Here is a 288358-nt window from a genome sequence, read left to right as displayed (position 1 = left end):
TACTTTGCATGAGTATCTGAACTTGGTGTCTTAACTGAGCAGAACCATCAGAGTTGGCCTATCACTACACGACACACTCTTTTCATGGGACTGGATGTAGGTTTGGAGAGAGCCCACAATTAGATGAATAAAAGAATACCTTTACTAGTAACAATTCCATCTTTGTTTAAAGGAACAGATTTCATAGTGTGTTGCTATTTAGAACATTCAAACTAAACAGAAGAGCTTACAAAAGAAAAGCTTCCCACAGTCCATTTTCTTCCCCTGACATGCAAGCAGCATTGGGCTGCCATGATTCAAATCCAACTGCAAATATATCACCCTTTTGTTATTGCCAGGATTTTGTGGCATTCTGTAGAACGCTGCACAGACAGATCCAGGAGGCTCAGGCTGACATGAGATTGTCTTTAGCAGATCAGGGGCTGCTATTCTCTGAAGAACTCATCTTTCCTTTTTGGTCTGGTTTAGCAGCTGTGGTATTTGGTCGGGCTGGAAAGCTGCTAATATGTTTTATTATTGTTCTGTTCTGCAAAGAGAACAGAACAGAAGAAAAATAGAATTGGGGGCAGGGATAGCAATACTTGCTAGCAGCAAGGACGCTAATTTCTTTTTCAAGGATAATAGTAATCTGTCAAGATCTTCCCACAAGGGCCTGGAGCTTCATGTACTCCTGTTCCTCTTCCCCACATTTAAGTGGAAAGGATCAGAGAGATTTTTATAGGACTGAGCTAAAAACACGCTCTCTATCCTGTTTTTTCTGAGAATGAAGAAGGTGAGCAAACCTAACAAGACAAAAAAAGGAGAAACAGGAGAACAGTCCACAGTGCAGATTCAGGGTATGACTCAGGGTATGGCTACACTTAAAATGCTGTGCTGCTGCAGCTGTGCCACTGTAGCACTGCAGTGGAGATTCTCCCGTCAGCAAAGGTAATCCCCCTTCGAGAGGCAGTAGCTAGGTCAATGGAAAAATTCTTCTGTTGACCTAGCACTGTCTTCAAGGGGACTTATCTCGGTTTCTGAGGGCATGTGGAATTTTCACACCCCTGAGCAACGTAGTCACGCCGACATAATTTTCCAGTGTAGAGCAGGCATCGGGGTACCTTACTGAAGTACCTCTGCAGGCAGGAAGGAAGGCAAGCTAGTATAACAAGCAGAGTTTATGACAATTCCCCTATGTGTATGTCAGGAAGAGCAACAAAACGCAGAGCAGCGGGCAGCTACTGTGATAACACCATTTTAAATTATTATAGTTTTAAAAGTAAGCCCATATTAAAAATTCCAAACTGATCTTAGGTCCTGCTAGTAAAAAGCAAAGCTATACAGAGGGAGAGCTCTTACCAAGAGCAGTAAATCACTCTGTCAATTAGTTCTTTTATTCCTCGAACCACCCCACACCTCTGCACTACAATGCTGCATTCACCAGAATTTGTTAAGCTGTGCCTCCGGAGCAGCAGTATATGCTTTGTTTTAGCTTCTAAGCGTGGGGGGGAATTACATAGCATACGTTGACTGCAGATTGACAAAGTGAGGAAGGATCATCTTGTGGTTAAGACCATCAAATGGGCCTTCTAGGCACTACCACAATACAAACCAACATGAAACCTGGGTACTGTGTCAAAGACTTGTTATGAGATCTTGGCCCAATCACTTAATTTCTTCTGCCTCCATCTCCTCAGTTGTAAAATGGGCATGTTTATTTATAATTATTACATATTTATAGGGAACTCACCCCAATGGCATCTCTGACTTGGGAGATACAGGGTTCAGTGATTTAGTATTTGTAAAGCTTTTGAGCTGCTCAAATTGCTGTGCAGTATGGTAGGCACATGGCATTATTATTAACATGTAACCATAGGACTATAGCATATGATAACTTCTGAATACTTCCATTCAAGTGAATAGGACTGCTCTAATGCCTTGCTGGATCAGGGTCATAATGCCTAGAGACAGTAGCTGAGAGAGATCACTTTTTCCAATCAAAAAGGTATTAAACTAAATATTCTGATCTACTATCCCAATCCTGTAATTGCATTAGAGTGGGCAGAGTCCTGCACCCTCACTGAGTCTCGCTGAAGTCTGTGTGACTTTGGCTGCAGGACTGAGATCTAAATATGTATTTCTTTGCTAGAAGTGTATTTGCAGCTTCAGACATCTGCGGAGGCTTCTCTAAGTTAGAAAGGATCACACATGACTCTATCAGCCAAAGGGTTCCAGCACCAGCACAAACAACGACCTGGTCTCTAACTCAATCTCTGAGCTAAAAACTGTCCACCTTTCCCCAAACACTGTCCCAGCTCCCACATCCCTCTCTGCATCTCTCCAGTGGCTCTTCTGTCTTCCTTCTACATCAGCATATGCTAGACCTGCTGGATCACCGAGGAATGATGAAAGGTTGGGGAGGGAAGGCAGAAATGGGAGTGTTGAGGAGAGCAGAGAAACGGGGAACTATTGGAAAGTCTGTATTGTTGGGAGCCTCTCTGAACATAGTCCCATAAGCTTCTTTTCATAAGATGCTAAAAAATGCAAATGTTAAATCACTATAGAAATTAATTATTCATATGAAAGACAATCACAGGCTCGCAAATCTTGCCACTTTTCCATAACCTCAAGTAACACAGCACATCCTTGCATGCCCCTGTAAAAATGATTTGCTTCTTGTGGAGGCAGCTCTGTTTATGAGCCACAAAATGTTTTGGATCATAGACTCATAGACTTTAAGGTCAGAAGGGACCATTATGATCATCTAGTCTGACCTCCCGCATGATGCAGCCCACAAAGCCGTCCCAACCCCTTTCCCTTGACTCTGCTGTTGAAGTCCCCAAATCCTGTGGTTTAGAGACTTCAAGTAGCAGAGAATCCTCCAGCTAGCGACCCCTGCCCCATGCTGCGGAGGAAGGCGAAAAACCTCCAGAGCTGCTCAAATCTGTTACTTTTGGCAAAGTTTTTCAGTGATACCTAAGGGGGCAGTTTTGGACAAGGAGAAGAAAAAAATGTACAAGGGGTCATTCTTTTCACATAGCCTATGTGATACTTTATTATTTTGTACATTTTCACAAATACAGGACTCCCTCTCTATGGGTCTTGTGCCTTATGCAGCCAAAACTTTGTCAGGTCTCCATGCTATAATGCCATTTTTTTAGTTGATCAACCCTGGTAGGTATTATGGACATCAGAATGTGAAACCCTTTGAGGGTTTGAGTCTCTTTTCCCACTGTGGCTTCTTGACACCATTCTGAAACGTAGAGATGCCTTCCTGTTGGTGTAGATTACATTTATGCACACTTTAAGGTCCCTTTACACTGCAAGACTAATATTAAAGGGACTACGAGTAACTGGGAATTCAGTCCCATAAGTAGAGGGTTACTCGGATTATATTAATGTGGGAAATGAGCTAGGTCAGTTGACTACAGAACTAGTGAAGTGTCCAAGCAATCAGAGTGTCCAAGCAATCAGAGAAGCATTTCTAATGTGCCCTTCCACTCTTCAAATCCTAGATTCTCTATCTTTTCCAAACAGGAATCTCCAGGAGGAAGTAAGAAGAATCGTTATGATACTCAACTGAGACATCATCTTGACATTCAGCAGTCACCTTAATTGAACTTTCAGAGTATGTAATGATAGGGAGGAGGATTTTATACATATGGGGAAAAAATTAAAGCTTTATGAAGGCTCAGGTTTAATCTGAATTCCCTCACTGCTCACATCCTGGATTTCACAACCCCATGACGTATTACATCTTTTGAGACAACTCCCGCCCTGGAACAGCTCCAGGCTCTAAAACATATGTTAATGTAGTGACTGAGTCACAGTGGAAAACTAAGTGCTGCAGGGTAGCCAGAAAACAGAATCAGAAAAAACAAGTTATATTGTAAAGCCATTTTTTTTACTCTATCAGAAATAACTGTGTGACAAGGAGCCTTAAAAACAAAACACTTTACAAATCTCATTATATTAGAAATTACCAACCATTATAATGAAAGGAATTTATGAAGTATGATATTTTTCTTTCTTACTACATTATATACAGTCAATGAATTCTGGCATATTCTTGTCATTTTCATATGCCTTCAGGGTGTAATTTTGCCTTCTTTGCATATTCAGGTCTTCCAGTGACTTTGCTGAAAGTTTTGAAAGTATAAGCAGTACCAGGATGGTGCCAGGATTGCAATATATGAATTTATACGTGTATATTTTTAAGAGTTCTGGTTGGCTGGTATAGTAAGAATTACATTTGCAGAAATGCTTTTAAGTGTTACACAGTACACAGGTGTGATACACTGCCCTACATTTTAGAAGCATAAGAATTTTCATGCTCAATCAGAGAAGTGGTCCTTCTTGGCCCTCAATCAATGGGATTTTTGCCATTGATTTCAATGGATGCAGGGTCAACTCTTTTGTCCATTATCTTGTCTGTGACAATGGCTAGCACCAAATGCTTCAGAAATGTCAAGAAACCCCATAGTGGAGTATTACAGAATAATTTTAATAAGAAGTAAATCAATATGTCTTTGCAGTGTAATGCATTACTTGAATATCAAATACACACTCTTTGCTTGAGCTCTACAAAGAAAATTCTCACTGCCAGCCCAATTGTGTAAAAGACCACAGCATTGTAGAAAAAAAGCTAAACAATTTTTCCACAAAACCAAAAGACAATTTTTATTGGTATAAAACAGATTATCATCAAAATATATTCTAACCTCCAAAATGGCAAGTTTCTCCCAAAGTCAAAAATCATAATGTTACCTGAAAGCTGGGCACTTTCTCCCCTAATTTCACAAGTTTTCCCTGGGCAAAATACTCAAGAATATAAGTTTTTTTTCTACAGACACTTCTACAACAAAAATTACTATTCTGTTCTGCACCCTTATGCTGAAACTTTCTTCTAGCACTCTTGCCTGATCAAATTTCTTGTTTTGACTTTAATTTGGGTTTAAATCTTTTAATTAGTCTTATTATGGCAAGAGACTTATGCATTACACGCAGGGCAGGTCTACACTACCCGCCTGAATCGGCGGGTAGAAATTGATCTCTCGGGGATCGAATTATCGCATCTCGTCGGGACGCAACAATCGATCCCCGAATCGACGCTTGTACTCCACCAGCGGAGGTAGGAGTAAGCGCCGTCGACGGGGGAGCTGCGGAGGTCGATTTGCCGCCGTCCTCACAGCGGGGTAAGTTGGCTCCGATACATCGAATTCAGCTACACTATTCGCTATTTAGCTATGCTATCTTAAATCGATACTCCCTCGGCCCCGTAGTGAGGACGTAGCCTTAGAAGGCAAAGCTCCAAAACCTGAAGTCTTAATACATGAGAGTTTCTGCTTTTAGAGGTAAATTGAAACAGTTTCAAAACTACACTGATCAAAACCTGATTCTGAAATAGTCTTACAGCCAGGGCCGGCTCCAGGGTTTTGGCCGCCCCAAGCAGCCAAAACAAAAAAGCCGCGATCGCGATCTGCAGCGGCAATTCGGTGGGAGGTCCTTCGCTCTCAGGCGAAGTGAGGGACCGTCCGCTGAATTGCCGCCGAATACCTGGACGTGCTGCCCCTCTCCGGAGCGGCCGCCCCAAGCACTTGCTTGACAAGCTGGTGCCTGGAGCCGGCCCTGCTTACTGCAATCAGACATTCCTCCGAACATCTGTTTGTCTATCTCTGTATCATTACCTTCCCATAGGCTTGTGCTGTTTCGTATGCTGAGAAGATGAGATCATGGAGCAGTAGCTAACAGAATACTACAAAGACCAGAAGTAATTCATGCAAGAAAAATTTACTTGCTAGATTTTAGCAATCTTACAATCCTTCCTTTGTAGAAAGGCACAAATTGTGTGCTGGAACACAGAATGCTTCTTTAAGGCTAATACTTGCAGTACCTTCCTTTGTACTGCCTACTCCTGAAATATACAGTTGGGATGTAGTATTTTTATCCCTTCATTGGTAAGTTTGGTCTCTTGTAAATACAGAAAAAGAGAATTTGCATAATTTGTTTATGCAGGTCCATTTCAACATGATAATTCCTTGGCTTTTCCAAGCACAAAATATGTGTGAGGGTTTCAAAATGTAAGTCTGTCACTAATTTCGAGTGACTCTGACAACCTTCTCAGCATAAGGGATATCACAAATAATATGACTTTTGTTCTGTCAACAGATTTAAATCATTCATTTAGTATTCCATTGCAATGCTACAAGCAAGATTGAAGCAGCTTATTTTTCTACATTTTTCTTTTGGTCAGTTGCTAAAAACTAAAACAGATAGAAAGAGATAAACCAGTTTGGGATAGGGATTAATTCCAAAAATGAGTTCAAGAAATGCACTTTGAGCATTTCTTGTCCCTTGCAACAAGAGGGGAGCATTGGAAACTCCACCGTTAATATGGACAGTCTCTCTACTATGGAAAGTGCTTTTAGAAAATGAAATAGATGGAACATCAGCTTAAGCCACACGATAAAGTGATGGGAATATTTGTTTTGGCAGAATTTATAGGAAAACTATTACTGTTTTGTAGGAAATTTAGATAGCTTAAAAAAAGATTTGTCTCATAAATAAAGTAAACTTTTAACAGTAAGCGACCCAGGAAGCTAAGCTTCCTTTATTAGCCCTTTTTTGTTGTTGGTTTTCCACTCAGTGGTACTGATCTTTTAAAACTGATAAGCAATAGCTCAGCAAAACAGAAAAGCTCCTGATAAACAGCAGCTACAGGAGGGCAGGACATTTCAGCAGAAATTGATTCTGATGTTATAAATCTTCAAATGCAAATGTTACTAAGTCTGAATATGTGTCTACAATAGTGCCCCAAATGACATACAAGGTTTATTTAATATTGTGACATAAATTAACACAAATATTATTGATGCTACTTTTTGTTTGTTAATATTACAGCAGCATTTAAAAAGAAGTTAGATTTTTGGTGTCTAAGGCTTACACTCCTGATGGTTTGCATCTGCAAATCATCCTCTACAAAATCTCCAACCTGCACATATGAACATCAATGCCCAATCTTACTTAAGCACTTGATAAGGAAAGAGTGGGTGGTGAGGGAAAGGTGCTAAAGAACAATTTCCATTTGTGTTTTTGATAAACAGTCCAAAGCTCCTATGTAAGAAGAAATCCGTTTAGTATACTGCATAAGGCAGATTTATTAAATGATGTACAGGGGCCTAATCCTGCCAATGCTATCAGTGCAGGTTTAATAGTTTGGCAATACTGGAGTTTGTTTATTTTTATCATTGACAAAGCAAGGGTGCTTAACCAGTAGAGTGGATGAAAAATAGGGGAGAAAACATTAGCAAATATCTATTTGAATATTTTCATGAATTTGCTACAATCTAGCGCGTGCACCTTTTTATTTTCACTTTCAACAAATAGTCTAGTAAATGAGTTTACACTGGTCGAATGTTTGCCAAAAGGGAAAATTTTAACCAAATATTGCAAAAAAAATTTTCCTTGTGACTATTTGTGACAGAAACCTGATCTGAAGAGTTCTGTTCATTCAATCAGACAACAGAGACTTACTGGCCTTGATTCTCAGTTCCTCCATTCCTACACTTGGAGCACTGAGACTCAGAGCCTGCCCACCTCTAGAGGAAATCTCAGGGCTGGTCTAATTTATGTTTTGCTTCCCATGGCTACTAGGAAGCAGGGAACAGCCACAATGCAATGCACTTCAGTCACTCCTCCCTGCACTGGCCTGTCACTCTGACATGACTTCATATCTTGAGTCCAGGAAACTAGGTTAGTCTAGAGCTCTTATAGCAGCTCTACACTGCAGGGGGCCACATGTGATCATTGAGAGCAATTTATTCTGCAAAAGTGGCATGAAGGGGTCTATGTGTGAGAATCAGGAAACCTTGTATCCCTTGCGGAGAAGTACAAGATAATGTAATAGGGATTAATCCAAAAACGTTCTACTGAAGATGAAGAAAGATTTACAGAAAGTACACTAAACCTTTACATTTTAATAGAAAATTATATTATTTTTATAGCTAACCCATAGAATGCTATAAGTAGGGATATTGTTCTCTACTAAACTCTATAGGGCTTTCTGTGAATCCATGCAAATAACAAATGAAGTTAAAAAAAATGATGGTCTGCTTACGATCAGTTCAGAAACACAAAAAAATTTTGATTAACATATTTGTTATGAATTATTCATCCTCCTCTGCTTAGCAAGCAGTAAATGGAATCCTAACAGCAACAACATTATTACTTAGCAGTTACATTGCACTTCAAGGGCCTGATTCACCAGTGCATAACTCCAGCTTTATGTACGCGAAATCTCATTGGTTTCAGTGGCATCACAATGGCATAAAACATCAGCAACACAGAGGTTAATCAGTCCCTGCATTTTCAGAGTGCTGTACAAATATTCTAATAAGGATCAATCCTGCAAGGTGCTGGGAGCATGCTGGCTTTGAACCAACAAAGCACTTAAAGACATAAAATCACAGAAATGTAGGACTGGAAGGTACCTCAATAGGTCATCTAATCCAATCCCCTGAATTGAGGCAGGACTACGCATTATCTAGACCAGTGGTTCTCAAACTTTTATACTGGTGACCCCTTTCACATAGCAAGCATCTGAGTATGAGCCCCCTTTATAAATTAAAAACACTTTTTTGTATATTTTACACCATTATAAATGCTGGAGGCAAAGTGGGGTTTAGTGTGGAGGCTGACAGCTCATGATCCCATGAGGGGTCCCGACCCCCAATTTGAGAACCCAAGATCTAGACCATCCCTAACAGATGTTTGTCTAACCTGTTCTTAAAAATCTCCAGTAATGGAGATTCCACAACCTCCTTAGATAATTTGTTCCAGTGCTTAACTACCCTTACTGTTAGGAAGCTTTTTCCTAATGTCAAACCTAAATCTCCCTTGCTGCAATTTAAGCCCATTACTTTTTGTCCTGTCCTCCATCGTTAAGAACAATTTACCACCCTCTTCTTTATAACAACCCCTTATGTGCTTGAAAACTCTTGTGTCTCCTTTAAGTCTTCTCTTCTCCAGACTAGACAACCCAATTTTTTCAATTTTTCCTTGTAGGTCTTGTTTTCTAGAACTTCTATCATTTTTGTTTCTGTTCTCTGGACTTTCTCCAATTTGTTCACATCTTTCCTGAAATGTGGTGCCCAGAACTGGACACACTACTCTACCTGAGGCCTTATCAGCATGGAATATAGTGGAAGAATTACTTCTCGTGTCTTGCCTACAACACTCCTGCTATTCCCAGAGGGATGTTCACTTTTTTTGCAACAGTATTACATTATTGACTTATATTTAGTTTGTGATACACTGTAACCCCTAGATCCTTTTCTATGGTACTCCTTCCTAGGCAGTCATTTCCTATTTTGTATATGTGCAATTGATTATTCCTTCCTAAGTGTAGTACTTGGCATTTGTCCTTATTGAATTTCATCCTATTTATTTCAGACCATTTCGCTAGTTTGTCAAAACCATTTTGAATTCTAATCCAGTGGGTCCCCGGTATACGTCGGGATTGTGTGCTTGAAAAGGGCGACAGATACCGAAACGACGTATGCCAGGGACCTGCTGGCACAGCAGTGGCGCAGGCAGGAGAGGACACTCGGGTGGACCCGATGGGGGGGCGGAGGCATAGGAACAATCCTGATGCCTTTTCTCCCCCTCCAGCTGGCTTTGCAGAGCAAGGGGGAAAATGCTAGACGGTCTGGCCAGGGGCTCCCGGAAAAGTGGGGGGCCTCAGAAAAATGTGCGCCCCCTCACCACCCCCTGCTCTGCCCCCTTGCCCAGCGCTCAGGGCTTGTCCTGCTCCGCCCATCCAGTGCTCCTGCTGGGGAGCAGGATCGGAGTGTGGGGGCTTGATCCACTCCACCCAGCAGGGGAGCAGGGGTTGGGGGCTTGGAATCCCCTCTTGCCCCAACCCCGCTCCCCAGCGGGAGGGCCAGGTGAATGGAGCCGGGCAAGCCCCCGATCCCGCTCCCCAGCTAGAGCGCTGGGTGGGTGGTGTGGAGTAGCCAAGGGGCAGAAGTAGAGCCAGGACTGTGGGGGTGGGCCTGGATGTTAAGTGGCAATGTTGACTGTTAATTATCACCTTACTATTTTCTAGGTGCTTACAAATTGATTGCTCCATTATCTTTCCAGGTACCAATTGCTCTACAATTTCCTGCATAGTCCTTATTCCCCTTTTTTATAGATTGGCAAATATAGTACCTTTTTCCAGTCTTTGGGTATATCCCCAATCCTCCACAAGTTCTCAAAGGTAATCACTAATGGCTCAGAGATTTCTTCAGCCAGTTCCCTAAGTATTCTAGGACGTATTTCATCAGACCCTGCCAACTTGAAGATATCTAACTTGCCCAACTAATTTTTAACTTGTTCTTTCCCTATTTTAGCATCAGATCCTATTCAATTACATTGACGTTCACTATGTTAGTCATCCAATCACTCCTAACCTTTCTGGTGAAAACTGAAACACTTTTCAGTTGTTGTGTCTCTCTTGTCATTGAGTAATAGACCTACCCTGTCCTTGGTCTTTCTCCTGTGTCTAATGTATTTGTAAAATGCTTTCTTGTTACGCTTTATGTCCCTAGCTAGTTTAATCTCATTTTGTGCCTTGGTCTTTCTAATTTTTTTCCTTCATTGTTTTTTTTTTTTTTTTTTTTTTTTTTCATCTTTGGATTTTGACCTAGTTAAGTTTCATGTTGTTGAAGATCTCCTGATTAAGCTAAGGTGGTCTCTTACCATACTTCCTAACTTTCTTATGTATTGTAATAGTTTGCTCTTGTGCCCTTAATATCTCTTTAAATAACTGCCAATTCTCATGCACTTTTTTCCCCTTCGACTTGTTCCCATAGGATCTTACCTGCCAATTCTATGAGTTTGCCAAAGTCTGCCTTCTTGAAGTCCATTGTCTTTATTCTGCTGTTTTCCCACCCACTATTCCTTAGAATCATGAACTCTATCATTCCATGATCACTTTCACCCAAACTTTCTTCCACCTTCAACTTCTCAACCAGTTCGTCCTCATTTGTCAGACTCAAATCTAGAACAGCCTCTCCCCTATTTGCTTTCTCCACCTTCTGTAATAAAAAATTGTCTCCTACACATTCCAATAACTTGTTGGATAATCTGTGTCTTACTGTATTATTTTCCCATCAGATATCTGGGTAGCTAAATTCCCTATCATCAAGTCCTGAGCTTTGGATGATTTTGTGTTAGTTGTTTAAAAAAGCCCTATCCACCCTTCTTCCGGGTTAGATAGTCTACCATGACATCACCCTTGTTTTTATTTTTATTTTTATTTTGGTGGGGTTTTTTTTAACCCGTTATCCTTACCCAGAAACTTTCAACTAGTTTGCCTCCTGCTACTATCTCAATTTCAGTGCAAGTGTATATATCTTTGATACACAAAACAACAACGTCTTCCATTTTTCCTGTGCCTGTTCAGGAAGGACAAGCTGTACCCATCTATAGCAACATTCCAGTCATGTGTATTATCCCACCAAATCTCTGTGATGACAATTATGTAATAGTCACTAGTATTTCTAGTTGTTCCTGTTTATTCCCCATACTTCTTGCATTAGTATATAGGCATCTAAGATGTTCAATCAATTTCGCTTCATATCTCCTTTACCCCTGCTACAATTGCCCATGTTCCCCTCAGATTCTGACCCTTCACCAACATCTCCATGTTTTGGACTTACCTGGGGACTTTTGTCCCCTGCTCCCATTGAACCTAGTTTAAAGCCCACCTCACTAGGTTAGCCAATCTGTATCCCAACTTACACTTCCCCATCCTTGATAGGCATACCCTATCTCTGTTCAGCAATCCTTCTCAGAACAGCATCCCATGGTCAAGGAAACTGAATCCTCCTGCTGACATTATCCACACAGCCATGCAGTCACTTCCAGGATGTGAATGTCTCTAGGGTAACCAGATGTCCTGATTTTATAGGGACAGTTCTGATATTTGGGGCTTTTTCTTATATAGGTGCCAATTTCCCCTGACCCCCGTCCCAATTTTTCACACTTGCTATCTGGTCATAGAATCATAGAATCATAGAATATCAGAGTTGGAAGGGACCTCAAGAGGTCATCTAGTCCAACCCCCTGCTCAAAGCAGGACCAATTCCCAGCTAAATCATCCCAGCCAGGGCTTTGTCAAGCCGGGCCTTAAAAACCTCCAAGGAAGGAGACTCCACCACCTCCCTAGGTAACGCATTCCAGTGTTTCACCACCCTCCTAGTGAAATAGTTTTTCCTGATATCCAACCTGGACCTCCCCCACTGCAACTTGAGACCATTGCTCCTTGTTCTGTCATCTGCCACCACTGAGAACAGCCAAGCTCCATCCTCTTTGGAACCCCCCCCTTCAGGTAGTTGAAGGCTGCTATCAAATCCCGCCTCATTCTTCTCTTCTGGAGACTAAACAATCCCAGTTCCCTCAGCCTCTCCTCATAAGTCATGTGCTCCAGACGCCTAATCATTTTTGTTGCCCTCCGCTGGACTCTTTCCAATTTTTCCACATCCTTCTTGTAGTGTGGGGCCCAAAACTGGACACAGTACTCCAGATGAGGCCTCACCAATGTCGAATAAAGGGGAACGATCACGTTCCTCGATCTGCTGGCAATGCCCCTACTTATACAGCCCAAAATGCCGTTAGCCTTCTTGGCAACAAGAGCACACTGTTGACTCATATCCAGCTTCTCGTCCACTGTGACCCCTAGGTCCTTTTCTGCAGAACTGCTACCTAGCCATTCGGTCCCTAGTCTGTAGCAGTGCATGGGATTCTTCCATCCTAAGTGCAGGACTCTGCACTTGTCCTTGTTGAACCTCATCAGATTTTTTTTGGCCCAATCCTCTAATTTGTCGAGGTCCCTCTGTATCCGATCCCTACCCTCTAGTGTATCTACCATGCCTCCTAGTTTAGTGTCATCTGCAAACTTGCTGAGAGTGCAGTCCACACCATCCTCCAGATCATTAATAAAGATATTAAACAAAACCGGCCCCAGGACCGACCCTTGGGGCACTCCACTTGAAACGGGCTGCCAACTAGACATGGAGCCATTGATCACTACCCGTTGAGCCAGACGATCTAGCCAGCTTTCTATCCACCTTACAGTCCATTCATCCAGCCCATACTTCTTTAACTTGGCGGCAAGAATACTGTGGGAGACAGTATCAAAAGCTTTGCTAAAGTCAAGGAATAACACATCCACTGCTTTCCCCTCATCCACAGAGCCAGTTATCTCATCATTGAAGGCAATTAGGTTAGTCAGGCACGACTTCCCCTTCGTGAATCCATGCTGACTGTTCCTGATCACTTTCCTCTCCTCTAAATGTTTCATAATTGATTCCTTGAGGACCTGCTCCATGATTTTTCCAGGTACTGAGGTGAGGCTGACTGGCCTGTAGTTCCCCGGATCCTCCTTCTTCCCTTTTTTAAAGATGGGCACTACATTAGCCTTTTTCCAGTCATCTAGGACCTCCCCCGATCGCCATGAGTTTTCAAAAATAATGGCTAATGGCTCTGCAATCTCAAATCACATTTAGGTCACCCTAAATGTCTCTGCCTATGCCACTAAGCTTGACCAGAAGGATCGATGCTTAACAATAAGCACATGGGCAGCCCCATTGGTTTCAGGTGCTTAGCATCTTACAGGATTGAGCCCATATTTCTTCTATGGACTCATTCTGGGATCTGCATTGCATAACATGTGAATCCAAGTATGGGGAGCTGGGGGTGCATGAAGGAGAATTTTATATATATATATATATATATATATATATATATATATATATATATATATATATAAATTTGCAAAAAAAAAATAGGACTTTTTTACCCACTGCAAGAGGAAGGAAAATTTACAACAGTCATTTTTTAAAGCTGAATATTTGAAGGATTAACTGCTCCAAGTAATTTCTCAAGACCTGAGCTTAGTAGTTCTATTTTATAAAAGGCTAAAAAAAAAATTAAATTATTTTAAATTATTTAATAATTTTAAAATATTTTAAACACACTTATATTGGGAGGGAGGCATACATTATTCTAGTCCATTATAAGACAGGTCAGACTGACTGGCTATAGCTTCTTGTTCTCAAACAGCTAAATGCAGGTGAGTGAAACAGCAGGTTTCTGTGTGGGCATTAACAGAATTGCTGACTGTCTTTCTGCCGAGCTTTTTACTCAGTAAAAGAAAATCTCAGTTAGAGGATACAGACAGAGTTCTGATCAATTTTTCATTCCAACTCATACTGGTTCATACTAAAAAAAAAAATCACATCTATTTATGGATCAGATTGTTAGTCAGGTGGAAGCTGTGTTGACACCATTTAACCAACCTGTAAGACACATTTTAAAAGAGCTACCAAGACAAAAAGTATGATTGCTTGATAGCATCATCAGAACTCCCAGAATAACAAGTCAATGTTCAACTCTGGAAAAAATACATACAGAAGGGGGGTAACATTTTTGCAAAAGCAGGCACAGGATATCTTCTTTCCCAGCAAGTTTTAAACACTATTCTTCAAAGCCTCAAAGAAAAGAAGGTACCCATGACAGGCATCAAATCTCAAAAAGCTTGCAACCTTTGGATTCATTCTGGTTAACACTGCTGTATTAGAGTAATGGGTGCTTCACGTGGTTTGGGCAAAAGCACACAGCCATTAAGACTTTTCCTTTTAGCACAGCGTTAACAACGTACAGCTGTCTCATTTCTATAACAAGTTCCAGGGAGGCAAAGCTGCATTATTTACCTAATGTTTCCTGCTATCATCACAGTAGAAATACTTCAAGTGCCACCTTCTGGATATGTGAATGTATTGCAGTACACTGGCTCTATTTCAAGTCTTACTTCCAAAAATCTTGTAAATATGTATTATGGAAATAAATTATGTTTTGCCTGAACAGTATTTTTATTCTATAGCTAGAATATTTCATTTAAGTTTTAAAAAGGATCCAATGAGATGGCCTAACTCTTCATTACAAACATGAGGGTTACAGCTTAGTTTGATTACTGGTACCCCAAGCCTGGAGCCAGAAAGGGCTGGAAGCAATACAGAAGCAGTATGCTTAGGCTGGATGAGGATGGGTGCAGAACCCTGAATCAGTCAGTAGTGACCCGTCTAGCTGATAAAAGGATAATGTGAACTACACAGGTAGTTCTATCCAGTGTCAGATTAAACCAGTGTGGCTCCTCCTGGGGTAAAAGTTTAAAAAAAAAAATCCATGAGGATCATCAGGAGCACTTCATCAGGGATATGGTGAATAAAATTTGTTAAAAAAATATAGGACACTCAGATTTAATCTATATTATTTTTATGATTATGTGTACCTCTGTCTATTTGATTACTACCATGCTGTCTGCTACAGTCCTGGGTAGTTTTTGCACATAGGCAGGAATAAAATTTAATGGCTGGAGCTAGGCCAATCACCGGTCCTTACCTGACAATACAGGTGTCAAGGCCTTTGAAATTTTTTCTCTGTGCAAGAGGGGTACAATAACTCCTAGCTTGGGAGAGGAGGGGGCCCTTCAGGTAGGAAACCTTAAATAAAGAACTTGGAAACTGTCAAAAGTGCATCCCTAATGCACAAAGGTAGAGAAGTGGGGTCTGCAGAAAAGCAGATGGAGCCTCAGTCCCCAAATGTGGGAGGGTACCTAGGACAAAGGGGGCCTACCTAAATCGTGGGGGGGGGAATACTAAGCTTCAGGTAAGACAATATGCATATATAAGCCTTTTGTTGTTTTGATCCTTTTCTCTCTAATTACTATATTCCTGTGGATAAATAAATACATTGTTTTGAACAAGTTGTTTTGAGTCACCACTGATCACAATGCCCTAAGGAAAAGCGATAGCTGGGGACAAATGCAGCTGGACCTGCTGAAAAACAGGGGTTCTGTAACCTGTAAAGCCAGTCTAGAAGTGGGGAGAAGTTCTGTTACTGAGCCTGTCATTTGAAAGCAGTAGCGCTGAGTGAGGGGTCACAGATACAGCTAACCCTGCAATCATGACAAATGATTCGACTTAATTTCCCTTTCACAGACACACAGCTGATGCTCCCATTTTGAGATCCAATCTCCTAATTCAGAAGTAGTGTTATTGCCAGGGTGACTAGATGTCCCGATTTTATTGGGACAGTCCCAATATTCGGGGTTTTGTCTTATATAGGCGCCTATTACTCCCCACCCTCCTTCCCGATTTTTCACACTTGCTATCTGGGCACCCTAGTTATTGCTCTCCATAAAAGTAATCCAAACTTTTGGATACTGGCATTGAGGAGTGAGTGCAGGCTCCCAGGAAATCAGAATTCTTTAGGCAAGCCATGCCAGGATGCACTACTCAAAACTCCACATTCATGGACCACAAGGACAGATAAGCAGAGCAGTTGACTCAGTTTTAGGGCTGACACAGAAGCAGTAATGTTTGATTGCATTATAACATTGCATTTACTTGCACTCAAGCACGACAACAGTTTCTGACATTAAAAAGTGCTAATGTAACACAGGTTTCAGAATAACAGCCGTGTTAGTCTGTATCCGCAAAAAGAAGAACAGGAGTACTTGTGGCACCTTAGAGACTAACAAATTTATTAGAGCATAAGCTTTCGTGGACATCCGAAGAAGTGGGCTGTAGTCCACGAAAGCTTATGTTCTAATAAATTTGTTAGTCTCTAAGGTACCACAAGTACTCCTGTTCTTCTTAATGCAACACAGTAGACTATGATAAAAATTGCTCATCCACTAGAAAGTTGTTTTCAGCCCTTTTGACATACCCTTTCTGTATGTTATCAGTAACCTCATCTTCCTTTCCAAGCGTGGAGAGAATTGAGTCGGCCGGGGCAAGGCTATGAGCTGAACAATCTTAGTGTACAAAGAAGAATGAGCCTTGGCCATGGGAGCATAAAGTGATGAGGATCCTCCACAAAAGCCAATCCCCACCCCCTTCCAGGTGTTATCAAAAATATTTGATGAACTAGATAGGCACGTAAGAGAGATGGGGTAGGAGGCGGTCAATAAAAGTTATAATAATCAGAAAGGTAAGATTAGAAGGACAGTTTATTGTTACAGATTCAACAAGAATTTGCATCTAGCTGCTATTATAGGGTGAGTATTTTCCCTTCTATTTAGGTTACTTAACATTTTCATTATAGAAGATTCTTGCAACTTCTTTTTAAGAGGTCCAACACCTCCACTACTGAATTTCAAAGGCCTGCTACAAACAGAGAGAGAACTCTAGGGCCAGGGAGGTGCCTTTTGCTAACCCCATGTAAATTCTTTAGATTTGGCAGTTTAACCACACTGCACTTTTAAGCGGGGGGGAATTTGTCTGTCTCGTGGAATGAAGGGAACAGTTCTTTATGGCTGGAGAGAGGTCAAAATGCTGCAAAAGGGGACAAACGCTGATTCATCCCTGGAATCCAGATAGGTGAGAGGGCTTAAAAGGGGCAGCCTGTGCCATGAAGCCCCCTTTCACATGGAGCAGGCTGAGGCAGCAGCACGGAATGGAGGACTTTGGCACATCTCAGCATGGCTCCATGTGGACAAAAGACAGTGAGAACAGAGTGGGAGGGGGGAGATGGTTGATTCCCCCCTTCCCCTGGTCTGGGTAGGGCAAATCAGGCAGAGGAAAGTAGTTCCAGAAAGGGGGAGGGAGGAGTTGACAGAGGCAGCCCCAAGGATAGAGAGGCAGCCCCAAGGATAGAGAGGCAGCCCCAAATCGGATTCTGTCCCCGGGTATAGAGACAAAGGAGGGGAAGGAGAGGGAGTGTGGCCCCTCTTGTAGCAGCTGTGCTCTGGGTACAGATGTAGGGAATCAGGTTTCAGGTTTTCCTACTGTGGGCAGGAGACAATGGGGGGTGGGGGAATTTCGCTTCTCACTCTAGGTTGGTCTCGCTGGGACAGGGAGGGGGGCAATCAAACCCTGCTCAGGGCAGACTGAGTGGAGTTGTGGGGCCAGTGGGGAGCCCGGGGCAGGATCCTCACAACAAGGGTGAGGGACTGGTGGAGCCCAGGGTAATGTGTTTAATTACCAAGGGCAGCCCCCAAGGCTTACGGAAGTGGGGGCAGGGCTCCAGATGAAGCCAATCCCCACGCAAGTGAGCTGGCTGCATTTGCTGAGGATTTGATGCAAGTTGTCAGTGCGACTGCATCTGAGGTCGATTCCTCAGCATTACAGGGCGTACAGAGTGTAAGGGGTCATCCAGAACCAAGATGTTCGACTCAGGCAATTGCAGGAGATGACACTGAGGGCTGAGGTGAGTTGAATCAACCACAGATAAAGGTTCCTGATTGCAGGGGTACTTGGATCTGCATCGGGCAGAGGCTGCAAGTACAGGTGGGCCCCTACCACACAATGTGGCAATAGTTGGGGATTGCGGGATCCTCAGTGAGGTACAGAGTCCATGCACTATTGGTTCCTCTGAGGCTTCACATGGGGGGAAATGTGGATGGACCAGACGGAGTACTGAATGGTCCACCGGGGCAAGGATTGGGAGTCGTAGAAGCTATATCAGCTCATCTGGGGAGCACATCCCTGAAAGGAGACTCATAGTATTGCACAGCTGCTACAGGCTAACTTGCAATAGTTGCAATGCCTTGGGACACTCACAGGAGAGGTATCTTGCCAGGGTGGTGATGGAGGCACAGGGAGGTCACGAGTTGTGGAAACAGACAACAGGCAAGTGGAGCAGACCCCCTGCACTGGTGTGGAAGCCCTCAGCAGGGGTGGGAGAGAGCACTGGGAAACTTTCTGCTCTTCCACTACCAAGGACTATAACTTCATGGGATAGAGTTGCTGTTCTGGGGATAGCCGAGGGGTAACAGGGTATGAGGTACCACAACGCTCAGTCCTGAATACGGTTAGGCCGGGGTCACTGACCCTATGGGAGTTCGTCTTCTCAATACTACTAGGGATAAAATCCTGAGAGGTGAATACATTGCTATATTATCACTGTTGCACAGGGAGATGATGGTGGTCAGTAATTAGGGATTGAGTGAACAGAACAGAGAAATGCCCAAGCAGCCAAGGGTCCATAGAATGAGGGAAAATTGCGAGGCTGCCTTCCTTATCGATGCAGGTGTTATAGCTGAAGCTTACCCACAGAGATGCTCAGCCTTGTTTAGATATATGGATATAATCAGGTGGGCATACAATACATTCAAGGCATGTCTTGGTCTCATTATGATGAGCAATTTAGATTGAGGGAGGCAAAACAAACTGGGATGCAGTGGGACATACCACATCATATGTCATGGTTGGAATGGCTGATGCCACGGGGAGCTGATGCCACGGGGAGCTGGTGCCCACATGGATAGTGGCCTGTTCATTCCATGGCAAGCCCGGCAGGGGCCTGGGTTCCATATTTGCCAGGCATTTAATGACAGTGGTTGTTTTTGCAGCATCTGTAAGTTCAGGCATGCTTGCGAAATATGTGTTGGAGGCTCATACAGCACATTCATGCTGGAATGGTGAGAGGAGGTCCCAAGGGGGAAACAGGATGAAGGGTAGAGAAAATGCCACCTGCAGGTTTGACTTCGCAGGAATAGGGTGTGGGGGACAGAATGCAAGCAGGCGCAGGGGGTGAGTTGAAAGCAGTGGAATAGGCAAGGGCACAGTTTCCAGTTAAGTTGGAGGTGTTTAGGGTCCTCTTGTGGGACTACCCCAGCTAAGCCAATGGGGCAGATTTGTGGAGCAGGATTTAATGGGGGGGTTTCTGATCCATTTTATGTTTAAAATAAAAATAAATAAATAAATAAAATAATTGAAGTCAGGGGCTGGGTTTGGTTATACTGTCAGGACAATGATTCCACAAGAATGAATTGAGGTTAGAGTGACAGGGCCATTCAAGCAGTTGCCTGTGGAAAACTTGTGGGTTTTTCCTCCCCAAGGCTTGGCCCCCAAGAAAGCTCCAGAAAATATGGATTACTTCATCACCTCACTGGAGCTGATAATGGCATAGCATATGCCTCGTCTCATGTTCAGATGTACAGATTTCTGGAGTTGGCACCAGGAGCCAGCCCGGAACTAAGGCAGATTCCACTAGCACCAAGAATGGCGGTCAGTGTGGTGCAGAGATCAGTTGCTCCACGCATGTAGTAGAGCTAGGAGAGAAATATTAATGATTTCATGGAATTTCAGAATCCGGAAGGCCAGACAACACTATGGTTCATTACAGAGAAACAGGTGCTGTGGTACATGGTGTCGTTGGCAACCCACCACCTGGCGTCCTCAACAATCTCGAATCACCTTTCTGCCATTACGTTCATCGTTAGGCTAAATGGTTATCCAGATCCTTGCGGTGGTTTTTAGCTTGAAGGTTGTTGGCAGGGTGGTCGTGTACCAGTGGTCCCGTGGAAGATTCACGTTATCCTATCACAGTTTTACATGCTCAGTGATCTTGTGCAGACCATTGGCGCTGTATGTCATAGTGGACAGCAGGCAGCCTTGTTCAGGGCAGCGTTCTTGATAGCATTGTTTGGTGCTTTCAGGATCAGCAAGCTAGTACCTGGGTCCAGTAGGGACTCTACAGGAAGAGCTTTGGAACTGCGTGATGTACAATGACATGAGCATTCAGTGATATTACACTTGTGAAGGTCAAAGAAGGATCAAGTAGGCTGGGGTAAATCTGTTATCCTACAGGAGGGCAGTGAGCCTGGAGTCTGCCCCAGGCAGGCTTTGAAGGCCTATATGGAGATACGGTTGGGAGTGGGGGAAGGACCCCTTTTTATGCATGGTGATGGGAGTCCCCTCACTACATATCAATTCATTACAGTATTGAGACGGGGACTGACAAGTTGGGGGCTGCTAGCCCACAAATTTGGTTCCCACTCATTCAGAATCGGGGTAGCAACAGCAACAGCACAGCTAGGTATGGGAGCAGAGGCAATTCAGGCAATCAGGCATTGGCATTAGTAAGTGTACCGAACGTATGTGAGACCTCGGGTGGTAAGTCACATTAATTTGTTGTAACCTCATTCCAGATGTTGAATGACCAGCCATGCAGACAGTGGTGTGGATCTGCAGGCACAGTATTGTCTTTTGGGTGCATAGGAGTGCATCCAAGTTGTTTGAGGGTTCGCAGCTGGGGTTCAGCAGTGAAGCAATACTGAGTTGTCACAGAAAGAGGAGCATGTTATGGGATCAGCTGATACCACATACGAATGCTATGGGGACCCATCAGCAGCCACCAGATATAACTGCAGCACACCTTGGGGAAAACAATTTAGGAATGTGTAAAGGGGTGAATCAAGGAGGGACTTGAGGATGATCCTTGAACTTTTTCCATGAGTAAAAATTGTATGGTCAGAGATACTTCAGCGCAGGGTCTGGGGGGAGCCATGAGGCCCCCCACAGCGTGGACAAGGCAAGGAGGTATGTGAACGTGGAGGTGGCCAAATTTCTTGGGACCATAAGAAAGTCAGTAATTTCACATCTTGGCATAGTATATGGGGCACCAGAGTTATTTCAGGAGGATGGGGTTCACCTCTCAGACTTGTTTTTGGCTCATAAAAAAAGAGGGCATTGGAAGATGTCTGGGAACCCAACTGGGTTTGTGGAGGAGGCAGTTAAGCTAATGGCGGGCGCCTCCTTGTGGCAGATGTCCAGTACAAGTACTCCAGAGGAAAGGTATACAGTGACCAGATAAATGGCTTGGAAAAGGACTTAAAAAGGAGGTTAGTTAAAGGAACGAAACTGGGGAGGGGGGGGGGTGATTGGGGCTCCTATGATTGGTACAGTAGGGCATTAACTCCCCTTTCTCATAGCCCACCTTAACCCTCCTAAAGTGGGGGGAGGTGGATGGTAAGGTCCCAGCAATGGGTTGGCTGGGGACCTGGATGGAAAAAGGGGGAGGGACTGGTGGAAGCCCCCTGGGAAGTTATTGAATGAATATGGGGTTACCTGCACTGCACACTTTTATCTGCTGGGTAGTCCCTGACATCTAATAATAAAGTTGCAACCTGATTACAGACTAACAAACTGTTGGAAATTACCATTGCCTATCTGTGTTTTGTGTATCTGGCAGCACACAAAAATCCCTTCACTTTCTACAAGCACTGTGCATGCACCTACCCTGCATTTACCAAGCAGAAGCACTTCATCCTTCTTTGCTAATGGGACTAGGTTCTTGGAAAATTCTAGCCTGTCTCCTTATACCTATAATTCTCTGAACCGGTGACCCTTGAATTTACCATGGCTCTCTTTTCCAAGTTCTTTGCTATGGCACAATGTAGATTCTCACTGCACTGATCATTTTCAGCATCAACAGAGCAGAAACATTCACAAATGTTCAGGGTCAAATAATTTTAAGAACAACTAATCCTCCTAGGAGGACCAAGGTTTGCTATTTGGTCTTCCATACAGTCTGCCATTCTGTCAGGTTCTTTCTTTCACACCAGATTGCCTCCCCCCAGACTCTTTCCTCCCCACTCTTGAGCCCAATCTCTCTGCAAGGCCCTCACTGTCCACAAGCTTTACTCTCTGACTCCCCTTGGTTGCTGCTAAATAGCTCCCTCCAGTACTGCTGGCTGGCTTCCATAAGAGAGTGTCCTTAGCAGTCGACCCTGTTTCTATTCCCCTTCCTCTCCTACCAGCTGTTATAAACATGTGCCACTCCAACTGCAGATGTTGATTAGATCAGACAGCATCACCTGTTTTATTCAGACAACTGGTCTGTTCTTGCTAAGGAAACTATTCTGCATGCAGACTAGTTATCTGAAGCAAGGCAATGTATACATAGATGCACAATTTTATAGAGAAAATTACACACACACACACACACACACACACACACACACACACACACTCAGAGCATGGACTAGCAATTGTGGTACCTCCGCTTTTGGTTCCAGCTTTTCACGGGACCTGATTTTCAGAAAGTGATAAGCACCAACCCTCTGAAAACCACTCTTAAAATATTTCAAGTTGGGGACTAAATATCATTAGGCACTTTTGAAAACATAGGCCTACATACATAATACATACATGCACACACAAAGCACAGCAATTTGCAAACTGGTTTGGAATCATTCTTGATTAAATGTTTCATATAAATACATTAGTAATGTACAACACATCCCAGTGCTATACCTCCCTAAATCCCGTACATATTTGTGAAGTTTAGGGTGGTATGATAATTTTCTTCTAAGTTGTAAATCAATTTTTATTTAAAACTCCCCCCAACTTAAGTCACCAGCCTTGGATTGAATCTTGAGGGTTTGGCAAATTTTCATTAACCCACCTCCCCGCCTCTCATACTGCAGCCATTCTCATAGCACTGAGATGAGGCATTGTTGGATGGGAGAAAGTTGTCAAGGCTTTCCTTTTGATTGGACATAAAGAATCTATTGAAACTGAAAATGCTTTTTCGTTTTTAGGGCTGACCTTGCCTTCATTTTCTCTTGCTCTTTGCCTGCACTCCACTGAGGTATGTCACTGAAGCAGAGGAAAAGCCATTCAGCAGTTTTATGAAAATGAAATCCAAGAAATATGCATGTTATTTATATGCAGATCATTGCTAGCACGCAAAATTCACAAGAGTTTCCCCCCCCCCCTTCCAACTACACAGGGTGCACAAAAATAAGAGAATAAAGCCTGGTATGGCTGATTTCACATCAGTCTCCTCACTCCACAGCAAAATGTTGGAGGCTCAGTGTAGTATTTTACCGCAGCCTTCCAAGATGTATTGCTATCATTCGGACCTCAGCCGGAGCTAAAGATTCCCTGGCCTAGTTAACCTTAATATCAGTTTCTCATTCTATTAGCTTCTTGTGTTTCATCTACACTGTCCTAATAAGCAGTAGTGGTGCTTTGTCATATAACAATGGAAATATTAGCATTAGACCCTGACATTACCCATAAATAGTATTGTTCTCCTCCAGAAATCACTGAAGGGATAAACAGGTGGCATGAGTTAAGGAAAACACAGTGTAACAGAGTTGCAGGATTCAATATATACACAGCTTATTTTACTGGCTCATCATCCAGATCTTTAGCTAAGACTTTTGAGAATTTATGTCCTATGACCTTGAAGAATTCACAGCTATACAACGTCAGTCAAAGCAAGATCAAAGTTATAAGACTGGAGGCAATAACTTTCTTGTCTCAGCTTGACTGGCTTCAGAAATGCAGTTGCTTTGCAAGAACCAAAGTACTGGACTTGAAAATTCACCATGCTGTTTCTTCTAGTTAGTCATCAGAATGCACAGAATTCATTTTAGTTGTTTCCAGCATTCAGTATGAGTTAAAGCCATTGGTATCTTAAGATCTTTGTTACACAGTGAGGCTGCAGGGAGGAGGTGGTGGGTAATTGTCAATAAAAAAGGATTTCATTGGCTTCTAATTGTCAAAGTAAACTCCGCTGGTCGTTCATTAATTCCACACACCGTCTTTTTATACATTAAAGATTGGAAGAATTAACAAAGAAAAGTAGGGTTCTCTATTCTAAGTGCTTAAAAATCAAATCAGTAAGATCATTTTCTCCCTGCATTTTTGTATTTTTTTCCACTTATTAGAGTATGCAAAACACACACAAATATTTCTATCCTCCTTAATGACCTAGAATAGGGGGTAAATGGTGTGTTAATTACATTTGCTGATACTATATCTGTAGGTGTTGTAAGCACTAGGGAGGAAAGAGAAACGATAGAAGGGGATTGAAAGTGGTTAGAAATATTGGCAGGACAAGCAAAAATTAGATTAATACTTGAGAACAGCAGGCTAGACTGGATTGGAAATAGTCTGAAATACAATATTCAATGACAAATATTAAGACTTGATGGTGAAAGTTGGCCAACAAACTTATGGGCGCCAGGTTTGTATAATTTTTGGTGGTGCCCAGAACGGGTCCAGGCAGAGCCGTCCCGTCTATAGGACGGACTGGGGCAACCACCCTGGCCCCCACTCTTTGGGGGGTCCTGCACTTTAGGGGATCACGGGATCCAGGATGGCCTGGAGGGTTAGCGGGGGGCCTGGTACCAGCAGCAGCAAGCGACCCAGCCCCAGCCCAACCCAGCTCCGTCCCCTCCCTGCTCCCATTCCACCTCTTCCCCCCAGCCCCAGCGCTGCCTCTTACCAGCTTCCGCCCCCTCCCCCAAGTGACACCAGGATCCGAGGGGGCCGGGTCACTCACTGCTGCTGGCACCAGGCCCCCCCATTTACCTCCCAGGACACCCTGGATCCCATGTCCCCCTAAAGCGCAGGGCCCCCCAAAGTGCAGAAAGCTCAAATATTGGTGGAAACGGGCCCACGTTCCTAAGTATTGGTGGAGCATGGGCACCACGGGCCCATATAACTCGTCGCCTATGACAACTAGGATACGGTATGGCAACAAAGCGAAAAAGTGTGTTTTGGGGCCTGCACAAGAAGAAGGATCACATGATGGAGCAGAGAGGCCATAGTCATTCACTACTTGGTACTAAAGTGACAGTACCTACTGGGTACTTGTCTGGGCATTTTTGAGAAAATTTCAGACAAATTGGAGAGAGATGAGAGAAAGGCAACAACAGCAATAAAGGACTAGAGGAACTGATTTATGAAGAACACTTAAAAGAACTATATATATATAAATCTTAGCCAAATGTAAATTCAGGACATGTAAGATAACTGGATGCAAATATTGGAAGGACAGAAACACCAAGGAAGGAGAAGAATTGTTTGTTGTAGTCCATGGGGTTACTCTAGGAGTCATGATATGAAATTAAGCCCAGGAAATTTAAACTGAATATTAGGACAAGTATTCAGTGGTCAAATCTATTAGACCGCAGGAAGATTCTCAAGTGAAGATGTGAAAACTTCATCACTTCAGTCATTTCGAAGTGGACAAAGTTGTAATAACTTCACTGTTTGGAACAACCCTCCAGTGACAGAGATTAACCAACACCAGTAGATTCTTCTATCAGTAATTTCTATGATCCTATGAACTTTTTGACAGAATACTTGTCTCTAATTCCACTTCCAAAACAACAGCTAGCTCTGGCCATAACTGAGTTCTCAAAATGCAGGATGCTTGGCTTGCTCATGTTTATGTTGATCCCTAGAATGCTCTTCCTCCACCTTATGGTAGCAGCATCAAAGCATTGGGAAAAAACAAAATGTAGGATATGCTTGTGTATAGAGTGTTCTTTTATACGCTTTACAAGCAAAAATGTGGAAGGTTTCTCCCAGTTTGAGCCTCCATACTTACAGTAGGTTGCACTCATCAGAAAAATAGGATAAATCCTTTACTACACTGTATAAGTTCACAGAAAGTAAAACCAAAAAGGAAATCTGCTCTGAAGCTCTGACAAGCCTCGTGTGTGATACGAAAGATCAAACTGAATATCTAGCAACGCAGACACACCAGCTAGCATCTCTGTTTCTCTGTGACACATGGGCTTTTGAGGTAAGAATATGATCCAGACCTTAAGATCCAAAGTCATTTTCAATGGCATTTTACTATGCTTAAAATAGAGACTGTGACAAATACTGCAGCTTTTCAGACAGATTTGTGGAATAAAGCAGCCAGAGAGCTTGCAGCCTGACTCTGCACATGATTAAAAAGAGCAAACCACAGAGGACATATCAAGTCCCCTCTGACCTTAATGCTGTTGATGTTTACGCATGAGCCTCCCCATTCAACTGAAGATAAGGAATGACAGACAGTACAACAAATTAGTGAAGGTCAATAGAGCGGGAGGCAGCAGTTAATCAATTAGCAAAGCAAACCCTCTGTTACAGTATCCAGTCCTGTGTTTTGTCAGTATAATCAACTGCCTGACTCATGTAGTCTACCAAACTTGACCTGTTTTTGCTTTGTCTAATTGACTGATGCCTTGAATTTCATGAACTTTTGGTGTTCTAGAATTTAAGACTTAATATCATGCCACCAAAAGGCAGACATCTAATTAGCCTGTCTCCAGATACCTCAGTAAAGTGAAATTCCATCCAACCATGACAAAACCCTTGCTTTGAAGAAGGTGTTTACAAGCTATTTATTAACTCTATTGGGTGCTAGTAAAGTCGCTGTGGTGAGAGGATTCTCCATGCGTGAACAGCAAGGACTAAATTACAACAGAACTACAGAACACTTAAGACATCCTTGATTTGCTCTTTTTTTTGCCAGAGGGATGAAGGAAACTATGACATTAATTTTTCTCAAGTAGTAAAAAGTTTTTCCTTCCTTGATTCTGGCCCCACTGAGATTCTAAATAACCTGCCTCACACTTTCTGCCCTTAAAGACTTTACACACCTAGTGAGGTAACTGTGAGGGGGACACTCACTCTTGAGTACCTCCTAGCAGTTGGGGGTTGTACTGCAATTCTTTTCTCACCCCAGTATCCCGTGCAGGTTGCCAGCTAAACTTGGTGGGTCTTCCGTGGCTTACCCCTCCTGCAAAGTCACTACCCTGCTGGGGTGGTAAAGTTTCCAATAAATTAACAATCCCATTGCTCTCAAGAGGGTCTTCGGCCCTTGGTCCGTGTTCTCAAATAAATCCTCTCTCCTTCTTGGGGTTTATGCTGCTGTGCCAGGTAGGTGAACTACTCTGGGTTCCAACCCAGGGATCCTATAAACAGCAACTACACCACTGCTTGATTTCAGTTCATTGCTGCTTCTTCCCTGGGCCTCTGCCCACCTGGCCCCTTTTAGCTTCATTCTTACCTCAGGGCCAAGGTTCTTAGAATCTTTCTGTCCCTGCACACCCATCTTAAGTAAATGCAGCCAGAAACAAGCTCTGGCATAGATGCTGGAACTCAGGGTGCTGGGGGGTCTGCCACAACCCCTGGCTTGAAGTGGTTTCCATTATATACAGGGTTTAAAGTTTGGTTTAATGGCTCTCAGCACCCCCACTATAAAAATTGTTTCAGCACCCCTGAGCTCTGGTTATTCCTCATGCTCCTTTGGCCAGAGAGGAGCACCCTTCCAGCTCTGACTGGTTGCTTACATGAGGCCTCTCTAGGCAGACCTGGAGAACCCACCTTCACTGCTCCTTTCTTGTCACTTCGCTGCTTCCTGACGCAGGACGTAGTAGGACCGGGAGTCTCCTATAGGGAGCTGCAAAGAACAGGTACACCCTCTAACAGTAAACAACTTATCAGGGGATGGGGGAAGGGAGAAAGAGGGGGAAAAAAAGAGTCTAGTTTTGCTTAGGCCCCTTTAAAAAGTCAAGCACTTACTCATTTTTGAGACAGGAAAGAAGTCTGATGGAGCTAATAATTTTGGCTCAAACTTTCTGGAATAGCCTGTTGTAGTAATTGAGGTTCAGCGAGCCTACTCCAATTGTGAGCTCAGTTATTAGAAAGCAGGTGAACGTTAATACAATGTTAAAGTAACCTATACCAATAAATTTTGGTACAAAAAGGAGACAGACTGAATTAGTCCAAACAAAAAGATCTACTGATATCGCCCAAGGACTCTCTTGAGATCATGACTGGTAAACAAGGAGAATACAACTGGCAATTAATGAACCAAAGTTGGTGCATCAGAAATTAGGCCTAATTGGTGGACAAAATAATGAGGGGATGGGTTACTCCACTCATAACACTTTTGGGGTCCTTAAAAAGAGACTGTGGGGGCAGAAGAATCAAAAGGATGCAGACAGATGAACCAAAAGGAGTGAGCTTCACCATCATAGCTGCCACTACTACCTTCTGGGACACCAGGATGCACCATGACACTATTGGACCTTCATCATCCTTATCCTAAAAGACATCCTGACCAGATCAGGCCAGGGAGTGAGGACTCAGATGATGTCATCAACTCCATCAGCTCCGCTAAACCCCAAACACCACCTAGATATGAGATGATTTGCTGCTGTCACCCTCTCCCTCATGTTTTTTTCCTTCCTCACCTTATTTTTTCTCTCTCTCTAGCTGACCTTACCACGCTGTCTCTTTTGCAACACTGCTGTAAGCTTGTGACCAGAAAAGCAGCTAAAGCTATGTCTTGAACAGCCCTATGCTGGAACGAGTTTTCTAGATCTCAGAATGGCTGATAAGACCATGTGGTGGGCCTGTGTTTCTCTAGCAGTGAGGTTGCAAGTGAAAGTCAGCACCAAAGACAGAAGCAGTATTTTCTATCTTTGCTGGTTTTTTCAGTACCCTTTTATGTATGTTTGTCTTGTTTTGTCTTCTAGGAAATAGGATCTGACTTTAACAACATTTCCAGACCATCTCAACTAACTTCTTCTCTTTTCCCTGGAAGGACAGTTATTACCATCTGTGACAATGCGGTTCTGGCGGAACCCAACTGAGTGTGCCAACTCAGGACAAATTGCTAAAATAGGGCAGTTACAGCCCAAGGCCGGGGTCTTTCCACCTCTAAGGCAAACCAAACCAGCCAGACTAAGACTTCGGTCTCACCACACTGGCTAACCGCAAGTCTCACAAGCAATCTCCTTAGACGCTCCAGTTTCCCAGTATTACCACCAGTGCCACACGTTATGGGGACAAATGGTTATAAAAACCAATACCCCAGTAAAAGAAAAAGGTTCTCCTGATCCCAAAGGACCAAGCCCCAGACCCAGGTCAATATACAAGTCAGACCTTACCCACAAATCACGCTACTGCCAATCCTTTAGAATCTAAAATCTAAAGGTTTATTCATAAAAGGGAAAAGATAGAGATGAGAATTAGAATTGGTTAAATGGAATCAATTACATACAGTAATGGCACAGTTCTTGGTTCAGGCTTGCAGCAGCGATGGAATAAACTGCAGGTTCAAATCAAGTCTCTGGAATACATCCCCAGCTGGGATGGGTCATTCAGTCCTTTGTTCAGAGCTTCAGTTTGTAGCAAAGTCCCTCCAGAGGTAAGAAGCAGGATTGAAGACCAGATGGAGATCAGGCATCAGCCTTATATAGTCTTTTCCAGGTGTAAGATCACCTCTTTGTTCTTACTGTGGAAAATTACCGCAAAATGGAGTCTGGAGTCACATGGGCCAGTCCCTGCATACTTTGCTGAGGTACAAGGCGTATCTGCCTTCTCTCAATGGGTCCATTGTATAGCTGATGGGCCTTAATGGGCCATCAAGCAGGCTAGGCAGAGCTAATCTCAGCTTGTCTGGGATGTTACCCAGAAGCACAGCATAAGTTTGCCATACAGACAGTATAGAGCCAATATTCATAACTTCGACTACAAAACTGATACATACATATAGACAGCATAATCATAACCAGTAAACCATAACCTTGTCCTAGACACCCCATTTGACCCCCTTTATACAAGATTTGGGTGCCACTACAGGACCTTGGTTGCAACGATGATCTATATGGTCCCAGTTTATGTCAATAACGTCACACCCCCAACGCAAAATTGATGCAGGAAGGGATGACACAAACATCACTGACTGCATCCCAAGAGCTCCCCATCCTGGGTTCTGTCTCACTACAGCTAGTATTGGGGTAGAAGCCGTACCAGTGTATAACAGAAATGGTTTATCAAAATCATGTTCAACCACATGATTGAACCTCTTTACAAACTCAAGGTAACACTTAGTTAGAACAATAGTGGATTGGATCTGCTCTGGCAGCATGGTTCCTGTATGTCTCATGTGATCTTGCCAAGAGCTAAAGAAAACTGCTACTTTATCCATACAAGCTCGGGCAAACGTTTGGAACCCAATTAACATCGAATAAATGCAAATATTAATGTTCTTCATAGTCCAGGAATCTTGGCATTTAGCCATGAAAGCAATATGGTAGTGTGCCTCAGTCTTCCTTTTCATACAGCACATTAGATCTGGAATGTCTTTTCCCCTGTGAAAAGTTCCCATATTGTTCATAGGTATTACCTGTGAAACCCCAGTGTAACAAGGCCTTTTAACATAACGTGTGTTCTCATGTATTCCTTTTAACATGTTCAAGGGATTCTCCAAAAGATTAGGCACATTGTTAATTACAAAATTTAGCAATAACAACAAGTTCATTGCAAGTGTCCATCTACAGTCATGTTTGTCATGCCACACCTTTGGCTCAATACCATTGGAGTTTGGGCATTTTAGGGTTAACCTGTGGCTTCCCTTTGCAAAATTCAGTGTTCTCTTTCCTCCTTGTCCTGCAGGATCAAACCCCGATTTCTCTTGCTTAACAGAATTCACTGGCTGATGGGGTGGGCCCTCTGTGCTAACAGCTATTAGCAAGTCCTTCCTTTCCCAGCCAGGCAAGTAATTTGCACTACCCCAGACCAGAGCCAGTCCACCAGTTTTCATATTCGTAACTGCTATCATCTCCAAGGCTGGACTCTGTCTTAAAGAGATACCACACAAATCCAAAGAGTCTGCGGGTGAGAGTTTGCTTGCTCTCCCCCGCATCCTCAAGCATTTAGCCATAAAACTGCTCTGCTCTGACACATCAGTAACCAAATCTGTCCTCAAACCCTGAAGCACAAACTGCTCATTTAAAGAATCAGAAAGGAGACATTCCTGTTCCAACACCATTGTCTCCCCAATAAGTTGGCCCCACACAGCCACTTGGTTATAGGGCTGCCTCAATTCCTTAACAACTTTTACTTCCTCTGAAACCTTCTCAAAGCTACCCACACTGGATCTTTTAAAAGGAAAGTCAGAGGATCCATTCAGAACAGACAATTTTTGGCTGCTAGGAACTGAAACTTCCTTGATTAAATCACTCTCACACCCTTCAGTTGCAGGGAACTGCTTGCACCGAGTACCATGAGGATTCCTTTCTCCAGGAGCTTTTCTAAGCAGCAATTCACCCCTCACAGAAATTCTGCCCTTACCCTCTTCACCTAGGGCTTGCTCTAAAGGCACACTTTCCTGAGCAACAACAGACTCTGTCTGGGACTTACTTACATTCAGGATCACCTCTGGCCCATCAGGCGAACCCATAGACTTCCTAGATAAAAGGTTAGAAATATTTCCCTTCTCTTTGCCACACACCAGCTTAGAAATTTTTTCCTTTTTGCTACAAGTTGTTAAACTGTCCGTAGGTAACACAACCAAATTACCTTTCTGCTCTTCTTGTGCCCTGGCTAGGGTATCACCCTGATCAGACAGAGTTGTTACACCCTTCTCCAACCACACATGAGCAACAGGCCCAATACAAGCATCAGAATTGTCTGGTCTCTGGGATTTTGCTAAGACACTAACTGGATGCAACCTAGTTACGGTGCCATTCTCCCCAGCAGATGCAAACTTAGGACCATTCCCTTCCTGGGCTTTAGTTGAATCCAGAACCAACTCTGAGACAACTAAATTACTCTCAACCATCACAGGCCGAAAGGCACCTTCTGTCTGCTCCACAGACAAAAAAGAGTTGGAGACGCATTTTTCTTTACCAGACATACAGCTCGGGACTTCATTTCCCTTGTCCCAGCACACCGGGCTGTTCACAGACAACTGCTTGGAGACTGGGGTAGCTTCCTCCATAGGCAAGTCAATACCCCTGACAGCCACAGGCACATTTCCTTCACTGTCACTATTCTTCGCACAGGAAACAGATAAGGTATAGGGACACTCATCTTCCACTCTCCTTGCCTTCCCAAACTGCTGACTAGATGAAGCCATCAGCTCACATGACTGCCTAGGCTCATCCAAAATCTCCTTGTTCTCCTCTCCCTTCGCTTGATCTAATTCCAGATTTACTTCTGAGACATTAGATAGATATTCAGAAACTTCATTCACAGCCAAACCGCTACTTTCCAAAGACAAACCTTTGGAGAAACCCTCCATAGGCACAACCTTAGGATCACTCCTCTCTTGTGCCTGGTTTGTATTAACTTGACTGACCATAGCTTTAATATCATTTCCAATCATAATATCCTTAGGGATTATGTCTTTTACTCCCACAACCATAGTGCCCTCCAATCCCTTCCATTTCAGGTGGATCTTAGCCAAAGGCACCCTGACAAAATACTTAGATAAGGCTACAACAGTTATATCTTCACCTGGCAAATAATCTTCCTTCCTGACAAGACTTGCTTTAACCAGAGTAATATCTGCTGCGGTGTCCCTCCATGCCATACACCGGACTCCATTAACTTCTGCACTGCTAATAAACTCTGCATTATTTCCCCCATATTTAGCTCTAATGTGAGTTTTAAGGTCAAATTTTTCAGAGACCACGGAAACAGCATTTGCACACAGGGCACCAATGCTGGGCTCTGTGTGGCTTGCCTGTGAGTTTACAACAACAGGGTTAGCATTTGCCGTGGCATTTGGGGCTGCTGGTTTTGGGCTGCCCTTCAGTGTCGGGCAGTCTGGTCTCATGTGACCCAGCATACCACAGTGATAACATGTAACCTGTTCCGTCCTGGGATGTGAGTTCCTACCCCCCGGGCCCCCTTGAACTCCTTTAGAAGAGTCAGGTTTACTTTTAAATCCTTCCCTCCTCTTGAACTGGGGAGAATGGTGATCAGTTTTCCCCGGGGTTTTACACCCTTCTCGAGCCCTGTTTTGGGTATGGGCATCCGCAATCTCTGCTGCCCGTAGGACTGACTCAGGGTCCCTGTCACACACAGCTGCTCTCACGTTGTCAGGCACAATGTCTAAGAACTGTTCCAAAGTTATTAAATCCAGCAGTTTTTCAAAACTCCCATGCGCCTTGGCTCCCATAACCCACTTTTTAACAAAACCCATCAGCTTATGAGCACATTCTACAAAAGTACAATCCTTAGACATTTTAAACTCTCTAAACTTAACTCTGTAAGATTCAGGAGTAACCTTGAACCGCCTTAACACAGAATCCTTAAACCGCTCATAATTTAAGGCTTCTTGTTCCCCCAAGTCATTAAACACCTCCCTGGCTTTTCCAGTCAGTCTGGTCAGCAGGACAGGCATTCGCTGACCCTCAGGGATCTGGTACAGATTGCAGAGGCGTTCAAAGGTAGACAAAAACTCCTCTATATCCTCAGTATCATTGTAAATGGGACACATCCTTTCCCAGTTTTTCTCATGGTGGGGGGGAAGTGGAGTACCAGGTGGGGATGACTTTCTCCGCTCTTCCATTACTTGGAGCTGAAGTCTGGCCGTCTCCTGTTCAGCAGCGAGCAGTTCTAGACGTCCCTTACGAGCTCTCTCTTCTCTCTCAGCAGCCTCTTTCTCTCTCTCAGCAGCCTCTTTCTCTCTATCTCTTTCTAACTCTGCTATTTTTTGCCTCTCCAGCAATCGAAGATCTGCTAGCTTCTGTTCATGCTCAAATTGCAGTTGACTTGTCACCCTTTGCATCCTAATCTTTTCTGCATCTTCTGCAGCCTCAGGTAAGGGCTGTGCTCTTGCCCCCTGATCACTGGCTATTAACAGATTTCTCAGTTCTTCCTTTGTAGCTTTCTTTCTAAAGCTTATCCTCTTTTCTGAACACAAATTTTCCAGGGCTTTTTTGCCAAGTCCCTCATATGCTCTTTGCTCAGCCATTGCAGCAGCTCTTTAACCAACAAAACTCTCAATCCCAAAATTCAAATTTGGATAGCGTGGGGTTCTGACCCAAAGCTTAATTGACCTGGTTCTGTGGATCCAAGCACGACTACGCCACTGTGACAATGCGGTTCTGGCGGAACCCAACTGAGAGTGCCAACTCAGGACAAATTGCTAAAATAGGGCAGTTACAGCCCAAGGCCGGGGTCTTTCCACCTCTAAGGCAAACCAAACCAGCCAGACTAAGACTTCGGTCTCACCACACTGGCTAACCGCAAGTCTCACAAGCAATCTCCTTAGACGCTCCAGTTTCCCAGTATTACCACCAGTGCCACACGTTATGGGGACAAATGGTTATAAAAACCAATACCCCAGTAAAAGAAAAAGGTTCTCCTGATCCCAAAGGACCAAGCCCCAGACCCAGGTCAATATACAAGTCAGACCTTACCCACAAATCACGCTACTGCCAATCCTTTAGAATCTAAAATCTAAAGGTTTATTCATAAAAGGGAAAAGATAGAGATGAGAATTAGAATTGGTTAAATGGAATCAATTACATACAGTAATGGCACAGTTCTTGGTTCAGGCTTGCAGCAGCGATGGAATAAACTGCAGGTTCAAATCAAGTCTCTGGAATACATCCCCAGCTGGGATGGGTCATTCAGTCCTTTGTTCAGAGCTTCAGTTTGTAGCAAAGTCCCTCCAGAGGTAAGAAGCAGGATTGAAGACCAGATGGAGATCAGGCATCAGCCTTATATAGTCTTTTCCAGGTGTAAGATCACCTCTTTGTTCTTACTGTGGAAAATTACCGCAAAATGGAGTCTGGAGTCACATGGGCCAGTCCCTGCATACTTTGCTGAGGTACAAGGCGTATCTGCCTTCTCTCAATGGGTCCATTGTATAGCTGATGGGCCTTAATGGGCCATCAAGCAGGCTAGGCAGAGCTAATCTCAGCTTGTCTGGGATGTCACCCAGAAGCACAGCATAAGTTTGCCATACAGACAGTATAGAGCCAATATTCATAACTTCGACTACAAAACTGATACATACATATAGACAGCATAATCATAACCAGTAAACCATAACCTTGTCCTAGACACCCCATTTGACCCCCTTTATACAAGATTTGGGTGCCACTACAGGACCTTGGTTGCAACGATGATCTATATGGTCCCAGTTTATGTCAATAACGTCACACCATCTAAAAGACTGTCTGATGGGGGTGGTGTGTTCCTTATAAAATCTCTCTATAGCTGAAGGGAAAGGGAATAAGATATATTGTTAAAATGAAAGATTTTACTTAATATTTTACATTTCAAATGCTTTAACTGTTTTTCCTCCCCCCCCCCCCCCCCGCATCTTCAATAAAAAGTTAAAAAGTTTATTAAGGGTGTGTTTGCCCTGGGAATAAGCAGGTTGAGAGCTCTATGCTCAAAACTCTGGACCATGTTTAACTGTTTAGTGTTGTACAGTGACAGGGTCATGTTAACATATTCAACTCTCTGCACCCATTTATTCCAGCCCAACAGCCCCTAATTTGGGTGCCTCCATTTTTTTGTACCCAAGTTCGGATATCTAGGACCTACTTTCAGAGCATCGACAACTTCATCTGTAGTCAATGAGAGCTACAGGCACTCAGCACCTTTGAAAACCATGACACTTACCTAGGTATCTGGAGTATAAATGCATGTGCCTAACATTGGCTACCTGTGTTCAGAAATGTTGGTCAATAGTCTCAGTTGTTATAGTAAAACTGGGTTTTTCAGAGGAGCCTAAGGGAATTAGGCACACAAATCGAACTGAAAGTCAACATAAGACCTCTTGAACCTTAGACCTCTTGAAAACCCCAGCACAAATCAACAAGCACTTATTATCCCATTGTTGTCCATGTTTCTGAGAGTGAAACATTGCTAGATGCAAAATGTCTACTGAATTGACTTGGATGCACTATCACTATGCCTAACTCACAGTTCTGAAACGCACTCTAAGAAGTTGTGCCCATTCTGTAAAATTTTGTTCATTAACAGTAGAAATGGAACAGTAACTGCAGAACTCAATTTACTCAAGTCTTCTTTCAGTATCCCAGGTCAACGATCATTCCAGAATAGAAAGTGATACAATAATATAAAAAGAAAATACCAAAGATGAGTTTAGGAATACATTTGCTAGAATTTCTTCACAGTTCACTCTTCTGCATAATGCCACATATATTCCTTACAATTATATTATGCAGTTTTTTGTTTGGACAAGGCAATTGGTGTTGATGATATTAAACACTAATTACTTCTGGTTAAAAGTTAATATTAATTATATTACAATATATTCTATTACAAATAGGATACTTCCAGCTGTGTATCATGTGACTGCAATCCCATGAGAGGGATTCATGTGTCATCAGTAACTATAACAGCGAAGCATGAGTTATGTATTTTTGTCACCAGAAACTCCAGATAGAATTATAGCTTTAATTTATGCATACTTTGCTGGGGAGGGTAAGCTAGTTAGTTCATTATAATATACAGTTTAAGATAGCTCCTTTCCTAATCTGTCTAATCTCCCATTTTGCACAGTGCATCTCTCTGCTGCAAGAACCCCCTAACTATGTTTTTCTATAGACCTTCTCTTCTGGGCTGGGGGAATAGTCAGCTTCTTTCCTCTCTTCAGCTGCACTCCCACTGAGGATTTACCAATGAACTTGTGACTCCTCTAACTCCTACTGCTCCTCACTTTCCTGTGACTTTGTTCCAAACCTTATCTCAAATACTCCCTCCTCCCCTTCCGCCTCCATGCCATAATGCCATTCCTTGATTGTAAGGCACCTATTAACATCATGCAAGATTCATCCTCCCTCTGAGGGGAAACGTCATTTCTAATCACCTCCAACTCCCTTTTACCAGTAGGCTGATTAGAAAAAAAAATGGTTACATTCTTAAGAACTAATGCACTTTGTAAAAATGTGCATTGTGGAAGAGGAGGTTACTTACTTTAACTGGAGGGTCTCTGAGATGCGTGGTTCCTATTTGGATTCCAGATGTGGGTGCGCATGTTTGCCATGTGCCGGAGCCAGAACTGTTCATAGTAGTGTCCGTTGACCCACATGTGGGTCATGCGTCAGCCACATGGTGTGCCCAAGGTTTTAAGAGGTTGTGCGGGTCGATGCCGCTTCAGGTCCCTCTTACCAGCAAGCAATGGAGTCCACAGAAGAGGGGATGGAGGGTGAGTATTGGAATCCAAATAAGAGGAATGGAGAGAGATTGGACTGTAAAAGGTGGAGAAAATAGTCCAGGCGAATGGGAATGGAGATGGAGTCCAGAGGGTAGTGGTGGCAGCACCCCCAGGCAGTGAAGCAGCCCCATTTAGCTTGGTAGCAGGCTCTAGTAGATGGTTTTCTGCTGTGAGTGAGGATGTTGCGCATGGAGATAGAGCACGCAAGCTCCATCCAAATACCAGGTTGTGAGGTGGAGCAGGCCCAGGCTGGGATACTGCAGGTGGCTGTGTGCCTGTGTGAGGAGATTCAGGAAGGTGGGAATGCAGATCGAGGGGTAAGCAGAGAGGTGGAGGACATCGGTGAATCAATACTGGCAAGATCAAGGGGGGGGGTTATGAGAATAACTGTTGAGTGAGCCTGCCACACCTTGCACAGGACTGGCGGGAGCAAGGAATGGGCGGGAAGGCATAGCAGAGTTCGATGGTCCAGGGAAGGAGAAGGACGTTGCCTTGTGAGCCCAGCCCATGGGCTTCTCTGGAACAGAAGAGGGAAAGTTTGTGGTTCGCGGCCATTGCAAAGAGGCCCCAGCACGATGTGCCCCATTGAGAGAAGAGTGGGGTCACGGAGCTCCCACTCATGATTTGCGTAGAAGCACGTCCGTCAGACAGTTGCTAGTGCCTAGGAGGTACACACCATGGAGGGTGACCCCGTGCGGCACCAGTTCAGAGGAGGATGGCCTTCATACAGAGGGTGGGGGACCGGGCGCCATATTGCTTGTTGATATATACAACCACCGTCATGTTATCGGACAGCAGTTGAATGTGGCGGGATCTGATGAGGGGCAGGAATGCCTAACAGGCAAGGTGGGCAGCCCGCAATTCCAGTATATTAAGGTGCATCCGCGCCTCTCATGGTGTCCAGACACCATGGGCTGCAGAAGAGAAGCTGATTGAGACATGCAATGAAAGGCAGTTCAGCACCGAGGATTGGGCCAAGATACAGCTAGTAGATTTAATGTGTTCTAATGGTCAGAAGAGGAATAATGGTCCAGTCCATTGGCAGAGTCCAGCAGACGAGAAAAATCTTAGAACCAACTCCCTGAAAAGTAACAGGGAATAGGCTGACAGAGGTAGCAACCATGTTCAGTCCAGACTATATGCACCACTGCAACAGGAGTTGTGGACAGATCTACAGCTAGAGCAAGAGAAGTTGCAGCTGGAGAGAGACAGTGCATGTGGAAATCCAGTAGCTTGCAGTCCAGGAGCAAAAGAGAGCAGACAGAAGCATCACTATGAGTGAGACACATCTCCATCCAAGAGAGATGACGGCTAGGGAGCTGGAAGCCTGAGAATGGGTGACTTTTGATAGACCATAGAGGGGAATCACAGGTGCAGTTGCTCTGAACTGTGACACTCCCCTACACGAGAGAGACATGTCTTGAGCATCCTTCAAGATTTGCAGTATATAAGTGCCGGTGGAAGTTAGGTTCTGTTAACATACCAATTACCATAGAGGTTCTAAATGGACTTGGGCTTTGCTGAACACCTCTCTTGTGGTAGCTCCTTGAGTAAGGAGATACAAAACCTGAAGGGGAGGAACTGTGCTCCTGAATGGCCTACATACCAACACTTGACTCCTTTGAATTCAGGAGGAGAGCAGCAACATTCAAATGTGTTCTAATGGCAAGAGCAGGGGACCAGGAGTCAGGATGGTTGATCTCTCCATGCAATCTGTGAAATTGGGATGTTACTTTTAAAAATACTTGTAGATCTTTGGATGAAAAGCTCTGTGTAGTGCAAAGTGTTATTCTATTTTAACAACTAAGGCATATGTGGGGCTGGATTGTAGGAGCCCTACACACAGGGCCGGTGCAACCATTTAGGCGACCTAGGCGGTCGCCTAGGGCACTAGGATTGCGGGGGGGTGCCATTTTCTTCGGCAGCAACCGCAGCCGGCTCTTCGGTCGCCCCAGTCGCCGCCGGTATTTAGGCAGAGGGAGCTGTGGGCAGTGGAGTGTGGGGAGGGCCGCCTGCAGCAAGGGGAGGGGTAGCACACAGGGGAACTTCCCGCCCCAGCTCATCCCTGCCCTGCCTCCTCCCCGAGCACGCCATGGCTGCTTCACTTCTCCCATCTCCCAGGCTTGCAGCGCCTAAGCTGATTGGCGCCGCAAGCCTGGGAGGCGGGAGAAGTGAAGCAGCGACGGCGTGCTCGTGGAGGAGGCGGAGCAAGGGTGAGCTGGGGCGGGGGGGGGTGCCGAGCTACCGCAAGGGGGGCGCCTCAGGGCGGAGGTGCTCAGGGCAGAGGCTTGGGGATAGGGGGGCGCAAGGTGGAAGTTTCGCCTAGGGCATGAAACATCCTTCCACGGGCCCTGCCTACACAGACAGCAGGGCAGATATAGAAGGAGTTGGTTGGGGCAATAAATATAGGATATTTGATATAAAAACTATGTTAGAAAAAATAAAAGCCAACACTAATCTCTTAACTTCTGAAATACTGCTTTGTTCTATTTTTGCATTTCCTGGCTTTTGTTTGTTTAAGTCAGATCTTGCATGTTACCTTAACGTTGATTTTGTAATTAATTTCATTTAAAAAGTAAAAAGAAAAAAAGACAACCCCTATCACTAACATGGTATATAAGATACTATCAACAGAACTGTAATTTAATTGCAGTGGGATCATTACATCTATTTTTCTGAGATCATTCCATACTGTATATTACAATCTCAAGGATCCTTGATCTCTACAGATCACTGACAAAGCACCTGTCTCACTGCTGTATCATTTTTACAATCAGGGACTCTTGATCCAAGGAGTATTGACATAGACACATCACCTCTTTGACTGCATCAATGTGCTCTAAGTGTCCTTAACTGGGAAATTATTGACACCACAGAGCATCATTAAAATCATTTGTGTCAAACTGAGTTTGTGTAATTAAGGAATGTTATATTTTTAATACATATGTGGTAGTAGGCAAGAGCAGTAAGTATTGTAAGCAGACTCCTGTAATTCCTAATGACTCAAATTGCTAAGCAAACAAAGATGCCTCAATCTTGACTGCTTCAATTTAAAAGCAATAATTAAGAACACCCAAATGCTAGACTATAATATGGATGTTGAGTAAAATTATTAAATTAAATCAATTACATTTTTGATGTATAGGAATTTTTTTTAAAGAAAAGCTGAAATCCTAAACTAATTTCAACCAAATTATTTCAATTAATGTTTTACTAAAAACACACACACTTCTGAAGCCAGAATTTTTTCTACCTGTAGAACATAAACTAATTGTGCACATGCATGTGGTTGATGAGATTGTTTCTCTGCTTTAGTTATGATCCTAGGCTGTGCTTCATTTGCTTTACACTGCACTGCTGGCACAAACCCACCATAAAGTTGTCATATAGGAGATCCTCTGATCACCCCTACAAGAACTCCTCTCTCTGCAGCCAGATTAGAAGGTTTAGCAAGGGAAAAAGAGGGAGTAGCTAATGCTTGTCTGCACCCCAGCTACCTCTGGAATCTGTATCAATTTTTTGAGGCCATAGAAAATTAGAACAATATTTTGGCTCCATACCCCCCACTCCACGGCTACCCCTGACTAGTGAGTGGCTGCAAAGGGGTGCCCAGCCAACCTCTGCATGCTGCTACCACCTTTGCTACCCCCGTGTCAAGGCTGATTCCCCTCTCTGGCACTTTGAGTGCAGAAGGTGGGGGCCTGCAAAGATTCTAAAAATTAATACTTGCCACTCCAGGCTTGTATTAAACTCCCAAGGTTACAGCTTCTCTCTAACCTTGGATGGGTAGATGCTGCCACCACCCAAATGCAAAACCCCTGGGAACCCAGGAAGGCGCACTTGGGAATTCCTTCCTGAGGGTATACCCTCAAGCACTTCCCCCCCTCCTCCAGGGAAGAGCTGAGAAAGGAAAACAAAGAAATCAGCTGTTGCCACCAGCTAACTAAAAAACATGTGCACAAACCTCTTAAGACACAAAAAAACAAACTCTGTTCTTAAAAAAGGTAAATTTTATTAAAAACAAAAAAAGAAAATTCATCTGAAAACTCAGGCTATTGTTAGATTTTTAAAAGAGCAATTCCAAAAATTAAGCACCCAAAATAGTTTTCTGCGGGTTCATCTTAAAGGTTACAAGCAACGAAAGCATCTGGGGTTAGCACAGAGGAATCCACAAGCCATAAGAAATAAACAAAATAAACCTAATCACGTCTTTCTACACATTTTCTGATCTATTTACATATCTGGGTTTCCAAATAGGCAATTTCTAGGTATGATTCTGATTATTTTTATACCTGGCCTTTAGCTTCTCACAGCATAACTGTTGCTTTTCCCCTCTTCCCCAGAGAACAACAACAGACAAACAAAGGGGGAGTCTTATTTCAGTTTTTAAAAGTTCTAGCCGTCCCATTGGCTCTTTTGGTCAGGTGCCCACTCCCTTTCTTTTACCTATGCAGGGAGACTTTATTAACCCTTTATAGATAAAACAAGCAGAGAGCAGCCACCAAGAGGGACTTTATAGCTAACTGGCTGGCTGGGGGTCCATAAGAGGGAGTTACCCCCCCCTTCATTTATCACACCCTGCCAGTGCAAAAGGCCACAGTGAGGTAAAGTCTAGGCAGTGCTGTAGATCTGAATCTATGTGACCACAATACTCCACACTACCAATGCACAGGGGCTGTGTCCACTATTCACTTGTAGGGGCAATTCTGCCATCCTTACAGAATGGGACTACTGGCATTATTCAAGAAGAGGGTGGCAGAATTGGACCCTTGACTTACCTGTACCTCATGTTTACTCATCTTTAAAATAGCTATATAAATGCTCTTCTGACTCTCAGGTGTGCTAGGAGGCATAAGTAATCTTTGTAAACTGCTTGGAGATCCTGGGATGAAACACACTATTATTATTAATCATTTATATTATTATGGCACCCAAAGGCCACAGACAGAACAGGCCTTATTTGGGCTGGCTAAATGCAATGGAGTCTCTGTTTTCTGGGGCTAGAGCAAGTGTCTTTTTGACTACGTTTAACATGTTTTATAGATCAGAAAAATAACACATTTTCCCTCTTACTGTGTTACTTTTGCATAAGCTTCCACAATTCATTTCAGCTTTTAAAAGATATTTGATATCTATGAATCTCTCACATTCCTAGCTGTTCACACTTAAAAGTAGTGGCATCACAAAGCCCACGTCTGCAGAGGAACATGTGGACAGAATTGGAAATGGAGGGTTGCTTTTTTTATTTTGATGCCATTCCAATCAGTGGAACAGTTTTGCCCAAGTTTCACTTTACAAGGCAATTCTGTTTTCATGTCAAGAAGCATTTTGTGCCACTTCAGGCTAAGCAGCCCATCTCCTTTCAGTTCTATTCTAAAACAGACTATTTATGACAGCTCTAATAATGGTTCACAAAATTACTGTTCAAGAACCTAAGCCTACTGTACCTCTGACTATCCTACAGGACCAAACTTATTAAAATTTAAACATGAGCATTAAGACTGTCATGCATTTTACATAGGATGTTTTGGTTCCAACATGATTTCCTCATTGGAGTCATTGGCCAGTCAGGCACTTGCTTCTGTCTTGCCTGAATTATTCATTAGACATTTTCATGTAGAAATCATCAACTTAACTGGAACAACCACTCTGCAGAAAAATCTGTCAACGTATTTTATTTCCTCCCCTGAATTAAATTCTGATGTTAATCAAGAGCACTAAGTGAAGAAAAAGAAAATTAATTTCTTCATAAGAAACTATAGCTGAGGCATTTATTCATGGATGTCTGTTATCTGCCACACATGAGGAGCAGCATCCTGAATTAAAGAGGGGAAAAAATTAGATTTCTCCCCAAAGTGGCTGCTGTGTAAGTGACAAGGTTCCTAAAGAAATGAATGAATAAACGGAAGTAGAAAGATTTGGACTGCCATTTTAATATACTGTAGATAGAATACAGCTACCTGCAGAATCCTTAATTCCAGTGACTGGTGATTATCACAAAAGAAAATACTGTACTTGTGAAATTTAAGAGAATGAATATGGCTGAATATACAAAACAGTCTACATTATTTTCGCAGGTTGAACTTCCATTGAGAAAGCCTGCGCTATATGAACAGGTATAGTACAGGAACTGGTTTCCCTTTCTCCTATGGATGCTGCTGGCTAAAAAGATGACAGACCAGACTCAAAGTGTTACAGACAGAGTGAAATCCTGGCTCTGTTGAAGTTACTCACATTGAATTCAATGGGTCAAGATTTCACCCAGAGCTTCAGAGGACAAAATCCACATTTGTGCTAAGTGCCAGCACAAGGGCCTGTTTTGAGTTTCAGCAGGACTAAAATGATGACTGACTTTGTGCTGGTCCTCTGCATGGGATGACTTTCATCCAGAGCGCTCATTTTCTTTTTAACTTTATATACTAAAGACAATAGGCTGTAAAGGTATGAGAATCACATTCACATCACACCTTTAACAATGAAAATGCCAAGAACCCAAGCAGATAAAGAGCAACAGGCACAAATTACCTTGGCCTAGACTCTCTGAGTTTCTGTAACTTGACTCAGTTCTCTTCTCAGGTCTTAGACCCAATGTTCAAAAGGAGTTAGGCACTTGTGACATTCCCCAGGGTGCAATCTGAACTGCTGTGTCCTCTCAGCTCTCCAGCCTACGATGTCTTTTACACTGTTTTGCAATGGACTGCGCCCCTCTCCCCTTCTCCAGTTCTGCTCACTCACAGCCACCAGCATGCAAAGTCACTCCCAGCTAAAAACATGAATGCTATGCCCAGCCATCCACTAATTACATATAGGGCGACACCCGCATATCCCTCAGTCCCAGCCTTGCTCCCCAGAAATGTGTGTCTTGTACTGTTCAATAGCCAACTACACTGTACAAGCTCATAGATAGTTCGTCATTCCAACAACAGGTAACGATTCCCAAGCACTTCAACCAAAACACACTCATTTAGATAAAACAACAAAACAAGTTTATGAATTAGAGAAACATAGATTTTAAGTGATTACAAGGATAGATGCATATAAATCAGGATTGATTACAAAAGAAATAGGACAAACACACATGTTAATTTCTAAACTTTACCAAGGCTAATAGGTTTAAAAGTGAAAAAGGAGTTTTTCCTCACCAAAGCTTACTGCAGTCTGTTCTGGCTATAAAAGCTCCAGGCCAAGACCACGCCCGTAGTTCAATGATGCTGCTTTTGTCTTCCAAGTGATCTAGTTGCTGTAAATAGAGTTGGAGTGGGAAAGCTGGCTAGGGACATTTTTCCTCCCTTTGTGCAGGAAAAATCCTTGCTGAGTCATGGGGACAGGCAGTTCCAATGCATAAGTGAGCACCAAACTATCCTTTAGATTAATTGTAAATTTCTTATGTACAACTCCCTCCCTGCTGGAGAATGTCTCTGCTCATCCCAGAAGCCAGTGCCCAGCCCGGGCAGTTCCTCTGGCCTGGCTGTACCGTTCCCAGCCCTGCCCACTGGGGGGGACACCAGGCTCACCAGGAGTTGTCCCTGGTCACCCTAGTGTGCAAGTGGCTCACATGCTCCTGGACAATGCATGGAAGGGACTCTGTCTGGGGAGTGTGTGAGCCACTTGCACACACTAGTGTGACCAGGGACAGCTCCCAGTGAGCCTGGTGTCCACCCCAGTGGACGGGGCTGAGGGCTGTACAGCCACGCTGGAAGAGCTGCTGGCATGGGGTGCTGGCTCCTGGGAGCAGCAACATGCTACTGCTTTCACCTCTGCGGTTCCCAGTAGAGCTCTGCAGCTCCGCAGATACCTATTTATATCTGCAGATATCTGCATCCGTGGATATATATTTTGTATCTGCTCAGGGCTCTAAGCATCTTCCACTGGCTACCTTAGGCAGCTACCTGCCTAGCCTGTTAACTTTTGTGATTCATAGTCTAAGGCACCAGTCTCTCCCCTTTCATTGAATAGGAGCTTAGGTGTCTAAACTCAAGCTTTGTGAGTCGCAGTGATTTTTCCAGATACCAAAAAGTTAGGCATTGTGACATGCCTATATCCTTTTGAGCATTCAGCCCTAGTCCTCAGAGTAATTTCCTTCCTGTCTCTTTGAGTAGTCACAAATTAGAGTCTACTGCTGATCACGTTGTTTTGTTCCCTGTAAATTAGTAGCCAAACTTCACAATACAGGAACATTCTTTAGCTATTTAATCCACACTTGAATTACATATCCTAATTCCAGTAAAATGCAGATATATGTAGACTAGAGCTGCATCTATCAACTGGGCTACAGGAGAGAATTTTGCCCTTAAAAAAACAAAAACAAAAACAGTATATTTAAAAAACATTAAAAATGTAAAGCAAAACAGGACAAGAATCCAAAAAGCTTTCTGCATTATATAATGACAATTTTAACTTTAACTACCAGTTGTTGTCCCTTTAAAAACAGGTAAAGAAAATTACATTTGGAAGCTAAATCCTTTGTACAGGAAAAAAAATCAGTATCATGAATTACAAATGTTAAATTTTTAGCTAATCACTGCCTTCCATTAGCAAATCCGTCAATGTGTTCTAATTAAAAATTATGACAACAATGCTTTTGTGCTGTGTAATTATAGTCAAGTGAAAAGCCAAAAGTCATAACCTGCTTTACCTACTCCCAGTCCAAACATACAAACTTTTCTGTGAGAAAAAAAATATTTATTTAATTGGATTTTCTCATTTAAATTTAGCATTCCCCACAATACTGCTTTATCTGAGAAATGGTGATTACTGCTTCCTATCTGACCCCTTTTCTCAATTGATCTGTCTATTGTCCAGGTTAAAATATGTAAATGTAGATGAAAAATGACATGCTGTTAATTAGTTATGTAGCACACATTTAAATCCTAACCCTATCCACAACTCTGAACAGAACAGGGAAGTGGCTATCATGTAAAATTTAAATCCCTTAGAGGATTACTGTTTTCCAGAATAATGAGGTACATATCATAACTTGATAAATTTACACGCCATGGCGTCACTACTTCTTTTCTTATTAAAGAGTATTAACAACAACTATGGAGCTGGAGCAGGTTTAAATTTAGCTATGTAAAAATCACTTACCTTTTCTTTAATCCAGAGAGACATGAAACTAAAAGAAGAAAACTCTATTTTTAGAAACACAAAAAGTAATGTTAGCACTTGATATTTAAACACTGGTAATGTAATGTAATGATTGTCACTCATATTCAAGTATGACTATGACTGGAAATAAGTTTCCACCTTTAGGGTTCAGGAAACTTGCCAGGGCATGCTGGTGTCTACATTTCCTTCTACTGTCGGCTGAGGTGGCACGATGATATTCTGTCGCACATTCTGCTTCCTTCGTAGAGAGCGCCAAGCTCACCTGTCCTGGGTCACATCCTCCCAGATCATTACATTACATGTTCTTTTTCAAAAGATCTGCATGTATTTTTATAGCATTTTTTGCTTCGTTAAAAAAAAAATCCACATCAAGGACCTAATCCTTCAAACACCTGTGCATGTGAGTAATTTCACTCAGGTATATAGCCCCTCACGTGCTTGTTTGAGTTTGGTTTGGTTATTATAGTCACAATTGTCACCTGGTCCACACAGTTGCACTGGACCACAGAAGAGCACATGGTTCATGGGGACAGGTGGTAAGGACTCTGAATTGCTGCATACATGGTCAAAGGGACTTGCGCAATCCTGCATACCCTGTCCAGTCACTATAAAACCAGGGCTGGGTGACAGGCTGCCAGTTCTTCTGCTCCCCCCATCCGTGGTAACCAGACTTTTAGTGTCTGGTCAGTACATCATTCAACCACACTTTCCAGTCAAAAACCAGACACCCTGGCAACCTTAGGCTGTAACAGTTTACCAGTTGTTCAATGAAGAACAGTGGACATGTTATTTCTTGACTTTAGCAAAGCTTTTGATACGGTCTCCCACAGTATTCTTGCCAGCAAGTTAAAGAAGTATGGGCTGGATGAATGGATTAGAAGATGGATAGAAAGCTGGTTAGATCATCAAAGGGTAGTGATCAATGGCTCTGTGGTGGGGCGATTGCCCACACTCAGAGAGGGTGGGCTGCAGCAGGTCTAGGCGCCTGCGCAGCCGCCCAACCAATCAGGGAAGGGCTTACAGAGGGCCAATCAGAAGACAGATTGGGGCCAGCCAATCAGGGCCCGCCTCAGCCATATAAGAGACTGCCCAGAGCAGGAGCAGTCAGTCTGTCCCAGGCCTTCAGAGGGGAAGGTCTGTCTCCAGAGCTGGGAGGCCAGCACCTCGGACAGCGCAGTGCAGGCCAGGCCAGCCTGAGAGTGGGAGAAGGCCCTACTCCATAGCCTGCTAGGCGGCAGGCCTGGGAGGAGGAGGCCTAGCGTAGCGAAGGGCCGTTGGGGAAGCGGTCCAGAGGGATAGTCAGAGGAGTAAGGAGAAGGAAGACAGTGAGACTGTCACTCGAGGGCCTCTGGACCGGGACTCAGAGTAGTGGGCGGGCCTGAGTCCCCCCCCCCTTTTCCCCCTTTGTTTGCTGTGCTACCCCGCGCACAGCCACAGACCGCAGGGAGCGGCCAGTCAGAACCACACCAGGTCCTGGACTGTGAGGATCGGACTTGAGGGTGTGGGACTGTTATTTAACACACCTCCCCCGGAAGGGGGTGTGAGTGGACAAGGGGCACTGTCGGAGGACAGTGCTCCGAAAGAGGACTCCGTACCTGAAGGGTGACGTAAGTCCGCGGCCCCAACGCAGGTGGAACGACAGGCTAGACGCCACCCGAAGGGGCGCCCTACTGGTTCGAACCAATTCCCCAAGACTACCAGGAGGAGGCGCCACAGCAGTGAGCTACAACCCTGTCACAGGCTCCATGTCTAGTTGGCAGATGCTATTAAGCAGAGTGCCCCAAGGGTCTGTCCTGGGGCCCATTTTGTTCAGTATCTTCATTAATGATCTGGAGGATGGCATGGACTGCACCCTCAGCAAGTTTGCAGATGACACTAAACTGGGAGGAGTGGTAGATACGCTGGAAGGTAGGGATAGGATACAGAGGGACCTAGACAAATTAGGGGATTGGGCCAAAAGAAATCTGATGAGGTTCAACAAGGACAAGTGCAGAGTCCTGCACTTAAGATGGAAGAACCCCATGCACTGCTACAGACCAGGGACTGAGTGGCTAGGCAGCAGTTCTGCAGAAAAGGATCTAGGGGTTACAATGAACAAGAAGCTGGATATGAGTCAACAGTGTGCCCTTGTTGCCAAGAAGGCTAACAGCATTTTGGGCTGTATAAGTAGGAGCATTCCCAGCAGATCGAGGAACGTGATCATTCCCCTCTATTTGACATTGGTGAGGCCTCATCTGGAGTACTGTGTCCAGTTTTGGGCCCCACACTACAAGAAGGATGTGGAAAAATTGGAAAGAGTCCAGCGGAGGGCAACAAAAATGTTTAGGGGGCAGGAGCACATCACTTATGAGGGGATGAGGGAACTGGGATTATTTAATCTGCAGAAGAGAAGAATGAGGGGAGATTTGATAGCTCTTTCAACTACCTGAAAGGGGGTTCCAAAGAGGATGGATCTAGACTGCTCTCTATGGTAGCAGATGACAGAACAAGGAGTAGTGGTCTCAAGTTGCAGTGGGGGAGGTTTAGGTTGGATATTAGGAAAAACTTTTTCACTAGGTGGATGGTGAAGCACTGCAATGGGTTACCTAGGGAGGTGGTGGAATCTCCTTCCTTAGAGGTTTTTAAGGTCAGGCTTGACAAAGCCCTGGCTGGGATGATTTAGTTGGGGATTGGTCCTGCTTTGAGCAGGGGGTTGGACTAGATGACCTCTTGAGGTCTCTTCCAACCCTGATATTCTAGGATTCTATGAATATAGCTGCCCATATAGGGGACACTGGTCAGCTGACCCTTGGCATCCACCTAGAAATACAGAAGTTGGTCCAAAGAAAGCATTAATGGATCCTAAGCCACACCACTGAGACAAAGCAGTCATGTGTACCTGCTCTGTTCAAATAAAACAAAGATGCCATGGCAAGCCTAATGCTGAAGAAACCATTCAGCTAGGGCCATAGCGGTATAGGTCAGGCTTTCCACCAACTACAGCCCAGTAGTGGAAGCAGCACCCCACAACTCTCCAATCACTTATATACATGTAGCCTTGGTGACTAACCCTCCTCTACTCCAAGGGGTTCCAGAGTCCCAACACTGTCCTACTGAACAGTACTGGGCAGTTGCTGACATGACTCCAATGTTTTAAGGTTCCTGTCACCATACTATGACCCACACAATCACCCCCACAAAAATCTTACCATAACCTGATTGCAGGCTGCACAAGGAGAAGGCATATAAATTATTTTGCTCCATCTCTGACATACAGGGATTTGGGATCCATGTAGCCCTCAGTGGGTCACAATACCAAACCTACCCCTTTCATTTCCTAAGGGGGTGCAGGAGTAGACACTCATCCTTCTTACACACAAGGCATACTGCAAGGGCATGACTTAGGATTTGTCTTACACTGCACTGTGGGTGAAGCCTATGTGATGTGTGCCGTATAGGACCAATGACACAGTCATGATAATCTTGTTTAATCATGTGTAAACTGAAAGTATCAAGTATTTTATGTGAATGCATGGATATAGATATTAAAGAACCCCACAAGTTACTCAAGAAGAAAATTACTGAACCCAGATACCTTTTTAAAGAGTTTAGTTTGTTAATTACCTTTCTAAACAAAAAAAATAAATAGAAAACACTACAGCATGAGCATCTTTTTAATCCATTTTAGCATTACAGAAGAAAAACTTTTAGTCTAAAAATAAATTTTGTCTTTTATCAAATCATTTGAACATTTTTTAAAACAGAAAACTAATGAAACACTAACTGCTTTCTAATATTTTGACAACAGATGGAATTTGTAAGATGTTAGAATGCAATGGGCATAAAGTCCTGCAGGTAACAAATCATGTCATGTTCTTCCTGGACCAACTTTATCTTGAAATTTGAAAGCTTTCTAGAATACATTCTTCTACAAAGAGAAAATAAAAATAAGAGGGCTCAGAAATACCTTTAAAAAAAAAAAAAAAAAAAAAGTAAATATGTAGTTTTCGCAATCACACAATCACATATAACTTTTGTATCCAACATCTTGTACTGGAAACGTTGTCAGTTTACAATATTTTATGGAATTACATCTTTTTTCACCAAAATTTGATATCAACGTCATCAGCATATGTACTACAATGTCACCAATTCCCCATTCAGTGGAATGTAGAGGGCAGACTGTATTTATACAGCAACATTTAAAAGTGCAAAGCTGACAAAGGGAGAAAAACAAACATTAAAAGAAAATACACTGTATTAAATACATTTTTAAAAGTTCACTTCTCTGTTAGACTGCTGTTTTAAACTCCCAAGAATCTTTTGGTAATTAACAAATGAAGAGTGGATAACCATGAAAGTAAATAATAAAAATGCAAAATAAACTTACTTTAATTAAAATTTCTTACAGAAATTAGGTGACAGCTCTTCAAGCTCTCTCACAATAAAAAGATTTAAGAATTTGTGTAGTATCTTTTCTTGAGATAACTGTCATATATTAAAATATAACTTCCAAGTTTGATCCCCGTTGGCCTGAAGACAAGATTGCTAAATTCTGAAAATGTTTGTTAATGCACATAATTTTGTTTAAAAAGCTATACAGTATCACCAAAAATATAAAAATCTGAAAATAAACTCACAACTGATCAACCTGCATGACACTTTCATGTAACATAAAATATTGAAATTAAACAGTAACAATTCAGTATATAGAACCAATCAAAATTCTGTTTACAAGAATAATAGCTTAAGGGCCATCTTTACATGCACAATGTTATATCTGCAAATAATTCTGCTTGAATTTTGGGGTCCATAATAAATTGGAGGCAAAAGTGATAGTTATACCACTTTTCGCACACACAAATCAGATATTACTTGCACCTGTGATTAATTTAAAACCCAATTATTTGAAGGTGCAAAATTAGGCCTACAAAAAAAAAAAAAGATACTGGTTTGAGGCCTACCTGAAAATTAGGCTCTAAATGTCTTTGTGCCCAGAAAAGATTAATGAAAAAGGTGCTCAGAAAGAATAGAAGACGTGAAGAAATATTATTTGAGAATATATTCTGCTTGGTTTTCAAGAAAGGACTGCAGCAACAGAATTGGTTTTTAAAATAGAGGAAGAAGATAAAACAGCTTTAATCAAATTAAGTGTTAGCTCTTTGTAAAATGGTAATGAACAAAAAAATGTGATCAGCTTTGATGTAACTTCATGTGACAACTGTGTAGCAACTAGATGCCCATCCCAGTTAAACTAAAAACGACAAAATCCTCAAAGAAAGTAAAATTTTAGGATTCTAGTAACTGAAGCATAACAAATAACTTCATTTTTTTTCATTTTTAAAATAACTGTTGCATAGTGATCTACTAGTATGGTACAGACAGTACTGCAGACTTGACTGCAACAGACATCCACTTGTCCAACATTAGGGCTTGATCCTACAAACATTACTCACTTAAGTAATACTTACTCATGGGAGTAGCCCCACATCAATGAGATTATTCACATCAATAAAAGTCTCTCATAAAAACACTGGAAAATTTGACCCTTATGCAGGATTGAAAAAAACCTTCAATTCACATACTGTACTGTACTGAAGTACTTCATGTAGGATTATAACTCAATTAAGTAGACTATTTCTTTGATCCACTAAGACTTCAATTGTTTGTGAATTTAGAGTATTAACACAGATTTTCCTCTGTTCTCCAGAACTTGAACTTACATTTTGTGAATAGAAATATTTAACCCTTCTGTTAGGGAAAATAACCATCACGGTGTAAACTGAAGGATGCACTGCTGTCCCACTGAATCTGAAACAAGGTAAACTGAAACAATAGCAGCAAGTGGAAACATCCTCCATTCTAGTCAATGTGGTGTTAACCCACAGAGCTTAATTACTACTTAAACAGGAATTCTTGCCTGTTTCACTAGAGAATGTGCTTCTACAGTAAGGGTGTCTACATTAGTCTTTCTGCTCCTAATGTCTCATTGTCGCTATCACCAGTTCAGCTGTACCAGTGTTAGCCGCAGACATGGGATTTATCTAAATAGCATCTAGACTAAAGAAAAGGTCATGGTTAGCCAACATCTTAGCTAGTCCTGACATAAACTTGATCTCTTAATATAGACAAATCCACAGTTGTTAAAACACTGGTGACCACTTAAGAGTCCAGTGGGAGCAGCAGTCATAAATTATGGGAAAAATACCCTAGACTAGATAAGGCCTAAGAATAGGCCTTATCTAGTGCACTGCTGGCACTTATAGTGGAACCACTAGTCAGGACAGGGATCAGGCACTTTTACTACCACGGTTTCATAAAGCAGGTTTTCACTGTGGTAAAGCCCTAATATCACTAGTTTTCGTCATGAAAACCTGCTTCATGATGCAAATAAAAATATCTGATCCTTGTCTTCACTAGTGCTTCCACTGCTGGCAGCAACACTGCAGTGCCACAATTGCTGAAAAAAAGAGAATCATTTTGCCACAAGATTTGATGCATCTGCAAACATATTTTTACAGTCTGGCTAGACTACTCAATTCTGAAAGGGTTTCAACAGACACTTCTGCAGGAATACATGTAAATTCCAAAATCAAAGGGATTAAACAAGATGTGGTATACTGCATATACTCTTTGGGCCAAATTCTACAGACAAGGGGAGTTTTGCCCAAGTATGGAGTGCAGAACCTGGTCTACAATTCAGATAAAAGCTTAGCTCCATCTTCATTTCCATATTTTCTTTTTTATTAAAATCTGAACAAAATATATTGGCCTATCTCAGCCAAGCAAAACCCTTGAAAACTGCAGACAGGCTCTAAGTAAGTATGACTGCACAATAACATGGATATAAATCCATAACAAGTTAACAGACTAGTAAAATAATAAACGCCTCACAAAACTAAAACAAAAATGCCCACATCACATTTCCTTATGTTCAGATTAACTAACTAATATAGGAATTTATAGTTATACCCTATTGTAATTAATGATTAAAATTAAAATGCTGAGAAGTAATTCAATATTCTTCCAAATACTGGATCCTTACCCTTACCACAATCTACTTAAACAGACTGTCTGTTCTTCAGTACTGAGAAAAAGCTTCCCCAAAGTAAATCTATCCAGTCTTAATGAGGATCATACACTGACTCTAGAGACAACATAGCTCTAAATTATTCACTGCAGTTTTCCTCCCCTCCACAGGGGGTTATCAGTTGAACAAAGACACCTGGCCTAGTATAACAACAGAACTAAACATGCTGCCTATTACTGTAGTTGGCATTATTGACAGGAAGCCTCCTGAATACAAAGGGTTTAAAAGGTCTATTACCATATGGATGGCTATTTGGAACAATCCAATATTAAACTGTGTTTGTTAGCTATAAAAAAATTAATTCCATAGTACTGTGTGTGCAGTCTTTCTAGATTTTAACATTATTCACTAAGAGTTCCATTCTCCTGAGCTTGCGTTTATTCTTTGGCATGGGTTTGTCATATAAACCATTTTTAAGAAGATGCTCCTTGCTGTGATGGATCTGGGCACCATGCTGAAGTTGGAAAGAGCACAAAGCTTGAAGAGGGCGGAGTATAGTCTGTGAAAAACAAAACAAACCAAAAAAGCTTTTAAATATGTCTAGGAGATATCATTTCATCCAGGCTTTATGTGTAGGGATCATCATTAAAATATAAAATTTTACCAAGTTTTATCATGCAGTGGAATGTAAGATACTAAAGGGCCTAAATATACCTCTGTGATCTGTATATAGACGTCGCCCTTCACACGCAGCTCTCCCCACATACAGAAAGTGGAAGACAGATGTCTCTGGACATTGTGAGCCCTATCCTCGGGTCCCATGATACATCTGGGATAAGGGACAACCCAAGGAAGGTACGGGCAGGCCATGAGGGATGCACTTGTCCCCCTTCTCTGGAGATTCCTCTGGATATGTAATAGAGCTACATCTGGCTCAGATATAAGGGAGCATGACTGTTAATCTACCGCAATATGCCAATCCTACCAGCAAATTTGGGGCCGTAAATTTTGTGTCCTAAGTGTCCCTAATTTGTTGCAGAGGGACCAGAATAGTTCTGCATAGAGTGGGGACCAGGATGCAAAGATGGGCTTTAAAGCAACCTTTACAAAAACCTCCTGAACTACACCTGTGCAGATGAGCCACATTTGGCCCAGTACTGCTCGCTGCCTCTTAGATCTCTCTTGAAATGCTCATTACCATTAATATTTTACAGTGCCAGCAACAAAAGACTGAGAACATTGAGGACATTTTAGTGTCTTGACAGAGTCTTCTATCATAGACCAGTGGGATCAAAACTTGCAATGCAAAGGCTAATGTCTGATTGGTATTCTTTGACCTAATAGAATAAACAAACTCAAGAGCTGTCACGACCCAAATTTCTCCAAGGGCAATTGACAGTTTTAAGTTGATTAGTAGAAAGAAGCAACACAGTGGGTCACATTTTCTCGCTAAAGGACTATTCCAGGTCAGTGGGGCAGGCTTAGAAAAGCATTTTATCTTCCAGCTAGCTGTGAGGGCAGCTCAGGTCATCTCCGCATTTCTGCAAAAGCTAGACCGATTTCCATGTAGGAGTATTAATTGTTTGTCTGGAATTGGATCAGCACTGTCTTCTGAGAGTTAAAGTTCACGAGTGCTGTGCTTTGACTGTAGGAAAACATTTTAAACCTATTTAAAAATATTTATCTATTTAAAAATAAAACAAAGATAATTGCTTAGTTTGACTCCAATAACCTTTCTGTAGCTACTAAATGCTACTACATATAAGGACATGGAAAAAGAGTTGCATCTGACCAGTTAGAACACTTCTAGTGTCTACTTCACTCCAACAGTTTTAACAGGACATATTGGCATGAGAATGACTTAACTCAGGCCCCAGTTCAGCAATATACATAAGCCTATATCCCATGTACTTAAAGTAAGTCACATGTTTAAATATCTTGGCTGAATCAGGACCTATGACACACAGGTGCCCCTATTTCCTTCCATTTAGACACAGGTCATGGAAATATTTCTCTCTCCTAGGTGGTAAATTACAACAAACTTTTTTTTTAACAAATTCTATTTGCTATACTATATTTTTCTTCTTGAATTAGTAATTTTTAAAGGATAGAAACGGTGTATTGATTCAGTCCTGATCTCAGATACAGAAAACTAGCATTAACACACATTTTTTAAAATGAATTACGGTGCTTCCACAGTGGATGGTTTTACAAGATAAACGGCAATGCATGTCTGATTATCTGAGACTAGGCTTGAGTTGTGTGTGTTTCACAGTATGTACCCCCATCAACAATAAGTTGCTAAGTTTTCTGACTCTGAAAAGTATTTCAAGACAATGAAACCATGCAAGCTTTGGGGGTAAAAATAAACAAAAACCCCTTGACCATTCAACTGAAAGTAAATTGAAGTTGTGCTCCTCCTATTATGTAGAGAAATATGCAGTATATGTGCAGGTCAATTCAGTAAAATACCCCAATTTAAATATTTCTGTCACAGATTTGTTCTCAAATAAAGGGATACATCTTTATTTTCTGAAATATATTTAAGGCATAAGGTTTACAAGATCAAAAGATCCTGTCAACGTCAACTGTTTTCAGCTATCATTAAAAAACTAAACAGAGTGCAAAGCACAAAGCTTTGAAGATCCAGCTTAAAATTTTGGTTCCACATGCTAATTACCATGTCATTTACTGCTGATGAATCACTGATTATCTAAATAATCATCAAGTTTTTTGGATCCATGAAAATTAGATAAAAGACTGAAATCGCTGCAAATTTTACTAGCATTTTCATTTGCTACAAAATATCAAATCTTAATCTTCTAGACTGAAAGCAGCATGGGTGAGACAGAATAAATATGTAAATTCTACACATAAAAAACACCAGTACAATGGATTGTTACCTTCCTGGCAGTTTGACCCAGTACTTAGAATCTAGTAGATTTTGAAAAAATTACAGAATTAAGAAGTATCTGAAGAAAAGTATTTACAAAAATTCAATACAACATGCTATATTAGTGTAAGTTAGCACACTACAAATGCTGTTTGTACAGCTTAGGGGGAATATTTAAGTATTGCAGTCAGGAATGCCAAGTGAGTTACCTCAAACAGCAAGGTAGTTGGAGAAGTGCATACATTTCTAACACATAATGTTCTGTTTGCCGCGCTGTATTTAAAAATGCAATAAATTTTCTATTTCTTAATTTTGGGCAAATTCTGAACTCTTATCTATTTTGATATTTGTTTTATACTCAAAACTGAAGCATCTGAGTACCTTACAAAGAGATGTAAATTCAAGTGATGGAGAGACAAATGTAGATTTACTCTTCTCATCTTGTTTCAGAAAAGAGGGAGAAAAAAAAGGAGTGAGAAACAGAAGTATGGGATGAGAAAGTAAATGTAAGGGGAATGAGGAGGAGAGGGAATAGGAGCTGATGAGAATAAAAGGACAGTCTGAGTGAATGAGTGAGGAGTAGTACACAGGAGGAGTGCAAGATGAATGAGGAGAGGGCAAGCAAAAAAAAAAATACAGAAGGGATTGAGAGAGGAGAAAGAATGAGGACAGTTTGAATTTAGGGGAGATCCCAGGATGATGGGTTTGGTACAAAAAACAGAAGACAGCAGAACAGAAGAGAAGTGGGAGTCAAAAAGAGAGAGTAGATGTGAGGGAGGGTGAGTTCATAAGGGGGGTGCTAATAATAATTAAGCTTGTGTTAAGTCAGTCAATATGTTACTACAGAGAGAGAGAGAGAAGAATGATCCAGAAAGCTACTGTCACACCACTAGTCTGCATTCAACCTTCAAGATGGTAAGGCAGATACCCTATATAGAAGTTGATGTTATGACACTAGCTGGTACTTTGAAACATTTCCCTCTGCCCACCACTTCCTTCCAAAAGTCTTGCCCAGGTTTATCTTCAGCCAACTCCTCATTGTAAAAGAGCATAATTCAATTACGGTGATAGCTGGAAAATAGTGTAGTTAGCATTCAGTGCAAAGAATGTAAGTATCATGAACAAACTGTTAGCATTTAAGACCATGGTGTTTGACAGGGATGTTCTATAAGATGAGGGAGAGAATGGAACCTTGTGGAAGTCCACAGTAGACAGCTGCAGTAATGGGTATGCAAGTGTCAGTTAGTAAAACCTGAGTATGGTCTGCAAAGAAGGAACAGAATAATATCAGCAGACAGCTGCTTGCTTACCCCTGCTAGGTCTCTGAAATGAACCAACCAGCAGCATCTCATGATCTCATTCAGGTCTTTGGGTAACGAATGTGTAAGGTGCTCAAGATAAATATGGTACTATTATCTAACTAACTTGGCTTTCACACTACTGTTCCATTAACAAAGTCAATTATTTAAAATTAATTACATACCTCCTGAATACCATCATTTTTTTCCATGATGGCAAGGGCAATAGCTGCACATTCAAGTGTAGAAAGGCAGGTGTTTGTTGGCTGGGTACGAATTACATATTGACTTGAAATGCTTGTTTTCAATTGCACCTGAAAAAAACAAACACACACATACCCAACTTAAAGAAATCAATTACTATGATACAGCAAGTTTTTTTCTTTCTATTTTTTTAATAATCACCTGCCTTCCTACCTCACTACTGTCTTGTTCCCTGTTAGCCAATTGTCATAGGCTATACATATCTTCAGATATGAATGAAGCTGCTGAAGAATAATCATAGACATTAGCCATGTAGGGGCCAAATCCTAAACTCCTCACAAAACTAGCACCAGTGACCTCAGTGGGTTTATAAATAGAGGAGGATTTGGACTGAGTTGGAATAAACATGTGAGCACTATATACGGTTGATCCTACAAGCCCTTTTTTCTTCATTTCTTTCATTAATGTTTCAATTGAATTTGTAGTGACCTGGCTTTTTATGCCAACATAATGTTATTGATGAAAAGGTGATTGCCATGAATCACTGAAGGAAGTACAATCAGAAAAGTCATAGACTTCTTAGACTATTACAATAGGTTCCCATCCAGTACTTTGGGAGTCTATTCCATAAATTAAAAATCATAACATGAATATTAACTAAGTATCACATAAATGTAGCTATCTCAACCCATGCCTTCCTCAAGAAGTAAGAAAAAAAGATGAACTCTATAGCATGCCCAGAAGGTTAACAAATCTGGGCTCTGGCAGACCAAAGGGGAGAAGCAAATTCCCAAAATTAGGACCCCTCACAAAGAAAGAACTGCAGCTAGAGTGCCTCTGCCGAGCTGAACTGTGGCAGCATGTAATGGTGAGAGAGGTGATCATGACTTGGTAAAACATGTTGTACCTTACGGACCTACTGAAGGCTTAGTGATGGGCAAACCTCTCTGAACCTTTTGATTGTTGACCTCTGACCTAATCTTATGACCTATGACTCTGTCTCATGGGTGATTTTATGCTAACTAGAGCTAAAATTACATTATAAGAGTATAAGATGATTGAGATATATTGCTTTTTTTAGCTTGGAATATGCAAGGGGGGCAAATAGGTGAACGTAAGTAAATTGGTCATTAAGCTTGCTGTAGTAAAGGCCTGGTATATTAGATTAAGGCTTTGTTGGAGTAGTTATGTTAAAAGCTGGGATTTGTAGCACAGTGTAGTCCTAAGGAGATAGCTCCAGGTCAGATATTTTGCACTCTCAACTTGAGAGACGAGTGAGTCACCTCAAACAAGTACAGTTTACCACAGGATTCGTCAAGAAGGGAGTTTTGGGGGGCTTCAGCAATTAGGTTGCTATGCAGTATCTAAGCAGTTAGACTGCATGTACCTATAGGAATTATTAAGAAATAAGTGATGTAACTCATGAATATTAATGCTTGATACATAATCCTGGGCACCCCAAAGGCCACATATGGATAGGGACAGCTATTGACCCTATTATAATCAGTGTAAAGGATCAAATTTGGTATATATTCATATTATTACCATAAGAAAGGGCATAATACTACAACCAGTTGCCATTTCTTCATGTTCACTGGGTCCCTGAGACACACAAACTGAATCAGGACCTCTCTTGTGATGGGCTCCACTTACTTTCCCTTCCATCTCTGTTTGCAATGGTCTCCATAAGTTGTAAGTATGCATGATGCAAGATTGTGAGAAGGAACGCAGGAAACCACTTTAATGTACTTATTTTTCTAACCATTTTGTATATTGATGCTTGCCTATGATTTCAATTACAGTTGTCTGTAATAAACAAAGCTTCTGTGTGTGTTTCACCAAATTCTATCTTTTCAATTACTTTTAAGTAGCCGCCTAAGAAAGAACCTGTTATCTGTGACAAGTGCATGTTGTACCCCGATACGTAACCTTACAGGTATAATAACTGTTCAGGCTACATGATTTTTTTTCCATTCCAATCCAACTAGAATCCTCCAGGGGCCAGATACTGCAATTGGATCCATTGGTTTGTCTCTACATTGCAGCTTGGAGGTGGGATTTCCAGAGCAAGTGAACAGTCTTGCACTTGCTCTGTTCAAGCTAGCACACTAAAAATAGCAGAATGGAAATTGTGGCATAGATAGTGGCTTGGACTAGCCACCCAAGTCCAAGCTCATCTGACCCCCAGGGTCCGAGCTGCTGTAACATCCACACTGCTATTCTTAACATACTAGCTTGAATAGAGTTAGCACAAGTCTGTCTACTATGCTGGGAATCATACCTCCCAGCCATATGCCATATTCACAGCATAAAGTCAAGGTAAAACATTATGGATTTAAAAATATTCAATACTCTGAACAAAATTATTTTGTTCTAAATTACTTATGTGAGAAATTCTATCTTGTAATTTCTTATTTTTATATTGCTAAAAGCATGGGTGGAATTTTACAAACAGGTAAGAAGGTAGGGTCCCTGCCTTGAAGAGTTAAAAATCTAAATAGGCAAATATACAAAACTAGGAAAAAGGACGGAATATAATGAAAAGCAATGGGATTAAGTAGTGATGTTTAGCATGGATCATGTTAATATTCAAGTCAATATTTTAAGGGATTTTCAATTAATCTGGCCTAGATTTTTCAATAGTGACTGATAATTCTGCAGCCCAACTTCATACACTTTAACAGTCCTTATTTCCAGAAGTGCTGAGTGTCAATTCTCTGAATATCAGGTGAAAATTTCAGCTTTTAAGTATTTCAAACTGTACACTAAAAAGCAGAGGCACCTAAAATCACTAGTCCTTTTTGAAAATGCAGACATTTAGGTCTCATGTTTTTATGTGTTAAAACAACCTAATGTTGTAATGGTCAAATACCTGAGTTCCTTTGAGTTCTTACTACAAAATAAAGAAGTACTGAAGTAATCTATAAACTTTAGAATGGAGGGCCTGACCCTGAGAGATGCTGAGTATTTTGCCACTGCCATTACAATGGCCATTCAGACTTACTGCAACTGATAAACAAAGATAACATATATAATATACAGATTGTAAAACTGCATTTCTCAGCATTCCATTTTGTTCTTTACTTTTGAAAAAAAAATGCTAACATGCAATTTCCATTTCCACAATTTTTTCCCCAAAACAAGAACAGAGTACGCAGAAAGTCTAAGTCCTATTTTACATTCTATATATAATCACATATTCTTTCTTTTAAAATTAAATGTAATACATGCATACAAGACTTATTCCATATATGGGCATGTTGTACTCCGTCATTAAGACTGTATTTACCCTGTTTAAGTATTATTTGTTATGTTTTAGAAAGACAAATTAGAAACCACATTAATTCATATAATTTATTAGGCTACTTTGGTTAAAAATTGATTTACTGACTTAAAGCATATTTGAAACTGATTTATTGGTTCTGCCTAAAGTGATAACCACTTTATACTATCACACGAGTAAAACATTTTCTAAGAAAGATAAATGTCATTCAACCATTAGACCGTCTGTTTTATCAGTTCCAAAAGCTTTTATTGCTTTTATAAACAGCTGTTGAGAAATGACAGATTTCATAGCATTAGCCTCTGTGTGAGAATTCAGACATTATTCATTTACTCTTATAATTTCCATATAATTTTCTCTTATGAGTTAACTTGTTTCGTAACCTCAGTTGTAGGGTTTAACATAAATAATCTGTTCCTTTCCCAAATCCTTGAGGAAACACTGTGTTCATTTTCTTAGTACAATAAACCCTACAAAATGACTAGGCATGGGAGGCCAATTCCTATTATTTTCTAATTCCTAAGGTCTGGTTAAGGAACACATTTCTTAGCTCACTTCAGAGTATCACTAGATTGAAATTTCTATTCAGTACATTGGTTGCCAATGGCTTCTTACCCACTTCTCCTGGTCCCTTCCTCTTTGTCATCATCATCACCATTCCCTTCCCTTGCCCTCCTAACCTGGGGTCACTATCCTCTTCCCCGTCCTTACCCTGTTCTTTATCCTAGTCCCTTCTCCAAAGTACTTCCAGATTCCTCACTTACGAGGGATCTATAAGAAAGGAAGCTCCAAACAGTTCTGGAGTTTTGATGACTGAGGCCATCAGCTCTCAATGTGCTAATAAGTGCAATCACCTTAGGAGCCAAACTGAGGCAAGGAGAATGAATGGATATGCTGGCAGGAACAAAGAATAATGATATTCTTCAATATAATTTGAAGAACCTACAAAATACTGAGTTGATTTGGATTGGAGGGAAGGTAGGGGTTTAAGGAATAAAGCTATTTTAGAAGAGTCCGTCTGGTTTCCCTAAGGAACATGGATTTTGGTATTATCTGGTACATTTCAAAGGCAAAAACATATATTCTTCAGAAATGTCTTTAAGCTGCTGGCTATGGTGTTCTAGCAGTATCTAGAGAGAAATCCATCCCCAAAAGGCAAGGAATTCCCAACACCCATTTCAATTCAGACAAAGGTATTTTGCATTATGTAAACAGTATATTTCTATCTTTATATCACAGTAACAATTGACATCAGTTTTCTATTAAAGACTTTTTAAAATGAAATTTTTTATATCTGTCTCTATTTTGCTCCTTCTCTTTTCCTGCTTCATATGTATTAGTGCACTTTTCTTTTGTCATTTTCAATGTCTGTCTGTATATGTGCCTGTCTGTCTCTTTCCACTGTGGATGATCTCTTTTTTCCTTCCTCCTCATGCCCCACTATGTTTGCCATTCACTCTCCCTCTAGAACCTGTGCATTCACCAAAATCCTTCTTCTTCCCTCTTCCTAGCCTCTTCCTCATTCTTCATTCCTGGAGGTCTTGGTCCATGTCTAGGGCTCCTATGAGCTATGGTAACACAAATAATAAAATAAGAACTCCCTCCACATCTCACCCAGTCTCCACATATTTTATCCACTTACCCCACAAATTCAACGAGAGAGCCCTGCAAGTCCATTCAGCACCCCAACTTTTCACTTAGGCTCTCAAAATACAAACCTCCATTCATACTCACTTTCCAAGATATGTACAACTCCCACATTCACGCCCCAAATACATTCATACGACAACCAGTCAATTCCCATAATGTATTCAATCCCCATCCAATGCACCTTCTCTCAACAAAAGCTGGGATTGAGGAAAGGACTCAGTAGGCTGGCACACCATCAGGACCCTTCTCATCTCCTGGGGGAATGACAGAGGCTTCAGTTGTAGATTTTTCTTCTTCAGACAGCTTGACCTCCCCTTTGGAAACTTATCTCCCTCCCTCTCCTCTAAAGCTATCTATATGTTCCTTACCCTCTGTCCACAGTGGCTTCTTGGGCCAGAAAATGAAGAATTAAGTATGTGTTTCTGTTTTTGGAGAAAATCAGGGTTGGGCAGTAAGATCCTTTCTTGTCCTCCCCCACGCAAGAATTATTGACCAGTGTGCCTCCCCCCATTTAGCCTTGTGGGGGAAAAGTCAAGGGAATCTGACGTGGAAGTGGCTCACGGAATCGGACGTGGAAGTGACTCACATACTACAAGGTATTTCTGCACAGCAGTGGCTTCTAAAGAGCCACCTACTGCTTTCCCTGCAAGTAGCATAAACCCACTCACAAGAGTGTTTTTTGCAAAGCACGTCTGCATATGGGTGGGGGACCTTCATCATGGTAATAAATGCTTATGTTATTTCTAAGGTTGATTACTGCAGCATTTTAATGGGATGTTTTGTATATTTAAACAGGTCTGGAATCAACAATTGTTAATGGAACATTAGGACATACTGTAGAATATAAATCTAAAGAGACACAAAAATGGACCTCTCGAATATGTACTTTATATGCTTATATATTTGCAGAGGGGGAATGTGGGGAGGAAAAGGTTTATAGTTATTTTCTGCAAATTTAATGTCATCTTTACTTGAAACATCTTCATTTTCTGTTACTATTCATCACATTTTTGCAAACGGATCAGCCCAACGTATGACTGATTCCTTAACTAATGCATTCATATTACAATTTCATAGTTAGCCAGAAAGTGATATTGTACATTTAGTGGCTGATTATCCCAAAAAGCTGATTATTTCATGTCTGCAAAATCAGTACCTAAGTGCCAGTCTCTGTCTTCGTATTTCATCTGTCTTCACAAAAGGGGCTCCTGCCTAATGGCTCATTAACAGATTATGTTTTCTATTACACTATACCAGTAGCTCATTATCATACATTAAACAAGAATTCTATATAGTATGACAGCCAGATTTACACTGGGGTGAAGGACATAAAATGAACTGCATATTCTAGGGCAAATGCAGACCCTCCACTCCTACTCCCACAGCAGTAGATCCTGGTGAGATTTTAGAGGAACACGTCACCTGTCTGGTTTCAGTGGGAACACTTCACCTGCCTGGCCTAGAGATGAATTGCTACTGTTTATTCCTCTAGCCCATGGTAAGGCCATGCTAAGGGCATGCAAGGCTACTTTAGCCATGGGGGTGAAACAGCCTCTGCAGAACTGCTCCACTAGCTTGAAGGAATGGTGCTTCCACACTTTTCCCTTTGCACATCTCATAAAAGATTAGCCCAGCTACACATGCTAAGTGCTGAGATGAGAGTTAGTAGTCTTTGTGCATTATCTGTCCCAAATCAGAATATTCTGTTGTCATAGCTTGTTTATTCCACCTTGAATTCTAGAAAGGAACACATGAAAGCAACCACCAATAGGACACTTCACAACAGAAGTCATGGCATTTTGCATCCACTTTCCCATAAAATAGTGAAGATATAGTGATACAGTAATTACTATATCATATCTTTCACCCTGAAGAGTCTCAAAACAATTTACAAACCAGACACATATATTCGAATAACTTCAGTCATCACTGAAATACAAAAGTCTCTGAATTGAAAAAAAAAGAAGTCATTTAACAGCACTCAGCAAAAGTTTAAGGAAGGAAATACAAGAGTATAAGGAAGGAAATTAAGAATACCTCAACCAGTTCAAGCTGGAGGGGAAAGTTAGATAAGCCAAATGCAATTACTCATTGCAAATTGGCTGGGACACTGGAGTTAGCATTTCTTCTCCTACATTAAGTGCCACCAAAAATTTTGGGCTTGAGTTTCAAGACATCAGAAGTCTAAGGCTGCATGCAATCAAGTATCTAATTTCCATGTACAACTGTGTAGAAGGCCTAGGGCTTCCAAGGTCTTGAAAGACATAATAACAAGTTTTATGTTGGTTTAATGTCTCATATGTAAGCTGGCTCCTGTACCAACACAGTGCCCTGTCGGTACATGGTGAAGCACTGGCTCATTGCTCCATTTACGGAGGACTTGTGTGGGAGTTATGGGAGTTATGGGTATGGTTTAGTATCTCTCAGGACCCAGCCCCTCAGGCACTAACACCACCTCTTGCAGCAACCTAGACTTTCCTTGGAGATCTCGCATTCAAACAGCAACCCAGGCCATCCTGTTTAGCTTTTGAGAACTGATGGGAGTACAAGTTTGGCATAATATGACTATAGGCCAATCATACTACAATAACACAATGTGACTGAAATTCATCCTAGTTATGAATAGTAGAATTTATTAGGACTAGAGAGATTGTATAGAATATTATTGTACATAAATGTCCCCATCCCTCCCTTCCATCTTAATGTCCCACCTCTTCTCAACCTCTTCTGTTCTCATGAAACTCTTACCTCCCTCACTGCTCTTGAAGGCTCAGCAAAATTCTTCAACCAAAACTATTTTTTCACCTAAAAATGCAGGTTTGGATTGATCCAAACATTTTGTGAATTTGTGTTGATTCTGGTGAACAGTTTTGGTCAAAATGAAAATGAAAAACAAACATCTAAATGAACAGTTTCAACATTAATGAAATGAGACATTTTGATTTTTCAAGCTAGGATTACAGATCAAAACTGCCCAGCCTTGCCCGACTTCCAGCAGCTGATGTCCCCACTCTGCCTGCAGGACTCGCTCAGCAGCAGTCTTAAGACCTGCTGCAAGGAGAGGGAGGTGGGCTGTGGTGAGTGCCCGCATGGGGGAGCCAGCAGGCACAAAAGTGTTGTGTGTGCACCATGTGAAACATTTCTGGGGGCACCCCAGAGCCTGGTAGTTAGAGCACTTCACTTAAGAGTGGGCAAGCCTGGGTTCCATCTCCTGCTCAAGAGCAGGGATTTGAACCTGGATCTTCCACATCCTAAGAGAATGAACTAACCACTGGTCTAAAGATTATAAGGGGGATCCAGCACCAGTGGCTGTTCCTCTGGCTATGAATTGTGAATCTAGCCCTTCACTTCCCTTAAAAAAAAAAAAAAAAATTAAAATACCTGAAACAATTTCCCCAACTTTATTGATATGCCCAAAATTCTGAAAAAAATAGTTTTGTTCAACTTGAACTATTTTTTTTATTTTTCAGAACTGAAAAATTATTTATGCATCCAGCTCTACTCTTCTCTCATTAGTTCTAACCTCAAAACAAAATGTAAGCTCATCCAAAAATATATTTAGAAATACAATGCACCCTTCAAGATAAGAACGCAGCATGACCATCTGGTTAGTAACCTTGTCCCACTGTCTACCGATCTTTCACACTGTTTATGCCTCATACTTGTTTTGGTTTTGCTATAATTAGATTGTACGATTCTCAGACGAAGGAAAGTGCCTTTGATAGGTTCTGTGAGAAGCCTAGCACGTTTCTGGATGTTCATTTTTTAGAAATAATAGTAACCCAAAAAAGATAAGTCCAGTTTGCGACAAGGTATTCTTCATCTGCGTTGGGCTATGTCTACACTGCGCACCTTACAGCGGCACAGCTGTGCCGCTACAACCGTACCGCTCTAAGGTATGCAGTGTAGCCGCTCTTTGTCAGGAGGAGAGAGCTCTCCTGCTGAAAAAATAAAACCACCACCACCGAGGGGCAGTAGCTTTGTTGGCAGGAAAGCATCTCCCACTGACAAAGCACTGTCCACACTGGCACTTTTCGTCTGTAAAACTTTTGTCGGTCAGGGTGTTTTTTCACACCCCTGGCTGACAAAAGTGCAGTGCAGACATAGCCTTAGAGTGAATTCAAGGTTCAGAACCTTTAGTAGTCATTCTTTTTACCTGCAGCAGTGGTTGGTATCATTTATAGGTTTAATTATTGAACTAGTATTAAATGCTGAATTAATATTAAAACCAGGAAAATACGAGCTAGATTATTCCTGGTCCTTGGAAGGGTGTGCAGCGGAGGGGACTAGCAGGAAATTTAAACACACAACCCCCTTGCAGACTTATCTCAAAGGCTAGGAACAATTGCAGTTTATGTGCTTGGGGGGAAAATGCAGGAAATACTTTTTTTCTACCACTGGCGCAAAAACCATCCCCAAAAGAGGAGAGTCAGCCAGACAGGGAATGGGAATATATGGCTCACAATATTAAGAGTTTACACATTTACCTTTTGCCTAAAAGGCTAACAGTGTCTGTTTTCTACTATATTTCTTTTCATATTCTAAAATGCAAAAATCTCATAACCTTGCAGCTAAATAAAGTTCCATGAGCTACCTTCGTGACAGAGAAAAAACCCAGAGCAAAGTAAACCCCAGCACGCTATTGAAATTTACATCAAGAACATAAATAAGTTAGCTCTCTCAGACATCCTAGCTTTAATTTAAAGTGACATTTTAAGAGCTCTCTGTTTTCAAATTCTGTAGGGAATAACTGTCACGCAACTGTCATAAATGCAAAGTCAAAAAACTAAATGGATGTCACAAAAACCTTTCCGCTTTCCTTCACGTTTTGCAGATTGCACGTATGTATGTATCCATGCTACCTTTGTGCATTCTGCCATATGTAAATTGCTGACACAAATTTACTATAAATTGCAGCCTGCACATTCCCAAGCCACACTAACAACTCTCAGCTAAACCTCAGGGAAAACATCTCATTCAATTTCCATTTAGCTGACATCCTTTTTCTGTATTTTCCCCACACAATTTCTTTTACTACAAGATGCCTCTCTGTTTTGTAGTCTCCTTTTTTTCCTCTTCCTAAGCAACCTATTGCTTTAGGCCTACACAGTGGCATTCAGCCACAGGCCTGAGTTGAGTATGATGCAGAGCTGCACCACCCAGGAGGAGCATAGAGAGGGATTCTATCTCAGGGTATGTCTACACTACGAAATTAGTTCGAATTTATAGAAGCCGGTTTTATTGAAATCGGTTGTATACAGCCGATTGTGTGTGTCCACACATAAAATGCTCTAGGTGCTCTAGTCGGCGGACCGCGTCCACAGTACGAGGCTAGCGTCGACTTCCGGAGCATTGCACTATGGGTAGCTATCCGACAGCTATCCCACAGTTCCCGCAGTCTCCGCCGCCCCTTGGAATTCTGGGTTGAGATCCCAATGCCCGGATGATGCAAAACAGTGTTGCGGGTGGTTCTGGGTACATGTCGTCAGGCCCCTCCCTCCCCCGTCACAGCAACGGCAGACAATAGATTCGCGACTTTTTACATGGGTTACCTGGGTTACCTGTGCAGACAACATGGAGCCCGCTCAGCTGAGCTCACCGTCACCATATGTCCTCTGGGTGCCGGCAGACGTGGGACTGCATTGCTACACAGCAGCAGCTGCCAACTGCCTTTTGGCGGTAGACGGTGCAGTAGACTGGTAGCCTTCATCGGCGATCTGGGTGCTGGCAGCCGTGGGGCTTGCCTTTTGGCAGTAGATGGTGTATTACGACTGTTAGCCGTCCTATTACAAGTCGGGTCATCGTATGTTAGCAGAGTCTTTCCTGAGCAGCCGATTGTGCAATAGGCCTGAAGACCATCGTCATACACCGCCCCGTATTTGCTGCCAAGCACCCAGAGAGATGCCGAGGGCTATCAGCCACGCTGCACCATCGTCTTAAGATGTAAAAAATAGATTTGCTCTGTATTCATTTGCTTCCCCTTCCCTCCGTCAAATCAACGGCTTGCTAAACCCAGGGTTTTCAGTTTAATCTTTGGTGGGGACCATTCTGTGTGACAGTTGTTTGTGTCTCTCCCTGATGCACAGCCACCGTTCTTGATTTTAATTCCCTGTGCCTGTACGCCATGTCGTCACTCGGCCCGCCCTCCCTCCTTCCCCTAGTCCGTCAGATACTACGTTTGCGCCACAGCTCAGAGAGCCGAGAAGCGGTTCGCGCCTTTTCTTTGAATTCTGGGTTGAGATCCCAATGCCCGGATGATGCAAAACAGTGTCGCGGGCGGTTCTGGGTACATGTCGTCAGGCCCCTCCCCCCTCGTCACAGCAACGCAGACAATAGATTCGCGCCTTTTTACCTGGGTTACCTGTGCAGACAACATACCACGGCAAGCATGGAGCCCGCTCAGCTCAGCTGAGCTCACCGTCACCATATGTCCTCTGGGTGCCGGCAGACGTGGGACTGCATTGCTACACAGCAGCAGCTGCTAACTGCCTTTTGGCGGTAGACGGTGTAGCATGAGTGATAGTCGTGGGGCTGGCAGCCGTAGGGCTGCATTGCACCAGCCCCTTGCCAGGCGATGGTATATTATGACTGGTACCCATCGTCGTCGTACTGGTGTGGCTGTCAATCATGGCCACCTGGGCAGACATGCTACTGTTTCGATGATGATGGTTACCAGTCGTAATATACTATTTTCTGCCAATTGCCCAGTATTGTCTGCTAAGCACCCAGAAGAGGCCGAGGGCGATGCTGGGTGCTGGCGGACGTGGGGCTGGCAGACGTGGGGCTGCATTGCTACACAGCAGCAGCCCCTTGCCTTTTGGCAGATGATGGTATTTTATGATTGGTAACCGTCATCATCGTACTGGAGAGGCTATCACTCATGCTGCACCGTTGGCTGCCAGCTTAAGATGTAAAAAATAGATTTGTTCTGTATTCATTTGCTTCCCCTTCCTCCGTGAAATCAATGGCCTGCTAAGCCCAGGGTTTTCAGTTTAATCTTTGGGGGGACCATTCTGTGTGACAGTTGTTTGTGTTTCTCCCTGTTCCTGTACCTGTACGCCATGTCGTCACTCGGCCCTCCCTCCCTCCCGCCCTCCCTCCTTCTCCTGGTCCATCAGATACTACTTTCGCGTCTTTTTTCTGACCAGGCGCCATAGCTAGCACTGGGATCATGGAGCCCGCTCAGATCACCGCGGCAATTATGAGCACTATGAACACCACGTGCATTGTCCTGGAGTATATGCAGAGCCAGGACATGCCAAGGCGAAACCTGGACCAGGCGAGGAGGCGATTGCAGCGCGGCGACGAGAGTGATGAGGAAATTGACATGGACATAGACCTCTCACAAGGCACAGGCCCCAGCAATGTGGAAATCATGGTGTCACTGGGGCAGGTTCATGCCGTGGAACGCCGATTCTGGGCCCGGGAAACAAGCACAGACTGGTGGGACCGCATCGTGCTGCAGGTATGGGACGATTCCCAGTGGCTGCGAAACTTTCGCATGCGTAAGGGCACTTTCATGGAACTTTGTGACTTGCTTTCCCCTGCCCTGAAACGCCAGGATACCAAGATGAGAGCAGCCCTCACAGTTGAGAAGCGAGTGGCGATAGCCCTGTGGAAGCTTGCAACGCCAGACAGCTATCGGTCAGTCGGGAATCAATTTGGAGTGGGCAAATCTACGGTGGGGGCTGCTGTGATCCAATTTGCCAGGGCAATGAAAGACCTGGTGATAGCAAGGGTAGTGACTCTGGGCAACGTGCAGTCAATAGTGGATGGTTTTGCTGAAATGGGATTCCCAAACTGTAGCGGGGCCATAGATGGAACCCATATCCCTATCTTGTCACCGGAGCACCAAGCCACCGACTACGTAAACCGCAAGGGGTACTTTTCAATGCTGCTGCAAGCCCTGGTGGATCACAAGGGACGTTTCACCAACATCAACGTGGGATGGCCGGGAAAGGTACATGATGCTCGCGTCTTCAGGAACTCTGCTCTGTTTCGAAAGCTGGAGGAAGGGACTTTCTTCCCGGACCAGAAAGTGACCATTGGGGATGTTGAAATGCCTATCGTGATCCTTGGGGACCCAGCCCACCCCTTAATGCCATGGCTCATGAAGCCGTACACAGGCAGCCTGGACAGGAGTCAGGACCTGTTCAACTACAGGCTGAGCAAGTGTCGAATGGTGGTGGAATGTGCATTTGGACGTTTAAAAGCGCGCTGGCGCAGCTTACTGACTCGCTCAGACCTCAGCGAAAAGAATATCCCCATTGTTATTGCTGCTTGCTGTGCGCTCCACAATATCTGTGAGAGTAAGGGGGAGACCTTTATGGCGGGGTGGGAGGTTGAGGCAACTCGCCTGGCCGCTGATTACGCGCAGCCAGACACCAGGGCGGTTAGAGGAGCACAGCAGGGCGCGGTGCGCATCAGAGAAGCTTTGAAAACGAGTTTTGTGACTGGCCAGGCTACTGTGTGAAACTTCTGTTTGTTTCTCCTTGATGAACCCTCCAAACCCCCCCTCCCCCGACCCAGTTCACTCTACTTCCCTGTAAACCAACCACCCCACCCCACCCTCCCCTCCCGCTTGCAGAGGCAATAAAGTCATTGTTTTTTCACATTCATGCATTCTTTATTAGTTCCTCACAGAAGTAGGGGGATAATTGCCAAGGTAGCCTGGGATGGGTTGGGGAGGAGGGATGGAAAAGGACACACTGCATTTTAAAACTTTAACTCTTATTGAAGGCCAGCCTTCTGATGCTTGGGCGATCATCTGGAGTGGAGTGACTGGGTGGACGGAGGCCCCCCCACCGTGTTCTTGGGCGTCTGGGTGAGGAGACTATGGAACTTGGGGAGGAGGGCTGTTAGTTACACAGGGGCTGTAGCGGCGGTCTCTGCTCCTGCTGCCTTTCCTGCAACTCAACCATACGCTCGAGCATATCAGTTTGATGCTCCAGCAGACGGAGCATTGCCTCTTGCCGTCTGTCTGCAAGCTGACGCCACCTATCGTCTTCAGCCCGCCACTTGCTCTGTTCATCCCGCGATTCAGCCCGCCACCTCTCCTCTCGTTCATATTGGGCTTTTCTCATCTCCGACATTGACTGCCTCCACGCATTCTGCTGTGCTCTATCAGCGTGGGAGGACATCTGCAGCTCCGTGAACATATCGTCCCTCGTCCTACGTTTTCTCTTTCTAATGTTCACGAGCCTCTGCGAAGGAGAAACATTTGCAGCTGGTGGAGGAGAAGGGAGAGGTGGTTAAAAAAGACACATTTTAGAGAACAATGGGTACACTCTTTCATTACAAGGTCGCATATTTCGGCTTGCAGGCAGCCATGGTAGGCCACAGTGTTTTGGCTTTTTTAACCTTCTTAACATGCGGGAAAGGTTGCAAACAGCAGCGCATTTCCCATATCAAGGATGAATTGGGTTGTCCATTTAAAATGGGGTTTCAATGTAAAAGGAGGGGGCTGCGGTTTCCCGGTTAACATGCGGCACAAACACAAGTAAACCACCCTCCCCCCCACACACACACACACGATTCTCTGGGATGATCACTTCACCCCTCCCCCCTCCGCGTGGTTAACAGCAGGGAACATTTCTGGTCAGAAGAGCAGGAACGGGCGCCTCTGAATGTCCCCTTAATAAAATCACCCCATTTCAACCAGGAGAGCTTTCTGGAGATATCCCTGGAGGATTTCCGCTCCATCCCCATACACGTTAACAGACTTTTCCAGTAGATGTACTGGCCGCGATTGCCAGGGCAAAGTAATCATTAAACACGCTTGCTTTTTTTTTTGTAATGTTTACAAATATTTACAAAGTTACACTCACCAGAGGTCTCCTGTGTGCCCTGAGGGTCTTGGGTGAGTTCGGGGGTTACTGGTTCCAGGTCCAGGGTCACAAACATATCCTGGCTGTTGGGGAAACCGGTTTCTCCGCTTCCTTGCTGCTGTGAGCTACCTACAGTACCTCCATCATCATCTTCCTCGTTCCCCGAACCGTCTTCCCTGTGTGTTTCTCCAGTGAGAGAGTCATAGCACACGGTTGGGGTAGTGGTGGCTGCACCCCCTAGGATCGCATGCAGCTCCGCGTAGTAGTGGCAAGTTTGCGGCTCTGCCCCGGACCTTCCGTTTGCTTCTCTGGCTTTGTGGTAAGCTTGCCGTAGCTCCTTAATTTTCACGCGGCACTGCTGTGTGTCCCTGTTATGGCCTCGGTCCTTCATGGCCTTGGAGATCTTTTCTAATACTTTTCCATTTCTTTTACTGCTACGGAGTTCAGCTATCACTGCTTCATCTCCCCATATGGCGAGCAGATCTCGTACCTCCCGTTCGGTCCATGCTGGAGCTCTTTTGCAATCCTGGGACTCCATCATGGTTACCTGTGCTGATGAGCTCTGCGTGGTCACCTGTGCTCTCCATGCTGGGCAAACAGGAAATGAAATTCAAACATTCGCGGGTCTTTTCCTGTCTACCTGGTCAGTGCATCTGAGTTGAGAGTGCTGTCCAGAGCGGTCACAATGAAGCACTGTGGGATAGCTCCCGGAGGCCAATAACGTCGAATTCCGTCCACACTACCCCAATTCCGACCCGCAAAGGCCGGTTTTATCGCTAATCCCCTCGTCGGAGGTGGTGTAAAGAAACCGGTTTAAAGGACCCTTTAAGTCGAAAGAAAGGGCTTCGTTGTGTGGACGTGTCCAGGCTTAATTCGGTTTAACGCTGCTAAAGTCGACCTAAACCCGTAGTGTAGACCAGGCCTCAGAGTTGCACTGGAGGGTAGGGAGGGAAAGAGTCATCTGCGGAAACCTTTTAAAGGGTGTAGCCTACTATTCTCTCCCCAACAGGATCAACCTCCGAGGACCAGTGTACGGTAGTGGCAAGACATAGTTCTGCCTACTCCCTGCTCTTTTTCATCCCTATGTAACTGGGAGAAACTCCGTAATAACCCCCATGTTTTCCTGGGCGAAGGGTGGACAACTCTCACTAGCTCTTGCAGAGATCATCCGAGAGCAGGGAGGCTCCTTAATCTCTCTCTCTCTTATAGCTATGTAAATGGGACGTCCAGGATATCTGTTCAGTGATCAGATTTATGGCATCACAGTTTGCTAGCAATGACTCTGATATAGTTAACAATCAGATTTATGAAAATGCATTCTCAAATGATTTTCCAGGTATTTTCAGGAGTACTCTTGTCCATAACCAACAATTAATGAGACAGATTTTACCATCCACATTAATGTGGAGTATTTTTTAGTCCACAAGTAGTCCAATTGAAATCAGTTGGCTACTCACTAGATAAGGTATTGCTCAACATGAGCAAGGGTGGCAGAATATAATCCTAAGCAACCATGTAGTCTCTTTCTTTCATTACCGTGCACAATTGTTTGTTTTAAAAGCTTAATCTCTACGTTTAGTTCCCTCTTTACGATAGCACAATAGAGAATTTGAATGAAGGTAAAATGAACTATCCTATAATTTCATGGATTCACATATAAAGGATATTACTTCTTTTTTTAAACCAACAGCTTGCTGCGTTTTCTGAAAAAAATGCTTTTGAATATTTTAGAAAATTTTGGTCTTGCTTTTAGATTATTTTCTGTGTGAGAATAACTAAAGATGCACTATTGTGATGTGCACAGGATTTGTCTACTTCGTGTCACTGGGGCCCAACTGTATTTGAAAACAAAACGTGTGGAAAAATGGAACTACAGTATACAGACCCCCCACCACCACACACACACACTTACTTATGTAGTCTGACTCAGAAGCTTTTCCAAAAGTTTAAGTTTGATGATCCCTGAAAATACAGTGTGGATGCAAACACACATGCATACCCCAAACTGTGAGGCTTCTACGTACTATGACGTTGTTTCAAACTATTAGTCCTTTTTCAACCTGACTACCCTAATCTGTTGAACACAAGTTCTTATCTGAGAGTTGAACAAGTGAATATGCGTCTATAGAAAGTCATTCCCTTTAAAGAAATCATACAGGCAAACAACTTTTTTGTCCTTAAAATGCATTCTCTATCGCTCTACATTCCCAGGGACTACAATGTTATATGACTTTCTCTGTCCGTTCAAGACAAAATGATGATAAAAGAAAAATCCAGTTTAAACAAAATAATCATACATTGGGTTTTATTTATATTGGTAGAAATACTTAAACAGGCAAAACTCCCATTTATTTCAACAATAGTTTTGCGTGTGTAAAGACTGCAGAATTTGGCCCATAAACAGGAATCCTGTATTTTGTAAGATAAACTATACTAGAAAACCTGCTTACAAAAAAGGAGATATATCCAGATTTAAAATAACTATTAAAGCAAAAATCAACACACCCAAAAAGAAAACAAGTTTGCTATTTTTAGATACTAAAAGATATGAATATTGGTAAGATTTGAGGTTCCAGAACAGGAGCATGCTGTATAGACTATAGTATAGACTATTGATGTACTGCTTACTACCAGGTGTACTGGTTACTTCTATGAGGAAGGTCATTGACATCAAAAAGATTCCTCATAGTAGTAAACACTACTCTTAGTAGAAAGTGTTTGCAGGATTAGGCCCTAGTAACTATCCTAGTCCAAATGTGACCCTCTCTTTCATACAGTACAGGATGAAGGATATATATTAAAGAGTTCTTAGTGACTCCCTACATGCTCCTTCTGCTTGTTAAATCAATTTACTGCTGGCTACTTTTCTATGTATCTAGGCATTTATAGAGCACTCATCACCACCACTGTCATCATAGTTCTTATCAAGAACTAAATCTTGTGAAGTATTGAGCACCCTTAACTCCTTTTGGTTTCATCATGAGCTGAGGGTACTCAGCACCTCAGAAGAGGCTCGCAATACCTTCTAAGATCAGGCATGAAACAGCTTTATTTTTACTCTCAATTCTTCTTTCTCCCAATAATGGTGATACTCATACATCACAATTTCAGCCATTTAGCGTTTTATGAATATACTGGAAGGTTATTTTTTTACCTCCAGGATAATCAAAAAGCCTTAAGGCTGAGCTTGTATAATGGTCTCTGACTGAGGAAAAAGCAACCTAATGGAAGAAAACTAACACCGCCTTCGCAATGAATTCAGAATCTACAACTGATATCCTTATTTGTCATATCAGTAAGTAGCCTTCATTGACTTTACAGAGCAGAGTTATGACATTCAAAATTTATTTTATCTGGAAGGTGATTTAAGAATAGAAAAATTGAGTACCTCAAAGGTGGACTCTACCATCTTAGACAGCATCGTGATAAATATTCCATAATAACATTACTTAAAATTGGAATATTTGGTCATATTTTCCTAATATGTCTAAAGTCTGTAGAGCGTTTGCTTGACTTGGACTAATTATTCATGATTGCTTTTGATAGTATTTTGTGTGTTGGCTCCCTTGCCTCTCCAACCCCATCGACATATTTTTCATTATCACAGTTGCATGTAATGAGTGAGGATGGAAGAGAAGGAAGCTAACACTTCAAGCATGAGCCCTTTCCCTTCATGTTTGCCATAAAAATATTAAAAGATATTTGCATGGTGCTATGAAAATGTAAGAACTAGTTAGGTGTTCAGGCCAGTGACTTAGGAACATTTATGCATGCTTACCAGGAAATTTCCTTTGATCAATTAGTAAAGCCCACTGAACTGGCCCACCTTGAGCAAATTATACGAGAAGAATAAATATGTACAAAAAGAATATAATTGTTTCTTGATACCTTAGATCTAGAGCAGGCATATGTTCAACTTACTATAGAATTATTTCAAGTTTCTGCAGTTAAACTGGCTGAAAATCCAGATCTGTGGATGTAACCTAAAATGGTTGCCTCTTCAGTGGCAGAAGCCTAGGCTGCTGACAGGGGCTGATAAGTCTGCATCTGCCTCCAATGCCTCAAACAGGCTGAAGATTAAGTGCTAGAATCTATGGACATTGCTTCACTGAAGAAAGGACCAGGGACATAGCCATGGGTAGGCCATGGCCAACCCACTTAGCATTCAGGCCCACCCAAATCTGAGCAGAGGTATAGTGCTGCCACAGTGGCCCAGAGCGTTACTTGGACACCTGAAATCCAGGATGGAGCTATGCACCCACCCTTCAGAAACCTACATTCTGGCAGCTCTGCCTTGCCATTTTCTGAGCCGCCCCATGCACGTGCCCAGCTCGGCAGGTGAAGCCCTTTGTCTGGGGGCAGCAGGACTAGGAAGAGGGCATAGCGTTGGGGGAGAAACTGAGCTAGCACAGTCGGTCATTGCCTGTCCACCCGAAAGTCGGGGCCCACCCAAAATTTCCACTTCTAGCTCTGCCACTGGGAAGGACCCTGCACTATGAATCAACAGATGACTCCAATTCACTGTGTGACTTTAGATAAGTCACTTTGCTTCTGTGAGCCCCAACTTCTTCATCTGTAAAACAGGGATAATAATATTTACCCCGTTTTGTGAGGTCCTTTAAGAGCTATGGAAGAAAAACACTACATATACCAAGTACTGTTATTAAAGATGGAAGAATGAAATGATTATGAGAAAGCTAGAGTAGGACTAATAAGGAAGAAAACAAAAACTGTGAATGGAAAATTCAGTGCTTACACAGTCATATAACAAAATGTAACAAAATTTACTTTGCTTGTTTTTTATCCACTGATTTTTTCTTACACTTCTGTACAAAGATTATTACAAACAGGAGAAACAATAGAAAATTAAGGCCTTGTCTTCACTACAACAAAAAAGGTGTATTCTTAACTCAAGTTAGCTAACTTCAAGTAAAATCCTAGTGAAGACAAGGCAGGCTGCAGGATTCATAAGAGTTAGCAGGTCTAGTTTATGCCTTCAGGTAGGCCTAAGCTTGAACTTGACCTGCTAACTAATGTGAAAACTGCAGTCTGCCTCATCTTCACTAGGATTTTACCTCAAGTTAGTTAACTTGAGATAAGAATGCCCCGTTCCCCTTTTTTTAAAGTAAAGACGATGCCTAAGAGTAGAGCAGATTTTATTGTGCTTAGACTCAGTTACAAACCCAGGCATAGGCAATCTGAAATTCAGCTAGAGTATAGTCTCAGTCTTGAACAGATTTTGTTGGTTTTTGGCTACAATGGTGGAAGAAGTTTAATAAAAGACAGCATGTTGTGGAAAAATAATTATATTTTAAAGTTTGTTATGGAATGCATACTTAACACCCAGTAAAATAAAATGAACATCCATTTTCAGTGAAATATCTTTTCATGCATTACAGTTTATGTATTAACAGAAAGAAAAGCTCTTGAAATGGCTCCTGTATTACCTCTTGCTCCGCTTACATTTCAAAAATGAATGTCAGGCAACAGATCAATATTTTATGTAGCTCTATTCTTTTAATAATTAATGCAGGAGGAAAGTGCTGCAAGAAAATTCAGTCAGTGAGCAGAATAAGGATCTAGAGAACAGGGTCATGAAATGAAGAAAGAAAATTTAATTACACATATTGTCACAGCTATTTAACTTTAATTACCTGTAAATATGAGAAGCCTGGAAAACACCAGAAGGAAAATTAAATAGCTCAATGTCAAAAAGTAGTATCTGTGCATAGAGACTGTTCTTTGGAACACACTAATTACTTTTGCTTTCACTAGTTTTCATTATTTGTTATTGCTAGTGAGTACTTCCTTTTAAAATGGAAAAAGAAATGGAAGGAGCTTTGGAGGGGAACATTCAGAAAAAATATGTATAATGTGATTTTAAAAAACACCTTCATTTAACTAGACAGTTTAAAATTCGAAGTATTTGCTTATTATGGACACAAACTCAAGTAGACATTCAGAAATCCAAGAGCAGCATGGACATACTACTATTAACCTTGTTATTGTCAACAAAACATTCCAACAACAGGACAGGCACATTCAAAAATATGAAATTCAACTGAAGAGTTAAAAAATAATTATGAAAAGAATGGCAAAGCAGTAAAGGTAAGTTAATAAAGATTTTGCCATGCACCCAAGGCATAAGATCACATATGTTTCTGACATCTGGCAAATTACCCGAGACCTTTCAGTCAAAGCAAAAGTCACTAAGTAGAAGCAATAAACACTGCTGACCAGAAATGAGATGAATCAAACAAAACAAACCAATGTCATTCAAATTATCCTAACTTGCTGAAGGACGGTTTCTCCTGCTGACCATCAAGTTTCACAATTTACTGAAAATAAAGAAAGACTCACCTAAAGAGGATTCTCTTAGCACCCCCAAATACAGAGTAACTCCCAGTTACTTTAATTTGAGTTCTTTACATTAGGGTTACCATACGTCCGGATTTTCCCGGACATGTCCGGCTTTTTGGGCTCCAAATCCCCGTCCGGGGGGAAATCCCAAAAAGCCGGACATGTCCGGGAAGATCAGGACATGCTGGCGGGAGTGCTGGGCCGGGGGCGCTCAGCGCCGGCGGGGCAGAGCGCCGGTGCTGCCGGGGGACCGGGGGCCGGTGGGGCCGAGCGCCGGCGCTGCCGGGGAGCAGGGGCACCGAGCGCCGGCGCTGCCGGGGGCCGGCGGGGCAGAGCGCCGGCCGGCGCTGCCAGGGGACCGGGGGCCAGCGGGGCAGAGTGCCGGCCGGCGCTGCCGGGGGGACCGGGGGCCGGCGGGGCAGAGTGCCGGCGCTGCCGGGGACCGGGAGCGCCGAGAGCCGGCGGGGCCAGGGGGTGCTTGGCCGGGGGTCCGGGGGCTGGCGGGGCCAGGGGGTGCTCAGCCGGGGATCGGGGGCCGGGCCATGCTCAGCCGGAGGTCCGGGGGCCGGCAGGGCCAGGGGGTGCTCGGCCGGGGGTCCGGGGGCTGGCGGGGCCAGGGGGTGCTCGGCCGGGGATCGGGGGCCGGGCCGGGGGATGCTCAGCCGGAGGTCCGGGGGCCGGCAGGGCCAGGGGGTGCTCGGCCGGGGGCCGGCCCAGGCTGGAAACGCCGGGGGGTGGGGCAGCCAGGGCCGCTCCTCCTCCCCCCACACCCCCCCTTACCTGCTTCAGGCTTCCCGCGAATCAAATGTTCGCGGGAAGCAGGGGAGGGGGCGGAGTTGGGGCGTGGGCGTGGGCGGGGCTGGGGGTGGGGCCGGGGTCCGGTGGAGTGTCCTCCTTTTGGAGGCTCGAAATATGGTAACCCTACTTTACATAGAGCACTTACTGGATCAATTTGTTCTGTCCAGGACCAAAAGGTTTTGCTTAATGCTTCAGTTGTAATAATACACAAGCTACAGGCTGAACACAAGCACAAACACTTTAGAAAATGAGGAATATATAGGTCTCTAATTTTCTGTAATCAAAACTGCACATTTGCTGGTATTTGAATGAATAGCATGAGGAAATTATAAGCTACTTATTCAATTAATGAACATGTACTTATGGTTTGCAAAAACACCTCATAGTTTTTAATACACCAATATAAACAAAGTCACAAGTTTAGACACTTATTCAAAGTTCTCAAAGACTTCTCTAGTCTAAATAATTTGTTGGGCTCTTTCTGGAGATTTCCCATAGATCTTAGAATTGGGAAAGATCTTCATATAGGTCCAAATCCTCAGCCGCTTCCAGGCAAGCAGTGTGTGAAAGCCAGAGAAAGTGAGGTGTTTTTCTGCTGAATGTGTTTGTGCGCACGGAATGGTGATGCAGAGAGCACATTCAGGGGATCTTCACACTCTGTGTTGCCCTATGCTGTTGGGTGAAATTTAAGAGTGCACAATTAGCGGTGCCATGGCTACACAAATTTCCAGTTAAATGTCCATGCACATGACAGAGAGAGAAAAAACACAGTGGCTATGAAGAACTGCTGCAGACCATGGAGTTCAACAGGTGGATCTGTATAGTCATGGATCCACTGTCCACAATAAGCTCTGGACCCTCCCCTCAAATTCCTCCCTTTCCATCTCACCTCTGACCCCAGAAGCATTCCTTTGGGCATAGCCTAGTTACTCAGGCAGTACAGAGAATTTGGTCCACTGTATTTTGATACTTCTAGCAGAAACCAGAAACTTCACAGGTATATGAAAATGGAAAAAATAAAAAATAAAACCTGTACTATTTTGAACCTCAGGAAAAATTTGTATCAGGTAGGATTTAAGTTTTGGTTGAACTTTGGGTCAGATCTTATTTAATCCTCACTGATCTTCATGGAGTCTACCTGCCTGTTTAGCTCTCGTCACCATGAATGCTCACCTCCAGTTGTGCAGGAGGAAGGGAAGCCCAAACCAGCAGAACTAGGTATGGAGATGGAGGAGGAGACGGCATGCAGTAGTGCCACTGCTTCCCACACAGTCTTAGATCATTGATCTACATATGAACAGAGAAAGGCATAAACCATATATTCTAGTTATGCGTGTGTAACCCAGACACCTTCTGGGTATGGTGTTCTGTCCCATCTAGTGGCAACAAGACCACTTATAGAGCAATTAATGAGTCTGCTCTACAGCCTTAGATAACAAACAAGTGGCTTTTAGCTCATGCGGTAGATGTTCCTGCACTAAGCTCCAGAGGTCCCAGACTGGTGTCTGTCAGTGTTAGACATGCTGATGTGCTGCTCCTTTGCAAAGGATCAACATAAGAAAGGAGACTATGCTACTACATACGAATGAGGGTTCTGGATCTCACTATCTTGCTCACTATCGTTTTTTTGTTTTGGGGGGGGAGGGGGTTGTACCAACTACCATGACTTTCTGGAGTGTCCTTCCATGTGTGTCCAACTAGCACTTCGCAACATGCTCATCATTATGCCATCTCTGTCTGTTAAAATAGAGGGGGGTATCGAGGTGTCTTGAGCAGTTATCAGAAAAATGGAGATAATGTAGTTGGCGCAACTGCTGTGCCAGAAAAGACATTCTTGTAATCTTTAGACAATTCTTCCAGAAACTTCTTGTTACAGTTTCTCTTAGTACTATAAGCCTGAAAATGACAATTGTCCAAATATAGCTTTGTTATAGTAAGGCTCTTGAAGAAATAATAATCTTATAATACCCAACGCTTTTACTTATGGGGACCAGTCCTGTACTTTAAGGCAAAATGAAACTGGACTCCAATGTAGGTTTTGTCTGTGTATGCATGGCAGTACTGGATCTGTAGTATTTGTGTTTTACCAGCTTTACTGTATATGCCATTATGGTCACTTCATCAATATATAAAGAAGAGATAACGAAAAAGTACACCTTGGATACTAAACCATTACTGCACTCCCCACAGTGATATTTCAGTCACCCATTTACAACAAAATTTGCTCCCCTGAGCGAAACCAGAGTAAAAAGCCTTTTGTGCAAGGTGGTTCATGGGGAGAAGAAAGAGGGAATAAAACACTATCCTTCCTGCTAACTTCTCTTCAGCTGTAGACCAGCAGTCAATTTTGACTGATGGATTCGAGCTCAAGGCTCTACTGAACATACCTTCATACTTCCAGTGGTAAATCCCCTCAACCTTCCTTTGTGCTGGGGTAGATGGGTACACATCTATGCAATTTCACAGTACATTTCTACAGCATGACAGGACTGCACACCACCCATGAGCGCTCTTCAAAATCTATGCCCTTTCTCTGCAATGGAGCCACACTGATTCTACTGGGTTCAGGGTCTTTTATGAACTTCATTTAGTCAATAACAGGTACTTGTGTCATGTTGCTCTGGGCATGGAGACAAGGTCCCTGTGCTTACACGTAGCTGTTGAAAAGAAGAAACAGCTGGAGCAGACTAATCCCTTTATAACCTTGTCTCCAAATGTTCAGTGCTGAAGGAAGGCATTTGCATAGTACCAATTGGAACAGCTGTCCAGAAGGCTGCTGAAACTCAGTGGCACTGAGGAACACAATATGAAGAAACTAACTTAAGAAGAAACTTGCCACAATATGGCAATATGAAGAAACTAACTTAAAAGTTTCTCTCTTTGTCATTGATATCAAAGATTTCTGAGAGCATTATGCTTACAAGACAAACATGCAAGCCATACTTTTCTGCATTAGACAAGATCAGATCACCAGATTATCTGCAAGTGTTTTGGTAGCACAGGAGGTGGGTAGTTAGGGATTTTATATATTTGCCAATTTCTTGTTTTAATAACAATCAATGAACCTTACATTTATAAAGGACCTTTCATCTAGAAGTACCTTAAAATATCTATGAAGTGTAGTAAGTGACTGTACTAAAAACCTGGTTATACAAATATTGTATATGGTACAGGATTGGATTCAACTTCATCCATTAGTAAAGTACATCCACATCTGGAGAATGCACTATTAAACAGCTGCTATGTGGCCCTACAGAACCATGTAAATGAAGAATACCATATACAACTGCAACTAAAGGAGAAATTTAGTTTAGCAAAACGTAATCACCCAAGATGGAATTTGGCAAGGACCTTGGAGTAAACACTCCATTTCTTATGGAAAAGGATCATGCAAGTTTTTAAAATGACAAGTGGTGAGCAGTTCAGTGTAACACTATACCTCCAAGTTTCAGAGTAACTATATGCATCCGAAGAAGTGGGCTGTAGTCCACGAAAGCTTATATTCTAATAAATTTGTTAGTCTCTAAGGTGCCACAAGTACTCCTGTTCTTCTTTTTGACTATACCTCCAGTAGTAGAGAGTAGAAATTGATTTTGTTGCAACTCAGAGAGAAGAGTATGACTCACTGAAATACCAGATCAGTTCTTGAAGAAGCTTGGGATGTGTGAAACACAAAGAGAACCAAGTACTGAACCAGAGCAAACTTGCTTGGCTTGTGATACCTGCCAATATTACAACTTGAGGGTATATGGCAGTGAAGTGGAGTACAATGTAAATGTTCTAACAACCTAAGCCTCCATGACAAAAAAACTACAAAAACATTAAAAACCAAGAACATTTGATATTATTAATTACATTTGTTACCATATTTCTATTAACTATAGCTAAAAATTTTATGATGGTATGATGTTTTAAATTATCAAAATATAGAACATACATATTCTGGATATACATTTAAATATGTAATTATATATTGTGCACTTAGCTTAATATTAACTGCCTATAATGCAACAGATCAGCTCCAAGTTATAAATTTCAATATCTTTCATAACCATAATCTACTTCAGTTCCCAACACTGAAAGTGTCATTTATAATTGATGAGATACTGTAATCACATGGAGTGAAGTTCAGCCTCTCAGTTAAACCAGAGCAGGAATTCGCAATGGACTGTACCTTTCTCACGAAAGCTTATGCTGAAATAAATTTGTTAGTCTCTAAGGTGCCACAAGTACTCCTGTTCTTTTTTCTGGTGCATTGTGACACTATCTGGCATCACATTAAGTTTACATTAAAGAGATTCAAAATAAAAGACAAAGAAAACGTTAAAAAGAGGAGCTATTTCAAAAACCAGGAATTATAATACGTAAACTTCCTGGATTTGAAGGTGGAAATGAGACAAAAGGCGTGCTTTGTTGTGGCTCTAATTTTGGTGCTATTTTTGGTAAATTTGCTATTCGTTATTTTTTGTTACCAGCTTAAAATACTGGAGGAATATGTGCAAGAGGACAGGCAAATTGGAACTAACCAATCACAGACAAAGAAAACCTCAGAGTGTAACCTGCTGATATACCTACTGTCCATGAGTTCTGAAACTGCCTTACCCCCAGGTTTACTGCTGCTTAGTGGAGAACAAAGATCTTCTTTAAGCTAAAAAACTGATGAAAGGAGACCTGCTGTAAATAAACCCTCAAACTGGCTTCAGCTTCCTGCAACTCTGACCCTCCTCTTGTAACATGACTTCAGCAGACAATACAGCTCGCTTTACTATTTCCAGCCCAAGTTTTGCCCTTCCTTCCTTAGTCACAAAAATCCCACAGCCAGGAGAACAGCTGTAGGGTTCTGCTGAGGTAATAGGGCAGGATTTGGATCAGCACAATGAGAATCAACATGCCCCTGTTAATGACAGAACTCTGCATTTGATTTCAATATGCTTGCAAGAGGGGCTGGTGAATCCATGTGGTCATTGGCCATTTTCCCCCATACAGGAGTCCACGGGGTGAGAGCAGTTCCTGTAGACTCACAGGAAATGCTCAAGTGTGGCTCCAGTGTCCCATAGTCTGTGAAGGAACGATTTATTTCTTCTTGATCTTCCTAGAAATTTTAGTTGCACAGCCCAGCCAGGCAGGCTGCATCCTTGGTTCTAGGATTCAGCTCTTCATATTTAATATTTTATATAGATATAAGGACCCTTAGAATTGCAATGAGGAAACCTTTAGCTGAGGAGAAATCTAAAAACACAAGAGAGATTGAGAGGAGAATTTCCCCAGAAAATAACTTTTGAAGGGACTAACCATTATTCTTGTGTAATCTAAGCCAGAGATTCAACATATGCCAAAAAAATGCCAACACGTAAAAAATCATTCTGGATTTAGTGATCGAGGTGTCTCTATTATACTTGGGGGGAGAGTTAAAGTATGACTTTGGGGATATTTTGACGTAAATTGATTTTTTGTAAAACAACAAAAACAACCCTCACCCCCCCAAATCAAGGCTTTCACAGAAGACAATATTGAGGACAAAGAGGAAGTGAACGTGTAACAGGCTACATACAACAGTCCTACTATTAACAGTAATTTGTCTCTGCACCTCAAGAACAAAAGATGTTTATACAAAATGGGTATCACAGAACTTACGTTTTCTCTGGTAGCACTACCACAGCTGAATACCACTGTACGTTAACATTTCCACAGCACAGCCTTTCCATTAGCTCCACTATAGATAATTCTGTATATTTTAATTAAGTTCCTAGATTCTACAGTTTCTAGTAACATACCGGTAGTGCAGAATAGTGATCTGATCAGCTGTGCAATCTCTGCACAGATGATGGTATATACAATAAATCTGTATCCGTTTTTTTCTGAGTCAGAGTATTTTGAATATTAATGTGCTCCGAATGTATTGTACTACCTAACGAGTGTTATACAAATCTATTAAAAAAACAGATTTAAAATACAAATATTGGGCTTTTTCAAAGTGTCTAGTATTCACTAAACTTATGAGGACAATTATAAAATGAGAAAATAATTCATGGTTCCTTCCAACCAAAAACTAAATGGTCATTTTCAAAAACTAAATATACATGAATATGACTAAAGCTTGATCCTGAAAACACCTAAGAGTAACTTTACCCACGTGACTAGTCCCATTGAACTCAATTGTACTGCTCATGCTTGTAAAATTAATTTCACTCATATATTTATGGAATTGGAACCTAAAACTCCAATCCTGCAATCTACTTTCATCCCAAACTCTCACAACAGATGAGAGTTTGGACAGATTAAAAACTAAAAGACCAGGCCCTATGTATCATTTTTGAAGGCTTTCTTATATTAATAAAAGCCACAATGCATCAGCAAAATATGCAATTATTTTTCAGGTGCAACAAGGTCTGTGCACACGGAACATGTACTCCGCATGTTTTGATTTTTGTTCCCTGTGCATCAGTAATTAGGGCACATGAAAATCTGATGCAATAAAAAATAAAACACATTTCAGGTGTCATATGAAAGTTGAGTTTATAAGGAGTAAGGTTCAGACTGACAACTGTTAGTAATCTCTGGAAATGAACATGATTTATCAAACATCAGTAACCACAAATAGAAAATAATCTTTCCATCTAGTGACTACCAGGATGATGACAAACTTTTATTTCCTCTTAGAAGCCCATAGCCAGGTTTTGTATAGAAAAATCTATCAGTGCCAGTCTGAGGAGATAAAATCCCTTCCAATGGTTAAAAAAAAAAAAAAAAAAAAAAAGAGGCAAAAAATAAATAAAACTGAGAAATGATGACACCTGCAAGTGATGATACTGTGAATTTTACAAATATTTATGGTTTTGTTAGTAATGAGTAAGAAAGATTGAGAATAGTGGAGGTAAGGGTTACAAATCTGTAGTTTGCAAATTTATACAAGCATATTCTCCATATATATGATTTTGCAGTAACCACGAGAATATGAACTACAGGAAGGAAAGCAGAGAGACAAGCAATAAACATTCCCCACCCCTCCTTATGCAAAGCTACAAGAACATTAATGATTTTTGTTTCCTGTAGAAGCTCTAGGATTTTAAACCAAAGTACATTTCCTGCTTCCTTGATGGACTTATTTTTGTCTGTTTATTTGGTATCAGTGCAATCCAAAACTAGTTTTTGTTTTTTTCCCCCTTAACACATTCCAATTGTTAGCAATCCACAGAATGATTGAAATTAAAACAGGACCAACACAATTTTTATTTCATTCAGAAGCAATTGGTAAAATTCCTAACTATGAGGGATATTATATTTGTTAAGCCTCTATCTCCCCCCCCCCCCTTTTTTTTTTAAATTGCAAATACTACATCAGTAACTTCCAATAGATACACCTTTTGACTACAGACAAGTAAACTGAACCTAAGAACTAGTTCAGTGCAGTCATCCACTGTTGCATAAAGAAGGCAGGCCATGAAGGACCCAGGGTGTTTGCATAGCCAATGTTACTAAGCCCGAGACTTGGCCCACTAGCTATAGTTATACATACATAATCAATCTTGTGCTTCAGGGCATAAGCTGTTTGCCACAGGGCTCAAAAGGAAAACTTACCCTCACCCATGTACAGCACTGCAGAACTGGCCATTGATTTACAGTCTCTCTTCCCATCCCCTCCTGCCCTCCCCACCTTCCTTTAGTTCATTAGTTCCAACAGATTCAGAATTAAGTGAAAACACTTGTCAGATGGGAAAATCCAGGCTTCAGGTGTTAGAAAGTATTTTACATAGATAAAATTTTAGAACAATTTTATTTTTTTCTTCCTTCAAATCATAGCAGGCAACTGCTCCAGATTTTGAGCCTTATTCCTAATTAATGCATGACAGTCTCTATAGCCTACATAGTCTGGCATTCTTGCTCATTAATTGAAGGGATTTACAGAGTAGAAAATAAATCTCTTATTTACTATGAATGAAAATTCTTGTTTACACATTGACTTCAGTGAGTTTTCCCTAAGAACAATATGGAATTCAGGATTTGGACCTGGATTTTACTTTTTAAACTATTTGTGTAAAACGAGAAACATTTATTTTCCTGAAATGTGATTAACCATTCCCTATACTGTAGCTCTGTTTGACTGATTGCTCCAAAAGCTGTCCATATATTTATTTATTTCTATATTTTGTGAATTTAATTTACAAAGTAGGGAAGAGGCAGTCAGTACTGTTCAGGAAAGTACTATTTCAACAGTAGACTAACTCTGAATTGTGGGTTTCAGAGTAACAGCCGTGTTAGTCTCTACGCAAAAGAATTAATGGACACAAATCTGACTCTCTACGCAAAAGAATTAATGGACACAAATCTGACATCAGGAATCAAAATACTCAAAAACCAGTGGGAGAACACTTTAACCTGTCTGGTCATTCAGTGACAGACCTGCGGGTGGCTATATTACAACAGAAAAACTTCAAAAACAAACTCCAACGAGAGACTGCTGAGCTAGAATTGATATGCAAACTAGACACAATCAACTCCGGTTTGAATAAGGACTGGGAATGGCTGAGCCATTACAAACATTAACTCTATCTCCCCTTGTAAGTATTCTCACACTTATTATCAAACTGTCTGTACTGGGCTAGCTTGATTATCACTTCAAAAGTTTTTTTTCTCTTAATTAATTGGCCTCTCAGAGTTGGTAAGACAACTCCCACCTGTTTATGCTCTCTGTATGTGTGTATATATATATCTCCTCAATATATGTTCCATTCTATATGCATCCGAAGAATTGGGCTGTAGTCCACGAAAGCTTATGCTCTAATAAATTTGTTAGTCTCTAAGGTGCCACAAGTACTCCTGTTCTTCTTTTTTCTGAATTGTGGCAGAGAAATAGCAAATATAGGGTCAAATTAAGGCTCCTACAAGGCAAGATGTACTAGGATGGCAGGAAGAAGTATAGCACCTGAGTGCTGTTGAAGTGTTACATCTGTTGTAGCCAGGAGCATATATAATATTTCAAGGGACACTGAGAAAAAAGTGTGCTCACTTGCCTGACAGACAGTTTGCACTTCCCCCAGTAAAGCCTTTTAGCTGATGACTGACACAGAGCTGGGGAATTCCCAAACCCTCCCAGCCATTATTTGTATTACTATAGTACTTAGAAACCCTAGTCATGGACCAGGATGCCATTGTTCTAGGTGCTGTACAAAATGTGCTTGTCTCTTGGTCAGTATGTACTGCTGAGGTAGTGCTGACTCCCCCTTTTGCTCCTGAAACACAAATAGCCAAATTATAGCTGCCTCCTGTTCAAGAGGGCAATGGATGTAAAAAGAGTCTGCCTGCATCCCTTGTGCACCGATGATGGAGTGGCCATAATTTGTCCCATAATTACTACAGAAATGTCACAGACCAGGAATTGTTTATGCCGATGAGGCACTTGTAAAACAGCAATGACAGCTAGATCACAGAAGAATTATATACCCATAATACAGTGAAAGGAAGATCTGTGGAACAACCAGGGAACAGTGGATATTTTTTCCAAACGTAATATGGGACTATTACCTTACATAGGCTGTTGATCAGCAGATGGTATATGATGTATAGCAAATACCTGGCAATAAGTTTGAATTGCTGAACATTAAAAGGTAAATAATCTTACAATTACATTTCCAATGTTTGTGAAGGCAATTAATGGACTAGTGAACAATTAAACTTATAAAACAAAAAGGTTGCATTTGAAAAGGTTGAGTTCAAATGCATGGAAAATGAGAGAAAGAAAAATGAAAAAGTGAAAACTTCTGAATAAAAGAAATGCATTAATTATGAACAATCCCTGCTTGTTCTGCTGAGGCCCCTATCACAAATGATTAATTCTCTAAAATTACAATTCTTTGCATCAGATGTGTTAAATTTTTTTGTAACATATCTCTTATGTAATTTACACAGGATTCAGGGCAGTTTCTGCCACCTTTACTCACAATGAGTAGTACCTTACTCTGTTCTCTTGATTTCAATGATTTACATGAGGTACAGCATGTGGGTTAAGGTGGCAAAATCTCAACTTTAGTATTCATCTAAGGCCTGATTCTGCCACAATTTCTCATACTGAATAGGCTCACTGAAATCAACAACACTATTTCATGAAAGGCACTGGAGTGTGAAAGTCTGTCCTCAAATGGATTTCTCTCTGAATAGTTGTCCCATCTGAGATGGAACAAGTAAAACCTATTTCTGAGTTGTTTTAACTTGCATTTCAAGTATTTTCTCAATATAAACCCAAATTCCTAAACTCTAATCTTAGCAGTGAAAAAGTGTCAGTTATGCTCAGCCAGCTTCTCTCTCACAATAGCCTCATCAAAAAAAAAAAAATGTGTGTGTGTGTGTGTGTGTGTGTGTGTGTGTGTGTGTGTGAGAGACACACACACACACACACACACACACACACACCTCTACTGCATCATTAGGATATAAAAACATTTTCTCCAAGTTATTTTCTGCTGGGTTTTTGCCCCTGTTGAAATTTTAGTCTCACATGCCTCTTTGCTCAAGAGATCCTTGGCAAGCTCTTTGGGGGACTTGAATAGTAAAGTCATGTGAGGCTGTTTCTCCTTTCTGCATGAAGTGAGAGTGAAGGATGATTCTTTGTCTGCAGGAAATAACAAATTTTTGATATTTCATATTAAAAAAAAAAAATCGAGCTCCTCTACCCCAAAAATGTATAATGCTTTTCTTCTGCTTAACCTTCTCTGCAAACCTGGAGTTTACTCGCAGCATGCTCCCCAAAATTCTCTAGCTAGCTCTGTCTGAGAATGTAGTACATGACTTTAAAGACACTTAAAAAAAAAAAATCACAAAAAAGCCATTATTGTTGCCCTTTTGACAAGCAGTAGCAAAATGTGGGCCTTGCAGGTCAGTTTCCCATTTGAAGCAGAAATCAGTAACATTACACTAAAAAAAACTTGAGTCAATTTGTTTATTTGTAAAATGTACACAAGCCCTCTTTCCTTAAAACAAAGGTGGTCACAAACTGCATAAAGACAACTGTCTCTTACAGAAATCACAGCTGAAGCACCACTGCCCTGTTACAGAGGCTTGGTCTACACTACCAACTTATGTTGGTATAACTACGTTGCTTAGGGGTGTAAGCTACTGAGCAACATATTTATTCTGACCAAACTCCCTGCCCCCCACCCCCTTTGTGTAGACAGCACTATGTTGACGGGATGGCTTTTCCCGTCTACATATCTACCGCCTCTTGGGGAAGTGGAGAAGTTCTTCCATTGGGATAGGTAGCATCTTCATGAAGCACTGCAGCGGCACCGTAAATATAGACAAGCCTGTAGAAGCAGCTGTTTTAGTGCTTGCCCTACTTGGACTTTCAATCCTATCTATTTGCTTAACATATTTTTCTATTCCTGCCTATGCCCCACAGAGTGGACAAAATCACAATCTTGACTATATTGATTGCTTCAAGAAAAAACTTGACTGCATAGAAATTGGTGTAATAAAACATATTACCTCAACCAACATAGATTTTGTGTTTCAATCCACACAGCCTCCTTAACAAGGGCCTGTGTGTGCTTTTATATATATATATATATATATATGATCCTAATGTGTCGTTAGCACCTTTTGCTGCAACACTATTTTAACTGGTATGCCAAGCTTCTGATGACTATAATCTTAATTGTTTGTTGACCAAAAAAATTAAGAAAGAGCTATATTAACAAGAAATTTTGAGAATGCACACATGGATAATCTTGCCTGTTATTACATCAAACATCAAATCAGTGCACCAATGTACAGTCTGAGGTGCTGGTGTTTTCTTTATACAATAGTTCGGACCATCAAAGCTTATTTTTCCTCAAGCATTATCACAAACAGATGTTCTCAAGACTCATCCAGCAAACTTCAGACTCTGAAATCTTCAAACAGTGCCTAAAATTAACGTGGAGGATACCTGCAAAAATAATCTATGAGCAACAATCCAGCTAGGTATTTATTATGATGCACTCATCACCATGGTATTCAAGTGCATAACATAATTACAGGGTTCTACCACCTGGGCTAAAGTTGGTCTTTGGTTCTCTTACTTTTTCCATCAGACTGGAGATAAAATGTAAAATATTATTATTGGTAATATTTTGATCAAGAGAAAGTTATGATTAAGAGATGAATCTCATCCTGAAGACCTTGAGATTTGTTGTTTTCCTATTATCTTGTGAAAGGACATTCTAAAATCTAAGCAAGCCACTGCATAAGGTTTGTTTCATGCTTCCACAAGTCCCCGCCCTTGTCCCTGAGGAACCTGGCTGTTGTAGAAGTTATGGTTGCAAAGAAACGGAGGCAGGATCTGAGGTAGCATAGCCTAGGCTTGGCCAATTTGAGGACTTTGAAGATGAGGACTGGAATCAAACTGAGGACAGGGTCTGGACAAACAGGGTGATATGCTCACACCTAGCAGACTGCTGCATTCAGTGGGCAAAGGTAAAACTGAAATCTTGTAAACTTGCTGTGGTAAATCATAGTTGGGGTCTTCAACTTAAATAACATATAAAGACAATAATGTCAAACTTGGATATACAAGCATTAAGAAATGGTTGTGACAGAAGTTACTGAAAAACCCAGTGGAGAAGAGAAAATGAGGTATTGTATGTCTGAATATGTAGCAAAGGGGAGTTCCAATGAAGCATTAGAGAGTGACAGTGAAGGTCCCCCTACTTCAAACTGTGCCTATTTATGCACAAGCAAGCATCACACTCAGAGTAAAAAATAAATAAATAAATAAATAAAAAAAGCTAGAAGCAAAAACTGATGTAGCCTATGAAAATGATGACATTACAACAGCTGGAATACTTTGACTTCAGGAAAACATATGGAGCTCCTCAAATGTTAATTTTTTTAGGGGAGGGAGGGTGCAAATTGCCAAAGAGTTAAAAATGATATGTACAGATTCTTTAAAAAAAAAAAAAAACTATGTAAAAGGAAAAAATTGCAAAATATAAAAGGAATTATACACACAATTGATGTCCTTGTGTGAACTTACTTTATGTTCCTTCCCCGATTATCTTAATTTTTATTTCTCTCAACAAAGTCAGCTACATGACAATGTTATAATTATAGAACTAGTTCCTATAGCTCCAGCTGAAATCAGCTGAGGATCTAACTCACAATCTTTAGGTCATGATTTTAACAACATTTAAAGACTTGTTTTATAATTGTTAATGTACCAGTGTTTTCTATAGCTATCATTTAAAAGAAAAGGTTCAACAATGCAATGCAGCAATTAGAACTGCTGTGCTGTAATGTCTGCAATGTTTTAGTTTTATTATATACACAGATCTATGTGTTGGGTAGGGCAAATTGACATAGTGGATGCACTACTGATTTGTCAGCATCAGTTGTGCACTGCTTTGTAAAGTTCCACGTCTTAAGCGGTATCAGAGGGGTAGCCGTGTTAGTCTGAATCTGTAAAAAGCAACAGAGGGTCCTGTGGCACCTTTGAGACTAACAGAAGTACTGGGAGCATAAGCTTTCGTGGGTCAGAACCTCACTTCTTCAGATGCAAGTAATGGAAATCTCCAGAGGCAGGTATATATCAGTGTGGAGATAACGAGGTTAGTTCAATCAGGGAGGGTGAGGTGCTCTGCTAGCAGTTGAGGTGTGAACACCAAGGGAGGAGAAACTGTTTCTGTAGTTGGATAGCCATTCACAGTCTTTGTTTAATCCTGATCTGATGGTGTCAAATTTGCAGATGAACTGAAGCTCAGCAGTTTCTCTTTGGAGTCTGGTCCTGAAGTTTTTTTGCTGTAAGATGGCTACCTTAACATCTGCTATTGTGTGGCCAGGGAGGTTGAAGTGTTCTCCTACAGGTTTTTGTATATTGCCATTCCTGATATCTGACTTGTGTCCATTTATCCTCTTGCGTAGTGACTGTCCAGTTTGGCCAATGTACATAGCAGAGGGGCATTGCTGGCATATGATGGCATATATAACATTGGTGGACGTGCAGGTGAATGAGCCGGTGATGTTGTAGCTGATCTGGTTAGGTCCAGTGATGGTGTTGCTGGTGTAGATATGTGGGCAGAGTTGGCATCGAGGTTTGTTGCATGGGTTGGTTCCTGAGTTAGAGTTGTTATGGTGCGATGCGTGGTTGCTGGTGAGAATATGCTTAAGGTTGGCAGGTTGTCTGTAGGCGAGGACTGGCCTGCCTCCCAAGGTCTGTGAAAGTGAGGGATCATTGTCCAGGATGGGTTGTAGATCACTGATGATGCATTGGAGAGGTTTAAGCTGAGGACTGTAGGTGATGGCTAGTGGAGTTCTGTTGGTTTCTCTTCTGGGCCTGTCTTGTAGCAGGAGTCTTCTGGGTACACGTCTGGCTCTGTTGATTTGTTTCTTTATTTCCTTGTGTGGGTATCGTAGTTTTGAGAATGCTTGGTGAAGATCTTGTAGGTGTTGGTCTCTGTCTGAGGGGTTGGAGCAGATGCGATTGTACCTCAGTGCTTGGCTGTAGACGATGGATCGTGTGGTGTGACCGGGGTGGAAGCTGGAGGCATGAAGGTAGGCGTAGCGGTCGGTGGGTTTTCGGTATAGGGTGGTGTTAATGTGGCCATTGTCTTAAGCGGGCAATTTTTTTTCTAAGATATGCAACCCAAATAGTAGCATAGCTATCATATAGAGTCGTCTTCCAGCTAATTCACCAAACAGAACTTGAAAACAGGTTACAGCTGGAGTCGTCACAGGTACTCCCTCAGCAGGTTCTTAGATTAAAAATAAAACTGGACCAACAGTACACTTAACACACAACTAAGACTCATTTTACTTATTTACCAAAAGTAGATAGCAGCTACCAACAATAGTAATATAATTTTATCCTAACAGTATTGTGAGCCTCAATTTGCATTTGTAGTCATGTTTGTCCCAACCTATTAAAAAATCCTTTATTTTATTTTATTTTTAGTTGGGTGAAGTATTAGAAGGTCAAATGTTTCTTATCCATCTGTTACTAGTATGCCATTCATATCACTTCATAACCAGAGGCAGTTTCATCCACAGTGCTCTGTGATTGCTTCATACAATATACCAGCTTCATAAGTGTGCCAAGCAAGACTGCTGTGCAAACCAGCTTGTTCTTCTCTCTAAACTAATTGTGTCCACTGGGCCAAGTTAATGTAATGGTTTTTCCGTATCACCTTTGCCAACTGTGACAGCTGTTGCAAGGAAGCCTGCAGTGTATAATCTGATGCTTATGGACTCAGCCTCAGTTGTGGCTATGCAAGACATATCAGGGTAATGTGCTCCTCTAAAAGGGTGCCAGCACATGGAATAGTAAACACAATCAATAAAATCATATGGCTCACTGCAAAAGTCACTTTATAAGCTATGCCTGGCATACATGTGTTTTTACTTTTGAGTCTCTCAACACCGCCGCCCCCCATTATCTATTTACTGCCTATATTGGTGGAGCTAAACATAAATGATTCTGGACCTATCGGGGGGAGGGATAGCTCAGTGGTTTGAGTATTGGCCTGCTAAACCCAGGGTTGTGAGCTCAATCCTTGAGGGGGGCCACTTAGGGATCTGGGGCAAAATCAGTACTTGGTCCTGCTAGTGAAGGCAGGGGGCTGGACTCAATGACCTTGCAAGGTCCCTTCCAGTTCTAGGAGATAGGATATCTCCATTAATTTAATTTAAAGCACTACCATTCAGTATGGGCTGAAACTGCATTAACCCTCCAATTCCAAAATTTTCGTAAAAAGTTAAATCTGCTGCAGTCACAGGTAAAAAAAGTATTGAATGCAAAAACTATGCAGAAACTCCTTGAACTTAAAGAATAGAACTTCTCCTTTAATAAGTGTATCTTGCTGTTTTTTCAACACACTTAGGTAACTGAATGTACCAGCTTTTAATGTTTACTCTATTAAAAAAAAAAGTTATAAAATCCTGCTTTAGCTTTAAAAATAAAAAGAAAAAGAAAAAGGAGAAAGTGCAGCTGTACATGTTGCCCAAGGCTGTAGTGGTCAAGGAATAACAAGGTGCGTGAGATAAATATCTTTTACTAGACCAACTTCTGTTGGCCAACTTCTCACCAACAGAAGTTGGTCCAATAAAACATATTATTTCACCCACTTTGTCTCTCTAATATCCTGGGACCAACACATCTACAACATTGTGAAGGAATGTCCTTTTGACAACTGAAATTGGCCTTTCAATGTATGCAATATATATTAGCTTTACCTTACAGTTAATTATCCAATTAAAAATAATACCCACTCAGTTTTTTGGTAAAACACTTTTCTGCCTTTCAAATGTTCTGTGTGGTAGAAATCTCAATCATGACAGTTTAGATACTTCTACAATTTTCCATTTTTAATTCTTTTAATTTTTTTTTTATTCAGCCTTTTCAGCAATCTCACTTGCTTTTCCTAGAATACCTCTTTTTCAGCTGCTGTCATATCTGCCTCAGTCTCCCTTTCTGGCACTAAAACTGGTTTCCTATATTTCAAAAGTGAAGTTACTGTGTTAGTGTTGATGACCGAGTCAAGGGTGGTCTGTCCTAGTGATTGAAGCAAGAATCTGGCCTACCATAGGGTTACCATACGTCCGGTTTTTCCCGGACATGTCCTGCTTTTCGGCAATCAAACCCCCGTCCGGGGGGAACTGACGAAAAGACAAACATGTCCGGGAAAATGCCGGCCGGGGCACTTCCCCTCCCGTGGCTGCTCTGCTCCGCTCCTCCCCTCTCAGATTTTAAGAGCTGAGCTGCCCAAGCCAGCGCTACCGGCTTCGGGCAGCCCCCCCTGCCTCTGGACCCCGAGCCGGGGGAGGAGAAGTGCGTGGCCGGCGGCTCGGGGTCCAGAGGCAGGGGGGGTTGCCCGAAGCCGGTAGCCCTGGCTTGGGCATCTCGGCTCTGTTTAAGAGCCGGGCTGCCCGAGCGCTACCGGCTTTGGGCAGCCCCCGTGCCTCCGGACCCTGCGCCGCCGGAGCCCGGGAGGGGAAGTGCCCGGCTGGGGGCGCAGGGTCTGGAGGCATAGGGGCTGCCCAAAGCCCGAGCGCTACTGGCTTCACGGTTTGCCGGGCAGCCTCCAGACCCTGTGCCCCCGGCTGGGTGCTTCCCCTCCCGGGCTCCAGCTGCGCTGGGGAAGCGCCAGCCGGGGGCGCAGGGTCTGGGGGCTGCCCGGCAAACCCTGAAGCCGGTAGCGCTGGGTCAGCCCTTTCCCCGTGGCTGGGAGTGGGAGGGAGGAGGGGGCGGGGAAGGGGCGGTGCTAGGGGTGGGGAAATGGGCGGGGCCAGGGTCCGTGGAGGGTCCTCTTTTTTTGTTTATTAGATATGGTAACCCTAGCCTACCAATCAGAGATGAATCCAGAGAGGGCAGGACCTGGGCAAAGTCAAGGGCTGTAGCCGGATTCAAGAAACCAAAGCCTAAGCCGAAGGGTTCACTGGAGTCACAGTCAGAAGGCGGGGACAATGGGCTGAGCCAGGAGTCAGGTACAGGCTGAGGCAGGAGCAAGGCCAGAGACAGCATAGGTAGGGATCGAACCAAGCACAGCTGCAGGCTAGGAATGCATTGAGCAACCACTGCCAGCTGCTGCTGCTGAACTTAAGTATCAGCCTGCTAACTCCTTCAACCAATTAGGTGATGCAGTAAGACAACTTCTATCAGGACCAGCTGTGCTCATCAGGTTGCTAAGAGACTGACTCTGCTGCAGGCTAGGCCAATAACTGTTAGCTTATACTTGGGACCAAAGCCACTTCCAACACATTTAAGCCTCTATTAAGCATCAAAAATTTGTAATATAACAGTTCTTCATCTCTGATCTTGTCTGAACTCCAATACTTGGAATGTAACTATTATGTGTATCTGGTATGTGAATGAATTGTCTACAGCTGTTCTTTTTCATACTTCTAACATCAAATATACTTTATTCCAGTGGTTCTCAAACTTTTTTTTCCGCGGACCACTTGAAAATTGCTGAGGGTCTCGGCGGACCACTTAATGATCTTTCCAAATGTTATTTGTACAGTTAGCTAAGTATTGTAAAGTACTTTGGATAAAAGCGCTATATAAAAAAAAAACCTTAAAAATAAATAATTTTTTTTGTTCTACAAATAAAAGCACACAACTCATTTTAATATCAATAGTCTTACCTTTCTAATGCAATAGATATGCCCTCTCTCCCCTGCTGCAGTGGCCCCCCGAGTTGGGGCTGGGAAGGAAGGGGGTCTCTCCAGGCGCGTACCTTACAGAGACCTGTCCGCAGACCACCTGAATGGAGTTCGTGGACCACTGGTGGTCCGCGGACCACAGTTTGAGAACCTCTGCTCTAGACCTTCCACAGGACCATGGCAATTGGAAATTAATCATAGAATCACAGATTATTAGGGTTGGAAGAGACCTCAGAAGATCATCAAGTCCAATCCCCTGCTCAAAGCAGGACCAACACCAACTAAATCATCCCAGCCAGGGCTTTGTCAAGACAGGCCTTAAAAACCTCTAAGGATGGAGATTCCACTACCTCCCTAGGTAACTCATTCCAGTGCTTCACCATCCTTCTAGGGAAATAGTGTTTCCTAATATCCAACCTAGACCTCCCCCACTGCAACTTGAGACCATTGCTTCTTGTTCTGTCATCTGTCATCATTGCTGAGCTCCATCCTCTTTGGAACCTCCCTTCAGGTAGCTGAAGGCTGCTATCAAATTCCCCCTCACACTCTTCTCTTCTGCGGACTAAATAACCCCAGTTCCCTCAGACTCTCCTCGTAAATCATGTGCCCCAGCCCCCTAATAATTTTCGTTGCCCTCCACTGGACTCTCTCCAATTTGTCCACATCCCTTCTGTAGTGGGGGGACCAAAACTGGATGCAATACTCCAGGTGTGGCCTCACCAGTGTCGAATAGAGGGGAATAATCACTTCCCTCAATCTGCAGGCAATGCTCCTACTAATACAGCCCAATATGCCATTGGCCTTCTTGGCAATGAGGGCACACTGCTGATTCATATCCATCTTCTCATCCACTGTAATCCCCAGGTTCTTTTCTGCAGAACTGCTGTTTAGCCAGTCGGTCCCCAGCCTGTAGCAGTGCATGGGATTCTTTCTTCCTAAGTGCAGGACTCTGCACTTGTCCTTGTTGAGCCTCATCAGTGGTCTAGGTCACTCTGGACCCTATCCCTATCCTCCAGCGTATCTACCTCTCCCCACATCTTAGTATCATCTGTGAACTTGCTGAGGGTGCAATTAATCCAATCATCCAGATCATTAATAAAGATGTTGAACAGAGCTGGCCCCCAGACCAACTGCTGGGGCACTCTGCTTGATACTGACTGCCAACTAGTCATCGAGCCATTGATCACTACCTGTTGAGCCCGACAATCTAGCCAGATTTCTATCCATCTTATTATAGTCCATTCATCCAATCCATACTTTTTTAACTTGCTGACAAGAATACTGTGGGAGACCGTATCAAAAGCTTTGCTAAAGTCAAGATACATCACATGCACTGCTTTCACCATATCCACAGAGCCAGTTATCTCATCATAGAAGGCAATCAGGTTGGTCAGGCATGACTTGCCCTTGGTGAATCCATGTTGACTGTTCCTGACCACCTTCCTCTCCTCCAAGTGCTTCAAAATGGATTACTGGAGTACCTGCTCCATAATTTTGCCGGGGACTGAAGTGAGGCTGACCAGTCTGTAGTTCCCTGGGTTCTCTTTCTTCCCTTTTTTAAATATGGACACTATATTTGCCTTTTTCCAATTATCCAGGACCTCCCCTGATCGGCACGAATTTTCAAAGATAATGGCCAATGGCTCTGCAATCACATCAGGCAACTCCCTCAGCACACTTCGATGCATTAGATCTGGGCCCATGGACTTGTGCACGTCTAGCTTTTCTAAATAGTCCATAACCTGTTCTTTCATTACTAAGGGCTGCTCACCTCCCCTCCATACTGTGTTTTCCAGTGCAGCAGTCTGGGAACTGACCTTGTCTGTGAAGACGAAGGCAAAAAAAGCATTGAGTACTTCAGTTTTTTCCACATCATCTATCATGAAGGTCCAGAACTTGCTACTTACCAAGTTCAGCCAACGGGAAAGCTATTAAGAACCAAAACTACATAATTATTAAGGTTAAGATTAAGATAGTCACATTAAAAAAGCAGAAAACAACTGAACATGTACAAATTTGAACTGGAAGCCAGAGGGGTCACCTCCCCAACATACTGCTCTCAGTGGGATGGGAATCAAACTGGAAAATCAATGAAAGAAGCTTTAGGAGGTAGGAAAATCCTAGACAGCAATTGGTTGCCATCCTGTCAGGCAAAGCAAGGGGGGAGGAGGCTTTACAGAAAAGTTTACTTCTGCCTCTTGCAACCCATTAATAATAAATCGGAACATCTCGATCTTGAAATGCACCTCTGAGTGATTGTATAATATAGGTAGTGTTCCACATTTTCAGCTTTTACCGATTTACACTGATAAATTACCAGGTGTTTTTTAGTAAAGGAGTTCAGTTTTTATTGATTTATACATATTTATCAATCCACTCAGTATTTTGGGGGTACTTATTTTTGTTAAACACTAAAGTTTAAGAACATAAGAATGGCCATACTGGATCAGACCAATGATCCATCTAGCCCAGTATCCTGTCTTCCGATAATGGCCAATGCAAGTGCCCGTGAGGGAATGAACAGAACGGTAATCATCAAGTGATCCATTCCCTGTCGCCCATTCCCAGCTTCTGGCAAACAGAGGCTAGGGATACCATCCCTGCCCATCCTGGCTAATAGCCATTGATGGACCTATCCTCCATGAACTTATCTAGTTCTTTTTTAAACCCTGTTATAATCTTGGCCTTCACAACATTCTCTGGCAAAGAGTTCCACAGGTTCACTGTGCATTGTGTGAATAAATACTTCCTTTTGTTTGTTTTAAACCTGTTGTCTATTAATTTCATTTGGTGACCCCTCGTTCTTGTGTTATGAGAAGGAGTAAATAACATTTCCTTATTTACTTTCTCCACACCAGACATGATTTTATAGACCTCTATCATATCCCATCTTAGTCATCTCTTTTCCAAGCTGAAAAGTCCAAGTTTTATTAATCTCTCCTCATACAGAAGCTGTTCCATACCCCTAATCATTGTTGTGACCCTTTCTAAACCTGTTTCAATTCCAATATATCTTTTTGGAGATGGGGCGACCACATCTGTACGCAGTATCCAAGATGTCGGTGTACCATAGATTTAGATAGAGGCAATATGATATTTTCAGTCTTATTGTCTATCCCTTTCTTAATAATTCCCAACATTCTGTTTGCTTTTTTGACTGTCGCTGCACATTGAGTGGATGTTTTCAGAGAACTATCCACAATGACTCCAAGATCTCTTTCTTGGGTGGTAATAGCTAATTTAGACCCCATCTTTTAATATATATAGTTGGGATTATGTTTTTCAATGTGCATTACTTCGCATTTATCAACACTGAATTTCATCTGCCATTTTGTTGCCCAGTCACCCAGTTTTGTGAGATCCTTTTGTAGCTCTTTGCAGTCTTCCTGGGACTTAACTATCTTGAGTAGTTTTGTATCATCTGCAAATTTTGCCACCTCACTTTTTACCCCCCCTTTCCAGATCATTTATGAATATGTTGAACAGGACTGGTCCCAGTACAGACTCTTGAGGGACACCACTATTTACCTCTCTCCAGTCTGAAACCTGTCCATTTATTCCTACCCTTTGTTTCCAATCTTTAACCAGTTATCAATCCACGAGACGACGTTCCCTCTTATCCCATGACAACTTACTTTGCTTAAGAGCCTTTGGTGAGGGACCTTGACAAAGGCTTTCTGAAAATCTAAGTACACTATATCCTCTGGATCCCCCTTCTCCAACATGCTTGTTGACCCCCCTCGAAGAACTCTAGTAGATTTGTGAGGCGTGATTTCCCTTTACAAAAACCATGTTGACTCTTCCCCAACAAATATTGTTCATCTCTGTGTCTGACAATTTTGTTCTTTACTGTAGTTTCATCCAGTTTCCCGGTACCGAAGTCAGGCTTACTGGCCTGTAATTGCTGTGATCACCTCTGGAGCCCTTTTAAAAAAATTGGTGTCACATTAGTTATCCTCCAGTCATTTCGTACAGAAGCTGATTTAAATGACAGGTTACAGACTATAGTTACTAGTTCTGCAATTTCACATTTGAGTTCCTTCAGAACTCTTGGGTGAAAACCAGCTGATCCTAGTGACTTATTACTGTTTAGTTTATCAAATTGTCCCAAAACCTCCTCTAATGACACCTCAATCTGGGACAGTTCCTCAGATTTGTCACCTAAAAAGAATGGCTCAGGTTTGGGAATCTCCCTCACATCCTCAGCCATGAAGACGAATGCAAAGAATTCATTTGGTTTCTCCACAATGCCATATCATCCTTGAGTGCTCCTTTAGCATCTCGACAGTCCAGTGGCCCCCACTGGTTCTTTAGCAGGCTTCCTGCTTCTGATGTACTTTCAAAAAAATAACAGCAAAAATTCTTTTGTCTTTGGCTAGCTGTTCTTCAAATTCTTTTTTGGCCTTCCTAATTATATTTTTACACTTCATTTGACAGAGTTTATGCTCCTTTCTATTTTCCTCACTAGGATTTAATTCCACTTTTTAAAGGATGCCTTTTTGCCTCTCACTGCTTCTTTTACTTTGTTGTTTAGCCACGGTGGCACTTTTTTGGTTCTCTTACTATGTTTTTTTAATTTGGGGTATACATTTAAGTTGAGTCTCTATTACAGTGTCTTTTAAAAGTTTCCATGCAGCTTGCAGGGATTTCACTTTTGGTGCTGTACCTTTTAATTTCTGTTTAACTAACCTCCTCATTTTTGTGTAGTCCCCCTTTCTGAAATTAAATGCTACACTGTTGGGCTGCTGTGGTGTTTTCCCCACCACAAAGGAATTGTTGCGAATTACGCAATTGTTGTGTCCTGCAACTCTGATATTGAAGCAGTTCCACAATGTAAAACACAGAACACACACACGGTGGAGGTCGGAAAATCAAACAACATTAATATTGTGCTATGATTAGGTCACAAGGAGATGCTGCCTGCCTACTTCTGTGCATCCATTCAGTATGGCACTGAAGTTAAAGAATCAATCCTCCACAGATAAAGATATGTATTGCCCTCTATTCACCTAGTTACTTCCTTTAATGCCAGGTCTGGTCTATACTACCCGCCTGAATCGGCGGGTAGAAATCGACCTCTCGGGGATCGATTTATCGCGTCCCGTTGGGACGCGACAATCGATCCCCGAATCGGCGCTCTAACTCCACCAGCGGAGGTGGTAGTAAGCGCCGCCGACAAAAAGCGGCAAAAGTCGATTTTGCCGCCGTCCTCACAACGGAGTAAGTCGGCTGCAATACGTCGAATTCAGCTACGCTATTCACGTAGCTGAATTTGCGTATCTTAAATCGACTCCCCGCTGTAGTGTAGATGTACCCCCAATCTCATGGGTTTGGATGGGCAGCCCTGGGTTCTTCTAGTTCCCCACACAGCCAGTCCTGCCCTTTCTGTGGCTGGCTCCAGACTACCCCCAAAATGGCTTTTCCCTCCTCCAAGGCTCCCGGGGAGGCCATCTTACTCCCAACTGGTCAGGCTAGCTCTTCTTCCCGTGCTTTCCCATGTCAATCATTTCACTGTGCCCCTCCACTGAGCAGGCACACTTGCAATTCTTCCCCAACCAACAGGGGCCCATGTTGTTCTACATAGTCTCTCTCCTCTCCCACTCCGCGTCTGCCCTTGGTTCCCCCTTCCTACCGCTCCCTAAACTACCTCAACTACCAGCACACAGAAACCTAGGTAAATTCCTTGGGGGTTACGGATAGATAAAGTAAAAAAGGTAAACATGGGGAGAAAAGGCAAATTATGCCCAAATATCAACAAGGAAATCAGTGCTTAGATATTTTCAAGAAAAGTAAAGATGGGAATGAAGAGGCTGCATTGAGGTGCAAGTACTGCAGCATTGAGGGCAGTGCTCGCACTGACAGAATAAAGGAGCATGTTGAAAGTGACGCAAGAAGCTTAAAGAAGAAAGTGACCTTCAGGATAAACAGTAAATATCAGGAGCTTCCACCAGGGACTTAATGGAAGAGAGGACACAGCATGATTGTGTCAATGAATTTGTGCATGCTCTTTGTTTCACTGGACAACCACTGTTAATTGCAGAGGCGCCTATTGGTGACTTTGTGCAATAATACTGTCCAGCAGCAAAAATCCTTTCTAATGCAGACAACCTCACTCATAAGATGATTTAGTATCTAAACTGATGGAACGAATAAATGGAAATGTGATTTCTAGTCTGATTTTTGACAAGTCTCCTGATGCTTGGACCATTCGATTCTTGGCACCTTTTTTTTTTTTTAAATATCAAAGTGAATAAATCCCTATTGTTTTGTGCTGATGTGACATTCATCCCCTCTGCTGACAGCCATTTTATCGACGCAGGAATAACTGACATGTTTGAGATATACTAACTAATTTGGCGAAATGTGGCCACAACTAATACAGATTCTGCTTCCTACAAGTCTAAGTTTGCACGGCAGATTAAACTCAATCAGAAACCAAGGCTGCTATGTATTACCTGTCCTGCTCATCTGATTAATGTTACGCTGTCAGCAGCAACTGCTACAGAAGAAATGAAAGACATGAAATCTTGCATCATTGGATTCTGGGCTGTTTTCAAGAATGTGAACAAATTGAAGGCTTTGTTTTACACAGTGCGAGACAAGTGCAGAGCCAGCTGCCAATTAAAGTACCCCTGTTGTGCCACATCGGTGGGTGAGCTTATATTTCACTGCCTGTCATGTAAATAACGTGTGGACTGTGCTAATGCGTCTCCTAGATCATCCTGAGTTTGATGGTTCTAAAGCAGAAACTCTGAAGAGACTGGAAAATAACCAAAATGACCACCAGATTATGCACACCAAGCTAGTAATAGAATCACAGACCTGGAAAGGACCTCGAGAGATCATCTAGTCCAGTCCCCTGCACTCAAGGCAGGACTAAGTATTATCTGGAGCAGGAGTAGGCAACTTATGGCATGCGTGCCAAAGGCGGCACGTGAGCTGATTTTCAGTGGCACTCACACTGCCCAGGTCCTGGCCACTGGTCTGGGGGGCTCTGCATTTTAATTTAATTTTAAATGAAGCCTCAAACATTTTAAAAACCTTATTCACTTTACATACAACAATAGTTTAGTTATATATTATAGACTTATAGAAAGAGACCTTCTAAAAACGTTAAAATGTATTACTGGCATGCGAAACCTTAAATTAGACTGAATAAATGAAGACTCGGCACATCACTTCTGAAAGTAGGAAGAGACCTTCTAAAAACATTAAAATGTATTACTGGCATGCGAAACCTTAAATTAGACTGAATAAATGAAGACTCGGCACACCACTTCTGAAAGCTTGCTGACCCCTGATCTAGACCATCACTGACAGGTGTATGTCAAACCTGCTCTTAAAAATCCCCAGTGACGGAGATTCCACAACCTCCCTAGGCAATTTATTCCAGTGCTTAACCACTCTGACAATTCGGAAGTTTTTCCTAATGTCCAACCTCAACTGCCCTTGCTGCAATTTAAGCCCATTGTTTCTTGTCCTATCCTCAGAGATTAAGAACAACAATTTTTCTCCCTCCTCCTTGTAACAAAGTTTTATGTATTTGAAAATTGTTATCTTGTCCCCTCTTGTCTGCTCTCCTCCAGACTAAACAAACCCAGTTTTTCAATCTTCCCTCATAGGTCATGTTTTCTAGACCTTTAATCATTTTTGTTGCTGTTCGCTGGACTTTCTCCAATTTGTCCACATCTTTCCTGAAATGTGGCGCCCAGAACTGGACACAATGCTCCAGTTGAGGCCTAATCAGAGGGGAGTAAAGCGGAAGAATTACTTCTCTTGTCTTGCTTACAATACTCCTGCTAATATATCCCAGAATGATGTTTGCTTTTTTTACAACAGTGTTACACTGTTGACTCATATTTAGCTTGTGATCCACTAAGATCCCCAGATATCTTTCCACAGTACTCCTTCCTGGGCAGTCATTTCACATTTTGTATGTGTGCAACTGATTGTTCCTTCCCAGGTGGAGTACTTTGCATTTGTCCTTATTGAATTTCATTCTATTTACTTCAGTCCATTTCTCCAGTTTGTCCAGATCGTTTTGCATTTTAATCCTAGCCTCCAAAGCACTTTCAACCCCTCCCAGCTTGGTATTGTCCGCAAACTTTGTAAGTGTACTCTCTATACCATTATCTAAATCACTGATGAAGATATTGAACAGAACCGGACCCAGAACCAATCCCTGCGGGACCCCACTCATTATGCCCTTCCAGTAGGACTGTGAACCACTGATAACTACTCTCTGGGAACAATAGGTCAGAAATGGGCAAACTTTTTGGCCCAAGGGCCACATCTGGGTACGGAAATTGTATGGCGGGCCATGAATGCTCATGAAATTGGGGGTTGGGTTGCAGGAGGGGGGTGAGGGCTCTGGCTAGGGGTGCGGATTCTGGGGTGGGGTCAGAAATGAGAAGTTCAGGGTGCGTGAGGGGGCTCAAGGCTTGGGCAGAGGGTTGGGGTGAGTGTGGGGGTGAGGGCTCCAGCTGGGGGTGCGGGCTCTGGGGTGGGGCTGGGTATGAGGAGTTGGGTGTGCAGGAGAGTGCTCCAGGCTGGGACCAAGGGGTTCGGAGGGTGGGAGGGGGATCAGGGCTGGGGCAGAGGGTTGGGGAAGGGGTCAGGGATGCAGGCTCCAGGCAGTGCTTAACTCAAGCAGCTCCTGGAAGCAGCGGCACGTCCCCACTCCGGCTCCTACGTGGAGGCGTGCTGCCCCATCCACAGGCACTGTCTCTGCAGCTCCCATTGGCCTTGGTTCCCAGCCAATGGGAGCTGCGGGGATGGCGCTTGGGGCAGGGGCAGCATGTGAAGCCCCCTGGCTGCCCCTACATGTAGGAGCCAGAGGGGGGACATGGCACTGCTTCTGGGAGGTGCATGGAGCTGGCATGCCGGCGCAGGGCAAGCCTCAGACCCCGCTCCCCATCTGGAGCTCGAGGGCCAGATTAAAACATCTGAAAGGGCAGATGCAGCCTCCGGGCCGTAGTGTGCCCACCCCTGATCTAGGTTGTATTTCCCTAATTAGTTTATGAGACAGTCATGCGAGACAGTATCAAAAGCTTTACTAAAGTCAAGATATACCACATCTATCGCTTCCCCCCATCCACAAGGCTTGTTATCCTTTCAAAGAAAGCTATCAGGTTGGTTTGACACAATTTGTTCTTCACAAATCCATGCTGACTATTATTTATCACCTTATTATCTTCTAGGTATTTGCAAATTGATTGCTTAATTATTTGCTCCTGTACCCGGAAAAGATAATGAAGTCATTAAGCTGACTGGTCAGTAATTCCCCAGGTTGTCCTTATTTCACTTTTTATAGATGGGCACTATATTTGCCCTTTTCCCATGTTCTGAAATGTCTCTCGTCTTCCATGACTTTTCAAATGTTCATTATTGATAACCTGACACACAGAAAACACTGGAGTTTTCTCTGCCAATATGTTTGCCAATACAGATGTTTACTGGATTCTGACAACCATAATGTCAGTTGAATCGAGCACAAAAGCTGCAAGGAAAAACCCAGGTGTTTCTGGAAATCTTTCCCACTCTGGAACACGAGAAAACCAAAAGGGCATTCAAAACCTTCAACCCCGAAGTGTTTGGTGTCAAAGATTATTTTTAGACTGTCATCCAGGTGTTGCACCCTTTTCTCAAGGTGAATTTTGCAGCCGACTATGACCATTATGCTAAAGTGATTCAACCATTTGCCACTAAAGATGAACTTCCAAATCTGAAAGGGGAATTTAATACTTACCTTAACTTTCCTAACCCTGACAATGTGAAACGGGATGTGCTGGCTTTTTGGAACAGCTATCAAGACACACTTCCCAACTTCAGCAAAGTGGCACAGTGAGCTATGGGTGTACCCCTAAATCTACTTATGTAGAGTGCATATTTTCAAAGTTGAACTACCTCCAACAAAGAAAGAGGCTCAACATGAGTGAGGATATTTTAAAGAAGATTATGCGAGCGTATGCAAACCAGGCTTTCCGAAAAAACTACTAGCTCCAAGAGAGACAAAACAGATCTTTGTACATTAAAAAAAGTTTCAAACATACTGTAGTAAAATGTGTATATTACTAAAAAGCAACAGAGGGTCCTGTGGCACCTTTAAGACTAACAGAAGTATTGGGAGCATAAGCTTTCGTGGGTAAGAACCTCACTTCTTCAGATGCAAGTCTTGCAGGACCCTCTGTTGCTTTTTACAGACTAACACGGCTACCCCTCTGATATATTACTAAAGTTTTTTTGTTTTTCTCAATTTTATTTTTAATCTGAGTTCATTCTGGTTTTCATGTTTATTTTCCAAACTCTGAAAAATTCTCAGATTTTTTTTTAATAAATAAAAACAGAAAATACAGACCCCTAAATATAGGTAACAACCCTATACTAACGTTAGCACTGAGAAATAAAGTAATAGCTTAAACATGTAAATGTAGATTTTTTTTGGTTACTGTGACGAACTGGGCCTGTTCTCACGGTGGTCTGTGAATGCTGACAGGGGAGTGTGCTGGGATAGTCTGCATTGCAGAATGGGATCTGCCCGAGGGCGCCCGAGGGCGCATACCTGAGTGTGTAACATGAGAACCCAGGAAGGGGTTGAAGGCGAGGCGACTCCTTAGCCCGGGAAACTGAACAAAGGCGGTGGGAGGGGTCGTAAAAGGAGAGTGCTGGAAGCAGGGAGAAGGAGGCTGGAGAGATGGCTGGGAGGCAGGGATGGCTCTGACCCCCCCAAAGGGGGGTGGGCTGGCATGCCCTGGGACCCCAAGCTGGACCTAACTGAGGGGGGGGCCCTGTTGTCTGTGCCTGCAAGACCTGTCTTGGACTGTATTCCTGTCATCCAAATAAACCTTCTGCTTTACTGGCTGGCTGAGAGTCGCAGTGAATCTCGGGAAGAGGGGTGCAGGGCCCTAACTCCCCCACAATCCGCAACAGTTACATAACTGCACTCAAAAACCAAACAATGTAAAACTTTAGAGCCTACAAGTCCACTCAGTCCTACTTCTTGTTCAGCCAATCGCTAAGAGAAACAAGTTTGTTTACATTTACCGAGATATTGCTGCCCGCTTCTTATTTTCAATGTCACCTGAAAGTGAGAACAGGCGTTCACATGACACTGTTGTAGCTGGCATTGCAAGATATTTATGTGCCAGATGCGCTAAGATTCATATGCCTCTTCATGCTTCAGCCATCGTTCCAGAGGACATGCGTCCATGCTGATGACATTTGTTAAAAAAATAATATGTTAATTAAATTTGTGACTGAACTCCTTGGGGAAGAACTGTATGTCTCCAGCTCTGTTTTACCCTCATTCTACCATATATTTCATGTTATATCAGTCTCGGATGATGACCCAGCACATGTTGTTCGTTTTAAGAACACTTTCACTGCAAATTTAACAAAATGCAAAGAAGATACCAATGTGAAATTTCTAAAGGTAGCTACAGCACTTGACACCAGATTTAAAAATCTGACGTGCCTTCCAAAAGGCACTGAGAGGGATGAGGTGTGGAGCATGCTTTCAGAAGTCTTAAAAGAGCAACACTCCAATGTGGCAACTACAGAACACTAACCACCAAAAAAGAAAATCAACCTTCTGCAGGTGGCGTCTGATTCAGATTATGAAAATGAACATGCGTTGGTCCGCACTGCTTAGGATCGTTATCAAGCAGAACCCATCACCAGCATGTCCTCTAGAATGGTGGTTGAAGCACCAAGGGACATAATCTTTAGCGCATCTGACACGTAAATATCTTGTGGTGCCAGCTACAACAGTGCCATGCAAATGCCTGTTCTCACTTTCAGGTGATGCTGTAAACAAGAAGCAGGCAGCAGCATCTTCTACAAATGTAAACAAATCTGTTTGTGTGAAGTAGAACTGATTGGACTTGTAGGCTCTAAAGTCTGACATTGTAGAAAACATCCAAAAATATTTAAATAAAATAGTATTCCATTATTATTTAACAGCGCGATTAATCGTGATTAATTTTTTTAATCGCTTGACAGCCCTATAATGTACATAAAGAAAAAAAGGGATTTCTAAAGGTAAAAAATTATTTTGCATACTCTAACTCACTGTAACTTCTGATTCTAAAATGCAGGTAATAAATTATTTGATTTTTAAAAGGGTGATCTTTAATAGCATATTACTTGCTTACATAACATTGTTTCCTATGAAGATTTGAAGGTCTGGGAAACACACAGCTGGCTCACTAAATTCAAAGCAATGAATCCAAAGTAGAAGATTTAAGGAAAGAGAATGATAATTATAACAAGAAAATAACTTGATTCAAAACATCAGTCTAAAATATATTAAATAGTAATACCTTGCTCTTAATCAGCACCTTGCATTCAAGTACCTCAGGGGGCTTTGCAAACATGAACTAATTAAGCAATACAGCATCACTGTTCGGAGAAAGTAAGACCATTCCACCACTGAAATGCACCCACCTCAGGGATGGCAGATGTTTGGCAGCAGATGTTTGCTTACAATTAACAGTAACACTACACAGTTGTTTAGTTCAAGGAGCAACAGTACAAGGAGTGAAGAATATTGTACCCCACTGGAATTGCAGGGGGGAATTTTAAGTAGGTAGAGTATGAGTTTAATTACCCAAGTCAAAATTCAACCAGCATACTGGAGGTAAGTGGAGCTATTACAAAATGTGTTTAAAGATTTCATGACACAAGTGGGCAGGATCTCAGATATACATCATTCCCTCAGTGTTACATCACCATTATTAATTGAGTATTGACTCTAAAGGAAAGCGATTCTTACTGTATAACCAATACCACCTCCAGCAGTAATTGCTTAGGTGTTCCTTCAAAGACTGCTATTCTAACACTGAACTAGTATTACCCTATTTAATTTGTAAAATCTGACAGAATTACAACACATCATACTGTGTTTGCTACAGAGCACTAAATCATTTAGGCACTGATTTAGGAAAGCAATTCTATTTAGGAAGGACACTTAAGCCATTGTTTAAAGTCCCACTGAAGTTACTGGGACTTATACACATACTTAAGTGCTTTTTCTAATTGGGACTTTAGGGTGCTCCTTTCAAGCTCTGGTAGATAATTCTTTACAATTTCAAAGTGAATAAGATTTGTAAAGTAATGAAAAATAACTTCTCTGAACACAAGCTCAATGAAATCAATATTCAAACCACAATACTGGCTGCCAGGGTCCTAGCTATTATACCCGCTATATTTTATGCTGCATTAGATAGGGGATATTAGAGGCTCACTGCTACTTATTTACTCCTTCTCATCTTTTGAAAAATCTCCAAATATGTCTGAAAGCACTGCAGATACGGTAGACTGGAGCATTGGAAGATAAAATGAATGGGTGATGGGATGTACATGCCCCACATTGGACAAGAAGAGGTTAACATTCTGGGTGGAGGAAGCCATGCCCCATTGCCACTGTTGGGCATACTCCAACTGGAGCCTCAGTATAAAAGGGAGCAGCCCAGCTCAGTCAGGGCTGACTGCTAAGGAGAGAGGATGTATATTGCAGGCTCCCTCTCAAGAGCTGCTGAAGTCCCAGATTGCGGAGGCCAAGTGTGAGGAGATCCAGCTGGATATCCAGCTGCCTCCTGAAGACCAAGAACAGACGGAGTCATGGGGAGTTTTGCAAGCCGATGATCCCAGAGACCCAGGAGACTTGTGTACAGCAATGCTGGAAAACTGGGTTGGAAGTAACCCAGGGGAACTAGACATTGATCTGGTTGTGGAACCCGGCCAAAGGCAGTGTGTTTCGGATGGATCCCTGCTGACATTCTGGTGAATCCATTCACCGCTATCAGGGTCCTGGATTGGGACCCAGTGAGCAGGGAGGGCCCGGGTCTCCCTACCCCGGCCACCAGCCACCTTTTGGCTTCCCCACTGGCTACTAGGCCGCACAGCCCTGATTAAGAGAGAAGCCATATTGACTCTGACCACTAGGCCAAGCAGCCCTGCAGAGGTGGGCGGCCATATTGAGTCTGGCCACTAGGTCACAGGGCCCCGAATACGAGGGTAGCCATATTGGCTCTGGTTACAGGGCCCCACAGCCCTGCAGAGGTGGGCTGCCTTATTGACTCTGGCCATTAGGCCATACTGCCCTGAGGCTAAGGGTGGCCATTTGGACTCAGCCGTGGGCCTAAAACACCCTTCCCCCGCCCACCCCAAAAATGTGATGGGGTATACTTGCCCCGTGACAGGGTGTCAGCTTCTAAATATATTCCAGGAGATTAATAACTGCCACAAAGCATCGGTCAGTCTAGGGGGGGAGAGATAGCTCAGTGGTTTGAGCATTGGCCTGCTAAACCCAGGGTTGTGAGTTCAATCCTTGAGGGGGCCACTTGGGGATCTGGGGCAAAATCACTACTTGGTCCTGCTAGTGAAGGCAGGGGGCTGGACTCGATGACCTTTCAAGGTCCCTTCCAGTTCTAGGAGATGGGATATCTCCATTTATTTATTTATTTATTTATTTATTTTTAGGCCTTAATATTGCTTCTCTGACAATTAAACTAATTTTAGCATTCAAAGGTGTTACTATTGCAAAAGGACAACTGCCATCCATATGGACACATTATATTTTTGAGTTGAAAGAGACAAGAAATCACATTGAACCTATAATTTTATGTAAGTAGCATTTTGGTCACTCTTTCTTCTGTCACTAGATGTACCAGAAGTGCCACCAACGCTGAAGAGAGTAAAAGAGGCAGTCAGAGACAAAAAAGACATTCTTTAAAAACCTAGTGAGGAAATAGAAATGAGCCTAAACTCTGGCAAGTCAAGTGTAAAAGTATAATTAGGCAGGTTAAAAAAAGAATTTGAAGAGGAACTCACAAAAGACACACAAAACATTTATTTGCTGTTAGTTTAAGTACATCAAAAGCACGACGCCTTCCGAACAATCAGTGGGGCCACTGGACAATCCAGGTGCTAAAGGAACACCCCTAAAAGGCAAGGTCATTGTGAAGAAGCTAAATGAATACCTAGCATTGGTCTTCACTGCAGAGGATGTGAGGGAAAGATTCCCATGCCTGAGTCATTCCTTTTAGATGACAGATCTGAGGCACCGTCCTAGATTGAGGTGTCAACAGAGGAGATTTTGAAACTAATTACTGTTTAATTTATTAATAAGTCACCAGGACCAGATGGCATTCACCCAAAAGTTCTGAAGGAACTCAAATGTGAAATTGCAGAACTACTAACTGTGGTATGTAACCTATTACTTAAATCAGGCTCTGTACCAGATGACTGGAGGATAGCTAACGTAACGCCAATTTTAAAAAAAGGCGGAAGAGGTGATCCTGGCAAATACCATGCAAGGTGAGCGTACCTTCAATACCAGGAAAACTGGTTGAAACAATAGTAAAGAACAGAATTATCAGACACATAGATGAACGTGATTTGTTGAAGAAGAGTCAATATAGCTTTTGTACAGGGAAATCATGCCTCACCAATATATTACAATTCTTTGAGAGTGTCAACAAACATATGGACAAAGATGTTCTAGCACATAGTGTACTTCGACTTTCAGAAAGCCTTTGACAAGGTCCCTCACCAAAGGCTTTTAAGCAAAGTAGGCAGTCATAGGATACAAGGAAAGATCCTCTCATGGATCAATAACTGGTTAAAAGATAGGAAACAAAGGATAGGAATAAATGGTCAGTTTTCACAGTGGAAAGAGATAAACAGCAGATCTGTTCAACATATTCATAACTGATCTGGAAAATGGGGTAAGCTCTGAGGCGGCAACGTTTGCAGTTGATACAAAATTACTCAAGATAGTTAAATTCAAAGCTGACTGCTAAGAGTTACAAACGGATCTCACAAAACTGGGTGACTGGGCAGATGAAATCCAACGTTGATAAATGCTGAGTAACGCACATAGAAAAACATAATCCTAACAACACATACAAAATGAGGAGTCTAAATTAGCTATTACCACTCAAGATCTTAGAGTCTGTGGATAGTTCTCTGAAAACATCCACTCAGTGTGCAGTGGCAGCCAAAAAAGTAAACAGAATGTTGGGAATCATTAAGAAAGGGATAGATAATAAGACATAAAATATCATAATGTCACTATATAAATCCATCGTATGACCACACCCTGAATACTTCATGCAGTTCTGGTAGCCCATCTAAAGAAAGATATATTAGAATTGGAAAAAGTACAGAGAAGGGCTGCAAAAATTATTACGGGTATGGAATAGCTTCCATACAAGGAGATATTAAAAAGATTGGGACTGCTCAGTTTGGAAAAGAGATGACAAAGAGGGATATAATCGAGGTTTATAAAATCATGAATGGCATAGAGAAAGTGAATAGGAAAGTGTTATTTGCCCCTTCACATAACTCACAAACCAGGGCCAAATGGGCCAAATTTGTGAGAGTGGCCTTGCGACATTGCGGCCTGGTGCATGGGGTCACAGCACTACTCAATCGAATTTGGCCCAGCCAGCTCTCCATCATCATAATGGATGGGCAGTGGGGGCAAACCCGAGTGCCACAGCAACCTTGTGAAGCAGGCTGCAAAGCCCGGAGTGGGTAGCCAAGCCTAGCCAGCCCTGCGGGACCAGAGCTGCCACTGAGGAGTAAGTGCAGGGTGGGCTCTGAAACGCCCTACGGCCTCTACCACCCAGCCCAGGGGCAGGATCAAATCCTCCCCACCCCCCCACTCCAGCCTCCCACCCAACCTTTTGACACATTCTGGTGATCCAAATTTGGGTTGCGACTCAGAGGTTGAGATACCCTGAACTAGTTCATCTTACTGCTAAGGTGCATACTTTCTTTTCTCCCCCACCCCATATGGATGTTCAACCCCTGGGGATCCACAGACTACGTCTAAGATTTCCAAAGATTTTTAGGGGTCCGCAAATGAAAAAGGTTGAAAACCACTGTTCTAATCTGCTTAAATCCAGAAAGCTAAGTTCACAAAAACTACTACAGTAATTTAGAATTCCAAGTCTGATTAAAGATGATTGAAGAATGAGCACAGCAGTAAATACCAATTTAACAGCACATGGACCAGCTGCTCATATCACACTTGTGCACAGGCATTCTTTACAATGTCTGTACTAACCAGCTTGGATTCCAAAGACACTTCAGTATCTAAACATGATTATCATCATTATATAGTTATAACAGGTCTCTTGCCTGTCTTCTGACAAAGTGCTCCTAGGATCTGTTTGGGTAATGCCAATGTTAAATGGTACTTCAAAGTGCCCAGACATGGGACTAAAAGCCTTTGTAATACCAGAAAGCCACAGGCAGAAGAGCTTTGAAAAATGTACTCTACTATCATCCATTTTTTTTATTCAGTACAGCTGTTGTGATAAGTGGGCCAACAAATTTACCCTAATTGTGAGTTCAACTTTAACAAGTGAGTGAAGGTTCATAAGATGCACAATAATCTATAACAACAAATGTTGATGGGGAAAGGTATGAAAGGGAGGCAGAAAGACTGAATTAGTCCAAACAAAAAGGCCTACTGATATAACTCAAGCCATTGTCCAACTGATACTGAGAGATGTCCTGACCAGACCGGGCCAGAGAGAAGGACCCAGATGACACTGCCACCTCCACCAGCTTCAGCTGAATCCCAACCACCACCTAGGATGAAAGTGGACTGAACTTTAACAGTAGTAGCAGCTCCAGCCCATCTCAACTAACTGCCCAAAAGGGCAGTTAGTACCATCTTTGATATCAACTAAGAGAACTGTCCCTCAAAGGAGTTTTCTCTTCTAAAAACTCTCTCCTGGATAAACTCTCTCCTGTGTAACTAAAATGAGAGCCTCATTTAATACTTTAAATTTCAAATGTTTTCACTGTTTTCCCTCTTCTTTATCTTTAATGAAAGGTTAAAAGGATTTTTGATGGTGTGCTTGCCATGGTACTAAGCAGGCTGAGGTCTCTATATACCAAACCCTCAGCCTTGTTTAACACTGTTTAATGTTAGACAGTGACTGGGTTATGCTAACACTTTTGGCCCATATATTCCATCTAAATTAATACAACACCTACCCACCCCCTTCCCATTTTGGAACAACCCACTTCAGGCCTACAAGCCAGAGCACGAATGGAAAGAACCAGTTAGCCACAACAGGTTTTTAATTTTTTTTTTAGCTCACTTTAACAGCACACAGTAGCAATTCATGGAGTAATTCACCACAAAAATAAATAAATAAATAAAATCTCATAAAACAAGGTACTGTCAGGATATTTAGCCAATCAAGTAATGCAACTGAGTGAACAGTTTTAGTTGCTTTGTAGTGAACAAAAAAAACACATGAGCATACACAGCGTCAGCAAAGGTCAGATGACTGACTATGGACAGCACAAGGTAGAAAAGATTTGTACTTGTACTTCCTTCATTCCAACAAGTCTTGGTTGCAAGAAGAAAAAAAAGCAGCTGTAAATTATCAGAAGATATTGGAAGTGAATTGGACATCTAACTCTTTGGTTTACTCTTAAGGTTTGAGTCTCAGACCTGTCTTTCCCTCTCCAGGAAGGTAAAAAAACCCCCCAAATCTGTGGACTAACATGTTGTAATAGTTAAGGCCCATGTGCAAACAGAAGCTAGTAAGTGTAAGTGCATAAGGTACTTCCACATGCAAATATCCATATTTATAAACATCTATCAAATCTGTCCGCAAAAATCTGCTTTTGTGTTTGCATTTCTTTTTTCAGATGCAACAAGCCTCAAGTTTGTGAAAATTTGACCCTATACTTGAAGCATCCTAAATATTTTCCTTTGCATCTGACCTAATACTCCCCTTTGAAAACAATTTTTTTGTATTAGTCTTTAATTTTCTTCATACTATATTAATGAACAGGACAACCAGCCAAAAAGGGAGGAATGGGCAGGGATCAGGAATGTTAAGTACTTAAAATAAGAAATAGAAAAATCCAGCAGAATCTGTTATCATACAATAGGCATATTTTCCAAACCTGTAATCTAAGATGAGCTGCAAGCAATGTTTTTTTTTTAGCAAAACCAGCACTTTAGAACTGCTCTTGCTCCAAAATACAAAAAATGTACCCAAATAGTTTACACTAATAGAAAAAAAATGAGGAAGCTCACTTGCTTCCCCACATATATGCTTCATAATTTTCTGAAAACAGAATATTTACTTGCTTGAGCAAGAAAACAACAAGATTCATATATTTTCTTTATTAGCTATCAAATTACCCTCTCTGTTACTTGCTGAAATAGCCTAAATCTTGCTTTAGTCTATGCAAAGAGAAGGAAATTTACTTTCAACATCTCCAATACAAAAGAAAAATGAAAGCATGTGCATGTCATCTTAGGTTCTAGTCATTTAATCAAAACTTTTTACTTCTTGCTGATAGAGTGAGGGACACCACACTCTCTACACAATGAACCAGCTTCTCAGCTAGTATCAGTCCATGTAGCTCCGATGCGGATTTATACTGAGAATCAGAATTCGAATCCCAATAACGGTATATAAACTGGGGAACAAAGTGTATTATTTTTTGCTTGCGTGCAGTCACCTAGCTATCTACATCCACATGAAGTGGAGCTGATGTTTGCTGTACCCAAACTTGTTGAAGCGTCCTATGAATAAGGCTTACCTTCTCCCCTTCAGTAGTTAATGTCCCACTACTGGTTCAGTTTCAAGACAAGTGTCCACTTTAAAACACTTCAATGTTTACATATTTATAATGGTTTACTACTTTATATGAAGCACTTTCCATGGTCCTGGGTCATGTTTTTTTTTCTTTATTTAACACATTGTTCAGGAGAAGGCTACTAGTATATGTTACTAATTTTTGTAAGCATTTGGAAAAGAGGTATCTTATGTACTGTGACCAGGATAGATCTGTGCAGATGACTAACCAGATAGGCAAGGAGAATTTCTGAGCCTAAGGGTTTTCAAAAAGTGAGCCGACTGCAAGTGAGCCAATTTCAAAGTGGCGCTGTGTTCTAAGAAAAGGATGCACATTTGGGGGCAATGCAGCATGACCATCCATGGGGACCGTTTCCTCACAGAGATTTTCGCATTTGGGAGATGATATCAGGCATGAAAATATTAGGTCAGGGCAGTGGCTAGGCACTGGATCATTATTCATGGTGCCAGATCAGTGAAACAGAAGCTGTACTTGAGAAAATGCAAAAATTAGCAGTGGGCACATTCCTACAATTGAAATTACCTGGGTACAAAGTAAAAAGACATTGTAAATTCTACAGCATCCATCAATGAAACAGGTTATTTAGTCACAAAATATACACAGACTCAGAGCACCACCAAATTAACCCATCAACACATCAAGGACAAAAAAATCTTCATAAGTCTTTCTGAATATCCTAGTTACATGCACAAACATTAGTCCGAGTGCATTTAGATGACCACACAACTCTGTGCTTGTGCACGTAACCATGATTGGATTTTCAGAACAGTTAGATACTTAAAATGACATCTGAAATTTCTCAGCAAAAAACACTCACTGATATCTACACACAATTACCAATTTAGGTGCAGAGTGCTTGGGTTTTGAAATCCAGCTATATATGCATATCAATTTTCATTGATATAGTACAAGATAATTTATGTTCTGTTTTATTTCCCTTTTGACATATACCTGGTAGAGAAGAAATTTAGACTCCTCGTTTGTTTTTTGAGCACTTTTAAGTCAAAGTGACTAAAGTTAAAGGCAAAGACACTAAACTTTGAAAGCAAAAGTTTAGCTCTTGCCCACAGGATCCCAAACACATAATAATGTGATTATTCCCGTGTCAGGACTGAGATCCCCACTTTGAACTTTAGGGTACAAATGTAGAGGCCTGCGTGAAAAACTTCTAAGCTTAACTACCAGCTTAGCTCTGGTTCGGCTGCCACCATCAATGGATTCCCTCCCTGGGAAGCCTTGAAAAACCCTCACCAAATCCCTGGTGAAAACAAATCCAAACCCCTTGGATCTTAAAACAAGGAGAAATTAACCATTCCCCTCCTTCCTCCCACCAACTCCTGGTGAATCAGTTCCAACCCCCCCCTGGGATCTACAACAGGGAGAAATTAACCATCCCCCCTCCTTCCTCCCACCAACTCCTGGTGAATCAAGATCCAAAACCCCTTTGGATCTAAAACAAGGAAAAATCAATCAGGTTCTTAAAAAGAAGGTTTTTAATTAAAGAAAAAGGTAAAAATCATCTCTGTAAAATCAGTATGGAAATTAACCTTACAGGGTAATCAAACTTAAAGAGCTCAGAGGACTCCCCTCTAGTCTCAGGTTCAAAGTACAGCAAACAAAGATAAACACTCTAGTAAAAGGTACATTTACAAGTTGAGAAAAACAAAGGAAAACTAACACGCCTTGCCTGGCTATTTACTTACAAGTTTGAAATAGGAGAGGCTTGTTTAGAAAGATGTGGAGAACCTGGATTGATGTCTGGTCCCTCTCAGTCCCCGAGAACGAACACACTCCTAAACAAAGAACACAAACAAAAGCCTTCCCCCCCCAAGATTTGAAAGTATCTTGTCCCCTTATTGGTCCTTTAGGTCAGATGCCAGCCAGGTTACCTGAGCTTCTTAACCCTTTACAGGGAAAAGGATTTTGGAGTCTCTGGCCAGGAGGGATTTATAGTACTGTACACAGGACAGCTATTACCCTTCCCTTTATAGTTATGACACGCCCCCCAAATCACAGATAGTGTTGGATGTTCGGTTCCACACTGGCTGTGATTTCTTCCTGGAGTTCTAGGAGAAAACAGAGTTAATAAGACACATGTACCTTTAGACATACTACTGATTATATAAAAACTAACAATATGTTTCATTCCAAAAACAATTGTTAACCAGTTAACTCTGGGAAACTTTCCCGGGAGAGTGCATCAGCCACTTTGTTAGAAGCTCCCGAAATGTGTTGTATTTCAAAATCAAAATCTTGGAGAGCTAAACTCCACCGAAGAAGTTTTTTGTTATTTCCCTTGGCGGTATGAAGCCACTGTAGCGCAGCATGGTCTGTTTGTAGTTGGAAACGCCGTCCCCAAACATATGGGCGTAGCTTTTCCAGCGCATACACAATGGCATAGCATTCCTTTTCGCTGATTGACCAATGGCTTTCCCTCTCAGACAGTTTCTTACTGAGAAATACGACAGGATGGAATTCTTGATCCGGTCCTTCCTGCATTAAAACTGCTCCCACGCCTCGCTCGGACGCATCTGTGGTTACTTGGAACGGTTTGTCAAAGTCTGGGGCCCTTAGCACAGGGTCAGACATGAGTGTTGCCTTAAGCTGGTTAAAGGCCTTTTGACACTCATTAGTCCACTGAACTGCATTTGGCTGTTTCTTTCTGGTTAGGTCTGTCAGCGGGGCGGCGATTTGGCTGTAGTGGGGTACAAATCGCCTATAATATCCAGCCAAGCCTAAGAAGGATTGGACCTGTTTCTTAGACTTTGGAACCGGCCACTTTTGGATAGCATCCACTTTGGCCTGTATGGGATTTATAGTTCCTTGACCCACCTGGTGCCCCAGGTAAGTCACTCTGTTTTGACCTATTTGACACTTTTTAGCCTTAACAGTTAGCCCTGCCTGCTGGATGCGCTCGAAAACTTTTTCCAGGTGCTCCATGTGCTCGGCCCATGAATCAGAAAAAATGGCCACATCGTCGAGGTAGGCAACTGCAGATTCTCCCAATCCCGCTAGGAGACCATCTACAAGTCTTTGGAAGGTGGCGGGTGCATTTCGCAACTCGAAAGGGAGTACATTGAATTCATACACCCCTGCCTGGGTGACGAAGGCTGACCTTTCCTTAGCGGGTTCATCTAGTGGTACTTGCCAGTACCCCTTGGTTAAGTCTAAAGTAGAGATGAATTGGGCATGTCCCAATTTCTCCAATAGCTCATCTGTGCGTGGCATTGGATAGTTGTCAGGACGAGTTACAGCATTTAGCTTACGGTAGTCCACGCAAAAGCGTATTTCCCCATCTGGTTTGGGAACTAGAACCACTGGAGATGCCCATGCACTCTTAGAGGGGCGGATTATACCCATCTGTAGCATGTCCTGGATCTCCCTTTGTATAGCAGTTTTGGCATGAGGTGACTCCCGGTAGGGTGGGGTTCTAATAGGGTGAGCATTACCTGTGTCAATGGAGTGGTATGCCCGTTCGGTCCATCCTGGAGTGGCTGAGAAAATTGGTGCAAAGCTTGTGCACAGCTCCTTGATCTGCTGTCGCTGCAGACGTCCAAGGGTCATGGAGAGGTTCACCTCTTCTACGCCACCATCCTTTTTTCCTTCGTAGTAGACACCTTCAGGCCACTCCGCGTCATCTGTTTCCTGGGCTGTAAACTGGCAAACGTTTAATTCTCTGGAATAAAAGGGCTTAAGAGAATTAACATGGTATACTTTAGGCTTTATGTTGGAGGTGGGGGAGGCTATGAGATAGTTAACAGCTCCTAGGTGCTCCTGGACCGTGAATGGTCCTTCCCACGACGCTTCCATTTTATGGGCCTGGATTGCCTTTAAGACCATGACTTGGTCTCCTACTTTGAAGGACCGTTCTCTGGAATGTTTATCATACCAGGCCTTTTGCTCTTCCTGAGCATCCTTTAGGTTTTCTTTAGCAAGGGCCAAAGAATGTCGGAGGGTGTTTTGTAGGTTGCTTACAAAGTCTAGAATGTTAGTTCCTGGAGAAGGCGTAAACCCCTCCCATTGCTGCTTCACCAACTGTAATGGCTCCTTAACCTCGCGGCCATACACAAGTTCAAATGGTGAAAACCCTAAACTGGGATGTGGTACAGCCCTGTAGGCAAAAAGCAACTGCTGCAACACTAGGTCCCAATCATTGGAGTGTTCATTTACAAATTTACGTATCATGGCCCCCAAAGTTCCATTAAACCTCTCCACCAGGCCATTGGTTTCATGGTGGTAAGGGGTGGCAACCAAGTGATTCACCCCATGAGCTTCCCACAGGTTTTCCATGGTTCCTGCCAGGAAGTTAGTTCCCGAATCTGTAAGGATGTCGGAGGGCCAACCTACCCTGGCAAAAATGTCTGTTAATGCCTGGCACACACTTTTAGCCCTGGTGTTGCTTAAGGGTACTGCTTCCGGCCATCTGGTAGCAAAATCCATGAAAGTCAGTACGTACTGCTTTCCTCTGGGTGTCTTCTTTGGGAAAGGACCCAGAATATCCACAGCTACGCGCTGAAATGGGACCTCAATTATGGGTAGTGGCTGGAGAGGGGCTTTAACCTGGTCTTGGGGTTTTCCCACTCGTTGGCACACCTTACAAGACCGGACATAATTAGCAACGTCCTTGCCCATTCCCTCCCAGTGGAAGGACTTCCCCAACCGGTCTTTGGTTCTGTTCACCCCAGAATGGCCACTGGGATGATCATGGGCTAAGCTCAAGAGCTTTACCCGATACTTAGTGGGAACTACCAACTGCCTTTGAGGATGCCAGTCTTCCTGGTGCCCACCAGAAAGAGTCTCCTTGTATAAAAGTCCTTGTTCTACAACAAACCGGGATCGGTTAGAAGAGCTGAGAGGCGGTGGGGTGCTCCGCGCCGCCGCCCAAGCTTTCTGAAAGCTGTCATCTGCTTCCTGCTCGGCCTGGAACTGTTCCCTTGATGCTGGAGACATCAGTTCCTCCTTGGACTGTGGACTGGGGCTTGGTCCCTCTGGAAGCGATGCAGGTGCTGGGGCTGTTTCCATTGACTGTGAACCGCTGTCCGCTGGTGCACTATGTGGTAACTCAGGCTCTGGCTGAGCCTCTTGCGTAGGGTTATCTGCTGCTTCTGCCAGTTCAGGCTCGCTGGTGCCCTCTGGCGTTGGAGTTGTAGACGGGTTTGCAAGGGCTGGACTCAGGGCTGGCAATGGTTCTGGTGCTGGTTGCGTTGCCAGTTCCGGTTCTGGGACTGGCTTTGGCTGGGTCTCTGGGATTGGATCCACTACGGCTGTTGCAGTCGTTGGCAGAGGATCCAGTTCCACCACCTTTGTCTGGGTCTCCGGTAACACAGACGGGGCCCTGGTGGACGGCTCAGGAACAGGGATGGGGGTGAAAGCTTGCTTAGCCTGGCTGCGGGTGACTATTCCCACCCTCTTGGCTACCTTCACATGGTTGGCCAAATCTTCCCCCAGCAGCATGGGAATGGGATAATTGTCATAGACTGCAAAAGTCCACATTCCTGACCAGCCCTTGTACTGGACATGCAACGTGGCTGTAGGCAAGGTTACAGATTGTGACACGAAGGGTTGAATTGTCACTGTAGCCTCTGGGTTGATGAGTTTGGGGTCCACTAGGGATTGGTGGATAGTTGACACTTGAGCCCCAGTGTCCCTCCAAGCGGTAACCTTCCTTCCGCCCACTCTCAAGGTTTCCCTTCGCTCCGAGGGTATGAGAGAGGCATCTGGGTTTGGGGATCTTTGGTGTGATTGGGGTGTGATTAATGAACTGTAATCGGTTGGGGTTCTTGGGGCAGTGAGCCTTTATATGTCCCAGTCCATTACATTTAAAACATCGCCCTGCTAAGGTATCACCGGGACGAGGTTGGTTGGTGGAGACTGGTGTGGTGGGGTGAGAAGGCGTCTGGGGTTTCCCTTGGGATGTGGGTGGGGCCTTGGGTTGTCCCCGGTGGTAAGGTTTTGTTTCGGCTTGCCCCTTCTGATATTCGCTCCAACTGCTACTAGTTTTTTTCTTTTCTGCCACCTCCACCCACTGGGCTCCAATCTCCCCCGCCTCAGTTACAGTTTTGGGCTTCCTATCTAGGATGTACCTTTCTATTTCCTCAGGAACACCCTCTAAAAACTGCTCCATTTTTACTAGGGAAAGCAGATCTTCCAGAGATTTAACATTTGCTCCTGATACCCAGGCATCACAATTTTTGTCAATGTGGTAGGCATGACGGGTAAATGACACATCCGGTTTCCACTTTAGGGCTCTGAACCGCCGACGGGCATGCTCGGGTGTTAACCCCATTCTGAGTCTGGCCTTGTTTTTAAAAAGTTCATAACTGTTCATGTGTTCCTTAGGCATTTCAGCCGCCACCTCTGCTAAGGGTCCACTGAGCTGCGGCCTCAGCTCTACCATGTACTGGTCTGCAGTGATGCTGTATCCAAGGCAGGCCCTTTCAAAATTTTCTAAGAAGGCCTCAGTATCATCGCCTGCCTTGTAGATGGGGAATTTTCTGGGATGGGAAGTGGTACCTGGAGGGGGGTTGTTAGCATTGGCTGGTGCATCCTGCTTAGCCTTTGCTACTTCCAGTTCATGCTTCCTTTCTTTTTCTCTCTCCTCCATCTCTTTTTCTCTCAGCTCCATCTCTTTCTCTTTCAGCTCCGTAGTTCTCTTGTGAGCCTCCTCTTTGGCTTTTTCCAGCTCCATCTCTCTTTCATGGGCCTCCTTTTTGGCTTTTTCTTCTCTTTCTTTTAGCTCCATCTCTCTCTTGTGGGCCTCCTCTTTGGCTTTCTCCTCTCTGTCTCTCAGCTCTATCTCTCTCTTGTGGGCCTCCTCTTTGGCTTTTTCTTCTTTGGTAGTCATTTTCCTGTTTTCTTGTGCTGGGTCACCCCCTTTGCAGTTGACAAACTGGGAAGCTCTCAGCTCTGGCTGCTGCAGAGTTAACAGTAACTTTCTAACTAGCTACTCCGGAGGATGTAAAAAGAAAAAAAAAACAATTCAGCTTGTAAATACCTTTTACCAGTCATTTGCTAATTGAACCCTTCTCTTAACAAAGGACCTGTAAAAAAAACTTAACACCTCTGCCTTCAGGCAAGGAGAGATAAGATATGCATCTATCTACTTCCAGCTCCGCTTTCCAAGCAGCTAGAAGGAAAAAAAAAATCTCACTGGCTTTTGGGTTTAAAATGATCCCACCGCTATTCACCATGTCAGGACTGAGATCCCCACTTTGAACTTTAGGGTACAAATGTAGGGGCCTGCGTGAAAAACTTCTAAGCTTAACTACCAGCTTAGCTCTGGTTCGGCTGCCACCATCAATGGATTCCCTCCCTGGGAAGCCTTGAAAAACCCTCACCAAATCCCTGGTGAAAACAAATCCAAACCCCTTGGATCTTAAAACAAGGAGAAATTAACCATTCCCCTCCTTCCTCCCACCAACTCCTGGTGAATCAAGATCCAAAACCCCTTTGGATCTAAAACAAGGAAAAAATCAATCAGGTTCTTAAAAAGAAGGTTTTTAATTAAAGAAAAAGGTAAAAATCATCTCTGTAAAATCAGTATGGAAATTAACCTTACAGGGTAATCAAACTTAAAGAGCTCAGAGGACTCCCCTCTAGTCTCAGGTTCAAAGTACAGCAAACAAAGATAAACACTCTAGTAAAAGGTACATTTACAAGTTGAGAAAAACAAAGGAAAACTAACACGCCTTGCCTGGCTATTTACTTACAAGTTTGAAATAGGAGAGGCTTGTTTAGAAAGATGTGGAGAACCTGGATTGATGTCTGGTCCCTCTCAGTCCCCGAGAACGAACACACTCCCAAACAAAGAACACAAACAAAAGCCTTCCCCCCCCAAGATTTGAAAGTATCTTGTCCCCTTATTGGTCCTTTAGGTCAGATGCCAGCCAGGTTACCTGAGCTTCTTAACCCTTTACAGGGAAAAGGATTTTGGAGTCTCTGGCCAGGAGGGATTTATAGTACTGTACACAGGACAGCTATTACCCTTCCCTTTATAGTTATGACATCCCGTAAGTAAAGAGAATAGGATGTTCATAAATTCAAAGGTAGTTTAGTTCACAATGAGAAGAATTTTCCAGTCTCCACTACCTAATTTAGTCACTTCGGTATACCTTGTGCAAGCCCCATATGTGGAATTCACCTCTTACTCATCAGCTGTCATTCAGAATGCCCTCAGATTTCTGAGTTAAAACCAAACCTTTACACTATATTCATTTCTTGGTGTTTATTTTTATCAGAGTTAAGCCAAAATGTTGCTTATATTAATAACAGCAACACTGACTGGCTTTTAACATTAGTGGTGTATGCAATCACTCAGATTTCTATTTCCCTATTTTCTAATTAGAATCAAAATTTGATTTTCTAAATCAATTGATATAATCATATTAACTGACCATTTGAAGAGGCTTCAAAATATTTTTTTAATATCCTTCTCATATCCAGCATAAGAGGGGAGAGGATTTTGTTTTGATCCCAGGCTTAATGGGCATCTATTCCAATTATTCTTTGTACACAGTTGGTTAGAAAAAGAAGGCTTTTCTTGTGTCTTTCTGCAAAATCCCTTTTCACAAGCTTGGCAATATCTTCCATTTCTTAGTGGTAGACAGGTTTGCATTATTAATATTTGAAAATGCTCTACGGTATACACACAGAGAATACCATATGGGACTTGAGAATCTGACTGACTGAAATGCTGAGAATGACATCAAAGAAACAGATGCTGTAGGCTTATAATTTACTGAGATATTATGAATATCTAGCTATACCACATTAACAGCTTTTTATACCATCCAGTAGTATTGTATGTGTGACATCATATTATAGCCTTGAGCTGGCTCGGTCTTCTGAATTTTGTTACTGTCAAAACACATACTACGGCTAATTAATCTGCATGTTTTGACCTCAGACGTGAACTGCTTCATACATTCAATCTATAAATGTGGAAGGAAAAAGCAATTCCTTTTATTTTCTGTTACTTTAACAGAGCCTATGAGTAAAAAGTTCTTGCCACAACACCGTCTTTGACTGCATCTGCTATGGATAATTCTATTAATCAGTCACCAATAGACACATACATCCCTTGAACAGTAACAAGTGAGACTCCATAATCACATTTTAGAATGTGGTAACAGTCATATTTCTAAAAAAATTTTGTCAGTTAATCAGTGATGAGGAGCCTGCAAATGATCATGCTGTGAATGATGAGGCTGTTCATTATCTCTTATACAGAAGTCGCATTGAATTTATGATGATCACAGTACATGCTCCTCGGGGGTCTGATCCAAAGTCCACTGAAGTCTCCATTGATTTCAGTGGGCCTTGGATAAATTCCTAGTTAAGGCAACATGATGTTCAAATGCATAGAATGGGTAGATTAATAATCTCTCCTAGTTTCCTTCTTTCTCTCTCTTTTTCAACCTATACACATGCTTTCCATTTATGTAAGTCTATTGTCCTTTATGTTTTCAGTTAGTCAAATAGATGTTCAATCCTGTTTTCAGGAGGGCTTACAAGTTATTTTTTTAAAAATGAACGGGTTGAATTTTTCAACCTACTAGATTAAAATCTTCAGTCAGTGGGTATAAGAAATACGTGGCTGGCATTTATCTGAAATTATAACGCGGAGGGAAGGTTTGTGGATCTCTACTCTAACTACTGAGGGGATTTTATTAATTTTTCCCCCAAGGGGTTTGCAACTTTAAGGTATTTTTGGACTTCTGCTTGTTTTGGGCATGTCAGAAAGAGCTAGTAGCCAAATTTGCCCCGCCCCCAAATCTTCATCTCTCTCTCTCTCAGTTCTACCTTTTGACACATACTGGATTGATATAACATGCTCTCCAAAGGGTTTCCCATGAAGACCACTGGGAGACTACAGCGGAGGTAAAATGCAGCTGCCTCTCTGAAGTGAGGCTAGCCACAGGCAACACATCACCTCAGCTATTCCAAGATTTGCACTGTCTCATTATTAGTTTCTGACTGAAATTCAAGATGTTGACTGCAATCTAAAGTCCTATTCAGTCTGAGTCCTGGATATGAGAGGTATTGCCAAATGTACTACAACAGCCTTTGAGACCAGCTGTGGTGCTTCAACTAATAATCCACAGCTTTAAATATCATGGGGCTGTGGAAGTGTTCCCCAGTGGAAGATTTTTCAACTCTGGAATTTCTTTCCATGGCTAGTCCAAGACCCAGAGTTTCCTGACCTTTAACAAAATATGCAAGAAATCTCCCAGGCTGTTGCCTGAGGGGGTAAAGTTAGTAGGTCAGCAATCAGTTTATTTTGGGGAAAATCATCTGTTTCTATTAATTATAATACAATTAAAATGATAGAAATAATGTTTTTTTAAAGGTTTTGTTTGTTTTTACACACTCACCCACCATGTCCCTTCAGTTTTGGTAACATTTTATAAATTAAAGAACAAACATATAACACATATCCTCTGCCATTCATTGTCTGCTTCCCTATCACACCCATTCAGCAATAGCTTTACCTGCTTCTAAGAGTACCTGTGGTCCAGTACATCAATAAAGATTTTATTTGGAGGATTTTTTTTCCCTTGTGACTACAAAGAAGAGTTAAAGGCCATGATCTCCATCAATATTTATTTTAGTAAAACAGAGCTGCTATTTGCATTACTGACATTGAAAATATGTAAACAAAAGTAACAAAATGAAGAGCTAAAATTAAATCAAAATTGTGGCTGCTCCTAAATCGGTGAACAAATAGGAGTGAATGCACCTGCTCAAGAGCACCAAAATCCTGGTCTATGCGGTCAGGAGGACCAGGGCAGAGACACCCTACATACACTGGTGGAGAGCAGCTAGTACTGAGTAGGAGGAAGTCCACCAGCAGGGAGATGTAAACAAACTCTTCCTGGCACCAATAAAGCCATTTCCTGTATGTTCTGCTGACAAACTGGCTCCTATGGGCCATGCTACAACAGGGTCCTAGATCTGTAATTAGAACATCACAGTTCAATAAAGGACACTTAAGCAACAGTTCCTAAATAGTAATCATCCATACCCCACCCAAAAAGAGCATCTCCAGGTCATGGAGTCCCATGACAAGTTTGACTGAAAACACAGGCACAGAACGCATCCCTCCATGGACTATAAAGAATGAGAGATGGCCAAAGGGAAAAGAAGAGAAGGATTGTTTTCTGGTTACAGGACTGGACTGGGATTCAGAAGATCTGAGCTCACCTCTGGCTCTCTCAAACTTGCTGTGGGACTGTGGGCAAATACTTGTTACATTTATTGCTTCTTGATTATATATGAAGCAATCTTTTAAAAAGTCATTTTTTCTTCTTGTTTTATCTTAACTTGCTTACTTTTACTAGAAGACTCTCTAAAGGTGTGGGAGCTTCCACCCTCAATTGAAAAAAAAAAAAAAAAACAGGTTTGAATATTTCATAGAGCTTCAAGGGTCTGGTCAGGTGTTTGAAGTAAGTCATTATCATCATAAAACTTGTAATAGTCTTAGAGGGACTATGTTGTAATTGAAATCAATATATTTGAAAATGTAGAAAACATCCAAAAATATTGAAATAAATGGTATTCTATTATTTTTAGCAGTGTGATTAATTGTGATTAATTTCTGTAATTGCTTGACAGCCCTAATTTTAATGATCAGCAACAATTCTTTAAAGCAAACATCATAGGCAAACTTTCAGTAAAGGAGCACTGCTATGTAACTTTAAAATAGATTTAATTATGTGACCTCTTTTGTTTGTCATAGCCTCTAAGAAGTAGTTTAAAATAATTAATGCATGGTTGCAATGAAGGTGTCCAGGAATCTATTAGGTCTTGGAAAGACATGGTAAGAGGTATTTTAAAAGGCAGAAGTTTTACTGACCAAATGCTTACCACAGCAAGGAATTCATTGGTTACACACTGGAAATTAAGTTCCAGCGAAAGAGGAATAACTAATTTTACTAGTAGGGAATGTGGACTAACTCACCAGTCCCGGAACCAAAGAACACTCTCCATCCTCTGGATTTCAAGTCCCCTTTCTTCGGGGCTTCAAAGTTTTATTTCTTCAAAATAAAGCTGTTTAACACTAGCTCAGCATCTCTGTCCTATCCTTCTCACTCCCTGCAGCTCTTAAACTCCACAGGCCCTCTCTCTGGAAGTCAACATGAGCCTTTCTGCTGCCTTCTCTTTTCTAGCCTGCAGGATTATACTCTGCAGGCTATCCTGAGTCACATATGAACTGGGTTCTTTCACTTGACCCTGCAGAAGCCTTCCTACTCCCTGCAGCACTCATTTGCTCACTGTTACACGAGAGCCTCCCTGTAGATCTCACCTGTTTCCAGCTCCCCTTGCTGAGCTGAGAGCATACTTCCCAGGAAGCAAGCAGTCAGGAGACTCAATCCTGACCCCTTCCTTGCTGGGGCTGATAAATACAACCTATAACTTATCATTCCTAAACATTGATTCTTAAAGGGGTTCTGCCTCAGAACAAGGCTGGCTGGTTCCAGCCCCTACAGCCCTTAAAGAAACAAACCATCCTATTACACAGACATAAGGCCAAATTCTCTGCTAGTGTAAAATGAGTGTAGGACCATAGAGTTAAATGAAGTTTTGCATATTTACACCAGAGAATTCGGCAATAAACTATGGTATGATTTTCTGATTGTGAAACAGACAATAGATGAAGTAATATATATGAATAAATCAAGAACTGTCAGAGGTATCAGACCATTGTTTGTAAGTTCGTTGATTTACCTACCATGCTGAAATTCTTTACTCTTCTTGTTACTCATTTTTCAAAATTTTTCTATTTTTGGTTCCTATCCCTTAAATAGATAACACACAAACATTAAATTTCACTCTTCAGACATAAGCAGACATACCTTTCATTATGGAAGTATTTAAAAGGTACTCTTAAGCATTCCACAACACTTGCTGTTACCGCCTTCCTGACCATTGAACCAGGTTGCCTCAGTCAGCCGGATCCAGCCTTCGTATGCAATGGGTAGACAGGCCCTAACTCACCGACAGTCTCATACTCATCGGCTACCTTCACCTGGTTTAGCCCACCAGTCGAGATGGTCTCCGGGGTGTCACCGCTGTCGCATGCTGACAGCTACTTGGAGCCACAGGTGAGAGCTGGGTGTCAAGTGAGGACCAAAGTGGATGAGCTACTCCTAGGAGTACGACTGCTCCCCCAACAGAGATACTACCCTTCCCTGACAACCCCATACACGACAAGACACGTAGGCGTCCTGGTCATCCAATGCACCCTGCCCTATCTCCAGCCGTCTCAACTTCTGTCCTGCCACTGGAAACAGATAGGAACTGGGAAGAGAGAGTGAGGCTGACATTGCGCAACTCTCCCTCAATTTAATCCAATTCACGCGCAAGTCTCGACATCATATCATATTACATCATATCAAGTCCTGTGGCGATGGCCAAGCAACGAAGCAGCAGGTGTGGATACACTGGGAGCTGTAGCTGCGGACCTGCACATAGGCGGCTCAGGTATAATGGTCGTTCCTCACTGACCGAAGCAGCAGTGGAGCTCGGCATCTTCTTGAGCGACTGAGCAGCCCTATTCAGGATTGCACTGCTCACCTCCGTAGAATGAGGAGGGGGCTAGAAAAGGCGCCCTAAACATTGCCTGCTTCACCTTACCCTGGCCAGCATACCGCAGCTGGCGGGGATCCCAAAAAAGCGGTCGAACAAAAGCAAAAACAAAATTTAGAGTGACACCGATCACTATTGGCACATGGAATGTGCACACGTTACTGGACAACATCACGGCAGACAGACCGGAGAGAAGAACAGCACTTGTCGCTAGAGAGCTCGCACGCTACAACGTTGACATTGCAGCCCTTAGCAAAACTCGCCTTGCTAATAAAGGACAGCTGTCCAAGTCAGGCGGTGGCTATACATTCTTTTGGAGTGGCTGCAGCAGTGACGAGCATCGCGGATCTGGAGTTGGCTTCACCATCAAGAATCTTCTTGTTCGGAAACTTGCCAGTTCCCCCAAGGGTATGAATGACCGGCTCATGACAATGCAGCTTCCGCTTCAAAAAGGAAAACAAGCTACTTTGATCAGCGCATATGCTCCTACCATGACCAACCCAGAGGATGTGAAGGATAAATTCTACAAAGAACTAGATACTCTGCTATCATCAGTGTACTGCACAGACAAGCTGATTCTGCTTGGCGATTTTAATGCAAGAGTCGGATGCGATGCTGCAGCCTGGGAAGGAGTCATCGGGAAAAATGGAGTGGGAAACTATAACAGCAATGGCCTGTTACTGCTGAAAACTTGTGCAGCACATGACCTTCTGATCAGCAATACGGTCTTCCGCCTTCCTACCCGTAACGGGACTTCATGGATGCATCCCCATTCCAAGCACTGGCATTTGATCGATTATGTCATCATCAGGAGAAGGGACAGACAAGATGTCAGGGTTACAAAAGCTATGTGTGGCGCTGACTGTTGGATGGATCATAGGCTCATAGTATCCAAAATGAAGCTCCGTATCATGCCAAAGAGACGACCACAAGGCTGTAAGGCTCTCAAAAGGATCAACGTGTCGAAGCTGAAGAACAGCCGCATCACTGAAAATCTAGCAGAAGACCTAGAGAATGAGCTTGCTGATCTTCGTATTGAGGAGGACGCTGAGAAAGACTGGGAGCGATTCCGCAACACTGTCCATACAGCTGCATCGAAGGTATTGGGGCCCTTCACATGCAGGCAACAAGACTGGTTTGACGAAAATGATGCAGAAATCCAGGCCTTACTTGCTGAGAAGCACCGTCTGCATCATGCATATCAAAACGATCCATCCTCAGCGGCAAAGAAGACCACCTTTATCAACGCTCGCAGAACAGTACAGAACCGACTGCACAAAATGCGGGATTTGTGGCTGAGCGCCAAAGCAGATGAAATACAGGCATATGCAGACAGGAATGACTATAAGCAGTTTTATGAAGCCCTCAACACACTCTATGGTCCACAGTCTTCTGGGAGCTTTCCCCTCCTGAACTCTGATGGTACTGTGCTCCTTACAGAGAAGACGCAGATTCTCCAGAGATGGGCTGAACACTTTGAAGCAATTCTCAATCGCCCCTCAGTCATCAATGATGAGGCCATTGACAAGATGACAAGGTTGCAGTCAATGACTCCATGGATGTTTCACCAGAAGAGGACAAAGTGAAGAAAGCTATCAATCAGCTGTCAAGTGGCAAAGCCCCAGGGTCAGATGCCATACCAGCAGAGGTGTACAAAGTCGGTGGACCCGTGCTGTTACGGAAACTCACTGAGCTGTTTCAGTCCTTCTGGAAGCAGGGAACCATTTCACAAGAATTTAGAGACGCGTCCATCTTGCACCTCTATAAGAGGAAGGGCAATCGCCAAGTATGCGACAATCACCGTGGAATCTCGCTGCTTTCTACAGCGGGGCAAGTTCTTGCACGGGGTCTGTTGAACCGATTGATCATTCACCTGGAGAAGGGCTTACTACCAGAATCACAGTGTGGCTTTTGCAAGAGACATGGGACTACTGACATGATCTTTGGTGTGCGTCAGCTACAGGAGAAATGTCAAGAGCAGAATCGTGAAATCTACACAACTTTTGTGGACCTCACGGAAGCATTTGACTCTGTCAGTCGCCAGGGCCTGTGGAGGATCGTGTCGAAATTTGGCTGTCCAGACAGATTTATACGAATGGTATATCAATTTCATCACGGTACGATGGCTCGTGTCCTGGACGACGGTGAAACATCTGAGGCCTTCCCAGTCACCAATGGCATCAAGCAAGGGTGTATTTTAGCACCCACTTTGTTCAGCATGATATTCTCTGCCACTTTGACTGATGCCTTTCAACACTGCACTGAAGGAGTAGGCCTGAAGTATAGAACTGACGGGAAACTATTCCATCTGAGGCAACTGCATGCCATCACCAAGGTGAAGGAAACTGTACTTCGAGTCTCTCTCTTTGCCGATGATTGTGCTCTGAATGCTAGTACAGAACCAGAAATGCAAGCCAGTATGGACAAGTTTTCAACTGCATGCAACAACTTCGGTCTCACCATTAACATCAAGACGACTGAGGTCATGCACCAGCCAGCTCCCCCGGCTCCGTACTCAGAACCGTCCATCACTGTAAATGGTCAGAGACTTCAGACAGTGGACCACTTCACGTACCTGGGCAGTACCCTTTCTCGAGCAGTGTCAATCGATGATGAGGTAAACTGCAGAATTGCTAAAGCCAGCTCTGCATTTGGCCAATTGCGCTCCAGCGTTTGGGAATGTCAAGGGATCAGCCTACCAGCGAAGCTGAAGGTCTACCGAGCAATGGTGCTTCCAACTCTGCTGTACGCCTGCGAGACGTGGACTGCTATCGGAGTCATGCACGAAGGCTCAATCACTTCCACATTTCCTGTCTGCGAAAGCTTCTAAAAATCAGATGGCAGGACCAAGTGCCCGAATCTAATGTCCTTACAAGAGCCAGTCTGCCGTCAGTTCACACATTGCTGATGAAATCCCAGACCAGGTGGGCCGGACATGTCGTGAGAATGTCAGACGAACGCATTTCTAAACAGCTCTTCTACGGAGAACTCACTCAGGGAAAGCGCTCCCATGGAGGACAAAAGAAGCGGTTTAAGGACACGCTGAAGATCTCTTTGAAGTCCTTCGAGATCAACACCGCCACATGGGAAACCTTCACACTGAACCATTCAGCATGTCACAGCCTCATTCACACAGGCAGTAATACCTCTGAGGCGAGGCATATTACTGAGGCTGAAAAAAAGCATGAGCTGCGCAAGTCCAGAGCTGCTCATACATCATCAACAGTGCCATTACATGTCTGCCCGACGTGTGACAGGATGTTTCACGCCCGAATCGGACTGATCAGTCATCTTCAGACGCATAGAGCCCGGTCATCGAAAGAATGAGTTGTTGAGGTCTTCATCGATCACGATGGACGAACATCATCATTTAAAAGGTATGATTATGAGAATACAAATCCACACAGATGCTTAAAAGTAACAACATGTATATTTTAAGCAAATACACATCTATATTTTGAAGTGTCTAGAATATACAGGATAGAAGCATACAATACTAATCAGTTTGATAGTACATGAACAGTCTGATGTTGGAATAATATATAAGCATCATTTTATGCATGCTTTGCAAAAGGCACATAGCCCCAGAGGCAATTTATGAGCATGCATAGGCAACATGGAGAGAATGACTGGCAGGAGATACCACTTGGGTTATAGGTGGATGTGGTCTGAAAAGAACAGAGGAGGGAAAGCCACATGGGGGATATGTGGTCCTATATGGGGAACAGGAGGGAAGAAGTCATATACAAAGGAAAGAGGCTGTCTGAGGAAAAAAAAATGTGATACGTTCCTGAATGCCTTGCAAGATCCGAAGCTCAGAATCTCTATGCAGCTTTCAAGAAGTCTCCAGGGATTTCTCTCCCTGAGTAATTCTGAAATCTTTTATACAAACTAAAAGAAATTCCCAGGAAAGCTAAACACTTCACTAATCAGGAGTTAAGGCTGAAAGAATCTATCCATCACTTACTTCAGCCAAAATGCCCAGGAGAACGTTGTGTTTTTCTGAAAACACACAAATTAAAATTCCTTGAAATTGGAAATAAAGATACGCTTTCCTTTTGAATGTTCTGAGCTTTTCTATTATGGTGATGCAGCTAATATATCTCCATATATTAATTTGGGGGGAGGGATAGGGATAGCTCAGTGGTTTGAGTTCAATCCTTGAGGGGGCCACTTAGGGATCTGGGGCAAAAATCAGTTCTTGGTCCTGCTAGTGAAGATAGGGGGCTGGACTCGATGAACTTTCGGGGTCCCTTCCAGTTCTATGAGATAGGTATATCTCCATATTAATATTCACTCAATAACCATCTCTCTGTCCCCAAAGAAGGTCATTACAATTAAGAGTAAGGTCTAGCAGTTTAATTGTTGTAAACTGTGGTGGCACTATGGGTGCAGACTTAAGGTTGCCTGAGTAATATCCTCAGCTAAACTACCAGGCTAGTGTGTGAACTTTGCCTCTTTGGAGGCAGCAAACTTAACTTGTGTGAGGGTCCAGTGAGAGGGACTGGAAACTGCAGGGAAATGGTTTGGGGGAGCCTGGGGACTGGAATAGCTTTGGTGTCATTCTGCAAGAAGTAACCAGGAAGCCAGGGTAAGGACATTGTACTGTGAGCAGGATGCTGGTGTCAGGGCTCTGAGAAAAAGCTTCACAGCATAGCAGCACCCAGGGTCACAGGGCAGGAAGAGATACAACCCCTTTGTTGTTTGTGATTTTATATGAAAAATCTTGAGGACATTTCAAATTTGTTTTGAGAGCTTAAGTTGTGTGACTAAAGAACTATGATTTTCAGCTATTTGACAAAACTTTCTACCTGTTACTGAACCCATCTAGTATATGCATGGTCATCTGTGCTAACCAAGTACCTTCCAACAATTGCATTTTTCTCAGTGGAACATGGAAGCATGACAGTGGCAATAAAATTCCAGTTGGGAAGTAGTTAAAATATTATAGTTTCAAAATTGTTTCCCTAACCCTCAATTTTTCTTCCATTTGAAGACAAGACTTTCCTTTAAACGTCCCATTAGAGCGCCATAATTCTCTTAAAAAGAACAGGAGTACTTGTGGCACCTTAAAGTAATTAATTCTCTTAATTATTCTTAACAACACTTGATGGCAACAGATTGTTGATGGCACTCACCAATTGTTTGGGGAACTCTCTAATGAAGATTCTTGTTAATAATAATAGATCCTTATTTATAAATAGGAGCATTGAGAAATTAGTGCACAGCAGGCATATGATTAAAAATGCTGCAAAATTTGATTACAAATAATAAATATTTGAGTGCTTTATTGACATTCTGATCTGAAGAGCTCTATTAGTTCTTTTCTAAATGGCAGTCGCTTACAACACTGTATAATACTTTAAAATGAACAGATATTAGTTTCTTTTCATCCAAGTTAAGAATAAAAGAAATATTTTTAGACCAACTAGGCATTTGTGTATTAAATATACTTTGTATCTTTAAAGCTAATGGTTAAACAAAAGTAAAATTGAATACATTATAATACAGAATAATGAAAGGGTGATACCAGGAAATTTGGTTTGTCAATTATCTCTTTTATTTCATCCTACGTGGCAATAACCCTGATTACACTGCTCTACAGCCAAAATGCTTCTGAAATAAATGTAGTCAAACTTTACTAGTTCTGGGTCCCTGAGAATGAAAATGATGCTTAAAATTGTTGATTGGCTCTAGTTTTCAAGATATGCTATTGGGTCAGTATATATGACCCTTGACTTGGGAATGGCGGAGGATAAGTGAGTTATAAAGCAAAGGGATCTCAATTTAAACCAGAAATGACTAAAATACATCTTTGATTGGATCTATGAATAAATCTATGACTGGGTTTGGACAGTACTTGCTTTTTAGGCAAAACAATGAATGATGCAATCTGAAGCTGGTATTGCATCATACATGATATGAATTGCATCATGTTATTCCTGGAAGTCATGGATGATGCAATCATAACGAAGCTTACATCACTCTGCTGAATAAATTGCCCTATATCAGCTCTAGAAATCATACAGTGTCGTGCTCTCTTATTGGTCAGGGTTTGATTTTGCAACGGGACACATTTCTGTCTAGCCAAAGTGAGCAGAGATGCCTCGTACTTGTGTGAACAGTGCAGATAACTTCTGCTATGTTTGTGGTGAAGTGACTTTTGCATCACAAAAGCACAGTATAAGCACTATGGTTAAGAAAGCCTATCACCTTTATTTTGGCTGCAAAATTGGAGATCAGGACAAGAGGTGGGCCCCACACATATGCTGCAACACTTGTGCAACAAATCTTCGCCAGTGGTTGAACAGGAAAAGGAAATCTATGCCTTTTGCAGTGCCAATGATTTGGAGAGAGCCAACAGATTATACCAGTAATTGTTACTCCTGCATGGTGCCTCCAGTTGGGAAAGGTGTGTCAAAGAAGAAAAAGTGGAGTGTGCATTATCCAAACATTCCATCAGCTATACGCCCAGTACCCCACGGAGAAGGACTGCCGGTTCCTGATGCACCAGAATCATTCTCACTTGACTCAGACGAGGAAGAGGAAGAGGATGAAACTTCTGGCCCTGAACCATCAATGTCACAGGACTCACATTTCCTCCCATCCTCCTCCTCTGAACCACACCTCATAACACAAGGTGAACTGAATGACCTTGTCAGGGATTTGGAACTACCCAAGAGTAAGGCAGAGCTGTTGGGCTCCAGACTACAGCAGTGGAATCTCCCTGGCAGGTGATGTTAGGGTTTCCATGTTCCGTGACCGTCAAAAGGCTCTTGTACCATTCTTCTTCATGGAAGGTGATCTTGTAGCCTGCAACAACATCGATGGTGTGATGGCAGCCCTCAACATCGTTCACGATCCAGATGAGTGGAGACTGTTCATTGATTCATCGAAGATGAGTCTTAAAGTGGTTTTACTGCATAATGGCAATGTTTTGCCATCAATTCCAGTTGGTCATGCAGTCCATATGAAGGAAACCTATGACAACATGAAACAACTTTTGAGGTGCATAAACTATGACCAACATCAGTGGCAGCTTTGTGGTGATTTGAAGGTTGTTACTCTCTTGCTTGGTCTGCAAACTGGATACACAAAGTACTGCTGTTTTCTCTGCGAATGGGATGGTCGTGTAAGAGAGTCCCACTATATCAGGAAAGATTGGCCACTCCGACAGTCATTGGAGCCTGGGAGGAAAAGTGTTCAGCATCCACCACTTGTTGAATCAAGGAAGATTTTGTTATCACCCTTACACATCAAGCTGGGTCTGATGAAGAACTTTGTCAAGGCCATTGACAAAACACAAGCAGCTTTCAAGTACCTCCGTGGAAAATTTCCAAGGTTAAGTGAAGCTAAGATAAAGGAAGGTGTCTTTGTTGGTCCTCAGATTCGTGAACTTCTTCGAGATGATGCATTTGACCATGCACTGCGTGGCAAGGAAAAGACGGCATGGAAAGCCTTCCATTAGTGGCAATAAATTTTCTGGGAAACAACAAGGCAGACAACTACAGGTTGTTGGTGGAAAACCTCCTCAAGGCATACAAAAGCCTTGGTTGCAACATGTCACTAAAGAGACATTTTTTGCACTCCCATCTAGATTTTTTTCCACCGAACTGCGGAGCAGTGAGCGACGAGCATGGCGAGCGATTTCACCAGGACATTGCAACAATGGAGAAATGCTATCAGGGCAAATGGAGCCCATCAATGCTTGCAGACTATTGCTGGACAGTGACAAGAGATGCTCCATTTAATGAATACAAGAGAGACAAGCCAAGAAGCGCTGAGTAGACACTGAATAGGACTAAACTATGTACATAATAGTTTTTTGCCTTTTGTTTCATAATAAATTTTATTTATATAACCCTTTTGCTGATTTTTAAAGTGTTCCATAAACAGGACAGGTGAAATATTATCATGTAAAGCAACCATAAACACATGAAAAGACCTAGGTTTACAATTTATGATTAAAACTCTACTATCTACACAATACACATAAACATAAAATGTAAAAACTTAAATATCTTAGAAACAGTAGCCAATCAGTTGTTTTAATTGTCATATTTTAATTCAACACATCTCAAAATACATAATAGCACATTTTATCTCTGAAGCAGACGACTTCTCAAAAATTGTAGACCAGTGTTATCAGCATTATAGCTCCTCCAAACAGAAAATGGAAGACAAGATCTGTCAGCCAACTCCCCCAGTCCTGCTCTTCAGAGAAACTTCCAACGCAAGAAATAGGCTACAGAATAAGTAAAGAGAAGAAAAAATTGGCTATTCTAAGCAACATTACTTCAGGGTATATGGCAGAGAATGCAGGCTAGAAGAGAACCACAATAAACTGGATAATCTGTGAGTCTCCCTTGTCACATGGCCCTTTCCTCCCATGTGGTCGGCTGAAAGCATTGACTATCAGAAGCATGACTATTAATAAATGCTCTAGAAAAGCAGCTTCAGTGTAGCTTGCATGACAGTTCTTCTGAATTCAGTCAACTACAGGTCCAACTGACAATAGCAAAGAAATGTGTAGGGGGAGGACCAGGTGGTTACTTTACAGATCAGGGAGGCCAGTGCCTCATCCCTCCAAGCACAAGGTTGACATGCTGCTGTATACAAGGAGTAACATTTGTCAGGATGCAGATGCAACCTTTCGGTAGTCTTAAACCAACTGGATGCAATCCTTTATTTAGCAGGCAATGGAAGCACTGCATGCTGTTTTCTCTTGTTGGAAGCAGATGAAGAGCAGCACAGGTTCTCTTACTGGTTGTGCATGAGGGGATACAATTTAATAGTCACATTATGTACAGAACAGAAAACGTTTCCCCCTGTGAGGGAGAAGGCACTAGGCCTAGGGTCAGTAGAACAATTGTTTGTGTAATACGAAAAAGTCTATTGCTCTTTGGAATAAACTCTGGGGGGGGGAGAGGATGAAATATTGTTTGACCCAGAAAAAATCTGAAGACAGGGAGGTGGTATAAAGGACGGAACTCAAGCCAAAGTCCCAGCAACTAAACACACATCTTTGAAAGTGAGATTCTTGAAGGGGATATTTTCCCTTATGTTCAAATATGGAATCCATAAACACATAGAAAACTTACAAAAGGCGTCACTGTGGAATAGTTTGCTGGTGTTTTACTGAATATAATCATTGATTTGTGAAAGAATGAGATCCAATATCTCTAAGCTAGATACGAAAAACTGAGAAACTACTGAAGTGTATAGATAATTCACCTTGCAGCCTTTCTTACACTCTGCCAGTATCACTCAAGAATATGTTTAAGGGAGCAGGAGAAAATGTCAATCTTCTTCTCTCGCCCAACACTGAAAGAATATATCCCACATCTTGGAGAAAGTATTGGATGCAAACTTCTTCCTACTCTTCCCAACAAATGGCTGGCCTACACTGGGAACTTAAATCAGCATAGCTACATCCAGGGCCGCCGAGAGCGGGTTTGAGACCCAGTGAAAAAAATGTTTCGGGCCCACCAGTAAGGGCGGGGCCCCCTTCCAGAATTTTTTCAGGCCCCCCAGCAAGGGCAGACCAGCTAAACAGGGACAACGAGAGGGGGGGAATGTCAATCCCTGAGAGACGTAGCTATATTAACCTAGCCCCCGGGGCAGATAGCGCTATGTCAACAGAAGCACCCGCTCCCAGGAGCGTAGGTAGTAGCTACACTGAAGCACTACAATGGCACAGCTGAAGCGCCACAGTACTGTTCCAAGCCCCCAGCAATCTTCTTCGGTATTGAAACCAATCAACATCCAGGCCATTAACACATTCATAGGGTCCTGGTTTAGGAGATCATTATTAAGAAACCACTTTCATGGTCAGGAGATGGTAATACTTCAGCAGCTGGACCTTACAGCCTTTGACAAATCTCCTGGAGTGCATGAGGCTATAGACTCCAGTCCCACAGAAATAGATTCAGTTGGACACTCTGATCTGCTACAGCAGCGTTTCCCAAACTTTTTTGGCCATGGAACACTTTTTAGCCTATTACGGAACACTTATAATATTATTTTGTAGTCATTTGGTTTTCAAATAAAAAATTGCATTATTTTATAAAACAAAGCAAAAAATACAAATTTAAAGTAACTTGAACTAACAATTTCTAACTGGAAAGCGCGTATAAAGTAGTACAAAAATTAAGTGCAAGAGTCAAAATTTAAAACAGTGTTCTACTTTAAAAAACTTGTTTTTATATATACACAAACACCAAACAAATTAGATTTTTACTAGGAAAATCTATTTTTATAAACAGAAATCCAAATTTGGATTTAATGGGATTGGTGTTTCTGCGTTTTTCTATCACAAATTTGCTTAATATTAGGAATAATGCTGGAAAGTTGAATCCTCATGTCAGGTGCAGCATCAAGTGTATTCCTATATTTGGTTTTTGTTGCAGTATAATACGAAAATCCCGTCTCACACAAATAAGTTATAGCAAAAGGAAGGAGCACTCGAACTGCACTTTTAGCCACATTAAGGTACTCTTCTATTAGGCTGCTCCAAAAATTATTCAGTGGAAGATCCTTAAACTTTTGTTTCAAATCAGAGTCAGAAATTAAGTCAATTGGGCTTTCATAATCGTGCGCAGTAAAGCCAACTGGTTTGGCTGTAATTACAAATGGATTTCGAACCCAAGCATTATCATCAGTAGGTTGTAGGAAAATAGTCTAATAAAGAGGCCTGCAAGTCACGTAAGTGCTGTAAAATGGTGCTGACAACTTCTTCATGGATCGTAGAATTTATTTCAGTCAGAAATTCATGTACTGTAGGGAAAAAGTCGAAGTTATTCTGTTCTACAGAAGATGCCCAGAATTCCAGTTTCTTTTTTAACAACAAAATTTTATCCATTGTAGTAAAAATGGTCACATTCTTTCCTTGCAGCGACAGATTAATTCATTTAATTTTGCAAAAATATCTGCAAGATACGCAAGTCTCATTAGCCATGAAGAATTTGTCAGACAGTCATTAAATTTTTGTCCTGAATTATCTGAAGTGAAGAATACCAGTAGTTCACTACGATGCTCAAAAAGCCTCACAAGCACTTTTCCTCTGGATAGCCACCTCACTTCTGTATGTAAAAGAACCACTTTGTGCTGACTATCCATTTCCTGACACAACATTTTAAATAACCTGGATTGAAGTGGTCGAGATTTGACAAAATTGATAATTTGTACTGCTTCATCAAGCACAATTTTCAGATATGCTGGTATTTTTTTTAAGTGCAAGTACTTGTCTGTGTAGAACACAATGGCTCTTAGCGCTTTCTGGTGCCACGCTTATGATTCGTGTTACAGCTCCCTTCATCTTCCCGATCATTGCCCGAGCACCATCAGTACATACATCAATACATTTTTCCCAACTAATTTCATGCTCTCTGATAAAATTGTTGATGCAGTTGAATATTTCTTCTCCAGTTGTGTTGCTTTGCAGAGATTCACATAAGAGCAGGTCCTCTTCAATAGTATTATTAAATCTATATCGGACAAATATTAGTAGCACAGCAAGGCCTGAAACGTCAGTGGACTCATCTTGTTGTAATGAATACTCATGGCAAATTTTCAGTCGGCAGACTAGCTCTTTTTCTGTGTCATCGGCAAGATCTTTAATACGGCGTGCAACAGTATTATTTGACAATTGTACAGCATCAATTTTTTTACCAGACTGCTTGCTCAACATGCATGTTACAATATCTTTCACACAAGGCTTGATAAGCGTTTCTCCAATAGTGTGAGCTTCTCCAGCAAGCGCAATATGGTAACTTACTCGATAAGATGCCTCTGTTGCACTTTTGTTGTCTGTTTTAGCTATTTTAATCATCAAAAGTTTATAATTTCCAAGTGAGTCACACTTCCTCTTGAAAAAACTTATATCTTTGTCTTTGTATTCAGCATGCTTGGTTTCCAAATGCCTACGAAGTTTAGCTGGAGCCAATGAACCGTCTGCTAGTATTTTGTTGCACACGATGCACTGCACATCAGAAACATCTTTATTTCCAACACATGTAAAACCGAAAGACAAATAACTTTCTTCATACTTTTGTTTCGGTCTTTTAACACCTGCTTCTTCTTGTTTTTTTATATACTTCAGTGGAAATTCTTTCACCTTGGATAACTCACTAGTACCAACAGATTTTTCGGCAAGAAAAGACTGCAACTGTTCATCCTCACTTTGAAGTGTCGCAATATTTTACTCATTTATTTCGGCCACAGTTGGAGTACATGCATTTCGTTTTAAAGTTCATCCTTTAGGCCCCCAAATCCATGGTGATTAGGTTTAGTAACAATATTTAGAAATACTGATTTTTGTCAAATTTTGTTTGTCACAAATATTCATATTGTTTCGAGCGAAGCTAGTTTAGTTGTGCTTATTGCACAAACGGTAAAGACCCACAGGTTTGAACGTGTTGAGTGAATATGTTATATTCAACATGGTGTAAAGAGAATGGTGTGTGCATAGCACTGCAGTTCGCGCAGCCTCGAGCGGAAGGGGTATGACGTCACTAAGTGAAACGTGCCCGAAAGGGGTAGACGTCAACATGCTTGCGTGCCACGTTCTCTTTACGCCATGATATTCAATACAAGATCTATCAATAACCGTAAAAAGAGTTTTACGTTAAATTATAGTCATTCAAAAAGAGTTGTAAACTACGCTTCAAATATGCCAAATTTAAAATTAAAAAAAATGTAAAGACCTTTTTTCTAATTATGATTCTTTCACGGAACACCTATTCACATCGTGCGGAACATATTACATAGAGAATGACAAGTAATTTATACTAGGACAATCATGCTCTCCCACATAAAATTCAGCGGGAGGGCAAAATTCCCAAGTTTACATCTATTCAGCATGCAATGTTTTCATATCTCTGGGGTGAGCAGAAGTCGTGGCCCTCTAAGCCCCGCTGCTATCCCAATATCTGTGCGAAATCCTACAGCTCTCAAGACGTCTGCAGAAAGCAAGGAGACTGGTACAAAGGATAAAGTACTTTGCTCCCTGGTACAATGGCTCCATCTCTAATACCATCATACGTGTCTTATCCTGAATCTGAGGGGTTTGCCAGTAGGAAAAGAGCTACAGGAATTAATGCTTACAAGATCTACATTTATCTTCATGGGTTTTTCCAAGGGGTAATGCCACACAGTGTGTCAGTACCATAGCAGTGTCCCTCAAAACCCTTTTAGCCCTGACAGACTTTGTAAAGGACATTCTTACACAAAATAAGAGGTGGGTGCATGTAGATACTCTTCTCCCCTTCCCCCGCCCCCAAACAAAGTAACTGAAAATCTGTTGAGGATGTTCAACTACTTTCATCCCCTTCCCTGCAAAACCAAGTAACAGAAATGCAAGTTACAATGCAATTTGTATGGTCTACTGCATCATTCATAACTATAAAAAGGGACTATAAATGATGTTAGAACTGGCCATCTTCCATGACTAACCAGCAAAAAATCCCAGTTGGGAACCAGTGACTCTCTGCAGGCATCCCACAAAGCTAATCAGGTGCTCAAGGGCAAATGTAAAGCCCCAGCTCTTTTTTAGCAATCTGCAATGAACCTGTTAATCAAGAGGAAGAGGTTTTCATTATTCCTTATGCATTCAAGGTATATATTGGGGGAAGAGAATCTCAGCTCACGTCTGTTCTCTGGCTGAGAAGAGAGGATTTAAATCCAGATTAATGAAAGTTTGGATTAATGAAAAAGTTTGATTTTTTTCCTGTGAAGTAAGAAAACGAAAAGATCTATTAGATCATCTTTATCTGTCCTGAGTGCTTTACCCCCGCCCCCAAAGCCATAGTTCCAGTAATGAAGATTCCACTACTGCACAGGCCTTAACTAAATAATTGCAGAGGCAAAACTAACAGTTGCAAAGTCTTTGAATTTCAAGAAGCAATAAAAAAGTACTTTCAAGCAAGTTACAAGCAGAAGAAAGATTGGAGCTCAAAATGTCAATATTTAAAACGTGTGGTGAAGGATATGCACGTTCCTTTTACCCACTTAGACAGTTTCTTATAGTCTCTGCTGACATAGGGAACTGTTGGAGACAAATCATTTCCCCAGTATCCATCTTCCCAAGCTCTCTGGATCAAGGACTGAATCACAGAGTAGGTCTACACTTACCTCTGGGTCCGGCGGTAAGCAATCAATCTTCTGGGATTGATTTATCACGTCTTGTCTAGACGCGATAAATCGATCCCGGAAGTGCTCGCTGTCAACGCCGGTACTCCAGCTCGGCGAGAGGAGTACGCGGCATCGACGGGGGAGCCTGCCTGCTGCGTCTGGACCCGCAGTAAGTTTGAACTAAGGTACTTCGAATTCAGCTACGTTATTAACGTAGCTGAATTTGCATACCTTAGTTCGAAGAGGGGGGGTTAGTGTGGACCAGACCATAGATATGTGCTTGTACAGAACCTAGCACAACAGGACCAGATTTCGAGGCGCTTTGGACTCTACCACAATGCAAATATGTAAATAAATAAATAAATAAACGAACGAATGAATGGCAAGTATTGGTCAGAGTTCTATATCAGGCTGGTATGTATTTGGATCTCACATTACAGTTCCTAATATAAACGTCTCCTGGATTGTGGACTAGGGAATGAAACATTGTCTCTCCATTCTTTTGGTTTTCTAAAGCAGTTTTGCTCACATCCCAAGAGAGGTCTGGTAGATGACATAACTGTTTTATATCTAGCATGGAAGTGCATACTAAGGAACCGTAAAATAATTTCCCACCTTCAGAGAGTGACTACATGCTACCATGCAGCAAATACCACTGGATTTCCTGGGATACACTTTAGAGATGAGATAGAACTATGGCTTGACTGTCATTTATTCAACAATCACCAGAGGATCTCCAGGACTTATTTCCAAAAGAGAAAACATGATTTTTTTTTTTAAACTTTACCTGATAAGAAAACTCTGCACAAGTATTTTGGGCAAGGATTCACCAAGTTACCTAAAACCATGCCCAACTTGGAGCATATGAGGAGTCCCACTGATATCAACGAGATTCTTAACATATTTAAAGTTCAGCATATGCTTAAATATTTGCTCATTTGAGGCCTTAATTAAGAGGTATTTGAACTATACTTCAGACAGTTAAAACAATTGGAATTACTTCTGCAACAATGCAAATAATGGGGAGGTTCCCCCCGCTGCCTTTTTTGCATTGATGGACTGAATTAACATCTACTATGAGCTTTCTAAACTGGTCCAGCATGAAGAGAATAACATGTATATTTTAATGGTTAAATATTTTTGACTTTTATCTAATTTTTCCAATTAAAAGATTAAAAAAACTTTACTCCTAATTCAGGACAATAGACAAGACAGCTTCTAATAGTTCACTAACAACATAAAAAGGTGTTGGCTGTACAAGTGAAGCAATATCATTCCACAAATACATACAATATGTTAAATTTTAAAATATATTATCTGAATGCAAAGAATTTAATAACTCATAACATTTAGCACTTACAAAGCATTTTGAAAATGTAAAGTTCCACACAAACATTAATTAATAAGAAAAAAAGCAATGATAATCTAAAACTGATCTTCAAAACTGATTAGCATTTTTCTAGTCTCATATAAATACTCATTTTACCAGCACTTGTGGACTCAGAAATACATAGAATGTTATCTCATCTGATTTAAACCAGAAATAATGGACTTTTTGAAAATGTATAACAAACCCTAAAGTAAGGCAATCTACCTTAACCAAACTATTTGTACTCAGAAAAAAAAAAACATTCACATTTAGTTTAATCTACATAAATATATCTAAACATATTGAATATCTGCGATGTAAAAGATGGAATAACGTAAGAACGGGTCTGCTAATGCTGCCAATAGCACTAGCAGCCCTGGAGGAGGCACGATCGAGCAGATTCACACCATTACATATCACATTCGCATCCTTTCCTGTGCTGAGTGCATAATTTTGACTATAAGGGTTAAACAAGTGTACTAGTGGGCAGTTCCCAGGATGCTCTTCTCCAGTGTTCAGGAGCACTATGTCTTACAAAGTGATTATGCCTCCAGCTACTTATTGTAAGACACAATCACCCGAGTGCCTAGGAAGTGTCCCCTGTTATACCGGTGACTGACACAGTTCAATGGGACTGGTTATGGGAGTATCTGCTCATAACAACAACTATTGAGGTCACAATCTGGCCCATAAAATAATTAAAACATACTGAAATGTGATGCCTGAAACACTATAAAACATCCGTTCAGTAGTAGACCGCTATGAATGTCCATCTTTTTGAAAGGCCTTTGCTGTGCATAGGAGTATTAGAATATTTGAATTTTGTAAATCAGATTTTATTCTACAGTTTTATCAACTTCAGTAAACTAGCTGTACAAATACAAACATTTTATGATCTATTTTTAGTGTATTTCAATGAATTAAAGACCTGCCTACTCTATTCTCCTGTAAAAGGGTTGTTATTCAACACACTGTCTCAGAACAGAAGAGCAGTTCTTTTCTGCCCTGAAATTAAAAATATTTCTGTTGGAATTAAAAGCTTAAGGCAGTAAATGCTTTAAGCATCAAGATTATGGGAATTGCCTGTAGTCTACATTTTTACTGAGAGCATAGGGGAGTATAGTTTTCTAATATACAGAGTAACTACCACAAACAGTAATCTTTAAACTAAGCTGATTAAGCAAAATGGCAACTAAAAATAATGGATTTAAAAAAAAACAACAAAAATGAAATTAAGTGTTCCAGTGCTGTAAAAGACTGCCCTGTCATAGTACATAACTCATGGAGTAGGATTCAGAAGAAAAGGAAATGATTTAAGGTTCTCTTTGTGAAGTTTGTGAAGCAAAGGGGCAGGAAGTCCATGATGTTTGACCCCAGATATGGAAACAGCCTCTAAAAGCAGCCTCGAAGCCTCACAGATCCATGGCAGGGATCAACAAGAGGCCAAATGTCCTCTTCCTCTGCAGAAGCTTTGTGCCCCAGTGTACCCCTACCTCCAATGGAGCTGTACTACCAGGGCTTCCCTGACCAGGAGATCGATAGAAAAGATAATACAGTCCCTTGCATTAATTTATTATGTGGTATTGGGATGCCCCCAGGTGAAAGACCACTGTGCCCATCACCAAATCTAGAGTATCCTGTGGGATATGTTAGAGGCCAGAGGCCAGTACACCAGCTCTAGCCCATGGTAACCTAGTAGTTCGGCTTTAATGGAACCCCACTACCAAATATTTCCAGTAACCATATGAAAAAAAAAAAAAAAAGGATACAAACAGTGAAACTTATTTAAACAAGGTTTTTCCTCCCCTCTGGCCTGTGTGACCAGCATGTGTTTTATCAGTTGTTTACCAAATTAAGACAGAAGACCAATCATACCTGGCTTAGACAACAACACTTATCTCTTTCTCTTTCTGTATGTAAGAATGAAACAGCCATCTCTTATTGCAGGTCTGATTTATTTAAAAATATCCACTTGCTGCATAATTTAATAGGAACCATAAACTACTTGTGAGAGGAATGCATTAAGGTTTCAAGTTTTATATTTCTACCCCCAAAGATATTGCTTATGGCTATTTATAAAGTTTTAAAGTATTTATGGGAGATCACTTTTAAAAACCTCATAGGCTCTGGGTTTAGGATAAAATACAGTTCATTGTGGATGAAGCATGACTTGTAGATCAAAACACCACTTTTTTAAATCCACAACTAAACTGATTAACTCATAGAAGGCATTTTTAGGAGAAAACACAGGCTGACAAGTTGTGTATAACAAGTAACTTGTGTTAGACTAAAACTTGTTATACTAAGGATGGAATAACTGCCCAAATAAGAGTGGTTAATCACATAACAATAAATTCCATCCTGCACTGAGAATCATGTGTATGCATCCTACACAGCACCAGAGACTTACACAAATTTTTTTCAGGGCTGTGCTTACTCAGTTCTCAGAGCAGGACTAGAACCTACATTTGTTAATTTTATTAGCACTAACTGTTAGTGCTATATTCAAACATTATAATCTAGAGTACTTGGATGGGAAAAACCTATTTCTGTTAATTATAATATCTGGAGAAAATGTGATGTTATTAATATGTTTCATCATAAGCTCCCTCCATATTCAGTAGCTGTGATTTGACGACCGTTCTGGATTCTTACAAACTTTCCCTCGGACATGAGTAGAAGTGTTGAGAATTTGCACTGAAGGATCACAATATCCTACTTTCACACTCAGGTTCATACACTTACCTGGAAATAGGATAAGGATAAAAAAAAATGTAGACTTCACAACTGTGAACATTTTATTACGAGACCTTACCACCACCACTTGCCTTTTGGAAGTCCTGAGTTCAAGCTAGAGATGGTTTGTTATTTTCTGCTGAAGCTCTTTTTTGGACAGAAAAATCCATTTCCATAAAATGGAAAACCTCCTGACATTTTTCAAATTTTCCATTGGAACATGTCAAGTCAAACTGAAAATATTTCAATTTGTCAGGCCAACCCAATTTTTTTTTTTCGGATCAGCTTGAAATTGTGTGTGTTTGCTGGAGCTGCCACAATGGCTCATGGGAGCTGCAGTTCTAATATCTCATGACTGCATTCTTTATTCTATGGGACAGTCTTCCTGGCAGAACTACTACATTTTCCAGGATGCACCACAGTCTTCCATCTAGTTGAACCAGTATGATGAATCATGAGATTCATGTGACCACTGTGCATCATGAGAAGAGTACTCTGGCCTGGGAACTCAGCTCACAGAAAAGGATGGGAGCATGTGGCACCCAAACTATAGCAACCACGAGGCACTAAAGCAGCTCAAGTAGATGTGGATTAGTGCTGAACCAAACTGAAATTTAATGTTTTGAGTCCGTTCAACAAACCAAAATGAAACATTTCAATTCAGCAATGTCAACACAAAAATTGACATTTCAAAATCCAAATTTTTTGAACTTAATGTTCTGTGGAAAATGTCAGTATTTTGACTTTTTGTCTCAATTGTGACAAATAAAATTTGAAACATACAAATTTTATACAGAATACAGTTCTAGTTTTTGATCAGTTCTAGATCAAATACTTCCAGTGAAAAAAGAAAACATATTACACTCTCAAGTCAAAGCATTACATCTTACCTGCTTGGGAAGCCGGAAAAGAGAGTTTTTGTAGAATATATCTTTAGCCTGACTCCATGTTCCATCAATGATGATGATTGTGGACGGACTTGGGAAGATCAAAGCCAATTCTTCCAAATTAGCTGCTTCAGCTCCAGGATACAGAATTAGAGTACTAGAATTTCGGCACACGGCTGCTAATTCAGGATACCTACATGAACAGAGAGAGGACTTTGTTTTTCTGAAAGGGAAAATATATATAATGTTTATCATGCCTCATTCCCATAGTTCTGACAATTTATTGACTCTTCAAATTCATCTTCTCCCAACTTCAACTATCCAACCCACTATACTCCCATCTATAGCCTTCAATTCTGCTCCTTATTCGGGCAGAGGAATCTGCAAAGTACTAAGAGGTGTTACTTTACTTACAAAAGGCCTAGGGGCTAAATTTTCAGAAGTGGCTACTAATTTTGGGTGTCCAACTTGAGAGTTTTAGTTCTGATTTGCAGAGAAGCTAAGCACCCAAAACTCTAATTGAAGTCAATGGAACTTAAGTACTTAGCATCTCTTTAAAAAAAATCAGAGTAGTCTTGGCATCTCAAGTTGGGCACCAACAGAGATAGGAAAACTTAATGGACGCTTGAAAATAATGGCCAAAAGATACTGACTCTGCAATACTCCCAGCTCCTGCCAGCCCAGTGAGCAAGACACAAGGACCAGGACAGAGTTTTAATCTCCCATATGACAGCATATAATTTTCACTAGATACAGAGCTAAATTCAGTTTATTTGCTTTAGGGAAAGTTCACAGTTATGCAGACATCGTTGAATGTTTGAATTATTTATTATGGATTTTAGTCTTATTAGGTTTTTACAAATGATTAAAAAACATATATACAGAATAGTTTCAGCATAAATAAAAAGCAAAGGACTACAAATGCTTTCATCAGATTGAGGGTGAATACTGAATACAGAAAACATTTTCCATTATGTAAGTAAAAGCATTTCAAAATGTTTCCAGAAACAAAAATCCAAGTTTAATGCGTATTTAATAGTACTAATAATAATGCAGGCTAAGAACTAAAACATTAGGAAATGTGAAAGTTACATTTGAACTCTGAACCTTGGTTCAGTTGTATTCTGCAAAGGAACTGTGAGATTCTATGTTAATTGTCTCAGTAGTTCCACTGACTTGTTCAACATCAATGTAGAAAGATGGGAGGAGCGCAAACAATCCTGTCCAATTTGGAAGGAATATCTGGCACTGGGTGCCGCTCAACATGAAGAGGCTTTGATCCAGAGGATGGAGCAAAGTGAGAAAAAAGAAAGCAGCATACTGTAGTCTTGGATTGTAACTCAGACAACACATGGATCTGGAAATTTGTAACCAACTGTGTTGCTCTTGAATTGCATAAAGCATGATCCAGTTTGGATCGACAGCTGACAATGAAAAATGGTTACAGTGACTTCACTTGAGATCTGGTCCATTTAAATGTATAAAGATTATTTTTCTAAGTGCCACTTCCATAAATAAATCTTGGAATTCGAAAGTTAATTATTACTTATATAGTGTCATAAGTGGGCATGTTGCTTTACAGACAAACGAAAGACATTGTCCCTGCACTAAGGAACTTGCCATCTACAGACCTGAGGTAATTGGCCAATTACACAACCACTACCAGACACTGTAGTGCTCACTACTATGAGTGGCCTTATTGGAGCCATGCCCAGCACTAGTAAGATTTGCAGAATAGAACAGGAGAACTTGTGGCACCTTAGAGACTAACAAATTTATTAGAGCATAAGCATTTATTAGATGCATATATGCATCCGAAGAAGTGGGCTGTAGTCCACGAAAGCTTATGCTCTAATAAATTTGTTAGTCTCTAAGGTGCCACAAGTTCTCCTGTTCTTTTTGCGGATACAGACTAACACGGCTGCTACTCTGAAACCTGTCACTGGCAGAACAGACCTTCTAAACACAGCATAGGAAGAGACAAGATCAACATAAACACAACCTGGTGGTTGGATTACAGAGGGACATGGTTAACACTAAATAAGCTCATGAGGTTATATGTTTTTGTAACATGTATATTTTAGTTCCATTTGTTTTTTAAATTAATTTGGTGTAGATGTGCAGGTTAGCTGGTCTTTTTCTTCTCATGTATCATCACTATTAAAATACACGTTGAGTGAGACATATTAGGTGTACCCTTCAATTGCACCTAACTATGCCTTTCTTTGATGTGGTGAAACGGAAATAACTTGACTTACAGATTCAATTATAATATACAGGGTTGGCAGTTAAAATATCTTCTTACTTATAAACTGAACAAATATAATATGGAGTTGCTGAGACACAAATATGTACCCCAACAATACCATTTTTAAAGCTACTTTATAGAAAGCAACAACCATGCTTTGGATCTGCCTCCTTGTGCATAAGTATTACTATACAGTTTTTAATTATGTGGTGACATACTACTTCTCAAAATAATGCTATAGGACATGATTTTTCAAAAGGACTCAGCACACACAGCTAGAGCCAGATGTTCGTAATCAGAGTTGCTCTACAGAACACTTTTGAAAGTAATGCCATTCATTTAGTTGCCCAAATGGGAGCAATTGGTGAGGGACTCTTTGAAAAATTTGGTCCATATAAACATTCTACATTTCTTTCTAAAAGCTTAAACTACACATACAATATAGTAAAATTTGTATTGTAATGGTTATGTCCAAATGAATAGAGTTATGGTTAGGTATTCAACCTGCACCTTTGCATTTCCTTAAGTTTAAATGCTAAGCTGCGTAACCTTAACAATGCCTTAATATAGTTTTTTTTGTATTTAGTTTCTTTTCTTTTTACCTTTCCTCTATTAAATTCATCATCAGAACAAAGAATAATTAACAGGTGATACAAAACAAAAAGAAAAAAGTGTGTTTCATATTAAAAGTTAATTAAATGAAGGTTAGTGAAGCTGGTTACATAATAGGTAACTAAAACAATAATTTCTGCCCTTGTGTGTCATTGCTTGTATTAAGAAATGAAACGGTGTTTTTACATAGGTATCAGTTTGAAACATTATTGACTTTAAGACACTGCTGCACCAAGAAGATTAATTTCAGAGCAGACACCATACTGATGGCAGCCCTTCAGAAGCTGCCAAGCCTCAAGAGGGAACTAAGCCATTAAAAAAAAAAAAAAAAAAAAAAAACACTGAATCTTCTAACTACCACCATTTATTCCCCAGATCAGAGCCAGACGTTTAAAGGTTTTACATCTCAGTGTCGGTCAGAAAAAAAAATGCTGCATATGAAAAAAGTGATTTTCTTAAAACAGCCCAGTTCCCTCCTGAGTACCACCTACTTCAAAAAGGCTGCAAAAAGAGTAGCAGCTGCTCCACTTCAAACCAAGTATACACTGAAAGTTCCTATTGACTTTAGGTACCATGATTCCAGTATTTTCAAACTAGTCAGGATTTAGAATTACTTAATTTTTGTGCTCTTTTATAAACACGTGATCATGAAAAAGGCTGACAATTAAAGAATTTCAACCACAGAATTGCTGTGTACTAATTTCACTGCTATAATGCTTATCAGCTAACAATAATCATTAGCTTATCAGCTAATCCTTCAATTTGTTCTGTCTGTTTTATCATGTAAATTTTAATGTGCGTCTAATAAGGATTATCCAAAACTTTACGTTGAATGGCCAATGGTCTCAGTCATACTCATATTTAAAATTCCTAAACAAAACTTTAATATGACGCAATTATGATTTAGCAGTGGTTAAGCCATAGGTAAGGTTGTAACAGTGAATTGTGCTTAAGAAGGCACACGATGGCAACATCTGTTAGCTGTCTTATTCAAAACTTACAAATTGAGTATAAGAAAGCTTCTAATTTTCTGGATAATTATAATTTCTAGGGCAGTTATATTTTTAAATATTGTTGGAATAAAAACAAATGGTTTTATGTTTGGGTCACTAGCATCTCACTTTTTTTCAGAACCCTTTTGCAAAGATTACTAATGGAGCATCTACACTAAACTTAGTTTATATAAATACCAGTTTTATATTTTCCCATTTTGGAATTTGAGAAAAATAGTTATGCTTCATAACTGATTTGAGCTGTGCCTATTTGAAAGGGCCCATTAATTATAGGATGGTGTTGTTTGCTAGGCACAGCTCTATGTCCATACATTGCATCCAGTTTCAAATTACTACAGGCCCATTTACTCTACTGTAAATGTTGACTTTAGTGTCAATTTTAAAATGCCACATTTACGAATATCAACGTTCTTTGCTAAGTAGCATCCTATGTCTTCATACATGACAAGGTTTGTCTAGTTGCAAAAGCTGTTTGTAGGCTGTCAACATTTCTCCACTCTGACCCCATACTGCAGCTGCTGCATTCACCAGATTGTTGCCATTCTTTGTAAGGCAGCATATTATTTGCTTGCAATTTTTCATCTTTAATTTCAACAGTTTAAAAACTAGGAAAATTCATTTAATATTAGTTAAGGTTGCTCTGCTCTACTTACAACGTTTTCCTCACATAATGAAAAGCAAGTAAATTGTGGAGGCCAATAGCCATATTTCTGTTTATCTTCACAAATATAAAGTGCATCAACTGTTAACTATTATTACCTTTCTTCCACAACACACTGTTAACACCCATGGCTTTATCAACTACTACATAGCCTTAAATCTGACATACGTATAAGAAGAATACATATGGTTATTAACATATTAACTTCCTTTTTTAAGTGTATATATAATTCATACTCAGTTATAACAAACAGGACAATTTGACTTCCTGCACCACTCAGTAAATGTCATGCTTTTTGATTATTATATACACTCACATATACAGACCTTCCCCACACATTACTAGGGGAGGGAAAGTTACAAACCAACAGACCACGAGCTCAAATCCTAGTTTTTCTGGCTGTTCTTAATATTTCTGTGACCTTCACAATCCTTATTAACCAAGGATTCATACACTTAGGAGACACAATGGTCATTCACCCATTTTACAGATAAGGGCGTGTCTACATGGGGACACCCAGGAAAATTAATCCAAATTAAATGAATGTGAGGATTTAAAGTGGATTAGTTAAATGCCATTAAACCTCTGTGGTGGATGCTTTTATTCAGAATGAAAATGGCATTAATTTAGGTTAGTTTAATTCACTTTTGAATTAAGATAACACAAATTAAGGCCATTTTAATTCTGAATAAAGAGCATCCATAGAGGGGTTTAATGCAGTCTAACTAATCCATTTTAAAAATTAGTTTGCATTAACTTTCCCGAGTGTCCCGATATAGAGGATCCCTAACATAACTGCGAGATTGCACAATGTCACTACAGGCAGAGCTGGGCATAGAATTGGTCTCTACAATGACAGATCCAAGTCTCCTCCACTTTGCCACACAACCTTTCAGAAGAAGTGCGCCAAATTGTGTGCCTGCGTGACCCACTCTAACACAGGGTAGATCGTCATCCCTCTAGTGGCCAACCACCTATGAAAGTTTGACACTAGTGCCTCCTTGCTAACAGACGTGATCCATTAACTCAAGTGGTGTTCGTTCCTGCTTTTAGATTCAGAGTTCACAAATTCAATTTTAACAGCTAAACCAAACAAGAGAGTTATCATATTTAGCTATGCTGCCTCTAACCACTAGACAACACTCCGCAGCCAGAGACAGGAACAGAGCCTGTGCGAGTTTATAGTAGTTGTGCAATCCAGTGGTAAAGTGTGTGCTTTGTCATGTTCTATGCGCTGCTCTTAACACGGAGAACAGCATGCTTTCCCCAGCAGTTATTCGTACAGCTGAAATGGAAGAGATCGAATGCTGTGGATCTGAAGGTTACAGGTTTAAACACATCCGATAATCCAGGGGGAGAAGAATTGTCTAAATTAGAATGAGGACACAAATTATTTGATATTGGAAAACACTGTATTTAATGCAAATGTGAATGTTGTGTCAATATTTGTTTTATTGCTGCATTTGCAGTGTTTACATTTTGGTTAATGAGAACTATTCCATTCAAAAGAGGGTTGAGTGCTTATTGGTAACTAGTAACTGAAAGCCCGTGAGATGTAAAGTCATGTGTGTCAAAAAGCTGAAAGGTTTCAGAGTAGCAGCCGTGTTAGTCTGTATCCGCAAAAAGAACAGGAGTACTTGTGGCACCTTAGAGACTAACAAATTTATTAGAGCATAAGCTTTCGTAGACTATAGCCCACTTCTACTCCTGTTTTTTAAAAAGCTGAAAGTGGCTGAGAACTTAAAAACTGGACAGTAACAGATTATGAATCCCAGTGATGACTGAACATGGTGATACTGTAAACAAAAAGAGCTCTCAACTATGCTTGTAGCTGTTTTCTCACTTCACACTGACTCAACAGACATTCTGGGCTTCAGAGTGATGTTTGGGGTTATTGTGTGTGCTGGCTGTGTTGTTGTGTGCTGGTTATTTTGTGTGAGGGTTGTTTGTGTTGTGAGAGTGGTATGGATTTGGGTAGGTGGTGAATAGGAGTGTGTGCCGAGGTGAACGGCTGTCTGTGTTTGGGGTTATTGTTTGTTCTGGCTATTGTATGAGTGGTTTTGAAGAACTGTGGCAGTAAGGCCAAGTAATCTGCCATCTCTGCAGTCACCTTTGTACAACCAATGAATTGTTGCACAGAAATTAGCTACAGAGTAAGGGTGTAGAGTAAATTAGGGTTGTGCCTAGTTGAGTTACCTGATATCACAATGGTCTAGCACTCTTGCCATGACATATAAACATGCCTTGTCATGGCATAGATGTAATTCATAAAGTCAAATAGCTGAGAACTTAAAAATTGGATAGTAACAGACCACGAAACCCAGTGATGATTCAACCCTGTGATATTCTGAACAAAAAGCTTTCAACCATGCTTAAACCTATTTCCATTACTTTACACTGGCTGAGACATTTCCAGCTTCAGAGTGACACACAGACAGGTGAAAATCCTGGAATGTTATTTTATAGCTTATAAAGTTTACTTGAAGATTGAAGGTTTCTCTACAATTTTTTATACCTACTTAAATAAAACAGTAGAAAAATACTTTTAGTTAGCTGAAGTTAGTCCACTCTGAGGTTTCACCAGACTGGTATGAAGGGTTTTACACCAGTATCACTTGGTTGGTATTTGCCAAACACTCCCCGCAAAACATAAGAGGAAGGGGGAGATATAGGGGAAGGGGGGCAAAGTAGCAGACCATTTTTAAAACAGCAGAACAATGGAGAAAACATTGTCTTTTGGGAAGTCCTCATTATCTTATCCTTGTACAATACCTAGACACTATTGCAATAGGCATTTCAGAAGTGCTAACAGATATAAGGATTGACAGACAACGATGGATAAATAGGCGCATGTTAGTTTTAAATATAGAATAGAATTGGAACCTGTGAAAGCAGAGCCAGTGCTAGGCATAAGCCGGGGTGGGCAAACTACGACCCATGGGCCGCATCCGGCCCGCGGGACCATCCTGCCGGGCCCATGAGCTCCTGGCCTGGGAGGCTACCCCCGGCCCCTCCCCTGCTGTCTCCCCTCCCCCGCAGCCTCAGCTCGCTTGCTCCGCCGCCAGTGCAATGTTCTGGGCGGTGGGGCTGTGAGCTGCTGGGGCAGCGCAGCTGCAGAGCCCAGCCTGACCCGGTGCTCTGTGCTACGTGGTGGTGGCGGCGGTGTGGCCAGGCTCCAGCCAGGCGGCGTGGCTGTAGTGCCACAAGCCACTAGTGCTCCAGGCAGCATGGTAAGGTGGCACAGAGTGGGGGGGGGTTGGATAGAGGGCAGGGGAGTTTGGGGTGGTGGTCAGGATGTGGATAGGGGTCAGGGAAGTCGGCGGGGAGGGGGAGAGGGGAACAGGGGGTTGAATGGGGGCAGGGGTTCCAGGGAGGCAGTCAGGAAGGAGGGAGGATTGGATGGGGCGGCAGGAGGCAGTCAGGAGCAGGAGTTCCAGGGGCAGTCAGGGGACAGGGGTGTGTGGATGGGGCCAGGGTCCTGGGGAGGGGGGGCGCGGATGGGGCAGGAGTCCAGGGGGGGGGCAGATAGGAGGTGGGGGCCGGGCCACGACCCCATCCCCTAACCGTCCCTCCATACAATTTCCGAAACCCGATGCAGCCCTCAGGCCAAAAAGTTTGCCCGCCCCGGCATAGGGGCAATTGCTTAGGGCCCCAAGCAGCACAATGATGCCCCCTATTAATTATTAGTATGAGCTGTGGAGGGGGGCAGGCAAAAATATTCTTGCTAAGGGTCCCCGAATGGGATAGCACTGGCACAGAGTGAAAAGAGTCACGTAACTTAGAGCATTGGTGGTACATTATATTGGGAACAAGTAAACTCATTTACAGTATTAAGAAAAAAAATATTTTTGTTTGGGAGCAACCAGGAGAAAAGCTCACAGTTCAAGCAAGTAATTAGTGAAAATATTTTCATATAAATGATAGCAGAAGTAAGTTGCAGTCAACTTTCTAAAGATATTGAAGTCGTTAATGAGTTTCCCAAACCTTCTAATGCATTTTTGATGTACCTGATTTAACCACTGACCTGTAACAGAGCTGGTATTTTGACTGTATGGAATTTATTGTACTGATTCTGAAACCGAACTTGTGATGAATTTTGGAGATCTATATGCATGTATTGTCCACCTGATTAACTTTTGAAGACAAACCAAGTTAAATGTTGTTTTCTCCCCCTATTCTTTAAGACAGTCTCCTGCCCCAAATAACAGGGTTCAAGTCAAATGGGTATTGGATGAATAGCTCTATTACAGCTTAATCATTAGTGTCCATAACATTCAGAATTTACTAGTAGATTACAGAAACTTGAAGATCTATGGCTAGAAAGTAAAGAACTATAGAACTTAAGTAGGCAGCTATTTCACTAAAAAAAGAACAGAAGGCCAAAGCAAAGCAGCTTTGGTGTGTTTTTTCCCTTTCTTTGTAGCTGTCACAGTTATAAAGTTGATATTTAAAAACATGAGTGCCAAGATTTCTCATATAACTCTAAAAGTATGAAATGAAGATTATTCGGATTGTCGACAAGTCAGATTACAATGAGCAATTTCATCTAAAATGTGTTTTCTTTACAACACACAAGAATTTCCTATAGAGCTGAGCAAACAGTATTTATTAGGATTTAAAAAAATTGCTTGCAAAATATTTATTAGCATCCTAAAAAAGAAAATAAATCCCAGAAATTATGGTATTTTATTCATAAATATAGGCACTCTTTTTTTTCTTAGCACTTCCCTCATGAATAATAAACCTAGTGCTTGGCCAAAGAATTTACAATGATTATTATATAAGGCACTATACATGACAGGACATGACTATCTATTTTAGAGCATACTTTAAACTTAGCATGTCTGCAAATAGTTAAAATCATAGCTCTTTGTTGTTTCTTTTAAGTGTATTTTTTCCTTCCACAAGCCATATCAGTTTCAAAGATGATACACTAAGCAACAGCCGAAATGTTTGAAGGCTGAAATATGACAACTGGATAGAGTTCTTCGTGCCCATCAAGTCTATCTTTACTAAAACATATGTCCAAAATTGTACACGGTCTTAGGTCCCTATTCAGGAAAGCATGTGCTTGAATGCTTTCCTGAATTGGAGCCTTACTGAGTAACCATGCAATTTTTCTGATCCATGTAATTATTATAACTATTATTGCAGCTTTTGTCATACCTCTCTGCTTTCCCTTCTTTTTTGTTTATTATATGATATTTTTATTGTTTCATGTATAAAATTACATTATCAGATCTTCTGGGCAGGGCTTGTGACAGTCGTCGTGTAACACCTAGCACGCTTCTGGGTGCTGAAGATAATCAATTTTTTCTTGATTTAAGACTTTTTCGATTTTTACTGACACCGCCCAATATGCTCAGTGCTGTGAGCAAATGGGTACTATGTTCCCCATTTCTATTCTTGTCTACACTAAAGTTACTCAGTAGTGCTACCACACCTTCATAATCCTCCAGAAACTCAGTCATATTATTCTGGAATACTTCTGGTGCAGAGGATTCCATATGGAATCTGCCGAAAAAAAGGTCTCCCAAAAGAGCATTGTGATTTTAGCACTGTCAATGTTCAATGAACCTTAACCAAATATGGACATATCAGAAAGTGACCTCACACTATTTAATACTGAATACCTTGCCTGTATACTTTCTGAACACGAACATAAAATCCTGGAAAAACTCATCATATGCACAAAAACAACGAAGAGTCTGGTGGCACCTTAAAGACTAATAGATTTATTTGGGCATAAGATTTCATGTGTAAAAAACCCACTTCTTCAGATGCCTGGAGTGAAAAGATACAGATACAGGCATAAATATGTATTGGTACATGAAGAGAAGGGAGTTACTTTACAAGTGGAGAACCAATGTTGAAGGCCAATTTGTCAGGGTGGATGTGGTCCACTCCCAATAATTGGGATGAGGAGGAGTCAAGATCAAGAGAGGCAAAATTGCTATTGTAGTGAGCCAACCACTCCCAGTCCCTATTCAAGCCCAAATTGATGGTGTTAAGTTTTCAAATGAATTGTAGCTCTGCAGTTTCTCTTTTAAGTCTGTTTTTGAAGTTTTTTTGTTGAAGAATGGCTACTTTTAAATCTGTTATTGAGTGTCCAGGGAGATTGAAGTGTTCTCCTACTGGCTTTTGTATGTTACCATTCCCGATGTTTGATTCGTGTCCATTTATCGTTTTACGTTGAGACTGTCTGGTTTGGCCAATGTACATGGCAGAGGGGCATTGCTGGCACATGATGGCATATATCGCATTAGTAGATGTGCAGGTGAATGAGCCTCTGATGGTGTGACTGGTTTAGCTGGGTCCTATGATGGTGTCACTAGAGTAAACAGCGGGATAAAGAAGGCAACGGGGTTTGTTACAGGGATTGGTTACTAGGTTAGTGTTTCTGTGGTGTGGTGTGTAGTTGCTGGTGAGTATTTGCTTCATGTTGGGGGGCTGTCTGTAAGCTAGCATTAGCCTCCCCCCAAGGCCTATGAAGGGGGGATAGTTTTCCAGGATAGGTTGTAGATCATTGATGATGCGATGGAGAGGTTTTAGCTGGGGGCTGTAGGTGATGGCCAGTGGCGTTCTGTTATTTTCCTGGTTGGGCCTGTCCTGTAGTAGGTGACGTCTCACCATATGCACAAACTGAACACAGATAGATTGTATGAAAAATATCATTTGTGTTCACAATAGTGCAAATATTACACGTGCAAGTTATATTATTTATTATTTATAGTACTGGCACCTTTCTTTAAAAAGTTTGCTCTAAGGAAAAAAAAAAAAGAAGATTTGGAGGTTGTGGTAGATAATCAGCTGAACGAGCTGAATGTAATAGATAATCGTCTGAATGGTGCAATACTGTGACCAAAAGGATTAATATATTCTTGGATGAATACAGAGGGGAAACTTGAGTAGAAGTAGAAAGATTATTTTACCTCTGCATTTGGAAAAATTACTAACCTTTCATAACTGTTGTTCTTTGAGATGTGCTGCTCATGTCCATTCCATGTTAGGTGTGCGTACCATGTGCACAGTTGCCGGAGATTTCTTTTTCCCCTTAGTGGTATTCAGAGGACCGGCCCTAGCACCTCTTGGAGCCCTGCGCACATGAGCCGGTATAAGGGGTGCTGCCAGCTCTGCACCCTCTCAGTTCTTTCTTGCCGGTAACTCCGACAGAGGGTAGGAGTGTGGGTCATGGAATGGACATGAGCAACACATCTTGAAGAACAACAGTTATGAAAGGTTAGTAACCATTCTTTTCCTTGTTCAAATGCTTGCTCATGTCCATTCCATGCTAAGTGACTCACAAGCAGTATCCATGAAGGTGGGCTCGGAGTTCATGGATAGGCAGATTGCAACATTGCTCTCCCGAAACTTGCATCATCATGGGCCTGTTGGGTGATGGCATAGTGGGACACAAAGGTATGAACTGATGACCATATTGAGGTTCTCCAGATGTCCTGTATTGGTATCTCAGTGAGGAACTCTGCTGACAAAGCCTGGGCTCTCGTTGAATGAGCTGTCATGATGGCCAGAAGCAGAACCTTTGCCTGCTCTTGGCAAACTCAGATGCAAGCAGTTGTCCAGGATGAGATTCTTTGCGATGACACTGGTAGTCCTTTCATCCTTTTCGCTACTGTTACAAAAAGTTGCATAGTCTTGCGGAAGGGCTTAGTCTTCTCGATATAGAAGGTCAGGGCCCGCCTAACGTCTAACGTGTGGACCCAACGTTCCTCATCAGTGCTGTGAGGAATGATGATAAACAGAAAAATATCCTGGTTGCTATGGAATTCTGACACCAGATTTGGTAGGAAGGTTGGGTTGGGGCGCAGCTAGACCTTGTCCTTGAAGAATACCATATAAGGGGGTTCTGATGTCAGGGCTTTGATCTTGTAGATCCTTCTGGCCAAAGTGATCACCACCAGGAAGGTGACCTTCCAAGACAGTAGCAGGAAGAAACAAGATGCCAACGGCTCCAAGGGGGGCCTCTGTGAACTTTGACAGGACCAGGTTTAAGTCCCATGGGGGAACTGGGTTACGAACCTGGAGGTAGAGTCTTTCCAAACCCTTGAGGAACCTGACTGTCATCTCATGGGAGAAGACTGATCTGCACTATACTGGAGGATGGACGGCCAAGATAGCTGCCAAGTGAACCTTAGCCGACAACAGAGCCAGACCATGATGTTTCACCTGGAGCAGGTAGTCCAAGATGGACTGCAGGGAAGACCGAGATGGAAAAAGATTCTGTTCAAAGACCCAACAAGTGAAACATTTCTACTTAGCCAAGTAGGTAGCCCTGGTGGAATGTTTTCTGCTACTTAGCAAGACTGATTTGAGCAGGCCCACTCCTCAGGGTTCAGCCATGCAGCAGCCATGCCATAGGTGTAGGGAGACGAGGTGTGGGTGAAAAGCAACCAACCATGGTTTTGCAAAATCAAGTCTAGACAGGGTGGAGCACTAGTGCAGCTGCCACTGAGAGGTCCAGAAGCATGCCAAACCAATGCTGGCATGGCCATGCCAGAGCTATCATGACAACCTTCACCTTGTTCCTCTTGATCTTTAGGAGGACTTTGCGAACCAAAAGGATCAGTGGGAAGGCGTACAACAGGCCATCTGTCCATGAGAGCAGAAAGGCATGGGAAAGGGAGCCCCTGCTGAGCCCGCGCATAGAACAGAACTGATGGCATTTCCTGTTCTGTCTGGTGGCAAAACAGGTCCACCTGGGGAGTCCCCCACTTCTGGAAGATAACAGTGGTGACCTTTGTGTGAAGAGCCCACTCATGGCAAGAGGAAAAGGACCTGCTGAGGTGATCCACCAATGCATTCCGGTCTCCCGGAAGGTGCGAAGCCTCAAGGTAAATGGCACGCTTCATACAAAAGTCCCACAGTCAGAGAGCCTCCTGACACAGGGCTTAGGATCGAGCTCCCCCTTGCTTGTTGATGTAAAACATTAAGGCCATCTTGTCTGTTAAGACCTGCATGACCTTGCCTAAGAGCTGGAGGAGAAACACCAGGCAGGCCAAGCATATTGCCCTAAGTTCTGTGACGTTTATGTGCAGGGAGAGTTCTTCCTGGGACCAGAAACCCTGGGTCCTGAGTCTGCAGAGATGGGCTCACCACCCGACGTCTGACGCATCCAAAACCAAGGTACCTGTTGGATATGGGGCAGCAAAAGGCACCCCCCCTTCATCACAGAACGCGAATCTCTCCACCAAGTCAGAGAAGCTAAGACAGGTGATGGAATCGTGAGAACTGAGTGCAAGTGGCATCTACCCGGGGAGTAAACGGACTCCAGCCACATTTGTAGGGTTCTGAGGCGTAGCCGCACATACTGCACCAGGCAGGTACATGCTGCCATGTGACCTAACAGTTTGGTCGGTCATAAGTGGGTGAACTGTGACCCGGGTGATTAGATCCAACATAGTTCAGAACTTGGCCCTAGTAGGTAGGCCCTGGCCTGGGCGGAGTTGAGCACTGTCCCAGTAAACTCTATTCTCTGCACCAGGACCAATGTTGATTTCTGTTAGTTTATTAACAAACCCAGCACCCAAAGGGTGGCATGTAGTATGCCAATGCTGTGCTGAATCTGAGAGTGGCCTTTGATCAGCCAATTATCAAAGTATGGGTAGACTTGTAGGCTTCGACATCTGAGGTAGGCTGCAACCACTGCCATACACTTAGTAGAAACCTCAGGGCTCAAGATAGACCAGTGGTTCTCAAACTTTTGTAGTGGTGTCCCCTTTCACACAACAAACCTATGAGTGTGACCCCCCCTTATATATTTAAAACACTTTTAAAAATATTTATTATTATAATAAATGAAGGTGAAGCAGGGTTTGGGGGTGTAATAACCTTGTGACGCCCTAAGGGGTCACAACCCCCAGTTTGAGAATCCCTGTGATAGACTGAAGGGAAGCATGGTGAATTCGTAGTGGCATTGGCCCACCACAAACCTGAGGAATCTCCTGTGTCCATGGATGGAGATGTGGAAATAAGCATTCTTTAAATTGAGGGCAGCGTATCAGTCTCCTAGCTCCTGGGAGGGAAAGATGAAGGCCAGGGAGACCATGCGGAACCTCACTTTCTTGAGCTATTTATTGAGGTGATGCAGTTCCAGGATGTGCTGTAGGCCCCCCTTTGGCCTTAAGGATTAAAAAAACTTGGGAGTAAAACTTCTTCCATCTCAAGTCTCAAGGAACTTTCTCTATTGCCCCCACATGTAGGAGGACTTGTATCTCCTTGACAAGAATCTGCTCATGAGAAGGGTCCATGAAGAGGGATGGGGTTGGAGGTATGGGAAAGATGAAAACTGCAGGGTGTAACCAACTGTTACAGTACAAAGCACCCAACGGTACAACGTTACATAGGCAGTCCAAAAACCAAAGCGGGGGGATGTATCCTGAATTGAGTCTGGTATATCATCCTCAGGTGTGCCTTCAAAAGGCCAGCCTGGTCCCACCGGGGTACCTACTTGAGCCTGACTGGGAAGCTGAGGTAGAAGGTAGGGGTTGACAACATTAATAACCCTTTCTTTTATAGGGTTCCTGCTTGGGAGGCCCCAAAAACCTGGGAGGCTGTTGAGGCCTGAAATGCTTCCTGGAGGCCAGGAGTGTAAACAGGCCTAGGGAGTGAAGTATGGCCCTTGAGTCTGAGGTCGTGAAGCTTTTGGAGTCTGAGAACAGGGAGGTACCCTTGAGGGAGAGTTCCTGGACGGATTACTGAACCTCATGTGAGAGACCTGATGATTGGGGTCACGAATAGCGCCTCATGGTGACCGCTGACACCATCGTTGTGGCTGCTGAGTCAGCAGCATCCAGAGCTGCCTGGAGGGAGGGTCTGGCCACCGTCTTGCCTTCCTCCAAGATGGGCATGAACTCCTGCTTCGACTCCTGTGGCAGGGAGCTCTTTAACTTGACCATTGAGTCCCACAGGTTAAAATTATACTTTCACAGTGTAACGCCCTGCTGGTTAGAGATACGAAGCTAGTGGCTGCCCGTGGAATAAACCTTTCACCCAAACAGATCCAGCCTTAATTATTTGAGGTGGCGCTCAACTGCGCTTGTCTGTCCCGCTCGTTTGCAGTGGACACCACCAGGGATCCTGACGGGGGAATGTGAGTACAGGTATTCAAACTCACTGGCCACTACATAGTACTTCTTCTTTGTCCTTTTTGAGGTAGGCAACAGAGACGAAGGGGTCTGCTATAGCACCCTGACTAGACCCAACACTGCCTCATTGACTGGCAGGGCCACTATCAATCAGGCTCTGCATGGACTCCTTTACTCCTAGGCTTCCAGCCTCAAATTTGTGGTGACATGTTTCAGGAGTTCTTGATAGGCCCTGAAGTCATCTGGCAGAAGCGGGTTATTAGGACCTGCGACTGCCTCATCCAGGGATGATGAGGAAGGTGGCTAGCACCGTAAGAGGGGCTGGTCCTTTCTCCTCCACCTGGACTACTTTCATTGGGGCCACTTCAGTGACCTTGGTGCCAGGGTCAGTACTGGAGTTGGGGTCCAGGGCCGGGGTCAGTGGCTTGTTTCTCGGTCACCACCAAATATGAATGCTGGGAAGGGGGTCTCGGTACCAGGGGAAACCACCATGTGTTCCAATATTGCCACTGCATTGGCCAATGGCCCAATGGCCAAGCTCCAGCTGCGGGGCCGGTACTGAAGTCGGGTATCAGTACTTTTCTGGCAGGGCGAATGATTGCCCCTCTGACTCCAAAGAGGACTCTTCCCTCGGAGACCACGGCGGAGCTGTAGCCGTTTCTGCCTCCAGGCGGTGCCGGGAAACTGGTGACTGACGCCGGGTGGGGGACTGCTCATGGTGGGGCCATGGAGGGTCTTCCTCTAGAAGGTGCCACAATGGTCGGTGATGGGATAGAACTCACAGCCCCTTGAATCCTTCTATCCCCGGAACCTCTGGCTGGCAAGGGGTCTTGGGGGTGGGCGGTCCCAGGAGGGACATCAAATTCTTTGCAGCCTGGAAAGCCTCTGGAGTTGAGGGTGTCCACAGGCGCGAAGTGACACAACTGCTCTCAGGAGTCAGAGATGGGCCCCAGACCGGGCTCACTGCCTTACGCAGAGTCGACAGAGTCAACCATGAATCTGGGAAGGATGAGTGGCCCAGCACAGGTCTCACTTCATCGGCTACTCCCCACTTGTCCCTCTTCAGCATCAGAGAGTGCCCTCTCTTGGCACGCTGTTTCTTATGATTCTTCCTGTATGGAGAAAGGTGCCAGGTGGAGCACTTCGCACAGAGGCCAAAGTGCTCAGTGCTGATTCAGAGCAGCAAGGCTCTGAGGATTATCTGAGGGCTGCCTTCATGAGCAAAGTCTTCAGACGAACATCCCTGCCTTTCTGAGTGTGCAGTCTGAAGTTCCTGCAGATCTTGCGCTTCTCCTTTATGTAAGCTTCCCCAAGGCATTTTAGAAAGCTCAAATGCGGGTCACTGACTGGCATGGCCTCCACTCACCGCAGGAGGTACCCTGAGATGATGCCCTTTGATGACTGGGACCACTATTTACACTACATACACTAATACTAATTGATAACTAAATACGCCAACTACAAAAACTATATACGATGGAGTACAGAGTCCAAACCACTGGGAAAGACTTTCAAGAGCAAGAAGGTCAGTCCAAGCAACCGTCACGGACAGTAAAAAGGAACTGAGAGGATGTGGAGCTGGCGGCACCCCGCATACCGGTACATGTGTGCATGGCTCCCAGGGGCACTAGGGCCGGTCCCCTGGATACCACTAAGGGGAAAAAAAACCTCTGGCAACTGTGCATGTGGAATGTGCAAATCTAGCATGGAATGGATGTGAGCAAGTGCTTGAAGAAGAACTGGTGCAACCACTGCTGGAATACTGTGACCACAATTCAAGAAGGATGTTGATAACCTGAAGAGGGTTCAGAGAAGAGCCACAAGAATACTTATAGGATTAGAAAACAAGCTTTATTGTGACAGACTCAGGGAGCTCATTCTATTTAGAGTAACAAAGAGATGGGATAGGGATGACTTATCAGTCTATATGTACCTACACAGGGAACAAAAATTTGATAACAGGCTCTTCAATTTAGCAGACAGAGGTATATCTCGATCCACAGGCTGGAAGTTGAAGCTAGACAAATTCATACTGGATATAAGATGACAATTTTTAAGTGAAGGTAATTAACCACTGGAACAATTTACCAAGGGTATGGTGGATTCTCTATCAATAGCAATTTTTAAATTAAGAGTGATTTTTTTAAGTTATGCTCTCGTTCAACAGGAATGATTTTGGGGAAGTTCTATGGCCTGTTATATTGGTCATGCTAGGCACTCACAATGACTTTTCTGTAAAAAGCAACAGAGGGTCCTGTGGCACCTTTAAGACTAACAGAAGTATTGGGAGCATAAGCTTTCGTGGGTAAGAACCTCACTTCTTCAGATGCAAGTAATGGAAATCTCCAGAGGCAGGTATAAATCAGTATGGAGATAACGAGGTTAGTTCAATCAGGGAGGGTGAGGTGCTCTGCTAGCAGTTGAGGTGTGAACACCAAGGGAGGAGAAACTGCTTCTGTAGTTGGATAGCCATTCACAGTCTTTGTTTAATCCTGATCTGATGGTGTCAGATTTGCAAATGAACTGGAGCTCAGCAGTTTCTCTTTGGAGTCTGGTCCTGAAGTTTTTTTGCTGTAAGATGGCTACCTTTACATCTGCTATTGGGTGGCCAGGGAGGTTGAAGTATTCTCCTACAGGTTTTTGTATATTGCCATTCCTGATATCTGACTTGTGTGCATTTATCCTCTTGCGTAGTGATGGTCCAGTTTGGCCAATGTACATAGCAGAGGGGCATTGCTGGCATATGATGGCATATATAACATTGGTGGACGTGCAGGTGAATGAGCCAGTGATGTTGTAGCTGATTTGGTTAGGTCCTGTGATAGTGTTGCTGGTGTAGATATGTGGGCAGAGTTGGCATCGAGGTTTGTTGCATGGGTTGGTTCCTGAGTTAGAGGTGTTATGGTGCGGTGCGTGGTTGCTGGTGAGAATATGCTTAAGGTTGGCAGGTTGTCTGTGGGCGAGGACTGGCCTGCCTCCCAAGGTCTGTGAAAGTGAGGGATCATTGTCCAGGATGCGTTGGAGAGGTTTAAGCTGAGGACTGTAGGTGATGGCCAGTGGAGTTCTGTTGGTTTCTTTTTTGGGCCTGTCTTGTAGCAGGAGGCTTCTGGGTACACGTCTGGCTCTGTTGATTTGTTTCTTTATTTCCTTGTGTGGGTATCGTAGTTTTGAGAATGCTTGGTGAAGATCTTGTAGGTTTTGGTCTCTGTCTGAGGGGTTGGAGCAGATGCGATTGTACCTCAGTGCTTGGCTGGAGACGATGGATCATGTGGTGTGACCGGGGTGGAAGCTGGAGGCATGAAGGTAGGCATAGCAGTCGGTGGGTTTTCGGTATAGGGTGGTGTTAATGTGGCCATCGCTTATTTGTACGGTGGTGTCTAGGAAGTGGACCTCCCGTGTAGATTGGTCCAGGCTGAGGTTGATGGTGGGGTGGAAGCTTTGAAATCATGGTGGAATTCTTCCAGGGTCTCCTTCCTATGGGTCCAGATGATGAAGATGTCATCAATAGTGTAGGTAGAGAAGGGGCATGAGTGGACGAGAACTGAGGAAGCATTGTTCCAGGTCAGCCATAAAAATGTTGGCATATTGTGGGGCCATGCAGGTGCCCATAATGATGCCACTGGTCTGGAGGTATATATTGTCACCAAATTTGAAATAATTGTGCGTGAGATAAAGTCACAGAGCTCAGCAATAAGTTGTGCTGTGTCATCATCAGGGATACTGTTCCTGACAGCTTGTATTCCATCTGTGTGTGGGATGTTTGTGTAGAGAGCCTCTACATCCATGGTGGCTAGGATGGTGTTTTCTGGGAGGTCACCAATACACTGTAGTTTTCTCAGGAAATGTGAGGTTCTTACCCACGAAAGCTTATGCTCCCAATACTTCTGTTAGTCTTAAAGGTGCCACAGGACCCTCTGTTGCTTTTTACAGATTCAGACTAACACGGCTACCCCTCTGATAAATGATTTTTCTGATCTCGGAATCCATGAACGCATGAATATTCAACTCCAGAATTCAATTTATTTGTATTGTGGTGATGTCCTGGGACCCCAAGAATGGATGAGGCCCCATTATGCTAACAATTATATGGTCTATGCCCTAAAAGGTCTTAAATTTAAATATAAGACAAGGGACAGCAGATGGATAGACAGACAGTGGAGTACAAGGTAACTGACACAAGACTAGTATGCATGAAAAACAGTTATCATGCATCAGGTATGTAACTATTGTTGAGCTTTTTGTACACATCATGACAGAAAATTGTAAGGAGCAATCTGAAGGAAAGCAATGATGTGGCTTTCTGGATGTTTAAAGCCAGCTTCTCCCATACATGAGGGTCAGCATGGGAAAAAGTATTAAAGTTCTTGTATTAACATAATGGACAATAAAGGCTGGCATTACTGGCAGAAGTCAACATCTTGAGGGTGTGCAAGAGATGATGTTAAAATAGGCCATGAAAGGCTTTAAAAGCAAAGATAAGTAGTTTATGATTGATGCAGTGGAGAAGAGGGAACCAGGGAGGAGTGACATTGTTTTCATGGATCATTCCTTCAACTGTCTTTGCAATAGTTTTTTAAATGGAGGTAACTGGGGCAAGGTAATATTTATCAAGGCAGGAGAGAGAAAGATGTAACAGTACTAGAGATGGATGACAAATTTCTCTGTATGAATGGAGGGAAAAAAAGGCAGAATTTTAGAGATGTTTTGCAGGATAAAGCAGCAATATTTAGAAATGACCTGGACGTGATGTCAGAGACACATCTGAGTAGAAAATACCATGCAGGTTACAGGCCTGAGTGACAGGGAGGATGGTGGTGCTGTACATGGTGACTGAAAAAGAAGGAAGACAGGGTTTAGTGGTAGTGATTTAAAAGCTCCAATTGTTAATCGGGGGGAGGAATAGCTCAGTGGTTTGAGCATTGGCCTGCTAAACCCAGGGTTGTGAGCTTAATCTTTGAGGGGGCTATTTAAGGATCTGGGGCAAAAATCTGTCTGGGGATTGGTCCTGCTTTAAGCAGGGGGTTGGACTAGATGACCTCCTGAGGTCCCTTCCAACCCTGATATTCTATGATTAAAACCCACTATTACTTTGTTTTAGGAATCGCTCTTTTCTCTGGAGCTAAATATTTTGAGCATTTAAAAGTATTATGAAGTGAGTGGACTGTTTTTATTGGTGACCAGTAGTATCATTTAAAACACTACTTATACATACTGAAAACTGTCAGAGATTAACCTTATACTCACCTTCTTTTACCATTTGACTTCACCTCCCACAATCAGCTGGGTACAACTATGTCACCTTTACCTTGTGTATCTCTTTTGAGACTTTTTGCAATGGTGTGGGTGTTTCACTGCTGACAATGTATTTTACAGCACGAAATGCTCATCTATTTGCATATGGATCAAATAACTATAGTGGTAACACGTAATATAATGTAGCCAATTAGTTCAGTTTATTATTTAATTGTGATATATTGTTGGGATTAATGCGTATGCTATTTCATATGTAATCAGTGTGTGATGAATAGATTTAAGTTGTAAGTATAGGTATAGATATAAGTAGGATAGGATCATAGGAGTATAAAATTGACGAGTATTTGAGTGATGAGTATGTATTAGACAGATAAGAAAGATAAAGTTGTAATGCACGGTCTACAGGCTGAGACCTGCACGATTTCAGATTAGCCATACTAGGCCTCAGGCCTAAGAAGAGCTGACATAAGTAGCTTAATCAGAAATAACCCTGTACAAGTAAAGTTACAAGATTATTGTAAAGTAAGTGCCAGTAGGTGATGTTTGGGGAAATATATTTCAATGTACCTATCTAGACTGCCAGACACCTGACTGTAACATCACTGTGGAAAGTTTTGCTCTCCCCACAAGTTACCATGGGAACATGTTTACATAGATGCTTATGAGACTGAGGGGAACTAAGAGAACCACCTATGAAAAGCAGGGCATCCCAAAATGTATGGGATGTGGAAGGACACAAAGAAAAAGGGGGTTGGAACAGTCATGCATATACATATGATGGTAGATGTGGTCATAACACAGGATAAAAAGGGTTTGCTGGTATGGACAGGGTGGTAAGACCACATCAGAAAAAAAAAAAACCCATCTGTCAGGATCCCACCAAAGGCAATAAGGGCATAGGGTCAGAGCAGGGGGAAAACCTGAGGCTGGGAGTAGCAGAGGAGTTTGTAGTCAGGTTCTAGGCCAGGGTCAATACAAAAGGTCAGAGTCCAAGTCAGGTTTCAGGTTCGAGTCAGGAAGCAAAGTCCAAATCAAGCCAATGTCAGTTCCAGGCATGGCTGTGGCAGCTACAGGAGATCCACACTGTTGCCTGGAAACTTCCTGGAACACTCATTGGGTTTATATAGGGCAGAGAGCCAATGAGGAGCCATGAGGCTGCTCTCTGTCAAAACCTTGAGGTGGAACTTCCCATGGGCTGTGTCCACAGCAGGTCTTGGGAAGTGGAGAGCAAGCTGGTTACATTTGCCGCTGGGTGGCAGCCTGAAGATATCAGCTGACTGGTAGCTTCACAGCCCTGGGTTCTAGACTGGGGGCCTTAAACCATCAGGGAAGAACCAAGTCAGAAAGACTCTCTCCTCCCCCTCCCACCCCCATTGATGACAACCTGTTGAGAGATTAACCTGACTCTGTGATAGGTGAGTATGAATACAGCATTGGCTGTTGCATAGTTTTGTACATGTAGGTGTGAATGTAACATAATACAGACAAAATTACTTGTGATTGCGTGTGGGGTCACTGTATTCCCTCTTTGTGTACTCCTAGAGTCTCCCAACCTAAGAGAAGCTCTAAGGGTGACTTTTACCCTGTTGATCTTAAAACTGTAGCAACACAGGAGATGGACTTACTTACTAGGGACAGTGTTTTAGCATAGAACTATCAATTCAATTGAAATAAAGGCTACAATAGTTATGGATGCTAAACTATTCTACCCTTTTGTTTTAAAATGTTCACAAATTTTCAAAACCTTTCACTTTTGGGGCTAAAGTTTTCTGTGTTTTGTCTCTACCTAAAAGCTTTTTTATTATTTTATTTTTGTAAATTGGAGCAAAATTCTGGCTTTTGAACTGAGAAAGGGTAAACAATTGCACTTGGGACACTTAAAGAAATTTGCTTTACCAAAAGCAGACTGCATTGGAAACAATACATCCAGTGCATGTCACCATGAAAAGTGATTTCATTTTCTGCTTTAACTGGAGGAAAATGCAGTTTTCCCATACACTGGAAGTTCTTAGGTAATTTAAATGCTTATTACCATAGAAGACTAATAAAAACATTCTGAATTGACTTATGGCATCTCTGTTCAGTAGACCTCAGTGAATTCTGCAAAAAGCTTCCCCAAATATTCATTTGAATTTTAAATGAATTTGCTTCATCAGTATTCACACCCTTTTTTGTTGCCTTTCAGGGAACATTTATGCAACAAAATCTCACAAGCATTTGCACCAGAAGTTTGTTGATAAAAAATTAGCTTCACCAAATGAGGATGAAAGACAATACTAATGTGACAATCTTGTCCAAAATTTCAGAATATCAAAAAATAAATGTGAAGAAACTGCCATGCGTTAACACATAGCTAACAGAAAGAATGTCACCAAAAATACGCACTAATTTTTAATCTCAGGACTCCCTCTTCTGAGACTTGTAAAGCATCTACAGCCTGATTTACATCTAAAAGTTATATTGGCATAGCTACGCTGGTCAGGGATGTGAAAAAATATACCCCAACTGACAAAACCCCCAGTGTAGGTGCAACTATGTTGACATAAAGGTACTTCTGTCAATGTAGTTAAAGTTGCCTGGACAGGTGATGTTCGTAGACTGACAGAAAAACTCCTTCTGCCACTGTAGGTTGCGTCTACACGAGGGGGCTATGCCAGCATAGCTATTACAACATAGGCTCTGTATTGCAGACTTAGCTTAAATCAATCAATGCAGATTATTATTTGTACAGCAGTAGCACTTATTAGCCATCAGTCTTTGTGCTAAGAACTGAACAAGCATATAAAATTAAGATAGATTTTAAGCTTTTCAGGGAAGGAGCTAAGTATAAAGAGGAGACACAACAGGTGTGTGTGTATACAGATAAACAGAGGTAGTACAAAGTAACAATGAGACTATTAGGAACACCGTGATAAGCAATGGTGACTGCATACCAGCTGCCTAACCATTTTTGTAGGCATCATGACTGATAAGAATGATGCAGGGCATTGGCTGCACTGCCATTTACTGGCTTTAGAAAAGACCAGGACATCTTGCCGTCTCACTTGAAGTAAAGGTGTCACAGTACCAGGGTTCTGAAAAGAGGTCAAGAATGAACATACAGAATGCAACAGCATCCCCATATGAAGAGGTAACAACTTTTGACCCCCCGAGGGCTTGGTTAAAAAAAAAAAAAAAAAAAAAGTGGATTTGATGCTAATTAAAAGGAAACAGACCAAAAAGGAGTTTACAAAATGCAGTACTGTATTTCAACTTCATTTGTGAGCCTTAGCACTGCACAGCAGTGAACACTTAGAAATGCAAAAATATTCAGTGTAGCTTTTAAAAGCAGTATCATCAATAGTACACAACAGAGAACCAGAAGTTGAATCAGCAATTCTGCTTACCTATCTTCACCAAAACGTCGGCCAATCAAGATTTTACACTTGTCTCCAGGGAGGCAAGCAGCTAGAAGAGGCACTGTCCGTAATACTCGACTTTCCTTTATATCAAAAAGGGAAAAAAACATTTTTTAAAGAATAAGGATGCTTTCTTAAACTCTTAAGATGTAGTAGTTTCTTTTGTAGTTCTTACTACCACAAAATAGGCATCATACAGGCTCTCTCAGTGATAGAAAAGGCATACAATAAGGAAAAAAATCCAGATTCCAATTTTATTCTATTCTGTGTAATACTTACCTGTAATTGTTGCTCTCTGAAAATATACAGCTCAGTGAAAACAGGTAGTCTTGCCTCCATTCACCTGTTCAGACCTGGTAGGAATTTCCATAAACCAAATTCTATGAAGTTTGGTGTGATGAGGACTTCTCATCCTACCACTGCCCCCCAATACTTCACCAGTTAATTTCAAGCTGGAAGTTAGAATACTTCCATATACATATTAGCCAATTAAAACATGAAAAAAAAATAATGAGGTCAGTCTCTTCACCTCTGTACATCTTCAGAGAAGCTTTTTTTTACAGGTTTCTAATTATTTCTTTTTTAGAGCTACCCATCTCAATAGATTCTCACACTGGACTTTTATCCTGCTCTCTCAAAGTCAATGAAAAAACTCCCATTGACTTCAATTCTGCAAGGTCAGACCTTCAGTGACTTAAAAAAAAGCTCAAGGGTGCTTGTAAAAGAAAACTGTAAACAGAAACTTCAACAAAAAATGAGAAACAATGAACAAGGAAACCATAGAGAACACACCCTGATCAGTACCATTAACAATAATGCAGATTACATAAACAGTATGCTACATGACAAAATGTATTATACACAAATATATGTGTGCAACAGGGAGAGAGAGAGATTGATTTCAAATTGCAGAGCCACCAAGCACTTGCTATTAATTCATCAGGCACAATGGAAGCCACCAACCACCTATAGCCGTCCTGCAATTTTGCCAAAAGGGCTTATTTTGTGATTCAAGAAATCGATAAGAAGTTTCACGGCTTTTAAAAAAATCTAAAAAGTTAAAACAATTTTATTCTTATGCTCAGAGTGAAGAAGCAAGAATGTACAAAAAAGTAGAAATCTGGTCAAAGACTGAAAAACCATGACAGCAAGACTGATACTGCATCCAATGTCCTGGGCTACCACTATCCAAACAAAGCATTTAAACAGACTAGTCTAAAACGGGCACAGAATACATTAGTTTTTATACTTGTGCGGTTCCCCTCTCCCGTGTCTCTCTCTCTCTCTCTCACACACACACACACACACACACACACACACACACACACACACACACACACACACACACAAGGTTGACTTTACTTTCACAAACAGATGCCAAAAATAATAATATTGGATGTGTCAGAAGATTCATTTTTTGGCAAGTGGTTAAAGAATGGCAACAAAGAGCAGAAAGAACAGCTACTATTGGTCTCTCATTAAAAAAATATTAATAGCCAGCAGGAGGAAGACATTCAAAAATTGTTACTTTCAATGTTTTTCTCTAATTTGGTCCCACTGCCCAATCCAAATAATCTAACTTTTAGACAAATGCTTGCTGCTAACTGTATGGAAGTGTATTTTTTTTTTAACTGAATTAAAGGTGAACTACAAGAGAAAAGTATGTTTGGAAATGTAGACAGTATATGAAAGATGGACTACACAAAGTGGAGAAGAAATTGTTTGAGAATTCAGACATGAGCTTGTAGATAACCAAGACCTTAGTAAAGGTTAAGGCTAAATATATACTGTCATTGTAGCTATTTTCAATCTACAGGTCTGAAAACATGTAATTATTTCCTTCCTTTGCGCTCTTCCATGTTCCTCCTGGCAGCAGTGTGCAATGCTTTGTTTTGTGGAAATACTGAATATTTGACTACTGAAGTACCATAGATACAGCACCATAGGGGTTATTCTTCTTTTCTGAGAGTTAATGGTGTTGGTTACTACCTTATATTTTCTCTGTAGTGAACTGGATTTTTCATGATTCATGACTAATAATGAAACATCTACTAAAAGAAAATTTATTAAAAATAAACAACCAAAAACCAGTATCCTTTTGGTTTCTCTCAGTTGAAATGTCATCTTGATTTTCTCTGGAATGGATAAAGTGTAACAATAAAAAAATCCCACAATCCTCAGGATTCAACTGGGGATGCTATAAGGAATAAGTGAAGGTGAGCTAAAAGCACCAGATCTATGCATGAGGATATTAAACCCAGAAGATTATTGGTCTTAAATTTCCTTCACAGAAGTTAGACATAGTGATCACTAGCTTTGCAGGAAGCATTGTTTGGAACCGAGACATGTACAGTATGGCTTACATTCTTTTAACTCCATTAAGGGCTCAGACTTGAGCCATGCTGCATTCCTTTGCTTCTGACCAGACAGCAGACTGTTCTACACTGCTGGAGATTCCTCTAACGAGGCTGGGGGAAAGAAGTGGTAAAACAAATAGGTGTACGGTCAGCACAGCTAACTCTATGCCACATCCCCAAGTCCCCAGCACAGGCTCCTGTCCTGAAGAGCTTAAAATCTAAATAGACAAGACAGACAGAAGGTGTGAGGGAAAAGAGACACAGAGAGGTAAAGTGACATCTCCAAGGTCACACAATAGGTAAGCAGCCAAACCAGGACCAGAACCCAGGCCTCTTAACTTCCAGTCCAGTGCCCCAACCATTAGACCACAATGCCTCTCCAAATTGGGTGCAACTAACGTAATTCCATCATTTAGATGGCCAGGAGAATGTATCATCCTTAATTCAGGAGACACATGAAATTGTTATTAGAAATCTTGCTATTAGGTTTACACAGTTATTAGGGCCCATGATTTTTTTGAAGGCATGAAAGAAGCAAAAATGTAGAAAAATATGATCAACACTTGGGAGGATCCTTACAAAAAACACAGATCACTGGGAATTCTTGAGGATTATCTACAGGTTATCAGAAAACATTAAGAATACCGAAGAGAACAAATAGGTAGTCTGTTTCTTTTAGGAGTCACTTATGTGCTTCATTAAATACTTTATTTATTTATTTATTTTTGAAATAGTAGCTCTAGTAGACCGGATAAGTAACTGTGCTTTCCTGTAGTCTTCTTCTTGCTACAACATTTAAGGCCATTACCTCAGATTGATTATTTGATTTATATTGTTAAATATTAATAGATTAATACAGAATAATAAAAGCTAAACACAGATCTCCTATGACTAAAATATATTCATGCTTCAACTGTCTCCAGACCAGTAGGCACGTACTATATACGGGCTCACTCCTAAATCCTTACTTACACAAGTAGCCCCATTGACATAATGAGACTGCTTATGTGAGGAAGGATTTCTTACACATAAGGATTTCAAGAATGGGCCATGATTCGAGAGGAGGGGAAAAAATTAGGAAGATAATGACAGATTTTAAAAATAAAAGACTAAATGACGTTAACAAATCGTGTGAACTAGTTGTTCAGCTTTATAGCTATTTTCAAAGATGAAGTTGTTGCACATGTCTGAACAAGATTGTTTCCTCTTGCCCTCTCTCACACCCTTTGCTATTGAAGCTTCTTGCTGAACTCTGACAATTCCCATAGCCTTACTCACCTCCGCTGGATGCTGAATTATATACAAGCAGGTGGAGACTTTTAGAGGATGTACAGGGAAGAATGGACACAAACACACCTTCTGAGGACGGCTACAGGATGGAAAGGGGAAAAAAACATTGGCAATTAGTCATACACACTATAAAAACTTTATTACGTAAAACATGTATCCCTTCTCAAGAGCTGTGTTAGTACTTTCCTGTACAACAAACTGCACCTATACAAACCTTCTGACAAACTTTCTGTTGCTGATATTGCTATTATTTGTAAAAACAAACAAGACTGTATTATTTAAATAGACAGTGTTCAGAAACATGCTCTAGAAAATTCAGTTGGGATTAAGGCACTTCAAAGAATTCATTTTCAACCTGTTCAAGAGAAACAATTTATAAGTGGCTATGCCCTGACCAAGTGAGAAATCAACCACTATCTTCCATCCCAAATAAAGGATTCAATAATATAATACAAAGCACAGAGAGGAAGGCATATTTGTATGCACAACAAACCATAGACATCCCAAATATATTATTTTGTTGTAATTATTTACTATTCCACACTATATTCATCAGAAATGTAGAAACAAAGGAAGACATGGTCACTGTTTCAGAAACGTACAGTCTGAAAGACACAAACAGTACAAAACAAATCAGCTGTTTAAAACTGTTCTGTACTCGGCAAAAGGTCTTATAGAAGACTTGAATATAGAAAGACAGTGATTTGAACATTATTATTGTTATTTGGTACACAAGAAGAGCAGGTTGGAGGTCCAGGCACTGGGAGCAGCACAGAATGGGACACAGTGTAATATAGTGGAGCAGAGATAATATCAGAGGATAAGAATGATGTCAGTAAGTTGGGTCATAAGCTAACCAACAATAAATAAATAAAAAACAAATATCGCTACTAGCGTATTACAATTGGTGACAAAAAACGAACAAAAAAAGACCCAAATTATTTTCCTTGTGACAACAAGATTTAAAAAAACAGGATCATCTAAATAATTTTTTTCCCCTTAGGCAAAAAAAAAAAAAAAGAAGCAGCTAAAAGTCATTATTTCCATAGTAAACCTAAGGTCCCCATTTCCAACTACTCCTTGTGGTCAACGTGTTTTTCCCCTGTAACATTTACTGACCACACCCGCATACTTTCACCGTATGTTTTTATACTGATATGTCTTCACTGCAAAGTTAACTTGAGTTATTTTCCTGAGTTAACCACTGATCTAAGCTCTCAACCTTTTTTATCATTGTGTGTTACCTGGGCCGCATGGGCCAGGTGGCAAGGCAGTGGCAGCATGGACCCCGACCCTGGACCCCTGCCGCGCGGGGCCAACTGCCTGCTCCAGACCCCACTGTGCAGGGCCAGCTGTTTGCCCAGACCCCACCACGCTGGGTGCCAGGGTAGCCCGGACCCCACCGCGCCAGGCAGCGGGGAACCTGGACTCTGCCATGCGGGCCGGCCTTTAGCACACACCTGAGTTGGACTACAGCAATGTACTAATTGGGCCGTATGCGGCCCGTGGGTTTAGAACTGCGGGCTTAGATTGAGAGAGCAGTTGCATTGCAAAAAGACTCTGGTGGCTGTGTCTGCACTGGCGCTGCACACACTAGAGTGTGGCACTAAGACTTCTGGGGGCAAAGCTGATAGCCCTTTGCACTGCAGTAAGCTGCAATGCTCTATGAATTCTCAGTGAGTTGTGAGAATACTTTTCTGTCCTTTTTGGGCACACAAGAGGAACTGTCGGAAGGCACTAGCAGAGGACTAGCAACATTCAAGTGGAGTTAGCCTACATCCATGCAACAGCATGGTAGTATTAACAGCTGACGAGTTGTGCTAACTTGACCTTTAGCCTATACATCCCAACAGGCCAGTTAAAAGCACCATCAGACTAAAATTAAGGGGTTTTGTGTCTGGACAGGACTCAAATTAAAGACAATCCTGAGTTTAGTACGCAATGAAGGCCTTTAGCCCTTCAGGTCCTGAAGTGTTTCAATTCAGTTACATCTTGCCCCAATTTCAGACTGCCTCTCACCAGAGATCTTAAATTTATGTTAATCTAGGATTTACACCACCATAAGTCCAGAAACTACCTCTAGAAAGCTTTGTTGATTAGGGGGGAAAAAGCAAAAATAAAAGCTTACATAGTATAAGTAATAGACTTACAAAGTAACTAGTGAGAACATTTTATCCTAAGTTAACCAAGCATATGTTTCCGCTTTCTTTGCGATCAGACTCTATCAGCCTTTTTTCATCAGTGAAACCTCTCCTACTCTATTAGCTGTGATATTTAGCTGTATATAGCCCACATTACCATTAAAGCCATTCAAGTTTTTTTAGTATTAGTGCACAGACATTACCAAATTTGAAAGAGAGACCATTAAGTTTGGTGCTCAACTTGAGACACCTCGGGCCTGATTTAAATAGGTTGAACATCTATTTCTCATTTTCAGATGTGCTGAGACTAAGCATCTCAAGATGGGTTCATATGAACAGGGAAATGGTTTTGATGATTTAGCTTATTTCTTCATTTCAACACTTTTGAGTAAGTTTATGGAAGTTGCTCCAGCAAAATGTATTGTTGTCTTATTTTTCATATTTCCTCTTATGAAACACACAACACTTCAGAAGGGACCCTAGATAGGTGTTAAGTATAGATTAAAACCTTTCTGAATACTACTGGATTATAACAGAGTATAACCGCAAATAGGTGCAACCCCCAACAGGTTTTTTGCTGTCTTTGCCTTGAATGTTTAGATACTTTTCTTACTGGTCATAACTTTTAAGTTCTTGTACTTCCCTGCAATTAAATTCTTAATTACTTCCATTAAATATATGATTTCTCTCAGATATTACCCAGCTCACTGCATTAAGAAAAGAAGTTAATAGTTAAGGTTTTCCCATTACAACATTTTCTGTAGAAAAGATTTAGTAGTGAATACCCACTGAATAAATCAGTTTCAAAACAATAAATTCTTAACTTCCAAACTCCAATTCAAAGAGCTACATTTCCCCCCAACTTCTATAAACTGAAGTAAATCGCATCCAGTGAATCCTGAACTGTATTTGTTATAATTAAATTTCTCAGACACAATTTACTTTGTTTCTTGGTCTCCATTTCATATAAAAACCCCTCCTTTCTGTTGCTTTTTGCATTTTTCACACTTGGTTGTATTTTTGGTTGGTGAATTTTCAACTTTGTTAAAATTTAATAAAAGGAAATTCTAAACAAAGAAAGCAAGTATTTTCATATTATAAACTCAGCCCTGTCCATCTGTAATTTGATTTGAAGGAAATGGAGCACAAAGTATTGCAAAGTATTTTTTCAATAAAACTTAATTACTTACATGTGTATATACACATCATTTAAGTTTAGGCACCCAATTAGGCACCTAATTATGTTGACTATATCTTTGTACAACCCTACTCTGGGGGCACCACGCTTATTTCTGTGCTCTCATTTTGATGCCTCATGGTTACTGTGCTTTTAGGGGCGATTCCCTACATACAGCCCACATTACTAGCCTGCAAACTGTGGGGCTCCTAAGGGGTAGCATTTGGAAAGGAAAAACTTTCCATTGGACTACAGAATGGCAGAAATCCTGTTCCACAACCACAAATGTAGCCTGAGGGTTACAGAAGCCTACACTCTGAAGGCCATCTAGGCAAAAGGAGTATTTTGTATCTTTTTGTTTGTTTGTTTTAAGTTTGTGGGCACAATCCTGCAATGCACAGCAGGCTGAAGTCAAAACTGAGTAGGAGTTGCAGCCTTGGAGACAAAAAGAAAAACACGAGAAGAGTGGTCTGTGCCTAGTCCAGAGGGAAGAGGTCTCTCCAGGGACTCCTTCTGCCCAAGTGTGCCCTGTGGCTATGGCTCTCTTCAGGGAGAATAAAGATTAGTGGAAAAGGAACATTTGTGTCTACATCAACAAGGGCAAACTAAAGGTTTACTTCGGGATGTGAACAGTTTTACTTGTATATCTGTTTATCTGTAATTTCACTATGGTTCAGAATTCTCTCAAGATGTTGTTTCCTCTATTTTCCCTTATAGCATTCCAGTATCTGGAAAATTATTATAAGGCAATGCCAGGCAGTGATACCAACCCCAGGCCACACCAGTGTAAGTACAATACCTTACTGGTTTACGTCTAGTAAAAAGTGTTAAATGTTCTGAAATTGTCTAATGAGGTCACTCCGAATTTTCTTCACATGCTGGAGCAGAAGGTCACTCCCACCGTTTTTTAATCTAGTTTATTTTAAAATGTAAAAAGTTAAAAAAAAACTAATGTTGAAATTGAAAGATACATTTTGTTTATTTATAATACATTGTGTGCAGTTTCTTGTTTAGTGTTGCCCAACACAGCTAAGACCAGCCAAGCAATGTTTCCCTTTCCTGGTGTCAAGACTGCTGTGAATCGTGGTCACAGGGCAGGAATGCTATAAAGGTGAAGATGCAGAAGGCCATAAAATAGGCTGGTATATGAAAACCCTTTCTCACAATCTCCTTCTAATCTCCATTCTCACACAAATAAAATCTATGTATATCCAGGCCATAGATGTGCTCTTCTGAGGCCTAATTTTCAACCTGTCAGAACATGCCCATAGGGCTGTTGAAATCAGGCACCATTCTGAGGATGCAAATAAGTACACACCTTCAGGTCTCAGTGCCTCCCCTCAAATGATTCTTTGGAAGTGTAGCCTTTTAGCTTTATTCTGAATATATGCATTTAACCAGTTTTAATATTTACAATGAACTCAGACAGTTCATCCCATGATAAAGAGCAACCTAAGCAGAACAAGATAACTGCGTTTTTATATTCTGAATTTGTAAACTTTCCTGGCCAAAAACCCATGTGAAGGTAAGTGTGTCACAACATGTGTTTTAGAAACCATATTTGCAATTTTAAAAGGAAGCTGATGTTTTTGAACTATTATCACTAGTGGCAACATCATCATGTTCTAAAGCATATTGCGAAGGTCAGGCACAGACTCAATATTTTCGAGGAAATGCAGCTGGCCAAATGTAGATGGATGCTTCAAATTCAAGTTAAACAGATTGCTTCCCCATCTAAGTCAAAACACCACAGACCTTAAGGTCAAAGCACACCTGACAAAGCTGGACAGCGTCCATACAGTTATCCCTTTCCATTTCACATACTTTATACTAATAAAAACTCATTAAATACACATTAAAACAGTATTCAGGGATTATGTTATGCCGGGACTTGGCATGGAGAGTTTAAAACTGTGAGCAAATATATTTTGGAAAATCTGAACAAAAATTTACTTTTGCTACTTTTATGTTTAGAGGGCAAATAGCATTACGGCTTCAGTGCTTTTTCACAAACAAATAAAAAACATTTTGTTTTTTACATTAAATTTTGCAGGCTACAACTGCAGTTTTCCAACATTAACTACTACATTCATTTTTCAGGATTTAAAACAAATGAATACAATGGCAACAATTGGCACCAAAATTAACTACCCACCAAATTTCTTTGCACCTTTATTTTAGCTATAAACTCTTTGGGGTGCTGGATATGTTGGGGAGCTTTTCTCTCACATTCCCAGTGTTCCAGTGGTGTCTCCTTACAACTACTACCAGCTAGCTCAGAGGCAGAAGGAACTATACCTCTTCCCTCAACCAAAAGTGCAGAGGCCCTTTAAAATGGTGGGGACTGCAGTGCACCCAAGAGTTAGCTTAATCTGCTACAGCTTTCCCCCTCCATTCTCTTGAGCAACAGTGTTAGAAACTAGTTCTGGATAAGTAAAAAAAGAAGATAAAAGCCAGACATTTAACCACTTTTTTTCCTAAATAATAATCGCCTTAAGGCTGACGGACAACCTGTAGGCCACGTTTCAACTCCATACAATCTGAGGTACAAGAGGGAAAACTACTGCAAGAAGAGTTATAACAAAAGATGATTGGACCCAAGACAATGAAACCTGTGTAAAAAATTGCCCTTATTAGGCAACCCGTTCTCCCCAAAAAATCTGCCTCACCTTTGGTAGAAGACTACTTCTCTATAACAACCCATTACTGATACCTTAAACTACATCTCAAAGTCTGGCAAATGGTTACACCAGCAGTCCCCAATTTGGCTAGGACTATTTCACATTTAACAAACCATTATTGACATTCCTGTGTCCCAGCACAGTTGGCAGCTGGCATATGAGGCAGGCCCTTCTAAATGCTCCATGGGCTACTGTGCTGAAAAACCTGAATGACTGTTTCACCTTCACCTTGTCTGATGCTGTATTACCTGGTCCCCTTTCCATGGAAGGCAACCCCGAGAAGCCCAAGGCATCTATATTCTGGAGGAATGCCTGGTAGTGTGTATGACAACTTTGGAGCTATACTGACAAGGAGCAGTATCCTTGTCAGTGCCTCTGCACAGATGGCCCTGGCCTCCTGTGGATCTGTGTGGCTGATGGATAGGGCCTGCTGCTCATTCTGTGGGTTAGTATAACCATGTGCCCCTCATGAACTGATGACAATAATTCCCTCAGAGGATTTGTCATTGGAGTTCTTCTTGCCAGTTTTACCACACAACAGGGCAATCCATTTGTCCTTTAATATATATATATATTATATTATATATATACACACACACACACACACATAGTTGCCCTTCATTTCCTTCAAATGCAGGCAGTACCCTATAAGAATATTTTACACATTAAAACACTGCAGGGTGTGTGTAATACTAGGATATCACCATTTCTCAGGATGCAGCAATAGCCCAGTACAGTACAACTCTGACATGTCTTATTGCTTAACTAAATTACGAATATAGGGAGGTAGGGTTTTTTTTTTTTTTTTTTTACCGCCTTGTTTGAAGCAAGTATTGTGGCTTTAATTTTTTCAAGGCATCTCTTGTTCCCCTCAAGTTTACTCACACCAATTCATTTAAAGAAGCTGAATTCCCAGATAACATCAAAAGTGATAAAATGTGGTTTAAAGACATACATAAAAAACAAATACATACATTTTTTTACTCTTGGAATAGCCTCCCAATTAAGTCTATGCCAAAAGCCCTCCCTTCCCTCCTTTGAATAGCTTCTGAAAATCCATCTGTTCTGCAAAGCATTACAGCTCTAATGATCACATGTGCCTTTCTGTATTTTTGCTGCACTGCATGGTCCCTGCTCATGCTTATTTTGCGCTAGATCCAACACTCTGCTCAGGTAAAAAACTCACTAAAGTTTGTTTGGTTTAAATATGGAAAGCACCATTTAACCCCTGAATTGCACGATCTTTAGGGCTTGATTTTACGCTCACTGAAATCAATGGCAAAGCTCCCACAAACTGCAGCAGTTCAGGATCAGGCTGTCTATGCAGGGTTTCTGTTAACTATTTGAAACACTATTTATTATTACATTTACGGTTTGATACAAAACAATTTGAAGCCAAAGGAAAGACTCCTATTGACTTCAATGAGTTTTGTATTATATCCTTAAATAACTGTGAAGATACATACCTCTAGTAAGAAACTCATTCATCTGTGTAAATCAAGCACCATATCTATTTTGCAATATGTTAGCCAGTTTCTTCCTGGCCTTTCAGTATAAAAATCTAACGTTGTAATCTAAATATGTGCTATACCCATTATTTAAGTGTTATTTTTAGATGAGCCAGCTAATTGGACTACTTATACATTTTGGACCAGATTCTCTGGTCTATGAAACTCACTTTGTATCTTATGTAAAGAGACTAGAGCATTGCCTTGGAAAATCCCCCTTCCCCTTCCGTAGAGTGACTCTCCACCAGCTGCTATCACCACCTCCTGCCTCAGAACTCTGATAAGCAGGGTGGGGAGATTCAGGGTACCTCAGGGTGCAGAAGAGAGGGCAGAGAGCATGGCAGAGAAAGAGGCCTTGGCTACACTTGGGAATTCACAGCGCTGCCGCGGCGGCGCTGCGAAGCGCGAGTGTAGTCGCGCCGCCAGAGCTGCGGGAACTCTCTCGCAGTGCTGCAAGTACTCCACCTCTCCGAGGGGAATAGCTTGCAGCGCTGCGAGCGAGCGTGCAGTGCTGCAGGCTCTGATTACACTGGCGCTTTACAGCGCTGCACTCGGGGGGGGGGGGCGTTTTCACACCCCTGAGCACAGCAAGTTGCAGCGCTGTACTGCGCCAGTGTAGCCAAGGCCTAAGTGAGGCTCTGCTATGGCCCATTTCTCACTGGTGATAGATCCCAGCCTGAGGGATGTTAAATCAGAGGCACAAGCTAAAGCTGCCCTCTGCCCTTGTCAGCCCTTCTCTCCGCTGCGCCCTCGGGTGCAGTCAAACCATTTATTTGATATGGCAAAGGCACACTTAATATCAATAGAAATATTAAAATAGAAATTTTACCTATTACTATCTCCATATAAATAATTTTCCAGATATAAATAATTATGGTAAAGACACTTTTCTGTATCGTGTAAACCTTTGTAGTGATTACAAGTTTCTTTTTAAAGCTGACTGTAGAGTTATGTAGGGACAGGTGTATAGCATACTGAGTACAATTTTCAAAACATTTCCTATTATACTTGGTTCCCAACATAAATCAGAAGCAAGTTGAGTTTTGCTTCCTATGAAAAGTTAAACAATGCTGAAGCAGAAGCATTCAGTCTTTCTATACTGTAGTCTGTATATATGATGGAATATATCAGATAATTTTCTGAAGAAAGTGACACATTACAGAATGTTCTCTCTTTAAATGCAGTATTATATGAAAAACGTTATTTGCAAATAAATGATACATAACTGAGCTGCAAAACAATCATATTTAAAAGCTATTTTAAGTAGTATTGCTAATGATGTTTTTATATTTATTGATACAATTAGTGAATTAATGAATCCATGATCAGAAGCTGTACATTGCTGTAATAAGATGTATCAGACATTTGCTGCCCCCTACTGGAGGCCCTCCTTCATACACTGCACTCAAAGTAGTGTTTTTAGAAGAGGCCTCCCAGGATCTGGTGCTAGCAGAAGTAGCGAGACTTGGAACTACAGCGGCTAGATGGCCAGGAGAAGGCAGAGACCAATCAGGGCCCAGTAGACTAGATAAAAACAGCTGGTTGCTTCTTTCGAAGGCCATGTCTGGGTAAGGCTGCAACAAGGGAGGAAGGCTCTCCCTGTCTAAAATCTAACAAACAAACTGGTCAGGAGACCTAACGCTGACAATATTTTGGCTGGATCAACAAAGGACTGTTTTATGTTATGAAGGCTTGGAATCTGAGGGGAGCATGGGGCGTTATAGCAGGCATAAGGGAGAGACAAGAGAGAACAGGGCGGGGGGAGAGAGAGAAATCAGATCAGTATCTTAGATGTCTGTATACTAATGCAAGAAGTATGGGTAATAAGCAGGAAGAACTTGAAATGCTAGTTAATAAACATAACTATGACATAGTTGGCATCACAGAGACTTGGTGGGATAATACGCATGACTGGAATATTGGTACAGAAGGATACAGCTTGCTCAGGAAGGACAGGCGGGGGAAAAAGGGAGGAGGTGTTACCTTATATATTAAAATATATACATTTGGACTGAGGTTGAAATGGAAATAGGGGACAGACTTGTGGAATGTCTCTTGGTAAGGACAAAAGGGGTAAAAAAACCAGGGTGATGTCATGTAGGGGTCTACTACAGACCACCTAATTATGAAGAAGAGGTGGATGAGACTTTTTTTAAACTAACGAAGTCATCCAAAGCACAGCACTTGATAGTGATGGGGTACTTCAACTACCTAGACATCTGTTGGGAAAATAACCCAGCAGGGCACAGATTGTCCAACAAGTTCTTGGAATGCATTAGAGACAATTTTTTATTTCCAAAGGTGGAGAAAGTTAATAGGGGAGAGGCTGTTCTAGCTTTGATTTTGACAAATAGGGAAGAACTAGCTGAGAATTTGAAAGTGAAAGGCAGCTTAGGTGAAAGTGATTATGAAATGGTAGAGTTCATGATTCTAAGGAATGGTAGAAGGAAAACAGCACAATAAAGATAGTGGATTTCAAGAAAGCAGACCTTAGCAAACTCAGGGAGTTGGTAGGTAAGATCCCATGGGAAGCATGTCTAAAGCCTGGTCTACACTGCCACTTAAGTTGATGTAAAAAAAAAAAACCACTCATGGGTGTGAAAAAAAATCACCCCCGAGCGACATAGCTTACATCGACCTAATGTGGTGTCTACACCACTATGTTGGCAGGAGAGACTCTCCCACCAACTTACCTTCCGCCTCTTGAGGAGGTGGAGTACTGAAGTCGATGGGAAAGCACTTTCCCATCGACTCATCACGTCTTCACCAGACCCACTAGTGCGCAGTATAGACAAGCCCTAAGGGGAAGAACAGTTCGAGAGAGTTAGCAGTTTTTCAATGAGACATGGGCACAAGAGCAAACTATCCCACTGCACAGGAAAGATAGGAAGTACGGCAAGGGACCACCCTGACTTAACCAGAAGATCTTCAATTATCTGAAACTGAAAAATTAGTTCTACAAAAAATGGAAACTAGGTCAAATTACAAAGGATGAATATAAACATAAAACACAAATATGTAGGGACAAAATTAGAAAGGCCAAGGCACAAAATGAGATTAAACTAGATAGAGACATAAAGGGTAACAAGAAAACATTCTACAACTACATTAGAAGCAAGAGGAAGACCAAGGACAAGGAAGGCCCTTTACTCAATGAGGAGGGAAAAACAGTAACAGAGAATGTGGAAAGGACTTGGTTTCCATTTTCACCAAAAAGGTTAGTAGAGATTGAACATCTAACAGAGAGAATGCAAGTGAAACTCAGGTAGGATGAGAGGCTAAAATAGGGAGGGGGAGGGATAGCTCAGTGGTTTGAGAATTGGCCTGCTAAACACAGGGTTGTGAGTTCAATCCTTGAGGGGACCATTTAGGGAACTGGGGTAAAAATCTGTCTGGGGATTGGTCCTGCTTTGAGCAGGGGGTTGGACTAGATGACCTTCTGAGGTCCCTTCCAACCCTGATATTCTATGAAAGAACAAGTTAATAATTACTTAGACAAGTTAGATGTCTTCAAGTCACCAGGGCCTGATGAAACACATCCTAGAATACTCAAGGAGATGACTAAGGAGATATTTAAGCCATTAGCGATTATCTTTGAAAAGTCATGAAAGATGGGAGAGATTCCAGAGGACTGGAAAAGGACAAATATTGTGCCAATCTATAAAAAGGGAAATATGGACTTGTCAGCTTAACTTCAGTACCCAGAAAGCAAATAATTAAGCAATAAAATTTCAAAACACCTAGAAAACAATAGGGTGATAAATCAGTGAGCATGGATTTGTCAAGAATAAATTGTGTCAAACCAACCTAATAGCTTTCTTTGACAGGGTAACAAGCCTTGTGGATAAGGGGGAAGCAGTAGATGTTGTATATCTTGACTTTAGTATGGCTTCTGATATTGTTTTGCATGACCATCTCATAAACAAACTAGGGAAATATAACCTAGATGGAGCTACTATAAGGTGGGTACATAGGTGGTTGGAAAACCGTTCCCAGAGTGTAGTTATCCATGGTTCACAGTCAAGCTGGAAGGACATACCACGAGGACTCCTGCAGGGATCAGTTCTGGGTCCAAGTCTGTGCAATTATTTAGATAATGGCATAGAGAGCACATTTATAGTTTGCGAATGATACCAAGCTGGGAGGCGTTGCAAGTGCTTTGGAGGATAGGATTAAAATTCAAAATGATCTGGACAAACTAAGGAAATGGTCTGAAGTAAATAGGATGAAATTCAATAAGGACAAATGCAAAGTACTCCACTTAGGAAGGAACAAATCAGTTGCACACATACAAAATGGGAAATGACTGCCTAGGAAGTAGTACTGCAGAAAGTGATCTGGGAGTCATAGTCGATCACAAACTAAATATGAGTGAACAGCATAACACTGTTGCAGAAAAAGCAAACATCATTCTGGGCTGTATTAGTAGGAGTGTTGTAAGCAAGGCACAAGAAGTAATTCTTCCGCTCTACTCTGCGCTGATTACGCCCCAACCGGAGTACTGTCTTCAGTTCTGGGTGCCACATTTCAGGAAAGATGTGGTCAAACTGGAGAAAGTCCAGAGAAGAGCAACAAAAATGAATAAAGGTCTAGAAAAGGATAGGACAAAAAACAATGGGCTTAAATTGCAGCAAGGGAAGTTTACATTGGACATTGTCAGGGTAGTTAAAGTACTGGAATAAATTGCCTAGGGAGGCTAGGGAATCTCTGTCATTGGAGATTTTTAAGACCACGTTAGACAAACACCTGTCAGCAATGGTATATTTAGTCCTACCCTGAGTACAAGGGACTGGACTAGATGACCTCTCGAGGTACCCTTCAGGTCCTACGATTCTATGGTCTTTAATGCCCACATGGCCATTTCAAGTTAAGTGTAAATTTATTTACTGTAAAATTAAGGTGAGCCCATTGCATGGATGCCCTGGCTCAGATAAACCCATGACAACTGTCTACTAATTTGGGCCCCGATCCTGAAATCTGATACATGTAGGAGGACTTGTCAATGAAAAGCCTCATTAACTTCAGAAGGCCTGCTTCCATGGTTCAGATTATAGGATTGGAGCCTTAACTGAAAAACAAAAAAAAAACCTATAACTCAGGTAAATATTTCATCACTCCTTAAATATTTTTAAACAAGTCTTGTGTGCATAAAAGATGACAGACTGATGACTTCAGACACTTGGCCTATGAAAAGAATGAAGACGACCACACACACACACACACACACACACACACACACAAGCAGTAGCAATGCAAGATTTTCTGTGATTTTCAGCCAACATGTCTCAACCATGTTCCCAAAGGATCTCCTCTGAGAAAATGTATTTATTTAGATTTAAATAATAATTTTTAAAATGGCCCATACAAAAGCTCTAAGTGACCTAGCAATTCAACTTATAAAAAGGATGACCAGCCAGCAGCATTAAATGATCAATAACGCTAACATAATAACTCAGAGTCGGAAACTTTAGATATCTGACATAAATAAGTCACCCCCTATCCAAAAAAAAAAAAATCTTTCATCCACATCTCTCTTTCTTTTCCACAAACAAACCTTTAACCACCACAAAAACACTGTCAAATAAATGGCTTTGCAACATGACAGAAAGGTAGGGTGACCATATTTCCCTATGCTGAATACGGGATACCTGGTAAAATTACTCTTATTCAAGTAATTCAAGAGAGTTCAATGGCAATCAGAACTATGCAATACAAACGTTCAAATGAACATCAAGTTGACTGAGCCCATTAAAAAGAAATACTGCGTAGTTAGATTCTTTTCATTTATCTTCTTATCTTTAAGGCTTTAGGATTTACACGGGGAAAGGTGACACACACTCCCATGCACCTCTCTCACACAGGAGGGGTGGCCGACCAATCCGACCCTCTCTGACCGGCACTCTTCGCCTTCCATGCCTGGCTGGGCCCACGGGATGGACCCAACTCTCCTGGTACTTGGTGCCACATCTTCCTGAGGCAACACATTGGTGGGGGCCATGCAGGGTCGCATCTTCCTCCCCGCCCCCGCTGATTTCTGTCAGGGTTCGCAACTGGCCCTGCTGGACTTTCGGCACTGTGTGGGAGGGAAGGGACGGGAGCTGCTTCCAGTCACAGGGGAGGAGAGGGTCGGAGAGACGACCTGGCCTATGTCTTTGCAGAGCTCATCTCTTCCACCCTCCACTCCCCAGTGGCTGGAAGAGGATTGTCCCTTCCTGCCCTCACAGTGTTGAAAGGCAGCTAACACCTCCAGCCTCCTTCTGTCCCTTGGCTACAGCACGGGCAGGAAGGGGTTAAGCCCTAAGGATGCACTGTGCACCATAGCCTAGGGAACCTAGGGCTTCAGCGAACCTGGCCAGAGGTGGCTCAGCAGAGGAGGGTGCCTACAGGTTGGAGCAGCCCTGCGCTCCCTGGGGGCAGGACCCAGGGCGGGGGGGGGGAGGGCAGTGGATGCTGTGGAGCCTGCAGGGTCAGGTCATGAACAGGCTGTAAACTGCTTTCCCCTCCACCACTCCAGAGTTTAGCTGGGGGGGTGGGGAGGGGGGAGGCTTCCCATGCCAGCGTTTGCGGGAGTTTGGCATGTGCAGGGCCTGGCTCCTCCTGGCCAGTGCCCTGGGCCGGAGGATCTTGGGCTTTCCTAGGGTGCTGGGCCAGCCAGAGGCAGTGGGGGAAGGAAGGAGCCTACCAGCCAGGCTGTTGGTGAGCTCAGTACTTTGACCAGGGGCTGGGTTCTCCGCACAGCGCTGGGAGAGGGATGTGCCCTGTCAGGGGGCATATGGACCCGCACTCACCAGCCACCACAGTGGGAAATAGACGAGGCCCTGCTGGACAAGAGCCGGCACGCAGCGGGGGCAGCGCTGACAGACCAGCATGGGAGCCACCAGCCCTACGCGCTGCATCTTCGCCCCGCCACTAGCCTTGTACACCCACCCCCATCGTCAGCCACTGGACCCTCCCCACTCACTGCTGGTGGGTGGGCGGCTGGTGAGCAGAGATCTGGCCAGCAGCAGGAACTGCCAGTACTGATGGGAGGGTAAGACAAAAAATATGGGACAATTTGCCCATTTTTAAAAAAAGTTGGGATACCTGCCGGAGGGCTTAAATATGGGACTATCCCTTGAAAAATGGGACGTCTGGTCACCCTACAGAAAGGTCAAATTCTGATTATTAAGCTGGTACCATCTAAACGCGCTACACAGAAACGAACCACTATCTCATTTCATAGAGGCTTAATTTTTGAGTCCCCCAGCTTATTTGAAGTGTCTTGAATCAGAGCACGCAGACTTGATATTGAGATACATAATTATCGGCTTTCTTCTTTAATTGCTCCAAAGTCCTGATCAGAAGTCTGGATGGCATCTTCTTATAGCATCACATTTGGAACTATATCAACCCAGTACATTTGAATCACTGACTAGCATTTAAGTGTTGTATTAATTTTAACATACGTCTTGACCCATCCAGTTCCAGGCAAAGGCATGATGAAATAATAATTTAAAGAAATCATCAAAATCTTGGACAAAATTTTGCATTTAGTTACATCAGTGGAAACCAAAGTAACTCCATAGACTTCAATCAAGTTAATTCTGAATCAATGCCAGCGTAATGAAAATAAAATTGGCCAATTAAGTAGATTAACATTACATGTCAAGGAAAGAATCAGTACGTCAAGTAAAAAATGTTGCTACATTTCTGCTATAGAACAATTTACCTATGCAACCATTCTAATACAAAGGGCCAGATTTGCAAATGCTCAGGACCCACAATTGGAGCCAGATTTTCAAAAGCACTCAGCACACAGCAGTTCCCTGTATGAACAGCTAGATTTTCAAATTTCAGAGTAATTCAGCACATTTGAAGTAAGCTCTGCCCCCAACGTACTGAGCTCTTCCGAAAATCTAGCCTAAAATGTCCAAATCTCAAACAAAGAAAGGGTTGTTCATTCAGATTCTGCGTGCATTCCTATTTATGGCCTCTTTGAAGGACTACAAACGAGTGTGTCAATTAGTGCCAATTTTGATCATGGATTTTCTGTTGACACCTGTCCAATAGAAAGTGGACTGACCCTGTGAATTCATTTCCCAGATGGCACCAAACAGCCATCAGATGTTAATGATTTTCAATCTCAACTGAACTAGTTTGAATTTGAACTACTGTAGCAAAACATCTGAAAGCATTACTTACAAAGATTATTAAGTATCATTCTTTTCCAATTTAAGCCCAAACAGGACAAGAAAAATTACATATTTGTACATGAGGGCCTGGAAGAAAAAATTTTATTTCCTGATAAATGCAGAGTTCTGTTTAAGGACAGTAATATTCTTTTCTCCCCCCACTTTTTTTTGGGCGGGTGCAGGTTGGGAGGAGGGGGGAATTAAGCCAGCTAGGATACGGCTTGAAAAAAAAAAAATGTAGACAGATAAAGTGCACTCTTCCCGCAAAGAACAAAACAAAGATGTGTATTCATGTTTCCTATTTAATAATAATTTACAAATCATTATTGGATTTCCTTTTATTAGCATTTCATACTCTATGCATTCTTTTTAAATAGGTATTCTGTTTTTGCGTGCACATACATATGCGTTAAATTTAGTTTTGAAGAAATCCAGGGAAACAATGTGATAGCAATTTCCAATTTTTAGGAAACATTTTTATTTGTAGAATTAAAGTTTTGCAGTGAAGTGGGTTGGATTTTATTTAGGAATTGATAATTTCTCCAAAGAGACGTCCAGTTGCATGGAAAAATGCTTAAAGAAATTGGGGGAGAGAAGAGGCGAGAAGATGACAGTCTGAATTCTGACATTAGGATGTTTGGGAGGAGGGTGTTAAATTTAGCCCTAAAAAACTCTCTCATTATTAATATTTTCACATATGTAAGAACCTAAAAGCAAGGGCCTAAATTACACATAATGTAGAGTTGCAGCTCGATATGGTAGATTAATCACATACTTCATATACTGTAACTTAGGCAAGGAGACCCTATTTTAAACTTTGTATAGTGCCCATTATCCTAGCATATGTATTACCTGGGCCGCCAATATTCTACTCTAATTCTCCAGGGCAAATAAAAGACGGTTACTCACCGTTGTAACTGTTGTTCTTCGAGATGTGTTGCTCATATCCATTCCATTAGGTGTGCGCGCGCCGCGTGCACGATCGTCGGAAGATTTTCTACCCTAGCAACACCGGCGGGTCGGCTGTGGAGCCCCCTAGAGTGGCGCCTTCATGGCGCTGAATATATACCCCAGCCGACCCGGCGCCCCCTCAGTTCCTTCTTGCCGGCTACTCCGACAGTGGGGACGGGGGGCGGGTTTGGAATGGATATGAGCAACACATCTCGAAGAACAACAGTTACAACGGTGAGTAACCGTCTTTTCTTCTTCGAGTGCTTGCTCATATCCATTCCATTAGGTGACTCCCAAGCCCAACTTAGGTGGTGGGGTCGGAGTGAGACATTGCTGTGTGCAAAACCGCTGATCCGAAAGCAGCATCGTCTCTGGACTGCTGCACTAGTGCATAGTGAGCTGCAAATGTGTGGACTGATGACCAAACCGCCGCTCTACAAATGTCCTGGATCGGAACATGTGCCAGGAAAGCAGTCGAGGAAGCTTGGGCCCTCGTGGAGTGAGCGGTGAGGTGCGGTGCTGAGACACCTGCCAGGTCATAGCAAGTCCGGATGCAAGACGTAATCCAGGAGGATAGGCGTTGTGAGGAGACCGGTGAGCCTTTCATTCGGTCGGCCACTGCGACGAAGAGTTGCGTCGTCTTTCTAAAGTGCCTTGTGCGGTCAATATAGAAGGCCAGGGCCCTGCGTACGTCCAGGGAATGCAAATGTTGATCCTGGCGAGTTGCATGTGGTTTAGGATGAAAGACCGGGAGAAAGATGTCCTGGTTGATATGAAAAGGAGAAACCACCTTAGGGAGAAAGGCAGGATGTGGACGAAGCTGCACTTTATCCTTGTGAAAAACTGTGTAAGGGGGCTCAGATGTAAGCGCCCTGAGTTCAGAAACACGCCTTGCTGAGGTGATGGCTACAAGGAAGGCTGTCTTCCAGGATAGGTACAAAAGTGAACAGGTGGCCAGTGGCTCGAATGGAGGACCTGTGAGCTTGGAGAGAACCAGGTTGAGGTCCCACGTCTGAACGGGCTGACGTTGTTGTGGGTACATCCGGTCTAAGCCCTTGAGGAATCTAACGACCATCGGGTTAGAGAATACCGAGGACGCGAGTTCCCCTGGGTGAAAGGCCGATATAGCGGCCAGGTGAACTCTAATTGAAGATATCGCCAACCCCTGCTGTTTTAGGGAGAGGAGATATTCCAAAATGAGAGGAATGGGTGCCTGCAACGGGGACATGGCTCGTTGTTCGCACCAACAGGAGAACCGCTTCCACTTGGCCAGGTACGTGGTGCGTGTTGAGGGCTTCCTACTGCTCAGCAGAATCTGTTGGACAGAGTACGAGCATTGCTGCTCTGCCTGGGTGAACCATGGAGCAGCCACGCCGTGAGGTGGAGTGATTGCAGGTCGGGGTGACGCAGCCGGCCGTGGTCCTGAGAGATGAGATCCGGACACAACGGAAGCGGGATCGGTGTCTGAACCGAGAGTTCCAACAGTGTGGTGTACCAATGTTGTCTCGGCCACGCTGCAGCGACCAGAATTACCTGTGCCTGGTCTCTGCGCAATTTGAGCAGTACCTTGTGGACCAGAGGAAACGGAGGGAATGCATAAAACAGGTGGTCTTTCCAGGGAAGGAGAAACGCATCCGAGAGGGAGCCCTGAGCTCGACCCTGTAGGGAGCAGAACATATGGCACTTCCTGTTGTCTCGAGATGCAAACAGGTCTATCTGGGGAAACCCCCACCTCTGGAAGATGGAATGTATGATGTCCGGACGGATAGACCACTCGTGCGTCTGGAAGGACCTGCTGAGTCGGTCCGCTAGAGTGTTCTGGACTCCAGGGAGGAACGATGCCGTGAGATGGATTGAGTGGGCGATGCAGAAGTCCCACAGGCGAATGGCCTCTTGGCATAGAATTGACGAACGTGCTCCTCCTTGCTTGTTGATGTAAAACATGGCCGTGGTGTTGTCGATGAGAACTAACACACAGCGGCCACGTAGGAGATTGAGGAATGCCTGGCACGCCAGGCGCACCGCCATCAGTTCCCGAACATTGATGTGCAGGGCTAACTGGGGTGCAGTCCACAGGCCCTGGGTATGGTGTTCGTTGAGATGGGCGCCCCAACCCAGAGATGACGCGTCTGTGACCAGGTGCAGAGAGGGTTGTGGGGCGTGAAATGGCATCCCCTCGCAGACCACATTGCGATCTAGCCACCAGGTGAGGGAGGCCAGGACCGAGTTCGGGACCGTGACCACCATGTTCAGGCTGTCTCGATGTGGACGGTATATTGATGACACCCAGGTTTGAAGTGGGCGAAGCCGAAGTCTGGCATGCCTGGTTACGTACGTGCAGGAAGCCATGTGACCCAGCAGGGTGAGGCACAACCGTGGTAGTTGGGAAGGTCTTGAGCCCTTGAATGAGGTTCTTGATGGTGCCAAAGCGGTTGTCTGGCAGGATGGCTTGTGCACGTCTGGAGTCTAGAACTGCGCCGATGAATTCTATTCTCTGGGTAGGTTCTAGAGTGGATTTGTCCTTGTTGAGTAGGATGCCCAACTCGTTGAATATGTGCACTATTCTGTGGACGTGAGCTTGAACTTGCTCCTTGGTGCGACCGCGTACCAGCCAGTCGTCTAGGTACGGGAACACCTGTATCCCTTGCCGACGAAGGTACGCTGCCACGACAGCCATACATTTCGTGAACACTCTTGGGGCCGAAGATAGGCCGAAGGGAAGGACTGTAAATTGGTAGTGCACCGTGTTTACCACGAATCGCAGGAAGCGTCTGTGAGGTGGGTAAATTGCAATATGAAAGTATGCGTCTTTCATGTCGAGGGCGGCGAACCAGTCTCCAGGATCGAGGGAAGGGATAATGGCCCCCAAAGAGACCATGCGGAACTTCAACTTTACTACGAATTTGTTGAGTCCGCGCAAGTCCAAGATGGGCCGCAGACCTCCCTTGGACTTGGGAATCAGGAAGTAACGGGAATAAAATCCCCTGCCCCTTAACTCTATCGGAACCTCCTCTATGGCCCCCATGGCAAGGAGTGTAGAAACCTCCTGTGTAAGAAGTTGCTCGTGAGAAGGGTCCCTGAAGAGGGACGGGGAAGGGGGGTGGGAGGAGGGGATAGAAGAAAACTGGATAGCGTATCCCCTCTCCACCGTGCGGAGGACCCAACAGTCTGAAGTTATAATGGACCAAGCACGTTGGAAGTGGGAGAGGCGATCCCGAAAGGAGGGAGCTGGATCCTGGGGGATGACTGGGGCGCCGTCCTCGACCGCACCTTCAAAAGTTCTGTCTAGGACCTGAAGGTGGTCTTGGTGGCCCCTGGTTCTGACCGGGTTGAGGGCCAACCCATCTTCTCCTACCACCTCGCCCTCGCCTTCTGGCAGGGTCCTGTCTCTGACGAGGTGGAGGGGGGTAAAAACGTTGAGGCTGGGGTCTAAATGGTCTGCGCTGGGGACCCGCAACATGCATCCCCAAAGAGCGCATAATTGTCCTGGAGTCCTTGAGGCTCTGCAATCGAGAGTCCGTCTTCTCCGAGAACAACCCCTGTCCTTCAAAGGGCAAATCCTGTAGGGTCTGCTGTAATTCAGGGGGTAAACCCGAAACTTGGAGCCAGGAGGTCCTGCGCATAGTGATACCTGCGGCTAGGGTTCTCGCAGCCGAGTCCGCTATGTCCAGGGAGGCCTGTAAGGAGGTCCGAGCCACCTTCTTACCTTCCTCAACCAAGGCCCCAAACTCTTCCCTGGACTCTTGGGGAACCAATTCCTTGAACTTCCCCATAGAGTTCCAGGAATTAAAGTTATAGCGGCTCAGGAGCGCCTGCTGGTTAGCCGCTCTAATTTGCAGCCCTCCAGCTGAATAAACTTTACGGCCAAACAAATCGAGACGCTTAGCCTCCTTTGATTTGGGCGCTGCAGCTTGTTGACTGTGTCGCTCCCTTGCATTCACTGATGACACCACCAGTGAACACGGTTGGGGATGGGTGTACAAGTACTCGTAGTCTTTGGAAGGGACAAAGTACTTTCTTTCCACCCTTCTCGCTGTAGGTGGGATAGAGGCAGGGGTCTGCCATATCGTAGTTGCGTTCGCCTGGATCGTGCGGATCAGAGGCAACGCCACTCTTGATGGGACATCCGCCGCGAGGATATTTACAATGGGGTCCTGCACCTCCACTATCTCCTCCGTCTGTAGGTCCATGTTACGGGCCATCCTACGTAACAGGTCCTGATGAGCCCGAAGATCTATCGGGGGTGGACCTGTGCACGACGTGCCCGCCACTGCCTCATCCGGAGAGGAAGAGGAGGATGCCTCTGGTGGTAAGGGATCCAGGGGAGGATCCTGGTCTCCCTGTTCCTGGGTCGGAGCGTCACCTGCCCTTGGGTCCGGGACGTCAGGTGGTGCGGATACAGAGGCCTCCATGCCCCCTGGAGGAGGGCGAGAGATGGTGGACTCTGGTGCCCTTGTATCAGAGTGACCCGAGCGAGAGGTTGTTGGAGCCCCTTGCGCCTGGTGGTATGCCCACGGGGTCCAGAACGACCAGTGAGATGGGCCCTGGTCAGGGTCCTCTGCTCCCTCTTGCCAATGGCCTAAATCTTGTTCCCCGGCTTGCCCCTGAGGGGGGTATGCCGATCTTGGTAGGTCCTCAGAGGAGCGAGACACCGATCTCGATGGCCATGGCGGTGCCGACTGCGCCGAGACGAATCCCGTGGGATACGGTGTCGTCCGGTGCCGATCTAGAGATGTTCCATCTCTACGCGGTGCCGGCGATCGGTGCCGAGATCGCGATCGGTACCGATGGCCTCGCTGGTGCCGGGAGTCGGACCTGGATCGAGACGATGACCTAGAGTAGGCCCGGTGCCGGGAGCGGCCTCTCGAAATCGAACGTCGATCGTATCGGTGCCGAGAGCTACGTCTCGACGATCATAACGGTGCCGAGATGTAGAGCGGTGCCGCGATGATCTTGGCCGCGAGTACGACCGGTGCCGAGGTGATATCCGGTGCCGGGACTGCGAGCGGCGAGGGGACCTGCTTCGGGACCTGGATCGGTGCCGCGGTTCCAGCCCTTGTGATGGAGGGCGCATCAAGGCAGGTTTTCCCCTAGATTGGACCGTGCGAGTCAACGGTGCCAACGGTGCCGGTGGTTGTGGCGGTGCCGGCTCCGTGAGAGCGATCAAGTCTCTCGCCGTCGCGAAAGTCTCCGGTGTCGACGGGAGGCACTGTATCACCGCCGGTCTCGGTGGTGACTCTGTCCGCACCAGACTCAACGGCCTTGGAGCCGGAATCGACGGTGCTGGAGGCACCTGTTTCCGGTGCTCCACAGGTGGACGCGGCTCTACCCCCGGCACCGGGGGAGCCGGCGTCTTCGGCACTGAGGTCCCCGCCTTATGGGATTTTTTATGTCCCGGGGATGATGAACGGTGCCGAGGCACTTGTTGTGAGTGCGGTGCCGATGAGGTCCGGTGCCGTGGAGGCTTGTCTGCCGTGGTCGGCATGGTCGGTGCCGCTGGGGCACTGCGCACCGAGGTGCTAGGTGCCGGGGCTTGGCTAAGTGCTGCCTCCATAAGGATTTGCCGGAGTCGAAAGTCCCGCTCCTTCTTGGTCCTCGGTTTGAAGGCCTTACAGATCTTGCACTTATCTGTTTGATGGGACTCCCCCAGGCACTTCAGACACGAGTCGTGCGGGTCGCTCGTTGGCATATGCTTAGCGCAGGAGGCGCACTGCTTGAAGCCGGGAGCCTTGGGCATGAGCCCGACCACGCGGCCGGGGAAAAAAGGGGGGAGACAACCCCCTTAATCCCCCTTTTTTTAACTATATAACAACTATAACAAGTGGATAACCAACTATATAACTATAAACTACTAAAACTACAACTATAACTGTGAATAACTGGATAAGCTAGGGAGAGTGGAGAACAGCTACGCCGCGCTCCACAGTTCCAACGACCGTCAGGGGCGGTAAGAAGGAACTGAGGGGGCGCCGGGTCGGCTGGGGTATATATTCAGCGCCATGAAGGCGCCACTCTAGGGGGCTCCACAGCCGACCCGCCGGTGTTGCTAGGGTAGAAAATCTTCCGACGATCGTGCACGCGGCGCGCGCACACCTAATGGAATGGATATGAGCAAGCACTCGAAGAAGAACTGTTCTTACAGGCAAGTAAAATATGTAATCATTACAATAAAGGGCAGGCTAGTAGATTTGCCTGTAATGGTTCATGACCATTTTATAAGACTGATCTAAATATATTTGTTTTAAAGCATCTCACTTCTCCGATTAGCAGTAGACAGAAAAAAGGCAATAAGGAGAAAAGGATACTGAACATAAAGAATGGATTTCTGGATTGTATTAACCCACTGAAGAGAATAGGCTTTATGTGGATAGTTCCCATTAATGGGAATTAACAACATAAAGTCCATACAAATCAATAGGAGATCAGACTTCCAAAATTTTGGATTATGTTCATATTATAATGAAAGATGGGAAAATGCAGCCAATTTTAACTAATAAGAAAGAATAAATCAATGGGGTTTAGCTTATATACCATTAGAGTGGTTACAGAGACCTGGACTCAAATAAAATTGGCAGTGAAGCCAAGAACTAATGAGCCTGATATTTTTGACATTTTCATGCATCTTGGGTCTACAGCCTGGCAAGATATTTGGCTTATTGACAAGCTTCATTCCAGAGAGTTAACGGAGCCTTAAACTTGCTGAATAAGGGGTAGTAGTCTTCTTCTTAGCATATGCGTAACATGCCTCAAGTGGCACGTGACCAGGATTCATAACCTAATTTGGTTCGCTGGTTGGATCATTAGCTTCCCCATCTTGGGCAAGGTACTGATAGGGAGCGTGACAAACACTGATCCATGCCCTCCCAGGGGTGGTAGCAATGGTTTTTAAGCTCAGCCATTAAGATTAAGACATTAAATTGAAGTTTTACCTTGCCAGTGTTATAGTTCCTCATCTGTGCCTCAGAAGCTTGGAAGTAGGCACAAGCAACATAAATGCACTGGATTATTTTTTATCACAGATCTCATGAGAGATGTTAAGAGTCCAGTGGGGCTAGTAAAATAGAAAATACTATGATTCAAGTTAAGGGAAAAAAGCTCAACAATTGACAGCACCACCAAATCAGTAGCAAAGATTCCATTGGTATTTCAACCATTTGCGCAAGCACGAGTACTTGGTTTTGCAACATAATGTAGCAATGCAGGTTTATTTATTTCAAGCCTTCTATTTTGAAGTAATTACCTTCATTGAACTGAACAAGGGAGGACAGACTTGAAACCTTTTTCTGAGGCTATCATTTCTTTGGAGACAGTTTTCTGCAACAGCGCTTTAAAGGGGCAACAGTAGACAAAGCTAGGCAAAAAAAAAAATGATTTTTCAGCTTCATGGTTGAACCGAAAAATCTGATCAAAACTGACATTTGGTTTCCCAGCAAAATAAAAAAAATGTTGCTTCACTTTCATCCTGTTATGGGTTTTTTGTTGTTGCTGCTAAGTATATCTAAATTTTGAAACAAAATATTATTTCAAAACAAAAAAAAAAAACACACTTAATTTTGAAGGTGTCAAAATGAAATATTTTCATTTTTTCAGAATTTGTCTCCATTTTAAATTGGCCAAAATTATACATGAAATTCACCCCAAAAATACATTTTTGGCAAATAAACTAATCTTCTAAAAAAAAAAAAAAAATCCACACAGCTTTAACAGTACATTGACATATACAAGGAAGGTTATCTTCAGACCCAAGAATCGAAGACTTCAGTTTCTCAAATGGATGCCTATATTCTGAAGAAAGTCAGCCTACTCTATAATTTTTAACTTTGTAACCATTAAGCAACACACCCGGGTCTAAACATTTTAGTATGGTAGCTAACCACATCATCCTTAGCAGTGATTTAGGGTATGTCTTTACTACCAACGTTAAAAGGCTGCCGCAGCTGTGTAGTTGTGGCATCAGCACTGGGAGAGCTCTCCCAGCACTGTAAACAAATAAATAAATAAATAAAACAAACAAACAAACCACAAGGGGAGTAGCTCCCAGTACTGGGAACATGGCTCCCAGCACTGGTGCACTGTCTACACTGCCACTTTATAGCACTGAAACTTGTATTGCTCAGGGGGAAGGGGGGGGTTTCACACCCTGAGCGAGAAAGTTTCAGCATTGTAAAGTGGCAACGTAGACAAGGCCTTAGACTGCTATGTGGATGTCTTCCTATAACGGAGCCATAACAGTTATTTTGTTGGTCAGGCAGGCCCTTCTCTAACCATATTTTCATATTAGGTTGGCCGGTCCTCCTTCCTCTCAGCTTTCTGTTCAGCAGGATGTCCTAGAGTCCATTGCCCAACATGCATCTGGTGCCACTCTGTGCATTCCGCTAGACTCTCTTTTTCTGCTGAAGCAGCTACCAAGATTTTCCCAGAATGCATTGATATAAAGGCATTTAGTGGATGCAGAAACACTAATGACATATGGTTGTATTGTGAAAATAACTCCTGTGTGGACGCAACTCAGCAGTGTTTGTTATATCCAGGTTTAACGAAGATGGTACAACCTGGTTATAAAAGCACGGCTGTACTTACAAAGTTCTCTTCTCACCCCTCACCCATTTTTAATCTGTGTAACTCCATTAATTTAAGTGGAGTTAGTCCTAATGTATACCACTGAGACAGAATCAGGCCCATAGCATAGATAGAGCCTGTAACGTATTGGGGTTCAACCAAGACCAGTGAGAGATTGGGTCACTGCCTGCCTGTAACCCTGGGTGCCTGAAATGCTCTGCACAACTCTGGCTCACAGCCCAGACACCAAGAACCAGCAGACAAAAACAGTGCTCTGAGCGTCTGTGTGCTGTGCAGCCATGGTTCAGCACTCTGATACAACAGCCTGCATACAACAGCTCCCCCCCTTCCCCCGCCCAAGTCTTCACCAGCATTGGTTACTACTCCCAGGGCAACCCCATCACAGTCTCAGTATTGAATTTCCCTAAAACTATAACAGTCACTTCAATTCAAACACAGTAATGGGTTGGTTTAGATTAAAAGTAAAAAACTGATTTAAGCAAAAAGATATCTGTTTTACGTGAGTTCAAGTACAAGGAATAAAGACAAGCGAGTAAAATACGCTTCTAAAACTAAAAAACTTAAATTTCAACAAGGTACAATCTTAGCCTCAGCAGGTTTCTTACCTAAACATAGTTCCCAGAGACTTCAAGGCCCTTTGCTTAAGAGTCCAACATTCTGTGATTTCAAAAGCTCCATCCACTTGAACCCCCCAAGTAATGGAGCACTCAACTGTCTTTTTGCCCACCTTATATCACCCCAAAATTCAACAGTCTGTTTCAAGAGCCAGGAAGTCTTCCTGCTGTTCTTCCCTTCCTGCTGACTTCCCATCTCCCAGCTGATTTGTCTGTAAACAGGGTTTCCATTGTTTTGATTCCATTTTGTGTAATTTACATTGGAGACAGGTAGCTAGGTTTTATCCTAGACACCAGGGAAGGCAGCTGTTTCTTCCTGTGCTTGTTCACCATCTTTAAAGCATAATATCAGTGAGTATCCATAATTCCTCATACCATGTTAATGCATACATTTCACTTTATTATTAATCACCAGCATGTCAAGGGCTTTCATAAAAGACTTTGCATACAATGTTACTGTATTATAGAAGTGTATAAGGTAATCAGTTGATTCAATATTTTAGATTCAGACTCCTGTCTTTATATGTAAGAGGCTATCTTCCCCCACTCACTAGTTGGATTGCTTTACCTTGCATGGAAAAATACCTTCATTGTCTCTGCCTGATGACCAGGCTGGTCAAACAAGTATATACCCATTCCTTTGTCTAAGGCAGACTGCCTAATTTTAAGAACATGATTCTAGCACATACCCATAACTTTGTACACACCCCGTACAAACATCATGCCAGCATATTAGCAGATATTATTACTTTTCCCCCAATATCTATTACATGCCACCTTCGGGGTATATATTATGACAGCAGTGTGTTAGGTATAGTGAGTATGTCAGGCCTGACAAGAGTTGCTTACAGAGTAGTGAACCACCAATGGGCTTCTGTGTCACAGGTCCTTATGGACTAATTAACATTTCCTATGCGCTTCCATAGGACTGAATAAATGTTGTGAACATCTGTTTGACTAACTAGACTTTCAATATCCTCTGTTGTATATTTCTCCTGAATTAGAGGAATGAATACCTATACCTCTCTAAGATTAGGTCTACACTCACCCAGTAGGGTGTGACATACATTTCCCTTATCGTATTATCGTCACCTGAAACTGATGTAGTGAAAATGACAATGAAAAGCAGAAAATGACTTTTTCTGAGGGCATGAACTGAAACTAATCAGAGAGTCTGACAACAGAAAAGACAAGTAAAAATGCTTTTATCCATGTTGCATAATATGGGGAATATCCACACAACAGCTATTTCCTAATGTATGCTTTTCCATTAGCAGACATCTAATCTACATTTTTCATTATGTGCCATCTTTGTATATGTTTACATAGAAAGCCTATGTGTTCAAAGTGCATGCTTTGTTATGACTTGATAGATGGCTTGTTACAGTAGCACTTGTTACAGTGCTAAATTAATTGAGGGACTGTCAGCATATTTGCTAATAAACCTGATTTTCAGCAAGTTTTCCACTTGTCCCAGATGGAAACTTCACATACCAAGTCTCAGTCAGGGAACAATATATACTACTTTATTTTGTGCTCCCATCAAGTTCAGTTTAGATCAGTTCAGTGATATGTGCTATCAAATTCTCTTTGTACTCATACAAGTCAACATGGCTTTCAATGAACATGTGACATTTTGTAGGCTGTATTGTTACTTCATAATATGGAACTGAATTATTTTAAGCGAGTGTGGTTTGTGTGTAGAAAGGTATTCAAAAGCAGTTAATATACATTCATTTCAGTGCTTTTCATAAGGTTTTTAGTAAACATACTTACTGCACATGTGCAATTATACATATTTTAAAAACCAGTTTCTTTCAATGCAATGTATTTGTAACATTTTTGTGTCTCAATATGCTCTGGAGCCAAGACCACTGATATTAAAAAATATTAGATTATTAAAGTTTCCATAAACATGGAAAGACAGTTAACATGACCTAATTAGGAAAAAAGTTGATTACCTTCTCACTCAATCTCTGTTTTAAGCAAACAGTGGATTTCCCTGAGGGAACTGTGTTACTGTGGAACCATCTGACATAGGAGAGAGGTCATTAACAGAGAAGAGAGATAACTGGGGAGCTATTGTGCAGGGGACAGAAGTGACACAGGAAACGGGGAGCAGAGTTCTATTTTAGGGGGACCATTGGAAGTCTCCAGAAGAAGTGCACAGTGTCCCAGGAAACATTATGAAACAGATTGGAATCCAAAAAACCTGCCAACACAAATTATTTTCTATGCAGTTTAACCAAACGCCCAAAACATACAAAATAGCTTTTGTCCAGGTAATTCATGTCCAGTTGATGTGGAATTCATTACACGGTCACTGATGAAAGTCCTCTCAGCCATTTACTCTTCCTGTTTAGAGTTGTCAGGTGTCCGGTTTTTGACCGGAATGTCCGGTCGAAAAAGGACCCTGGCGGCTCCAGTCAGCATCACTGACCAGACTGCTGGAAGTACAGTTCGCAGCATAGTGGGGCTAAGGCAGCCTCCCTGCCTGCCCTGGCTCCATGTGGCTCCCAGAAGCAGCTGGCATGTCCGGCTCCAAGATCTAGGGGTGGCCATGGGGGCTCTGTGTGCTGCCCCCACCCTGAGAGCCAGCTCTGCAGCTCCTATTGGCCGGGAACCATGTCCCATGGGAACTGCAGGGGTGGCACCTGTGGGTAGAGCTCCCTGGCCACCCCTCTTCCTAGGAGCCAGAAATGGTGTCTGTTTCCAGTAGCCGCCTAAGTTAAGCGCCACCCGGAGCCGACACCACTAACCCCCTCCTGTGCCCTACCTCCTGCCCCAGCCCTTAGCTCCTTCTCACACCCAAACTCCCTCGAAAAGCCTGCACCCCCCAGCCCCTCCTGTACTCCGAACGCCTCAGCCCCAGCCCGGAGCTCACCTCCTCCCGCGCACTCCAACCACCTGCCCCAGCCAGGAGCCCTCTCCCATACTCCGAATTCCTGAATTCTGGTGCCACCCCGGAGCCCACACCCTCAGCCCAGAGCCCGTAGCCTCTCCCACAGCCCAACCCCCTGCCTAAGCTCCCTCCCACACTCAACGGCTGAGCCCCACCTGGAGCCCCCTCTTGCACCCCAAACCCCTCATCCCCAGCCCCACCTCAGAGCTCACCCGCCCCCAGCCAGAGCCCTCATCCCCTCCCGCCCCCCCAACCTCCTGCCCCAGCCCAGTGAAAATGAGTGAGTGTGGGTGAGGGAGAGCGAGCGACAGGGTGTGTGTGTGTGTGTGTGTGTATGGAGTGAGGAGGCCCACGGAGAAGGGTCGGGGCAGGGTTGGGGCTTCAGGGAAGGGGTGGGACAGGGGGCAGTGCAAGGGTGTTCGGTTTTCTGGGATTAGAAAGTTGGCAACCCTATTCCTGTTATTAATCTTTACTATTTTTTATATAATTACCAACATATCGCAGCATAACAAAATAAAAAGTAAAACTTCAAAGGCTTCAGAAATGTATTTGGATAACAAAAACTGATTCTTTTCAGCAACAGAACCCAACAAATCCAATTGCAAATAAATTTGCTACAAACCCCGCCACACCCAAGAGGCTTTCATGTTTAGTAGCAACAGAAGCCACTCCAAAGCTCTGTTTGAAAACTTCTGGAACACTCAGCTTCGAAGAGTAAACATATCCACTTCCCACACGAGTGCAGAAGAAAAATGATGTACAATAATGAAGTAATGTGTATTCATCTAATGTGGTAAGAGAGTGCAAAGATATGGATTCTTGAAAGAGAGGACAAAGGGTTAGTCAGAGGATGACTGACACTGGGGTCGAACTGTGCTGGCTCACAATTCATTGGCAAGTCAGTGCTTTTGTTGTTGGCTACTATCTTGTGCTCCCAGAGACTCTAAACTTTTTATTAATTAATTAAAAGGCTGTAGCCCTTATAGTTTTGAAGAAAACCTTCACATTGTGAACTAAACATAACCAATGCTGACAGCAATATCTTCCTGAGTCAGAGTAACACTGGGAAATCTCCATTGTTAACTATAAAGTCTAGAATCATGTTTTCAGTGTCAATATTGTTAACTATTTTTCCATTGATCAAAATATGCAAAAAAGAGAGATGACCATAATATAAATATCTTCCCAATCTATTGGAAATATCAATTTGTTCTGGTGTCTTCAGTGCATGGAGCTTGAGAATACTACCACTATTTTTCCTCCCATTTGATGCCTGATTGACAGTATCCTCAGCGCTAGTAAGATTCTAACAACACTTAGAGAACATGGCTGGCAGGATTTTTATTTGTATTTATTTATTTATTTTTAAAGTCCCATTTCCAAGACAGAAAGATCTGGGTGATCACGTAGCGCTTGTGGAGGATTTAGTGCCCCCAAACCTACATATAATTTTGGCTTGGTTTGACAAATTTATAACAACTTGGTCATGGTCTAGAGAAACCTTGCAGTGGTCTACATGGAGGTAAAACATTTTAACTTCATGGACACATTGTGAGCTTTAATGTCAAGCTCTGTGAAAGTTTGTTTAAAAAAAAATCAAATTAGATATCTAGAAAATATCCTTTAAAACCACGGTTACAAAAAAGTGCAAGGCAAAGGGCAATGCAAGTGGACGTTCATAATTAAATGTTACTACCTCTATATAAGAAATCAACAATTTCTAGAATAAGGATTTTATGTGGCAGCTCACCTATTCTGAGGTTAGCCTCATACAGTGAAAATAATCCATTATTTTCAATATACAGTTTATTTGCATGTAGATCATTTTTTCTACCAGAAGCATGGCTTCATAATAATATTTTCCTCTTACACAGCACCTTCCATACATAATTATCAAAGCCTTTTTACAAAGGACTGCATCATTAACAAATTATTGAACATTCAATTTGTAAGCACCTAGAGGATAATAAGGATATTATAAGGAATAGCAAGCATGGATTTATCAAGAACAAATCATGCCACACCAACCCAATTTCTTTTTTTGACAGGGTTACTGGCCTAGAGGATTGGGAGAAAACAGTAGATGTGATATACCGGATTTTAGTAATGCTTTTGACATAGTGCCACATGACATTCTCAGAAGCCAACTAAGAAAATTTGTTCTAGATGAAATTGCTATAAAATGGGTGCACAACTGGTTGAAAGCCCACACTCAAGGAATACTTATCTGTGGTTCGCTGTCAAACTGGGAGGGCGTATCTAGTGAAGTCCCACTAAGGTGACCAGATGTCTCGATTTTAGAGGGTCAGTCCCGATATTTGGGGCTGTGTCTTATATAGGCTCCTATTACCCCCCGCTCCCTGTCCCGATTTTTCACACTTGCTGTCTGGTCACCCTAGGTCCCTCAGGGATCAGTCCTAGGCCTGGTACTATTAAATATTTTCATTAATGACTTGGATAACAGTGTGGAGAGTATGCTGATAAAATTCTGCAGATTACATGAAGCTGGAAGGAGCAGCAAGCGCTCTGGAGGACAGGATTAGAATTCAAAACAACCTTGACAAATTGGAGAATTGGTCTGTATTCAATTAGGTGAAATTCAGTAAAGACAAGTGCAGAGTATTTCACTTAAGAAGGAATAATCAAATGCACAACTACAAAATGGGGAATAACTGGCTCAAAAGGATCTGAGGGTCACAAACTCAATATGAATCAATGTGATGAGATGCAAAAAAAAAAAGGCTAATATTCAGGGATGTATTAACAGGAGTGTTATATGTAAGAATAGAAATTGCACAACCACCAACACTGCTGCCTTGCGGTCAGATGGGGGTTAGCAGATTGTTTCCCCATTGAAACACAGTCCTGTCCTTCAGTGCCCCACTCCCCGAGTTTCCTACCCCAGTCTCCTTTAGCTTCCTGAAGTAAATCACTTCAATCAAGTCTTTGACCTGCACTCTCAGTCACCTGCCTCTCCTTTGTAAGTTTGCACACCTCTGTGTTGTCAGGTCTCAGAAAATGAGCTCCTGGGCAGTATTTTCCCATAAGGAGTTCAGAGCAGCTGTCTGCTCCCTTTCATTGCCTCCCTCTGAGATGCTCTCATCTCCTTTTTACAGCCCTGCCTCCAGCTTCTGCAGGCTTTGCAGGTGTGTCTGGCGTGGGCTGCCTTAGCTCAGAACTGTTCCTTAACTCTTGCTCTCCAGTTTGGGGTTTGTACCCCATCACAGAAAGACAGGTGAGGTAACTGTCCTGCTCTACTCAGCACTGATGAGGCCTTGGCTGGAGTACTGTGCCCAGTTCTGGGTGCCACAGTTTAGAAGAAAGGGGGATACACTGGAGAGAGTCCAGAGGAGAGCAACAAAAATGATTTAAAAGTTTAGAAAACCTGACCCCTGAGGAAAAGTTAAATAACTGGGCATGTTTAATCTTGAGAAGACAGAGGGGACCTGATAACAATCTTCCCATAAGTTAAGGGCTGTCAGAAGGAGGACTGATCAATTGTTCTCTGTGCCCACTGAAGGCAGGACAAGAAGTAATGGGTTTTATCTGTCGCAAAGGAGATTTAGGTTTGATATTAGGAAAAACTTTATAACTATAAGGTGACTTCAGCTCTGGAATAGGCTTCCAAGAGAGGATGCAGAATCCCCATCATCAGAGGTTTTTAGGAACAGATTGGACAAACACCTATCAGGGATGGCCTACGTTTACTTGATCCTGTGTCAGCATAGGGAACTGGACTTTCGAATTCTCAAGGTCCCTGCCAGCCCTATATTTCTAAGGTTATATAATTCTATTATTGTTATCTTAATATTTTTTGCTAAATAAAAAAAACGAGGAAAGCAAGTCAAAGATTAAAGGCTCATTTACATAAGTGAAGTCAATGGAAGCTATGCCACTGACTTCAGTGAGAGCAGAATGAAGCTCTCTGACTCCCAGTTGTGTGGTCTATCAGCCAGGCCATGCTGCATCCCATCTATTAAACCACAAGCTTATCATTAAAATTCTATACAACACATTCATTTTAAGCTACATTTGAAGAGGAAAGTTAACATTTTGATAGACGTTACCTGGGAGAAGTAGCTTTTTCTGCTATGGAATTTTGCTTATTCTAATGCAAATTTTATCAGAAGAATAAATATGGATACTTTCTAAATGACTAAAATTTACTAAGTTTATGGTAAGGTGTTGTTAAATAAGAAGGGAAAACTGTCCTTCTAGGCAGCCTCTCCTTGCTTATCTCAGCATGTAAGCAATCAAAATTATATCTCACATAAGGCTAGACATGGTGGAACAATAAATAGGAAAACATTTAAAAATTAAATAGACACCTTAACTCACTGAGCTCTCGGTTATGCACAGTTCTTCCAGAGACATTTTATATAGCCCAACAAAAGACTAAAATATTATCTTTATTTTATGAGAGATGATGGGATTTAAAATTCACCTAGTCGTAAATTTTGTCTGTTCTGCAAATTATTTTATTCAACATACACCGTTATAATCAGCGAAAAAGGAAACAAATTGTTTTTAAAATGGCAGAAGAAAATACTTTTGTCCATTATGTTTAAAGTATGTAGCGTTTTTTAAAGCGCTAATACTGTATAAAATGTTGAAGAAGTAGTTTTATAGGATTGTATAGAGCTGTATGAACCATCATGTTGAAGGACATTAAAATGTCAAAATGCTGAATAAGGAAACTACAGTACTATAACTAGATGTTACACTACCATCTACTGTCCTTTTTGAAAAATGCAGGCACTTATTTGATATTCCATGGTTTAGCTTCTTTGAGATCTAATATTCTAGTCTTCAACCAAGGTCCAGTTCACTAGGCTAATAAAAAATATTTATCATCTGACTTTGAATATTACAAAAAAAATTAAATATAAATAAAATTAAGCTACATTAGCCACAATCAACTTTTTTTTTTTAAACAGTGTATTGACAATTTCATTTCTCTGTAATTTTCCCAGTGGAATCCCCATTCTTGCAAGAGATATAATAAATCTTTGGTTGCAGAAGCCTGTGCGGTTAGCTGTAGTGTAATGAAAGGAGTTTACTCAGAAAAAAATTTACTTTTTGCTTCAAGTGAAAGTTGTATGAAGAAAAAAGTAACAATGCTTCCCTTTTGTGAAAGACTGAAAAGTCAAATTTGCTTTGTATGTGAAATTCCTTGCATGACTAGTTTTATAATTAACATAGTGGATGCTGAAGCATTTTTAGTATTGGTTATCTCAAGTGTCAATCTAAAGATGTTCAATCTAAATATTTAGGGCTAGTTTTCCATTTCCATTTATTTTGCTTATCACCTACAATGCAGATCGCCCTGGATGTCTCAAACTCTCGTTAAATCTAATTACATTTTAATCATTGTAAAATGAAAAAGGAAATTAAGGCACTGTGATTCAGATAGGCAGAAATAAGACATTTAATATAATATGTAACCAACTCCCAAATCCATATCCTGGACACTCTTCAGAACTCCAGCCATAACACAGTCTATAACATTGTGACAATGACCTCTTCTACTTCAAGTATCTGGGATATACAAGGCTTATGCTCAATGTCTGGAAATAAACACCAAACTTCATTCAGGAGATCTAATACCATGACACACTGTATTTTTTAAACACCTGAGCAGGCAAATATGCTCATAAATACTGCCCTTGTGGCTACAAGGAACTGCAAGTAGACAGTCTAAAGAAACAAAAAGTGGAAGACAGTTGTGATCGCCTAGTACGACTCCAAGTAGAAGTAGCAAAATACATCACTCCTGTAATGAAAGCTTAGCCAATCTGTGGGTCATAATATTCAGAGACCTCTTCACATCTGCAGTATATCTACCTTTTTGCTCTATATATGCCACATACCATCTCCCACACTATGATTAGGATTATTTCTCAAACATACATTCAGAAAACAAAAACTTTCAGCTGCATTTGTGGAGGCACACAGTGCACCTACAACACTACTATGCAAGTCCCTGCAAAGAACAGATTAAAAAAAAAAAAACCACAAAAACATAGCAACAATCTAGACTACAACAGATCTTTGTACTGAACAATCACACCAGCAAACTCTCTCATTACAGTTAACCCTCCTAATATTATGGGGTCTATCTGACCCCAACATTCACAACAATGAATTTTTTTTATTTACATGACAAACCTCTGCCACTTCACACATTAAGTATTCTAAAACTTGGATTAAGTAAATCTTTCCACACTGGTTTTTATCATCCTACCTACCTATTCTGGTTTTTGAGTAGCAAAGCAGTCACTAAAAAGCTAATGGGATCAGTTAGATTCATTAATGTTAGTCAATGAGGAAAGTGAGAATACTACACTTCCAAGGTTTTTGGAGGTCTCTTGGACCCTAACACATACAAAAATTTAAATAAAACAGGAGACGCAAACCACTGCTTCTTCTTTCTTTAAGTGTACTCAAACTACAGTGAGGATAACCTATTGGCATTGGTTTTATCTGCATATCCATTGTGGTTTCAGTTTAGTGAAAAAAGTCACACAATGTAATGGGATCAGTTAGACCCCCCCTCCAATTAATTATGCAGGTATTCTAGCATCAGAGTGTTTTTATTTTGAAGCAGAAATTATGATATGGTTATATGAATTTTTCAGCATTGGTTTATATCATCATCAGTGTCAATGTTTTTTGTATTTCAAAAAAATACACCAAAATGGACCTGGGGATCTGAGATAGCAGATAACATTTGCCTCATGTATCATAACTGTCCAGCAAATTGAGTTTCTTTGTAGATAGCACTGTCAGTGATTTTCTGGGAAGCCTATGCTTGCTAGGAAGAGTTTTTGGGGAAAGCCACAATTATCAGATAGATTTTCTGGCAAGTTCACACTTCACAGATTCTGTTGCTGGGGCAAACGCTCTCTGTTGCACTGCACATGCACATTGCATGTCTGACAGCACATATTGTTTGGATTTTGTTGACTCGCATGTGGAATAATAAATCTTTGAGTAAGAGATGGATGTTTCTCAGGGACCTGAGTACAGAAATGGTGCCGAAAAGGAACAATGAAGCCTTGCCTCAGGTTTCTAAAGAAGAAGCATCTAGTGTGTTGGGTACTGATCCAGAGCCTAAGAAATGGGGAAGATATTACATCTGTTCCAGAGAACAAGACAAAAACACATAAAAAATGTACAAAGTGTAAAAACTTTATATATTAAAAACATCACCTATTTGCGCCATTTCTTCAAAGTAGTAAGCTATTTACTGCCACTTTATTGTGTTTATATTGTTGCTATTGTTCTCTATTTTCATAGGTCACTTAGATCCCAACACCTGTATAGTGTGTAGCATTTTTTCTTTTTAAAACGTTTTTGATCAAGGAGTCAGTTAGCAGGTGTCTAAACACCAATAAAACATCTGCGGGTAGCCTGTGTAAGCTGACTAATGTAGGCATGCCCTTAGATCCCAACACAAGTATTGTGCAGCGTGCTTCTGAATCTAGGAAAGTTTTAATTTGTTCACAGTTTTATAGTTCACTAGTTACAATAAAGTCAGTTTTAAATGTATCACATGTGTCTTTTCCCAATTCTAACATACTAGAGATCTCCAAGACCTCAATACAGAAATAGCTGGGTGATTTTTGGTCCCATACAAGTGTTAAATATGGAAAACTAAGACAAACTCACCAAATATAAAATCAGGGAGTTTGACCATACACTAGTTGTGGAAATTAGGAGGCAAAAAGCAGAGTCCAACCCTCTAAAAGAACGATTGTGCAACCAATGTGACAGAAAGAAAGATGCTTCCCACTTCAATGCTCCAAAAGATATCTGATCAGATTACCAGGCATCACAAGAGGCTTTTTGTTAAATAGCAATGAGGAAAAAGTGATGGAAAAAGGAGAGAGAGATGGTAGAAATAGCATTGTGCTAGGTAGCAACCTGCCACTGGATCAGGAATGAACATTATGGCAAACAGACTGAAGATCAAACCCAAACCACACTATATAGCCATATCCTGTGTGGATCAGATCTCTCTCTGACCAATACCAGAGTGATTTCTTTTTTACATTTTTGAAAGAGTTGTGCAGTTTGTCAAAAGAATCAAGCAAGTCTCTTTGAATTGAGTTGAGTTGAGTCTTGCACAATGGATGGAGTGACAGTACTGGAAACTGAAATCTCCCCTTCAGCTGCAGAAAAGGAACAGCAGGAACAGTGGCAAAGCAAGTTTTTCCATACAACCTCATCAATATGCCTCATACTTGCCTTGAAGGAGGAAAAGGTAGTTCACTCTTCAAAGTCATATAATCCTTGATTTCTCCACTGAGACTACCAACAAAGGATACTGATTAGTATCGGAGTTGGCAGTTTGTGTCACATGGCCACTTGTCCCAGAAGAACTTGACAGAGTCCAACAATTCCTTTCACTTCAAGTCAGCAAACAGTCAGATATACAATCAGCTCTTCTACTCAAGTATTAGAAGCACATTAGGGGAGTAACATATAACAAATTTAATAAGACAAAATAGCTTAGAAGATTTATGCAGAGTACTTTAAAAATATATCTTTCATTAGATGAATGTTGTATGGTGGTCCCTCCTTTGTCTTAGTTGCCACTAGATTCTGCAACTGAAATCAAGTCAGGGAGTTGCAGCATAAAGAGCTCACATCATGTTCCAGGATTCACAGGTAGATTTTCCCAGCCTCATGCAGAAAAAAAAGTTCAAATATATCTAGAGCATCGTGTCTACCATTTCCAACTCTAGAATCCTGCAGAGGGCTCTCTATGGGAGGCAGGATCTGTGCAGGTGTAGGGATGGGAATTTGGTGGAATTTGGAAAATGGAAGCTGTGATGGGGCAGGATCTCATTAGGTGGATAATCAACAAGACTGTACTATTGATGTAAATATTTAAATAAAAAACAAGCACATCTTTGAAGGTACTTGGAGTTGTAGCAGTATTTCCATTCTGCTGCACCAGACAGCCATACAAACCAGGGTCAAGATTTAGGTCAGGATTAACATGGAGTCTTGCCCACAAGCCTGCCCATAAAAGCAGAGACAACAATTTCAGTGAATTGTTATTCTTCATAACTTTGGCAAAGCTATTAGCAGCAGCAGAGACACTCGAGTTCTAAGAAAACTTGGGAAAGACAGCATTGCATTGTTACACAGAGTTCACATTCTGAATGGTTTTGTTTGCTTAATTTTTATTGGGGAGCTGCACAGTTGCAAAGGCTAGAAACTTCCAATTTTTCTAACAAAAGCTTAGATTCAAGACAAGTTCATGGCATTTCCCAGGAATGCTTCCTAATAATCATTAGTGATAGGCTCTGCTAATATTCATGTGTCTAGATGTAAAATTTGTGACAACTACATATAGCTGTAGAAATTTGAGAATGTGGATCACTAATTGTCAGTTTCTATATGGACAGGAATTACTTTGTTTTGTTACCAGCTGAAGCAATATTCTACCCAGGAAAACAAATGTTTACTTCATAGCACTTGTACTATGTGAAATGAATGATGTACACTAGACTGATGCAAGAGAGTAATATCTATTTCAGTCATCACTCTGCAAACACATCAGGTTCAGTTATATATGCATTGCCAGCAGATCCTTTAGCCTTTTTTAGCACCGCTGCTTCATAATTCCACTCAGGCCAGTTCAACAATTTACTCACAATGTATCCATTAAAGAAGCTATAAAAAATGAAAAATTCTAAGTATTTTAGCACTTTCTAGTTTACTTGGTGTAGTTTATTTTGCAATTTATTCAAATCAAATAGAGGCAGGGAAATTTGCTTTGGAGTACATTCTCATGACCAAATGGTTCTGAAACCTGTCAGGTTTCCTGTTAGCTAACCCACACAGTCCCTCAGCAGTCTGGGCTCCCAGGGTCCAGAGCTTCAGGATAGCCCCAGAGCTAGGACTCCATTTCCTTTTACAGAGAGGGAGAGAGACTTCCAAAATTTTTAGTTTTCGTTTTAAATTTGTATGTAGCAAAATTTCAAAAGAGTAAAATTCTTTGTCAAAGTGAATTACCTTTCTCCACTCAGCTCTCATAATTATTGTACTTTGTCAAGAAAGTTTGCAAAAGGGACAGTGTAATATTCTGAACACTAAGTCTCCCATATGCTAATTTTACACTCACAACTGTACTTCCAATGAAGTCACTTCCATTACATCAACAACAAAGCAGAATAAGACTCCTTGTATCCAGCAGATCCAAGTGCTGCTATCTCGGTAACATCGGTTCAGTTCACTTCTTTATCATTTCCTCACCAATCAGCAGTGTGAAGTAGTTCAAGTGACTTAATATCATGGCTACTGGAAAAGGAACATGGGAGAGATGGTAAAGCTCCTTTATCATTGAATCATCATCTACACTACAGGCATTTTGAAATGGAGTATGTCAATAACTTCTTTCAGCCATTACCAAAGACATCAATTTTCACAATGATCTCCTTCTCAGAAGTCTAATAGCTACCAGTTTGCTGAACTATTTTACAAGTTAGTTAGTAGGCTTCTCTTAGAGTAAGTGCAAAGATCTCCCTTCATTTTCTCTGACAAACACAACTACTTATGAGGAGTACTAACATGGCTACCACTCTACCAACTACTTATGTGTTTGTAGCTTTCCTATCACTCCTCTATAATCTATACAGAAGTATAGGGAGATAAGGGAAGATATACACTTCACCGCATGAAAAGTTGAGTTTAGTTCGTTACCACAGTTCTCCTAGAAGGTCCAAAAAAGTGACTTCCCCACCCCCAAACTTCAAGTTTCTCTCAGAAAGATAGGAAAATTTCCAAGAAGGTAATCCTAAAAAAGTGGTATTTCAGACTAAATACATCTCGTGTCCTCTTCCTCAGTTACAGGCATGAAGACCAGTACAATTGAGTTCATTTTAAATGGCACTACCTGTGGATGGGTTCCAACCCAGAGTAACCCTTCTGGGCTGGAGGTAGCCCTGCAGGCATCCTGCCCTCCATTCCCTCTTAGTTCTTTGCAGTGAACTAGTGTGACCTTCTCTTTTAACCCTTAACTATAGAGATGTCAGGGCAATGCAGAAACAAAAACAGGGACACAGTTTGCACTGCTTCTGCCCATGCTGTAACTTTTCTATATAAATTAAAGAATTCAGTCTCAGGTTGTCAAACCTACACCTGTCATGAGCATTAACTAAAACAAAGCTTTAGCTTGCTTTTGTACTCTTCCCTTTTTCCCCACTCTTTGGGTCTCCCCCACCAACCCAGCTCTCCTCACCTCCTTTCCTCCCCTAACCTATATTCATAAACCTTTCTTTTTTTCTTCTTTCTATTCAATCTTTTTCCCACCTTGTTTTAGTTTTTGGTTGTCCTCCCAGCACACTCATTTTCTCCTACTGCCTCTCCTATCATTTGTTTTGAAGTTGCTATTTAACCTGCATTGCAAACATTAAACCAATATCTCCAAAAACAAAACAAACAGTGGCCAGAAGGGTCATTCATTCATAAATAAATAAGCAAGCAAGCAAGCCAGCCAGCCAGCCCCACTAACTTTAGTGCGGTTTGACAGTGTAATTGAGCACCGAATTTGGATTACTGCATTCAAATTTTGTAGATGTGTTAGTTGTTACAAAGATATCACAAAATAGCAGGTTACACAATGCATAAGAGGGTTGTATGGTATCGGACTTCATTTCAACTGAAGAAAAAAATATCCAAAATATTTCACATTTTACACTATTCAGGAATATTTTGTAAAACACCTAAAATCAACTTGATAAGTTGCTTTAACTGTCTGGAGGAGCCTCAGTATTTCATACATTAATGATTTCAATAAGACTTCAAAGTTCACATAATAAAAATAATTTCTTATAGGATTTTAGCAGAAAGAACATATCTGACCTTCAATACACAACCTATTTTGCTATTCTAATGAAGAATTTAGCTATTAGAGTGTGTAATTAACCTGTTCTTCTATCAAGAAAGTAACAAGACAAAGTTACTTTTCAAGTATACGTATTTAAACCTAAATAACCTTATGGACTCAAAACACATTCCAAGTCTCTAAATGAAGTTCTCTTTAATCTTAGTTTCTTCACTATTTATTTAAAAATACCCACAAAATTATCCCAAGTGATGACCTATTTGATTATGAAAAGGTCAAAAAAAGCAGATTCAGCAAGCATATCCTCAACATTCATAACTGATACCAAATTCACACAATTGAGACAAATGGGCTTCATAGATTGTAAATCCAGAAAGAACAATTGTGTTCATCTAGTCTGACTTCCTGCATAGTGCAGTCATAGGGCTTCCTGAAATAATTTGTGTTTGAACCAAAGCATAGCTTTTAGAAAAATTAAAAATTTTCAGTGACGGAGAATCCACCACAACCCTTGGTAAGTTGTTCCAATGGGTAATTACCTTCACTGTTAAAAATTTGCACCTTATTTTTAGTCCAAATTTCACTAGCTTTAACTTCCAACAAACGGATCTTGTTATACCTTTCTCTGCTAGATTGAAGAGCTTTCTATTTTGTAATTTCTGTTCTCTACAGGGACTGATCAAGGCATCCTTTAACTTCTTCTTTGAAAAGCTACAAAGATTAAGTGCCTTGCTTTTACTATAAAAGCTTGAATTTTTTGACTCAGAGTCAGTACCAATACTGTTCTAAAAGTACATCTTACAAATATGATTCAGCATAAAAACACAACTTGAAATATGTAAAATATAAAAATTTCAGAAAATACTAAGCTATTCAATAAAGAAAATTTCTGGAACTATTTAATCTATAAATTAGATTCCAAATACAATACTGTACCTCTGTTTCATATAATAAAGTTATTAATATATCTTTTATCTTCTGTAAAAACAGCAACACAAGAGAGTGACAAACTCGGTTATCTGATACCAAATAAAGCAATTGAGATTTCCAGGTCCCAGTAAATAAAATAAAATAATAAGAAAAATAAAAAACAGATAATTTTAAATTATTAAAATAGATAAATAAATAAATTAATTAAATTAAATTAAATAAAAAGACAACCCATCCCTACAATTCTCAATGTTTTTGCAAGGAAAAACTAGAACAGCAGTTCTCAAACTGTGGGTCAAGACCCCATTTTAATGGAGTCACCAGGGCTTGCTTAGAATTGCTGGGGCCCGGAGCCAAAGCCAAAGCCCAAGGCCTACCGCCCAGGGCCCGAAGCCAAAGGGCTTCAACCCTGGGCGGCAGGGCTAGGTCACAAGCCCCCTGCCTGGGGCTAAAGGCTTTGGCTTTGCCCTCCCCACCCCAGCCTGGGGCCATGTGGCTCAGGCTTCAGTCCTCCCTTCTGGGGTCATGTAGTGATTTTTGTTATCAGAAGGGGGTCGCGATGCAATGAAGTTTGAGAACCCCTGATCTAGAAAATTCCAATGTATTTATAAATCTATACATTTCAATTGTGCTAGAGAATTGGCATATCTTGGTTCCCCTATTCAAACATTCTGTTACCAATATTTCAGCTTGGACATGTTTGTTAAATAGGTAGAACCGCATATAAATTAAGGAACAATAATATCTACTGTGGCAAAATGACAAACATATTCATAAGTCATATTTAAAGTGGAAAGAATAAGGGGTTAACTACTTCAGATCAACTCAGCAAAGTACTGAGAAAATGAAATTCTTAAATTGGAACAATGGGTGCTGTCAAACTAGATGACCTCAGATTGACTTTGGATGTCATTAAGGCCAATTACTGTGCAACAAATGCCAGATAAGGGATCCTGCAAATTCTGCCTAGGGAAATACTTTGGTGAAGAGCTGTATATACAATTCTTGTGTATGCCCCAGGAACCAAAGATTAAGTTATTTGAGAAAATGAGTTTTTGAGGGAGTTCAAAAGTCAGATACAAAAAGACTCCTACCTCAAATTTCATATCCTGCTGTGGGTCTTTTAAAGAGCAGATATGTTGGGTATGTGGGGGCTACTGCCTGTGCAGGAGAATCAGCACACCCAGCTGTGTGATCTGTCTTTGTGAGAAGCTATGTGGGACTCTTGGCTGCTCTCAGCTTCTCACATCTGAACAGAACTGGTACTATCACACTTCTGTGTACTCTGCCAGGAAATTATGCATTTGAAGCATGAACAGGTTGTCTTCTCTGCATCAATCCTGTATGCCATATTGGAAGTGGCTCCCTTGCCAGGACAAAGGGAAGAAAGAGTAAAGGCCACTGGAAGAGAGAGAGGGGGAATATTACAAAAAAAAAAAAAAAAAACGGAACATGTGACAGTGATGACTTGATGTGATGTCTGGTGTAGGCCCTGCCACCACTTTAATCTCTTCCATCATCCTCCAACAGAGAAATCTCTTTTCTGGTATTAAGAGGCCTGTATTCGAGAGTATGTGTCAATATTCCTTCTTACGGGTGTCCTCAAAAGGCTTTTTTTTTTTTTTTTTTTTTTTTTTTTTTGCTTTTAAGCGGTCATACACATACAGCTAAAGGTAGCATAAAATCCCTCCTTTACCTGTAAAGGGTTAAGAAACTCAAATAACCTGGTTGGCACCTGACCAAAAGGACCAATAAGGGGAGAAGATACTTTCAAATCTGTGGGGGAAGGTTTTTGTTTTGTGTTCTCTTTGTGTGTTCTCTCCGGGACAGCGAGGAACCAGGGCAGGGAAAATACATCTCCTAAAGTCTACCTAAACTAAGCATCTAAGATTACAAATTATAAGTAATAGGAAGGAAATGCGTTAGATTATCTTTTGTTTTAGCTTGTGAATTTTCCCTAGGCTAAGAGGGAGGTTTATTCCGGTTTTGGGGTTTTTTTGGGGAAGGCAATCTATCAGTCAAAAGGATTGGGACAGAGAAGGCAAACTAATGTAATCTTTCAGGTTCCACACATAGGTTGCCAGAAAGACCAATTTTGCATAGATTCATAGAGTTTACAGCCAGAAGGGATCATGTTCATCTAGTCTGACCTCTTGTATACGACAGGCCATTAAATTTCACCTACTTATCCTGTATTGAGCCCAATAAATTGTGTCTGACTAAAGTACAACTTCTAGAAAGACATCCATTCTTAATTTGAAGACATCACGATACAGATAATCCGCTACTTCCCTTGGTAGCTGGTTGCAATGATTGATTAACTTCACTGTTTAAAAAAAAAAAAAAAAAAAAAAAAATCGGACTTGGGCTTCCAGCCATTGGTTCTTTTTATGCCTGTCTCTGATACTTATTATTTCATCTAATCTATCTTTTTGATAAAATACACAGATTTACCTCTAAGGCCTTGTCTATACTGCCAACTTTCTGCATGGTAAAGCAGTTTTCTGTGGTGTAACTCCCGAAGTGTACACACTGCCAGGCCACTCAGTGCACACAAACTGCGCAGTTGCAGCGCTGTAAAAAAAACACCCTGATGAGAGGCGTAGAGCTTTCTGCACCGGGGCTACAGTACCGCGGTGCCAGTGCAGACACCCTGGTCAATTACAGCGCTGCAGCTGGCCTCCGGGAGGTGTCCCACAGTGCCTGTTCTCACCTCTCTGGTCATCGATTTGAACTCTACTGTCCTGCCCTCAGGTGACCAACCGTAAACCCCACCCCTTGAATTTCTTGGGAATTTTTCAAGTCCCCTTTCTGTTTGCTCGGTGATGCATGCAGTGGTCTCAGTGCATCTTTACAGGTGACCATGCCTGCTCCATGCACCAGGCAATCCCGCACTTGGAGCAATGCCGAGCTGCTGGACCTCATCAGCTTTTGGGGAGAGGAAGCAGTGCAGTCACAGCTGCGCTCCAGCTGTAGGAATTATGATACCTACAGACAGATTTCATGATGCATGACAGAAAGGATGCATGACTGGGACACAGTGCAGTGCAGGGTCAAAGTAAAGGAGCTGCAGAACGCCTAACACAAGGCGCAGGAGGCAAACCACCTCTCTGGTGCTGCGCCCACGAGCTGCCGATTCTATAAAGAGCTGGACACGATACTCAGTGGCGACCCCCCCTCCACTGCGAAGGCCACTGTGGATACTTCGGTGGCTTGCGTACCAGTCGAGTGTGGACCGAGTCGGGAGAAGGAAATCTTCGACCAGGATGTGATGGGGGAGGGGGACCCAAAGGCAGAGGACGACTCGGAGGTCAGAGATGCATGCATCCAGGAGCTCTTCTCTACCCTGGAGGAGGCTAGCTAGTCACAGCTGTCGGAGCTTGGCGAAGCGCAAACAGAAGAGGAGGCCCCGGTAAGTGGCTTTGAATTTGGGAATCACTGAACAGGGTGTTGATTCACTCCCTCACTTCACAGGAATCTACCTCCGCGATCTCCATGAAACTCTCATGGAGATACTGGGCAATCTGCTGCCATAGGTTCTTTGGCAGAGCTGCCTTGTTTCTTGTCCCATTAAGGTTAACTTTCCTGTATCACTCTGCCGTCACTGGGGCGAGGGGACCATTGCTGCACACAGATGAACCGCATAAGGGCCAGGGTGGAAGCCATAGTCTTGGAGAAGACCCTCCCTTGATTCCCTGCTTACCCTCAGCACTGAGATATCTTCCATAATGAACACAGCCTGTGGAAAACATGGGGACAGTAATGATTATAAGGTCTCACCTATAGAGCTGACTCTCCCCAAGAGCCTCATGCCCAATGCACAGTACAGTCCTGAAACACTGATTTCCCCTGCCCCTGCAGTTACTCACCATTTTGGGGGTCTTTTGGCTCATGTGTGCTTTCCTGGGGTCAGCCAGTTAGTGACAGGTATGTGAATACTGCTTGTGTTTTAAACCACTGAATCAGTGGTTTGTGTTGCAAACAATATTGCTCCTGTAAAATGCTGAATTTTGGCTTTGCAGATATGACCGTGGGAGCCCAGCCTCCCTCTTTGTTATCGCTGGATGAACGGCTGTGCAGAATTAGAAAGTGGCCACAAAGAACTAAAGAGGACTTTCTGCGTGATGTCATGATGCACTCCACAGCCGAAAAACAAGAACTGAAGGAGTGGCAGGACAGCAAGAAGAGGGACCGAAAGGCGAACGCAATGTGCCAGAACGAAGCCACAGACCGGCTCTTTAAAGTTATGAAGCACCAAGCGGACACACTCCAGGTATGCTACTAGCACTGCAAACCCTGCAGACTCCCAGTACCCACCGCACTCAAACACCAGTCCCTCTGCAGTTTAACCCTGCTGAAGTTCAGTACCCACTGCACTGTACTCCCAAGGACGAGGTTGCATAGGATACCTGGACAAACACAAATCTTTAACCATCCAGGGACCCCACCTTCTCCTGGACCCTCCCTTCCCCCATCCCCCACAGTGCTGATGTGTTTTTTTGTTTGTCTCTCTCCTCCGGTTGTTGATTTTTAATAAAATAATTGTTTTGGTTTGAAAGTGATCTTTATTCCATTAATTGAAAGCAAATAGAGCCCTGCAAAGCAACAGGCAATTTTCTTAAACCTTCATAGTGCATAGTCTGCACCACTTACAATCACCTCCTAGCAATACAAGCACTGCACTCTGAGCATAGCAACAAATATCAGTGGATTTCTGCTTCAAATTGCTGCCTGAACGCATCCTTGATCGTTATGGCCCTGCACTGCGCCCCTCTAATAGCCCTGGTCTCTGGCTGTTCAAATGCAGCCTCCAGGCGCTGAGCCATAGCAGTCCAGCCTTGAGTGAAGTTTTCACTCTTCCCTTCACAAATATTATGGAATGTACAGCATGCGGCTATAATCATAGGAATATTGTCATCAGCCAAGTGCAGCCTCCCATATAGGCAGCGCCATCGGGCCTTTAAACAGCCAAACACACTCTCAACAGTCATTCTGCACTTGCTCAGCCTGTTGTTGAACCGCTCCTTGCTGCTGTCAAGATGCCCCATGCATGGCTTCATAAGCCACTGCATTAAGGGGTAGGCAGGGTCTCCCAGGATCACAATGGGCAATTGGACTTCCCCTACGGTGATCTTCTGGTCCAGGAAGCAAGTCCCTGCTTGCAGATTCCTGAATAGGCCAGTGTTCCGAAAGATGCATGCGTCATGCACCTTTCCGGATCAGCTTGCATTAATGGCCATGAAACGCCCACGGTGATCCACAAGTGCCTGATATTCTGTGTGGTTTTCCATAGAACTAATCATGATCCTTAACAAGTCAACAACTTCAAAATTATGGCATGACAGTAGCCATAATAAATTTGTCCCTCTATAGAACAATAAAGAAAACCTATTGCTGACCCGCAGCTGGTAAACATGATTTTGAGAATGAGAACTCCAAGTTTATTAATAGCACCCCCACATAGAAAAATACCCCTTCCGATTAATGTACTTGGTGGGTAGGTGGTCTGATGGCAGAATTGGAATGTGTGCCCTTCCACAGTTAGGGATGCCCATTTGTGCAAAGCCATCTTCCACAGTGCAATCGCTACACACTTCTACAACAGCAGGGCAGCTCTCATTCTCGTGTCCTTGCGCCACAGTGCTGGAGCGAGCTCACCACGCAGTCCCATGAATGTGGCTTTCCTCACCTGAAAATTCTGCAGCCACTGCTCATCATCCCAGATGTGCATGACGATGTGATCCCACCACTCAGTGCTTGTTTCCCAAGCCCAAAAGTGGTCAGCACCTCAGTGAATGCCACAAGCAATCTCGTGTTGTAGCTACTACGCGTTGCAAGATCAACGACAAACTCCTCTTGCCTTTGTGGTTAAAGGAATAACTCCACTGTCACTCATGACATGTTACTGAGAGTGAGCAGAATATTGGTCAACAGTGCAGGATCTATTCCTGCAGACTGAAGAGGCAGAGCACACAGTACACAAACCATTGAAAGATGGCGCCAAATGCAGACGGAAGCACAGGAATTGCTGGGATGCGAAGCAATGCATCATGGGGCATTGGGACAGGAGCCAGGATGCCTCACGACCCCCTCTGCCTTCCCACAACTCTTAGCGGCAGAAGAGGAAAAGATGCTATGTGGGATAGCTGCCCAGAGTGCACTGCTCCGAATATCGCTGCAAGTGCCGCAAGTGTGAACACGCTATTGCGCAGGCAGCTGACAGTGTGAACACACAATAGCAGTTTCTCTTCAGCGCTCTCTGAGTGGTGCTGTAACTGCTGGCGATCTAACTCTGCCAATGTGGACATACCCTAAGTCTCTCACTGTATGGCATTTTCTCTAGCCCTCCAATAATCTTGTGGCACTTTTCCACACCATCTCCAATTTTCCAACATCCTTTTTAAATGCTGACAACAGAACTGGCTGCAGTATTCTAGTATTAATTCCACACTAAAGTTGCCTGACCCCAAGCAAACAGATGGAGTGAGAGTCCCAACACTTAGGGCAGGTCTACACTACAGCCAGGACCGACGCTCTGAGATCGATCCACCAGCGGTCGACTTAGCGGTCTAGTAAAGACCCAGCAAATCGACTGCAAATCGCTCTCCACTCGACCCCTGTACTTTACCCCTGACGAGAAGAGTAAGGTAAGACAACGGGAGAGTTTCTCTCAACAACCCCCCACGGTGTAGACCCCATGGTAACTCGACCTAAGGTACGTCAACTCCAGCTATATTATTCATGTAGCTGGAGTTGCGTAGTGTAGGTCAACTTACCACAGTAGTGTAGACATAGCCATAGTTTCTTCTTAAAGATGCCACTATTCTTTAATCAGTAAGTTCTTCATTTCAGAAATCCCCTCCTACCTCTGAACAATGGACATTGTAGTTTGTATATATATGTAAAAAACAATGTTCAATAGACTGCGTTACAAAAAAGACTAGAAATTATTTGCAATTAAACAAAGATTACCATTTGAATATATGGATATAGGCCTCGGATTTGTTTTTACTATAATTTCATTACCATTATATAAAACAAAAAGTAAAATAGAAACCTATTTATGTTTTACCTTTGTGTTATATTTATAAAGTCAATAGTGATTCTTTTATATGAACCATTTTCCTTTCTTTGAACCATTTCTTATGAACATACCTTTCACGTTTAATCTCCATTGAAATATCCTGTCTCTCTCTCTCAATAAACTACACTCCCCAAGGCAAGGTTGCATGTGATGTAATTACAGAAGAAGCTGATCAAAGGGTACTGACATTACTTTAATTAACAAGATTAGTCACTGCTGCAGTCCTTGCCTCCTGTTGTGATGTTACTCACCAGTAGTTAGCCACAGCCAAGGGATGTGGCTATCCAATGGCCTGACAACTTTTTTTATGCCAGCAGATCAAAACAGTTACTAGCCAAATTGATGAGGCACAGAATGAGTGGCCTAAAAAAGTCACAACTCACAAATCTAATCATGCTAGAACAGAAATGAATGAATGCCTTAGAAGCTTAGCTCAGCAGAAATAAGCAATGATCTGGTTCCTGGGATTTCTAGTTAATCTAAACTAATATTTCAAGCTACTAACAATTCGTTAGTGTTAATATAAGCTAAAGAAACAAGAGCGTCTGAGAAATTAACTATTACAGATACTATTATTGCAGGCTATAGAAGACAAACAACCTCACACTAATTTACCCATATTTAGACTGATACTTGTAAGCAAATTCTAGCCAATATAAATCATATCAACTGTTCAAAGCTTACTGAAATCCCTTCATACTAGTCAAAAGAAGCTACTGTCATTTTAAAAACCATAAACACTTAAGAACAGAAAATACTTTATTCTAATGGCTACTAATTTGCTGAACTCCCCAAGCTTCCCATCATCTCCTCTAACAAACTGCAGTACATAAATATGCATTGATATTCTGCGTGGTTTTCCATAGAACTAATCATGACCCTTAACAAGTCAACAACTTCAAAATTATGGCATGACAGTATCCATAATAATTTTGTCCCTCTATAGAACAATAAAGAAAACCTATTGCTGACCCACAGCTAGTAAACATGATTTTGAGAATGAGAATTTCAAGTTTAATAAATATACCCCACAATAACCACTGGTGTAACACTTCCATTAACTTTAGTGAAGTTGTACCATCTTATTTACACTAATGGTAAATTTCTCCCAACTTCTTTACATGGTTCCTAACAGACTCCTAAGTGCTTGTGTTTGGATCCCTCTTCAAACAATGTCATAGTCTGGGAGAACATGCCAACTCATATTCCTATGTGCCAAAATGTACCCATATTTTCTTATCTGGCAATTATCTGAAGGATTTGTTGTGGCATCCAGATAAAAGGAAGTGGGGGCAAATGGATTGAGATGGAGGATCTACCAGATACTGTACCTAAGAATATTTGTTTTATTAAAGTTACAACAGGGCTCTTGCCGTGATGCGGTGCCTGACTTACTCTGGCCATATTCATTACTTAATTTCATGTTATGAAAATTTACCCATAAATTTTGTGCAAGTATTCTTTTAATATCCAAGGAAGTATCCTAGCTGTTGTGGTTAAATGGACAGTGAACAGCTAAAGCTCTTATCAGTTAAGTAAAACAAAGCTGGATTCTAATTTTTTGAGCTTGTTCTCACAAGTTTACAATTAGAGCCTTAATTAATGTAAAGGCTCTCCTTCCAGAAGGTGAGGTAGCTGGTCTCAGTTAAATAGTGAATAGTAATCTGCAATGGTTCTGACAAAGGTGTTCCTATGTGATAGTACTCAGATTCAAAACCAGTCAATGATTCAGCTGTTTGAGTCATCTGCTGAAGTAACTGTCTGCCAAACAGAAGAATGGTTGGAAGGAACTTAACTGTAGAAGCAAATGTGGCATCCTAAGTAAGTATGGCTAGGTTCACTCAGGCCAAAACAATGAACAATGGTCCTGATTCTTAGTTATGCTTATCACTTGGCAGTGTAAAGAGGCCTTTAAGGAAATAGAAAGGGCTCTCTGAAAATTCCATCCTGTGCAATGAGGTTTTCTGGTCAGTGTAGAACTGAGGCAGGTGGGGGGAGTTTGGGGTGGGGTGGGAGGCCATTTCACTCTTCCCATATGCGTGGGAACACCTGGCATAAGAGGTGTGTTGGGTGTTTGTCCAGGATAGGGAAGGGGCCTGGACTGAGTTCACTGCACTTCAGCTTCTCTCAGGGTTCACAGAGGGCTAGAGGAAGCAGGTTGTTTGGCCTGGTATACATACAGCTTTTGTACCAATGACTATGTCAGTTAGGGATGTAATTTTTTAACCAAATTAGTTAATTCAGCACAAACCCTAGTGCAGCTGCAGTTATAATTGTAAAAACAACGAGGAGTCCTTGTGGCACCTTAGAGACTAACAAATTTATTTGGACATAAGCTTTTGTGGGCTAAAACCCACTTCATCAGAAGCATGGAGTGGAAAATACAGTAAGCAAGTATAAATACATAGCACATGAAAAGATGGAAGTTGCCTTACGGAGGGCGGGGGGGGGGTCAGTGCTAACGAGGCCAATTCAATCATGGTAGATATTGCCCATTCACAACAGTTGACAAGAAGGTGTGAGTATCAACAGAGGAAAAATTATTTTTTGTAGCGACCCAGTCACTCCCAGTCTTTATTCAGGCCTAATTTGATGGTGTCAAATTTGCAAATTAATTCTAGTTCCGCAGTTTCTCGTTGAAGTCTGTTTTTGTTGAAGAATTGCTACTTTTAAGTCTGTTATTAAGTGCTCTCCTACTGGTTTTTGAATGTTACAATTCTTGATGTCTGATTTGTGTCCATTTATTCGTTTATGTCTGTATAAAGGTGCCTTATACAGTAACGCCTCACTTAAAGTCATCCCAATTAACATTGTTTCGTTGCTGATCAATTAGCGAACATGCTCGTTTAAAGTTGTGCAAAGCTGCCTGCTTTGTCCACTGCTTGCAGAAAGAGTAGCCAGTTGCAGCTGGCTGGTGGGGGCTTGGAACCAGGGTAGACCTGCAGACCCCCTATTAGCTTCCCACTACCTGTGCAGCAGTCGCCCAGCAGGCTACCAATTGCCGGCAGTTCAGCTGTCCCTCCCTCCACTGCCGTGTGCTGCTCCTGCCCTCTGCCTTGGAGCTGCTCCCAGGAGCCTACTGCTTGCTGTGCAGGGGAGGGGGGGGAAGAAGGGGACTAATGTCAGGGTGTCCCCTACTCCTGCCCTTCGCTTACCCCTTCTCCATACAGAGCAGGGTGGGGACGGGACAGGGCTCAGGATGGAAAGAGCTTGCTGGCCGCAGCTGCTGTCTCAACTTCCTGATCTTTTTAAAGGCAATGTACTTAGAGTGGTGTCAGCTATAAAGGAGCAATGCAAATCTCTCTCTCTCTCCCACACACAGGATGTGTGTGTGTGTGTGTGTGTGTGTGTGTGTGTGTGTGTGTGTGTGTGTTTCTGCCATGCTGTCTCCCCTCCCTCCATTCGTGCTGCCTTGTAGAGTGTGAGGCTACATTAACAACGTGCTAACCCTTGAGGGCTCAGCCGAATTCTAGTTCATCATTTAGCAGTAAGGCATTTCCCGGGAAATAGCCCACCCTCTAACTTCACCACCTCAGCCAAGCTTCACAATCATCATATAGTGTGTGTGTGTGTGTGTGTAAAAATAAAATATAGTTTTTTGTCTTGTGAAAAAAATTTCCCTGGAACCTAATTTACATTAATTCTTATGGGGAAATTGGATTTGCTTAACATCATTTTGCTTAAAGTCACATTTTTCAGGAACATAATTACAACGTTAAGCGAGGAGTTACTGTAGCAATATAAGCGCTTGTATAACAGTACAACTGTGTCCACATGGAGTTTGTACCACTTTAACCATACTAGTTTCAAAGTGATAAAGTAGTATAAAAATAGCATGTAGACAAGCCTCAAGTTGGAGCAGCCCTGAGACAGAGCCCTGTACAGCCCCAGTATACAGAAGAGCAAAAGTGGCTTAAAGCCACAGAGCACAGAACAGACTAACTGAGAATAGGGTGCAAGGAAATCAGAGACAAAATGATCCTCAACAGTGGCAACAGATGTGCTACTGCTCATCCAATGCAAAGGCTGTAATCATTGTAAATGTTTGTAATCACATACAAATAAAACTACATAATTCATTACATTAAAAATAACTTACATACATAACTTGTGCATAAATTTTCCCAATTTTTTTCCAACCAGGTTTATTTTCTAATCAAAATGTGGATTTAAACACTTGCATGTGCATAAGGGACTTATAAAGAAAAGGTGAGCAGAGAATGATTATGATTATCTTTCCTTACATTGTACCATATATATCGAATTATAAAGACACTGACTCAGTAGGCAACACGTTTTTTGACTACTTTTTTCTTTTAAATGATGTGAAGAGATAATAAAACTCCTATCGATTGAAAGTCTTTCCTAGAGACAGCCTAGTCAAAGAACAAACTAAAGATTTTTTTATTTTTAAACTTCATTTTTATATTTTTACATAAAACAAAACATACAGAAATCCACACACACAAGATGGAAATAGCATATAAATAACAAAATTCAAAGTTAATTATTTGCAAAACCTGGGAACAAAACAAAACCAAAATACCTGAACCTATAGAGGTCATGCATGGTGTCAACTATTAAAGTGACTAAATAGATACATGAGAACACAACCTAGGAGTATCAGGGACTATACATACTAAACTGCAAAAGTATGCAATTGTTTCATGTTTGATCAGATATCCTCATTTTTTCCCCAAACATTTTGATTAGACAGTCATTTTTTCTGTTAATGGAGTAGTAGAGCTCTCACTAAGTCTGTCTGTGTATGAGGGAGGAACTGCAGATTTCCATTTTCTCAAAATAACTCTTGGCCACTAAAATAGTTACTGCAATCCATTTCTTAATGCTAACTGGTAATACCAACTCATCCAGTTCCCCTAAAATATACAAACTTGGAGAAGGAAAGATAGTGACAAGTACAGTTTTTGAGAGAGCACTGAATATGGTGTGTGAGAACACATACATTTTTGTCAGGTACAAATAGGATTGCCAACTGTCTAATCACACAAACCCAAACACCCTTGCCCTGCCCATGTCCCACCCTTGCCCCGCCCCACTCACTCAATCCCCCCACCCTCCGTTGCTCACTCTCCCCCCACCCTCACTCACTTTCACCAGGCTGGAGCAGGGGTACAGGAGAGGGTGCGGGGTGCAGGCTCTGGGAGGGAGTTTGGGTGCAGGAGGGGGCTCAGGGCTGGGGTGCAGGAGGGAGTGTGGGCTTCGGCCAGGAGGCGCTTACCTCAGGCAGCTCCCGGTCGGTGGGGCTAAGGTGAGCCTACCCTGGGCCAGCGCCGCTCCCAGAAGCAACTGGCATGTCCCTGTGGTCTGGGGGGCTGGGAGGGGAAGGGAGGTGGAAGCAGCGCGCGGAGCTGTTCCCCCCCCCGGGACCACACAGACATGCCAGCTGCTTTCAAGAGCAGTGTGGAGCCAGGGCAGGCAGAAAGCCTGCCTTAGCCCCGTTGTGCTGCCGGACTTTCAGTGCCTAAAATCTCCCGGTTTGGCTTCAGTGGCCTCCAGGAAAAATGGCCTGATTCCGGGAGACTCCCGGCGAAACCAGGAGGGTTGGCAGCCCTAGGTACAGAGGATATGTGAAATGCAAACAGCCATGTCTAACAATCGCTGTGTGTTGCCCATCTAGACTTACACTTCCTGGAGTCCAGTAGTACCTGTTTAATATCTTGTTACGGAAGTTTCCGGAAGTCAATCACTGCATAAGAAGGTTACTCCCCGTTTACACTGGAGCACCAGCATCTCAGCCACTCCGCACCGGCTGTTAATCCTCTCGGGGAGGTGCAGTACATGCAGCACTGTAGCCACGGAGATACAGCGCTGTAAGTGCCTTGCCAGTGTGGACGGGGAGTGAGTTACAGCGCTGCGGGCAGCTTTATTGCACTGTAACTCTCAAGTGTAGCCAAGGCCAAAGTTTAAACACCAGCAGCCACTTAATATAGGCCTTGGCTACACTGGCAATTCACAGCGCTGCACTTGCTGTGCTCAGGGGTGTGAAAAAACACCCCCCCTGAGAGCAGCGAGTGCAATGCTGTAAAGCACCAGTGTAATCAGCGCCTGCAGCGTTGCCGCAGCAGCACTGTGAAGTCCCGAGTGTAGCCAAGCCCATAGACCTAGGTGTATCTTAAAAAGCTTTGTCAACAAAAATCACCTTTTGTCACCACAGCTTTGCATGCGTCCACACCCAAAATCTATGTAAGCTGGCAAAACCCAGCCAGTCACCCAAATAAAATCACCTCCCCAAGCAAGTCCTCAGTTAACATACTTCTGCCAGCAAAATACCAATGTGGATGCTGCATTACCGGTGTTGCTTACAAAAAAATCCCCCAGGAACAGTGCTATTGTCTAGTGCATCTGACTCCATGACAGTGACAGCTTCAGTCAGTTTTTGACCTCTGCTTTCCAGAGAAGGGAGCTGCTCCAGACAGCTTCAGGTCGACATTGCTCATACGCTGCCAGGCTGCTCACAGTGAAGGGGCGTGGGACGCTCTCATATTGCAGGGGCAGAAACGTGGCCCCCCTTATAGAAATATCTAGGAAATGATCCAAAAGGACCCCCTAGAAAATTTCACTGAGAGTTTTCCAAAAGACAAGAGGGACATCTGTGTACAGATCAACAAAATACTACCCAAGAGAAGGGCTTGTCTCCATTTCCCAGAACTGCAAGCCAAAAGAAAACTGAACCCCCTCCTCCCAAATCCAAGACCACCACTTCTACCTCCATCCATGCACAGAATGAGTGTGATTTGTATTGCACTGGGGAAATCGGATTTCAAAACCAAGGGACTATCTTTTACAATGTCCTCATTTATACTCTTAAAAATCAGGTATTCTGACTGGACAGTCACTGATTGTTTGCAAGAGTATTTTAAAATTTCTTAAGTATATATATTTTTATGCTCCAGTATCTTTCTATTTGTTTATAATGAATTACTTTTCTAATATGGAATGTTTTATGACAGCTGAAATTTTATCTTGATGCCAAAACATGTTGGCTACTACATGATTTCAATATTCTGTTTATTGCTATTGCATCATTTTAAGATCAACTGACTTTTAAAGAAGGCAGTTTCTTTGTTCTGTGACCGTGAATAATTGTCATTTTGAAAGGAGGGGGTGAACATCTGGAGGAAGGTTTTGGGCACCATGAAGGGGCTAGGGGGATATCATGCATTTAAAAAATCAGGAGCAATACATCTACCTGAACTCCCTTCCCTTTCCTTTCCTCACTGGACTCATCTGGGTCCGAGTTGGGTCTGGCCATGTATCAAAGAGCTCCTGGCTCTCCACAGGTGTGTACCCCCTTCATTATGCCCCTTTTCCTTCCTGTCCTTGCTGGACACTGTTGAGATTCCCTTCTCTGGGGCCAATAATGTGTCCATCATCACATTTGGTGGGGGTGGAGTCCCTTTCAAGCATGTCAGGGAGCTCATCGTAGAAGCAGCAGGTCTGCAGTACGACCTCAGATTTCTTGTTGCCTTCCTTCACCAACTGCTATGACTGGAAGTCCTTTGTTTTCATTCACCATTTCTTCCTGTTTCTGTCTTAACCCAAGGCTTGCATTCTCTCTGCAATGTCTCCTTAGACATCGATGATCCTGAAGCTGCCTCACAGTTGGGCTTGCATAGGCCTCTTCTCCCTACAGACTGAAGACATGCAGGACTTCTTTCTTTGCCCATAGAGCAGCATGAGATTTAGCTGGAGCTCCATCTTTGCACTGATCCTTGCCTGTTTTCATGCCAAAGTGGGCTACCGAGGGGAGGTGGGGGGAAGGAGAGCAACTATTTTCAAAAGAGTCTGAACTTTAAAGGGGATGGGAAGGACACCATGGCTTTCAGTCACAGTTAGCCCTGTGCAGCACACACACACCAAACAAAGCGCCAGCATAGCTTGCAGTCTTATCCTTACCACTCCACACCAGTGGAAAACAAGGAGAACTATGACTATATGTTCAATGACCTGCGATTACTACAGGATCAGTCAGCAAGCACCTTGCACTTCGTTTATTACCTTATAAAGGTTTTATTTTAAGATTTTGTCAGTGTTGATAGCCTCAAAGTTGACGGTTAAGAATGGGCACTGTTTCTTTGCACTCCATAAATTTATGTTTTTTTGAAAATTGTAGTATATTTATTGGGTGTCACCAAACAAATATCAGAGACCAAAGTGGCATCCCTCCCACCAAATTCATATCAGGAGTTTATAAATCCATGTTCAAGCCAAGTACTGAGAGCAGTACACAAAAGCAGCACACTGCAATACTATGGCACAGTGTCAGTGATTTTTTAAGAGCTGATTCAGCCATACAGCTCCTTGATGGGCTCTTGTAATGTCCCTGGTGCCTGGCTGTTCAAAATCAGCAGTTTGTCTATTTCATCACTCCATCCTACTAGTAATGCTTCCCCTTTAGCTTCACAAATATTACTCGATACATAACAAGCAGCAATACCAGGAATATTTGCCTCACAGATATCCAGTGTAGTCATAAGGCATTGCTAGAGTTCTTTCAACTTACCAAACATACATTCAACAGTCATCCTGACCAGTTTGGACGGTAGTTCAATCTTTCCATGGTGCTGTCCAGGTGTCATGTACAGTTTCATGATCCAAGTAAGCAAGCAGCCACATTCCCCCAAATCACTACTGGCATTTCAGCCTCACTAATGTGAGTGTGCCGGTCCAGGAAGAATGTCTTTCGGAAATCCTGTATTCCTAAAATTGCACACATCATGCATCTTCCCTGACCAGCACAGTCAGTGAAACAGCCTGGTGATCTCCCAGTGTTTGCATAACCATGGAAAAGTACCCTTCCTGTTTAGGTACTCAGACACAAGGTGGGCATGGAAGAAGGATCTGATTATGCAACCTATTGCCCCATCACAGTTTGGGAAGCTCACTTTTTTTCAAACCCTCTATTATTTACTGCACATAACCCAAAGTCACAATCGTTTGAAGCAGGACACATTTAATGGCCTTGCACTCCTGGATGACCGCCACCCACCACAGGTGATTTTTCCAACCCTGAACTGACTGCCCATCAACCAATAGCAGTCTCCAGTTGCAAACTTCCAGGGTGTGATTACCACCTGTTTTTCTATTATCCAGCAGCTCTCATTCTGGTATCACTGTGCTGAAGGGAACAGCATTCTGCATCCAAAAGTTCTAAAGCCACTGCTGATAGTCCCAGCTGCAAGCCCACCATCCCACAGGCTGAAAAACATCATTCCACCATGTGGAGCTGGTCAGTACATGCCTGTAACACTCTGTAATTTTTATTCGCTATCTGCATCATCCATTCCTTCTTCTCCTCAGTTGTCTCGGATGCTTCGTTACAGCACCACCACAATCCTTCAAGTGGTAGTCACTGAAGTTCTGCAAATACAGAAAAATTGTGCACCTGGTCTCTAAAACAGCCACCAGCGCTGCACTTAGCTGTGCTAGCTCTTTTACTCCAATGCATAGAACAAAGAGGCAGCATGAGGGACTACAGGCATTTTTAAAAATGGCACAAAAGTTATGGAATGGAGGAAAGGGAATTTGTGGGAACTAGACCCTGAGCTCCCATAATTTGCTGGACAGTCTAGTTCCCACAATGCACTGCAAAAGTCTCTCACAAGGCAGAATAGTGGCCCAGGGATACTGGAATGCCTACACATGTTGCACCACATCTTTCACCAACACAACATCTCACTATGAGGACATGCAGCACCGACAAGAGCGGCCAAGTGTGCACTCTCTCTAGCAATATCGGAAGCTGTAAGCAGACAAAAGTTCAGTTGGCGAATCTTGCTAATGTAAACATGGCCCCAGCAGAGCTACCCTGGTGGTAGAAACAATAGGGAATTTTAGGGAAAAAGTAGCATAGAAAACAGTCTACAAAGCAAATAGAATGCTAATGGTTCCATGGCAGTTGAAGGACAATTGGCCAGAAATAAGAGCGAAAGCAGCATGTGTAATGTGTGTGCTGCTCATCCATTAATAACTGCTGATGTTGGAGGGGCTCAGAAAAGAGAACTGTTTGGGAAATGTTACCTTCTGACACAGGGGTAAAAAAGGGTGAATACCCCCCAGTAAATTCTGTAGAACCCAGTCACTGTCAACAGAAGAAAGAGACTGAGTGCACTCCTCTGATGAGAATTAAAATTGGTGAGCAGAACAAAGCTGAAGAGATAAGTAGTTTTGCTCCCGGATATAAAGAGCTTCACAATAATGTACAGAAAGGGATTACAGGAGTTCAGAGTGAAGACTAACATATGCGAGGAAATATATAGATAAGAGGAATATTATAATGATTCTTAACATCTGGCAGTGGAAGGACTTTGAAATAAAACATACTTGGGAATATTAAGATTTAGATACTATAGCAAGAAAAAATGGACATTTTAAGGTTTTAAAACATGGATTATTGAACAGAAATATCAATAAAAAGAATAAAGGGGCTTTCCACAAAATTTACAAATTCCTGTATGATATTTTCCTAACCAAAGGATGTATGTAAGCATGCCCTGTGGTATAGTAGGAAAGACCAAGATTACACAGAGGTCTTACTCTGTAATCATCCCTATTTTCCTCCAAAAAGTTTCTTAGCAAAATACTGCAAAGCACTGATAAGAATTTGTAAACTGACCCTACTCATTAGGGACTTAATTAAGAAACAGAAAAAAACATTTACCTCATGCCATGCAAAAGTCTACTCCCGCTACCTAACATATGATTAGCCACTACATTAATTCTCTAAGGCAAACTGGCTTTCTCTCATGAATTATGAATTAGCAACTTCAAAGAATAAACTCTTTTTTCCTTTTTAAAACTGACAAAAATCTTGCAGAACAAATTTAATAATTTTCTCTCGGTGCTATAATGATCTTGATTTACATGAAAACAAACTTTAGGATCATCTCATACTTTTAAAGTCACAGTTATGAGTCATTACTAGATGAACTAAGACACCACTGGTCCAAACTAGTTTTGGGCATTCTCTGATTTATCAAATCAAAATTCCACACTGTCTATATGAACTGTGTACTTTGCATATACAGTATTCTGTCAATTCTGGAAGTTCAAAACTAATGAGACAGACCCAAAAAGTCATGAAGGTTTTTTTTGTTTGTTTTTTTAAAAAAGATTAAATTATGTTTAGGTCCGTTTTCCAATTCTTCCCTCTCCCCACTCCCAATGCATATGTGACAGAAACAATGCTTCAAACGCTTGCAGATTTATACTAAGCAAGGCAATTTCAGCCCCCATGGCAGAAGCTCTCACTACAAGACTCAATGAAGACCAGGACATCACTGTGTTAGTCCCTGTCTGGAAGAGTTTACAATCTACAGCAAAACATAGTGGTGCATTTGATGTGGGAACTGAACTTGTTTCGTATGGGGCTACCAAACATTCATTAGATGGGAACAACTATTAATCCCTGTTGAGCTGGACTTGATTCGAATTGGTGATCTACATGTCAGAGGCAACCTAGCGGATTAGCATACCCCAGGCATCCACCACTACGATTGCTAGTGTTACACCTTCAACTATAGGGGTCCAAAAAAACAAACCAAAAAACGTGTCTCTCATTTGGAGGATTTCCAAAAAGGACTGTTTCAAATGTGTAATATTTTCTTTTTATTATTTTTTAGAGCATTACGTTGACAGTGAAGTTTACCTAGAACACTGACATTTGCCTTCTTATTGGCAAGGTAGATTTTGGGTAATAATCAGGTTCAGGTTGCATGTTGTTCTTATGCTGCTTTTATGTGGAAAAAGCAACTCAAATTTAATTGTGGTGCCTCTAAGGTGCATCCCGCACATATTCACCAGGGCCTGACTCCTGTAATTGGAGCCAGGTGGGTGAAAAAGTCCACATGCACATACAACTACAGGATCAAAGCATTAAGATCTTAATTCTCTGCATGCTGTAAAGTCCTTCCCGTCCATTATATTAGGAAAGTCAGCCAAAAACTCAAATACACTTTTAAAATATATCCTCTCTGTCAGCTGCTGATGTGCAGATTACTCTCTGGTTGGCACAGCATTGACACCTTCTTGGGCTACATCCATTGGAGAACTACTGTAACAAGTACAAGACGGACACTGCCCAGCAATATCTGAAGGGAACTGGAAAGCTGGCTCAATAATGCCAAGGTTAAGTACTTCTAAAAGCAACTGAGTTTTTTTCACCATTTTATTATTGTCATCAGACTAACTTATCACATAATTAGTTGTGCTCCATCTGCAGACCTCAGGTGCGCCAAAGTCTCATTATTAGTCTACAATTTTGCCAAGCTGAACACCTCTTTATTATGCTTAATTCTTAACCCACTGCTTTTGAACTGAGGCCCACAAATGACAGCATTAAAGAGCCCTCTCATCAATAATTAGATGTTGATGTTTATTTATCCCACAAAAGAGGTTTATTAGAATTGAGTTGAATTTATTTTCTATTGTAACTGTTGCATAATATAACATTGCCTTTATTTCACAAGATGCAAGTGTTTTAGTATCAATATTAAAAGTTCAAAAAATACTAAATACATTTCTAGCTCACATTTTAAACATATGGACTCCTTCAAATCCTACCAGTTGCAATTAAGTATTTCTATTGCATTCCTGCTATAATTATTGTGCAGATGTTCCTATTACACTGCTCTAAAGCCAAAATGCTTCTGAAATAAATGTAGTCAAACTTTACTAATTCTGGGTCACTGAGAATGAAAATGATGCTTAAAATTGTTGATTGGATCTAGTTTTCAAGATATGCTATTGGGTCAGTATATACGACCCTTGACTTGGGAATGGCGGAGGATAAGCGAGTTATAAAGGGAAGGGATCTCAATTTAAACCAGAAATGACTAAAATACATCTTTGACTGGATCTATGAATAAATCTATGACTGGGTTTGGACAATACTTGCTTTTTAGGCAAAACAATGAATGATGCAATCTGAAGCTGGTATTGCGTCATACAGGATATGAATTGCATCATGTTATTCCTAGAAGTCATGGATGATGCAATCATAACGAAGCTTACATCACTCTGCTGAACAAATTGCCCTATATCAGCTCTAGAAATCATACAGTGTCGTGCTCTCTTATTTGTCAGCGTTTGATTTTGCAAAGGGACACATTTCTGTTTAGCCAAAGTGAGCAGAGATGCCTCGTACTTGTGTAAACAGTGCAGATAACTTCTGCCATGTTTGTGGTGAAGTGACTTTTGCATCACAAAAGCACAGTATAACCACTATGGTTAAGAAAGCCTATCACCTTTATTTTGGCTGCAAAATTGGAGATCAGGACAAGAGGTGGGCCCCACATATATGCTGCAACACTTGTGCAAGAAATCTTCGCCAATGGTTGAACAGGAAAAGGAAGTCTATGCCTTCTGCAGTGCCAATGATTTGGAGACAGCCAACAGATCATACCAGCAATTGTTACTTCTGCATGGTGCCTCCAGTTGGGAAAGGTGTGTCAAAGAAGAAAAAGTGGACTGTGCATTATCCAAACATTCCATCAGCTATACGCCCAGTATCCCACGGAGAAGGACTGCCGGTTCCTGATGCACCAGAATCATTCTCACTTGAGTCAGACGAGGAAGAGGATGAAACTTCTGGTCCTGAACCATCTATGTCACAGGACCCACATTTTCTCCCATCCTCCTCCTCTGAACCACACCTCATAACACAAGGTGAACTGAATGACCTTGTCAGGGATTTGGAACTACCCAAGAGTAAGGCAGAGTGTTGGGCTCCAGACTACAGCAGTGGAATCTCCTGGCAGGTGATGTTAGGGTTTCCATGTTCCGTGACCTCAAAAGGATCTTGTCCCATTCTTCTTCATGGAAGGTGATCTTGTAGCCTGCTACAACATTGATGGTGTTATGGCAGCCCTCAACATCGTTCACAATCCAGATGAGTGGAGACTGTTCATTGAGTCATCCAAGACAAGTCTTAAAGCTGTTTTACTGCATAATGGCTATGTTTTGCCATCAATTCCAGTTGGTCATGCAGTCCATATGAAAGAAACCTATGACAACATGAAACAACTTTTGAGGTGCATAAACTATGACCAACATCAGTGACAGCTTTGTGGCTATCTGAAGGTTGTTGCTCTCTTGCTTTGTCTGCAGACTGGATACACGAAGTACTGCTGTTTTCTCTGTGAATGGGATAGTCGTGCAAGAGATTCCCACTACATCAAGAAAGATTGGCCACTCCGACAGTCATTGGAGCTGTTGACGTCACTAGGCCTCACCCTAGGTAACTTGGGAGGGTGGAAGGCCACTAAGTGTCAATGAAACCTTCCTGCACTAGACCTAAGAGAACCAAACTCTATCCTTCCATGTTTAAACTCTAATCAACCTCAAAAGCCAGGTGCAATTGGAATATGTAAGCAACCAGTTATCTGTGTGCAATCCCCTGCTCAAGCGGTAATAATGAGGCCTGCATGTTTCTGGCTGAAGAGAAAAAGGACAAGATAACGGTTTAAAGAAGTTACTAACAAGCTAGGCTTATAGCTGCCAAGAATGATTTAACTGCTTAAATGTAATCGTTATTTGCTTAGTAACTATTACCAGGGACAGGAGGGTAGAGGAAGGAATGGGGGGGGGGAGAGAAAGGGAGGGATAGAGGGAAAAGGGGGGGGTGAGGCTTAACTGCAAAATGTATAAAAGAAGAAAAACTGTTCCTGTTAGTGTGCTTGATCTGAGACGTGCCTGTCTCCTAGCACCGCTTTGGGATCCCAAATAAACTTTGTTTGCTTCTCCCCCTGGTGTGTTTATTGGCGCGAAGCACACCGGGCAACGAACCCCGCTGTTGCTTTGCCTCGGGCACTCTGTGCTGGCAACAGAGCCCAGGAGGAAAAGTGTTCAGCATCCACCACTTGTTGAATCAAGGAAGATTTTGTTACACATCAAGCTGGGTCTGATGAAGAACTTTGTCAAGGCCATTGACAAAACGCAAGCAGCTTTCAAGTACCTCCGTAGAAAATTTCGTGAACTTCTTCGAGATGATGCATTTGACCATGCACTGCGTGGCAAGGAAAAGACGGCATGGAAAGCCTTCCAGTTAGTGGCAATAAATTTTCTCGGAAATAACCAGGCAGACAACTACAGGTTGTTGGTGGAAAACCTCCTCAAGGCATACAAAAGCCTTGGTTGCAACATGTCACTAAAGAGACATTTTTTGCACTCTCATCTAGATTTTTTTCCACCGAACTGCGGAGCAGTGAGCGACGAGCGATTTCACCAAGACATTGCAACAATGGAGAAACGCTATCAGGGCAAATGGAGCCCATCAATGCTTACAGACTATTGCTGGACAGTGACAAGAGATGCTCCATTTAATGAATACAAGAGACAAGCCAAGAAGCGCCGAATAGACACTGAATAGGACTAAACTATGTACATAATAGTTTTTTGCCTTTTGTTTCATAATAAATTTTATTTATATAACCCTTTTGCTGATTTTTAAAGTGTTACATAAACAGGACAGGTGAAATATTATCATGTAAAGCAACCATAAACACATGAAAAGACCTAGGTTTACAATTTATGATTAAAACTCTACTATCTACACAATATACATAGACATAAAATGTAAAAACTTAAATATCTTAGAAACAGTAGCCAATCAGTTGTTTTAATTGTCATATTTGAATTCAGCACATCAAAATACATAATAAATAGCAGATTTTATCTCTGAAGCAGACGACTTCTCAAAAATTGTAGACCAGTGTTATGAGAAGGAATTGTATAATACTGTAATAAAAATACGCAAGCATGTTTTTTTTTGTCTAAAACCCTCCACTGGCCACAGAATCTAGCTTTAAAGCAACCTGAAAATTTTGCCAGGGTTAAAAAGAGGCCTCGTGACATGCACACACACAAATCACATGGCAAAAACCTAAGCCAACTGCAGAGTTCTATTTCTCATTCACTATGTTGGCAAGGGAAGGCAGCAGTGATATCGTTATGTGATCACGTGGAGAGTACAAATGACTAACTTTACAGAACCCTAGCTGATTCTGAGATACCAAGGGAAACCCATCAAAGCTTTCTCACATGGATGTAAAGTTATCAAGACCATCTGAAAAAAAGATTTCTCTAGCTTCAAAAGGGAAAAGAAAATAGTCTCTTTCCAAGCTTCAGATGTTAAGTGACAGGGTGCACAACAGGGGAAGAAAGTGTTCCTCCCTTTAATCACCACTTGGAGTACAGACCACCAGAGAAGGAGGCAGGATCATAGCCCTATTTTCACCTTTGTACTAGCCACCAGAGCTAACTATCCAGAGAAAGGGATACACTTGTCCCTCGTCATGACAGACAGGGAGCTCTAGGAAGCATCATGGAATAGTGATTCCCAGTGCTCCCAATAGGGCAATCCAGTTCTGCACCTCCCTGAAATGGAGAAGGAATTCCTGCAACGATCTGATTGGAGCAGCAAACAAAAAACCTTACAAACTTGTTAAAATTCTAATGAACAACTCTATTCATGTTATACCTGCTCAGCCTCTTCCTTGATTAATGTTTCTTGGTGCTGCTGAAAATCTACTCTGCCTTTTTAAAGGCTTTTGAACTTTTTGCAACTATTGAAATTGACATATTTGACCAGACAAATATAATGTTTGACATTTGGCAGCTCCAGTGTGTAGATGAAAAACTTACTTTTAACATTTAGCTGAAATCACGAGGGCAATTTAACAAAAAAATATTGCTGTCACATGAAAAATAATTCTAAAATTATTAATCATTTGTTTTAAAAGGTTTTTCTTTTTGCTGCACCATCAAAAAACCAAAGACAATAAAAACTCTTTCTTCAGGGCTAGAGTATCAGAGGGGTAGCCGTGTTAGTCTGGATCTGTAAAAGCAGCAAAGAGTCCTGTGGCACCTTATAGGCTAAACAGACATATTGGAGCATGAGCTTTTGTGGGTGAATATCCATGTCCGACGAAATGGATATTCACCCACGAAAGCTCATGCTCCAATACATCTGTTAGTCTATAAGGTGCCACAGGACTCTTTGGTGCTTTCAGGGCTAGAGTAGCTCAACTAATCATTTTGTTTCTATTTCTTTTTTAATATTTCCAATGAGAACATAATGCTAAAGAAGTGTGCAAGATGTTTTTTAAAATATTATACTCTACAGTAGAGGTGGGCAAACTACAGCCTGGGGACCACATCTGGCCCTCCAGCCTGTTTAATCTGGCCCTTGAGCTCCCACTGGGGAGTGGGGTCTGGGGCTTGCCCTGCTCCCATGCTCCAACCAGGGAGCAGGGTCGGAGACCTGTCCACACGCGCATGCCAAGGCTCCCGGAAGTAGCAGCATGTCCCCCTCTCCAGCTCCTACACTTAGTGGTAGCAAGGGGGCTCCACATGCTGCCCCCACCCAAGTGCCACCCCCGCAGCTCCCACTGGCCGGGAACTGCGGCTAATGGGAACCGTAGGGGCAGCGCCTGTGGACGGGGCGGCGCACGGAGCCACCTGGCCGCACCACCACACAGGAGCCGGACGGGGAAGGGGGACATGCCGCTGCTTCCAAGAGCTGCTTGAGGTAAGCGCCTCCCGGAGCCTGCAGCCCTGACCCCCTCCCATGCCCCAACCTCCTTCTCCAGCTCAGAGACCCCTCCCCCCTCCTCATTTCTGCCACAATCCCAGAGCTGCATCCCCAGCCAGTGCCCCCCGCCCCCCCCAACCCCAATTTCGTGAGCATTCATGGCCCATCATACAATTTGCATACCCAGATGTTGGCCCTGGGGCCAAAAAGTTTGCCCACACCTGCTCAACAGGCTAGTAAGTCATTTGTTTAAAATTATGAACCACAGAGGAGTCTCTGTATCAATAGCTGCGCGCACACACACACACACACACACACACACAAAACTTAAAAACTGGAGTCACGGATACAGAAGTATTACTTTCAGTGATGGCAGAATTTCTGTGAATTTAGAGCAGCTAGGATGAGTACCTACATCTCACATTTTAAGAAGAAGGGGGAAAAGAAGGTTCTGAAGAAATTTGGATACTTACGATTTTTTTCTAAATAATTAAAGCAAATTTGTTAAAATTCATGTTTACGTTAAGTATTTATTTGAAATAAAGTTCATATAGCTCAGTAACGTGCCATAAGGAAACTGCAGATATCTTTGTGCTCAGGAAAAGCGTGCTGCCTCTTCACACTTAATTTTTCATCAAAAAACTTGCAGAAGATGTCATATTCATTATCGATACCATTGAGCACACTACATTCTTCACTATCGATACTACTGAGCACACTAAATTCTTCACAAGCTATACAGCATGCAGGGGTGTTGTGTATTATCTTTCTTCACCAATGCGTCAGTTATCTTCATCTAGATGAAGAGCCTTCATCAAGCACATGGATAAAATATAGTACACCAAAACATTGATGTACAGTTACAATGATCATACCATAGATTGATCATTTCAGATTTAGTTTTTCTTACAACAGCCATCCTTTAAAGTATAAATGTTTTATCACAACTAGGGCTCTCAATTAATCATAGTTAACTCACGCAATAAACTCAAATTAATTGCTATTTAAAAAATTAATAGCAATTAATTGCACTGTTAAACAATAGAATACCAATTGAAATTTATTAAATATTTTACAGCATGTTTTTCTACATTTTCAAATATACTGATTTCAATTACAAAGAATACAAAGTGCACAGTGCTCACTTTATATTACAAATATTTTCACTGTAAAAATGATAAATAGTATTTTTCAGTTCATCTCATACAAGTACTGTAGTGCAATCTCTATCATGAAAGTGCAATTTAGAAATGTAGTTTAATTACATAACTGCACTCAAAAACAAAACAGAGTGGATAAAAATCAATGATTTTAAAAAAAATTAAAATCAGATTTTTTGATAACATGCTTTTTGAGGAAAAAACCTATCTAAAGATAGTTTTAATTAAGGTGCATTATAGCTCAAATATATCTCATCATGGAATAGGGATTATAAATTCTAATTCTATAGTTGAGACAATATATTCATGGAATGTTTAAGAAAAGTTTTTAAATGAGTTCCAGTAGTTCATGGATTAGGGACCCAATTTTATGAGGCTCCAGGGGCTTCTGTATAGATTATTTAGGTTAATCTTTCTATCTACCCAATGGGACTCAGTGCTCATTCTAGAAGATATCATCAGAGATGCTTAGTTTTGCAGTTCTCAAACTGTGGATTTATGTCTCCAGAGATAACATGCTTGTTAACAGCAAAAATGTAAGTAAATAAGTAAATACATAAATACAATAAAATATAGAGATGAGAAATAACAGGCCTCAATCCTAATGTCCCTCTGCAAATTTGTGTACACAGAGACAATCCCTTACCTCTCTCAAAGTGAAAAGTTTCAAAAAGCTCAATGAATAGAAGACTGTTGGGGGCGGAATAGATCTGGACAAGGAGAAGAAGTCTAGAGATAAATGTGAGAAGGAAGGGACAGGCAGTAGAAACAAAAGAAACTGTTTGAGCAGCATATTCCAGAAGTCTTGAGGCCTTTCTGAGTGTAGCCTTCATTGATTTGAGATCTACCATACCATTCTCTCACTAGAAGGGAAAACCTATAATGGCAGCAAGCCATGAAAGAGACCCAGTTTGGGAATATTTTAATGAAGGTCCTCTATCTGTGGGTAAGACAGACATGCATGCAAAATGCAAACAGTGCAACAAAGAAATGCAAGGCCTGGTTGCCCAAATGAAACAACATCATGAGAAGTGTTCCTTCTCAGGAGAAAGCTGCTTGAAGATGATGAAAGGAACATGTCTGAACATGCAGGATCTTCAGGTTGGTAAACTTTTATTTCATACTTCTTTCTTAAGGAATGCCAGTCTTCCTTCTGAACTAGTCTTGAATTCTCATGTTTTTGAGCAAGAAATATAGTTGTTACTCTATGGTACTATCATTTTAATGCAGTTGTGATAAAAAATAAGTAGCTGAAATAGGCAGATCTTCCTTTTACAATTTCCCCTTTATAGTAGTACTGAGTGTCAGTGAATGCAATGAGTAATACTAAATGAGCAGTATGATAATAATAATTAAATAACTGCATTGACTTAACATACAGGATTCTGAAGACTATCCACCTTCAAGATCACCATCATTTTCTATAGTTTCAGAGTTATCTGCCAATGATAGTGTTTCAGTCACATCACGTATGTCATATAGCCACAGTATATCACCTGCAGCAAAAAGAAAAAAAAAAATCAACCATAGATAAGTTTGTGATAAGAACCAGCAGATTACAAAAAGAGGTAATTGATGAAAAAATTGCCCAGTTTGTTTATGCAACAAACTCCTTTCCGTATGATTGAGAACTCACACTTCATTAATATGGTTCAGTCATTAAGACCAGGATACAGTCCACCTAACAGAGCAAATGTCGCAGGTAAATTGCTGCAAGAAGTGTATGAAAGAGAAATTGAGCAGTGTGCAAAAGGTCTAGAGGGTAAAATTATTAACCTGAGTCCTGATGGGTGGAGCAATGTCCTCAATGATCCTGTTGTATGTACTTGTGTGAAAACAGAAGAAGGGAATGTCTTCCTTACAGAAACAATTAATACATCAGGAAATGCACACACAGCAGAATACTTACAAGTAGCAGCAGTAAAAGCTAGAACAAACTGAAAAAAAAAATTCAAATGTCTAGTGCGCAGCTTGGTCACAGACAATGCTGCAAACGTATCCAAGATAAGAAGAAATTATTTAGAAGAGAGTGAAGAGAATCCCAAGCTAATAACATACGGTTGCAGTGCTCATTTGATGCACCTCCTAGCCAAAGACTTCAGTGTTCCAGAAATAAAGGCTAATGTTGTTGAAATGGCAAACTACTTCCGTAACAACCACTTTGCAGCAGCTGCTCTGAAAAAAGTGGGAGGAACCAAGCTAACTCTCCCACAGGACATGAGATGTAACTCAGTAGTGGACTGTTTTGAGCACTATATCGAGAACTGGCCTAATCTAATGACAGTTTGTGAACAAAATCGTGAAAAAATAGATGGCACTGTCACAGCCAAAGTTCTCAACATTGGGATTAAGAGAAACATTGAACACATGCTGAGTACCCTGAAGCCTATTTCTGTAGCCTTGAACAAAATGCAGGGAAATAGCTGTTTTATTGCAATGGCTGTCTTAAAAATGTCTTTTTCACATCAGCAAGAATTATTACTCCTAGTCCCGCAAACATACTGCTTTCACAGATTGCTAGACCTCAATTCACAAGCACACAAGTAACACATGAACACAGATCTATTATAGATGATATTCCAGATAATTTAAGTTTTCCTTGGTTAAAATCATAGGGCCTGTTCCTGCAAATACTTCTCATGCACAATTCCCTTTGAAATTTATGGAAGAACTGTGCACATAGCATTTACAGACCTTTAACCAAGATCTGTGCCAACAAATTACTATATATTACTTTATGTCATCCTCTTTTATATGACCAACAGCCTTTTTTAAAGCAGCATACTACATTTAGGGAACAGTGATGCACTAGTGTACATAAGAGCACCATTTCCTAACCCTAATGTTGCTCAAAGATTATAATGCTAAAATATCTACATGGTCTCATTTAGAAGATTAGGTTTGGAAGAGACCTCAGGAGGTCTTTTAAATTGAAATTGTGTTTAAATATAAAGCACAATTTCAAAGGGGAATATTGTGTGTTTCTTTTATTACAGCTATCAAGAATGACATAGAAATTAAATTGGGTCTACATTTCCTGATTACAATTTAAAAACAAACAAACAAAAAACCACACAACAGAAAAACAAAAACTATTGCTGAGCAGGTTGTTTAAATCTTCAGAAAAAAAAAAATCTTTAAAAATGACAAGGCAATTGCTATTCAGCAATCACCAAAAAATTCAAAATATATATGTGAGGAAATCACATCTAAATGTTAAACTCCTTCCAAGTTGATGAAACAAAAGGGCCGGATGGTGGGGGTGGTGAGGGAAATCAATAGCTGTCTGTTACTTTCCATTTTGTTTAGAATTAGCAAAGTCAGTTCTATTAAATATTTCTTGAGACACTTGCTAGTCTGATTGACAGCAATCACTTTATATTAATACAAAATAGATAACCTGTATTTTTAAAAAGGGACAGGCTTCAGAGATCAGCACTCATGTCAATTACAATTATCTGGTTGCTCACTGGACTAGAACTTGCAGAGAGGTGGCATGACAGGCAAGTTCACATTGTATTAACCATGCATCCATGATCCCAGCTAATCCAGTATTGTAGTTTAATTGATGGTTTACCCAGCCAGAACCACCATAGGCATGTTTTAAAACAAGGCATACATGTTTTCAATTGAGTTATATTTTGAGCCTATAACAAGCTTAGATAGCTTCTCTGACCAAAACATGTGTTTGGTTGAGTGGGGATTGTAAAATTCAGTTTGTGAACTGGCATCAAAACAACATACAACAAACCAATAATCCACTAACCTAGAGCAGTCTTTAATCATCATCTCATAATAAGATCATAAATATCTATTATTAATATACCAATACTCTATGGAGTTTGCATGTATGTATACCTTATATTTTCATTTTTAAAATAAAGTACATATCCAGTCCTGTTTGTGAAGTTGGTATTCTATATGTAAACTGACACAAAGTTGTCTTCCTGAATCTAAAGCCAAATAGCTCCAGTGATTACTCCTGCTTTTTGCTTAGATTTCAACTATTGTGTATTTTATTTCTACAGGTGTTCTTAGCTATGGCCTTGTCTATACAGAAGCATTGAAATGTTTTAACTAAATCTGTTTCTGAATGGTTCAGTGAAAACAAAAACAACACCTTGCCTAAAAATGCATAAATAGGTTTGAGCAACGTATAGTTTACTTTTAAATTCGTGTAACTTGTTTGTAAATAAAGCATATGTTTGTAAATAAAGCACATTTTATAAATCTAAACAAATTTCTTTGTATGAAAAATACACCATGAGGCATTAGATAGCAGTATTATATCATTATCCACAACACCACCAAGAATAATTGAAGATTTCTCCCCAATAAATGGGTTAAAGTGACTTCAAAACATTCTACTAACTTACAGTGGTATTGGAAGTGATTTTGAAGAGTTACTCCTGAGGGTATTCTGCACCAAAAAAATAAAAATTCTGCGCACAATATTTTAAAATTCTGCAAATTTTGTCATATAAATGTGGAGGCTCCAGCATGGCATTGGGGAGCACAGGCAACTGCCTGCACAGAGGTAGGAGATCACTCTGCAGCTCTCCCCCGCCTCCCATCGGGACATGGCTCAGCAGTGAGGCTGCACCTAATCCTGACACAGCACAAGGATCGAGCCTCTCCCAGACAGCACCCCAGGGCCCTGCCCCTATGTACCAGGTGCACCAGGTGTGGGCAGGCAGGCTCAGCCTGGCAGGATCTAAGTGTGGAGGGACTTAGTGTGGGGGGATCCAGGTGTGCATTGAGAGGGTTCTGTGTGCGGCAATCTGGGTGCGGGAGGCGATCTGGATGCACAGGGGCTTGTTGAGTGGTTCTGGGTGCAATGGTAATGGGGCTCTGCAGGGGGGGTCCAGGTGGGAGGGTCAGGGTATGAGGGGCTCCAAATGCATGGAGGTTGGGCGAATGGGGGAGCAGCTCCCCGTACAGTGATCCCTCCCCCTGCAGCTGAGGAGGGAAGGGTGGGGAGTTTGCAGAGCTTCCTGTAGCCTGGGGAGAAATCTGGGGGTGGGTCTGACCCAGCCCCAGAGGCCGTGCAGGGGAAGAGGAAGTCCCATCCTCCCCAGCCCAGCCAGACCTAGCAGCTGAGCCCAGTGCAGGGTAAGAGCCACCAGCAGGGTCTTCCCCAGTCCCGCCCCCTGCCCCACATTGATTTACTACTCTGCCAGTTGCCCTAGGCACCCAAAACATACTGCTGGGGAGGGTCGCATGACTGCTCTTGTGGCTTCCCTTAGCTTCCCTATCAGAGAGTCATTTTTCCGTGGGGAAGCAAAGAAATCTGCAGAGGACATGAATTCTGCGCATGTGCAGTGGTGCAGAATTCCCTCAGAAGTAAAGAGTACACTATCATTCAAATTTATTTGAGCATAAGCTTTCATGGGCTACAGCCCACTTCATCCGATGAAAGCTTATGCTCAAATAAATTTGTTAGTCTCTAAGGTGCCACAAGTACTCCTGTTCTTTTTACGGATACAGACTAGCACAGCTGCTACTCTGAAACCTGTCACTATAATTCAAAACCATACAGAACACAAGACAAACTGACTTCTGACTACAGAAAGATTTTCCAATACTGTTGATATAAGAATGAGTGCTTATAACTTAAACCACTGAATAAATATTAATTAACTATCATTTCACCACTGAGAGTTAATTTTTTAATCATGCTCATCTCACGATTTTAAAATCTGCTGTGAAAGTGTTCTTAAAACAAATATGTGCTGAGTCACCATCCAAGACTGCTATAACATGAAATATATAGCAGAACGCAGGTAAAACAGAACAGGAGACATACAATTCTCCCCCAAGGAGTTCAGTTGCAAATTCAATTAAGGCTTTTTTTTTTTTTAAACGAGTATTATCAGCATGGAAGTATGGCCTCTGGAATGGTGGCCGAAGCATGAAGCGGCATACGGATATTTAGCATATCTGGCATGTAAATTCCTTGCAACACTGGCTACTAAAGTGCTATGTGAATGCCTGTTCTCACTTTCAGGTGACATTGTAAATAAGAAGCAGTCAGCAGTATCTCCCATAAAGGTAAACAAACTTGTCTGTCTTAGCAATTAGCTGAACAAGAAGTAGGACTGAGTGGACTTGTAGGCTCTGAAGTTTTACATTTTTTTTTTTTGCTACTCAAAAACAAAACAATCTACATTTGTAAGTTACAATTTCTTTATCATGAAAGTGTACTACAGTACTTGTTTGAGGTAAAATGAAAAATACTATTTCTTTTGTCATTCTTACAGTGCAAATGTTTGTAATAAAAAATAATAATTATAAAGTGAGCATGGTACACTTAGTATTCTGTGTTGTAACAGAAATCAATATATTTGAAAATGTAGAAAAAATCCAAAAATATTTAATACATTTCAGTTGGTATTTTATTGTTTAACAGTGCAATTAATCGTGATTAATTTTTTCAATCGCGATTAATTTTTTTTAATCACCTGAGTTAAGTGTGATTAATCAACAGTCCTAGTTGTGAATACACTATATCCATCAACGCAGCAAAACTAAGTGTCTACAGAAAATCGGGTTGGTTTAACTACATTGGTCAGAGGTGCGAAAAATCCACACCCTGAGCAGAGTTGTAAAGCCAATTTAAGTCTCCTTGTAGACAGCACAAGGTCAACAGAAGAAATCTTCCATCAACCTAGCTATTGCCTCTTGGGGAAGTGGACTGCCTATACCAATAGGAGAACTCCTCCTATCACAATAGTGCAGCCATGCTGCTACAGCGTTTTAATCAGACCCTGTGATATGAACTGAAGAGACAGCAAGCAGGTGTGAAGAGAGAGAAAGAGGAAAAAGTGTTGTTAGGTGGGAGCTCAAGCACGTTTGGCAATATTGGCCCGGAATCAACCCAAAAGATATTTCTAAACACACCAAGGCAACAAAAAAGAAAGTGTTTTTAAGATTTTTTTTAAAATACCGATTCACACTATTTCAAAGGTGCTCTATTAAGAAAACAAGTTACCGTATATACTCGTTCATTAGCCCGTTCGTTTATAAGCCGACCCCCCAAGATGGTTAGGTAAAAATAGCAAAAACTGTATGACCCTTTCATAAGCCGATCCTATATTTCAGGGGTTGGCAAACTTTGACTCCCGGATGTCGGAGTAAGCAGCTGGCGGGTCGGGACGTTTTGTTTATTTGGAGCAGCAAATGGGAGCTGCGGGAATGGCGAACCGTGGCCACAGGGAGCTGAGGGGCTCCATGCCTGCAGACGCTCCAAGTAAACAAAACAACAATGTATTAGATATTCAATTCAATGATTCCATAGAGTTTAAAATCATCAAATTTTGGTGTAGACCCATTTATAAGCCGACCCCCGCTCTTTGATGTGTCACTTTTTTACCAAAAATATTCGACTTATGAACAAGTAGTATATACGGTAATTAAAAATATCAGTGTTTCTTTAAAAGGAAATACAAGTAAAGGACACTGAGAAAGGGGTAACAAGATAATGCAAGAACAAGACAAAGTGATAACAGCAAGAACTACTAAATAGAAGAATCAAGGTTCGCTGCACTAATCTAGACTTCACACAAACTAAGTTCTGCCAACCCTTTTTTTTTTAAATGTCATTCCCTGTTATTTTTCCACTGACACAGGGTTATTTTCTGACTTTACTACTATATGATCCACCTATTTAGGACTTAATGGCTTTGGGGCAATCCTGCACATTTACATACACTGAACATTAAGCATGCACATAAGTGCATGCAGGATTGGGGCTTTAAGGTCCTCGTCACAGCTGTTCAGCATCTACTGGATACTACTTGGGTAAACTGATCAAAATCAGGAGAGCACAGGTTGGTAGAAATGACCACTCAAGGCAACTAAACTGTATTTCCTAGGAATATGTACATAAACTTAAAACTCAAGTTGTGGAGCTAGAATATTGTGCTTTGTACCACTTGATGATTACCTCTTCTGGTCATTCCCTCTGGGGCTCCTGGCATTGGCCACTGTAGAAAGACAGGTACTGGGCTAGATGGGCTTTTGGTCTGACCCAGTATGGCTGTTCTTATGTACCATTTGGTATTGAGCTTTCTGGCTCATGAGTTACCAGCAGGACTGTAGCAGGTGGGGGTTATAATGCTATTGCTGTAATTTCAACTATATATACTATATTTTCACGTATAAGAGTTGGGCCTCAACCGCTGCCTGTAATACTGACTAATACTATTTCATTATTTTCTTGTACCTGCCCATCCATATGTATTCACATATCTCCCTCCGGGGAAAAGCTAAGGAAGGGGTTCTCAAACAGGGGGTCGGGACCCCTCAAGGAGTCGCAAGGTTATTACGTGGGGGGGTCATAAGCTCACAGACTCCACTCCAAGCCCCACTTTGCCTCTAACATTTATAATGGTTTTAAATACATAAAAAGTGTTTTTAATTTATAAGGGGAGGTCGCACTCAAAGGCTTGCTATGTGAAAGGGGTCACCAGTAGAAAAGTTTGAGAACCACTGGGCTAAGGGAACATACGTAACAAAAATGGAGCCCCCTCACTTACTGCACCAGGGGAAGGTGCGCAGATGCTACGGTGAAGCCTGCGGTGTAAAACACCAATCAGAGTACAACCTGTACAGCTCAACGTGCTTTACAAAGAACATAAGCACATCATTCTCCCCCACCCCGGTTTTTTAGACAGGAGAAAACTGAGGCACGGAGAGGGGAAGTGACTTGGCCAAGGTCAGCCATTGGCAGAGCTGCAGCCCCCCTCCGCAGCTGCTGAAGTCCGGTCCCTAAGCGAACACAAGCATATGGCTGGTGGCTCAGCAGAGACACTTGTACCTGCAACCCCCGCCCTGGTTCCGCTCCCCCTGCGGACAGCGCGGGTTGAGCCGGGCCCCCTGCCAAGCAGCAACAGGCGGAGAACAGCGGCCCGCGACACCCGAGAAGACCCGCCTCAGGACTCCCGAAGGCATGTCCCGCCCCGCGCCCGAGGCGGACCCGGCGGACCCCCGCGCTGCGGCCCGTGCGCGGTGCGGGCAGAGCTGGGCGCAGACAGCAGCCCGTGTCCCGGCGCTTCCCCCTCCACAACGGCAGGGGGCGCAGCTGCCAGGCCCCGCTGCCCGGCTCGAGTGACCCCACGCCCCGCTCCTCACCTACAGCGCCCGCACTCGGCCCGCCTCACGCAGCGCTCCACGGGCAGCTCCCACAGACCCTCGCAGCCGCCATCTTCCCGCCCCGCTGCTGCCTCCACGGGCCCTTCCGCGACGCCCGACTCCTCGCTCCCAGTAACAGCCGTGTCCATTTCGCCGCCGGCTAAGCAGAGCCGGGGCTCAAGGCTGCGATGTGGGAGGCAGCCGCCAGGTGGCGCTAGGAGGCAGCGAAAGGCGACGGTCGGTTGGGAGCCTGGGTAAGGCCGCGGGGCCCCGTTACGTGTGGTGGTGGGGGGGGGGTCAAGCGCCTATCGCGGGAGCGCCTCCCTGGGCTGCTCAACCAATCACAAGGCCAGATAGGATCACTATTCCCGCTTTGGGGAGGAGCGGTAGCTGGTTGTTCCGGTCCGGCAGTGCCATGCCATCGGAGAGCGAACGGGAGAGGTGGGGCGGAGCGGGGCGGGGCTGTGCAGTCCCTCGAATTGCGCCAGAGACTCGCCTGGAGGAAGGTTCCCGTGCAGCGTCTGTGAGGCCGGGATACGCTGTTTGCGAGCGCCCATTACCGTGAAACTGACCAGACATCCTGGGCAGGTGTGCGTATCTGCATTGGCCCAGCGTTACTCCGGATTAATGCCACGTGTGGTTCTGGAAGCAGGCTGCGTTATTTTGCATTAGTTTAATTCGCTTTGTTGTTAATTTGTATTCGCGTAGTCCACAACTGGAGCTAATTCAAAGCTGACTTTATTCCATTTTAGCATTTTTATGTAGACATACATACGTCTGCAACTGTGCTATAGCATATTCTGGTAGAGACTGTAGTTTAGGCATACCCTATGTGCAAATCTTTGCAGGATCAGGCCATGAGTGAAAAGTAGATTGGGGTTTTTTTTAATTAATTTTTGATAAGTTCAGCTTATTGTTAAAAGTTAAGTAACTTTATAATAATCATAAAATGATGAAAGACAAACACCCAGTGGGCAAACACTTTTAATAAAACAACACCTTCAAAAAATGAGCCTGGGAACTTAAATTCATAACTCTGCTAGACACTAAAAATCATGGATTTAAAAAAAAAATACTGGCTTTGTAGCTCATTACAACAATCTAACCCACTAACCCTCTTTATTCCTAAGGCCTGGTCCCCACTAAGCCCCCACTTCGGACTAAGGTACGCAAATTCAGCTACGTTAATAACGTAGCTGAATTCAAAGTACCTTAGTCCGAACTTACTGCGGGTCAATGCCGCGTACTCCTCTCGCCGAGCTGGAGTACCGGCGTCGACGGCGAGCACTTCCGGGATCGATTTATCCCTAAACCAGACGCGATAAATCGATCCCAGAACATCGATTGCCTGCCGCCGTACCCTCCGGTAAGTGTAGATGTACCCTATGACTGCAGAGGTGTTTACTACCAATGTCACCTGAAATGATTACTTGCAACGTGGGTTAACTCATACCCATATCTGTTCCACCCTTGTATTTTTCTGAGACACTCTGAATACCTTTCCCAGACCTGAAGAAGAACTCTTTGTAAGTTCAAGAACTTGTCTTTTTCACCAACAGAAGTCAGCCCAAAAAAAGATATTACCTCATTCACCTTGTCTCTAATTATAATATGACATTTAAATTGATAGTGCCCCCTTTAAAGTGCCTCATAATAGCTTTTATGGCATCAAGCACCATTCCCCAGGTGCTTCTCTTTGGCTGTAAATACATTCAGATTTTTTCCACACCTTTATTTGTCAGTGGTCGTAGCTGTACCTAATTATTAAATATGAACTAAATTGCTTTTTTACCTGCAAGACACAACTCAGGGATGTGTGTTTCTAAGATTAGCCCTAGTTCATAATGGCTAGTATTTTTACATTAAAGCTGATGCACAAAATCCACAGGGCAAATGTGTATTTGTTTAGTAGAAAAATGCTAAATATTTCTATTTAAATTATAAATTAAAATGAAGCAGTCTTTTATTTTATGTGGTTGATATATTTTCCTGGCAACTCAACTTGAAAGAATACCAAAAAGTGAGTTAGGAACACTATTCCTTACACTGCTTTACTAGTAAGCCACATAGGTGAAAGAAGTAAAGTATGGGTAGCTGAGGCCATATCTACACCATGGGCACTGCAGCAACCCAGCTACGGTGCTGCAGCACTGTAATGTAGATGCTTCCTACACGGACAGAAGGGTTTTTTTACATTGCTGTAGGTAATCCACTTCTCTGAGCAGCAGTAATTAGGTCAATGGAAGGATTATTCAGTCAATTTAGTCACATCTACACTAAGGATTAGGTCGGCATAGTTACAGTGCTCAGGGAGCTGAATTTTTCAACCCCCTGAGTGCCAGAGCTGTGTCAACCTAACTTTTAAGAGTAGACCAGGTCTTAGTCCACACTGTCCCCTCCCTATCTCACCTCAATGAAAAGAGCCCTCACCTAGTATATAAACACACCTTGTCTGTCTGTCTCTCATACTCATTTAGGGATTTGTCTATACTACAAATGCTTTGCCGGTGTAACTATGCTGGCCTAGCCCCCTACTGGAGACTCAGCATTTGTCTCCTACCATAATTTAACCATTTCCAGACATTAGCTATGCCAACAAGAGCACTCTTCTGTCGGCATGGTTGTGTCTACATTAGGGGAGGTTAGCTGTGTTAACTAGGGAGTGTGATTTTTTTGGACACTCCTAATCAACATAACTGTCCTGGCAAACCTTTGCAGACTAAGCCACACACGCTGCTAAGTGCCCCTTCCAGATAACAAGGCCTTTCTGCAGCCTCTAATGACAACCACCTGCACAACTTCACACCAGGGTCTGTATCAACCTAGGATGAGACTTATCTGTGATATTCTCAAATCTTGCAGGAAAAATCTCAAACCTCAGCTTGGATCTTAGTATAAGTTTAAAATAAAATTATTTTTAACCATTTTCTCTTAATATACAGTAAAAGCTGTGTTATTTGGCACTTTACCAACCAGAAAGTTCTATAAAGGCATTTCTGATCTTCATTGAAAATCTGGATTATAGTCTGCTTGGTATATGACCAGCAGGCTCCCCACATGGCTCCCTGGAAGCGGTGATATGTCCCTGCTGCTCCTAGGGGGAGGTGTGGCTAGGCGGCTCTGTGCACTGCGTCCACCCCGCCCAGAGCACTGCCTCTGCAGCTCCCATTGGCCGGGAACTGTGGCACGCAGAACAGTCTAGCTGTGCCTCCGCCTAGGACTAGCAGGGACAGGTCTCTGCTTCTGGGGAGCCACCCGAGCTGAGCGCTGCCCAGATCCAGCACCCCACAACCCTCCCACGCCCCTTCCCCGAGCCCCCTCTTGCACCCCAACTCCCTCCCAGAGCCTGAAACGAGCTCCTCCTCCTGCACCCCGAGCCCTAAGCCTCCTCCTGCACCCAAACTCTCTCCCTCTTAGTTAACTGGAATTTTTAACTAACTGATACCACCCATTCCCACAACATGCCGGATAACACAGCTTTTACTGTACTTATGATTTTTCAAACTATATGGAAAGGGAAAATGATGTGCAGAGAGTTGAGTAAAAGAAAAGTAATAAACATGTTTTTGCAGAATATTTTCATCAAGAAGGGAATGGAAATAATAGTCACAAACTAAGTTTTCATAGGGTTTTAAGGTGACAAGTGATATGCCAGCATCCCAGATTGCTAAAACTTAAATGGTGGAAAATGACCAAAACTAAGAAACAGATGAAAGATAGTAGTATTGCAGCTATGTTAGAATAAGACATAATTAGTTTATATAATCTTTATTATCAGGAAATTCAATGTAAAGATAAATGATAAATTGGTTACATTGTATAGATAATCTGTAAAAGTAATAAAGTTATATTGTTTATATCTTAGTCTCCCTGGACATAGGTGGATTTATACTAATACAGTTTCACAGCAACCCTGTGGAGGATATGAGAGCAGAAGTTTCTAGAACATACAGGTAATTATATAGTTCTGTGTTTATTTGATAAAAGCAGAACGTGCAAATATAACAATATTTTAATAGTATATTTTATACACTGACCCATTTTACAATATTAAAGTACAAATTAACACTATACAAAATGCTGTGAATGCACAAGGTAGTTAGATTATGGCTGTTTAGGGAACCATAACTTTGAATTTCCTGAGTTCTGTGCATTTACAATTAGTTTAACAGTTACATTTATTAAGGTCCTGATCCTGCAAATACACTTGAGTTACTTTACTCATGTATAGGGTGACCAGCTGTCCCGTTTTTAAAAGGACAGTCCTATTTTTTGGGACTTTTTCTTATACAGGCACCTATTACCCCCCACCCCTCTCCCGTTTTTTCACAGTTGCTATCTGGTAACCCTACTCATGTAAGAAGTCCAGTGTGTAAAGTTACTTAAAAAATTGTTTTAGAATTGGAGGCTCCTGTTTGGCATTTCATTTTTACTAACAGAACTCTCTGATATACTGCATTGTTAACTTTCATTTGCATCTTTTCGCAGCTGAGCAATATGTTGATAGCAATTTTTCATGCGAGACTTCCCTTTTCTGAGGTTTTGCTTTATCACATGTTTAGTGACTAGCCAGAATATCATTCTCACATGGAAAGTCCACTAATTGTGCTGGAAACTACCCTTTTTCTCCCCACACATTCTCTTCTGCATTTATCTCTAAACCCTCTCTTTCTCTGTGTGCTTATCAACAACTACTAAGCCTGCAATTACCGAAAACCCCCTTTTCAGTAGGGAGGTCCCAAATGAGACATTCAGAGTAGATATGCATTTGTTTGAGAGAGGTGAAGGGCAGCATTTAGGAGATAACCATATATATAATATCAGAGTGAAGTGGGAAATGATCCAGCATTATGTTTTATCAGCCTGACTGTGAATAGCAGTTTTCCTGACTCACTGCCCAAGCCACAAGTTAACAGCAGCTTGTTGGAGCCTCACCAATGTACGCCACTTGGTTAATAAAACAAATATCTGCATAATTTCCTTTTTTTTCTTTTCTTTTTACAGATAACTGTATGTCAGAACACAGACTTCCTGTTCAGTTATCCACCTGGCTTCAGATTTTTAGTTCCATGACCGACAGAAATGTTTAGCAAAAGAGAGCAGTTGTTCGCAAACTTTTGTACTGGTGACCCCTTTCACATAACAAGCCTCTGAGTGTGATGCCCCCATATCAATTAAAAACACTTTTTTATATATTTATCACCATTATAAATGCTGGAGACAAAGCGGGGTTTGGGGTGGAGGCTGACAGCTCGCGACCCCCCAGGTATAACCTCGCAACCCCCTGAGGGGTTCCAACCACCAGTTTGAGAGCCCCTGAGTTAGAGGTTTCTGCTGCAGTGATCAGCTAATGAAGCAGAGGTTATGGGTAGTCTAGAGCCTCCCAGGCATCCCTTCTGCAACTACTTGTCAGAAACTTTTGCTGTGGAAGTGGTTGCCACCCCACCCTTACTGTGGGCTCCCATAATCTATTTTTATTGTATTTTTAATTTTATATATTGCTCCTCTTGTAGATGACAAATAGAAACTTCCTAGGAAAACAGTCAGAAAATCAGTCATAATAATTCTGGCAATGGTGCTTATAAGGCAATAATTAACATCCTTGACTCAATCCAATTTCTGTTTTGTTTTTTATATATATAATAGGCCAACAAATTTAATTTAATATAATTCTAAGTAGGCAGTATTTTCTGTGTCTGTGAGATATTGTTACAGATTCTTTTTGTGTTACTTGTCAGAAGAGCTCCCATGAGAGCTGAGAAATAAAAACCCTAGATTTAAAGAGCCCCCTTCACTTCCAACTGATTGGACAGACTGACATAGCATTTAACTGCAGTTATTACTTTTCCTTAAAGTGAGGCAATAAGGCTCTTGTACAAAGTTACAGTCAATCTCTCCTCTCTTCCCTGCTACAAAAAAAGACTAAGGGTGAAATCCTTTCCACAAGGTAGTCAAGGGGAGTTTTACTATTGACTTCACGGGAGCCAGGATTTCAATTCATGTCTGTTTAATGACAACTCGACTTCTGTTAGCTAAGGGAGCATTTGTTCTGCACTATGTTTTCCTAACCACTGTAGTTTGTGGGCTTAGTGGTTCATAGAGAGCTGGCTGCTGCTATGGTGCTGGCTCCTCTTGTTTTCTTTCTTAATATTACTTTTGCATGTGATCAGTTACTGTATTTTATTGTGAGGGAATATGTGTAAAGAAGCCTATGTGATCATGAATGGGCAGGGAGGTGTCCTGTGAGACAATCTCACTACTACAATGTATGGTTCATTCTCTGAAAAAGTTTGAGAACCTCAGTTTGACACCACTAAACATGTATTTAAATATCATTTAAATTAACATGATTTTTGAGAAGTCCTTCCAAAATAAAACCAGAATCTTTCTTCTATGTGACTGAAGAGTGCATTGTTGCACATTACACCGGTTTTCCAGCTTGCTCCATTCTTGCTGCAGCTAAGCGATATGTGCAGGAACCTTTCTCTAAACCCTGGTCTACACTGGCGGAGGGGATCAATCTAAGTGATGCAACTTCAGCTACATAAATAACAGGTAGCTGAAGTCGACGTACTTAGATCTATTCACCGCGGTGTCTTCACTGCGGTGAGTCGACTGCCGACACTCCGCCGTCAACTCCGCTGGCGCCTCTCGGCCTGGTGGAGTACAGGAGTCGACGAGAGAATGCTTGGGGGTTGATTTATTGCATCTAGACGAGATGCGATAAATCGACCCCCGCTGGATCGATCGCTGCCCACCAAACCGGCAGGTAGTATAGACATACCCTAAGTAAAAAGAGTGGTTTAGAGAGGCAGAGTAGTTGAACAGAATAATACAACTCCAAACCCTTACCACGTGCCTGATCTCTGTTGTGACTAGGTGGCTCCTAAAGCTGAATGTCTGCCTCATGGAATAGTGTACTGCTAGCATTCCCTCAGGCCAGCCAAGGATTACATTCATATTACACAAAAATAATAAGAATGAGTTCACCATCCAGCACTGAACAAAATCAAATTGTATAGTAAGCAACAGTATAAAAACAACATGATATGTTATCTCCAAAGCTTTTCATGTGCTGTATTTAATATTATTTACAGTTATGGCTCCTAATAATTTTATAAGCACCCTTTAGATCCAGCCCCTATGCTGCAAGTCTATAAATTGCTGTCGCTCAAATTCATGTCATACATTTCAACCATTGATCACATAAGACTTGAAAGAAAAATAATTAATTTAAAGTATTTTAGCTATTACCGTGTAAGTGAAAGTGCCCCTTGCATAAATTAGCACAGCAGCAGAATAGTGTGATTATTATCTCCTTACTTCATATCTTCATACCATATTATCTTCATATCTTCCCAGTGAAGGCTGAAATGAAATCAGCATAACCCTGTCCAAAATCCTTTGCAGCATCAGACCTTTTCTCATCCTATATCACGGAAATCCCTTTGCAAGATTTCCTTACCATTATGGGCCCAGTGTTTTGGAGGGTATAGGCCATGGGATGGACACTCTCCCTAATATTGACAGTCTCCCTGGAGACCCATCCCCACCCCTCCAAACAGCTTCCCACTGCCTCCCTGCCAAGAGGGACTATCAGCTGTTTCTACTCCCCTTTTCAGTTTTTTTTCCCCCCAGGGCAAAGCAGACTTGACTGAATAGTCTACTACCACCAACTATAATTTCTAATTTCTAGCAGTTTTTATTCTCTTGTTCTGCCCGGTGTCTTTCAGGTAATGTAGCAATGCCTTTTTAATACTAGCCCATTTTCCCAATATTTTGACTCAATAACATAATTATGGATGTCAATAAATTGCAGTTAACTCATGCAATTAACTCAAAAATTAATCACAATTTAAAAAATTAATCGTCATTAATCACAGATTTAATTGCACTGTTAAACAATAGAATACCAATTGAAATTTATTAAATATTTTGGATGTTTTTCTACATTTTCATATATATTGTATTCTGTCTTGTAATTTAAATCAGTGTATATTATTTTTATTATAAATATTTGCACTGTAAAATGAAAAGAAATAGTATTTTTCAATTCACATCATACAAGTACTGTAGTGCAATCTCTGTCGTGAAAGTGCAACTTACAAATGTAGTTTTTTTGTTACGTAACTGCACTCAAAAACAAAACAATGTAAAACTTCAGAGCCTACAAGTCCACTCAGTCCTACTTCTTCTTCAGCCAATCACTAAGACAAACAAGTTTGTTTACATTTACAGGAGATAATGCTGCCCTCTTCTTTTTAAAATGTCACCAGAAAGTGAGAACAGGCATTTGCATGGCACTATTGTATTGTAGCCAGCATTGCAAGGTATTTACGTGCCAGATATGCTAAACATTTGTATGCCCCTTCATGCTTTGGCCATCATTCCAGAGTACATGCTTATGACACACGTTAAAAAAATAATGCGTTAATTAAATTTGTGACTGAACTCAGGGGAGAATTGTATGACCCCTGCTCTGTTTTACCCACATTCTGCCATATATGTCATGTTATAGCAGTCTCGGATGATTACCCAGCACATGTTATTCATTTTAAGAACACTCACTGCAGATCTGACAAAACGCAAAGAAGGAGGTAATTTGAGATTTCTAAAGATAGCTAGAGCACTTGATCCAAGGTTTAAGAATCTGAAGTGCCTTCCAAAATCTGAGATGGATGAGGTGTGGAGCATGCTTTCATAAGTCTTAAAAGAACAATACTCCGATGCAGAAACTACAGAACACAAACCCCCAAAAAAGAAAATCAACCTTTTGCTGATGGCATCTGACTCATAATGAAAATGAACATGCGTCAGTCCGAACTGCTTTGGATTGTTATCGAGCAGACATGCGGCATCGGCATGGACGCATGTCTCCTGGAATGGTGGTTGAAGCATGAAGGGACATATGAATCTTTAGCGCATCTGGCACGTAGATACCTTGCGATACTGGCTATAGCAGTGCTAGGAGAATGCCTGTTCTCACTTTCAGGTGACATTGTAAACAAGAAGCGGGCAGCATTATTTCCTGCAAATGTAAACAAACTTTTTTGAGTGATTGGCTGAACAAGAAGTAGGACTGAGTGGACTTGCAGGCTCTAAAATTTTACATTGTTTTATTTCTGAATGCATTTTTGGTACATAATTCTACATTTGTAAGTTCAACTTTCATGATAAAGAGATTGCACTACAGTACTTGTATTAGGTGAATTGAAAAATACTATTTCTTTTGTTTTTTTTTACAGTGCAAATACTTGTAATCAAAAATAATTATGAAGTGAGCACTATATACTTTGTATTCCGTATTGAAAATGTAGAAAACATCCAAAAATATTTAAATAACTGTTATTCTATTGCTTAACAGTGCGATTAATTTTTTATCCCCTTTATTATTGAAATTCTATATGTCATCACTCACACAGTGCTTCCCCTTCATAACTGACAGCCTGGCTCTTTATAGCCCTAGGTGCTGCCCTGTCCTCTTAATTGACCAAACTGGGACCACCTGTTCTAGCACAAGGGAGTTGGGCTTGCTTCATTTTAGGGGGCCAGCCACCCTGTAACAGACTCGAATAAACTGAAAGTTGACTGGAAAATACCATCTGATTTAGAAAAACATACTTACACGTTAAAATAAAACCTTTAGCCAAAGCACCATAAAGGTAAAGTTATAGCTGTGCAATATGTGAGATTTTGGGATAGGTACAATGCAGCTGGATCCAAAAAAGGTAACTGAAAAACCAAAAGAGCATAGCCTAAATGAAATGATTGAGTGATAGCTAAAATGGCATCTGCTATAAAATTAATTGTAGTATCAGGGGAGGGAGGAATAATTTTGTTTTGTTTGTAGCTCTGGTACATTTCCTGCGTAATTCCTATGTATTAAGTGAAGTTTTGGAGAATTCCCCTTAGTCTGTTCTCCTTGTTAAACCAGGATTGAACAGTACACAGCTATAGCAGTCAATTGCACTGCTGCAGGGATGTTGGCTGGATGAAATCTTTGACTGTATGGCTTGGCTTTGTAACAGAGCAGCATGTGATCATAGCAACTCAATATGCCATGCAATCATGTTTTTACTAGTGTAATCTGGGATATCTGAAGCACCTATCCCATACTTCCCAGCACAGTTGTCTGGAGCAAGGATTTTGGTGACAGTTTCATAATGGCCACAGACCTTCCCAGTTTGGAAAATACCTTTATTATCTCTGTATGCAGCTTGGCCCAACATTACAGTGATAATCCATCTAGAGAGAGCTGCAATCCTCACGGAGACGGGACTGGCTGTTACTTAGGCCTGGTCTACACTATGAGTTTAGGTCAAATTTAGCAGCGTTAAATCGAATTAAGCCTGGACACATCCACACGACGAAGCCCTTTTTTCCGACTTAAAGGACCTTGTAGTGAGGCCGTATTGGCAAACCGGGAAGTGGGCGGGCTTAGCCGCCCACTACTAAACCCAAAAGCGCCTTCACGGCCCGGAGGACGAGATGGAAGTCCCCCCAGCGCTGAAGGGCGAGCTGCACCTTACCCTGGGAACCACGGGAATCCGATAGAAAGAGGCGCAGCTCATCCCGCAGCGAGGAGGGGGAGGCAGCGGCCAAGCCGCCGCCATCCTCCGGCGGGGCCCCTGAAGGGTCCTCGCGGCCCACGGTGACGGACAAACAAGGGGCCGAGCTCCGGCGCTGCTGCGCTGGGCAGCCCGTCCCCATCCCCGGCAAAGGAGAGAGCGGCTGAGGGAACAACGCAGCCCCAACAGTGGCAGGAAGGGGGGACACGAAAACCGCCCTCTGAGGGTTGTCTGCAGGCAACGGAGATGCGACAACCCCGGGGGCGGCAGTAACTCCAGAGGTGGCAAAAGGAGACACCTCGGGGACAGGATCTGGGGCAAGGGCGGGAGTAGGGGCGGGGCTCGAGACGGGAACAGGGACTTGGGCAGGAGAGGGGACAGGATCAGGGACGGGAACGGGAACGGGCTCCCCATCTCCCGCTGCCAAGCCGCTAGACTGCGGCTCCCCTCGGCCAAGGTCAGCATCCGAGGGGACGGAGGCAGCAGGGGCAGGGGAAGCCTCAGGGGCAGGAACGATGGAAGGGGCAGGATCGGGGATAGGAACCGGCCGCTCAGCCACGGCCGTCGCCCCGAGGGGCTCGGCGGCCGTGCATGAGATGGTAGTCGCGGCCGGGCTGGCGGGTAGGGCTAAGGGTTCTCCCAGGACTAAGTCGGGAGCGGCAGAGTGGGGCGAGGAACCGGGAGCAGGAGAAGGGGGCGGGACTAAGCCAGCACCCGGATCGGGGCCCGCTGGCAGAGGGTCGTCCTCCCCTTGGGTAACCGGGGTCAGACCCAGGGCCTCGATCTCATCGAAAATGGAGGCGAAAGCGGTCCCCTCGGCCCCGGCGACCTCCCTGCCAGTCACGGAGACAAAGGCCGCCCCGGCATCGGCGGCGGCGGCGGGGGGCACGGACGGAGCAAGGGCCGGGAGAACCGCTACGGAAGCCTCCTCAGGTGTGGGCTCAACAAAGGGGACAGAAGTTTCCCCAGCCACTGCCACGGCATCCACGGTCTCCATGGCCGGCACCTCCTGCTGGGCACCGTCCGGGGGCGCGGAAACAGAACTAACAACGTCGGCCCCCCGCGGCATCTTTCGGGGGGCCTGCTCTCCCTCCTCATCAGAGGGGAGGGAGAGAGCCCGCGACCTGCGGGCACCGCGCTTCCCCCGGACGGTCACCCAGCCCCCCGAGGTGGAAGAGGAGGTGGAGGGCCGGTCAGCAGGGGCAGGGCCAGAGGGCAAGGGCGATGGCTCCGGGGCTCGGGGCGGCAGGGTCGGAGGGACAGCAGGGGCGAGGGAAACCTCCCCCTGGGGCGGGCCCTTCCCCGCGGCCGGCGGAAGCCGCCCCGCCCTCTCCTCCACATGCCCCGCCGATCCAGGGTCGGCGACGGCAAGGCCCGCCCGCCCGGCCGTCTCCGCGGCCAGAGCGGGAACCGAGGCAGAAGGAGGAGGGGCGGCGGCAGCAGCAGTGTCCGAACCGCCAGGGGTGCCGGCGATGACAGGGTCAGCACCCTCCCGGGCCCCGGGGGTCTCGGACGCCCCTCCAGGCCGGGCCAGGGGACAGTCTCTCCGGACATGCCCCGGCGCCCGGCAGAGGAAGCACCGGGCCTCCCCCGTCGAATAGTGGACCCGATAATGGACCCCCCGGTAGGGCACCAGGAAGGACCCCTCGAGCGCCACTCTGGCACCCGCCGCCGGTGGCAGCTGAAGCTGGACCTGCCGGCGGAAAGACAGGATGTGCCGGAGGGCAGGGTCCTTACAGCCCAATGAGAGAGAGCTCAGAATGGAAATGGGCTTCCCCAGGGTGGAGAGGGCCGGCAACAGGGCGGCGTTGGGGAGGTAGGGCGGGACGGAGGTCAAGAGCACCCGCACGCCCAGGTCCTCCAGGGGTTCCAAGGGCACAAACACGCCTCCCACCGCCAGGCCTCGTTCCACCGCCTCCTGCGCAGCGGCCACCGACGCCAGGAAGAACACGGCCTTCCCGTACATCTTGGAGGCCGCCACGATGGCCGTAGGCCCCACCACCCTCGCCAACGCCCGCACATAGGTCTCAATGTGGGGCGAGGCAGGCACCAAATGGCAACGGACGCCATGCCTCCTAGTCAGCGAGGGGAAGGGGCCGTGGTCACCAGGGACAGGCCCAAAGGCGGCGGTTGGGGCGGACGACGGGGCGGCACGCAAAGAGGCGGCGGCCACCTGGGCGTATGCTCTGGGGGCCGGAGGTGGAGCGCCGCCAGAGCTGGTGGAAGGGACGGCAGGAGAGGGAGGGGCCGCGGCCGGTGTTGGGGCCGCAGCGGGGACCGTAGCCCTGCCCGCAGGAGGTCTGGCTCCACGGACGGGGCCCTTGCCCTTCTTCCTCCCTTGGCCCTTCCTGCCGGTGGAGGGGGCAGCCGTGGCAGCGGCGGTATCCGGGACAGGGCCAGCCGAGGGGCCGGCCACTGGGGTGGGCGGGGACGACGGGGCAGGGGCAGGGGCAGGGGCAGGGGCAGAGTCCCCCGCCATCACAACCTGCAGCCGCTCCTCCCCTCTAGGCAAAAGACAACACAAAGGAAAGGCAACCACTCCCCCCCGCTAGGCCGCAGGCTGGGGAGGAGGGTGCCAATGGAGAGGGCACACAGGAGCAAAAAGAGAGGGGTGGGGCACAAGTGCCAAAAAAGGAAAGCCGGCTCCCCCGGCTACACTAGGGCGGGGGGGGACTACAACAACAGTAAAAGGGGGGGTGAACAGTGCAAAAAGGGGGGGGCAACAAAACGGGGGCACAAGCGCGCGCGGGGGGGCAAAGGGGGGGGTGCACCAGAGCAGCGGCTCGGAAACAGAATGGAATGTCCAGCCAGCTGCAGCCCAAGGACAAGGAGGGGTAGGAGGAAAAACTCCAGCCAGCCGCAGCCCAAGGACAGGGCCGGGAACACAGCCAGCAGGCTAGGAACCGAGGGGGGGGGGGAATGGGCACCAAACAAAATAAACCGAAGGGGCTCAAAAGGAGGGGGGTAGGGTAGGGCCAACTAATACAAAGGGGGCTACAGGGAGGGGACCCCACCAGCGAAACGTAGTTGGGGGGGTAGGAGAAGTCCAGGGCGAAGGAAAAGGTGCACCCACAGCGTTCGCGAAGCGCAGGCTCCGCCGTTCACTGCTGCAAGTAAACAGTCCCGGACGATGGAAATGGCGGGGGGAGCAAACAGCCCTGCCGAGGGGCGAAAAGCAGGTCCAGGTGGCACGCGGGGCGGTGGAGGGGTTGTCGGCAGCTGTCGGCGGTGGGGGTGGTGGTAGAGGGGGAGTAGATGAACGAAGGGGGGGGGCACCGCACCCCCCCCGCACCCCCTTCAACAGTCCGCTACGGGGGACGGGACAGCAGGATCCCAAGTCGACCTCGGAGCTTCCTGGCAAGCGACGGCTTCCAGTCCGAGGAATTACAAACGAGAGGCTCAGTACCGTCCACACTCCTAACGCAACTGGGGGCACCACCACCCCAGGAGCAAAGATGGCAAAGTCACTCAAAACACAGTCCTCAAACAACCCCCTCCACAATCTCCCGAACCAGGGACGCAGTCTCTTCGCACTCCGCGACGGAGGCAGCGGCTCCCACACAGGAACAGCAGCAGCAGCGAGCGGCAGTCAGCCGGCCGGGCAACCAGCCAGGCAGGCAAGCAAGCAGGCGGGTGGGCCCCCAGATGGTATCGGTGTTGGCGTTGGGGGGCCGATGCTTCTCCCTCCGGAGGCGAGGGCGAGGGGGGGGGGCAGGCCGGCAAGGCCCCCCCCTCCGCACTCCTCACTCACGCACGCAGCAGCAGCAGCGGCAGCAAAGCAGCAACAGCAGCAGCAGGAAGGGGCCAGGGAGGACGGAGGGAGAAGGGAGCACAGAAAACTCCAGCCGGCTCCGACGGCCCCTGAGGGAGAGGAGCCTGAATTGGCACCCAAGTGGGCGGAGCCACCGCCACCTGTTCCCGCCCCCCGGAAGTCAAGGGGCGGGACAGGAAGTATAAGAGTCAGGCCCCAGCCCTCAGTTAGAGCCCAGCAGCCGGAGAGGCCAGACGTGCCGGTGCGAGCTCCGGCTAGACCAAGGCTTCCCAGAGCCAGGTACCCGGACACGGACGGACCGAGCTGCCCCAGAGCCAGATACCCGGACACCGACCGGACCTCCCCAGAGCCAGGTACCCCGATGCGGATTGGCCCAGCCTTCCCCAAGCAAGGTACCCCGAGGTAGACTGGCCACCCTTGCCCCGAGCACGGTACCCCGAGGAGGGGCCCGAGCGCCCCCCTGACCGGAGACCGGAGGAGCAACCCGACCCGGACGACCCTCTGCGAAGTGAGGAACCCATGGTGTGGGACCCCGTTGCCGAGCCCAGCGGGGAGCAGGTACAAATGGAGGAGGAAATGGAAATCAGCCCGGGGGTAGCTGACCCCAGTCTAGCTACAACAGAGAGCGAACCCATGTTGGTGTGTTGCGGTCAGGACCCCACCAACACAGCGGCAGACTGACTGCCGCTCTTAGGGCCCCGGGCTGGGACACAGTGGAGTGGGTGGGCCTGTGTCCCCCCTGCCACCCCACTTAACGGGTGGCAGTCTCCCCCTCCAGCCAGCGCTCTGGCACCGCCACTGAGCTATTGCTTGCTGCCCTGAACGAGTGCTTGTTGCCCCACCCTGACTGAGGGTCTGGGGCGTCCCGAGTTTGTCCGTGCTCAGCTCCTGATACCCAGACCTGAACCCGAACCCCTGAACTATTGTTTGTTGCCCCGCCCTGACTGAGGGCCTGGGCCTACTAACTTTGTCTGGGCTCAGCCTGAAGGAAGGTCCCGAGCCCCTGAACTATTGTTTGTTGCCCCGCCCTGACTGAGGGCCTGGGGCTACTAACCCTGCCTGGGCTCAGCCTGAAGGAAGGTCCTGAGCCCCTGGACTATTGTGTGCTGCCCCGCCCTGACTGAGGGCCGGGCCTGAACCCCTGACTTTACTGCTCAGCCTGAAGGAAGGTCCTGAGCCCCCTGGACTATTGTTTGTTGCCCCGCCCTGATTGAGGGCCGGGCCTGAACCCCTGACTTTACTGCTCAGCCTGAAGGAAGGTTCTGAGCCCCCTGGACTATTGTGTGCTGCCCCGCCCTGATTGAGGGCCGGGCCTGAACTCCTGACTTTACTGCTCAGCCTGAAGGAAGGTTCTGAGCGCCCTGGACTATTGGGGGTTGCCCTCCCCTGAATAAGGGCCTGGGACGTCCTGAGTTTGTCAGGGCTCAGCTCCGGATCCACGGAGCTGAGCGCCCGAACTATTGTTTATTGCCCCGCCCTGAGCTAGCGCGGGGGCTTGACTGACTTTGTAATCCCCAGCTCCGGCAGTGAGGACTGGAGCCCGGGCCTGAGTTACTGCCGGACCCTGACGGAGAGCAGGAGCTCATTGCAGAGGCCGTGTACCTTTGGCCTAGTCCCTGCCAGAGGGGCGGAACCCTGAGACCGATCCAGGCCGTGTAGTGAGGCGGCCTGGGCCCCCGACGGCCCCTGAGAGGGCCCGACCCCCGCACCGGACGTTTACAGACCTTTAAACCGGTTTCTTTACTCCACCTCCAACGAGGGGATTATCGCTGAAATTGGCCTTTCCGGGTTGGATTTGGGGTAGTGTGGACGGAATTTGACAGTATTGGCCTCTGGGAGCTATCCCAGAGTGCTTCATTGTGACCGCTCTGGACAGCACTCTCAACTCAGATGCACTGACCAGGTAGACAGGAAAAGACCCGCGAAGGTTTGAATTTCATTTCCTGTTTGCCCAGCGTGGAGAGCACAGGTGACCATGCAGAGCTCATCAGAACAGGTAACCATGATGGAGTCCCAGGATCGCAAAAGAGCTCCAGCATGGACCGAACGGGAGGTACGGCATCTGCTCGCCATGTGGGGAGACGAATCAGTGCTAGCTGAACTCCATAGCAGTAAACGAAATGGCAAAATATTAGAAAAAGTCTCAAAGGCCACGAAGGACAGAGGCCATAACAGGGACGCACAGCAGTGCCGCATGAAAATTAAGGAGCTAAGGCAAGCCTACCACAAAGCCAGAGAGGCAAACAGAAGGTCCGGGGCAGAGCCACCGACATGCCACTTCTATGCGGAGCTGCATGCCATGCTAAGGGGTGCAGCCACCACTACCCCAACGCTGTGCTTTGACTCCATCAATGGAAAATCACGCAACAGGGAAGCAGGTTTGGGGTACGAGGAAGATGATGATGATGAAGATAGCTCACAGCAAGGAAGCGAAGAAACCGGTTTCCCCAAAGGCCAGGATATGTTTATCACCTTGGACCTGGAACCAGTAACCCCCGAACTCACCCAAGGCGTGCTCCCAGACCCTGAGGGCGCACAAGGGACCTCTGGTGAGTGTACCTTTGTAAATATTACACATGATTTAAAAGCAAGCGTGTTTAATGATTAATTTGCCCTGGCAATTGCGGCCAGTACAGCTACTGGAAAAGTCTGTTAATGTGTATGGGGATGGAGCGGAAATCCTCCAGGGACATCTCCAGAAAGCTCTCCTTGATGTATTCCCAAAGCCTTTGCAAAACGTTTCTGGGGAGGGCTGCCTTATCCAGTCCGCCATGGTAGGACACTTTACCACGCCAGGCCAGTAGCACGTAGTCTGGAATCATTGCATAACAAAGCATGGCAGCGTATGGTCCTGGTGTTTGCTGGCATGCAGACAACATCCATTCCTTATCTCTCTTTGTTATCCTCAGGAGAGTGATATCATTCACGGTCACCTGGTTGAAATGGGGTGATTTTATTAAGGGGACATTCAGAGGTGCCCGTTCCTGCTTGGCTGAACAGAAATATTCCCCGCTGTTAGCCACGCGGTGGGGGAGAGGGGTGAAGTGATCATCCCAGAGAATTGGGGTGGGGGGGAGAAGGGAAGTTAGTTGGGTTGGTGCTGCATGTTAACCCGGAAACCACAGCCCCTCCTTTTATATTGCAAACCCATTTTAAATGGCCAACCCAACGGTGCTTGGTATGGGAAATGAGGGCGCTGCTGTTTGAAACCATTCCCACGGGTTATGAAGGTTAAAAAAGCCAAAAGACTGTGGCTTACCATGGCTGCCTGCAAGCCAAATTCTGTTGCCTGGCACTGCGTGAGTGATCTCTCACACCAAACCGGCAGGCACTCAATATAAGAGGAAAAATGCGGCCTTGTAACGAAAGCACATGTGCTGTGTAATGTGAACAGCAAAATTTAATGTGAAAGAGTGTACCCATTGTTCTCTAAAATGTGTCTTTTTTAATCACCTCTCCCTTCACCACCACCAGGTGCAAACGTTTCTCCTTCACAGAGGCTAGTGAAGATTTGAAGGAGAAAATTGCGGACTCGGGATGATATGTTCTCGGAGCTCCAGCTGTCCTCCCACGTTGACAGACCACAGCAGAATGCGTGGAGGCAGTCAATGTCAGAGTGCAGAAAAGCACAATATGAACGAGAGGAGAGGTGGCGCGCTGAAGAGAGCAAGTGGCAGGCTGAAGAGGATAGGTGGCGTCAGCTTGCTGACAGAAGGGAAGAGTTGATGCTCCGGCTGCTGGAGCATCAAACTGATATGCTCCAGCGTATGGTTGAGCTGCAGGAAAGGCAGCAGGAGCAGAGACCGCCGCTACAGCCCCTGTGTAACCAACAGCCCTCCTCCCTAAGTTCCATAGCCTCCTCACCCAGACGCCCAAGAATGCGGTGGGGGGGCCTCCGGCCACCCAGCCACTCCACCCCAGATGATTGCCCAAGCATCAGAAGGCTGGCCTTCAATAAGAGTTAAAGTTTTAAACTGCAGTGTGTTCTTTTCCTTCCCTCCTCCCCCACCCATCCCAGGCTACCTTGGCAATTATCCCCCTAGTTGTGTGATGAATTAATAAAGAATGCATGAATGTGAAGTAACAATGACTTTATTGCCTCTGCAAGCGGTGCTCGAAGGGGGGAGGAGAGGGTGGTTAGCTTACAGGGAAGTAGAGTGAACCGGGCCGGGGGGGGGGGATGAAAAGGTTCATCAAGGAGAAAAAAACAGAAGTTTCACACCGTAGCCTGGCCAGTCACAAAACTGGTTTTCAAAGCTTCTCTGATGCGCACCGCGCGCTGCTGTACTCTTCTAACCGCCCTGCTGTCTGGCTGCGCGTAATCAGCGGCCAGGCGATTTGCCTCAACCTCCCCCCCCGCCATAAATGTCTCCCCCCTTACTCTCACAGATATTGTGGAGCGCACAGCAAGCAGCAATAACAATGGGGATATTGGTTTCGCTAAGGTCTATCCGAGTCAGTAAACTGCACCAGCGCGCTTTTAAACGTCCAAATGCACATTCTACCACCATTCGGCACTTGCTCAGCCTATAGTTGAACAGGTCCTGACTACTGTCCAGGCTGCCTGTGTACGCTTTCATGAGCCATGGCATTAAGGGGTAGGCTGGGTCCTCAAGGATAACTATAGGCATTTCAACATCCCCAGCGGTTATTTTCTGGTCCGGGAAGAAAGTCCCTTCCTCCAGCTTTTAAAACAGACCAGAGTTCCTGAAGATACAAGCATCATGTATCTTTCCCGGCCATCCCACGTTGATTTTAGGGTACTTTTCAATGCTGCTACAAGCCCTGGTGGATCACAAGGGACGTTTCACTTTTCGGTTTATGTACTCGGTGGCTTGCTGCGCTGGTGACAAGATAGGGATATGGGTTCCATCTATCGCCCCACCACCGTTAGGGAATCCCATTGCAGCAAAGCCATCCACTATGACCTGCACATTTCCCAGAGTCACTACCCTGGATATCAGCAGGTCTTTGATTGCGTTGGCTACTTGGATCACAGCAGCCCCCACAGTAGATTTGCCCACTCCAAATTGATTCCCAACTGACCGGTAGCTGTCTGGTGTTGCAAGCTTCCACAGAGCTATCGCCACTCGCTTCTCAACTGTAAGGGCTGCTCTCATCCTGGCATTCTGGCGCTTCAGGGCAGGGGAAAGCAAGTCACAAAGTTCCATGAAAGTGCCCTTACGCATGCAAAAGTTTTGCAGCCACTGGGAATCGTCCCACACCTGCAACATGATGCGGTCCCACTAGTCTGTGCTTGTTTCCCGGGCCCAGAATCGGCGTTCCACGGCATGAACCTGCCCCAGTAACACCATGATTTGCACATTGCTGGGGCCCGTAGTTTGTGAGAGATCTTTGTCCATGACAATTTCTTCATCACTCTCGTCACCACGCTGCAGTCGCCTCCTCGCCTCGTTTTGCTTTGGCATGTTCTGGCTCTGCATATACTCCAGGACAATGCGCGTGGTGTTCATAGTGCTCATAATTGCTGCGGTGATCTGAGCGGGCTCCATGATCCCAGTGCTATGACGTCTGGGCTGAAAAAAGGCGTGAAACTATTGTCTGACGGAGGGAAGAAGTGACGTCATGGCTTACAGGGAATTAAAATCAACAAAGGTGGCTGCGCATCAGGGAGAAACACAAACAACTGTCACACAGAATGCCCCCCCCCAAAGATTGAACTCAAAACCCTGGGTTTAGCAGGCCCTTGATTTCACGGAGGGGGAAGCAAATGAATACAGAACAAATCTGGTCCATCTATCTTTTACATCTTAGGCTGGCAGCAGACTGTGCAGCATGACTGATAGCCATCGGCATCTTCTGAGTGCTTGGCAGAAGATGCTGCATTACGATTGTTTGCCATCATTGTCAAGACGGTGCAATAGGACTGCCGGCAGGACTGAGTCTCCAGGAGACAAAACATGTCTGCCCAGGCGCCTCTGACCGAATTCACTGAGGAGTACGACAATGATGGATACCAATCGTAATACACCATCTACTGCCAAAAGGCAAGGAGATGCTGCTGTATAGCAATGCAGTCCCACGTCTGCCAGCACCCAGATGACATATGGTGACGGTGAGCTGAGCTGAACAGGCTCCATGCTTGCCATGGTATGTCATCTGCACAGGTAACCCAGGAAAAAAGGTGTGAAACGATTGTCTGCCATTGCTCTCCTGGGGCGGGGGGGGTGGGGGGGCGCCTGACAACATGTACCCAGAATCCCCCGCAACACTATTTTTGCCTCATCAGGCATTGGGATCTCAACCCAGAATTCCAATGGGTGGCGGAGACTGCGGGAACTGTGGGATAGCTACCCACAGTGCAACGCTCCGGAAGTCGACGCTAGCCTCGATACTGTGAATGCGGTACTTCATGCACTTAGAGCATTTTATGTGGGGGGGACACACAATCATTTCTATAAAACCGGCCTCTATAAATTCGACCTAATTTTGTAGCGTAGACATACCCTTAGTGGAGGTTGTTCTCAGGGCTGCAGAATCTTGAACACCTCCTGCTCCTCCTTCCACACAGCTGTACACTTCCCTCTGTGGAGCTGGTGCGTGTTGGCTGTTGGATACAGATAGTGATGGCCATGCATCCATTGCACTCTGCCCTCCAAACCCCTACAGCACAATGTGAGAGTATGGATTGGCTGTGAGGACAAGCAGTTTGTTCCAGCTTTGGGAATAAAATAGTCTAAACTGCTATAAATATGCTATATAATGTTCAGCTCTCTTCAAAGCTACTTCTGCAAGAACTGCATATACTGTAAATAGTTCTGTCTAATATGACTTATTCTGGGCTGTAATAGTTTCTCTCCACAAAAGGGAAACAACTAATTCCTTGAGTACAAAGCTTCCTGACCAGTTGGAAATAATGACAGGACTGAGGGAGAATATAAGTAGTGCACTTTTTACTCATGTCCATAGGCTCAAAAGCATGCTGCCACTGCATAGATTGAGGTGTCCCAACCTTCAGGAATAGCTTCACAATCCGTTCCACATATCTGCTTTTCCGACTCTTTATACAAAAGCTAGTATTGCACAAGAATGGGTCATCCTATGCCAAATATTTGAGTTAAAGCACCTGGTTGCAGAAAGTATCATAACAGATTCAAGTCAGGCTTGTCATAAAAAAGGGGGGAGAAATGCCATGATCCTAGTAATCTCCAGTATCTGAGCACAACCCTTCCTCTGCTTTGTTTCCAGCCTGCTCCTCGAAACTTCAGAGAGAGATGAAAAGATTTAGCAGGACGGGAAGCTCTCATCTGCTAAAATTGTTTATATACAAAGCAGTTGACTTTGGTTTATGGCCCAAAATATCAGCTGGTATAAATTAGTTTGGCTCTATTGAAGTTACAGTAGTGTTACACTGATTTATACCAGGTGAAGATCTGGTACTGTGTTTTTAAGACTAGATTGTGCCTTTGTCACAAACCTCAAGTAAGAGCAGTATGCAGATGTATTGCTCCAGGAGTCAGATTGTGACTCAGTCACTCATTCTCCTTTGCTCCAAGGGAGGGAAGTAATATGTGCTACATATAGGGCTAGTACAGATTACTTCCCCCTCCATACTGGCTCATCAGTGCTGCAATATGGGTAGTCCCCAGAGGATTTAAGGGGGCACTTTTTACCCTTTTACTTCCCTGCACAGACACATAACATGGGTCCTTAGTTTATATTTATTTATATGTTTGAGCTTGAGTTGTTAATTGGGGTGTGTGTGTGTGTGAGAGAGAGAGAGAGACTGAAAAGCATATGCTAACTGATGTATTTTCAATAAATGTGGTGTATTTGCCTTTTCTCCCTGAAAAGATCCCATGTGCTTTGCATAGCATAACATTTTTGGTGGAGAATTGCGAAAGGGGGAAGACTATATGCACTGTAATTATTGACAATACTGCTAAATGATTGATCAATCAGGTGTGCACACCCCCGGTCATAGAGATACCGGGCAGTAAAAAGGGAACGAGGTATGGTTAATATTGTATTCACTGTTGGTATTTTATGAATTGAGAATTTGTATGATTAAGAGGTATACGCACACTTGGTTGTAGCAGGGCTGAGAGACAGGAGAGAGGTTTAGCATCCCTCTCTCCACCCCAGACTGCTGGGGGGAAATAACTGAAGTTGGGTATACCCCAGTCATAATATGGTCGGGCAATAGGAGGAGGACTGAGAGATCCTCACTCCAAACGGAAAGAAAAAAAAACTATAGGTGCATACACCCTCAGCCATAGCATGACTGAGCATAAGAGGAGAACTTAGGGTTTCTCACTCTGCCCCTGGGAGGGATTTTTATATTTGGTGTCTGAACCCTCAGTGGTAGAAGGCCAAGCAATACAGAGGGAAGTTTAGTGTCTCTCCCTCTGGCCCAGAGTGTGTTAAAATCATAAGCCCCAGCACTGGCACGGGCAAACATAAGATACAGATCTTGTTCTGTTAAACCAAACTCTGAAGGATATCGGAGTTTGGGCAGTGTAGTATTTTTTTGTGAGTGATATTGTGCTAATTTCACAATTTTGAAATAAATGTTTAAGGAAAGGGACCACGAAGGGTGGGTGCTAGTTGAGGAGCTCACCCTCCTTGCTGAATTGGTAGTGGAACAAAGCTTGTGCCCATGGAAAGGATCAGTTCATTGGAAAAAGCAGGATCGGGCCCAGAGAAGCAGGCAAGCAACAGATAGAGAAATTGGAAAACAGGTTGGAAGCCCTAAGAGGCATAGTGGCAGGAGTAGAAAAATAAGTGAAATTCAGATCTCTGGGACACTACTTGGAATGGTGAAATCTGAGTTGATAAAGGTGACATTTTGGGAGATAAACAAGTGATTTAAGGAATCACTTTAGCCCGCCCACTGCTAAAGGATACCCCCAGCCTAAGGGGGGGTCCACAGGGCCTGGAGACCAAAAAATTATGGGGGACAACTAATAAAAGAACAGGGACAGGAGTGAGGTCAAAGCGTCAAAAGAAGGGAACCTGATGGGGACACCGAGCAGAGAACCCCGGACAGCTCCCACTGCTCCTCGAAGGCGTCAAGGGAGCCAGTGGACGCCACCCAGAGGAACTCTGCCCGGATACGTGATCGAACGGAGGACCGGAAATAGGCCCCACAGTCACAGGAAAATCCATCGGCCAACCTCCTCTCTCTGGTTTTATAAATGGCCAGTTTTGCTAGGGCCAGGAGAAGGTTGACCAGGAGGTCCCGTGACTTTGTGGGGCGACGGATAGCGAGTGCATAAATAAAAAGGTGAGGGGAAAAGTGCAACCAAAAACATAACAAAATATCCTTGAGGAGCCAGAATAGGGGCTGCAGCCTGGCGTACTCTAGGTAAACATGCGCCAGGGTCTCCCTCACGCCGCAAAAGGGGCAGGTGTCTGGGATAGGGGTAAACCGCGCCAAGTGCACGCCCGTGCTCACGGCTCCGTGAAGGAGCCGCCAACTGATGTCCCCAGTGGGCTTCGGGATCAGAGTAGAATAAAGACTGGCCCACTGGGGCTCCTCACCCTCCAGAGGTGGCAGGAGGTTCCGCCACTTCGTATCGGGGCGGGACGCAAGGGTGAGGACATGAAGAACATGGAGCACAAGCGTGTATAGATGTTTCCTTGGCGCGGTCCGAAACAGAATCGGCTGCAGATTGTGCAGCCGGCTCATGGCGAAGGGACGTGGGGGGGCCCGATGAAAAGGTCTGGAGGGCTCGGAGTGGAGGGTGGGCGGGGCGTGCCCTCTCGCAGGACCCGGACGAGATAGTCCCGAGCAGCGGGCAGCAAAGCGGCCCTCACCTCCTGAAGCACGCACCGGGGAGTACGAGGTCTGGAGAGCCCCATGCACTGAGCGAGCGTCAGGGGATCCAGCCAGTGTCCCCGGTCTTAGTCCAGGAGGTCTCCGATTTTGGTGACTTCTGCCAGGACCAACCTCTGGCGCACCATGGGGGACTCCGCCACCTGCACACGGAGCTGGGGGTTGTGTAGCAGGGGCTCCGCAAGGAGATCTGCCCCCACGGTGGCCGCCACAAACCTGGTCACGGAGAACAGTTTCCAGGTCCGGAGGAGGTCCTGGTAGAAGACCGGCAGCCCGGAGAGGTCTCGCAGAAGACCTCTCGGATGGAGACAAAAGAGCTGCCGGTCATATCGGAGCCCTCGGAAGCGGCGCAGGAAGGCGTGCGCCAATACGCTCCATGCTGGACTACCTGCACCATAAAGGAGCCTCTGCAGGGCCTGGAGGCGGAAGATGTGGACCTGAGTGTGCAAACACTTCAGGCCCTGCCTGCCTCCAGGGGTAAATGGAGAACCCCTGCAGAGACCCAGTGCAGTCCTGGCCAAAAGAATTCCAGAATCAACGTCCGGAGGTTGGCCAGGAAACCCAGGGCCGGGACCAGGGTGTTGAGCTGGTACCAGAGCATGGACAGGACCAGTTGATTGAGCACCAGTGCTCTCCCTCGAAGGGAGAGACACCGGAGCAGTCCTCTCCATTTCCAGAGCCGCTCCGACACCCTGCCCTCTAAACCTAGCCAGTTCTCCGGCGGAGACGGATGCGTGGCAGAAAGATAAACGCCGAGATAGAGCAGCGGACCCGCGCTCCACCGGACGGCCTGAAGCACGGGTGGGAGGGAGCTCGCCTGCCACCCATCCCCTACCACCAGGCCAGAGCTCTTGGCCCAGTTGACCCAGGTAGAGGAGGCTGCCGAATAGATGGTCTGGCAAGCCTCCACCCGCACCAAGTCATCCAGGTCCTGGACCACGAGGAGCACGTCGTCGGCATACGCCGACAGGACCAGCCACAGCTCCGGTTCCCACAGCACCAACCCCGTCAACCTCCTACGGAGGAGACAGAGGAAGGGCTCGATCACCAGAGCATACAGCTGGCCCGAGAGGGGGCACCCTTGACGTACTCCTCGCCCGAAGCTGACCGGTTCGGTCAGGGTCCAGTTGAGCCTGACCAAACACTCTGCGGAGGCGTACAGCACCTGGAGAAAACCCACAAACTGGGGCCCGAAGCCAAACGCTCGCAGAGTGCCCAGGAGATACCCGTGTGTGACAATGCAGTTCTGGCGGAACCCAACTGAGAGTGCCAACTCAGGACAAATTGCTCAAATAGGGCAGTTACAGCCCAAGGCTGGGGTTTTTTCCACCTCTAAGGCAAACCAAACCAGCCAGACTAAGAGGACTTCGGTCTCACCCCACTGGCTAACCGCAAGTCTCACAAGCAATCTCCTTAGACACTCCAGTTTCCCAGTATTACCACCAGTGCCACTCATTATGGGGACAAATGGTTATGAAAACCAATACCCCAGTAAAAGAAAAAGGTTCTCCTGATCCCAAAGGACCAAGCCCCAGACCCAGGTCAATATACAAATCAGATCTTACCCACAAATCACGTTGTTGCCAATCCTTTAGAATCTAAAATCTAAAGGTTTATTCATAAAAGGAGAAAGATAGAGATGAGAGTTAGAATTGGTTAAATGGAATCAATTACATACAGTAATGGCAAAGTTCTTGGTTCAGGCTTGCAGCAGTGATAGAATAAACTGCAGGTTCAAATCAAGTCTCTGGAATACATCCCCCGCTGGGATGGGTCCTCAGTCCTTTGTTCAAAGCTTCAGCTTGTAGCAAAGTTCCTCCAGAGGTAAGAAGCAGGATTGAAGACCAGATGGAGATGAGGCATCAGCCTTATATAGTCTTTTCCAGGTGTAAGAACACCTCTTTGTTCTTACTGTGGAAAATTACAGGAAAATGGAGTCTGGAGTCACATGGGCAAGTTCCTGCATACTTTGCTGAGTCTCAAAGCATATTTGCCTTCTCTCAATGGGTCCATTGTATAGCTGATGGACATAGTCAGCTCTCTACCTCCCTACCTCCCTCCAGGCCAGTGAGGTACAGGAGTCTGTTCAAAGGCAAACACACTGGTCACTGGCTGAACAGTTGTCTGTTCTCTGAGTGACCAGAGCAGGGGCTGCATTAGAGTAATCAGGAACCTGCTAGAACCAGTTAAGGCAGGCAGGCTAATTAGGACACCTGGAGCCAATTAAGAAGAAGCTGCTAGAATCAATTAAGGCAGGCTAATCAGGGAACCTGGGTTTTAAAAGGAGCTCACTTCATTTTGTCGTGTGAGTGTGAGGAGCTGAGAGCAAGAGGCGCAAGGAGTTGAGAGGGTGAGGGTGAGGGTGAGCGTGAGCTGCAGGAGGACTGAGGAGCACAAGTGTTATCAGACACCAGGAGGAAGGTCCTGTGGTGAGAATAAGGAAGGTGTTTGGAGGAGGTCATGGGGAAGTAGCCCAGGGAGTTGTAGCTGTCATGTAGCTGTTACAGGAGGTACTATAGACAGCTGCAGTCCACAGGGCCCTGGGCTGGAACCTGGAGTAGAGGGCGGGCCTGGGTTCCCCCCAAACCTCCTAATTGACCTGGACTGTGGGTTCTTCCAGAGGGGAAGGTCTCTGGGCTGTTCCCCAACCCACATGGTGAATCTCTGAGGCAAGAAAATCCACCAATAAGCGCAGAACCCACCAAGATAGAGGAGGAACTTTGTCACACTGGTGTTAGAAGTGGGATCTTGGGGTGCACAGCGCGGCGGAATAAGGAGGGTAATTTAAAAAAAAAACCAAACACCAACAACAACACCAACAACAAAAAAAGGAAGAAGAGGGTTTATTTTTTTTTTTTCACCAAGATGGATGACGTAGTGCAGGCACTGATACAAGCTACGGTGGCCCAGCAGGAGGCTACCCGTGTTCAGGCAGCCGCCCAACAGGAGGCAGTGCAGCTGCAGCAAGAGACTAATCACCTGCTGATGGACCAGGCTGCTCAAGACCGAGCTATGTTGCAGGAACTGGTAAACCAGGTAAAGTCCCTTACAGAGCTGAATCGTGGCCATGATGGGATGTGGCTCATACGGGCCAGCCATTGGCTGCAGAAAATGACACGGGAGGATGATGTAGAGCCATACCTTCTGGCCTTCGAGAGGACAGCTCTACGGGAGGCCTGGCCTCGAGATCAGTGGTCTGGCATCCTTGCCCCATTTCTGTGTGGGGAGGCCCAGAAGGCCTACCATGATCTGCCTGAAGAGGCTGCGGCAGACTACCCCCAGCTGAAAGCAGAGATCCTGGCCAGATCTGGGGTAACGACAGCAGTGCGGGCCCGGCAGTACCACGGTTGGAGGTACCAGGAAGACAAAACCCCATGGTCCAATTGTATGACCTCATCCATCTTGCACGAAAGTAGTTGCAAACAGAGTCCCGGAGTCTGGAAGAGATACTAGCGGTTCTGGTCATCGACCGATACAGGAGGGGACTACCACCAGATCTTCGTGCCTGGATAAGCTAGAACGAGCCCTCCACCTATGACGAGGTTGTTGCCCTGGTAGAGAGGTGAAGGACAGCGAGGGAGCTGACCCGACCAGTTAAGGAAGAGGCACCCCGGGTTAAACTAGCAGCACCAAGACCTAAAGTTCTGGGATCAGGAGGGCCCAGATGGAAAAAGAGAGGCTGAAGGCCCATCAGAGGCCACAAAGAGTCGGAGCACTGAGGGAGAAGAGGATCGTGGTGCTAGACTGCCCAAACCAAGAGACGGGGAACGCCTAGGGCTCCATACAGATGTTATGCCTGCGGGGAGCTGCACAGTGTCCCAGTGCTGAGGTGCCTATGCAGTGTAACCTGGGGAACTGGGCAGATCCATGCTCCCTAATCCACCTTGTGGGGGTCTCACTAACCCCACATATGTATACCAGACCAGTGAAACTAAATGGGGTAGGGACCACGGCACTGGTTGATTCGGGGAGTGCTATCACGCTTATCTCAGGGAAGCTCGTGAAGCGTAGTCAGCTGCTGCAGGCTAAACGTACGGGGATAACATGTGTCCATGGGACAGTTAGTTACTACCCCACCATCCCAGTAAAAATCGAGATCCAAGGGAACACTACTGAGGTAGCAGCAGGTGTAGTCCCTAAACGCCCATACCCAGTGCTCATAGGGAGGGACTTCCCCGGGTTTGGAAACTTACTCCCAGTAGGGGGATTGGAGAAAGATGGGGACCCTAAAATTGGTGAGGCATCCACAGCAGACTATCAACCCCCAATCTTCTCTGAAATATCCCCAGATTTGTTCTCCACTCCCAGACAGGGTAGAAAAACAAAAAGGGAAAGAAGGGCAGCTAAGGCCTTGGGAACCCGAATACTGACCCAAAGCCAGAGGGTCGCTCTTGTAGGTAGGCGGACTGGCCCAGCTGAAAAGGAGGCCACGCAGGAGGGAGAAGCACCTGAGTCTGACCCCCACCCTAATGCTTCTGAACCAGTAGAGGCAACAGAGACTGGGCCCCTAGATCTTGGGCAGATTAGCCCCAGAGAGGAAATTTTGGACAGGACTCAGGCAGAAGACCCAAGGTATGACAACATTAGGAAGGAGATGACTGAAATAGATGGGGTCCCCGTGGAAGTGAAAACCCAGGGACCAGGACCCTACTTCATAATGAAGAAGGATCTCTTATACCGGGTTGCACCAGTACAGAGGCAGAAGGACCCCCCGCCGCGGGTCTTCAGGGCACTTTGGTGGCGGGTCCCGGAGTGGAAGAACCCCCCGCCGCCGAATTGCTGCCAAAGACCCGGAGCGAAAGAAGATCCGGAAGCCCGGGCCCCACGAGAGTTTTCTGGGGCCCCCGGAGCTTCTCCGGAGCGAGTGAAGGACCCGGGACCTGGGGCAAATTGCTCCACTTGCCCCCCCCTTCTGGGTGGCCCTGCATCTGGCAGAGGGAGGACATTAGCCCTACTCTTTCTTCCCCCTGCACAGCAAGCCGGAGGCTCCTGGGAGCAGCTCCAAGGCAGAGGGCAGGAGCAGCACACGGCAGTGGCGGGAGGGACAGCTGAACTGCCAGCAATTGATAGCCTGCTGGGCAGCTGCTGCACGGGGAACTTAAGGGAGCGGGGAGCTGATAGGGGGGCTGCCGGTCAACCCTGGTTCCAAGCCCCCACCAGCTCACTCCAACAGGCTGCTCTTCCTGCAAGCAGTGGACAAAGCAGGCAGCTGCCAAATTACGTTATAAGGGAGCACTGCACAACTTTAAACAAGCATCTTTCCTAATTGATCAGCAACGTAACAATGAAACAACGTTAACTGGGATGACTTTAAGTGAGGAGTTACTGTACTTACTTATGAGTGGAAGATAAGATTACTTTATATGAATACCATTATCCCACAGCACATCGTATTGTCAATTATATATGTGTCAAACATCTGTAGTGAACAGAGTTTAAAGAATTGTGGTGACATGATTACTACACATTTAATGTCTGGAATATTCTGTGTTGTCTGAGTTCAAAAGACTTATCAGTTGGTAGAAGCTGAAGTTGGAGTTGATTTGAGACTGAACCCATGAATTAAGTGGGCTGTATGTAACTTGTGAAGAAAGACCTTTTCTAATGATATTTTTTGTTATTTCACTGTTTTGTTGTTCTGATCCAATTAAAGTCAGTGTAGTACATTGCAAAGCTTACTGGATTCTGGAGCCATAATAAAATCACTAGTGCTGAGGATGAGATCATTTTGGTGGGATTAATTGACAGGACATTTTTGATGGGACCTTTTTGATGGAATTCTTTCAGAAACAAAGTGATCAGTGTAACAGCCATGAAGGAAACATCTCTAAAAGAAAGGAGGAGAAAGAAAGGAAAAAATAATCATGTGTGAAGAAATGAACTGTTTCCACTTTGATGAAAACAGGTAAAGATTTTTGTGCAAAGGCTTCAGCAGTATTTGTTTTCAATGATATTGGAGAGTCACTGTTTTCCCCCCTAACACTTCTTAGGAAAGGGATATTTGCACTCCCAAAAGACTTGTGTCCCTTTTAAAAACTAGGTCATATTAACGGTGAGGTATTGACTTAGATGCTTAAAAGCACTATAAACCCTCTAGAAATTTGAACTCCTCAAGGAACTCATTCTGGAAGGAATAATGGATATAACGTTGGTATTTTATACCAAAGTATGGCAGTGTGAGAGATTACGTCTACCTACATATCATGTAAAGGAAGGAAAATCCAACCTAGATGGAAAAATGGCAAGTGTCTCTACAACCAGGAAGACATCAGAAAGTGGGAGGGATCCTTGTTTTGGTTGCTTTGCAACATTACATTAACTGGATCAATAGTTTGTTTTGAACATAAGAATGGCCATACTGGGTCAGGCGAACGGTTCATCTAGCCCAGTATCCTGTATTCCCACAGTGGCTGGTGCCAGATGCTTCCGAGGGAATGAACAGAACATGGCAATTTATGATGCAGTATTCAAGATGTGGACATACTATGGATTTATATAGTGGTATTATGAGTTCTGCCTTATTATCTATCCTTTTTCAAATGGTTGTTAATATTCTGTTAGCTTTTTTTGATTGCTGCTGCACATTGAGTAGATGTTTTCAGAGAACTATCCACGATCACTCCAATTCTTTCTTGAGTGGGAACAGGTGGTTGATCTCACCATTTTGTGTGTATAGTTGGGATTAAGTTTCTAATGTGCATTACTTAGCATTTATCAATATTGACTTTCATCTGCCATTTTCTTGACGAGTCATCCAGTTTTGCGATATCCCTTTGTAACTCTTTGCAGTCAGCTTTGGACGTAAGTATCTTGAGTAATTTTGTATCATCTGCCAACTTTGTCATTTCGCTGTTTATCCCTTTTGCCCAGATCATTTATGAATATGTTGAACAGCACTGGTCTTAATACAGATCCTTGGCAGACCCTTTACCTGTCTCCACTGTGAAAACCATTTATTCCTAACCTTTGTTTCCTATCTTTTAACCAGTTAATGATCCATGAGTTGACCTTTCCTCTTATCCCAGGACTCCTGACTTTGCTTAAGAGGGACTTTCTTTGGTGAGAGACTTTCTCAAAAGTTTTCTGAAAGTCCAAATACACTATATCCACTGTAACACCCTTGTCCACATGTTTGCTGACACCCTCAATGAATCCTAAGAGATTGGTGAGGCATGATTTCCCTGTATAAAAGTTGTGTTGACTCTTCCCCAACGTATCTTGTTAATCTATGTGTCTGATCACTCTGTTTACTATAGTTTCAACTAATTTGTCTGGTACTGAAGTCAGGCTTCCCATCCTGTAATTACCAGGATTGCCTAAAAAGAATGGCTTATGCATGGGAATCTCCCTCTCATTCTCTGCAATGAAGACGGATGCACAGAATTAATTTAGCTTCTCTGCAATGGCCTTGTTTTCCTCGTTTTTAAATGAGGTGAAGTGCAGGAGGTGAGTAAGAAGAGATGATATGTAAGTTGGGCTTGTTGTGCCACAGAGAGGAAATAATACAACAAAAGGACATAATTTTCCCCCCAACAGCATTTTTGCCCAACTATGTAAATAGGGAAGGATCTGTTATACAAACTGCGCCTGTCCATAATAAGATGCTTGTTACTTAAACCACACCCCAGAACTCTTTGTTGTGAAGAACAAGACTGAAATACTCCATATTAGATTAAACAGAACAGAAATAATGTGAGAATGAGAATGGAAACTGATAGAGGAGCTGCAGTATCTGAAGAACACATGCAAACATTGTTAACGTAACAGTAGTAGAAATTGATGGTATGTTGAAAAACAAATCAAGGGGAGATAATGGTATAAGGATACCTGTAGGTAATGAAGTACAAAAGCGTATGTTTGCCATTGCCACTAACTGTACAGAGAAAAAGTTCCTTTACTAATTGGCAGAAACTGAAGAACCATGCATTACATAACAGATTTTTGTGTCAAAATTAGAAGAAAAACAGAAATCTGGCTGTTTGGTTGTTTCTTTTTTAATACAGACAAGGCTTTAGTGAAAGGAATAATAATACTAAAACACAAGTAGTTAATGCTAATTGGCTGTTTCTTAATGTTTATCCTCCATCTTTCTGTATTAAAAAAAAACCTATTGAAAGAAGTGCAAAAACAGCATATAACTTAACCGAGAAAGTTTAAATGGGTTATACTGATGTTGTGTCTTCCTAAAACAAATGGAAGTGTTGAGATTGGTAGTGATTATAAATTCACAATAAGTAGGTGGCCTCCCCCAACCTATTATAATATTTACTCAGTGTTGCCAATTCTCATTATTTTGTCCTGAGTCTCATGATAATTATTGTGGCCCCTAAAGCCCGAACTCCTGGAGTCAAGTGGATATGTGATGATTTCAGCCTTCATTCTTAAAGAAAAAGTAGGTCTTTCAATTAATCGCAGTTAATGCTTGTGATTAACTGAAAACAAAATAAACCCGTTAACGGCGTTAATTGCATACTTCTGGGCGGGAAGGGAGGCATCGGCTGTGGAGGGACCTGACCATGTCCAGTCAGGCGCAGTAACCCAATTTCACCTCCAGAGGGTGAGAAAAGAAGAGCAGAGAAGAGGAAGTGTCTCCCTTCCCAGCTCCGGTGAGAAATAGGGATCCTGGCCACGCTGTGCCTCTTTGTCCCCACCCAGCCCCTTGTTCCAGGAACTGATTTCCCCCCCCCCCCATGCCATGCCTCATTGCCCCTGGCTGGCTTCTTGCTCTGAGGATCAACGTTCCCCCCCCCCCACCCCCTGCATCATGCCCTATTGCCCCTGACCAGGCCCTCACTCCGGGGGGTACCCCATAGAACACAGGGGTCTGGTGAGCTCAGCCTCCCTGCACCAGCCTCTCTTCCCCTGCCACATGGAGACAAGACTCCTCCCTCACCCTCATCCTTTCATTGCTTGCTTCCTCCCCTCCTTCCCCCCCCCCCCACCCCATGAACACTGAATGCAGGTTTTTAAGATGAAACTCTCCCTCTTTGGAAATTAGGGAAGTCTGGCAAGCTTAGAAACCCAACCTAACAGGAGCATCATCAAGAATTCACCCTTCTCCTGTACAACTCACACCCCTCCCATCTTCAGAATACTGACTTTCTGAGATTAAAAAAAAAAAACTTTCCCCTTCAATAAGCCAAGACTCCTCTAAAGAAGGAACAAGAAGTAGGACTGAGTGTACTTGTAGGCTCTAAAGTTTTGCATTGTTTTATTTATGAGTGAAGTTCTATAAGAAAATAGTTCTACAATTTGATACAGAGATTGCACTACATTACTTGTATGAGGTGAATTGAAATACTATTATTTTGTTGCTTTTTTACAGTGCAAGTATTTGCAATAAAAATAATATAAAGTGAGCAGTGTATACTTTGTATGGT

General features: G+C 43.0%; 2 protein-coding genes and 1 long non-coding RNA gene across 5 annotated transcripts; 2 read left to right on the top strand and 1 right to left on the bottom strand.

Moving 5' to 3' along the window:
- Nucleotides 1-50291: 50291 nt before the first annotated feature.
- DTWD2 (DTW domain containing 2) lies at nucleotides 50292-255085 on the bottom strand. Of its 2 annotated transcripts, none has more exons than XM_054032529.1 (6): nucleotides 254840-255085; nucleotides 178383-178473; nucleotides 174736-174830; nucleotides 150461-150650; nucleotides 58042-58170; nucleotides 50292-54224 (listed from the first exon to the last, which is right to left on the bottom strand). In XM_054032529.1, exons 1-6 carry the CDS (start codon nucleotides 254986-254988, stop codon nucleotides 54054-54056), a joined length of 825 nt encoding a protein of 274 aa, XP_053888504.1. In that variant the 5' UTR covers nucleotides 254989-255085; the 3' UTR covers nucleotides 50292-54053. The 2 variants fall into 2 exon arrangements, with proteins under 2 accessions (XP_053888504.1, XP_053888505.1); XM_054032530.1 differs by lacking the exons at nucleotides 50292-54224; nucleotides 58042-58170 and adding exons at nucleotides 80058-80650; nucleotides 81152-81265 and having other exon boundaries at nucleotides 254840-254993.
- LOC128839491 (uncharacterized) lies at nucleotides 255004-261231 on the top strand. Of its 2 annotated transcripts, none has more exons than XR_008445453.1 (3): nucleotides 255004-255093; nucleotides 258705-258792; nucleotides 259844-261231. It is a non-coding gene; the product is annotated as an uncharacterized LOC128839491 (long non-coding RNA). The 2 variants fall into 2 exon arrangements; XR_008445452.1 differs by lacking the exon at nucleotides 255004-255093 and adding an exon at nucleotides 255294-255429.
- Nucleotides 261232-270907: 9676 nt separating this feature from the next.
- LOC128839369 (myb/SANT-like DNA-binding domain-containing protein 7) lies at nucleotides 270908-273237 on the top strand. The gene is made up of 2 exons (XM_054032310.1): nucleotides 270908-271728; nucleotides 272654-273237. Exons 1-2 carry the CDS (start codon nucleotides 271155-271157, stop codon nucleotides 272692-272694), a joined length of 615 nt encoding a protein of 204 aa, XP_053888285.1. The 5' UTR covers nucleotides 270908-271154; the 3' UTR covers nucleotides 272695-273237.
- Nucleotides 273238-288358: the final 15121 nt, after the last annotated feature.

This window comes from Malaclemys terrapin, chromosome 6 (genome assembly GCF_027887155.1).
Source record: "Malaclemys terrapin pileata isolate rMalTer1 chromosome 6, rMalTer1.hap1, whole genome shotgun sequence".
Taxonomy (NCBI): Eukaryota; Metazoa; Chordata; order Testudines; family Emydidae; genus Malaclemys; species Malaclemys terrapin.
The sequence above is the reverse complement of the archived record's forward strand: the minus strand, read 5'-3'. Positions and strand labels throughout refer to the sequence as shown.

What these genes read in the sequence shown, in the direction of transcription:
- DTWD2 (XM_054032529.1), bottom strand. Translation starts at nt 254,988, where the DNA reads ATGGACACGGCTGTTACTGGGAGCGAGGAGTCGGGCGTCGCGGAAGGG. An exon ending in GCCGAGTGCGGGCGCTGTAG is followed by an intron (nt 178,474 to 254,839) that starts GTGAGGAGCGGG and finishes TCCATCCTGTAG; the next exon opens with CCGTCCTCAGAAGGTGTGTT. An exon ending in AAAATGATGGTATTCAGGAG is followed by an intron (nt 54,225 to 58,041) that starts GTATGTAATTAA and finishes TGTTTTTCACAG; the next exon opens with ACTATACTCCGCCCTCTTCA.
- LOC128839369 (XM_054032310.1), top strand. Translation starts at nt 271,155, where the DNA reads ATGCAGAGCTCATCAGAACAGGTAACCATGATGGAGTCCCAGGATCGC. An exon ending in GGGCGCACAAGGGACCTCTG is followed by an intron (nt 271,729 to 272,653) that starts GTGAGTGTACCT and finishes CACCACCACCAG; the next exon opens with GTGCAAACGTTTCTCCTTCA.